Source organism: Oenanthe melanoleuca, chromosome 3 (genome assembly GCF_029582105.1).
Source record: "Oenanthe melanoleuca isolate GR-GAL-2019-014 chromosome 3, OMel1.0, whole genome shotgun sequence".
Lineage (NCBI taxonomy): Eukaryota > Metazoa > Chordata > Aves > Passeriformes > Muscicapidae > Oenanthe > Oenanthe melanoleuca.
This window is the reverse complement of record NC_079336.1, coordinates 105,028,271-105,308,890: the sequence shown is the minus strand read 5'-3', so window position 1 is coordinate 105,308,890 and position 280,620 is coordinate 105,028,271. Positions and strand designations below refer to the sequence as shown.

Genomic DNA, 280,620 nt, shown 5'->3' with positions numbered 1-280,620 from the left:
GAGTCTTATGAAAAGAATGGGGATTTTTCACATCAGCAAGGAACATAGGGTGTAGTGGAGAGGAAATATGCAATTTGCTAGAATCAGCACAGTTACATGCAAAAATTGCTGTGATGCATTCCCAGCCCACATGAGAGGCACTATGGGAATCTGTAGGAATTACCCTCCCCAGGACAGCTGTCCAGGCTGTGGCCTGGCAGCCTCTGGGGCAAAGTGCTGTTGTGGCAGTGACCAGAGGCAAAGGCCAAATTTGATAGACCCTAGGACTATGTATAAGAAGGACTGTTCATCAGAAGAGAGACAGTGGGAAAAGTGGGAAGCAAACCAAAATGGTGATGGAGAAGGGACAATTGAGATAAAACCAATTCTGCTAAAGAAATATTCAATCACTGTGGCTGAATGGTTTCGTGATAAAGCCCCAGGGGGAACAGAGGCAATAGCTAACAAAGTACAAAAGGTATGGATGGCTCCAGAGAATAACAAAATTTCTTTGGAAGGTGTTTAGCTAACAGGAACTTAAATCCCAGTGCAGTCCAGCCTACTAGGTGGATATGCACACTTCACCCAGTATGTTTTCTATATGCACAAAGAGTTCAAGGAGCAGAGTAAGTGTGCTCAGTGGTATCCATCCACTCCACCTGAAATGCAGGTACATTATCTACAGCCTGGAGGTGAAGTGTTAATTAAGGCATTCTTTAGGAAATCCAAATTAGAACCTGTATGGGAAGGTCCATGTACTGTTTTATTGTGTTCTGAGTTTGCTGTTAAAGATTTAGGTAAGGAAAGTTGAATGTGCCATTATCACATCAAACAAGTAGTGATGATCAGCCAGTTGATAAATGCCTGAGAATTCTTCATGATTTTGTGTTGGGAATCACTTAAGTATTTGTGCATGGGAATCTATAAGCTTGGATTCTACCCTGTGGTAATCTTATTAGTTTTAATTCTGTTAAATTTGTTATTTGTAATAATGTTGTAGAAGGACAGTGATTCAAAGGCTCAAAATTGTTTTCTTTTCCCTTTTGCTACATTAGCAAGTGTGCTTAAATAAGAGAAAGGAAGAAGTGTTGAGGAACATACCTGGTGCAGGTAGCTGGGTGTGCAGCTGCAGTGGGAGGCAGGAAATGTCTGGAGGCCTAGGCAAGGGGCTATGAACTGGTGCCACCCCTTTGCCAAACAAAGGGCATGGGGACCTGTCAGGCTGGCTGGCTGGTTCATCCAGACACTCTGTGGAACCCAATAAAACAGGAGAATACCCCAGACCAAATATCCCGTTTACCAAGAGGCACCAAGAGCATGAGAGGAGCACAGCCTGTGAGGGCGCAAAAATCCGGTGGTGCAGTGTGGCTCCTGAATGGTCAGACAGAAAGTTTCCTTAGCCAGCTGTCTGCAAACTAAAAAGAGATTAGACAGATCAGAGAATGAAGCTGTAGATTTGCAGGCAGCAGAGGAAGGATGAACCTGCTCCTCTGAGCATGCTCCAACTAGGGTGAAGAGTTCCTTACAAGAATTAGAAAATGTTACAGAAGGGCTGTAGAGGGATGACTTAAGTGGATAACAGTTGGTGTGATTTGTCATGTTTTTGTCAGACCCAGGAAACCTCTTCTGTGTAATAACAAATAGAATATCTGTTGTGAAATTTTGTCTCAGTCTGATATGACATCAGTGCAGAAAGTGGCAGTTTCCCCACTTATGCTAGTTTTTATTATGAAAGTGTTTGGTTATATGAAGTCTACATGGCAAACCTATCAATACGTGAATTTTCCTAGCAAAATACCTTGTCTTCCAGAATTTGAATCAAATTTCAAAATCTCTCATCAGGAACTTACTGTTACGTTCCTAACCTCTAAATAATTTTTTGACAAGTTTATTTAATACTTGATGATTATTGTGACCGCATCTATAATAAAAATTTTTGAATGGGTAAGGTGAACACTGCATTCTCTGGAACAGAGGTTTAAAATGGTTGATCTCAGGCTGTGGGCCCTTGAAGAACCTGATGTAATAGGTTATAACAAGAACTTTGAGCAACAGATGTTATCCGTTTGCTGTGTGCCTGAGTGCTTTTTTCAGGCTAAAATCCTGTTCTCCAAGGATAAGGACTCAGGGAAAGTCCTGTTGACCACTCTGAAAATTGACTTGGAATGGCCACATTTGATGGAAGATGAGTAACAGGCTCTGTACAAAAGCAGAGAGAAGGGAGAGTATGTGCCCGATGGGACATTTTGCATTACCTGAGGATCTGATCATACTCTGGTCCAGGATCAGGTGATGACAACATTCTCCTGTGTGTCAGGTGTAGGTTGAGTCTGGTATCATAAGTCTCTGTTTAGTTCTTGCTTTTATTCAGATATATTTGTTTTGGCTGCCAGCGGAATACTCAAGCTTTTCAGTAGTGATTTATATTGATTTTGCAGGTACAGATACTTAAGCTGCAGTTAAATGTTCATTGTAAGCAAACCATAATGTTTGCCTGTTAAATTAGTGGAAGTTGAGCTGGTTATGATATCAGAGGGATTTCCTGGAGTTGGATTTAATTTTCTGCTTATTTCAAATTTGAAGCAACCCAGTCAAGGAGATTGGTGAAAGATAATAGACTTTCCTTTCATATTCTCCTGTTCCCCATTGTTTTGCTTGTACTGCTGAGATGTATTTGGGAAGGATTAGCAGCGTAGGCATGCTTATTTGTGCATTCCTAATGATTTGTTGTCATAATTACCTGTACTGATTCTCCTTGCAGATAGGTGGGTTTGGCACAGAAATTACTGGTGTGTCTGACTGCTCTGTAATGTGTGTGAATGCATTCTCTGGCAGTGTGATATTGTTTGTTTGGGGGTTTTGTTTCCTCTAGTCCTGTGCTGTTACTTTCACTGTGCAGGCAGTGATAATTCAGTTGGCTTGCAACTGGGTGGCCATAATAATGCTGTCAAGGTGCATCTGTTATCGTGTTTAATATGTATGTTCTGCTCAGTGCAGTCTTGTGTTAGCGGAGAATCTGGACCTTGGTTGATTGCAGTCTGTCTTGATTGCTGCTTTTTTTGTTTGTTTTTCCCAGTCACTCCTTAATGGTCATAAACCATTCAAAGATGAAAAACAATCCCAGCATCTTGAGCAACCTCACCTTTAGATGTTTTGATTTTTACAGAAGTGAAATGCTGTGAACAGCAAGTCCAGAATTTCTAAGGCTGATGCCATTCCTGGCCTGTGAATATGTCACAGAGGAGGCTTTAGGCTGCAGCTGATAGGAGTTGAGCCTGTTCTCTAAGCCGGGTTTGCTGCAGCAGGGACGGGCAGTGAATGAAGATGTGTCTTCAAGGAATAATTCAGAACCCTATGAGCTCCTGCTGTCAGACCTACCCTAACGGCTTGTTTTTCATTGCTGTTTCAAGTTCAGCAGGGAGTGTGGTGTATTCCAGGGCTGAGGGGTTGTTAGTCCAGTGTGCTGTATATTTTTTAATCAACTTCTTTTCCTGTATTGTCATGCACATTCCTATCCTGATAACAGAATGCTAGTGCATGGTATTAAGTTGTAAGGGTATTTTGTTTGTTTCAATGTGAGTATTTTAATTTTTATGGTTGGTGTTGTGTTTTGGAAGAAGATGATGTTGGAAAAATAGTGAGGGACACTGGGTCCACACAGGTACTGCTGCCATTAACTGAGCCCTCATGCTGCTGAGTAGTGGCACTTGGAAACTTGGCTAGTTTTTGTTTTCTTACTTCTAAGCATTCTCAGTCCTACTTTTTGTGTTCAGTCCTACTTTTTGTGTTCTCGTCTTATTCCTCACCCCATCTGTTTCATTGATATTCATATTGGGAACAGCTAAATTGTGCTTAAATTCTATTTACAACTAGTTTTTGGTTGTTGCTCCCATGCAGGTATCAGACAGGGAGATTGATCTGATTTCTAGAGTGCAGTTTATTGGGCTACTTCTTTTGGTTGTGCATTTATCCAATTTTGTCTCACCCAAAAAAAGCTGTAGTTTACATCAACATTCCATAACATCTCTGAGATCCACTCTTAAGGTGGATCACGCTCCTGAGGTGGTTCATGGTGGGGAATTTGATCAAGTCAAGAGAGTCAAGGGTTACAGCAGTCTAAATTGTTCTAATTTGTAGACTTCCAGAGGTAAGGATGTGTCCTGAAATTAAGTGGGTTATTGCAATTCCTCCACAGTGAGATTAAGATCCTTAGTAAGGTGGTGAGAGACAGAATTCCATAGCTTTGTTCTGGTGTTTAATAACCACCTCATGGCTGATGAGTTTTGATCTTGATGTTTGTGTGAGTGTGGCTGTATTTTCAGCACTCCAACTGTGGTATACTGGGACTGAAGCAAGCCAACAGAGGAAAGATCTCATATATTCTTTAGGAATTCCCATGGAGTGTTCTTGGTATTTACAAGTTTAATTTTAAGAATGTTATGAGGAAATTTTTTTCCAATAAAGCTGTTTAAAATTTTGCTTGCATGAAAGAGAACCTTGTAAGATAGGTGGTTGGGCTGTGTTTATGAGACTTTTTCCATTGATTCTTTGTTTTCTGTTCTCTGACCACCTTGAAGAGCTAAAGAAGACAGATATATTATGTATACATTCCTTCTGCTGAAAGTACCTCACCAAAACACAAGTTGGGCCATACTGAGTCATACCACAAGTCCATCTAGACCACTATCCTGACCTCAGCTGGCCAGGAATGGGTATCTAGGATAGAGAATAAAAGCTGGAAAGGCATAGAAAATGACTCCTCAGACTGATCTTGCCACTTTCTGAGAACTGGTGAACATGGCGGGTTTTTTGCATTTCTTTTATTATAAATGCCAAGACTAAATTTATAAAGCTATAAAGTTTATATATTTGTAAAGTTTATATGGTTGGCTGAAGGATATATCAGTATGGAAGAGCTGATTTCACATTTCTTCCTGCTGAGATGGGCCAAGAGGTGGAATTTGGTCCTACTGTTGTCGCTGTTTATTTCTCAGCTGCTTTCCTTTGTGCTTCACTTGCTGTTTCTAGGAAGGCAGTTTTAGAGTATCTTACGCTTGCTCAACTCCCTTTGCATGACTTCATGCGACAGGAGTACAAGAATTTCTTGACATCCTGTCCATTTCCTACAAAAAAAGACAAACTGAAAGTTCTTGTTTTCACAGTCACTGTACTTTAAATTATATCTTTTTATATTTAGTGGTTGATACATTTTAAAGGTAAGGAGAGTGGTGCAGTGTCTGGGTTTAAGATGCTTGGGTAACATTTAACATGTAGGAATGATGCTCTCTGCTTTGTACTGCAGAGGAGAGGTATTGCCTTACCACTCTCCCACTGACCATCTTGTGCCTCTTCTGTGCTGATGGTTTCTGCACAAAGCTACCTGCATCCCTTCTTTTGCCCCTTGTGATCCTCCTGGGTTTTTAGGTTAATGTGTTATGTCTTGCTATGGATGTAGGTAATGCTTGGCCCATAGGCCTGAGCATGTTTCTGCAGGATTTGTACTACCTCAGGAATAAAGTTCAGATTTGTGCTGCTACTGTGGTCTAAAACATCTTGGAATTTGTTTCAGACTATAATTAAATTGGCATTTGCTTTGGCTGCATTACTCTGGTGATACCAGAGCATATCTGTAAACTTAGTTCTGTAATTCCTTATTGCCAAATAGCTACTGTTCATGGTATTACCCAGAAGGATTTTAATCTGTTTCAAAGCCAGATTCCTTTAAATAACAGACATGATATCTTTGTACACATGTATTAAATTTTTTATAAAGGAAAGTGGAATAGTGCACCAGGGAAAGCAATTGTACCTTGCCTGGCTTTGAGTGCTCATGGACTTTCATGCTAGGTCTCTACTCTAAAATTATTCCTTGGGATTACTTTTTACCAGTCACCAGACTGAAATCTTACTATGCACATGCATTGCTAAAGTGGTGAAGTGGTAAAGTGAAGAGACCTTCAAGAGTAGGGAGGGGATACTTATTTCTGTGTCAATGTTTGTAATGTTAAAAGTTTGGGGTAGTCTATAATTAACTAACTTTTCTTTAAGTACCAGGAGAAAAGCCAGCATTAAGGGAGATTTTTGCAGGGGCTCTCTGTCCTGTGCTTTCTGAGGTGATGTGCAGGGAGATCATGTGCTCAGTGCTCACTGGTAGCTTAGGGATGGCCAGTTCAGGTGTTCTGGTGAGCATAAAGGAACTTGGGAATGACATTCCACTTGCTCATTAGAAGAAGAAGCACACATGTTGTGCTGTCAAACACAGCAGGTACTTTCTCTTACCAGTTTCTTACTTCAGTAAGATGACTGAAAGCACAGCTACCCCATACAGATGCAGGCCTCTTTCAGTGAGAATTTGGAACGTTTTACAGCACCTTTCTTCTGAATCTCTTTAATACTCAGGTGTTTTTTTCTTATTTCTCTTCTATCATTTTGACTGTCCTTTAGCAGATGTTGGATTGAACATTTCTTAGCAGCCCTCTTGCTGAGTTAGTCTGCTGCGCTTTTTTTTCATGTAGTTATTTTATATCTGGAATGAATTATTTTTTGTGAAGATTTTTATAAGATCTCTGAGGTCTTTTGTTCATGTTTTGTTTGATCATCCTTTGTGTTGCTCTTTTGACATACTTCTGTCTGCTGCTTCCTTGTGCACACTACATGCTGGCCACTTCATAGCCTTCCCTCTCAGTCCTTTTATTGCTAGGGAATGAGTTCTTTTCTCTACTTGAGCTCACAATTAACTGGTAACTTTTTTCCATTTTTTGTGGATCTGAAGAAATGTGATGGTTGAATGACCAGCTCCAGTATTTTTTTAAAATTTGGTATTTATGTTGTTAATCTAAGTCTGCAAGCAGACTGCTGCAGTAACATTCATTTTTAGAAAGGAAAATATTCATATTTTGGTAGTGACAACAGAATTGGCAAGATCCATGCTTGGTAAAAGATCCAGCCTACTTCTAAAGCCAGTAAAATATCTGAGCGAAATCTTTTGTTAGGCCTCTTTCATTCATTTTCTTCTAGGAAAGCCGATTTAATGTGTTTCTGAAAGTAATTTTTGCAGAAGATTTATACTAAAAATCCCTTAAAATTAATATCAACATAGGCTATCTGGAGCTTCACATGAAGGCAGGAAAAAGGGGCAAGATGAACACCACAGGGGCAAGTTACCTCTCTGTATTTAATTTGATCATCTTTAGCACTGTGTGTAGGGTATGAGTAGGACTAACCTGTACCTGGCTGAAGTCTTTTCTAACATTCCCCATCTGCTCTGCTTGGCTGTTCATTACAATAATGTGTCTGTAACCCTGGCCCTGTACAGTCCTCCTACCCTATTCAGACTTTTTAGGCTTATTGAATGCAATACTTGGCAAACTTTTCTGATTTGTGTTGGATGTCATCCAATGCAAGCCATAAAAACTGCTGAGGTAGCAGCTGCTCTGCTAAAGCAAGACTTCTTCGCCTTGGAACAATAAGAGCCCTTGCAACATTTTGGATTCTCATTGCATTGTCAAGCCCAAAAACTCTCCTGCATGGTGTAGCTTGGTGATTGTCACCCTTTAGTTTGTGCTGATGATTTGGAGCAGGGTTGCTTCTGTCAGGTTATGTATGGAGTGAGCTCAGGTGTTTGCAGGGTGAGTTTGCCTTCTTTCCTAAGAGGCTGGTTCTGATTTACTCAAAAGCAAGACCTGTGGAAATGCAGCATGTACTTATATGGCGGCCTGTAATAATTTTGTCATTCATTCCCTCTGCCCCTTTTTTTCCCCCAGATAAATGGCTCATTTAAACCGGGGACTACTGATATACTCTCTGGCTGGCAAATGCAGTGCCTAGCAGCAGTCATCAAGGACGAACCAAACATGAGTGGTGGAGGAGAGCAGGTCGACATTCTCCCGACCAACTACGTGGTCAAAGATCGCTGGAAAGTGGTGAGTAGCTCTGGCTTTGATGGCCCAAACAGGCATTCTCCTCCTCCTGCAACCTCCCTGCTTAATCCTCTCCTCTGGCAAGCAACATGGAGTGATAGGGTTTGACATGTTAGCAAGATACTGCAGGAAGAAGGGTTTTAGAGTGGTATTTTCAGGAGGCTAAAACTGCCAAGGATTTTTAGGTAGGATTGAGTTGTTGAAGCAGATTGAGTAATGTTTTAGTAGGAAACTTAGATTTCAAATTACTGTGGCAAAGAATACTACAGACATGACTTTAAATAAATTGCATTATAATAAAATAATGTTTTGTGTTGGAATGCCAGCTAGTTAAAGAGTCAGAAAGTCCATGATTAAACAACTGGTTCAACTTTTATGCAAATTTTTTAGGATACTTAAAATTGTATCATCATATGTTAAGTGTTTTAGTTCTTATCCTTTGTGCAAGCTGGACAGGCTTTGCTTTTAAAATGCTGAAAAAACATTTAAATCTCATGTATGCATGCCATTGTCTCAATTTTTTACTGGGATTACTCTGAATCATTAAACTCCCAGCAGAAACCTCCCTAGTTTGAACTCCAAGTGATTTGCAGTAAGTAGCACTGAGTTGTTCTTTATGCTGACTGGCTGTGGTACAGTGGCCCTGTGAGTTTTGCAGTGGAGTGTGGAGAGCAGAGGAATAAAGAAGCTTGGGACTCTGAATTCACTTCAGTTCCAGGCTGTGGATAGGTTATTTTTCAATAGCCCACTTCAGACAAAATAATATCTTTTCATTAGACCCAGCCTTGTTCTTGTTGCTCCCCATTGCCTGTCTCTCTTCACTTTGTTCCAGCTTTCTCCACAGCCTTTACTTTCTGTCTGGCCTATTGCTAAACACCCTATTTATATTTAAGCAATTCAAATTGTTCTTCATTCTCCAGGCTTCTTGAGAGCAGATGGAGAAGCTCAGTTTTCTCTGTGATTAGACGCCAAAATGGAGACAACCCCTTTGCCCCTCCCAAAGCTTTCTGTCACAGCTGAAGGAAAGCTTTGCTGCTCCTGCAGCTCTGGATTGGAGCATATGTACTTGTTTAGGAGGGATGATCCATGGGCAGGCTAATTGACATACAGGACTTAAAACATGCCCTGTGCTTCCCAGTGTCTCAGAAAGTAGTGGTTGCAGATTTTATCTGTGTCTCCCTGCACAAATGGAAATTTCCCCAGAGCCTGAAATTTGGTCAGAGTGGTGCATGTTCTTTGCCAAGCTGAATTTCAGTGTTCTCCTGATGCCTTTGCTTCAGGTGCATGATTGCTAGTACTCATTCCTCCTTGACAGGAGGGAGAACTCGTTTACATTGAGGGTGGCAGAGGATTGGAACAGGCTGCCCAGTGAGACTGTGGAGTCTTCTTCTCTGGAGACATTCCAAACCCACCTGGATGGATTATTGTGTCGCCAGCTCTAGGTGACCCTGTCATGGCAGAGGGATTGGACTAGGTGATCTCCAGAGGTCTTTTCCAACCCAGACAGTTTTGTGATTCTGGGATTCTCTGTTCTCCTTTACCTTGGCTAATTTTAGCTTATACCATTCCCTGTTAATCAATCTTGGAGTTTCTCCTCCATAGATGGGAGTGCTAAGACTTCTGTAAATGATGAAAGTATTTTTGTAACAAAGTCTAAACAAAGTAACTTAATTCTTGGCAACAGCAGAACTCTTACAAGCATCAAAAACTCCAAATAAAGTCTAAATTGTGTTCAGTGATGCTCACAGGGAACATTTCAAGCCAATTATAAAGCTGGTAGAGGCACTAAATGTGGGATTCAATGCTTCATCGTTGCATGAATCAGTGACTGGGGCCCACTAGAATCTCTACCCACTAACTCTTAGAGAAGATAGAAATGTGCAGCTGTATTGTCAACAACAACTACCTCTAATTAGAGGAATAACTTTTTATGTTTTAAAATGTCTCACAGTAGTCTTAAATACTGCAGTGAGATCATTGCCCCACTTGAAATCTCTGGGAAATGACATGACTTGCTAAAGGCTGTAAATAGCAATAAGAAATCTTTTTTCTCAGTTCTGAGTAGAGCTGGGAATTTGACCAGCTAACTTGTACATTGTGAACCTTCATTGAACAGTCACTCCCCCCGCCCCAAAAAATAGTATGTGCAGACCCTTTCCTTTTAGGCAGGTCTTCTGTGCCTTCCCCTTGCTTTAAGCTGGTGTGGGACCAGTCAGTACCACGAGCTGTGGACGGCTTGGAGTAATCTGGAAAAACTATGAAAATACTTCTGGTGGCCCAAGGAAATGGACAGTGTAGGATCAAATGACCAAGCAAAAAGGGACTGTGCTTTAGAGTGAGCATAAAGCTGTAATATCAGGAGTAGCATTTTTTCCTTTTGTCACAAATCTTTCTGAATCTAACCCAGAATGTGCCAGCTATATGGTCCAGTCTTGGCTGTGGGTGATGGATCCTGCTCAAGCAGGTGTGTGGCATATTTATGTGATGCTGAGGTGCAACTGCCAGAAAGTCTTTTGTGTAATTTGTCCTCCCAGTGTCTCTGGCTGGGCATCTGCTTGAACCTTGTAGCTCTTAAAGCTGGCATACTTCCATTATTGAGCCCATTTCTAATTTTAGATTGGTGTAATGTATTCCTTGAGTTCCTTTCCTCCTTTTTGCTGACTGACAAAGCTTTGACAAATGAAGATGCTAGTTCTCTGCAGTTAGCCTGTTGATAGTTCATTTTTCTGTCACTCGAAGTCAGTGACAGAAAAAGAAAGTTTGGCTGTCTGACAGCAGTAATATTTTTGTTCTTATTTATGAAAAAAGACATGGACAGGGTGTGCTTATGGTTTTTATCAAAATTTGTAGATTTAGAAGTATTTTTTTTTTTTAGTTTTCTTTTCTTGCAGATATTTTTGATGATTTGACTAGATGAAATTTAGACAGTACTGGAACCACATGACTTTTGCTGAGTCCCCAGAGGGTCTTGATCCACGTGTGCTCTGAATGATGTGAACAGTTTTGTTCAGGGGAGGCAACAAAGTCAAACATAACTTGTACTTGCTTTGAACTAGGTATGGATGTTAAAGCTGAATTTTGATATATCTCTTTATTTCATGCAAATGCTTTTTACTGAGGATTCACAACTGATACTTATTAGCAAGACAGAGTTAGCATCTCCTGCACTGAGCGTTGAACACAAGTGATGACTCGTGTGCATGTGTATGTTCTCTTGCTAGGTGCAATCCATGTTTTGTTTTGTTTCAGGTTTCTGAGCTTCTTGATCTGAAGCTCTCCTGCTTATTTTGGAAACCTTGCTGGAAACCTCACAAAACTTTCATGAATTCTTTACCTAGTCTTGTTTAGAAAGGCCATTTATGATTCCAAGAGGGAACCGGGACAATGAAGGTTCTTTGTCAGACTTGGGGCCTGTTTTTGGTCTCTCTCTGAATTGCTTTAAGTGGGCTGTGACAGGTCTTCAGATGATTTAGAATGTGGCTGGCTGAGTTCTTGATTGGCTTCTCAGTTCATGCTTGTTTTACATGAGATCATTTCCCTTTCCTCTTCAGCAAGTGGAGTGAACTGTGGAGAGTTTGATGAACAGAGGTCAACTCTTCCTCAGCTAAGTCAGGTGAGGCCTACTGGCCATTTCAGGATTGAGTAACCCATTGAGTTGGGCGGCAGGAGTGGCAGACTTGGCTATCCAAGTGCTCCTGGAAGATAGCCACAGTGGTCACTGTTTGACCTTGTCAAATCTTTGAAGCTTGTGGATGACAGCCTTGACCCTGGCTGAGTTCACTAAAGGTTGCTGGCTTTTCATTTGGTCCTTTGCGCTGGATTTAGAGCGCACATTCCTTTGCATTGCCACAATCCTGACACCAAACCATTCCTTCCTTGGTCCTGGAATGTTATCCTGGGAAGGTCTAGTCATTATATAATATCCTTGGAAGGCAGACTGTTTAGAGTGGTGTTGTATATGCTTCTGGAATAAAAGATTAAATTTGTATTCAAGCCTATTTTTGGCTGGGGTTGTTTGTTGCCTTGGTTTTTTGAACTGTGTCTGAAAGTACTGATTTTTGCTTAGTGAGAAGGCTGTGTGTTGCTGATGTTGTTTTGGGTGTTTTTTTAGTAGGCTTTGGAAGATTGTGCTACAAGAGTCTTTTTCAGGATAAATCAAAAATATTTCAGAATATTTAAAGGAGACTTCAAAGGAAGCCGTCTGTGTCCTGTGTAACTCCTGATTGTCTGTGTCCAAGTCCAAATACCTACCTGTTTGATCAGATGAGCTATTCACTTGATTCCACAGCCTGGAATAGACACCTGGACACCCAGCTCACACAGGGGCTCATGCAATTAAGAGGAATGAATCCTGCTGGTGTTGACAGCCTGTATCCCAGTCATGACAGTAAGTGGGCTGTAGAAGGTAGGAAACGGACAAGAAGAGAATATCCTCAAGGCAGTGAGGCTTCACATGGGCTGATGATGACCCATGAATTCCACTTAGGTGATGCTTCATTCTCTTCCTTGACTTTGTGTTTGCAGTTTCATTACTGGTTTGGGGTTTTTTGAGTGGTATGTGCCCATCTCTCCTTTGTATCCAAGAGAAGGCTGTCCCGAGTTCACCTTAGAAAGTAAACTCCCATGAACCACCCAGACAATGAGGCAATGGATGTGTTATAAGTCCCTGACCTCAGCCAAGATCTTGACTTACAACAACTTGCTCTGGAACAAAGCAAAGGAAGTGCTGCTGATGGTTTCTGGATGTTTGAAAAAAATCAAGAATATGGCAGTGCTAGTGGTGATGTCGAATAGATGGTACCATCTGGTGTGCTGGGAAAAGCATGCCAGAGAATAATTTCCATTAAGAGTGTGAGCAAGGATGCAAAGAAGCAAAGGCAGCTTTGACAGCCTTCCATTGTTGGATTGTGTGTATAAAATTAGTTTTCTGATTCAGTAGAAGCTTTGATCTTGATCTCCTGTGCTCTCCCATTTGTTTCTCCGTAGATCTTTACGTGCCCTCCAGTTTGGCTGTTTTGCCAGGTGGGCAGACTCAGTATTGTACTTTTTTTCCTGAACTTGCTTCTCTGATGTATACATTCCTTCTAGGTAGCAGTCCTAGACTGTCCTTAGTTTTTCCAGATTCTTGATCATTCTTTTATTCCTAAAATGAACAACTCCTAATTCAGTGAGAGCTTCTGGAGTGAGGAGTTCAATACTGTGCATCATATGTGAGTGCACCTTCTTCCAGATCCTATCCTAGTCACATCACTGTATTGTCATACCTCTGCATTTTCACAACTGGTGTTGGACCATGAAAGCTGTTCCTGTTAGGGCCAATGAATGGAAAAGGATCATTATGTGTGTCTGTGCTGGCTCAGCAATATTTCTACCCAGATCCATTTCTTGAATTAATCTACACATTTGGGTGAGACATTTGGTTAGCCTGTATTTTTTTTTCTCAATCCCAGCTATGCTGTATTGTATTTTTCACTGTTAAATTTTGCTTGCTATCTTACCCATTTTCTGCCTGAGGGTTTTTCAATCTTCCTCAAAGTCTCTCCAGATCCCAGTTTACCTCTTTGCCTTCTGTAGCTTTTAGTATCCCTTTCCCTTTCTTATTAATATATCAGACCACAGAAGATCTCATGTACTGAATCCTGAGATATTTGCTGACATGTTGTTGCTATGTTGAATGTAGCACTGTTTTGAAAGATTTCTAATAGCCAGCTCACTTAGTGTGAATTTCCAAGTGGGAGTAGGGCTGCACTGAATTTATGAATAATCTGTGGTGAACTAGTTATTGGCTATTTACTGTGTGAATATGCCCATTTAGTCCCGTGGAAGGTCATGAGGAAAAATAACAAGAAGTTGCTCTGGATAGCAACTTTCAAAGGGTTATCAAGTAATAGCTTCGGAGAAAAGGCTGCCTGTCAAGCTCTTAGTATGGAAAACACTTCCTTCTTCATGTAGAACTGTTTTTCTTGACCTGGGAGCCAGAAAAGCAAATTATTTAGGTCACCTTTGGGAGGAAAAAAAGCCCTCCCTTGGTAGGTATGGCACTTTGTTCAACAAACTGGACAGATGCACAGGACAGGCCTTTGGTGGTACAGAAGACACTAAAATATCATCTAAACCTCATTAAACATTGTGTAAGATCCATGTTTGACTGTCTGACTGAAACTTCTTTTCCTCTCTGAGTGTTACTGCTGCTGTTGGAAAGAAGTGGCACTCAGGACTTCCAGAGCAGTTGTTAATAGAGGAAACAAAAAATGCTGAAGGCAAGGGCTGCAGCTTGGTTCAATGAATAAGTGCTAAGCAGATCAAGGGAGCCCTGATCTGCTGTAAACCTGAATTTCCTCCTGGGCAGCACAGTAGGTTTTAAATATATCTAAGAGAAAACAATACAAAATTATTTTCCCGGCATAGACATTGACTCTTGCAACACATGAGGAGTCTGTATTATACATGGTTATATGTAACTCTATGCACATATGCTTTCAAGTCTCAGCAGAAGGAGGATCAAGAAATCACCTTCCAGGAAAAGCAGAGGATCCTGACTTGCTCTCTGAATATCTGACTTACTCTAGAGCAAGCAGACAGTCTATCTCTAGAAGGTAAATACCAATTATCTGAAACTTAGACATCTGTAGCTTTGAGTTTATGTCAGCTGAAGTCGTGGATTCCCATTGTGAAACAGTCTTTTTTTTTGCTTAGAGACATAAAAAACACAATTTGGTTGGGTTTCAAACTAAAGAGAAAAAGAGACTGAGAAAGAATGGCTTGTGCACAACTGTTTTGAGGTAATGCTGTTGGCAGTTCTTTGAAATGTGACTTGGAAGTAACTTCACTACCAGAGCAGGTAAAATATCTTGTAAAAGATTCCAGTGGACGTTTTGTTCTGTTTTTTAAATCCTTTGAATGAGATGTAAACTTCATTTAACTTATTTCTTGAAAGATTAGTTCCATCTACCATGATCTGGATAGTGGTTCTGCTATCTCCTTCCAGAGTCTCTCCTTTAATTTTGACAAGAACATCATGGAAGCAATAGGCATTATCATTTGCTTTTTAAAGTAACACCTGTCATTGCTTGCTAGCCTTGTTCTTGGTTGTTAGAGCAAAGAATTTATACATTGCACAGTCAAGTGGGTAGCTGGACTTCGGCCAAGTTGTGCAGTGAAGGGATTCAGGCACATCACAGATGGGGAGCTGAGCTTGTTCTCCCTACGCAGTCGAGGAGATAGCTTTGTGAGAGCCAGCTTGATGTTCCCTCTTGTGTGGATTGTACCAAACCTCTTTCTACTTTTCCAGCTGAAGAAGATTGGTGGAGGTGGCTTTGGGGAGATCTATGAGGCAATGGATTTGCTGACCCGTGAGAATGTGGCCTTGAAGGTGGAATCAGCTCAGCAGCCCAAGCAAGTTCTCAAGATGGAAGTGGCTGTTCTGAAAAAGCTGCAAGGTAAGGCAGAAATCCCTTTGGATGTGCTACAAGTCACTGTGCATGTTAAACTTAGAATCCAGAGCTGCAAATTGTTTTTATAGTTTTTTCTTCAGCTTCCATGTGATGTCTTCCAACTTAATGTGATGTCACATTAAGTCATCCAGCTCAGAAAGTTGTTACATTATGCAACCCCAGTGAGATCCAACAGGGACTATTTTGTCTACTAGGATATAAGGAAAATGATCAGACTTAGGCTGAACTTTTGGTCCACTGGTCTGTGCAATCTAGTCATACTGATTAGAAAATAAGGAATAGAGAAAGCAGTGTCTGACAGAGAAATGAGGTTGCCTCCCAGAGGACCTGGAGCACTGAAGCATGGCAGTCTCCAAGTAAAATGGTTGACTAGTAGAGGAGTGCAAAAAGTGGACAACAGGAAGCATAGGGAAACTGACTATTAGCTAATTTTTAATGTATCTCACTGTCCTGGAGGCAAAGCATGAAGGGATGTGCCTATTCTTAATGAGAGTGCAAGGGAGCTGTTCCTGGCTGAAGGAGGGGGGCTTCTACTAAAAAGATTGTTATGGAGGGATGTAAACAAGGAATTTCCAATCTGCCTTTGAGGAACTGAGAAATGCTGTTAGCTGAAGGGCATTGTGCATAGATTTTCCTTTTAAGGCAAAGCCAGCTATTGCCAGGTACAGTTTATATGTTATAGTATAATATACATTTGAAGGGATGTTTCTTTCTGTAGGATTCCCACTTGGGCTGAGGAAACACCTGCTGAAGCAGTGAGTAGGATCCTTATCACCAGGGCTCATGCATCAGGGATTATGTTGTGACCCTATGAGTCTATCCCTTTGTCTTTGTACAAAATCTCCAGAGAGATGATTGAATTTGAGTGTGAGAATGTTGCAGGCCTTGTGAAATGACTTACTCAATATTCATGACAGATTGCCTCTAGGTAAAAGCCAGTGAATTTTTTTTGAAGGTCAAATAATTTTCCACATTTCAGCTCTCCCAAGAGGAGGACTGATAAGGCCTCTTTTGAATACTCTGGATTGTAAAAGATGCAGCTGAGCTGTGAAAAGAAAAAAATCAGCCCAGGTCATTATAAGGATTCTTGTTGATCTGTGAAAGACCTGGATACACAATCTCCCAAGGAACAGCAGAGCGGGTGTCTGAGGTCTGAACACACTGCAGTGAGAATGTTTTTAAGATTTTTTTGTTTGTTTGTTTAGTTGGTTGGTTGTACACTTGAAACTGCTCTAAATTGAATGAGGGTATGACTGTGCAGAATGATGGATTTTTGAGAGTGTTAAATGGGTGCTGCATCCAGAGCAGGGAATTCTTGAAGAGCATGACCTGAAATCACTAAACCAGGACTAGCATCAGTACAACTTGTTCACTAATACTTGTGTTTATTTCTGGACAATTGTTGAGAGTACCAAATGCTTGAAAAAACACCCACATTTATGTACAGGATGATGCTGGTAACTGGGGAGAGGAAATGTGGTATATGGAATTGGAAAAACCCCTTGGCCAAGCCATTAGTAAATATTCAGGAAGGGGACAGAAAAGACAGAAGAAGCAGAATTGGCTGTGCATCCTGCATGTATGAATGACAAACTACTTCACCCATGTTTTTACAAATCAAGCTGTTCTGTGAGGAATTTAGCTTTTTTTGGTTGAAGGTTAGTCCCCAAATGCTTTACTGAAATAAATGGTAAAGTTAAAATAAGAAATTGGGTTGAGAGCATGGGGAATCACGTATTGTAAATGTTTTCCTGTGTGTGTTGCAAAGAGGTAAGAAACATTTCAGAAAGGGAGGTGCTGCCTTTTTCCAACAGTTGGTGAGTGGAGTAAGTTTTTGGTATTACCATAGGTGATACAGTCAGTTCATGGATTTCCAGATGAAAAGCAAGGGAACGATGTTGCCTAAAATTCCTGTGTACTTTTCTGGTAGAATTGAAAATTGCAGTCCTTCTTAAATAGTGCAGCTTTATTGTTTTCTATTTAATTGTCACACCAACCTTAAAGGACTAATTAATGAGCTGCTGCTCTTTCCAGAGCTTGTGATCAGAGTCTTACAAGCATGACAGTCATGCTTATAACAGTCATGCTTACAGGCATGTTAGAGCTTGGCAGAGGTTGGGACAGAGAAGGTTGCCATTGGCCCATTCTGCAGACCTGGTTTGGATACAGTCTGACCTTTGAGTGCAGTAGCTCCTGCTTGGTGTGGACTGCAGGCTGTTGCCTACAGTTAGGTTTTCTGGGACAGTTTGTGGAATAGCCACACAGGGAACACAGCTGCAAGTAGGTCCCTCCCAATGTGCTTCCTGCACTAGCATTCCACACAGAACAGCTGGGGAACCAACTAGGTAATGATCCTTCTAGAGAGTCTCTGTACCTTCTAATAAACACCTTGTGTAGTTTTCTGCTGTAAGGATGGTCATGTGCTGGAACAGATTACCCAGAGAAATGGTTGGAGATGCTGAAAACCCAGGTGGATGTGACCATGGACAACTTGCTCTAGCTGTCTCTGCTTGTACAGGAACGTGGACTGGATGATCTCAAGAGGTCTCTTCCAACACAAATGGTTCTGACTGAGATACTTCAGCTTGGCTGTGTGACATCACTGCCACATCAGTATCTCTCACCTGCTCTGTCATTTTTTTCTGCTCATATTTGATTTGAATCTCTAGATGTATAGTGTCTTTTTTGCATTTGTTTAGATATTAATATCCTGTATCAAGGACAGGTGTCTGCTGATAAAGGCAAAAGTTTTTCTTTGAAACAGAGACTCTCCACGTATTATAATTGTTTGAATCAAGAATTCTGAGGCAGAGATAAGGCGGTAGGAATAACAGCTCTTTTACTAATATATCTAACCGTACAAGCAGAAACAACAGCAGTTGTTAAAATTACCAACAAAACAGAACAGATAACTCGGTTCCAGTCCTTTCTTTAGCTGTGGCCACACTCTCTGCACTCGGTCCTGGTGCTGCAGATGGAACAAAGCCCAACAGCTGCGGAGAAGCGGGTGGAAGGGGGCAGCAGCAGCCACGCCGGTCTCGGGTGGGAGCGGGCTGGAGCGGGCAGCTCCTCGCTCACCGTTTGGGTTCTGGTGGTCAGCTGTGTCCACAGAGGTAGGAGGCTGTAGCAGGGGAGATGAAGGGCAGGTCATCGCAGACCATCTGGCTCTCCTGCGTTCGGCCGCGTAGCTGGAGACGGGGGGTCCCTCCACTTGGCTCGGCTCGCCGGAAACACGAGTAGCCCCTCTGGAAGCCCACTCCCACCTACTCCTTTTATCTAGAGTCGTCAAAGATCCTGGGTGTAACCTGGCAAGCTTCGTTAGCATGATAATGGGAAAAATTCTTTAAATTGACACAGTAATAGAAAAACACTCAACCCCCAACAATTAATATGTTTCCAAAAGGAAAATGCTTTCTAACTTGCATCATTACTTGCAGGAATCATAAATCATCTTCTGACCAAACTTCCAAATCTCTTAATTTTCTTGGGTCTGTAAAGCACCAGCAATGGTGCCCTTTTGAAACACAATTGAGAAGTCAGCTTATGGAGTTTCTTGCTCCTGCTGGTGATGAGCTGATGGCTCTCAGTTGTCCTGTTGTTGCACCTTTACCCAAGAAGTTTTTAGCAACAGTTTTTAGAAGGTTTTTTTTGTGTGTCTTTTTCTTGCCTTCCATAGACTTTATTAGTAAAAATTAAAACCTTCTGGTCCCACAAAGTTGCTGTAGAATATTTCCTTGTTCAGGCTGGACTTGCAGGGCTCAGGACTTTCTGTCTGGTGCTTCTCTATCAGGCCAATTCTAATCGGAGCACCACAAGATAGCTTTGTATTTAATCCTTGTGAAGCACTGGTTGCCTTACACTGTCTTGTTGCTCCTAAAGAAGCTACTAGAGAATTACACTACTAGGATGGAAAATCTTAGCAATAACAAATTCAGAAACTGTTTCGGGGATAGTTTAGGCTCAACTGCACAGTGAACGTGTGCATGAATACAGGTTCTCTCTCAGAAAACTATTTTTGTGCCAAGCCCTCATTTTATTACCTTAATCACTAACGTAAAACTATCTTTAAGTGAGATTTGTGCATGATTGTACCATTTGCGCACAATTTTAACGTATTGGGATTTTCTACTTTGCAGTCAAGCATTTTGAAACCGAGCCTAAGCTGCACTGATGGAACACTTCCTGCAGATTGTCTCCAGCAGAGGATGTTGCTGGTTTAGTTGTAACTGCCAGTGTTTTGCTGTGTAGACAAGCCTTTGGATCACATACATTAAAAAGTAAATGGAAATAAGATCTGTATGGCTAAGTGAATAAGTAACTTGCATATCCAGGGAGCAAGAAAGGCTTTGGCTGGGTGTTCTGTGTTTCAGCCTCTTAACCAATGTCTCCATTAGTGAGCAGTGCAGTACCTGCAGATCAATGGGTTCATGCCTATACATCTGCAGCAGACATGGCTTGGGGTTTTTACACTATAAACTTCATGGATTTGGAGGATTTTGCTTTGGGTTAGTTCTAATCTGCCATCCTGTCTGAGGGTGCATTTGTTGGTTTGACTCTCATTTAGGATTTGGGGTCTACTTGGTGTGCTCCTGAAATAGAACTTCAAGGTCTGTTTGCTCAGAGAAAACCTTATGTGACCCAAAGCCACTCTGGGAACACTGACACGTGGTAGTGATGATTTAAGGCAGTATAGGGGCTTTCTTTAAAACCTCACTGCTTTTATAAACCAGGATTCTGAGGCTCCTGTTTTTTTGAATCATCAGGAGAAAAAATGTGATGGTTTCCTGTAATTGAACATATGGAAGGGAGAGTACTATCGCATCTGGATAAGCAGATGTTTTTCCATCTCTTCAGTGTTTTTCTAACTCTTTGAAGTACAAATGGACAGCAACCTGCCTAATTTCTCTGTGATTATTTCCCCTGATGCTGGATTTGCTGTGGAACAATATTCAGGTGGCAAAGGAGCCTCAGTACTACCCGGATTCTGTTTCCTATTTGTGAGATCTTTGAGGTTAATCAAAATGCCACATCTCTGTGAGAAGAGCTCTGGCATAGTTCTTGAGGCGCTTGGCTTGGGCTGTCTATGTCAGTCTGCCTGATTAAATCCAGTGGGTTTCTGCAGAGAGAGGTGTGGAAAGTGTCTTAGGCGCCAAACCAGGAATTGTGTTCCCTCTAGATACTCAGCTGAGGCTCAGAAGCAGATGCTTTGAATTCAAAAGTATTCTCCCTGTCCTTACCCACTTCTTGATAGGTGTCTCTAGGAGCAACCTGGGGACCTGTGAGACCAGAGGACTGCACAAGGACCACTCACAAAGAGTGCACTTTGTATGCCTGCTGGTCCTTATGGTCTCTAAATATGGATGTGGCCATAACATTCAATCTCCTATGCCGAGATTCTGTTTGGAGCAGCCTAGCAGATTGTAATTTAAAATGGCCACATTATTCGGTGCTGAGCACTGTTTTCTGTTCATTTGCAGTGGCAGTGTTGCCCTGGTGTGAGGCTACAAAGCCCTAAGTATTTGCTTTTGATCTCACTTGGCTGCCAGATACTGCTAAGCTCTCTTCAGTGTGTTATTTTCTTTGTAAATGCCTTCTTTTTAGTGTAACCAGTTTCATTGTTCAGGACTGATTAATATTATTCTGCAGTGCAGAGATCTTATGCATATTGAGTAGTTGTGCAAGATGCAGCTTGGTCACAGGCAGTGTAGTTTTTGAGTACTTGATTTTGTTACAGCAGATAGTAAAGCAAGTCTGTACTGCTTGTTCCCTCTTCATTGCCAAGGGTTGGACAGATAAGAGCTTCCCAGCAAGATAATGGAAGAAAAGGAACCTTGCTTTTCTTACTCACCAGTCCTAGGAGTTTTTGTTCTTATTGCATGTGTGAGGTTTTTTTGTGTTAAAGTGGTGCCTTAACTTTCTGTGATTCAGTTTCTGTTACTTTTGTAGACATAGTTTATGTGTTTCTACAATATTTTGCTAGATGGATGTAAGCAAGCTATCTGCAAAGGCTAGAAAGCAGAAAAAATTGCCCTTGTCAGGCTTTTAGGCCATCACAGGGTGGCAGATTGACAGACTTGCTGTAACCTGAGCCTCTCTACCCAGTACTGCATTTTTCCATGTAGAAGTGTTTGGTACATTTGATATGATTTCTGTGCTAACTATGGTGCCATTAGGTGGGTGAAGGTCTGAAAAAGGACTTAAACCATACTTTCTGGAGATTGTTTTGAATTTCTGCTCCAGCAGTATTGTGCCTTGACCTGTGTGGGATCTGTTATCAGTAGTTAGTTTTGGGAAACAACTAGAGGAAATCAAGCTGTGCAAGGTCAGGCAGTTTTACCTTTATCTGTTTGATTGGGGGACAATGACCAGCCTTTTGGGGTTTGTGTCCATTAGTTCATTGATTTATTACAGAAGCACTAGCAAGCTTAACCCGGTTGGTTATATCCTAGCTGATAACTGTAGAGTAATGTAGTTATTTAAGCCTTATTCTAGCACAGAATTTTTCTCCTTTCATGTTCAAAACCCCTTTGCCCAGCTGAGTTGACAAGTCCCTGAGGTCAGCTGGCTTGTCTGGCCAGAGATGAAACTTGGTAACTGCAGAGGAAAGAAGTTTATGTGAGCCAGCTCTGCCAAGCTAAAGGCAGGATTTCCAAGTAAAGTTAGAAAATGATGAAAATAACTCTCATTTCATTTCCTAATCCTGATGAATCCTCCATTTCTTTACCGTATTTATATAAAAGTGAATTCAGTATCCCCAGAATACAAAAGCTGTGATAAGCTGATAAACCTGACGGGCAAATAAAGAAGAGGATAGCTATAAAATGCACATTATAATGTAGAGCATTGAGGAACACCTGCAGCTTTCCAAATACCAGTAAGAGCAATTGTACAGCTACATGCCCATAGCTGTGCATATCATAGAGACCCCAGCAGTGCTGGGTGCTCAAGCAAGTTATGTTATGCTTAGTGACCTAAGCACTTGGGCTTTTCCCAGCATGTGACACAGATCCAGAAGGAAATTTAGGCTCTCAGGAAAGACCTCTGAAGGTCTCTAATACAACCTCGTGCTCCAAGCAGAGAAGAAATAAATCTGGTTGCTCTGGGCTTTTATCAATGAAGTTTTGAATAACTTCCAGAGAGAGACGAACCTCTCTGGGCCCCTGTTCTAGGGTTCCACCATCCTTATGGAGGAATAAAGAAATCACACCTAATAGGAACTTCCCATGTTGCAGCTCCTGCCCAGTGCCTCTCTGTGTGCCTCTGTCATGGATTAACCCTGGCTGGACCACACAGCTGCTCACTCAGCACCCCTGCCGCCATGGGATAGGGAGCAGTGGAAAAATACAAAACCTGCAGGCTGAGACAAGAGCAGTTTATTAATTGAAATAAGAACAATAACAGTAGTAATGAAAAGGGAGATAAGAAAATGAAAGGGGGGAATAAAACCCAAGAACTACAAGTGAGGCACTATGCTCTGAGCGATGCCCAGCACATTCCCAAGTAGCGGTCTGTGGCTCCTGGTGGCTCCCCAGTTTTTATACCAGGCATGACATTCCACGGTAAGCAGTATCCCTTTGGCCCATTCAGGTCAGCTATTCCAGCTGTGCTCCTGCAAGGCCCCAAAAACCTCTCTCAATGAAGCTTTTAAGAGGGCTTATGGTTGTTCATACACTCTTGATTTAGACACACAAGGATAAATACTGACAAGATCTTCTCAAGAGGTCAAACCAACAAAACAGACTTTACTGGCAGCTTTGTAAAATCAGAGAACTTTGACAAATTGTTAGAAGCAGCGTTCAATCAATGCAAAACACTTCTCAAGACATTGATTTAGCCCACTCAACTTCACAAACTCTAAGCCTGTTTGGTTTTAAGTTACTCAAAAAGAGGGAATTAGAAGGAGAAGGGCAGGAACGATACAGAAAAAGACACAGTTACCAACTCCTGGGCTCCAACAATGTTCAGCTAATAGGAACTCCAAGAGGAGGTAGGGTCAAGATGTGCTCACCATGTATTTGTCCTTAAATACCCCTTGCCCTTCCCCCAGTTGGGACTTCTGATCATTTGGCCACTCAGAAGTTAGATTAAGGGCTCCAGGGATGGGATGTGGGGCATTTTCTCCAGTGTGACAATGGGCAGCTCTGCCAGACTGGGACACTGGCTATAGGGGTGCACTGCCTGCCTTTGCCCCACACACATGCACCCCAAAATGTCTTGAGACATCAACATTTCCAGTCACTCACAGCTCCCTTCTGGCTCCTTGTGCAGCTCCTCACTGACAGAGCAGGAGAACACTGGAAAGGCCTTGACTTAGAGTGGGGACTACTAAGCAACAGCCTAAACATTCATGTGTTATCAACACTGTTCTCATCCTAAATACAATACACAGCACTGTGAGAGCTACTAGGAGTAAAATGAACTCCAGCCCAGCTGAAACCAGGACAAGCTCTGAGGAAAGTCAGGCTCCATCTTCTTGGCACTCTTGTGTTAGGTGGCTCAGACCAGCAGATAGTTTCCCTTCTATTGCCTTCCTAAAGGCTGAACAAATCCAGTTCTCTGGCACTTTTTGTTAATGTTACATTTTCCTTTCCTTGCCACCATTCTGGTGGGCACTGCTGAAGTCCTGATGTTGTATCAGTGTTGGTCTTGTGCAGGAGAAAATGCAAGAATTGGTAAGGTGGCAGTAAGAAGAGTAACAATTGCTGTGAGATTGATGATAATTCGTGCAGCAGAAGTTACTTCAGTGTTTTGGGTGAACTAATAGGAATGAGGCAGCTATTCTATGGAGATGAATCACAGAATTTTAGCATAAAATTAAAATATTAAATTTTTTAACTTCTTTGTGGAGAAGAGTGGTTACTGGTTTTCTGGTGAAAACACAGGAAATATGGAGTCTATTACAAAAGAAACTTCAAGTTGCAACAGTAATGTCACATTTTCTTCTTAGTATTTATTTGATTTGTTTCATTGCTGCATTGAAAATACATTAGGGATATTTAAGAACTTAAATGAGTAGAAGATTGGAATGAATGTTGGTGTCCATCAGTTTGAAATTGATCCATGTGAAAAAACAGACTCAAAAAAGGATCATAATTTAGGTTATTTTAGGGGCTGTGTAATGAAAGCTTTTCATGTAATGAACGTTTTAAAGTATTCAAATGGGGACTTTAATCATATCTCTACAAGGAGATTAATATCTCTCCAAGGGTTGAAGGAGTTCTTATACATGAGAACATAATTATTGACTGTAATTTTAAAGTTTCTTCAGAATAAGGACAGTGAAGACCATTTCAGTGACTGAAATATTTCTTACCCCATATTATATGGGACATTATTAGATTCATTGTAGTTAAAAGACTGCAGTAAAAAGAATATTTTTCTATGGCTGAAATTAAAATTTTGCCTTAACTAAATGCCTATGAACAAAATAAAACACTCTGAAACTTTTCTCAGGTCAGTGATTAGGAACATCCAGGCTGATGTATTCCTCCAATATTAGTTAATTAACTGGCCAAAACTCTTTATAATCTCTTGCCCTGTTCTTTGCTTTGTTTTAGTAACAAACAGATGCAGATACAGAGCATATTTTCTATGGTATAACTTATGACCCTCTGGGATACCTGGGCAACTCTTGAGCAGAGCAATCTAGCAAAGGAGCAAGTGTCATCTGGCAGTTAGTGCAGTAAAACAGTTGTGAGGCTTCCCATACCAAATATACCTTGGAAAAAGAACCATTTCCCCCTCCTCTTTCTTTTGTGGGTTAAAATGTGCTTTGGTGCTCCCTGCTTTGCCCCATGCTTGAGGAGGGCATGTATGAGACGAGAGGGCTATTTCCTGTTGCCTTAAAGGAAAGTTCATGATGAAATGACAGTTTCATCATACTGTCTGCACAGAAGGTTATTAACATGATTGTTCGTGTGTGCATCATAATTTTGATCAGCCTCAGGACTGAACTGCAGGAATCCCAGAGTCACACCTGACTATCAGCCTCCATCTGCTACTTCAGCATGGCATGAACTGTTCCAATAGAGCAAACACTTGTAATCTGATGCCTCCTTTAGATGAGTGAATCTAAATGAGTGAAGTCTCCAGGACCCGTAGGGTTTGATGCTGCAGGCATTTATCCCACCTGTATGGCTGGCTGGCTGGCTGTACATGCACCACTTCTAAACGTGGCCTGCCTTTTCTACACTCTGTTATATTCTTTTTGTTTTGTGCAGAAATGGGCACAGTTTTCCCTCACCTTTCTTCTATTTTCCTGGTGTTGCTTGTGTTGCAAAATAGTGCATGGCAGAGCTGTTCCAGGGAAAGCAAAAATTCCTAAACCCAACAGGTCAGGTTCGAGCCCATTTTAGGCTAGAAAGGAAGACTCAGTATAAAATCATGTCAGTCTGGGGATGCAGGTCATCAACAACTGTCAGTCCATTCATCATTTTCAAAAATTATAGTAAGCAGAAACATGCAAACAAGCATGCTAAACATGTTTGCTAAACAAGCAAACAGTTCTCAAAAGTAACAAAAACTAAAATGCTTTTTCTTTCTGTAAAGGATTGTGATCCAGAACACAATAGTGTTATGGAGAAAACTGATTTTTAAAAAAATTTTGAAATACACTCAAAATCAGAAGAGGCAGTAAGAATTAGACAAGGATGTGTCTTAAATCATATCATTGGACATTACCCCTCCCATTTCACTGAAATTAATGATTTAGGTGGGCAGGTTCTCCCTGTCAGAGGAGATGCTCTTGTCTGTGGTTTTGCAGCTGCAAAAAGCACATGGTGTCTGTGCTTTGCAATTATTTAAAACAATAAAAGCAAGTTTAAAAAATGAGTAATTTACCCTTTTTGCCACACAATAGCTCATATTGTCACTAGAAACAGTCACTGTATTTTGGCTTTTGCCTCAATATCTATGCCCTGATGCTCTGAAAGGTGAACAAAGCAAAGTGGGTCTCACATTGTGTCTGTGCAAGTCTGTGAATCACGGCTGGGATGAGTGTGAGCTTGCTTCTGTCCATCCTCTCTGTGACCTGTGTGGGTGCCCAGTTTGCTGAAGCACAGGAGTGTCATGAGAACCTAAAAACCAGAAGTGATTATTTCTGAGGTTATCCAGGTGTGTTGACTTTGTAGCACAGCCCTGGCTCTGAGCGTCTCTTCACATTGACAGGCAGCACAGCCATCCCTACCGGGGCACACAGCAGGGATATGGGTGGGACAGCTGAGGCTTCCTGGTCATTCCTTCTTGGTAATATCCACACCAGGACATATTCTATATCCACACAATATGTCAAAGGTTTTTTGCAGAAGAACAAAAACCTGTCAAAATCAACACTGAATTTGCAATGAGCTTGTCAACGGCAGAAAACCAGTGGCACCCAGTATCCAGGGGGCCTGGTATGTGAGAAACAGGATCAAGGAAGAACGTGTGCCCGTTGGGAGCAAGATCAAGTGACATGGGAAAAATGCAGAGCTGCTGCTTGCCACTGTAGGGAGAAAATTCATGCAGCCAAAGTTCTGCTGGAGTCGAAGCTGGCCAAAATTGTGGAGGATAATGAAAAAGGTTTTTTTTCAAATATCTTGATGGCACTAGGCAGTGTAAAAATAACATCAGCCCATTACAGGATGGGGATGGTCACCTCACAGAGACAGGGACAAGGCAGAGGTGTTTAATGCATTCTTTGTCTTTAACATGGCTGATGGACTAAGGGGGTCTCCGTGCCCTGAGCTTGGAGGATCTTGACTGTGAGAATGATCAGCTCCCAGCTGACCCTGAAATTGTGCAATCTGCTGTTCCAGCTGGATCCATACAAATCTATGGGGCCTAATGGGATTCATCCAGGAATCCTCAAAGAGCTAGCTGATGTCATTGCAAAACCTCTCTCAATGGTCTTGGGAATCCAGAGAGGTCCTAGATGATTGGAAGCTGGTGAACATTGTCTTGATTTTCAAGAAGGAAAAGAAGGACCCCAGAAACTACAGGCCTGTCAGTCTCATTTCAGTGCCTGGAACAGCTGAACAGCTGAGGCAACCCTGGATATACAGACTGGGGAATGAGAGGCTGGAGAGCAGTGCCATGGAAAGGGACCTAGGGATCCTGATCAGTGGCAAGTTCAACATGAGTCAACAGTGCTGGCAGCCAGGAGGGCCACCCGTGCCCTGGGGGGCATCAGGCACAGCACTGCCAGCAGGGCAAGGGAGGGACTGTCCTGCTCTGCTCTGCACTGGGCAGAGCCCAGCCTCACCTAGAGTGCTGGGGCAGTTTTGGGCACTGTAATATAAAAGCAGTTAGGGAGTGTCCAAAGGAAGGCAATGAGGATGGTGAAGAGTCTGGAAGGGAAGCCATGTGAGGAGTGTCTGAGGTCATTTGGTCTGTCCGTCCTGGAGGAGACTGAGGGGAGACCTCACTGCAGTTGCAACTTCTGTGAGGGACAGCAGAGGGGCAGGCACTGATCTCTTCTTTCTGGTGACCAGTGACAGGACCTGAGGGAATGGCCTGGAGCTACGTCACAGGAGATTTCAATTGGAGATTAGGAAAAGGTTTTTCACCCAGAGACTGGCTGGGTGCTGGAACAGGCTCCCCAGGGAAGTGGTCACAACACCAAGCCGGACAGAGTCCAAGAAGCATTTGGACAATGCTCTCAGGCACATGGTGTGAGTATTGAGGATGGTCCTGTGCAGGGCCAGGAGTTGTATTCAGTGATACTTGTGGGTCCTTTCCAATGTTCCAGAAGATTCTGTGATACACTAAAGAGAATACTTTCCTAGTCTCTGAATATCTTTTCCTGAAATATGATGGTTGTTACATTCCTTGATGGTTTCAACATGGTCTTGCACATTGAGTCTTGAAACTGGATAATGTTACATAACCTTCTTGTTCATCTAACCAGATATAGGTGGATACTAGGACTGGTGGTTTGTTTGTTTGTTTGTTTGTTTGTTTGTTTGTTTGTTTGTTTGAAACCTGTTCTTCCAAAGGTATTAAGGAGCAGTCAGGGTCTCTATTCCTCCAGTTCCAGTTGCCAGCAGTTCTGTTACCTCTGTGTGGTAGGAGAGAGAGTATGGTTGTTCTGGTGTGGGATGCTGCTGGGCCCTAAAGGGCCGGCTCTTGATGCTCTTACTGAGGGTCCTGGGATGAAGCTCCGTATTTCACAGCTGTGTCCACTGCTCTGGTCAAAGCTCTGGTTCTCCAGTGAGAAAGCTGCTCCTTTGTCTCCTGCTGCCCTCCACATCCCTATTCTGTCATATCTTGCTGTCCCCAGCAGTTTCTGATGCCCCAGGCCTGTGGTACACACAGTGGCAGCAGTAGCATGGCCCTGAGGGTGTTACAGGCAGTGCATTTACTCATTATTACTCTACATGTTCATGTTCTTCCCTTTTTTTCTTTAAAACTAGGAATTATCAAAAAAATAAGCTTTGGTTTAAAAACTAATTCAAATCACCATTGCTCTAGTGCTACCAAGAAACATAGGGCAAAGTTATGCAGTGATTCTCATGCCTTTCCCTGCTTAGAAACCCTACCAGGAACCAAGAATTCACCATGGTGGTGTGCATCAACATTTACTTTATTTTCAGCAGTCTGCTTTTAGGGGAATTCAAGCCCTATCCTTCCCATTCCAAGAATCCAGACAGTAAACCATCACAAATCCATTACAGGTCAAGGTCTGAAACCAAAGCCTCCACTCCCGCCCAAGGAGCAGCTGAGTATTGTGGGGTGGCTGAGTTAGTTTGATTTTGCCTGAATAGGTGTAGTTTGTACTAACATCATGGCAGAACTTGACACTGAATGGCTCCAGTTTTTTTCCTTCTGTTGTTATGAAATTCCTTTAATGTTTCAATGGAGTATTTCCATAAATATCTTTCTTTTCCAGGTGTCTATGACTATAAAAATCAGGATTTGATCATGTAGAGGTAGCATTAGATTAGCTGTTTCAGGGTAAGCAGCACTAGTAGGTAAGTGTGGTGGTGGTGTGTACAAGTTAGCTTGTACTGAGTAAAGTTGGTGCAATGAGCTGACCTCAGTTTGTTATGCAAAACTCCTTACCTGATACCACTTTATGGGTTTCTGAATCAGAAACCATTTCTCTAAACATCATGATCACAGGGTTGTTATCTTGTGTTCTATTCTGTTCATTTCTGTTTCTTTTCAGGGAAGGATCATGTTTGCAGATTTATTGGCTGTGGAAGAAATGAAAAGTTTAATTATGTGGTCATGCAGCTTCAGGTGAGTTCTGTTCTTCACCTCTCCTGTCTTTCCAATAGAGATGGCATCACTTGGAAGGATTTACACTGAGAGAATAAGACCAAACGCTGGTGTAAAGACTTGGTTGTACACAGAGACAGGGTGGAATGGAAGACAGTGAGAAGGGCTGGTGTTGCTCTGATATCCCTTGGGATGGCTCCAGCTGTCAGTATGTGCTAAAATATTTCATAGCTCTGCTTTTCTCTTTAAGATGGCTTTCTGTCAATTTTCTGTGGAAAGCACTCGATTCAGAATGCTCACAGGAGCAACCCACAGCATTGTGCAGCAGTGGCAGCTCTTTGAAATACCTCCTGCTGAGCTGTGATGCAGCATTCAAAATGTATCTTGTATCAGAGCTCTGAGTGAGAGCAGTGGTGTTACAGCAGCAGCAGTTTCTCTGTGAAAGGCCATAATCTCTGGCTCCCCTGTGTCTCCCAAGCTCAGCAGTAGCTCACCTTCTGCTGTGGAAGTGTTTTACTCTGACTGAACACTGCTGATATCAAGTCAGTAAGGGCAAATACTTGGTAGCTACCACATGGTGACTGCACTGCTAGACAGTAGGTGAAGTAAAACAGGTACCAGAAGATCTCAGTACTTCTTTAAAATAAACTTCTAATTCTTTTGTATTTCTGCTTGGCATGACATTTGTATAAACCCAGTAAACTCCTGGTGCTTGGGTCTGCCTTTTATGTGCTGTTGGCATCACGGCTGCTGTTGTGGATAGATAAAATCCTTTAAACAACCCTGGCTACTGCTGTTGCTGCAGTGTGAGTATGAATATGGTTCATGAAAGGTCAAGCTGGAGCTCATGGAAGAACAAGGCTTCTGCCCTCCCAATCCTGATAAAAGGGACTTTATCTTGGAAATAAATTTCTCTGCATGGATTCTCTTACTTTCTAGTTTGTTCTTGACTATGTAACTGAACTCATAGAATAGGCAGAGCTCAAAATAATTTAATTGTTTGCAGCTGAAGACGTTGATACATAAGGCATTAGCAGGTTCTGCACCATTATTCTTCAGGTTAAAATTCTCCTTTGACCTCAAAACCTGCTGAGACATGGTTTATCATGTGTCCCTCTGACTGTTGTGTACTGCCGTTCTCCCTTTCTCTTCAGTCACCAGAACTGAGACTTTCAAGCTTTGCAGCTCATTGCATCTGCACTGTTCCATAATCTGCCTGATGGTGTTTATTTGGAAAATAATGCTCATTTTGTGTCTTTTCCTGGTAGCAGTAGCAGCTGGGGAAACTTATAGCACATTTCAGTGTGCAGCCCTGAAAAAATTGAGCCTTGCTTTCCATTTACCATTGGATAAAAGAGCTGGTGTTCAAGGAACAGCTTTACAGTGGAAAGCAAGATCTACTATCAATTCAGTAACTTGGATGTTTCATAACAGCAATGACAAAACTATGCTGCCTCTAGTAAAGTGTTGGAAATTCAAGAACATAAGCACTAGAGGGGTGGTTTAGTTTGATTTTGTTCATGTTAAGGAGCAAACCTGGGTGGACTGCTGTGGCATGGCTGTATCAAGTGTGATTCTTCAAGGGTCCAGAGCCTGAAGTGAAACATGGCTCAAAACAATTTGAGAGACTTGTCATATGCTGCATGAGCCAGCTGGCACCTTTAAGCCTGTAAATAACTTGAGAACTGGAAATGAGTGGATAAAGAGATGGCATTTGGAGAGCAATCTCTGTTGTCTCCTCAACTGTTTGGAATCTTTAATATATTTGCTGTTGGGCGTTTGGCTCGAATTCATGTGGATTTGTGTTATAAGCATGTATTCTATAGCTAGATGTCTTCTATGTATGTCTTTACAGAAGCAGAATAAGAGATTCTAAAGTATAGTAATAAACAGCACGTCCCTATAGCTTTCATTCTTTGCGAATGTTCTCTGAAACAGCAGGTTCTTATTCCTAATGTTTCTAATGAGTTGGTAAATGCATTAGTTCTGTGGGTTAGAGCAGCACTCTGCCATGGAATACATTCACTTTAGTAGCTTCTCTTTACAAGCTAAAGAGATATAGACAAAACTGAGACAACAGGCATCAAAGAAAACTAGGATTTTTCTTGCATTTACTCTGTCATTTTTTTCCCTTTTTCTTTCCTAAATTGTCATTACTTTCATGCATAGCTGGTAGCCCTTTTGTTTTTCCTCAGAAAATTAATTAACTGGAGGTAAATCAGCAATTTGTTTTGATAAATATTAAGTCAATGGGGAAATCCTCCTCTCCTGATTTTGGGTATGAGTCTCTTGATAGACAACTTTCCCCATTGTGATCTTGCCACAACAATGCTGGCTTGAGCTTGAACCAGACAATGTGTGCTAGGAAGTTTCTGAGGAAACTGCAGCATCATGACCTCCTTGTCTAATTTGTACTGCCTTAATGTTTAGATGGCTCAGAGAACAGGCAGAGGTTGTTCTTGAATCAGCTTCTATATGGTCTGGGTTTAACAATAAGGAGATACTGGTCTCTACAGTCTGAGGGCAGTGCTAAATGCATAAATTTGTGCCTAATGCACAAATAGTGACCAGCTGACTTCCCAAGATAACAATCTGGTTATCAGCAAGTGCATCACTTAAAAACCAAAATGAAAAGATCTGGAAGATCTTACACAAGAAATAAAGCACATATGAGCTGGGCTTCTCTCTGAGTAGCATGTCTGCTTTTTTGAGGTTGCATATTAGAACTCACAGCTGTGAAAGGCCCTGCTTTCCTGTGATGGTTTAAGTGGTCTGTTGACTGTTTCAGGGCCGAAATCTTGCGGATCTCAGAAGGAGTCAGCCTCGAGGGACTTTCACCCTGAGCACAACGCTGCGATTGGGCAAACAGATTCTGGAATCAATAGAAGCCATTCACTCTGTGGGATTCCTGCATCGTGACATCAAGCCTGTACGTTGGTTTGGAAATTTTTCTTTTGGTTTTATGTCTGTCTGTTCTGCTTGAGTGAATAAAGACAGTCTGAGTGCAGGCAGGTCTCAGCAGATACATTTAGGCTTCCTTGCACACTCCCAATGTCTGACATGTTGGCTATTTTCTATAGGTACAGAATAATAATATAGTATTGTCCTTCCTTTAAGTGCATAGCAAACCAGCTTTTATTGGCAGAGGCTGCTCCGTGGTGGTTTGGTAGCTGTCAGTCATACTTTCACCAGTCAAGATCCCATGGTGAAGCAGTCTAGTTCTAGTTCTGAATGGTCCTTTGGAGTCCAGCCAATTATCACTGTAAAAGTTGTTCAGAAAGGGAGTCTTGTTCTGTGACGCATCACTTGAATAAATGTCAATTCATGTAGTTGACTTAGGTAAAAGATGCTCCTAATCCTGTATGAGTGATTGCCAAAAGAGTTGGAGCACAGTTTCCAGTGTCAGAAACTGTCACATTGTTGGTCATCTGCATAGGCAAAGCACATTAATTCCAAATCTTTGCTTGTTTTTTTTTTACAATTTTCTTCACAATTACAATTTTAGAAGCCAGTCTTCTTCCTACAGTTCTTCACTTCTTGACCTGAAAACTTGTTACTATGCCATACCTGAGACCAACTTCCTTCTAGCAAATTCATTTGCTCCTTTCAGAATCAGCTGCTTTTGGCTGACCATATTCAGCTTAAAACCAGTCACTGACACGATTGGCTACAAATCCTTTAGCAGCCACCCATTATGGCAAAGGATAGAACTTTTAAGACTAAGGTTAAAAAAAGGAGCTGTTCCATTGGCTGGTTACTGGTTTATTTACTAAGAACCAAGCCTGGTGGTTTCTATGTGCCCGAGTGTTTAGATAGATCTAAGCAATGCAATGCAGTAAATGGAGGTTTGGAAATTAGGGCAGAATAATTTATGCTAGCAGCTGAGCCATGAACAGAAGTCTATTATGCAAGTCATGGAGTTCTCACTGCAGAACTAGTGATGTTAAATGTAGCTGTTTCTCAGAGCAGCAGAAATTTAATGAAGCTAATGTGAATTTTAGCAATACTGAGGCTCCACAGTCTCTTATCTGCAAAGTGAACTTCTTACCAAGGCAGTGGTTCTCTAATCATGATGCTTAAGGTACATCTTAAAATTAATCTCTTTGACTTCTTTCCACCAGAGGCATGTGGAGCTACATGATGAAATTTTGCTAACAAATGGCCACTCTTATCCAAGCAGCTGGCATCAATTTGATCTTTTGCTTTCCTTCTTTGTCCAGTCCAACTTTGCCATGGGCCGCTTGCCTTCAACGTACAGGAAGTGCTACATGTTAGACTTTGGTCTGGCCCGTCAGTACACCAACACTACTGGGGAAGTCCGACCAGTAAGTACAGGTGTTTTTCCATTTCTGCAACTGATTAGGAATGGAAAGTTTTGTGGTTCTGTTTGTTGTGTTGTTGTTGTCCATGATCATTGTATTGGACTGCATTTTCTGCAAGGTGAGAAGCAGCAAGTGACTTCAGCTGACTTGGGGATCTAAGAAGGGATGATAGATTTTGTCATAAAAGATGTGTGGCTTTTTTTTTTTTTCTTCTTCTTTTATTTCCTTTAGGATAATCATGTTTTCCAGAGGCTTGCAATACTTACTGTGTGCAATGTGCACTAACAAAGAGGGTGAGCCCAGTGCTGGCCATGTAACTTCTGTAGCCCCAGGGAACTGGTCTGTTCTGTGGTCTGGGGAAACAGATTGGTGTATTCTTAAAGGTTTTTATGAAAAAGTGTGCTAGAAGCTAGAGACTGACGTGATCCCTAAGGCTGAGCTCACTGTGAGCTGCAGCCTGTAATGCTGTTCTCGCCTTTCTTGGCTTTGGTTTTATGTCTACTGCCTCTATCCAGACTTCCTAGCAGGGATATTTCAGTGTGCCTGCCTGGGGGGGAGGTAAGGACAAGGAGCATGGTTTGTGCCATTCAATATGGGTTTTATCTTCAGTTGTTTTACCAGCACGGTGTTATCTGAGGTCACTCATAAGGATGTGTAAAGCTTCAAATATTCTAGGATCTGGCAGAGAATTCCTGGGTTTATTTCAGAGCACAGTGCAAGCAGAGACCGCTTATACAATATCTCTGTTTATCATTCTGGACTTGCAGCTTTGGATCTGCACACCTTTTCCACCTGCACAATAATTGTTGTTCTGGAAAATGTTGATAATGTGCTAGCTAAATACAGATACTGTGTAGTGCAGGGTATAGTTTGGGAGTGGGAAGAAAGCAAAGGCCAGTGAGCAGATTTTGTGTCTTTAGTAGACAAATATAGCTGGGAATTTTTTTTTTTTTTTTATTTTTTTTCTTCTTTCATAAGTCTTTTCAGTTTTCTTTTTCCCTGTAGTTGGGAGCAGCTCCAAAGGTTGGCCTGCGTCTTATTGTTAGAAAGACGCACATTACCTACTACTGGACTTCCTCGTCAATGCTTTTTAGTTTGGGAATAGCCCTTCTCCATCATGCCCTTTACCAAATACAGCCCCACTCCTTTTCTCATTCTGCAATCAGAATTCAAGTCCATTACAGATTGAAGCTGGCATTTGATTTTCTGCAAATTTATTCATTTCTTAATGAAGTAATTATTTATGTCTGTATTTAAAGTCCCATTATTCTTTCTTTACAATTAAAGAAATTAATTTTTCCAAATGTCTCTTCTTTAGAATACACTATTTTGTTCCTTTCTCACCATAATTTAAAATTATTTCGCTTTGAGTTTGCTCCCAGGCCCTGTTTTTAGAAACAGCTCTACATCCAGCCTTTTCCAGGGAAAAGATTCTTCAGCTGTGTCTTGCAAGCTGTGTCCTGGTGAGGTTGGTGTGGGTGAGGGGGGCTTTGTCAGACTGCAGGTCTCTGAAAAGGCTTGTCTTCATTCTGGTCAGTCTGGTGGTTCATTGCTTGCTTGCCACAGATGGGTCTCAAAAAAGGATGAATGACATATGATCTTTTCCTAAAAAGATACATGCCATCCCCTGAGGGGTGGGAGTGTGCTTTTCTGAAAGTGGTGAAAATCTCCATTCGTTTTGGATATAAGAGGATTACACAGGGTAAAGTCTCATGTATTTAATGTACCTATTCTCCCACACCACACTTCAAGAGATCAGGCTTTTTAACAGAAATTATACAGCAAAAAAACACATAAATAGTCACTGGGCTATTTGGTCCTTTTGTGTCCCTGTTGCCTGATATCACTGAGTCCCACTTACCAGACGAAGGCATTTGTCTGGAGGAGCACAGTGTGATTGCTGCCCAAGTAATGCGCTGAGAATTAAGAAGGAGATGGAGGTGAAGGGTGTTATGAAGGCAAGAAACACGAGACATTGTGCAGTGGTTTTCTGTTTGGGGTTTTTAATAAAAACTTTATCACTTGTTTAAATGAAGAGATTATTTCAAGCCAATAAGGTAAATTATTTTTACTTCATTCTCCTTCCATTCATTTATTCATGAAAAATACATTTTTCAGATTTGTAATATAATCATCCTGAGCCTAGTATTTCTGTGGTTTGGTTCTGAAGTACAATACACAAGATAAGTGAGGGAAGAGGCTCACTCTCTTTTTTTGGAAGCATGTCTGGATTTTCTTTCAGTCATATTCAGTTTTTAACGGAAGTTTTCTGCTCACATAGGTTCTCTGCAGTTTTCTACCATTTCAGAAGCATTGTCGTACTTCATGAATAATTTCATAGAAGTACCAGCTATTTTCATATCCTCTGAAATTCAGAGCCACAATTTTATTTATCATCTTTTCAGAAAAACTCTGAATGACTTTCTAATAATATGGATAATGAGCCAGGTCTTTAGGATTCTGTGGATTTGTTTAGTTTGGTTTTTTTTAAAAAAAAAAAAAAAAAAAAAACCTCTTGCCTCTTACTGTCTAGAGATTGATTAAAACTTTGAAGCGGAGTCATTTCTACTCTGCATAATCTTCATTAGGCATTATTTTTCGCCATCCTCAGCTCTTACCACTCTGGCTTCCCAGGCCTTCTTTCAAGGGCTATCCCAGCAGCTTTTACATGGGGAGCTGTTACTCTTCTGAGCCTCTGATGAGTGTTATGGATTTGATTTCTGTCTCTACAGAGGATGGCTACTTGACAGTTGAGCTTGATAGCTCAGCATTTGTAAGGTTATGGCCTACTTGGTGTAACTAAATCCAGATCTATTTTGAATCTGGATTTATCCTGAAAACAAAACTGATCTCCCTTATGTGGGATGCTAATATCAGCACAAATGCTAGTCCTTGGAGAAAAGCTATTGTGGCACAGATTTGTTTTCATAGGAATGGTGTCATGCCTCTACTACTTGCCCATTGCCACATTGCCCAGTCTGCTGGGCAGCAGTCTGTAGGAACTTAGATTGCTCAATAAAGACAGAAAACAGTTGGGACCAGAAGGTGTGTAAGGAAGCATCAGCAACCTTTCTTCCTTCTGCTGGCAATCAGGCAAGCTCAGCTGTTGTCAACAGTATCATTGTTTGATATTTCTTTGTGGGTTGTAGAAGTCCGGCTTTGATAGTTACTACTTTGGACAGGCAGATGTGCATTGGTCATGTAGCCATGTGGTGTCAGTGGTGTGCTGGGAGCTGCTTAGGGCTTGGCCGAAGGCTCTTACTTTGGGTACGGACAGCATTTCTGGCATTTGGATCACAGTCAACATCCTGGCTAGCAAAGGAGACTGGCTATTATGAAAAAGCAGGAGAGACTGCTAGCGGACAAAAAATAATTAATATTTTCAGTATGTTTTGTTTTCAAACACTTGCACGGACAAGCTCCTGAACAAGGAACAGCCTCGCAACTTGCCAGAACTGCTAGAGATGCTGATTTCTTACTGCTCCTCCTTGCCTCTTGAAGCTGCACTCCATCCTGTTTGCAAGGTGGCAAATTCTGGTTAAGATCTGTCATCTGTCTTCAGCAAAGTATGTTTGACCTGAAATTTTTCGTTTCTCAAGGGTGTACTGTCAGTGATAAATCCACAAAGTATTCCTGGTTCATTAAGCTTAGTAATGTCTTTTGGTGCTCAAGACTTAAATTTTCTGAGGAAAGACAGTGGAAAAATTACTTAATCACAGTAAACAGGGCCTTCTTCAGGGTTCTGAGTCTCCCAGCATCTCTTTGCTGGGGAATATATCTCAATGTTGTGCACAGCTATAAAGCTTAAATGAGAGAGATTTCAATATGCCTTCTCCCCTTCTGCCTGTGGCTTAAATACATGGTGTTTGTGGCAATCTGCTGTCAAGTGAGAATGCAGGAACTCCTGTAGGAGAGAAAGCTTTTGAACTTGAGACTTCCAAACTTTGGGTGAGTGATCTAATGCTGGAGAGAAGAATCACACACAGATTCACAGAATGGGTAAATTTGGAAGAGACCAGTTTGGGATGTCTGATCCAGCCTTCCTACTCAAATATGGTCATTCCAGAGTATGTGGCACAGGATTGCATCCGGATGGTTCTTGACTATCCCCAGCGAGGGAGATTCCACAACTTCTCTGGATAAACTGTCCCAGTGCTCAGGCACCGCACAGGGGAAAAGTTCTTCCTCATGTTCAGGTGGAATATCCTGAGCTTCGGTTCCTGCCCGTGTCCTGTTGTGCCATTGCCCAGCGCAGCCGAGCAGAGCCTGGTCCTTGCTCTGACCCCTCCCTGCAGACCCTGACAGACATTGATGAGGTTCCCTCTCAGTGTCTCTTCTCCAGGATGAGCAGGCCCAGCTCCCTTAGCCTCTCCTCAGAACTGAGGTGCTCCAGTCCATTCATCATCTTTGTCACCCTCTGCTGGAACCACTCCAGGAGCTCCTTGTCTCTCTTGTCCTGAGGATCCCTGAACTGGATGCAGCACTTCAGACTGGACTCACCAGGGCTGAGCAGAGGGGCAGGATCACCTCCCTGACCTGCTGGCAGTACTCTTCTTAATGCATCCCAGGATACCACTAGCCTTCTTGGCTACAAGGGCACTTCTGGTTCATGGACAGCTTGTTGTCCACCAGGTTCCCCAGGAAACTGTGTTTCTCTTCAGTGTTGTTCTTCCCTTATGACTGCAAATCTCCATTTCTTGTTTTTCTGGTTCTGCTCAATGCCCACAAGAAAACTCTTGGATTGCTTCACCCTGCCATGTTGTCTCTCTAATATGTAAATGCTGGACCAGTAGGAGTAATCCAAGCCCCATGTGAGTACCAGGGTTTGCAATTGCAAGATTTCCTCCAGTTTCTTAAAGAAGGTTTCATCTGTTTTTAATTCTTGATCAGACAGTCAGTAGCTGGTGTTTACAACTAATTATTCTGCCTGTACTGATCACTTACCCATCAATAGTGACTGTCTCATCCCCTGCTCCCAGGAAAGCTTCATACATTCAAACTGTTCCTATGAAAATGCACCTCCTTGCTTTCCCAGTCCTTTTTCCCATTCATTGCAGCACTCAAGCCATGCAAGCAGTCCCACCAAGTCTCTGTAATCCCAGAGAGGTCATAGATTTGCAATGGCACACAGAGCACTAACTGCTCCTGATTGTTACACTCGTGTAGGAGGTTTTGGACAGGCACTCGAGGTGGGCCTTCTGTTGTGCTGCTTCTCCAAGAGAGACCTGGAAGCTTCTATCATCCTCTCCTGGGGCACCTCCTCACAGTCTCTGTTCTTCCATTTATCTTCAGGATACCACAATCCTGTCCTGCTGTATCTGCTTTAAATCCTCGTCACCATCATTAGTAAGATGAGATGCAAAGTCTTTGCAAAGCTGCTCTTGCCACTGTGTCCAACAGGTCCCTTCTTCCACCAACAGTTCTTTTTCCTCAAAGAGAGACCTGTGGTCACAGAAGCCAAAGCCCTGTCTTTGACAGCTTGGTGTTGACTTGCACAATGCATCTGCTGCTGCCAAGGCTTCTTCCTGGCAGGATTTAGGAGAGCAGCCAGACCTCTATGCCTAGAGGTCTGTAGTCACTCTTAGAATATTCAAGGTCACTGCTTGAAAACCAGGTGCTTTTGGTGTTCCCATGAACTTGAGCTGCAATTGTTCATAGTCAGATGGCCACACAAACTTGGCAATCCATCTTTATTATCCCATATCAGGCTTCCCAACAAGCCACAAAGCTCTTGAGACATTGAGTTAGGTCAGTAGATAGGGATGTTTATTTCCTGCAGAAGGGAATCTTCAGTGACCATCGCTAAACTTTGCTTCCCTGTATGGACATTTGATTCAGGTTCAAGCAGCTCCCCTGGCAAGGTTTTGTTCCTCCTCACCAGTGTCCAAGATACTTAATGGATATTCTGCACCTGCAGATCTGTAGGAGCCTCCCTTCTACTGCCAGCTTTCCCTTCTCTTGGGAATATCCATCTGTTACTCCTTTGAGCATTACCGCTAGCTGTCCCTTTTTCCTTGCATTGCAGGGCTCTTGATTTTCCCTTCCAGAGGCTCTGTGAAGATTCTGCTGATCTTGTTCACATGGGGAACCAGGCCTTGTGGCCCATCACCACCATTACTGCAGGTCCAGTGGGGCCCACACTGTCCTGAGCAAAGTTCCTGGGCTCCCTCACACCCTTGCTTTGTTGAGTGCTGTCACAGCTGCTACAGCTCTGTTAGTTATTGGTTTACTGTGCTGCTTATAAATGCCATAAAGACAGAGGGAAAATTAAATTAATATTTTCACTCTTTTCATGCCAAGGTTTTTGTTAAACATTAAGAATAAGCCTCGCAGTTAAACTTTGATATAAAGGAAGTCATGTTCTGAATTTGGCTGGTTTCAAAACTTCTTGTTTATTGCCTCTTTAAAGCACAATTATAGTTGACACCACTCAAATGAGAGAAGAACATATTTTGCAGTGCAATTTCTTGTAGTGTGGACCTTTTGAGTGGCTGATGTTTTTGAAAACTCAGCTGTACTGTATGGACTAGCTTGCTCTTGTCTATATGCACAAATGCTGCAGAGAAAACTGTTGGTGATGTGCTACTTTCCCTTAGAAAAGCTATGTAGGCTTTTCCTAATTAGAAAGGTAGCTATCCCATCTAGTTACACTTCTGCTGATTTTGTTCTTTGGAGTGTGTCAAATTTTCATTCTGGTCTGTGAGGCCTGAACCAACATTATACCTTTTAAAAATTAGTATTGCATATGCCAGATGAAACAGAATGTATCTGCCCAGTTCCCTGTGACCTACCTGTAGGATATCCAGAAACATCTCCTTTAGGACTGTAGACAGGTTACCTGAGATGAATAAAGCCAGTAGTGTAATTCTTATGGTCCATATGAAATAGGATGATGAAAATGACACCACCTTTTTAGTGCCTTTTTGCAAATCTAGGTAAGGTAACAGATGATGATATATAAGATACCCCCATCCAGTTTTAAAGAATCTGTTGCAGATCTAAGCAGTGTTCAGAGAACAGTAATGACAAACTTGTGTGAAGAGGGATTGAAAAGATTGTGATTATAACATGTACAAGAAGATGAAGGAAAGGAATTTTATTCAAATCTGTAAAATACCAGTTAGTAAGTGCTTGTAGGGGATACTCTTCTGAGAAGCAAGTCCAGTTTTTTTTTCATTATTTTCTCCAGTTCCCTTATTCATTCCCACCCAAAAATCCATTTTGTGAAGAATCCCAAGACCTTTCATAACAAATTTGTTATTACAGGATGCAGTGATCTTTTTTAGGGATTTAGCTGTTATTTCCCCTGGATGCACCCTTCTGCTGTGGTTTAGATAGAGACACGAGCAGCTTTATTCACCATGACATCCTGGCTGTACAACCCACCTTTGCCATGCAACAATATCAATAGTCAGTGTTAAGACAAGAGACCTAAGCAACTGGGGAATGAACTGAGAATTTTTTGGTTTTTAAAAATATGTAGAATTCTCTTCTTTACAATGTTCACAAGTCAAATTTTTCATCTTGCATTAATTTTTATAGCAGGAAGCTGGACTGGCACAATCTGTTTAATATGGAGGTCTAAGGCTGAGAAGAAGATGTGAACTTGAAGGGGGAAATGAACATAAACACTGTTAGACAGATGATGAACAACATATTCTTATGTAATGGAGGTGTTCTGAGTCATGAAGGTCTTCTGTGCTAATGTAGGTCAGGTTTTGGACAAGAACTCCTTGATCATTGCTTGGCTCTGCCTGTTCTGTCACATGCAGTACAGAAAGCATTGTGCCTTTCCTCTGTCTGTGGTACCCTGACTTCAGAAACATATTCCCTGTGGCCCAGTTATTAATTGAAAGTGTTCAAGGGTTTAGAAGCTTAATCTCAATTATTTATATGAAAATAGAGGCTATGTTTTTCCTGATGCCTCTCTCCCATTGCAGGATATGACAGTACACTGTTCTGCTCAGCAAGCATTTTATTTTAGCTTAGTCAGCTGCAGCCCATTGATTAGATCTCGATCTCCTTGTGGCTCAGACTGCACTGCAGTAGTTTGCAGTGCCTTGCTGGAGAGACTCCACATGCACAAGGGCATCTCTGGGAGTCAGTGGGTACAGGGATGATGGTGTAGGCAGGATAGTGCATAGCCTGTGCAGAAGAGCATGAGAAAGGCTGAAGAAATGTGTCAGCTAATTGATAGAAAGGTATTTATTTTCCAAATGTCTGTGTGTAGTGATAAAAATAAACTTCGCTGCAGTGAGCAGGGTATTAGAAGAGGAGATGATGGCATGTTTTTCTACTAAGTAGTTTTCCCCCACTGGAAAATGAGCTATAAAATAGCACAGGGATGGGAACAGCTTCATCCTAATACCCCAGATATTCAGACATAGAAGCCCAGTTGCTTTATACTTGCTTTGTACTTGAAATACATTTAGTAGTATTATGTAAGGAATGAACACTTTGGAGTAGAATAAGAGATTTGTGGAACTGTATTACAATATTAGCTTGCGAGGGAATATAATTTTTGTCTCAAACTTTGTATTGTAAAGAGGTAATCACAGGAAAGGCTGAAAATACAGCATAGTCACATTTGTTCAGATATGAGGAAGAAGAAAAAGAATGGACCTAGGTCTTAAAAACATTGCACATTTAATATATAGAGATGCAATTTCACTAGGAATGGGTTAGTTATAAAACAAATCGTTGCAAAAATTACATTAAGGTTCTCATTGTTGCTTTCATTGCTGGGGTTGCAAATTTGGACTTAAGGGAGATTATGTTCTGCTTTAAAATGTCACAGTTACAGAAATCCAATGCTGTTGAAATTAAATGTATGGAAAGCAGACTAGGTGATAGACTTGAAACTCTCCTATCAAGCAGGGAATCTGGTATCTTGTTACATGTGGTTGTTTCTGTCTTTCTCACCGTAAAGCCCAGGGTCAGCAAGGGTGACCTCAGATTATCTGCATCAGGTTGTTGTTGATTTTATTTTATGCAGCAGCTGCTAAAGGGGTGAGGGAAAAGGAAGGACAACTCAGGCTCAAATTTTATATATAACTGTAGGGGACTGAGATCCCATTTTCCATCTCTAAGTGCTTTTACTACCAAGCTGCAGGGAGGTATACATTACATCTGAATGTGTCATTCCTTCTGGTTGATGCTATTCCACTTGAAGCTCTGATTATTCTTCCCATTTGAAAACAGAGAGAGGAATATAAAACTCTTATTGTGGCCGGTGATGAGGGAACAGAGGCTTTGCTCCCTAGGCAAGAGAATGTTGGATTGCAGGTCAGATCTCCCCTCAGTCAGGTAAGTGCATTTGCTGCCAGGCCATACACTTCCTCCTTCTTGGTAATTATTATTAATTTATTCCGTGCAAAAGGTATCCTTTCCAACCTGTATGTTCTTAAAATTGCGTCTTAAAGCACCCTGTGGCTTAGGGATGAGAGTGTACTCTGGAAGGAGGGAGGTGTGGTTTTCATGTCTGTTCAGGGGATGGGGAGTTTGAACTTCAGTGTGCTGCACTGCAGTGATTGCCACAACTTCCTTTTGTCTTCTTCCTTCTGATAGAAAAGAATTATCATCTCCATCTGGTTCTGGTTCTGGAAAGCATTTTGAGGTCTAAATCCCAAAGGAGATGTGACTCCAAAACATTTCCATTTCAGTAGTTCCCTTGGTCTGTTTCAGCAAATGAAAAACTTATCTTTCTTACTTAGTACTCTCTTCTTTTTTTGGGGATATCCTGTGCTGCTTGTTGCTTTATGGGACCTTGCATGTAAGAAACAAGTGCAGCTCTGAGGCCAAAGCTCTCTTGTTAAAAATCGTGGTAACTGAATAATAGGATTACAACTGAAATAAGCTTTTGACTAAAATAAAATACTCATTCTTCATTTTTGCTGTGAGAAAGACCTTCTTATCTTCAGCACAAGTTCAGGTGCAGGAATCATATGATGTGTGCTATTTAGAATGACAAAGTATCTTGGTCTTTAGTAATGTTAAATTCATTGGAAATTTTGAACTCTCCTAAAGTAAAGTAGCAATGATGGTATTTTAACTCAACTGCTTTGTTATGATTTGGAAAGAAGAGAAGCAAACTTAAATAGCTTTCTCAAAACTAAATTTTATGCAAAATTTATGGAATTCTTAGAATTTGCACATTTTTAGGGAAGGGAAATAGCGAGACTCGAATAAGAAACACTATTGTGTGGATTGCTTTTGATTACTTGATTTCTATTGGAATAAGTGTCTCTCAGTCAAGGTCTTTCCTCAGGTCACTGAATTGAGTTTTAAGGTTATATAATATATTATAATATTAATTCTTGCCTCTGATGAGGATGTCCCTCAGATTTCTCTACTGTACCATTTACAGATACAAAGACTGCTCATGTGACCTAAAAACAGCACTGAGTTTCATCCTGCTCTCTCCCAAACCACCATTCTGAATCCCCCCCATGGACAGTGGAGCACGGCAGCAGTAACCAGGGAACAGGAACATGCCTGAAGTGGGCAGCTGTGAAACCTGTAAAGTTGACAAGCCACTGTTTGTATGGAGATTGGTTGTGAGAAAAGCAAGGTAGTGGTTGCAGAAAAAAACCAAATATCTTGAGTGAGAACCCGTAACAATCCAAATAGGAAAGGGGACATTCCTGTTGATTTTTAGAAATTTATGTGCTAATGTTAGAACTTGCTCTGGATGAAAAGGGCAAGAGATGAGGGAGCAAATCCCCTTGTGGGCTATTAGATCAGTTTGGTTAGGGGAGGAAGGGAGATGTATACATCAGATAATTGTAGGAAGGAAAAATCACAGTAGAAGTGTACAAGTGACGTGTGGTAAGGCTGTCTGCATGGCTGCTCTCAACTTTGTTTTTCCAGTTATTAGGAGTGATATGCAGGCAGGGGAAGGTTCTCTGTAGAAGATCCTCTTTCACCACTTACAGAGTACTCACAAATCACAGGCTCACACAAGGCTTTGTGATTTTCTAAATGAAATTCAGCACAGGATGGGCCAATGGCCCTGGGAAGGGTGATGGGAGATGGCAACAACTAAACAAGACACAGGTTTCTGTTGGGATACAATATTGAATGTGTTTTAATTAATTTCTGTCTAATTTTTTTCTCATTTTGTTGGGTTTTTTTTATCATGTTTTTCTTTGGGTTTCTCTCTGTTTTACAGTTCTTTTGGGCTCTTCTTTTGAGGCTGTGTTTGATGCGTTGGCTTCCCATCCGCTGCTCGTAACCATCTCTGCTATGAGTTGTGAGTGAGCCATCACCATGCTTCTGGGTTTTCATTTTGGTTTGTGCTTTTGTTATATATGGAAGTCCAAATTACACCTGTTTTTCTTTTTTTCCTCATGATCTATTTATTTTTCAGCAGGATTGTGGCAGCTACCTAAATGTGATGCAAAGGCTTAGAACACTTGGGATTCTGCCTGAGGGGCTGGCAGATATTTGGGTGTTGCCAGCTGAGTTTGTCAATTCTGTGGTTTCAGAGGCAAGGGGAGGGGAGTTTCCTCACCTTACTTTTCTGTCTCCAGCTTCCTCTATTCATTTCTGACTCCTCATGGGCATAAAATATGATGCAGTCATTAATGATTCTACAAAATGCTACTGTTTAAATTAAAAAGTTGAAATGCGCGTAAGAGGTGTGGATTTTGTCCTCACTAGAAGAGCTAGAGAGGCATATCCCTACATCTCCCTCATAAGCCTGTCTGAAGAACCAGAAGGTTCCTAGAAGTCACAGGGATACTTCCTTTTTGTTCACTTAAAGCTTTCTTTCACTTTTGCTTCTTACCACAACCTTTCCAACAAGTCATTTCTATCCAAGATATATCTTCAAATGCTTTCCGTGATCTGTGGCATTTCCTCTCCCATTACCACCTTCTCTTCAAACTGTGCTAACTTTTTTTTTTTTGCATGTTACTACTGAAAGTCGTTTTCCTCATTCCAGGAGAAATAGGTTAATATCCTAGATGATATTAGGATATTAGGCCTGCCAGAGGCAAAGGTGGTGCATCTCATGAGGTGTCTGCACAGGCTTCCAGATACCTGTGTAGGAACCAATGGTCATGGTCATGAGAATACCACAGTCACAAGAAACAGCAGGAGGAAAGTACTGGCATCCAAATGCAAGTTTTTAGGAAAGCAGCTGGAAACTGGGACATTCAAAATATCCAGTTTCCTTTTGCCAGTGAGACAAAAGGAATCATATTAATCTCTGAATGAACATGGTGTGAGGAGCAGTGGTTCACATTAATAAGGAAATATGAGCACTCCTTAAATAAATGGGGAATGTGTAGGAAAGACAGACTTCATGGGAATCATGAGAGAGACACTGTTGGCACTTGAAATGATCCTGAGTGTTTGACCTGGAGAATTATGGGTGTATAAGAGAACAGTTTGGAAAATGCATCCAATTCATACAGGATTTTGTTACCTAATTCTGTCTCTGTGAAGTAGTCTACATTGCTAATGCAGTGAAAGGAACACAGAGTATAGGTTTTGGTCTGTGGTAGTGATCTAACACATTCTCCCAAGTTGAAACTCATTTTAAACCAAGCTTCTAACACAGTACAGCACTGTGTAGTAAAGTACTTCAGCTTTGTAGTAGACACAAATCAGTGAAAAAAGAGGTTCACTTCATAACTTTTTTTTTTATAGTAATACTGATCTGTAAAAACAAAATCAGCTGTGTTTTAAAATTGTATTTCAATTTGTTAGCTTAATATATATTCCTAGTTTTGGGGACTCAAATCAGTTGGATTATGTATAGCTCCATAGTCTGAAGCTCCTAACTGTTGCAATTTCAATTCTGTGTCAACTGTGAATTGGTGTGGACAACAAGGATGCTTTATCCAGGCTCTTTTCCACTACTGCCCAGTGCAGTGATGTGTTGAAGTTTATTAAGTGGAAGAATGAAGTGTGTAAAGAAATCACCTGGGAAACTAATGTTTATGAATTCAGAAGAAAAGTCAGTAATATTTGTGTATGCAGCATGTGCTACAACAAGTGCTCAAGGAGGAGCCATTTGTTTGGATGGAAAACAAGATGTCTCCACAGCCTGGGAAATACTTGATTGCAGTGACCAATTCCTTGTGACTGGCTGGGCAGGCAAATACAGTTAAAAGAGGTACAACCTTTATGAGCAGAAGACACTGTTACACTGTTAGCATCTGCCTGTTTTGTTCAAAGGACGCTAAAGGTCCTGTGAAAGCAATTGCAAAGTCTTGCTCAGTTGCAGTAGTCTCCCTTCCGTAAGGTCCCACGTGAGACAGGAGTGGAGGGAAAACCCTCTGGCTTCAGGTGTGGGACTGCTCAGGAGCAGCCGGTCATGTTGGCTGATGCATGGCTAAAGGCTGCTCCAAAAGCTGGGCTTTACTTTGCTTCTGAGAGAGAAGAGGTTTGCAACCAATGCTTGCAAACTGTTTGGCATTGGTTTCAGAACAGATCTAATTAAAAACTGCACAGATAGCCTGTCTGCCAGAAATAGTAAGTATTGATCTAAAACAATTTTTAGAGACATACTGAAGCCAGCACACGTGGTACTTGGTTCAGTACTTGCATGAACTGCAAAAATTGAATAATTTTTTTTCTGAAAACATTACAGGTTACATGTTAGAATTGTTCACAATACACCCTTATGACTCATGAAAAATATCTAAACACATTATCTTCTATTCATAATGGGAAAGAGGAATTTCTTCTTTCTTTTGAATGTGTAGAGCAAATTTATGGTGATGGCTATATTCCAGTGGCCAGTATTCTGCTTTTCAGGAACTCACATGAGTGAATTCTATGGAATTCTGACAAATATTTCGCAGTCATTTGTCAGTGGGAATCCTGAATAGTTCTGAATAGTAGGAATCTTGCATAGTTCTGAGAGCAATGAGGTACATGATCACAAATATAGTATCTCTACTATTACCTGCTGCTAAATAAGTATCTTATAGCTCAAGCTGGTGTACTGCAGGATTAAATGCTGGATTAAGTGCATGGGATATGCTTATGGATTTTCTTTGGGGAGTATTTGATTAGCATAAAAGAATTGTAAGATAGACTTGCAGCTTTTTTGTTTTGCTCAGAGTAATTATAACTTAAGACCTGCATTGTACACCATACAGATGTGGATACGTTACATGATGTTAGTGAACTTGTTAAAAAAACATTTGAAATTCAATTCTTTCTGAGAATATAAAAATTTAGAGCAACTTCTCTGTACCCAAAAGGAAGCAACTGAATTGTATATTTAAATATGCATATTTAATATATGCAATATTAAATTAAATATATATGCAATATTAAATTAAGTATATATGCAATATTAAATTAAATATATGCATATTTAAAGTGACAGAAGGGTGCCCTAGAATAAAAGTATAGAGTTTTAGGCTTAGTTCTGAAAGGACAGTTGCAGCTGAAAGAACAAAGCTGAGTCCGCTAATCTCTGTGGGACAAGTTACTCAATTAACTTGTTATTAATATGCTTGATTTTCTGCTGGAGTAGGATCTTCATTTTTAATATGTTTAGTTCTTTGCCCAAACTTAGCCTTATGATGGAAGAGTTCTGGTCCTGAACCTGGTTTACCACAGAATTTTGAAAGCACTGCTGTTAAGTCTTGTTAACTCTAGTGCTTCTAGTTCAACTAAGAGAATTTGATGGATGTCATTATTTAAATGCAAGTTTTTTCAGAATGATATCTGCATTAAGTGAACTCACATGGTCTAATATTCTTGTGGAGGCAGCAGCAGAAAGAGTTGGAACACTTGCTCAGCCTGCAAAGCAGAGAAAGCCTTGAGATGGGACAAATAATTCACAGGAGGACTGCCTTTCCACACCTACTACATGAAAAAGAAGAATGAAAAAGACATGAAAAAGGCAATCAGGGAAAGAGAAAATAAAGATAGGATATACTGGAAAGAATCTGGAAAAAAGCAAGAACTCTAAAAGTCGGAAGTTCACAATTTGTTGAAGTCTTACAGAAGATGCTGACCAGCAGTGTCAGCAAACATTTGTGATCATCTGTCAGAGTAGGTGATCCCCATTTCCATCCTGACCAGGCCACCTTCAGGCTTTGCTTAGCTCATGTTCCTCATGACTCAGTTTTGTGCTTCTTTACTAGCTTTTCCCTTGACCTGGAGTTCAAAAAGGAAAATCTGATCCTCATAATGTTCTTATCTCTATGCCTGGACTATTACTGTTCTAACACAGCCCTGTAACCACCTTGCCTTCTCTGTAGAGTGAGCTTTCCTAGAAATGCAGAATCAGAGAACACTCTCTGTGTAGTTGTAGAGCACAAGAAGGCAGAAAGAGCCTTGTACTCCTTTGGAGCATACAAAATAGCAGTTTAGACAAGAAGTTCTCAGGAGCTGGCTGCACAGGGGATTCAGTCATCTGCTCTGTTTCTGAGATATTTCTCCTGTCTCCCTCCAGCCTCGTAACGTTGCGGGTTTCCGAGGGACTGTTCGCTATGCCTCTGTGAATGCACACAAAAACAGGGTGAGTATTTTGGAAATATAAGGAGTTACTAGGAAGATAATTTCCCTCTCAGAAACCTGTTTGTGGGAGCAAAGGAGCAAGAGGTGTGAATTCTGGTTTGTTATCTACAGAAGTTAGTATATCAGAAGATTTCCATTAGGTAGTTAAGGCTGTTGACTGTAAAATCAAAATTATGCTTCAGTTATTGGGTCCTCTCTAGTTGGCAGACTTTAAAATTGTAATTATTGCATTGCCAGAGATTTTTTAAGGGCAAAAGTAAACCATACTGAAGGGGAAATCTAGTTAAGTGCCAGGCTGCTTGCTGCTAGTTTCTAGCAGAACTTGGCCAGGAATTACCAAGTGCCAGGTCCCCAAATCCATTCTTCATCTGTAATTTTTAATATTAACATCGTGCCATAAGGAGAAGAGCCACCTGGTGAAAGCTAGGGGTTTTTTCCTGAAAAGAACCATAATTTGCAAAGTGTCTTGCCTGTTTCATTATAAATGCTTCTAGAAGGCTGATCTAACATTCTTCTCAAAACACTCCTCTCACCTATTTCAGTAGTGTTCCTTTTCAAACAGTAAACAGTAAGTTTGGACAATACTCTCAGGTACAGGATGTGACTCTTGGGGTGTCCTGCTCAGGGCAAGGAGTTGGACTCTGTCATCCTGATGGGTCACTTCCAACTCAGCATCTTCTCTGTTCTGCATTTTTGCAGCTAAGTGCCTTCTAGATGGAAACTATCGGCCCTCCTGCATTATCTCCAGGTTTCTGGCCTTAGAATGAGACTGTAGGATTACCTGTGACATATGAATAAATGTCAGGTTTTGTAGGGAAGGAGGAACTTACTTTCTACAAAAAGTGGAAAGTGTGATGTGGGGAGGGCAGCCGAATGCCATCATTAATTCTTTCTGTTTCTTAAGAGACACAGAGAGACATGAGGTATAATTTTTGCAAGAGGTGAGTAGGCCCAGCTGTAGCTGGCATCAGCTGGATGTATATTTAGATACAAAAATTGCTCTATAATGCAGGCTATTTTGAGAAATCATATCCTAGACACTGGAAGTTGAGCACCAAAAATGAATCCATGTGCTTTGACAATTTCAGCCTTTATCTCCATCTTTCCATTTCCCATTCACTAATGCAAGAAGAGAGTTGTATGTGGAAATGTTATAAATCTGTATAATTTTTGTGGTATAGGATGGTGAGTCTTTTGCAAACACCCTTGAGCAAATTTGAATGATATTTAGAATTAAAAATAATAATACAAAATGTGTTCTATACACAGCTTGGGGTTTTCTTAATCTCGGTTTTTCCATGTCCCATTAGTAAATACATATCTGTAGCCTGTAATTTGGCTTTAATCAGTGACTGACTGGGTAGCATGGCTTCTCTTCCTGCCCTTTAAAATGAGGTAGCTCATCTGGAGAGTGCGCCTGGACCCTTCAGCAGTGTGGAACTTTGCTCCTCAGTCTTGATCTCTCTTTTCTCCAGGAGATGGGTAGACACGATGATCTGTGGTCCCTCTTTTACATGTTGGTGGAGTTTGCTGTTGGTCAGCTTCCATGGAGAAAGATCAAAGATAAGGTAGGAAGACTGGTGTCTGTTCTTAAGAGAGGGTGCTACATTTTAATTATTATCACTCTTTATTATTCCTCCTGCAGTTCAGTGCAGCTTTTTTTCTGGAGTCAAGCTAGAATCTCCTTTTCATCAGATCTTGCTCCAGGATGCTAACCTGCTTTTGTGTGTTCTGATACACAGGGTGGGCTTCTCTTATTTGGAGTAATTAGACCTTTTTTTATGCACATTGTTAGTCATATTTGATCAAGTTGTTCTTACTATTTTCCTTGCAAAGTAAACAGTACAAGTGGAAAGACTGAGCTGTCCTTTTGACAAATAAAAAGAGCCTTTAGACAGGGTAACACCTTGCTGTGCCAAACAAGCCAAATGGGATTTTAAATTAGAAAGTTAAACAGAATAAAGCTAAGTGTTCATGTCTTGGAAATACTTTGTGCTAAAGAAAAAAATCCCTGGAAAGAAGTAGGTCACCTGTGCAGCAAGCTTCTGACTCAAGATTCCCCTCTGACCTCTGCCTGCAGTGCTCAACCTTCTTGTGCCTTGGACAGCAAACAGAAGTGTGTAGACACTGTACTGGGTCTAGGAAGAGTCTGTGTTCCAGGAATGATAAGTCTTTGCAAATGTGAAGCAATGGAAGTGATTCTTGGCTCTGAAATTTTTTTTGTTGTTGTGGTTTTTTCCCAGGAGCAGGTTGGCATGATAAAAGAAAAGTATGAACACCGAATGCTGCTAAAACACATGCCTTCAGAGTTCCACCTTTTCCTGGATCACATTGCAAGCCTAGACTACTTCACCAAGCCAGACTATCAGGTGGGAGCCTATCTTTGTTACCAGTGTGATGCATGGCACTCTAGATTGGTATTCAGATTTTTTAACATTTCCATGATTGTGTTTATATCCGGCTGAGGAATACCTTTCCTAGAACTGGGAGAAAGAGGCTGTACAATTGTTCAAAACCTCAAAAGTTTCTTCATCTCCTTCCATCACCCTGTCCAAAATAATCCTGGACTCCACACCAGATAGTTCCTCCCAAACAACACAGTGCTTTTGGCTTTCATTAAAACACGAAAATTTTGAGCTACTCCAAATGTGACAGAATTTTGACACAGCATGGCAAGGTCTAAGAGCCTATACTGATTGATTTCCCCCCTTTGATACCCCCTTGATTTCTTGCAGACTCATGGCCTTGGCCATTATTATCTCTTTCTTTAATATTCATCTAACATAGGGTTTTTCCTCCCATTCAGTGTTTGCTGTCAGCCTATATGTGAGTAACTCAGACTAACACAGCAGAACTGAAGTAACTTGATTCTGTGTTGCTTTTTTTTTTATCACAGTGGTTTTCCCTGTGCATTAGAGTGATGGAAACATTTTATAAGCATATCTGTGCAGTCTTATCTGAGTGCCTGGTCCCGTTGATAGTGCATCAAATGAGTGGGAAAGTGGTAGAAGGCTGTTCCAACAAACTCTTCCCAACAGTGCCTTTGTGGTTTAGCCATGTACATGTTGTAACATAGCAACCACAATTTTTATAAAAATTAAAAGGAAAATAAAAGGCAAATACTTTCTGGATAGTGCAGTGGAAAAATAATATTTGCCACTAAGAGGGAGACCTACAGAGGGATTTATGTCGACTGATGAGATGCAGAGGGAGCTGGATTTGTTTGTCCTGGAGTAGAGAAGTCAAAGTTGGATCTTACTGCTGTCTTTCACTGCCTCAAGGGCTGTTGTGGGGAGAAGAGAGGCAGCAAGGGAAATTGTGACTAAATCTAGGGGTGGTGGAAAATTCAGAGTGTGGGTTCTTATATATGAAACAGGTACTTAGAAAAGCTGTGGAATTTCCATCCTTGGGGATTTCCAAAGATTAACTGGATGACAAATATGATCTGCCTTTTAATTAGCTCTGCTTTGAGCAGATGGTTGGATTAGTGACTTCCGAAGCTGCTTTTGAACCTACATGCTCCTATATTCTATTCCAGTTTAAAATTGTGTCCTAATGGTACTGAAAAGCCATCCTTGAAACTGAAATGGAAGGATATGTTTCCAGATAGAATTCAGGCAGTACGTATCACAAACAGCTCTTTCACTATAGGGCATTTGACTGATGCTGTAAATTGCCTTTTTGCCTTCAGTTTCTTGAAGGTGCAGCTTGGGTAAGAAGCCTCCAAAAGGGAACTCCCCACTTAAGTCTGGTATCTGCAGCATGCCACCTAACACTGACTCTTCTAGCTTGACTTGGAGACTTACTCCAGACAACAAATTCTTCAAGCATCTCAGCTTGGGAGAATGTCTTTATGTTGATTTATCTGGATGTATTACTCTGAAATATTAAAAACTATACCAGAGTCCATTTGAATTTGTCACCAGTATCAGAACCACACAGAAATAAAGGAAATTGGGAACGTGCGTTTACTAATATATGAAGTCATGGTTTATTTAAAAATCTGAATTGATTTTGAAGTTTTAGATTCTCTTAAGCACATGTCATGTTGAGTGGCAATTTTATCACAGTTCTGGGCCCCTGAAATGACGTCTCCAAGAGAGACATAGCAGACTGTAACTAGAGACTCAGGGTGACCAGAGATCTCTGTTCTCTGATGGATATCAAGTTTGCCTAAGCAGAGGAGAGGAAAATGATGGTAGAATAAAACAGACTTGAGCTGTCAGGTGATGGATCTTACACTCTGTGTTTTTGGGCTCGTGGCCTCAGATGTCAGGTCTGTTCCTTTAATGCATCATTATCAGTGTTGGTTCATGGTTTGGATCAAACTTTCAGCACTTTCACAGCAGGAGGATCTGGGCACTAGAGCAGCATTTTGGGGTTTTCTGACTCATTTGACAGCAAGAGGCATGCTTCTTCCCTGGAAAAGTGCAGATAGGATGCAGATAGCTAGAAAATATTTTGTACTACACTTGCATACAGTTCAGCTGGTAGAGGAGTAGTTTCAGGTATGGTTGGGGAGGTGGCTGGCTTCTCTCCCCAAAGACCTTTTTGCAATGAGTATCAAAAAAGTAATAGTGACATTTGCTCCTGGAAGATTGTAGAAATTTAAGTGCCTTTGCCTGGGAATCCATCCTATACCCTCAGTTAGGACATCCCATGTGTGGGAAGGTAAGTTTCCTCTATGGACATCTTCCTTTAGATTCACTTAGTACCAGATTTTGTCAGAGCAATTGGGAAAGACTGCCTGTGAATAACCAGTGCTGGTTTGAGTTCTCTCATGCTGACCAAATGTGGTGGTTTAGCTCCAGTTGGCAGCTGTTTACCAGGCAGCTGCTCAGTCACTGTACCCCCTGCACAGTGGGATGGGGAGCAGAATCAGAAAAAAAAAAAAATCATAATTAAGGAAAAAAAAATACAAAAATCCAAGAAAAGCAAGTAATGCAAAATGCATTTGCCTATGCCCAGCCAGTCCATAAGCAGCAATTGGACCCTTCCACCTAATTTTGCCAGTTTATGTACTAGGCATGACACTCTGTGGTATGGAATATCCCTTTGACCAGTTTGGGTCAGCTGTCCCACCTGTGCTCCCTCTCAGTTTCTGGTGCAGCTCCCCACTAGCAGAGCATGGGACACTGAAAAGTCCTTGCATGAGGGTAGACACAACTGAGCAACAACAGAACATCAGCATATTATCAACACTGTTCTCATCCTAAATGCAAAATACAGCACTGCACCAGCTATGCTGGGAATAAAATGAGCTCTATCCAGGCTGAAAACAGGACAGCAAGTTGCTAAATAACTTCCATCATAGTCCTACTGTTTTCCCCGTAGAAATTCTTGTAGAACTTCCAAATACAGATCAGGAGCATTCCCTTATCAAAAGGGGACCCCTGCCACTGAAGAGGTGGGCCTGATTTTTGTTCTTAGATACTGTGTTGTAGGTGACAGTGCAGGTTAGAAACTTGAGCAAGAGCAATTTTCTGTGCCCAAGGTTTCTGCTGAAAGAGTCCATCTTCCTAGATAAGCCCCAAAGAATTCAAGGCTTGTGCGCCATAACCATTTTGGCACCCGTGATATGTAATATTTCAGGATTTATTGTGATTTCTTTCCTGAGCCTTGGCCAGGAGAAGGCATTTGACAAGATGCATCATGACAATTTAGTGGGTAATTTGTGCCCCGTTGGCTGCTTCTCTCTCGTTCTCTGGACCATCAGCCCAAAATTTGGCATGCTGCTACATAACATGCAATTAAGCTTTATGTCCTTATGGAAGTAACATCTTTAATAGAGAAACATACTGGACCTCTTCTTTATCCCACTAGTGGTTTTGATACTCAAGAGTTGTAATTGCACATTGTCTTGCCCAGCAGCAGGAAACTCAACATGGAAGGCTTGCAGTGACTGTGGAAACTCTTCTGATTTTTTATATTCTGTCTGCAGGCAGAGGATCCCTAGACAGGATCCAGTAACTTACTGCATGGCTTTCCAGGAGCAGTGGTTGTTACTGGGACTGTTCTGTGCAGCTTCTCTCCTTGTAAAGCTCTGACCTTTCATCAGAAGTATAAAAGTTTCAGAGAAAACTGAGAAGACTCAGTAAGTCCCTTAAATAATTTGAGAATAATGGCAGGTGAGGACACTAGTATCCTTGAGCCATGTACTGTACTCCTGACAGGGAGTACAGTAAAGGGCTGTAAAATCCCTAATGGCCTAAAAAGGCAAGTGCAAGATTTACAGAATAAGTTATAGCAGAAAGTAACAAAAGTTGTTTCAACTGAGTGGGTCCTTGAAGGAATGCTAAGAATAAGGCAGCTGAACATCTAATTTTATTGCGTTGTTTCTTACTTCAGACTGCTTCAGTGTTAAAGGAATGGAAGGTGGCAGAAGCAGTACCAATTTTTAAATAGCTTCAGAAGATACCACTCCCTGATACTGATATGTCCATCACAAAGAATCAAAAGCTATGATAAGACTGGGATTAGTGGACAGATGGGTGAGGATGATCTAAAGAACAGAAGCTAGCAAGGCTTTTATAAGGGCATCTGTCTAGAAATGTGTAGAGTTCTTGCAAGGTGTCTTTGAGTTTGTGAGGATATTAATTTCTAAAAAATACTTGATAGTAATCATTTCTGAAACAGCAGTCAGAAAACAAATACAATCCTAAGAATTTCCTGTGCCTTGGTCTGACTGACAGCCAGCTCTGGAAATTAATCAAATGTAGCGTTACCACAGGAGTGTGCACCTATTCTAGGGTTCTGGGTCACAAAAAGGAGGAAAAAGATGGCTCATCTGAAAGCTGCAAATAGACATTTTACTGCAGTTTGGTGGAAGGTAGTAGGAAATGGCAGGCTTTCCTGTCCTGATCATGCTGATAAACAGAACTGGAATATAATTGCAAATACGATGTTTGCTCTTGCTAAATTTTATTCATGACTTAGTGTTGATTCATACCAAAAGCCAATGTATTTGCCATCACATTGTCTCTCCCTATAGAGGAGAACTGACAGGCTGAATCCTTTCAGTTCTGCATTATTTAGCTAAATAATTTTATTAAAAGTATAGGACCTCACACCTCTGTTGGCCTACAGCATCCAGTTTCCTTTTGACAGCAGAACATCAGATTTCTCTGCTAATGCATTGGTACGTGGAGAACTATTGACAGTAGTTTCCTTCTCTCCTAGAGGATAACAGTTCTTAGAAAAGCAGCAAGCATAAAGCACATCAGCATGAGCATTTGTACCTGCCATCTTGTAGAGAAAATTGTATCATCGTTTTTAGAGTTTTATTTTTTTAGGCAGCCAAGTGTGTCAGGCCACATTGTGTACATTAAGCACAACTTAGGGCTCCTGAATAAGCCATATTGTAGCCAGGCACTGCAATGAGTCTGCAGCTTAGGACTGCCTTTTCCTGTTCTGTTTATGTCTTCTGGCAGCCCTTGAACTCTGCATATCAAATGTACTGTTCTACATAATGTACTGTCCAGTCTCGAGAGAAGTGAATTGAAGTTATGGAATTAGAGTTGGAGTAACAAGATAACTAAGGTTTCATTGAATCAGTGTCAAAATGTTGGATGCATTTCTTTTGTAGGTTTGAAGGAATATCACTTATGAAGCCAAAATCAACCTGAGAAACAACTGTTGCAATTTTATAAGTTTTGCTTTCATTTCTTTCATAGGCAAACTGGAGATTATAAAATGCACTTGGTCCTCATACACATACTTCAGATTTTTGCTGAGAGCCACTCTCACCTACTTACCAGAAATTGTTCTTGTAACTCTATTCCAGCTAATCATGTCAGTTTTTGAGAACAGCATGAAAGAAAGGGGCATCACTGAAAATGAAGCCTTTGACTGGGAGAAGGCTGGTACAGATATCTTGTTGTCCACTAGCACCTCAACTCCACCACAGCAGAACACCAGGCAAACAGCAGCCATGTTTGGGTGAGTGTTGTAGTTGTACCAGTCAGACAAGCTCAGTTCTTTTTTTTTTTTTTTGAGATTTCAAGACCATTATGATTCTGGGAAGTTGGAGCAGCATGGCAGGCACCATTAGATCTGACTTTCTTAATATTAATTTATGTCTGTGGTGGTGGATAGTAAGCTGGGTACAGCTGAGTGCATGCACTGCTCACACCTCCAGCACAGCTCCTCAGCCTGTTTACAGTGTGTTTCATGTGCTGCTGCAAAGGTACGCAGAGACTGATGCTCAGAGGTACAGATGAGTCCAAATAGAAAAGGCTTGATATGACCTGGTTCACTGGTCTGTCTTGGTGCTTTTGGGAGGCTGACATTAAGGGATAACAGTAATCCCTAGGAATGTTATGGAAGACAAAAACTGTAAGGCCTAGTAGGCCTCATTTGGTCATGCAAATGGAGAGGTTTTCTTCACAGCTCAATATGGTATGATGGGCACTTGTGAAGAAGTTTTCAGCCTGTGTATCAAGGGTTCCAAGATGCTTTCACTGATCCATCCCACTGTCTTTGTAACTTTCATTACATGGAATCCTCTTGTTCTGATTTAGAATGTCATACCTGGGACTACCTGTTTTCCAACTTAGTAATACCCTAAAATCTGCTAAGGAATTCCTGTGGGTCAGTGTGATAGGCTTCCTTCCTTATATACTGGTAGTTTTACCTTTCTTCTTGTCTGTTTTATAGGGTGGTTAATGTCACTCCGGTACCCGGGGACCTGCTCCGTGAGAACACTGAGGATGTCCTACAGGGTGAACATTTGAGTGATCAAGAGAATGCTCCTCCCATCCTGTCAGGTCGGCCAGTGGAAGGTCTTGTTCAGGCTCCAAATGCAGCTTTCAATGAGGGTGAAGTTTGGGAAGAGACAGATGTGAATCGCAACAAACTCAGGATCAGCATCAGCAAAGTAAAGAACATTTCCTTGTCTGTTGTGATTGTTGGATGAAGGGCAATGGTTTCATAAACTGCTAGAAGCCACTCAGATCCACTGATGTAGCATCCTATGTAGTAAGCCCAAAAGGCATTGAGGAATTTTCCTGTGGCAAGAGGAAATTACAAACAAATTTTTTTCACAGAGTAAAAGCCATTGGGGTTAATTTAGATCTTTATGCAAGTGACATTTTGGGGGCCAGTAAAGCTAAAGTGGATCTTTCTTACCATCATATCATTATCCAGGACTTTGATACTCCAAGCAAGGAAATTCTAGTCCTTGCATGTCTGATACAATCTCAGAAATGTCCAAGACTTGGAAGTTATAAACCAAAATTTTGTGTCCCAACCTCTTGGGTAAATAAATGTAATCAGAGATGTCTCCATAAGCTGTATTTTTCTTGAATCATTACTCATTTTTCTCTTCCTTTTTTTAACTTTCCTTTTTAAGGGTAGTAAAATCTATAAGGAGCATCTAACAATGGTTTCACCTCTGAGAAGAGTGAGAGACTTCACTTAATATTCTCATATTTCTGCATTTCAAGATCATATTAAGCTTTTTTAGCGTACATAAAATGTATACTTCAGTTGATTTTCCTCATAATCTTGAAGGTGTTTCTTAGTCCTTTCTTGTAAAGGTTATCTAGTTTCTTGGAGGCATCCCCAGTGAAGGTTGATTCCATGATAAATGTCAAGTATAAGAATCTGTCAGTTAGTTTATTAATCAGGTTAATTCACATATTGCAAATAAATTAGTATTAGTGGCAGGTCATCAGATACATACAGAATCTGTTAGCAGAGAAATGTTCTTCAGACTTAAAATGTTGCCAGGGTATATCAGATTCACATCACAAACCTGTCTTTAATGGACATTTGTAGACTGGCCTGTTAAGTCTGTTAGTCTTCTGGGCCTGACCAGAATTCACTTCAGTCTCTATTGGTACAAAGTTAGTCCTTACTTCAACAATATAGGTATGTCCACTATCCTTAGTCTTATTAGAAAACATTGTGCATGGACAAGAAGTAATCTAATCTAATTTACTTAAAATTCTCCAATGCAAATAATTCAGATCAATGTGTTATCTCTATAGAACATCAGCAGGGACATGCCCCAACACAGAGAAATTAGGAACCAAGTTCAAATTACTTCTTTATCACTCACTGGTAACTCTGCATTCCCAGTTTTCATTTGAAGATATATGGAATAAGAAAAGCCTGATAGAGAGAGACAGTTCTATTCATACAACATATATTAAAAAAAAACACCAGAGTATTACAGAAAAATCCTAGCAACTTCTGTGTGTTCTTCTTTGCATTTCTACCAGCAGGTGCCTTAATGCTCTTCAGTCAGACTTTGCACAGGGGAGTCCTTTCTGTGTGCTAGTTGTGTGTCATGTCTTAAGTACCTCATTCACAAGTCGTGTCATAAAAGCAGCTAAAGGCAGGAGAGGCTTCTAGAAGCTCCACAGCACAGCTGGGTGACTCTCATGCCAGGCACTGTGCTATTTGCTGTCAAGTTCCTGCCAAAGGAGCTTAGGGAGTTACTCAGCATGGCAGTGAGCACTTCAGCTCTGACAGGTTCTGTAGCTACACAGGAGTCTGTACAGCAAAGCCCAGGACAGCAAGCTCTCCAAAGCTGAAGTCCTTTCTCTCTGTGAGGGTTGTTATCTTTAGTTTGACTCTTGCTTTGCCAGACTTACTATCTTTAGTCTGACTGTTCTCTGAGAGAGGATCAGTTTTTATTTAACAGTCACCATGTGGAGAAAAGGATACTTCTGATTTGATACCTAAGGGCACAGTTTTACCTCTGCTTGTAATCTGAGACTTCAGAACCACAAGGGCACTGGTGTGTTTAAACACCCTTCTGCTATTGACAGCATCACATCCTTCCAGTCTTGTAGCACTAGAATTAACTGGCTCTCCCTGTCTTGCTCTTTATATTTAGGGGATGAGTGGAGCTTGCCATGTTTTTTCTCCCTAATAACTGTCTAAGATGATCCTTACTTCTCTATGTAGACAATTCAGATCTCCTTCTGTCCCACTTCTCCCATTTCCCCTGTTAAGCACAGGGCTTACTGTCAGTGTTCTCCCACACCATCCCCCAGTTCTCTGCTCTTGAATCTTGCCAAGTTGATGCTACCCAGCACTTATATCAGCACTTTGCTCCCTTCACAAATACATTTGACCTTACTTGTTGCTAACGTCCTGGCCATGACTGGATTACAGATTAAATCATTATAATTTATTCTTCTTTTCTTCTAATGCTTGAAGGTTCTCCTCTACTCTCCCTAGCTGCAAAGGCTCTTTAGTTATGCATTCCAACTTCAGCTTGGGTGGTTTAGGTCTGCTAATTTATGGGCACTGACTGGCTTGCCACGTACACATTGTCTGCACAGGGGCAACCGTTTGGATCAGCAGCATTTTACTGAGATGCTGCTTGTGTTCAGACCCTCTGGCATTAATAGAGAACAAGGGACTGTAGGGAAGGGTAAGCATTCTCCATACAGATCCCCACACAGAGGCAGTGTGTAGCAGCTGATACTGCATGGCTGACAACACAGCTGTGTTGAATGCAAATTCCTGTGCTGCTGCTGTGGCCCTTGGACCATTCTGCCCCTGTGCTTTTGCCCCTCTCTTCCAAGGAAAATCAGCACTGTGGAAGGCAGAGGGCCGCTATATTGGTCACCTACTTTTGCTTCTTTGCCTGCTGCTAAATTTAAAAACAAATCAAATTTAATAAGGCAAAATGAAAAAGGAAATATGGAATGATAGAGTGTCTATGGGCATGCTTAGCTCCCTGCATGACCTTAGCTCTTGTGGAAAGCTCTTACAGATGTTGTGGTTGAGTGGATGTTGTGGGAGACTTTGTTATAAGGACCGAGATTGAAACAAACAAGCAAAAACACAAACAAAAAATCCAAACCACCCTGGTAATTAGGAGATGCCTTTGTCAGACCAGATGTAAAAGTTTGCACAGTGCAATGTAATGCATGGCCCCTGCTTAATTGAATTTTGACAAACAAGGCTCTTAGACATCTTGGATAAACAGTTAGGGTTTGTGTATGCAGTAGGTCAACCAATGAGAACTCCTTTGCATCGTCACTCAGGGTAATTGAAATGTATAGGCCATCTTGTAAAGATGTTTAAATATTTGAATTGATTTAAAATCCATATCTTATTTTAATACCAGCTGATTTCCAGGGCAGAGGGACCCTGCATCCCTTCAGACATTGCTTGAGTGATCGTGAAAATACAGCTGAAAGTGTATCAGGGAAAAAATCCAGAGCAACAGTGAAGGATGGAAATCAGTTTCTCTGGCCAGACCTTGAATTTCTTTGTGTTTACCCCCTCCAGACTCAGTGCATGGTGGAAGAGGAGCAGAGAAACGGGGTGTGCCCCAGTTCCCCTGTCCGAGTGCCTCCGGAGTCCCCGACCACACAAGTACGCTCCCTCCGCTACCGCCGCGTCAACAGCCCCGAGTCAGAGCGGCTCTCCACGGCTGATGGAAAAGCAGATCCACATGAAAGAAGGTTTGTTCACCCTCTATAGCCTTCTGCTGCTTTTAGCAGAGTCTTGAGACTGTTGGCTGTTAAGACCAACCTAATCACTAGATCGGCAGTCAATGCTCACAGCTTTATCTACACTGACTTTTGGCTCACCTCCTTCTCTCCTTCCCCTTTCTTTGTCAAAAATTTTGATGTCTCACACATGGAAGGCTTTCCTCAGAAGAGCCTGCAAGGCTTTTGGATGATCCTTGTTGAAAACACACTGGAGTTGTCCTAAAGTCTGGGCAGCAGATGCTCTGCCTTTGTGCAGCAAGCTGCTGGCCCCTGAGATAGGCAGAGAAGCAAAACAAGCAACAGATACAAGCCAAGTGAGAAACATTGATCAGAACATGGTTTGAGGAGTTTTTTTTTTCACAAGCCAGCAGAACTTAACAAAGGGTAAAGGTGGTGTTGGTGGGAAAATGGTTATCATCCTGCCTATAGAGAAAAAGAGATGCTGAATTGGCTGTCATACTTAAGCACTTCTTTATGCCTTGTAGGTTCTAAAGAAATATTTTTGTTAAAGCCTGTCATTCTGAAGTGTACCAAGAAATGAGTAAGAAGGCCTATACAGGCTTTTTCCTGTAATCCCTGTTGTTAACCACAAACCTGGTATGTTAAGGAGCTTCTTGTTGCGTCTCTAGGTCTCGAATGGATATCCCTGGCTCTCCATCCCGGCTCGTGTGCTCCTCACAGCCAGCTCAGATGCTGTCCATTGATACGGGCCAGGCAGACCGGCAGGCGAGTGGCAGGATGGACGTGTCTGCCTCCGTGGAGCACGAGGCCCTCAGCAACGCCTTCCGCTCCGTGCCGCTTGCAGAGGAGGAGGACTTTGACAGCAAGGAGTGGGTTATCATTGATAAGGAGACAGAGCTGAAGGACTTTCACCCTGGTGCTGAGCCAAGCACCTCTGGAACCACGGATGAGGAGCCTGAGGAGCTAAGGCCTATTGAAGATGGAGAAGAGAGAAGGCGCCTGGGGGCAGATGCTGCAGTGAGGCCGAAGACTCACGATGGGCGAAGCCGGGGTATGCTGCCTGTGACTGAGGAGGACAGTTCCCATAGACATGAAGGACCTTCTCAAACAGTGTCTGACAGTAGACATGAACAGCAGACAGGAAGTCCAGCCCACTCCCCCTTACATTCAGCACCAGCTCTCCGACAAAGGAGACGAGAATCTGAGCCTACTGGTCCTCAGAGACAGGTAAGGTCCCTGGGTCTGTACCTTGTTGCCTAGCATAGCATCATCTTAGGAAACCTCAACTGTGCTGGAGAAGTCTTGATTCTAGACATGGATGCTCTTGTAAAAGTCTTCTGACAGTGCTGGCAAATGTTGTGAACAGCTTAGGAGTGCTCCCAAAAGCCAGTGATGTCCTTCTAAAGACACAGCGTTATGAAGATCTTTCAGCCATTTTGGTTCAGGGATAAGAGGAGAGCACAGTTGTGATTCTGGGTATCTCTAGTCACTCCTTTTATGCTCTCCCACAGAGTTTTGTTAGTAACTTAGTTGTATGAAGGTTATTAGCAAATCTTCTTCACATAGTCTCTCAGCAGCAACAGGAGTGTATGGCAAGAGAATGCCCTCTAATCTAATCACACAGCAGTTCTGCACAGGCCCACAGCAATGCAAATCATAAAATAACTCCCTGAAACTAATCTTTCTTCTAAATACCTAATAAAAAGCTCAGAGTAGCCAGCACATACATCTCATCAACCTTACTTCAGTGAGAGGCATTGCTGTTACCATGTACTTGCTCACAGAAATATTCTTTACCTATTGTGTTTTTTCCATATAGTTGTAGAGGGTATTTTTTCTTTCAGTTTTGTTTTTTTCCTGTGGTCCTCTGATGCTATAAAGCAGTTCAGTTTTTAGTGGGAGGTGATTTATTAGATTAGCTGGAAAAATATGATACACTAGGCACAGAGCTCCTGTCATATCTAATCTTCATTTCTAAAAAGAAGGCTGACCCAGAGTGTTCAGTACAAGAGACAATCAAATTGTTCCCCTAAGAGCTTTTTGTATTTATATGTTGATGAAGATCTGTCATGCACATGGGATCCATAAGCCCAGCAAAGGGCAGGCAAGTTTTGGATCATGTACACAGTGATACCCTCCTATGACAGACATTTGTGCAGTCTGCTTGTTCCTGTCTGGAAGATGGTAATTTCATTTCTTCTTCTCTCTTGAGCTTATTCTCCAATGAAGTGTTCACTGGACTGGAGCACATTAAAAAAACATCCTTCTGTTCAGGTCTTGCCCAGATTCTTCTCCTCTGGATCCTTGATAGGTACAAGACAAAAACCATGAATGAGACAAGAATCTAAGTAAAAGGAATCAAAGCAAATCTTTTCAGATCACCGGGCAAGGTGTTCCTTGCTGAGGTGTATGAGGCTGCAGCATTACAGGAGGGATAGAAACGCTGACAGCAGGTACAAGTGGGGCTGACCTGCTCAGCATGGAGCAGAAGCAGCACATGCTTCTCATAGGGACTACATTCCAATTGCAAGGTTCCTAGGTAGAGGTGTTTGCTGTATAAAGCCAAAATGTTGAATGCCCCAGCTATCTCAAAATTGTGTAAGGCAAGATTGGCAGAGTTGGAAGGGTCTGTGTCTGAATTTGCTATGGGCTGTGCAATTTGGGAGTTGGTCAGTGCAAGATCTGCAAGATGGTAACATGGTACCATCATGGTAAGAGCCAGCCGAAAAGAACCAGCTGTAACCAACTGGGACACTTCAGGGACACTTCACTGACATACTAGTGTAACTAAAGGAGGCTGGAGGGGCCTTCTTGGCCAGAGCACATACACCTCTATGTGAAATGACGGGGAGCTAGATATGGTGCTGCACAAAGACTTTGTATCACTGCACAATGATATTTAAAAAGCAGGCAAAAAAAGGTAAATTAATGGGATTGGGGTGATTACTGCTAATATATTAGGCAGCCTTTGTTCTCCAACAAACTGCATTTTTTTTTTTTTTTGTTCCTGTGTTCTGAAATACCCTCTATTAACTCTGCGGCCTAGCTTTGTACACACAGACCAGCACTGGACTTCTTTGGCTGATTGGGATTTAGTTGTTCCTCCTTTGATGTCTGAATCCTTCAGTTACCACTGCAGCTCTGCAGTGATACTCATATTTTTCCACTTGCTGTCACAAAAACAGCTATTAACTCTCAAAGGGACTTGGTGCCTAAAGGAAAGTAGAAACCTCTTTTCCTTAGATATAGCAAACATGGAGGGACAGATGGCTGGGACACTAATAAGATGCTGACCAAGGACTTAACTAGTGAAAATACTGAAGGCTTCATTAGCAATGGCAGATGTTTCCTGTAGCTTATGCTTGTGCTTCTCTGGGTTTGATTAAAACTGTGATTAAGTTGTGTGTGTGTGTGTGTGTAGGTGAGTAAATCTTCCTTATCTTTAAATATGAACTGACCCTGTAAGATAGGTTAAAATTTCATTAAATGCTGAATTACTATGACTGAATTGTAGGCTTTATTATACCCACTTGTGACCTCATTCTTGTGTCCCAAAAACTGGTGATCATCCCTTGGTGTCAGTAGCATACTCACTCAAAGGAAATGAGGAATCCCTACTCTAATGCTTCGTTCTGTTTCTCCATTCTCTGGCTCCAGTCTATGGGCCTTCACTTGTAACTGGCAGAAAGACAGTGACTTGTGGATTGTCATAGAATCACAGCATGCCTAAGGTTGAAAGGGACCTCTAGAGATCATCTAGTTCTACCCTCTGCTCCAAGATGGATCACCTAGAGCAGGTTGCTCAGGACAGTATCCAATCAAAACGTCTCTGAGGATGGCGACTCCACAACCTCTCTGGGCAACCTGTTCCAGTGTTCAATCAAAAAAAAATTAAAAACTTTTTAAAATGTTTAAATGGAATTTCCTGCATTTCAATTTCTGTTCCTTTCTTCTTTTACTTTCACTGGACATCACTAAGAAGTGTCTGGATCCATCTTCCCATCACGTATTTATAAATGTTGTTAAGAATCCCCCTGACCCTTCTCCAGTCTAAACAGTCCTAGCTCTCTCAACCTCTCCTCAAGTGAAAGGTCTTCCAGTCCCTTCATCATTTTTGTGACCTTTCTCTGGACTATGTCCAGCGTGTCCATGTGTCTCTTGTACTGGGCAGCTCAGAACTGGAACACAGCACTCCAGGTATGACTCATCAGTGCTGAGCAGAGGGGAAGAACCGTCTCCCTCAGCCTGCTGGCTGCACTCCTCATGCATCCTGAGGGGCTGTTGGCCCTTTTTGCCACAAAGGCACCTTACTTGCTTGTGTTCAGCTTAGAGTCCACCAGGACCTCCAGGTACTTTTCTGTCAAACTGCTTCCAAAACACGTGGCCTGCAGTGTGTTCTGTTCCTCCCCACTTCCCTTTGTTGAACTTAGTGACATTCCTTTTTCCCATTTCATCAGCCTATCTAGGCACCTCTGAATGTGAGCACAACCTTCTGGTGTGTCAGCCACTCCTCCCAGTATTGTGACATTTCTGAATCTGCAGAAGGTACACTCTGTCCCATCATCCAGGTCACTGATTAAGTTGTTAAATAGTAGTGGCTGCATTATCAGCCCGTGGCTACACCATTAATGACTAGATATTTTTTCTCCGAACACAATATTTTATGGCCAGGAGGCCATCCAGTTTTCAGTCTAATTCACTATCTGCTTATCTAGCCCATATTTCATTGTTTTGTCTATGAAGATTTTATGGGAGACAGTGTCCTTACTAAACCTTACTAAAGTCAAGACCTTACTAAAGTCAAGATCAACAACCTCCCACCCAGTCCTCTCAGCGGAGAAAGCTCTCGGGTTCATCAGACATGATTTCCCCTTCATATATCCATGTTGACTGCACCTTCTTCTTCATATGTTTGGAAATACCTTCTTCCAGGAGGATTTGCTTCATGTCCTTTTCAGGCTGACCAGCCTTTAGTTCCCTGAGTTATCCTCATTTAGAACTCAGATGTTTTTTCGAATATGTCAGTCTTCTGGAAGATAGATACTGTAGTTCATATGTGAGAGATGGTGCTGTCCTTGTTAAAACTCTGTGAGTTAAGAGGGAGCAGAGAATGATCAGATATTACTGTGAGGAAAGTCAAGTAAAGAGGAGGCTCTGAATAGCCTGGGGGAGTTTCTGACCCAAATATTCTCACATATTAGGTATCTCCCAATAGTGGAGCATAGATCTCATGGGAAGACCTGGTATGAAGGGAGAACAGACACTATGTCCTGTTCAAGCCTTTCTCTCTGTGTGCCACTCAGTACATCTATTTAACAGAGCTCTAAGGCTTTATTTTAAAGTATGCATTTCAGGGATGTCCTAATAAGACTCAGGGTTTTGTTTTGATTTTTGTTTATGAACTGGTGTGTAGATAAGGCTATAGAAATAGATAAAGAATTGAAGAAAATATTCAACCTGCACTTCTGTTTATCTGTTAATCCTGATATAGGGTTGCTGTTACTGTTGGAAATAATTTAAATCCATACCTCACAATATAATTTAAAAATCTGTCAAATTCTTAAGTGTGCTGAATAAATTCACTGATACTTGACAGGGATGGCTGCCTTCTGCAGTGAAAAGACTTACAAGTGTTCATACATGTATGAGTTTGAGAATTTTTTTCTGACTATGCTCAGGTCAGTGCTCATAGGTATTTGTTAACTCTCAGTCTCCCCTGCTGCTAGTGCAGTTGTCATTGTACAAAATGTTTGGGGATTCACCTGTGTAAAACATACCTGTTCAAATGATGTCTCATCTAAAAAACTACAAGAGAAGTGAAAAAAATAAAGTGGGGGAGGATATTTACTCTGCTTTACCTATCCTTGAATATATTCTGCAGGTTTCAGAGAGCATTTTGCTTAGGCTGATTCTTATAGATTCTTATAGAGTTCATCTGTTAGAAAAGGTCCCAGTGTGAAGAGGCACTAGTATATTTTTCCTCACCAGATCAGCCGTGTAGTTAAAATCACTCTTTAAAATCATCTTGATGCTATCTTTGGCCTCTTTTCTCACACAGCCAGGTGCGCCACAAGTGGACCTGCTTAAAATTGTCTGTGTCTCAAGCCTGAGAGGGCAGCAGGGGAAAAGATGCCATGTTTCTTGGTTTCCTCTCCCTTCTACAGCATCTTCTATGGGCTGCTCTGAGGGGACCTGAGGGACCATATCTCATTGGTGAGAAATGGGCGTTGGCAGAGGGGAGGACTCATTGCTCTTCACTCAGTGTAATTCCCATTGATCTGCATTTGATGCCTGTAGATGATGTGATTCTTTAACAGTCAGCTCCTCTGTCTTCCCTCCACACGAAAAGAGAAGCTTGTCAGCTGATGGAGAAGGATGAATGTAGAGCTGGCCTTTTACACTCTTTAGATTCAGGGTCCCTGTCCATCCATGTGTTAGGGATAAAGGATCAGCAGAATGGTGGTAGTAGAAGCAATATTCACATATATTCTTTATATATATATATATATATATATATATATATGTGTGTGTGTGTGTGTGTGTATATATATATGTATATATCTTTATATATATATATGTATGTATCAGGTAATAGCAATCAAAACTTAAATTCAGTAGATATTCCTAATTGCATTTTATATCTGTAAAATATATTGAGTTTTATCAGCATCATGTTCTCCTTGGATTTCACATACAAGGTGTCCTACTCATCTGTCCAAACAGAGCAGAATAGACCTGATGGAAGGTGGTCCAGCCTGATTGCTGCCAAGGGATAAAGGAGGCCATCATTGATTAAGTAATTTAAACATTAGAGCACCAGTAAAAAAAGGTGGCATGTTTGTAAGCTCGGCTTCGTCCTGGAGGCAGCAATATTAAGTGCACTTACTGATGGGGTGCTGTAATTTCTTCTTCATGGCCTGGGCAAGTTCCTTGGTCCTGTGCTGTAGAGGAGGTCTCTCTGCATAGCCGGAGTTATCCTTTGAGATCTGAGAAGTCTTTACCTTATTGGGATGATATATACCTTGGAAATTGTACAATATGCTGAATCCAAACATGGAACAAAAATTAGGAATAAAAATTCCAGTAACACTTAGTTATGTAGCTTACAAATAGCACACCCAGGGCTGAACTTCTACACCATCTATGCAAAGAAGAGATGGTTGTATTTATGAGAAATTAGAGCTGCTGTCTAGATTTTATTTGTCTCTCTCAAGTACTCTGTATGACAGCATTACATTATTATTATCTGAGACTCTGATCTATGCTGTGACATGTAGTACTTTTAGGACTGAATAATTGCTTTTCACATTTAATGCCAACCACAAACTGAGTGGCTCTCAGGCGCTTCTGAAGATAAGATCTCTGCCTCAAAGAACTGCAAAGATATTGAAGGTGACAGGAAAGAGATGACACTGGATGACATTCAGCTCTTTTTCTAGTGCAAGGGCAACATCTCCAGTAAGGTAAGGGGAGCAGTTTTGGCTTAAAGAAAAGCCGGTATCGTCTTTTCACATTTCACCTGCAGAGACTTCCTGAAAAGATATTCAGCACAAGGAAGGGAATGCATTTCCCATTTTCCCTTCTTTCTCTTGAAAGGAAAAAAGCAATTCCAGGAAAAAAAATTCTGGTTTTGAAGACTGAGACTGCTGACCCTTGTGAAAGTGCTAGTTTCATAAAAGAAGTAGAAAGGGAAGGAAGAGCTTAGCACTTTCAGGGTGAAGGATGTGAAGTCATTCCCCTAATACCACTCTCTTCCATTCAGAGCATAAAGGGAACGTAGGGACTGCAATCTCATCCTAACACAAACTGTCCTTAGTGGGTGTATTTCCTCCCTCTCCTGGCTATCCCAGGATCACAAAAGCAGAAAAGGAATCTAAGAGTGCATCTTCTCCTCATGTCCTCCTATGGTTCTGTGTTTTGAATTTCTCACTGAAAGGAGAATTATACTCTGCCTGCCTATCCAGCTGCTGTCTCTCCACTGCTTACCCAAACTGGAAGCATTAACACTCCCCCTGCAGGTACTCAATATAAAAATGTATCAGGAGGCCAGCAGTGTCAGTGTGAGAAAAGTCTACTAACAGTCCCTAAATTTGCTTTTTCAAATCCCTGGAGTGAGTTCTAATAAGAGTAATTGAAAGAGCCCCTGAGAATCCCGCACTTTCAAATACACATAATCATTTTTGCTCTGTTTCACCTTTTATCATTCATGTGGTTTCCAGATATGTTCAGAGTTTGACTCTTACCTATGTGCAAGATTTATGAATAGCCTAGTGGCATGCCAAGATGAGCACTGCCAGTGGAACAGAGAGGTGAGGCATGTGAAGAGTCAGATCAGGGGAGAGAGTAGCAGAGCCTGGCACTGCTGGTGTCACTCTGGTACACCTGTGGCTGGGGAGAGCACAGCAGACTTCCACGGTGCCCATAGCATCCCTGGGAACTGATAGTCATAGAGAGCAGTAAGGCCCTGTGTAGAGCAAAAGCATTTTTCATCCGCCGGCGAAGATGTCCGCAGCATGCACATCACAAACCAGGGGCGAGTCAAGTCTTTGCCTTACACCTTTTCCTCCACTCTTCTTGGTCTTTTTCAGTTGGAGGAGGACAGGCCTTCTCAGCACTCCCTCCCGAGGTACAGCCCCCTGAGAAGACTGGCGTCCTCCGTTTTCTCCTCCTCAACCCTGGAGACAGAACACTACCCTCACGTTGGTGGCACTTTCATACAGCGCAGCCGTTCAGCGGAGAGCAGCCCTGTGCGCATGCCCCACCGCAGGCACATGCCCCTCACAGCAGGAAACCACAGACTCATGCCTTCCGTCCTCCGCATTTCCAGGTCCCAGCTCCAGCAGGTGTGGGCCCGCTTCACACACAAAACATAGCCTGTTCAGGGAAGCAGCAGCCTCCATAATGCAATAATAGATTCCACCCGCCCACAATGTGTCACCACTTAATGCAATATTGAATCCCAGACAACACTGGCCTAAGGTACTGTAACTTCCAAAGCCCCTGCAAGCAGAGCCTACAGAGACTGAAAACATCTGCCTTTCTAAACCTCCCAGCAGCCTGAGTGAGGGGCGGCAGCAAGGCCGAAGATGAGAACCCAGATGGTGAACGTGTGGTGTGAGAAAGAGGTGGAAGCCAGGGCTCGTCTGAAAAACCTGGATGAGGTTTTCCTGCACATCCTGCAGCCTCGGCGTAGGAAGTGCAGGGCTGCCTCACTGAACACGTGCAATCAAGCAAAAAATGTTGTCGAGTTATGACTGGAATGGAGAGACTGGAGGTATCAGCAAGTGTTACCTTCCTCAGCAAATCGGTTCAAGCATCTTTGTTGGTGTCTTACACTGGGCTGAATCTGCAGGCAGTTTTTGTCCATCTAGATATAGGCAGACTCCCACTCAAAGCTCACCTGAGGCAGGACCTCAGGTTTGTCCCTCTTGTGGAGTTAGAATCATGTATCTCTTTGTTGCTTTGGCTTTGGAAATCCCCTTGCTTTTGTTGCAGTTTGGTTTCCATACAGTAACCACACATTTCTGTATCTCTGGCTGTGCTTCTGTTACATGACAGTGGGACTATTTGTCTGCTCTCCACTCCTAAGCTGCTCCAAATTTTCCTACCTGCCCCCAGAGGCACTGACTGTCGAGTTGGGTAGCAAAGATTTTCTTACTGATCCAGCTGTATATTACGCTGTTTTTAAATTCCAGAAATTTTAGGCAATTGCAGCTTTTCAATGGCAGAGCAGTCCTGCTTCTTGGCCTTGCTTGGAAATGCCTGTGATAACAAATCTCATTTGAGAAATAAAGTGGCCTCAGCTCCTGGTTTACAGAGCCCATGAAGCCGTTTGCTAAAACTGTGAATCTCAAGAGAAAAGGGAGATTAAAATTAATTTAAATTGTCATAAGTATCCTTATTTTCTGCATTTGCAGAAATATATTGCCCTTCTCAGTGGAGTTGCAGTGTAAAACACCAGACTATATGAAAACTTTCTGTAGTTAACTGAATGTAGTAACTGCCTTCTATTGCCATGAGCCTTTGGTCTCATCTTCTGGGAGAACAAGCAGTATGGATGTTAAGGTGGAGGAAGAAAAGGCCATTCCTAGTCTCAGGGCTCTAGGGAAGTGCAAGGCCAAAGTAAAGTACTGTGCAGAAAATATACAAGCATAGGATACGGGCAAGAAAACATGCAGAAAGCTCAGACAGATGGGAAAATGGTTTGGAGTAAGTGTGGGTGTTGGAAGGAAGCTGTGCAATGGAGGTATCACTGCATAGGTAGGGAGTTTTCAGTGGGCTAACAAGGAACAATTCCTCCCAAGCAGTGCTTTCTGTAGGTACATCTGCCCTGCCTGAGGCTCCCTTAATATTACCTTCACCCTCCCATAAGCAAGACCAGGTAGTGCAGCCTCAGACAAGGGTGGGTGTTGTTTTCTGAAGTTCCTAGGACCTGGCCCAGTGTGTCTGCATGCTGAAGGACATGGTCTGACGTGCTGACAGAACATCCTGGGGGTGCAGGGATGGAGATGGAGGCAGGGAGCAACACACCCTCCTTGAGAAGATTGAGCGCAGGTATGACCAGCCTCTTCCCGCAGTCATTCTTGAATCAGTGACATCAATTTCTTTTGATTTGCCCCAAGATCATGTGTGAACAGGACAGTTTACTGTTCAGACAAAATTTTTATATGCAATTTTCTTCATGAACTTTATTTTTTAAAAAGGTACTGGGTGTTGCCAAAAATACTTGGATTGAATTAACCACTAGCCTAATCCTATTTGGCAGTTCCCTTGTCAGGCACAGATACCAGAAAGAGCAAGGTTTTACTCTTCTCTAAGTGATATGAGAAGGGATGATTTCCTTAAGTAGATTCTACTTTGATGTTATTTTTTCCCCATCCTCAATAGAGACTTGTGAAAGCACTACACTTAAATCAGTAACTCATAATAATTTTTGTTCATAGTGTTCAAAACACTGATGTTTGCTTCTCAAGGTAAATTTTAGGAATTAAAATTACTCTTGTTCTATTTTTAAAGAAAAATCAAGCGATTTTTAGTTTTGCCTATCACAAAAGGGAACAAAATGGGTATTTATAAACTCTAAGCCTTTTGTTTAGACAAAAACAATGACTAGCCAATAAGTAACTCCATATATAAATTTCAAAGGTCAGTAATCTATCTAATGCTCCTCATCATAATGCTACTTGATACTGCTCTTCTAAGTTCAAAAATCTGATTTATAGAGATGGTTGATTTATATAGACTTCAGTAAGAGTTTCTTCCAGTTAAAATTATTAATTAATTGAAAGCCAGCTAGACAAACAAAGCATGTTTATATGTTGCTATCTCTTACAAGAGGGGCTGTTTCTCATTAGGACTCTTGACCTCCTGCCCTTAACTCAGCACTCTTCCATGCCTTTAGTGGCTGTCAAGAAGAGCAAAGAGATCAGTGAGGAGAAGGTTTGCAGTGACAGAAGGTGGGTGGTTTGATGAAACACTACTGACAGAGCAGCTCTGCAGAAGGATCTGAATTGCTTCATAAATTTCTTGTGTTCAAAGTAATGATTGCATCCACACAGGAACAAGGTCATGTTTGGGGTATGAAAGATGTAAGTCACATGTACAGAATAAGAGAAACTGTGCCCTGAGAGGTGCTGTCTCCCAAAATGAGGTGGTAGTTAGGTGAACTAATTAGCTGCATCTAAGTTCTCACTATGCTGCTGGAGAAAAAAAAAAGAGTAAATATATTCTTCTGTGGTGTATCAGCAGGAAAATGGAAGGTATGAGCAAAGGGAGATCTTTTGTGGTGGTGAGATCACTACCAGACATATCTAAGTCTTATATGGAAATTTTTGTCAAAGATTTTCAGAACCTAAAAGAGAAAAAGTGATACAAGAATGCTTCTGTAAAATCTGCCTTGTAGAATAAGCTAAAAGAAATGCAGTCTGTCATCAAAAACAAAACTAAGAAGTGACATGATTGCTGTTAGGTGTCTCTGCCTGAATAGAGCAAGAGGGGTTTTAACTTGCCAGGCAAAGATACAAGTCTAAGTGCTGGAAGATAAAATAGCAAAGGTAAACCTAGAAGCAAGATGCTCATATTAAAGGCATAGGTGTTTGCTAAAACACTGAAATACATTATTAAAAGACTCTGAATTCTTTGCTGTTCAGTCTCTGTAAGGCGTGGTATTGGTTTCTAAACCAATCCTGTTAAACCATCAAATTTGGGCTCTGTACCAGAATAACTGGACATGTTGCTGTCGCCTGGGTTTTATGGGAAGTCTTATTTCATTATCAATATATCTTTTACAATTTAATTCTGAACAGATTAATTGGTGCTAATGTCTGGAATCCTGATGTTAAAGTATTATGCAAAAAGTATTTAAAATAGTCAATTTAAAGGGTTTTTTTAACATCTTCATCTAATGCTGTATTAATTACTATGGAATATGCATATTGTTAAGGAACAGTTGGCAAATTAATGAAATGTGAAAAGAGATCTTTTTATATATATGGAAATGTAATAAATTAATATTGAAACTAGTTGCAGTGCAATTCTAAAAAAAAAAAGTTTATGTAGATTACATTTATATTGCATTTATTTGTTGTGCTTTATTTTATAATGACTGCAATTATAAATGTAAATATGTCCAAAATCAGTTGACAAAAAACCCAACTGATAGAAGGCTATTGACATGAAAATTAATGGTGGGGCTGTGGGCTGAGAAGTTAGTTGCCCTAGTTATTTGTCCTTTTATGTTTGGAGGGATTTTTTAGTTCTTCAGATGGAATAAGCCAGTGGGAATCAACACTAGTGAAATAAAATTCCCTTTCAGCATCAGACTCTTCGGCAAACTGTATTCATGAGAAAGGTCCAAGAACGGGATTTGCACACTGAGGGAGATACTCTTATTTCCTATTATACATAGCACTTGTTCTCCTCAGAATCCAAATTGGAAGTGAGCATTTGCCATTCCCTCACAGAGATCATTGGCATCAGGATAGGAAGCTGTTGCTGGGATCTCATGATCTACTTCAGTGAGCAAATATTCATCACTTGTATATACATATAAAAGCCATCTTTTTATATCTTGTCCTCTTGGCTCCTTTCACTTTCTTTCTATGCAGAACAGGAGATGTTTCCAATTTATTGCTCTCTCCTCAGCCTCCTTCCCTCAGGAAGGAGCTAATGAGATATGATTTCTGTGAAAATGTTACTGTAAATGCTTGGGTTAAGCTAGCTCTGGGTAAATGTTGTTATGCCAGCATGCATTCACTTTCAGGGGAGACAGTTCTGGTGAGAGGGAGTTGACTGAAAATAAGTTGCACTGACACAGGTGCAGTTCTGCAGATGCCAGTTTTCATTAGGAGTATCCCCAAAAAAAGTCCCTGGTGTGAGCCTGACCTTGTCTACCATTCCCATTCTTTTTTACTACTGTTGGGGGGCAGGCATGTGGAAGAGTTACGGTGCATCACTTCTTTCACTATAAGTCTCTTTTGTTGCAGTGATGACAGAAAGTAAGATAGAAATGCCCTGTAAAACAGCCATATGGGTGATATATCCCCATCCTTATGCTACCTCTTCATGATGAAGTCTCTCCTGTCCTACCACTCCTTCTCTTTGTAATGTGTCTGAACGTGGGCATTGTGGTGGTCAAGGCTGCTGCAGGACTGTTGTTCTGAAAGGGACAAGCTTGTTCAGAAGTTGCATTTGTTGGGCTGAATGGCAGCTGACACCCCCCTGCCGAGGATGGAAAAGCTGTACTTGGACAGTGGCCTACAGGCTGGATTGAGATAAGGCAGCTGATGTTCTCTCTGTGATCTCATCACTGCTCTCTAAGCAGAGACATTGCTCAGCAGCTGCCACCCAGCTTCTGTTCAAATCTGAACCTGGGTGCAAGAGCAGCAGCAGTTTGCTATAGCCCCAAGCTGCTTGCAGACTTCACATGCAGAAGCCCCTTCAACTCACTGAGAAGTTCTCTTAGATCTGGTTTCCTCTTTGCTCCAATTTGCCTCTCCCATCTCTTCCCCGTATGACAAAGTCTTTTTATTCTACCTTGGTTGCCTGTGTGTGTCCTACTTCACAAGTTGGTAAACCAAGTGGTTTACCTCCATGGTTATTCATGGAACCTCATCCCCTGCATCCTTATTGCCACCCTGGATACCTGCACTACCTTCTGCCTTTGCTGTTCCCAAGAATCTGCAGAGCATGTCTCCTGCATTTCTTATGCATTGAGTAGCTCATGGTGCCCCATACAATCCATATAGCACTTTGAGCAGCCAAGGGCCTTCCTTCCCTCTGACTTTCCTGGAGGAAATTGGAAAAAAAATGGCACTTTTTGGCAACTGGAGCAGTCTCAGTTCTACATGGAATCTGTTTGAGCATCACACTGTTTTTAAAGGCAGCTTGATTTCAAAAATGAGAATGGAAGATGCCTTCCATTTTCAGGGCAGTTGCACAGGTTTCAAGTCCTGGAATCCTTAGGACTTAGCAAGCTCCCCCCAGTTATTATCTGCCTCAGCAGCTAAATTTAGACAGCTGTCAACACTCTTTCCCTTTAGACACAGATACCATCTGCATTTGAAAACCATGTAAATAGCTAGCTGAACATGTTGTTGTGAGCATGTCTCTTAAGTTCTGTTTAAATCAGTGCCTGGTGTCTATGAGTGAGAAAATGTCACAACTCCAGTTGCAAACTCTTCTAGTTCTTCCAAATAGATGTTTTCTGGGCTGACAAATTGACTGTCCCCATTCTGCAACCTAGGAGCTGGGAGAGTGGGGAGGTTTCGAATCAAATAGGCAATTTCAAGCAGCCAGGACAGGGCAATTATAAGTGCAACAGAGTTGACACTCTTCATTAACTGCAAACTTTAACACCCTAGTGTTTCCTCCAGTTGCCTGTCTTAAACCACAGCCTGGTGGACTCCTTCCTGGGGATTTGTGTTCTTTATTTTGCCTCATGTAATGACTGTTCTTCCCTTATCAAGCCTGTGCCACTGCCATTAGGCCACCAAAGTATCTTCTTGTTTTAAACAAGCTCTTAGTTTCTCCTGTGATTCCATTTAACACCCAGCTCTCCCCATCTGCTTCTGTAGCAGACCCAGGTGTTACACAAGAAGGCAGCATGCCTTTGAGAACCAGTCAGCAATCTTTTTTCCTTTTTGCTATATTTTTCAGATACAGGACCTCTGGAAAGAAGCCCATTGCTCAAACTGATCAGCCATAATAAACAAAGGTGTTTTCAGCACCTTCCCCAGCCCATTCATGGGCACAGAGTTGAGTGGCTCTTCAGTAGCTGGGCTGTTTCTTTTCCAAAAGTGGCTCTAAAGCCAGTGAACACACACCTCTTCTAACTCACCTAGGCTGAAAGAACTTGAGATGAGAAACCAAACAAGTGTCATCTGGGACACTTCTCTGCTCTGTGCTTCAAACATTACTTCCAAAGATTTCACTTTGGAGTGGTTATCTACCTCATTTGTCTTTTGTTTCAGTAGCATTGCCAGGCTTTGGTTTCGTCTTTGCCACTACTTTGTGTAGCCTTTTTGAGAGTCTCAGTGATTCGTTTTGTAGTAGAAGCCTTCTGGAGTCAGAAAGACCCTTCTGCAGTCTGGGAAACCAGAGCAAACACCTCAGTTTAGTCTTTCCAGAGTTTTTTCAGAAACAGTACTTGTGGTATTCATACCTTCCTATGGGCTCTTAAACTCTAAAGATCTCCAAGTGCTTTATTTTTCCCATGAGTCACTTCCCTGCTGTTTGACACTGGGGAGTCAGCAGCAAAAAAAGCCTTTTCAGAACATGTCAGGATGAAGCCAGATGTTTGGTTGCACAGAGGGAATTTCAGGATGCTGAATATTTTTCATAATCTGTAAATTGTCAGGACACTGGGTGGGACCTATATACCAAATACAACAAATATCACTGAGGCATTTCTTCAACTGCAAATCACCAGGAACTTCCCTTGCTCTCTCGTGGAAAAATACACTGTTTGAATCTGGTGCTGTGCTCCTTTGTAAATAAATTAAGGCAAGAAAATTAAACCATTTCTAGTTCATTCCTCTCTTGTAAAATAGCTCAACAATAGGATGGACTGTAAGACTGAAGGTCAGAAAGCATGGAAAGATGTGTTCAGTCCTTTTCCTGTTTTCTAGCCTCTTTCACACTACCATCAATCTTCTGTGATATGTATATGTGGAACTTTTAAGAGCTTGACAGCAGCACAAGATTATTCTTGAAAATGGAAGATTTTCTACTGCTTATTTGAGGGGATTGGTGTCAGTTACCAACCATGTTGGTCCAGTGGGTCTGGCATCTCTTTCTTAGGCTACGTGGAGTCTCGGTGGTATCCAGTTACATTTGTATTACAGCCACAGAGTAAATGATGCAGTTCTGTGTTGATGGCTGAATTTATTTGTGTTGTCAACTGCTGGGTTGTATGAATGACACATTTTATTAACAGTTGTCATTAGCAATTTATTCATGACACTCTCAGAACTTTATCTGAAGCTGAGACCATTTTGCTATTTTCACATTGAACAAGAAAGGGCTCTTTTATCCCAATCTATTCAAAAGAGAAGCTTTAATTTTATTTTTTTTTGCTTTTCTTGTTTCCCTTTGGTAAAAATGGGAAGGAACAATTTGGAGATAGCTATCAAATATCTGTCTAGCTCTGCTTGGCAGTAACAGATGGGCTGCAAGAGGCTAGCTGAAAATACAAGATTGCATTTCCTAGAAGACCAGGTCTGAAGCCTTTAAAATCGTGGATAATTTGCAAACTCCTAAAATCCTGTTAGTGTTTATGGTGGAAAAATTGCCTCAGTTATTTCTCAGCTGGAGAACATGGGGTAGCTTTTTCTTGACCTGCTTCCCTGTAGTTGCCAGCTTTCCCCAGAGTAACTGGAAGAGGAAATAATTTCTGGAGAGGCTGACCAAAATAAGCCAGACGTGCTTCCTGATGTCACTGTTGTCCCCAGGATGGTGTTGGGATGCTTTATGCTAGAGCTTCCATTTCTGATTGTCTGTGTGTTTGTGGTCCTGCCTTACAGAACAGTTTCTGTGCCAGTAGTGCACTTTGCACATCCCCAAATGCTGAAAAGACTTTTGCAAAGAACAAATAGCCACTTAGAGAAAGTATCTTTATGGCATCTGGTTCAGGTGGTACACCCAGCCTCCTCTGCCTGCTTTAGGTCTGATTTCAGCAACCTGGCCCAGCCCAGGTCTGTTCATTCAGTGTGTTGTGACATAAATGTGTATCTCTCCTTTTCCTGTCAGCTGGTGACAGAGTATTCTAATGATGAGAACAGTGCTGGCACTCGAGACATAATTTATAGTATGCAAGCACCTATTTTGGGTAATACTAAAACATGAAATAAAACACATAAAGGCTAATCATTGTGGCACTACATTGCTTTTCATTGTGTTTTTACGCCATGTCTTTTGTGTGTGGGTCACTGTAACACAAACTTGCATTGGCAGTTTCAGGGGACAGTGCAAAGATCTGTTTCTGGGAAATGTTTCTAAGTGTTATTTGCTGTATTGCAACTTCTTTATATCACACCTGCCATTGAAAAAATGATGTTATGATGAATGTACATTTTAAACAAGCTGCTAACCATGTAACCTGGGGATTGGAAGTAATCCCCATTTTTCATTTACTTGCATGTCTTCTAGTGTTCAAAAAGAAAATTGTTTTATGTTTAGAGGTTTTATTTTTTTCATATGCAAAGTGGTTCAATGAGTTACCTCATCTAGTGCACTTGCCTCATAAAAATACCTAGGGTTTCCTCCAACAACTCCAAGTTTCTCAGTGTAATTATGAGTGCAATTACTTATCTGACAACATGAAACACAGTAATGGCAAATTTCCTCTGAACAAGTCATATAAGGAGGATTTCCGTGAGACTTTTGCCACTTCAGCTTGGCCCTTCCTAGAAAACCCCTACCGGACCAGATTCTTATTCAGTACTGCTGACTTCAGATTATTTTTATGACTTAGGAAGATGTTTAGCTTTTAGAATATTATTCTTCTTTTTTCTTGCTGCTATTAAGTTGCCTTTACAGTTAGGGACTAGAGGGATTTTTGGATTATCATTTCCTTCCACTTCGCTCACTACTTCCCAAGTCTCCAATGAGTGATAAAAATTAATTGATCCCCATGTCTGCTCAGAGCTTAGAGTGGAAGCTCTGCATTGGCTCTTACTGAAGACACTGGTGGGTCAAGAGTTGGGAAGCTGAGTGGCAGGCATCCCACCTTTACAGAGCTTTTGCTTCCATCCAAGACGCTAGGAAAACTGACACAAACCTAACACATGAAAGCACAAACAGGGAGGAGCAGAGCACTTATCCAGCACAGGACTGGATTGTCCTGTTTACCTTGATAGAAAGAATAAAGAAAAAGGCTGTGGAGCATTGATAGTAAGATGCAGGATAGAAGAACATCTCTAACACTTATGGTGCTGATTCTTGGAACACGAAGACCCTGCATGTAAGCATGGCAGCTCTAAGACCCCTGCTACTTTTACCTCATTGGATGCTGGTTTGTAGAAAGAGTGACTTCAGAAACTCAGATTCTAGGCTTTTTCCACACACGGTTGTCAATCCTGCCAGATCTCCCATCAAGCTTAGTCTATGTTGGCAGAGAATAATGTCACTTCCAGGATATGCTAAGGTCCTGATTGTATCCAAATAAAAGCTGTTACAGGGAAGACTGGACTACAGCTCTTGCTGTCTGTGTGCCATCTGCGTCTCTCAGGACTAAGGCCTCTTCCCATTCCCAGTGGAACAATTAACATCATGTTGAGAACTTGATTTCTGCTTCTCAGACTTTTCAGCTTCCGCAAAGAATCTCAGGGACCAGCATATCCTTCCTTTGCATTACCTTGTGTCACCTGTTAGACTCTGTTGCTGCTAGGCAGGAGAGTCCAGACCATATTTAACCAGCTGCTACTTGAGTAGGAGGTCAGTGTGGGTTTCTGTGGTCATTGCTGCTGAGAGGAAACAAAAGCTGTGGGAACCTATTGTGCTTGCTGGTTTGCTTGAGGAACTCCAACTGCTGGGACTTGTTTGCTTGAAGCAGTGGATATCAGTGTAGTCCCCTTCAAGCAGGTCTCCAGTATTAAGAGGTTCAGCAGAAGGGATTCCTCAAGCTGCCAGGAGTCCTCATGGATTGCTAGGGACAGAAGATTTGCAGAACCTGTGGAAGTTCGTCTCAGGGGAAAGGCAGCAGGGAGATGGAGGGGACGCAGCCTGCTGTAGCTTTAAAGGCAGTACTGTGTAGGGATCCATTTGGAAGGATGTAGTTGACTAAAGGGATCCAAAGCTTGTTTTCCTCGAGTCTTTTTATTCTTCCTTATTTAATCCCTTTAGAGCATAAGGTCAAGCCCTTTTTGTACTGCAATAACACTGTAATATATGCTTGCACTAATTCTTCTGGTATACCAAGCATGCAAGACCAATTTAAAGCTTTTTTTTCAGAAGAAAAAGACTGTATTATTGTGTATATAGAAATACTGAGAGAGAATTGGAATTCTGTCTCCTGTATAAAAGCATGCATTGATTACCTGTATGTAGATCATGCTGTAAATGCTGCAGAGTACTGTAAAATCCTACACTTGAAACCACAATGAACAGGCAATGTCATAAAAAACAAATGAAACAGAAGCTGTGCAATGGATTTTGTGCCTTTTTTAAATCCATGTATGTTAATCCAGACAATCGGGAAAAAAAAAAAAAAGAAAAAACAAACAAAAAAAAAGGTTGTATACTACCAAAACCTTATTAAAGAATCAAAGGCAGCATCTTGTTGATGGCTGGGCTTTTTATTTGCTTGCTTTCTTTGTTTCTCTACTTCCTTTGCTCTGGGAAGGTGTCCCCTGCTCATCCTTGGGTATGTGGGAACACTGCACAGGGAGTTGTGTGGTAGAACAGTGGGAGTTCCATTAGTGCTTATGGATGTGATCACTAAAAACTTGCAGTTAAGACACATCTGGGAATAGAAACAAAGTTATGTTAGAGATGTGTTTTATGTACTTTGGGAAGGTCATAGTGTGATTTCAGTTCAAGGCATGTGAAGGCTCTGGTACCTGTGGAAAGGGTGGTGGAAACTTCCCTCATGCAGAAGAATCACAAGACTCCAGTTCCTCAAAGGCAGAGAGCAGTTTGTGCAGGCAGGTGATGGTCTAGGAGGAAGAGCCTGGATAAGGCTGTGGTCTGAGACACAGAGGGTTGTGCAGTGTGTGAGTCCCCTTTTCTCCTGTGATTTCTGTGTAGGGTCAGGAAGGATTCTTCTGAGTCTGCCTTTAGCAAGGTCCAAACCTTATCTTCTCCATGCTTGAAGTGTGTTTTAGTTTGCCTCTGAGAGGCTGCCAGCGTGTTGCAGATTTGTATGTGTGTCAGGCTCTGCAGAAGGATCCAGTGATGCCATGGTTTAGAGCATGGTCAGAAACAGAAGAGTGGATAGAAGAAGTGCAACATTTCCTGAATTTATGTGAGATAAATGTTGTGAAGGTTTTTTTTCCTGTACCTGGCTGAGTTTTGCTTACAAGAGATGGGAGAGAAAAAAATCTCAAATTCTAAAGTAAAAGGGAAAATTTATTAGGCTTATACAGGTAACAGTTCTCTTTTCCCTTTTCCCCATATCAGTGCAGAGCTGCTTAGGAGAGCAGGCTTTTCTGGAGGACACTAAGCCCACTCTGTACCATGGGTTGCATTAAGGGTATGGAAATTTTGACAGAAAATAAACCCGCATGTCCTCAGGTCCAGCAGGTCCTCAGAGATCAGGGAGCTGGATGTGGCTGGTTTAATTGCTAATTGCTAATTATTCCCAGTTCAGCACTGTGAGTCTAGCTGAGTTCAAGAAGAACTTTCACAGGCACAGATTCACAGAGAGTGTGGTCTTGACACTGGGTCTGATTGCATTCAATAAGAACTCGATCACAAATTCACAGATCACAAATTCACAAATAATGCAATTTATCAATACTATAGATCTGGCCAAGTTAAGTAAGAACTTCCACAATTCAGATTAATGGATGGTGCTTTTTCTTTGCCCCAGTGCCCCCCTTCTTTTATACAATAATTTTTGGTGCTTTCCAAAGGGATGGAACAATCACATGTTGTAGCTGAGATTTTGGTGACTGTCATCATATATGTTGCATTAGTCAATGCTTTGATTTGTCCGGTGAGGTTATATAATGTCATTTTATCTTGGAATGCTGTCAGCTGGGGTGTGGAAATAGATTGAAGAGCCCACCCCAGTGCAGGTCCATTAGTCACAAATATCTTGTTAGTAAAGACAAGCTGGTGGAGCTGACCACATGGCCAAGAGAGGGAACAAAGAAAAGAAAAAGCATGACACGGCAACTGAGCCTTCGCAATTACAGATCTCCCTCTTTCTCTAAAAAGAGACCAACGAGGAACAGGGACAAAACCAAAAATCATGAAAGTACCATTTCTTATTGTCCAAAACCAAAAGTCAATGCTGCCAGGATGCTTGCTCTACACCCAACAGGGGCTCTCCTGGCAGTGGCAGTTCCATCAGCAGTGGTGGCTGGAGCTGGGGCAGCAGCAGGAACTTGTGGAGAGAGAGAGGGGTGTCTGACTTTCTGGGATATCCTGGGCAGCAGCAGTGAAAATGTCCAAGGAAAATGTCCTCCCCAGCTCCAGAAACAGGGATTTCTTCCAGCAAGAGTAGCCAAAATTATGTTAGGAAATTCTCTAAAGCCCAGAAAGAAAACAAAAGAGGGCTTCTGCCTTGTGCAGGCTCTGAGAACCTGCCCCAGGCAACTCTCTTGGCAGCCCGGGGAGAAACAAGAAAGAGAGCACAGTGTGCCTGTCCCTGTCTTTTAAAGCAGTTATAAACTTGGGAAGGTTGGCATAGGAAAGATGGAATACAAGACAAAATTTTTTGGATTACCCAGGACACACGTATTGTCACTGGTCTTGTGACTCCCTTTTGATTTGTCCACACACACCACTGTTGTAAGAGGCTGCTTCCTCCAAAGATGGCAAAGTGTCAATAAACCCAGTGTGTGTTGGCATCACTGTCCCTCAGCAGACCATGCTCCATCACTGCTGAGCCACTTGGTGTGCCCCAGAAAGGTATGCCTAGCTCTGAACAAATCATTTCAGGCCTGGTGTCATTGTTAGTCAAAAAAGAACAGACACCACATTGTGGCACTCTCCAAACCCTTGGAATATGCATTCCTCATGGTATATTAGTACCCCTGTCCTGAGGATGATGATAAATCATATCAATCATTTCCCTATTAGTCTTAAATATTAATAGTGGGTCAGGGTTGTTGCAGTTCCATGTGGCTGTGCCACTTCAAAATCTATTTTCCTTAGTTCCCCAAGTCAGATTTGTGTGGGTTTTTTCACATGATCTCCCAAGTTTTGGTCAAATCCATAGTTAATATTTCCCAAGAACCGGTGAGCTGGGAGACTGAGGGAGATGAACATGCAGTGCTTTAAGTAAAAAAAAAAAGCTTGGATTAACTGCAGCATGAGATTTGAAGTGAGACCTGAACTTCCATCTTGTAATGCAACCCCTTGAAGCATTTGACAGGACCATTAGCTTGGAGATATTATGGCATGTGAAATATCCATCAGATTTCTTCCTCTTTGGATCAGTCTTGAACCATCATGGCTATGAAACCTGAGCCATTCCCACTCTGAATTTCCCAGGAGGGGGAGTGTGCTGAACCATTCTTTCATAATTCCACTGATACCTCTCAGATAGACAAACAGCTATAGGTTCCTGAGCAGTGCCTGCAGGTGACACCGAACCCTTATGAACATCTGGGAGGTGGGAAGGTCCCCTCATGATCACACGCTATCCTCTCTTCTTGTGTTCTGCCTGTTTCACAGGGAGACCAACTCTTTTCAAGATCAGAGCACCTCATTTTGGTATTAGTGAAAGAGTGGGAGCTAAACTCCCGTGGTGTCTCCACCCATTCTGGCCCCTTTGGCATAGATTACAATGAGACCTGTGCCAAATGAATCCTCGTTCTATGTGAACAAGGTCAGTTGGGTGTATGGGACACGGTTGTAGGAACAATCTCAGTTCACTTACTAACAATTCTAATACATTCATGTGCAGTTACATCATTCCCACGATTTTCCTTTCCTCAGTAGTCCATAAAGAGGTCAAGCAATAATGAAAACAAGGTCAAGGAGGGGAATTATGAAAAGTATGTCCTTCACATCTAGGGTAGCCACCCAAATATGAGCAGCCCCTGTGGCAGTGTCTCCATCTTGGACAATGTTTGGAACTGCAGCAGTTGAAGTTGCAGTATTAGCAAAAAACTGTTGACAATCCATGATGAAATACCACTATTGGCTTGTTTACTGGCCACACTGGTGAATTATAAAGCAAGTGATGCCTCTTTTTTCCAAATCTGTCATCACCCAGTTCTCATGAGTGCTACTCTTGGTAGGGGGCACTCCTTTACATTCATGAACTTGGAAGAGGGCAGTGGTATTGATGTTTCTAATAGCTTGGTAAGTTTTGCAGACCCTGAATTGTCCCACATTCTTTCAGATTTTACTGTCTCTGGCAACCCAGTTCCCTTCTGTTGTGAAACTCCACAGAGTTCCATCTGGGAGTTTCTAGGTTTGCCCTTAAAGTAGGTAAAGTCCTAAAATATTTGTTTGGGCAGCACTCACAAGCACTTCAACCTTAGTTAATAATCTAAGACAAGTTTTATTACGGGACAGAGTATTAAAAGGGTGAAATGTACAGACTTGGTGAGGAGCACTTGCTCAGACACATGTAATGCCATAGGCATTCCTGGACAAGTGACCAACAAGTCAAGAGAGAGTCAGGAATGGAGATCTGAGGCCAAACAGGAAAATGTAGCTGCCTTAGCTCATGGCAGAGTTCCTGCTCACAGGAGAGCGAACCTGACAGAGGGCTGCCAAGATCTGACATGAGGAGAGGCTGAGAAATCTGGGTTTGTTCTGCCTTAAAAAGAGGACTGGTGTGGCATCTTATTTCCTTGAGCTGCCTGATGGAGGAAGATGCCATACTCTTCTCAGAGATGCACAAGGAAAGGATGAGATGTTATGGACAAAAGTTGCATGAAAGGGAAGTTAGATATAGGAATTAGGTAATAAACCCCCCACCTTTTCTACCATGAAGAGCCTCAAACTCTAGGAGAGGGTCCCAAAGAGGTTGTGGGGTTTCCATCCTTGGAGGTACTTAAAACTCAGCTGGAGACGGCCCAGCACAGCCAGCTCTAAGTTGGTCCTGCATGAGGGGTGGTTGGAGCAGAGATCTTCAGAGGCTCCTTATATCTTTTTATTCTACAGTTTTAAGATACAGGCTAAGCCTCTCCACTTCTGATGTTCTGACATCTTTCCTCAGTTCCTCCCCATTAGTACAACAAAGCAGAAAATTTCTTCTCTGGCCTTTGGGGAATAATCCTAGAGCAGCAGAGTGTCATGAAGTACGGAAGACACATAATGGCTGTCAAGACAGAATCCAAGTTTCTCTAGGGAGGGGTTCAAACTGGGAACACCTTGTTCAGCAGAATTTCTTGTAGTGGATATTTGTTCTTTGAACTTTCTCTGTGGTGAATTTACAAGTGGCAAAGCAGTGCATGTCTCGGACTGTTTTAAGGAATGTGTTCTGGCAGTTTTGGGGTACTGCATGCAGCAGGTTAAGCAGTCCAAGTCTCCCAAAGGTTGAAGCAAAGCAGTCACTGTTGTGCTTGAGGTGCAGTGTCAGTACAGGGAAGTAGAAAATACATGGAGAAATTGAAATGACAGACAGAAAGGTAGTTCATTTACCAAATACTGCAAGAAATTTGTAGAAATAGAAGTACATGGAATTTAGAAAGTATCTACAGCATGAGTCAATGGTAGCAAAGGGGCACTACAGAACAAGAAATAAAGAAATAGAGCTACTATTTTTCTTACAGCAACACCTTGCTGTCCAGCTCCATGTCATACATTATTGCTTAGAGCAACCTCATCTCAGAAAAACTTCCAATGTCTTACAAGGGAAAAGCTATTGAGGAAAGAGGATTTGCTGGAGACAGGGCTGCTGGTGGGGCAAACTGCAGGGCAAAGAAACCATATCTCTGGCCTACATAGGATGTGCTCTGCAGTGTTGGATTCAGCTCACCTTGACCACAGAGCAGAAGAGATGACGCAAGCCAAGGGCTGGGAAGAGATTTGAAGGTCTCCACAGGTGCATATTTCACTCTGCAAAGAAAAACAGAAGTTTTTCCATCTGCATCATTAAACATGGCATCTAGAAAATAGTGTGAGGTAGAGCAGCAGAGAAACTGTTGTTGGGGTTGTGGAGCTCTTTCCAGTGGGAGGCTCAGCACAAGGCAAGATGTTGGTCAGGTCCCATTCGCACTGGGGAAGTCCATGTTTGTTTAGGATTCCAGGAGTAGCACAGTGGATGTATTTCTTGGGAAAAACAAACCCAGCCAACATGCATCATCCAATCCTAGGCTGTTGAATGAACCAATTTCCAAGAAATGCCTGAAGGAAGAAGCCACATGGGTAATTTCCTTTGCAAAGGGTGGTTACCAATCCAAGTTCCACATCTGCCATCCTGATACAAAAGGTAGAGTGGGTCAGTGAAAGCCCAAACCAGGCTAATACAGGGCCATCTTCAGGGCCAGGCTCCAGCTTTAAGAGAAAGAAAGAGGAGCAGCGTCGGATTCCAGAGGTATTGCCAAAACCAGTCTGCGTTTTAAATTATAAGATATAAAAAGAACTATTAACTGGGTAACAACTTACCACCATGCAGAACAGCTTGATGCTGCCCACCAACCTATTTGAAATGTCTCTGTTGTACAGAAGCATAAAAACAGTGCATTTTCCAGGCTCAGCACATGCAGATTTCCAGCACAATTTTTAATTGTGCCATTGGACTGAAAAGCTACTGAGGGCTTTTTCTCCCCAGTAGAGACAAAAAGATCCATTCCCAGGGGCAGGTAAATGTGATAGCTGTTAGCAGCTCTGGAGCTCACATGGTTAAGTGGGTGCATGTTTAGTTGTGTAGCCTAAATATCCTCTGGCACTGTCAAATGCTGCTGGAAAATGCAGATGTTTGGAGCCCTATGTTCATGATTAGGACTTTTCAAGGGTAACATTATTGACCAGTTGATTTTATGGAGAAGTTACAGTTTGCAAGCCCTAACAGAAGTGTGCTGTAAATTATTTGGTTTTAAATCCATTCTGCAGAGTGGTGCTGATGTGATTTTCATTTGCAACTGATTGTTAATTAGGCCATGCTTGACAGGCATTTCCTATTTATTTTGACCTTGTTTGGTCAAGTGTGTGCATGTGTGTGTGAGCTACTGTTTTTCTGTAGGATCATTTGCAATCATTTCAAAGCCTGCTACTGCCACAGGCTGCTGCTGGAGAAACAGTGCCCCCACCTCCTGCCTGTCTGCCCTTCACTTCTCCTGGTTGGACACCCCAGGGTCTGATAATGACACTTTATGTGCCAGCTTTCATGACTTGCTGACGATTTTAGTGGAAGCAGAAGCCTGCTTCCAGAGACAGAATGAGGAGTTGCTACAGGGATGTGGGAGCAGAAGGAGGGATGGATGGTGCACCAGGAGAACACAGTAGCACTACAAGTGTTACTGCCACGGGGACAATGGTGGATGGTAATGGAAAGTGATCGGGAAACTTTTCTAGCCCAAAGGTGCCCCTTGAGTTCACTGTGGCCTGGGAATAAAAGGAAGTTGCTAAGTGGTTCCAGTAAGGAAGGAGTGATTATGCAAATATATAAATTCTGAAATAAATATGTAAATGCTGAAGAAGATTGAGAAATTTGAAAACAATTCTGAGGAATTGCTTGAAAATGGTTCTGTTAGGTCCAGGTTAAAGACTGCTATGCTGGTTTTACATGGCCTTAACTAAGACAACTGCTAACAGGAACTTCTTTGGCACATTCTTTTTTTCCTTCATTGATAATTATCTGTGAATCTCTCTAAAGTTTGTATGAATCAATGATGGAGTGATGACTGCTCAGGCATGTATTTTGGAAGTGTGATGGATTAGATGCTTTCCATGGATTTTTCCTGCTGCTGTTCATCCTAATGTCTTTCCTGTTCATCCTAATGTCTTCTCTGTCAATGCTGTGTCTGAATACTAACCCTCTTCTTTTGTCACATTTGTCTTCCTGCAGGCATACATGCTGAAGTCATTTGAAATGAACGGCCTTCCCAAGGCAGTCCCTTTAAGTTTGCCTTACCAAGACTTCAGAAAAGATATGTGCAATTACTGGGAAAAGCCTAAGTTATCCCAGCGGAAAAAGAAAGTTGATTTCTCAAATATTGTCTTGACTGCTCCTTGCAAACCTCTGGAACATTATCTGGAAATGAATGGAAAAGAGGAGCAGGAGAAGGAGGAAGAAGAGGAGGAAGACTACGAGGAGGAGGAAGATGAGCAGGATGAGAGGGAGGAGGAAGAGGAGGGCAATGAGATTGACATGCACAGTGATTCCAGCAGTGACTTGAGTCAGAAAAGCACGGAGCGCAGCCAGGAGTGCGCACCGTCCACACTCCTGGCTGATGACCAGAAGGGGTCCAAGGGTCGAGCATCCACTGCTGATGGGGACCTGGAGCTGGAGGAAGGCTCAAAAACGTTAGTGCTGTTTTCACCAGGTGATCTGAAAAAGTCTCCAGTGGCTGCAGATTTACCTCCAGAAGTTGATCTGGGCACTCTTGCTGCACTGACACCCCAGAGCGAGCGGCCGCAGCCCATGGGGAGCCAGCTGGATGTGTCTGAGCCAGGGACCCTGTCCTCAGTCCTTAAGTCTGAACCAAAGCCTCCCGTGGCAGTGGCTACAGCTTCTTCCCCATTCACCAAAGTGGAGCGCACCTTTGTTCACATCGCCGAGAAGACCCACCTGAATGTGATGTCTTCCAGTGGGCAGCTGATGCGGCATGAGGAGTGCTGCCCCCTGGGACAGCTCGAGGAGGTCATAGTCAAGAAGGAGCTGGAGCACCACGACCTGGTGCTGCTGGAGAACGGAAGCATTCACTCCGGGCTGGAAGAGGCAGACATGGAGAGCTGCGCACTGTCAGCCAACCCTGTCAAGACCACCTCGGAGACCGTGGGGGAGCAGCCAGCCCTTTCCAATGGCATGCCAAAGCTTCCTGAGGATGAGCTCTCCGGCAAAGCGCTGCTCTCTCTGAATTTGGAAGAGCCTGCCAAGGTGGCTACCAGGGAGCCTGGCCTCGAGAAGGCAGCATCAGCAACAGAACACCTGAAGCGAGCAGAGACCCTCCTCGAGACGCCACAGCAGGGCCCCAGGAGGCCGCTGGACTCCAGGTACAGAAGCCGGATACCCATTTTGTTCTCTGAGGAGGACACTGGCTCAGACCTTTCAAATTCACTCTCAGCCAAAGAAAGGCTTTATAAGAGGGCAAAGCAGCCTGACCTGGCTCGCCTGGTGATGGAGAAGAGACAGAGCCGCCTCCTCTGGTTGGCCTCAGGCGCCTCCTCCTCGGCCTCGTCCAGTGACGAGCAGCGGCGAGCCTCCGAAACCCTGTCAGCCACCGGTTCTGAGGAGGACACCCATGACTCCGATGACTCCATCCCACGGAAGGGAGAGAAGAAGGCTGCACTGCTGGGGAAAGAAGAGAGAGCCGTAAGCACAAGGAGCAGAATTCCTCGTCCCATCGTGCCAGTGAAAACACTGCTGGAGGTGGCAAGGTCGGAGAGCTCTGTGGCTGCTGCAGTGGCAGGGCTGGGCAGCTCCCCACAGGATGCAGATGCTGCCTGCAGGTAAGACCAAAATGGTGAGAAATGCAAAGAGCTGGGCTTGTTGAGGAGACACAGACAGGGCTTTGCTTGCCTCCTTTACTCAGCTTGAATGCATACTCCATCTTTGTTTCTTACAGTCATTTCAGCCTGCAGGTGTGTGAAATACTCACCTCTCTCCCTTCTTCTTTTAAAGACTCTCTTTGCTTGCCCCGTCTTTGAGAGGTTTCCTCTTACAAGCCCTTTCACTTGATCTGATAATAGCAGATGCTCCCAGAGCTGAGCTGGGGTTTTGCAGCACAGCCATGACGGCAGGGAGACCTGGCCTCCTGCCCTGGCTGTTGAGATTAGAGCTGCAAGGGCAGCAAGGCTGCCAGCTAGGATTGCCTCAGTTGGTTTATCTTTCATCACAGTTACTGTCAGAGGCCAACTGGTGCAATCCAACTCATGCCCACATTCCCAAATTTTATCTCCTGCCTTGGAAGAGGTTGCTGCATCCATTCTGCATATTAAGGAGAGTCCCAGATACCATGCCTGCATGTTGACTCAGAGAGTGATGGAGGATTAAGGCAAACACTTAGCAGCTAACTGCATTGAGTTACAGGGTGAGGTTCAGCTGGGGCCCCATCTGGTTCAAAGCATAGGGTCTGCCATCCTGGTGCTGGAGATTCCTTGTAATTGCCTGGCAACGTTCATGCCAATCCTGCCAGGAGCCCAAGAGTCCCGTGCAAAATTCCCCTTCATTCTCCCTGTTTTCTTCCTCTGCAGGCTTCAGACACAGAGCCCAGCTGGAAGCATCCCATACGAGGGCCAAACAACACAGGTACAAAGTCGGCTTCCTTCGTCACCAAGTTCCACTTATCTTCCTCCACGGAGCAGCTCGCAGAGGTCCGGTGGTGCATCCCCTCGGAGCCCTGTCATTCTTTCCAGGAACCCCAGTACTTCCCCCAGAAGCCAGCTGCTGACTCGGAGGGAAAGTCCTTCTCCCTGCCGGCAGCATAAACCAGGGACTGCTCCTCAGCGAGTTCCTCCTTCCCCCCGACCTCAGCCCTCAGCTCAGGCCCCAGGGCCTACAGGAGATTCCCTGCCATCTCCCTGCGTGGCCAAAAAACGACAAAGAGGAAAAACCCAGACTCAAAGTCCAGCTACCAAAGGAAAGCAGGTGTCCCCGGAAAGTAAGGCAGCTGCCAGATAATGACCTTCTCCTGCGAGCCCAGCAGACTGGGTAACTTCACGTATAGTACACAATTGAGCTGCTGCAGCACAGCCTTCCATGCTGGACCCACGAGTGTATAGCAGTAGCTGTACTTGAATGCTTCACTCACTCTCACCCCACACCGCAATCAGCTGCCACAGGCCTGGCAGCCTCCGAGCCACGGAGCCTTTCCAAGGGAGACACCCAGCCCACAGATCACGCTTGCTAATGCACAGCACCCAACTGTGACCCAGGCAGCCTGCCCAGAGCCTGACCTGCCTCCCTCCCCAGGGATTCCCCTCTCTCCTAGCAATACCAGTCCACAACATTGGCTCCAGCTGTGGAAAGAGGAGCAGAGGTGACAAGAGCAAGGCCTGCTAAAGAGGGAGGATCTGTCCTGCAGGCAGCTCCTTCCTTTCTCCTTGCTGGGAAAACACCAGCCTTGGTCGCCCATCACCATCTCCTTGAGTGTTGGCTCACCTCCCACCACCTGTTAGCAAGGGATTGCCACTATCTTATTCAAGAGGGATGGATGTATCCTTGTGTGCTGAGATAAGAGAAGGGGTAAGGAGGAGAGGGCTCTTCTGTCCTTTCCAGAGATGCCTCGACAGGTAGGAATTAGGAGACAGGCAGACCTTGCTGGATGCTCCTACCTGCTCCGGTATGTCCCACAGAGGAGGCTGTCTAGCATTGCTCCTCAGACACTGCTGCTGTTTGAGTGTTGTGAGTGCTTAGGTGGAAGTAGGGATGTGTTGGCAGCTTGCTGGGAAATCAAGAGCTCTTGCTAATTAATGTAGAAGGGAGCACACTGCAGCCACTTCTGTCACAAATACCTAACTGTGATCTGTGGACATCATATCCCCCAGCAAGGGTGGTTCCTGTCAGCCTGAGCATGGTTGGTGCCACAGACTTGTAGTCCACCAAACACAGCTCCATCATGAAGATGTGAATAGTCACTGGATGCCTTTAGCCTGAGTGCCCCTTGCACCTGAATTCCTTGTGTTTTATTGTCACGCTCTTGGTGTTTGTGAATTTTGGTACTGTGGTTGAAAGTTCTTCTACAGGTCAGGGTGGGAAATTATTACCCTGTAGTATACCCCAAAACCTGCTGCTTTGCAATGAGAGGTTTGCTGCCATGCCATGGCCACATGCATTTCTATCTGAGGGGACAGTGGGTTGAGTGGCAGAGGTGGGGTTTATGCCTTTTCCTTAGTGCTCACCTCTGCCACACGTTGAGGATGAACAATGTGAACATAAAAGCAAGGGCTGTGCTCTTCAAGTAATATTATCTGAGCACAAGCTTGACACTCAGCTAGAGCTAAATCAACCGTTTAACCCCCAGACTAATTAGGAAGGCTTGAAAGTAAAAGCAAGGAGGACTGATACTTGTCTGATCTTGATGAGATCTTGAAGTGGACAAAATTTCCCCCACGCCTCACAGGAGAAAACACTGCAGACCCAAATACTTTGTGCTTCACACCATTATCATGCCTAAAAGAGGCTTTGCATAAGGCAGAACAAAAATACAGCTGCTCTGTACACCCATTCTTGTAGTTGCAACTACCTGCAAATATTTACCATTTACAGACAACAAAGCTTGACAGAGGAATCTGAACAGTAGTAATAAGCTTGATTCATTTGAACATGAATGCAGACAGTCACACTGGTGGCCATCAAGTTCAAGGAATCCTGAAGCTGCTCATATCTACAGGAGTCCTGGAAAGGAGTATGAGGGCTGTGACAGGGTGGCTGGGAGAAAAGGGTACTCCTTGCACACCTGAATAGGGAAATGCGTAGAAACAGGAGACAGGAATTATCTCTTCATATGGCAGTCTCAGTGTTGCTAACACTAAGAATTTATTTCACCTAACTCAAAGTGTTTTCCATTGATGTGGTTCACCCTGGTCGAGTAAGCAGCACAGCTTAGTTGGAAAACATACCCTCATCTTTGCAGAGCAGCACTGGGAACTCAGAGTGAGCTCAGTCTGTGGTCTGATGGACTGAGCTGATGTTCTAATCAAAAGCAGCATCCCTCCAAGTTCCACCTGCTTTGTTGCACAGTTCCACCACATTTACACTGCAGCAGCTGTTTGATAAAGTGGCTGGAAATGCTGATCCAGCACAACACAAACTGCTGATTTGCCAATTTGGTTTTCATCTGGTTCATTTCATCACTCTGGTTCACCATTTGGTCACACAACAAAGAAGGACACACAGAGACTGTGACCACTTCTTCTGGTGGCATTATAACTTTCTCTGAGTTTGAAGTGTGGGTCAGACTAGAACCTAAGTACATGCTGCAGGTTTAGAAACCAGAAAACAGAATAAACTCAAAGACACATCCTTTGCAGAAGTATAAATCATAATGGACTCCTATTAATTTATTGGAGGTCTATTAATTTTAGAGTGCTCAGGTGGTAAGACTTGGTTGTGAAGCCTTTACCAGATGGTCCATCCAGGTCTTAATTAACATGCCGAAATGATATTGAATGAGCTTTGAAAGAGGACTACAGGACTATTAACAGGATTAGCAAACCTGCCTCATCATGGAAAACCAATAAAGCATAATCAGTGTATTTGTTCAGGAAAAAGTTTAAAGGACAGTTTTCTATGGCCCTATGCCAGGAAGGAAGCTCCAGGGCAGAGACAAGGCTGGGTTGGACAGAGCATCCTGCCTGATCTAGTGGCAGGTGTCCCTGCCCATGGCAGGGGGGGCTGAAACTGGATTATCTTTAAGGTCTCTTCCAACTCAAACCATTCTATGATTCTGTGATCTTCCTCTGGCACATGAAAGCAGAGAAGTCAGAGCAGCCAAGAACAGCAGATGAAGAAATCAGGCAGGCTTTTAATTGTGAAGCAACCATCCAGTGAAGTATTTCACAGGATTATGAGGACTTTTTCTTATTAAAAGGTTTCTGTGAAACTGAGCTGTCTTCTAAGAGGTCTGTCTACCATGACCCAACCACAAGAAGCAGGTGGGATTCTGGTGACACCAAGGTATCAATCTCTCTCTCTGGTGCAGTGGATTCCTGGTCCCACCAGGATACATGCCAAACTAGTATATACTGGAGAGCTGATTGACAGGTCCCAAAGGTTTCAGAAAGCAAGGGAAAGATGGCCAGCACAGAAAATAACACAGTTCACAGTGTTGTTTGACAGGGCTAGGCTGAGGATGCAGCTGAGTCTGTAGAGATCTGAGACCAGCATGAGTTGCTGGTCTCCTCACAGTTGTGCTACCAGACTCCCTGCACAACCCTGCTTCCCAGCTTTCCCTGGCATGGAGGGCAGCAGGAGAGTGCATCAGCAGTGTGGTGTGCCCCAGGTCCTATTCTCCTGGATGGCGGTGCTCCCATCCAGGGCAGCAGCACACACAGTTTCCTCTGGATCCTCTCTTCTTCTGCTGCCCTGCAGGAAAGTTGAAAGGGCACCTGCCACAGCTGGAGCAAACGTGTGAGGACAAGAGGGGATGAGACCTGTAATGTTAAGGGAGAAGTTGGGTGGTTGAGGAATGCCAGAGGATCTGGTCTGGCAGCACAGGGCATGGTGGCTGTTACATCCCAGAAAGATGGGAGAGGCAAGACCTTGTTGTTGTCTGCTGTGAGTCTTGTGCAAGCTCTGTCAAGCCTTGAGGATACATAGGGCTGCTCAAGCACTGCTGGGGGTGCGGCCATGTCCTTGCAGGTGATTGTGTGTTTTGAGGGAACTCCTGGGACAGGCCAGCACTGTTCCTTCATCTGTGCATTCATCTGCATGGGTAGGGAGAGACAGGTCTTGTTCATGTGCGTTGGGACTACAAGAATCTTTGGGACTGCCTGGTGTCGTGCTGAGTGCTGAGATGGCCCCAGATGGCAGGTGAGAAGGAGCCTATGGCTGGCCAGGAGCTGCCTGCAAAGAAACATGGATACAGGATGGATGTGCCAAGTGGGGAATCTGAAAGGCAGTTCTCAGCACTAAGCCAGTGTGGCAATGGGTTATATGAGCAGAGGGAGAAAAAGGACAGATGGCACCAGTCAGATTGATACTGTGGAGAGGCTCACACACACGGATGGATGGAGCTGCTTAAGTGATTTGTCTGGCTGGCAGCACAGGCACTTCTGCTTGCCTTGGTGCAAAAGCTGTTTTGGTAGCAAATATCTCCGGGTTAGTTGTGCTAAGTTGTGAGAGGCAGGAGACTTTGTCTGCCTTTTTTTAAGTAAAGAATATTATAATATATACATTATTATAATAATATAAGTAGCGACCATTATATATAGAGACTAAAAGGATCCTGCCACCTTCAGAGAAGCCTCATCTGTGACTTCAGATGTGTGCAGGCTGACTGTGACTGACTGATGTGTGCAGTGAATGTGGATGGGGGAACAGGGTACCACTCTACCAAAGTGTAGAGTGTGTCAGCTGTGAGGCTCCACCTACCTGAGCATGAACCAAGGCCAAAACATGCCAGCCTGGGTGGGTGACAGCTGTCAGCTGTCCTGTTTGCCAGCAGACCTGCAGCAGCTGCTGGAACGACACACAGCTCTGTGGGGCATGGATCAGGATCTGGAGCGTCGCTGTTCACGTGGCTGCCGCTGGCTAACACAAGCACTGCGAGTTTGGTGGTGAAACATTTGGATCCAAAGCAGGTTGTGTTGGGGAAAGGAAATCTTTCACATTTCTCCTTTACAACAAAGAGGTGTTTCTCACTGTAGATCCTGTGTAAGAAGACGATCACTGACAGCCTGGGCAGCTCCTGTAGCAGCTTAGTGGTCCCTCAGCACACTTCTTTCTTCTCAGTTCATTGACCCACAGCATGATCCCAGTATTCCACATGCACAGACACCAATGCCCACCTAAGGCCTTGCCCCACACATCAGTCACCTGCAGTTAAATTAATCCTGTGAACACAGTAAGTCCCATTGCGGACATAATGAGTTTGGTATCAAATGAGTTTCTTCTGGCTGGACTGAAACATGCCCATGCTCCAGCAGTGCTAGGCTGGTTTGACAAAGCCCACAGGGACCACCTGAGAGTTTGCAAACACTTTTTTGGTTCCATCTGTTTCCCAGCTACTCCTGCACCTCCACATGAGGAAGAGAGCTTGGGCTGCTGTTCAGGCCCTTTCCTGGTGTGGCATGTGCCTGTAACTGGGCTGCTGGGTGGGAGCCTGTGGGCTCACTGTGTGCTGGCTCCTGAGGTCCTCTGCAGAACCCCCAGGGGCTCTGCTCTTCAGCAGCAGCAGCAGGTGCTGCATTCCAAGGGACTGGGACTGGGACTGGGACTGGGACTGGGACTGGGACTGGGACTGGGACTGGGACTGGGACTGGGACTGGGACTGTGCTAGCAGGGGCAGCAGAGCCAGCTGATGTTAAGACCTCCATGAGCATTGGGGTTGGTAGCTTTGTGAGGGAATAGCTCTGCCTGCAGGCTGAGGTGAGCTGTGATCCCAAGTACAGCCAGAATCCCATGAAATGACAGTGATTTATACACTATCACTCTCCTGTCGCTTCATTCCTAAGGTAGCTCCTCCAGCAAATCTCGTGTTCAAAGTCACTGTATGTTCCCTCCAAGTCAGTCCCCTTCTGCCTGGGGGGTTGAAGCCCTCCTGAATTCTGCAGAGCCTGAGGCAGACTTGGCCATCAACCTATGCAACAGGTCATGCCCCATGCAGGCCAGTGTGCTGGGTCATAAGGAGGAACATTATCCCTTTTATTTCTGGAGCTGCAAATGGCTGGAATGCAGGTTTAAAGTAAACTGATGCCCTCTGTGCTGAAAGGACGAAGCTACTAAAGAAAATCCAGAGCTGGGTTCCTGGTAGGGACCAAGATAATTCCACCTGCTCTTAGCTCCTGTACCAGAGGGGGCTCAGAGGCGAGAGCTCTGCTTTGGGGAAGATACTGCAGAACTGGTACTCCTCAGCAGCTGCTCTGGCTTGGCCCATATTGTCCCACCTGGAGTGCCGGGAGCTCTGGCACAGGTTCCCTGGAGAAGGCTAGGGCTGATGTTTCCTTGGGAATGCACAGCACAGGCTGGGGACCATCCCTGCCTGTGGGATGGGATGAGCTCTGCAGGACATGGGGGTACCCCTGCGTGTGAAACCTGTGTCAGCAGGACTGCTGTGCTATGGGATCTGCTGCTTCTTCTCCAGACAGGAATTGGAGCTGGAAACACAAGATAATTTTATATATCTCCCTTTAAGACAATAGCATTTGACTGTACACTCAGACGTTGTTCCTGGCACATCGATGTTTTCCTTCGCCTCTGGCACACCCTGGAGACAGGACTTCTGCTCCATGGTACTGCCTGCCTGGAAATGTGACTGAATCCCAAGGCTAAATCTCTCTACATATCTTCTTTGCATTCTTTAGGAAAGCAGCTGAAGAATGTTTACACACTGCAAACAGAATGTAGGACACCGACTGAGGAACCACAATCTGGTTCAACTGCATGGCAAATTTCTTGGCCATAAAATCTGGCATGCATCACAGAAGCCCTATGTACAGACCCACCTGGCATTTGTCTTAATTTCAGATCACAACTTTAAAAATAATAAACTATTATGCCATTTCTTGTTCATATCAGACACAGTTGGCATTAGATTTGTTATTAAAAGGGGATTCTGGATCATGTCATTAAAAGCCTGTCTACCTTTTCATTGGTGTCTTCTCCCATTTATTCGTGTTGCAAGACATGTTCCTTTACCATGAACCTTGTTTACAGCCTGCAGGCAGCAGGCTCAGCCATCCACTCCCAAAACAGCAGTTGTCAGAGAGAAAAGCCTACTTTTTTAACAACAACAACAAAAAAAAAAAAAAAAGAAAAAAGAAAAAAAAGAAAATATGCTTTTGCAAAGTCTAGATGCCACAGTTAAGATGCCACATTTGTAGACATATTGGACTTGCACATTAATATGTGGGAAGTGGAGCAAAAGCAAACAAGTAACTTGGCATGGTTTGACTTTTAATAATCTCTGACCATCTGATGTTTAAGCTGAGGGCAATTTTTATAACATTACTTTTACCATGCTCAAGTGACCTCATGCCTATGGTGTGCAGACCACATGCAGAGGTGTATAGTAACAGTTTAGTACCCAGCTTTAGGAAGGAGTGGTGGAAGAGGGAGCAGGGAAGAATAAAAAAACCTGCGCCCCTGGAAAGATATTCCTGGGATCACAGATTTTATTCTTTCCCCTGTAGCCAAAAGAAAACACATTTGACTCCGCTGTAGAACCCAAAATCATAAAAATAAACACTGGGACATAAAAGTTCCTAAAAGTCAATGTCAGAAAGAGGCAGATGAAAATTAAAGCTGAGCACCATAAACTGGAAAATTGAGAATTATTTCAGAACTGCATGAATCAGCTGCCAGCAGGGGGTTTGCCAGAGGGGCTTCATCATCACCCCTGGATGGAAAATGAGAGTTTCTCTGGAACTCTGAGTATTCTCAGGAAGAATGTTCTGGATTCAGCCTCTGCCTTTGTCAAGTGAGGGGGTGAGTAGAGGAAGAAACTAAACCAGGCTGCTCATGTTGGAATAGCCTCACAAAACAGGAAAAGACAGGTTTGCAGGAGGAGGCAGAATCTTTACTCAAAGCAGCTTTTGTTATATCTGGAAAAGCCAAAGAGACTGTTAGGTTCAGAGATCTTCCTTCTGCAATCATCTTGAGGTTTTTCAAGACAAGAAAAGCCCCAGTGCAGACAAGGCAAGTCACAGGAGTGCCTTAGCACTGCAGTGGAATCCTGCACTGCAAGGGAACACTTGTTACTCCCAGCCTTGTGTTCATCTTCTCTCTAATGTCAGAGGGAGGGTGCCATGGACTCTAACCATGGGACTCTAGAGTCAGCTGGAGCCAAGAACCCTTTCTCATGCCAGTGAAAAAAACTCCTTCAAGCCTGTAGCTTCAAGGAAGCTGCCAAAATGTGTCACATTACAGAGAGGACCTAGAGATCACAAGAAGCTTACAGCATCCATACAGGTTTCATCGTGTACAATAAACGTCAAAAGAAAATGTAATTGAGTCTAGCTGTTTAAATTCACTCCATTTCATGTTTGAAACAGTGAGGTAAAGCCTCAGATTTAAAATAAGAGGCTAAACAAGCCCAAAACCTTGTGGTATAATGTCCATAAGCTCATAGGATAATTCAGACTGGAAGAGACCTCTAATATTGCATTGGAATTTTAACCCCAAAGCATAAATGTACATTGAAAGCTGCCAATAAGCAACCAGTTTGGGACAGTGCATCTCATAGGGGTAGTCACAAAAACTGTATCCTCAGACTAGGAATAGATTGGATGCAACAGGACCATCTGGAAAGTAATACCATGTCCTGGGGTGACGTCGCAGTGCTCTGTATCCCCAAATCGTGTGTTGCTCATGCCTGGAGAGTTTGTTTTGTCTAGCCAGGCGGCACCACCCCAGCCCCCCTGGCCATGAGCTGCCGCCGGCCGGCCGGCAAACCTTGCTCCTTGGCTTGCTGCTGCTGCCGCTGCCGCTTGCACCGCCCCCCGCTTCTGCGCTTTTTTTTTCCTGCCACTTTTGCTTTACTTTTCCTTCCTTTATTAGCTAGGAATACCTGATCCTGGGTAGCCTGAACATCAAGGAACCCCTGACGCTGCGCCTTCGTGACAAGAAATACGCGTTTCCTGCCCTTCCCAGCACCGGCTGCATCCACTCGGATGGGTGAAGTTTTTCTGCATCACCGTGGCAGTTCTTTTTCTCGTGTTGGGGAGTGGTTTTTTCTGTGTGTTTTGCTAAATAAACAAGTTTTTTCCACTTTACCTCTGAGGAAATTCTTCCTGAACCCGTAGGTGGGAGAGGAGGAGTTTTTGGGGGTTTGTTTTTTGGGAGCTCCTTTGGAGATTTTCCCCTAATTTTTCCTAAACCGGGACTTAACAGATGCCCTATTCTCTTTGCCTTTTGTCTTGTTAATGTTGGAGATGGAGTATTGAGTGAGTTTCTTATTGATTCAGGGGAAGCCTCAGTCAGTTCCTGTATTGCTGAAATCCAAATTTGCAAAATGCCAAGGACCCCCATTCAAACACAGGGCAGAAAAGTCAAAACTGAAGCCTTGGCCACCCAAGGTAGGAGCTAGGACATTCTTAGATTAAATGAGAAAGATGGTGCAACAAGATAGAGTGTCCTAGTTTGAAAGACAGGTGTTTGCTAAGAAAGGCAGGAGCCTCTCTTTGAAATGGAGAATGTAAACCCCATTCCTCCAAATCAATATAATTTTGAAATTAAGGGGCTCTCAGACAAAGATATGGGAATAGGAATAGCAGTACTTTACTAGGAAAATTAAAATAGAAATGCAGTATTACAAAGAACAAACTCAAAACACTGACAGAGTCAGAATACAATCTGACATCCCATCAGTCGGGATGTTGGTAGCAGTCACATTAAATGGTGGCTGTGATGATGTGGAAAGGTCCGGTTTTCCACTGGAATCCAGTGGAAAAAAAGGCTGCTTTGGTGTTCAAATTCTCAGTTTTTATCTAGGTAGGAAAGGCTTGGCTCCTCCCCATGGCTGGAGCATCTCCCAGAGGGATGATGTAATTTTATGTCATGCAGTGGGACTCAATGGCCCATTAGCAGCTGATATCTTCCTGGAGGAAGGATGGGTTGTGGAAAAGATAAAGATGACTGCCCCAACTGGTTTTAACAGATGGCCCATTAGCAGATAATATCTCCCATGGAGATAAGGATCACTCCCCCATTTAGTTTCAACAGATGGTGATTGATAGAATACATACTTTGGTCACATCCTGTATTGCAACCTAAGACAGAGGAAGGTGATCAGTGAAGGAAGATGGAGAAGTTCAAACACTGAAGGTGTGGTGCTGTGTGGGGAAAGCAGCTTCCCTGGACACTCCACAGCCTTTCTTTACTCCTGAGAAGGAACCCATTGGGAAGGGGAGGAAATGCAGGGACCTGACAAGCACATGGCCACACTGTCAGAGAAACTGTCAAGGTTAACATTGAACCTTGCTACACCCACTCAGTAACTCCCTACAAATCACTCTCACCATCTCCCTGTCTGTACTTTCAGTGCGAGTAAATGACTGTGTGTATTTTCACTCCCACTCCTTTACTGGCTGCTCAGGCTTTCCAAAAAAACACTGTTCCAGCCAGTGCTAAAGCCTGGTCTAAGCTCTCCATGCAGCATTCCCTGAGTTTTTGATGTAAAGCCCCGGCCCTACAGGGAATCAGGGCTCCAAGGGCACTAATGGCTGTTACTCCCCTGCACCTGCCACCGAGCACCTTCTGCTTATGGCACAGGACTTCATTTCTGCTCAGGACTGTGTCTCCCATCCATCTGAGCTGTGTTAGACATGTTCCTGCCTCCTGCTCAAATCCATGGATTTGGATGCTTTTGTCTTCAGCCCCTCTTCTGCTCCATTCCAGGCTCTCTGGAAGGACTCTGGTGCTGGTTATCCTATCACTGTGTCTGGGGCTGTTGGTCAGCTCTGTCCCATCCTTGGCTCTGCCAGCCATGCTCTGCCAGCTCTGCCCAGCTGAAGAGGACATGTCCTAGATTCTTCCCAGCTCCTGGGTCTTCATTCCCTGCTCATGTTGCTCCCTGAAACAGTGGATTTGTTTTGAGTTTCCTGGCAATGTTTTATTTCATGCTGAATTACCCTGTCTAAGTGAGAGTGATTTAACCAGATGGAATCTCACCCCTGAAAACATTTGATCCCGTCTGGACTTCCTATTCTTGCTGTGTCATTCTTTCCCTGGCTGAAGGAAAAGTTTGGATTTGCCCTTTCCTGTGTAAAATGCAGCCAAATAATTTGGGCTGAGCCTCTGCCCCACTACAGTTTCCCAACAGCACCCGTTAGAGGAAAATGACATTAAATTAGTTCCATCAGATAGGGAAAGGGGTAAGAAGGGGCATGAGACAGGTCTGGGGGATCTGCCTGGGAAGCAGGGAGCATACAAGTGCTGGCTGTGGATCCGTGATCACACACAATAAAAGACATGGAAGTGGCTCATGTCCTTTCACACTAAGGCAGAATCAATGTTGTATTTTTGAAAGGTAAGAAAAGAAGCTTTAGCCAGAACCAGTCTATTTACAAAACAGCTGTTATTTATACAGTCGAGTAAAATAGCTGCACACAAGACAGCTGCAAGCAATGGAAAGCAGAGTCATGTTAACATGACACCAAGTCAGAATGGCATAAACTCCCTTTCTTCTGTGACCAAACAAAGAACTTCAGGAGCCCCAGGACCCCTTTGTTAGCTGCACCTTCTCTTTCTCCAACTGAGCTACAAAATCTGGTGTGCACACATTCTGCCAAGAGCATTTGGACACGCTGCTGCAGCACAGTGCACCTTAAACTGACACTGCAGGAATCTTTGCTGACACTGCCAGCTCTGTGGGATCTCCCTGTCTAAACTGCCTTTACAAACTAGAGAAAAAGTGGAGCCTCCCATCTCCCTCCTGCAGGCATCAGAGCCTGCACTGATCTGCAGTGAGAAGGGGACTCTTGTGCCCTCTAACAGCAGGTCCAGCTCAGTGGCTCTGATGGACACAGATATTCATGGCACTTAGATATAACTTGGAGACAATGGAGGAAGTTATAAATTTAAGTACCAGCCTGCAAGCACTGATCTCAGCACTGATCTCATCTCCAGCTACTCTGCAGCAGTTGAGACGCCTGTGGGGTGGCTCCAATTGCTAAAAAAGCAAATCACCTCCTTTGCTCCTTCCACCATCTGGGCTATTACAGCTCCCTAGAAGGTGTTAGGAAATTGCTGGTGGAAACCGAAAAACTAACACCGTAGTGACCATGAAATTTAATAGTCCAACCCTCTCAACAAGTAGTTGGCATCCTGAAAAGGAGCAGGAAGAAAGATTGCAAAATAAAGTGTTACATGTGTGAAGTAAAAAGTCAACTCTTCCTTTCAGCATTATGTGCTCTACAGCAGTAGAGAAGTCTGTTCTCACTAGGTATGTTCAAGCAGTTTGAGTCAGGTCTAATTAACCATGTTGTTAATTCAGTCAAGTCAGTCACAGACCTTGCACATGTGTTGGTCATTAACTAAAGCTGGTGACTGGTTAAAGGAGCACATTTGGCTTAAAGAAATAAAGCAATGTGCATTTTAAGCAATGCAGTATGAGCAGCAGAGTCCTGGGAGTTGCAGAACAGTGATCTGTAATTTCATTTCTGATGGGGAGGCTGGATCTGTTTGCAGTTTAAATATTCAGCACCACATCAATTAGAGTTTCTCTCCCTTGCTCTTAGAAGACTGGTAATGAAAAAAAGTAATTTGTCCTTTAGTTCAACTTCAGCTTAAACTGTAACTCTGGAGGCAAAGCATTGTCAGGTGTCCCTGCTTCACTCCTGCATGCTTCCTTTGAGCCTGTCCCGAGATGAGCACTGAAATGGCTCATACCAAGCACTGGGGCAGCACATTAGTGAAACATGGGTGGGCAGGTATGCTGCTGGAAAGGGAAAAGGTCTCTTAAGGTCATAGGTCATGGAGTTATTCTGCTCTGTGCCCTCGCAGCACTTAAAGTCTGAGTGATACCCAGTCTGGGCCAACAGCCGCAGCAGGAGCCCTGTGAAAAGCTTTTTTGGATTTCCTCATCCCTACCGGCTGCTCTACAGCCCCTTGTCACCAGCCCTTGGCTGCAGGGCAAGGCAATGCAGACAGGCAGCTCCCAGGAGCACCTGGCCGCCGGCACCATTTCCAACATTCCCTGAGCCCAGACTCTTGCTGTGCCTGCATCCCAACACCTAAGCACCCTGTTTTCATGATGAATGAAACTGGAGCTGCTTTAAAGCAGAGCATGTGCCGAGGCAACAGCTTGGAGAAAGGTTGGAGATTACACATCAGCACCTACCAACACTCAGGAGTGCAGGGCTGGTGGAGGAGGGAGGGCACAGATGGCGAGGAGAGAGGTGGAAATGCAGTGGGAGATAACTTAGAGCAAGCCCTCAGCAGCTCCACTGCTCTACTTTTTCAGTCGTAGCTTTGCTTGCTGTGTGCCGCTCTGCCCCTTGAATTACGACACAACCTTCTGGGATGGGTTATCCCCATGAGCCCAGTCTGCCCAGAGCAGGCTTGCTGCAAGGGGAGCAGACTCATGTCTTGTCACCCACCTTTTCTCCCCAAAGGGCACACCTCCCTGCTTGTATCCATCCTGAGACACCCTTCCAGGCAGCCTCTCAGCCTCTCTGCACTCCCTGCTCCAAGGGCTTGACATAAACCACACCAAAACACTCTTAGCTGGTGCTCAGAAGTCAGGTTTGGTGTCCTTGGATGCCCTGACACAGTGGGACACCATCGCTCTTCCAGAGGCATCTGTCATGGTCCAGTGGGTCTGGCTGGTGACCAGCTCACACCAGGCAGAGTTTGCTGCAGGAGCTTCCCACAGGAAATAAGAGTGCTCTCACAGTGCTCTCCCCACAGCCTGGTGTCCCTCTCCAAAACCACAGCAGGAGGAAAGGACTCCAAAAAGAGCAGATGCCCTGTGCTGGGCCTGTTTGAAAAGGATGTGTTGTGGGCACACGGGATAATTTCTTTGGCTATACCCTAAGTGGAGAGTTCCACTGTGACTTTTGACACGTTTCAGCAAGGTCTCAAAGTCCAAAGAAATGGCTGTATGAAAAGCCATGGGAAGTTGAGCTCCAAGATCAGAGGCTGCTTTTCAAGCTCATGCTGCTGCTCCTTGGTACATAGCTGCTCTGAATGAGCAAACTCCACAGGAAAGATGAAATTTGAGGATCTCTTGCTGGAAATTGGAGGCTTTGGAAGATTCCAGATTTTGATCCTGGCTATGCTCTGCCTCCCAAGAATCAACCTTCCTATGCATTTCCTGCTGCACAATTTTCTTGCTGCTACCCCCTCTCATCACTGTGCAATTCCACACCAAGAGGCATTTGTGAATCTCACCACGGAGGAAGTTCTGCTCATCAGCATCCCTCGGAAGCCTGACGGCACTTTCAGCTCCTGTGAGATGTTCTCACAGCCTCAGTTTCACCTGCTGCTCAATTCCTCTCTGCCACCAGAAAACAAATCCATCATCCAGCACTGCCAGCATGGATGGGTCTATGACCACTCGCAGTTCACCTCCACCATCTCCACCCAGGTAATTCCTGGCCTATGATACAGCCAAAACTGAAATTAGCTCTGTGCGTTGTGGAGAAGATGGAGAGGTGTTTGCAGAGTGCACGGAATGAGAGGAGAATCTGTGCATTGTAACCAGTGGACATGACCTGTTCAGAGAAGATGTCCTGGGAGGGGGAAGCTCTCTGAAGCTCAGTATTAGGAGCTAACATTTATTAATATTATTTTTGTGAGCATCTCATCTTGCTTAGATTGGTGACAACATTTCTCATTATAATCATCTTAATTTCTCCAGATGATTGAGAGATTCAGGAGGGAGTGATATGGCAGGGGAAAGACACAGATACAGGATTTTCTCTGTGTGGGCCACATGGCATTTGCACAGGTTTGTATCCTGTCAGGGTTTCATATGAGCTCTTGATTTCCTTTCTTGGTTTTCCACTTTATAACTTCTATTCCCTTGGCCATCCCTCCTCACTGATCTCCACCTTCCTCCTCTTCTCCCTAGGGTTGTGCTGCCTCTCTTCTCTTACCACCAATATCTCTTGATGCCAAATCAAATATTCTCTCTCAGGGTCTTCTACTGAGATGGAGCTCATAACCAGCCATAACCTTGAGCCTGCAAAAGGTCCCTGCCCATCAAATATTAACCACCTGCCTTCTGAAACACTTTTCCAGGGCTAGCAGTGATACCTCTGGGTGTTAATGCTTTACTTTCCTTGGAAAACAGTCCAAATCACACAAGGTCTCAGGGAAGGGAAAGTTTGGTCAGGCAAAAGGGGCACAGTTGAATTAGAAGGATAGTGCTGATTGTCTCAGAGGGAGCAGGGACAAGTCTTACACTAGAGCTGGTGGTTCCTCCCCACCATCCAACCACTCCTGCTTTCATGGGGCTCAGAGATGAGGGTCACGTGTGCATAGGGTCTGCACCTCATTTCTCCTGTTGTTCAGGGAAAAAGGTGTGAAGCAGTCCTTAGGGAAAGGGTAGAAGGAGGGTACCCTGCAGCATGGAGCCTTGTGATGCTGCTCCCATGGGCCAGCGGCCTCAGGACCTGTTCAAGGAACCGTGGCTTTCTCTGGAATTCTGCTTCTGTAGCAGGAAAGGTTGCTTAAGGTCTGGCTGGTCTTGTCAGAGAGGCTGCAGTCTGGGTTGATGATTAAATTTTGTCCCATTTGCACACAGAGAAAATTAACTTCGCAGCTTCACCACAGCATTCTGTAGAGATTGGTAATATTTGCACTTCCAAGAAAATAAAATATGTTCATTAGCTTAATTAGGATGAATGCTCAGACCAACTCCTCAGTAAGAAATCAATAGGTTAGTATTAAAAGCAAGTATTTGACCTTTCCTTCCCCTCTGCCCTCCTTCTTCCCTGCACAGACAACTTCCAAGGAAACTGATCAGGGTAAGGGAAACCAGTTATCAACACAACATTCCCCAGTGCTGGCTGAGGGGTGTAACAGCTCACTGCAGTGGGGCACCTTGCCAATGCCCGGCTCACCAGGGGAACCTCGGGGGCACAACAGAGGGAGCTGGGGGAGACTGGCACCTGGGCAGGTCTTGCAGAGGTCAGGAGAAGAAAATGGGGAACTCTCCATGTGTAGTACCCAGGAAAGTTTTCTGATGCCCAACCATGTCCTAAGGTGCATCAAGCACAGCATCACCAACCAGTCAAAGGAAGGGATTGTCCCATCTGCTCTGCTCTGCACTGCACTGGGGCAGCCTCACCTCGAGTCCTGGGAACAAGTTTGGGCACCACAATAGAGAACAGACATTCAGCTATTGGAGAGCATTCAAAGGAGAGCCACGAGGATGGTGAAGGGTCTGGAGGAGAAGCCATGTGAGGAGTGACTGAAGGCACTTGGTCTGTTCATCCTGGAGGAGACTGAGGGGAGACCTCATTGGGGTCTTCAACATCCCCACAAGGGGAAGAGGAGGGGCAGACACTGATCTTTTCTCTGTGGTGACCAGTGACAGGATCCATGGGAATGGCCTGAAGCTGGGTCAGGTGAGGTTTAGGTTGGGTATCAGAGAAAAGTTTTTCACCCAGAGGGTGGATGGGCATTGGAACAGGCTCCCCAGGGAAATGGTCACAGCACCAAACCTGACAGAGCTCCAGAAGCATTTGGACAACTATCTCAGGCACATGGGGGGACTTTTGGAGTGTCCTGTGCAGGACCAGGAGTGGGACTCGATGACCCTGATGGGTACCTTCCAACTCAGCATCTTCTGCAATTGTCATTCTATGAAGTGCTCACAGAGAAGCTGTCACAGTGGGGGATGGATAACTGGGACTTTTGTAAGATGCAGCTTTCCATTTTCCAGGCCTCTGGCACTGTCTGATGTGCAGTTTAGTGCAGGATTCCACCCCTCCATCAGACAGCAGACACAAACTTCAAGACACAATGGTCTTACCACCAGAGTGAAGGAGTGTGAGAAGGCAGCAGAGGCTGAGCTGGGCACTGAGTATCATTTTGGTCTTGTGTTTCAGTGGGATCTCGTGTGTGAGCAGCGTGGGCTGAACCAGGCAACAGCAACCTTCTTCTTCATCGGCGTCACGATGGGGGCCATGATGTTCGGGTACCTCTCCGACAGGTCTGACCCCTCCCAGCCTGTTCTTCCGGGGCTGCACGGACAGAATTCCACAAAGGGGACCACAAACAGGCAATCAGAGAGGCGGGGAAGGGAGAAAATTGCAAAGGGAGAATCCAGCCTCTCACTCAGAAATCGTATTCAAGCCCTACTGGGAAGCAGTGCAGGGAGTAAGTGCTTCCCGCATCAATGAGCCGGTAATTGCTTCCCGGATCAGAGAAGCAGTCTGGCCTTGGTTAGGAGGCAGATGCACTGCTGACTGTGGTCAGAATTGCTGCAGGAGCAATAATAAACAAACGAAAAAAAAAATCCAGTCTGCAAGACCTGTTCCAGAAAAAAAAAAAAAACTGTCTAAAAACAGAGAAAGCTGATTCATACAAAGCTGAACAAAAAGGATGAAAGTGTTAACTCCTTGCAAATTATACACAAATTGACTAATGACACCCAAGTGAGGGGCTCAGAGCAAATGCTTACCATAGCTCAAAAAAGTCTCCAGCAAACAAAATCTGACTATGTCGTTCCTAGAGAATCAGGGTAAAGGAGATTCTTTGCAAGCAGGGAGGAACTTATTCCTCAAGGAAGAGCTGAAGCAATGAAGAAAACAGGAAAAAATTTGCCATCTCTGGTTAAATGTTGGGATGTGACAATATAAACCTGAAAAAAAAAAAAAAAAAGAAATCCAAGTAATAACCTAGAAAGGGCATAAGTTAAGAAACTAAATATTTTTGCAAACAGCAAAACAGGAAACCCCATCAGAGGACAGAGAGTCCAGTTGGGATGTGCTATTCCCTGTACCCTATTCATTATTGGGAAACTGCTTCCTGATTTCCTTCCTCTGGGAGGAATTAGAGTACAGCAAGTCCTAGATAACAGAGTACTGCAAAATCATTACAGGGGGGGACCTGAAGTGTGAAGGATCCAGAGACTTCAGTGCTGCAGATGGGAATTTTTACATCCCTATCTTTACCCATGGCTATATGAGTATACTTTTACAAGGACCCAAGACACTTGGCTGATTTTCAAACTGTGTGCCTTGGCTTTGCATCTACAATAGTTTTATAGCACAGCTGGAGGGAGAGAAGTTCAGAATCAAGCAAAGGAGCAAGACAAAATATGGCAGAAAATAGAGTCTCACAAGGTAGTAGAAAATGAAAAGTAATTTGTTTCACAAACTGATTGTGATGGGGAAGAGCCATCAGAGGATCAAGGCATAAAAGGAGCACCTGGAAATAAAAAGACTGTAGTGTGAGACATAAATTAATTTGCAGAGGCAGGTGTTGGAGCTGGAGCTTTGAACAAGCTGACAGAAAGAAGGCAGAGAGAAATATACCAGAGGAATGCCAGCTAAATGCCAGGAGGAGGGAGACGTCCTGGAGCCCTACAGCATCTTGGGGATAGAACAGCTTTAAACTGGTCTCCAAATAAGGTCTCAGGAGTGCCAGGCAGCCTGACCTCTGTCTGCACCAGGCAAATTGGCAGAAGCTTCTCTGAAAGGTGGAGCCAGACCCCCGGGGGGGTGGGACACACCAGTGAAGGATCAGACAGGTTCTTCTAAGAGATCCAAGCTGTACAAATGTACAGAATTTCTTTGTGTCAATCAACAGGCATGGCAGCAGAGGAGACACCATCTTAGTCTCCTTACCAAAAACTCCTTCACAGAATCACAGAACTCCAAAGAGAATAACAGAATTCTTAAGAAACTAAGCTGCCCTAGGGCAAGAAGGAAGGTCTCAGCATGACTAAATAATTTAAAGCCAGGAAGAAGAGAGGAGATGCAAGTGCTCCATTATGACAAGGGAAGGGCCTGTGCTTGGATTTTTGTGCTTTTCAGCACATTTATAAATAATCTGGGAAGGGAGCAAGTGGGGAGGTGATGCTGAGTCTGGCAGAGACGAGGTCTGAGTGTGGAGAATTTGAAGAAGGAGCTAAAGGACTCCTGACTGGATGAGAGAATCATCCAGAAGACAAAATTTCTGGGCAGATTAATTTAAAATAGAGAAACAATTTAAACTTCTCATTTAAAATGGAGGCTCTGAGCTGACCACAGCTGCTCAGTAGGAAGATTTTGGCATTATGAGAGATAAACACAGTTTTGCTCTAGGCAAACATCCACACAGCAATGAGTAGTGGCTAGGGAAGCAAAAGGAAAATTAAGAATCATTTGGTTAAACCTCAAATGTCACCCCCCTACATGTTCCCTATTAAACATGTCCCCTTTAAAGTTGATCTCCCATTAGGAGCCTTCCTTTTCTCTGATAGAGATGAGATCCCACTTCTTTTTGTCAACAGTGAGACAGAGATTTCATCTCTGGTGCCCCAGGAGGAAGATCATCTGGCATTTTGCTACTGTTCAGGTTCAGTTTTTTCCTAAGCCATTACAGATATTTGATTTGAGAACTACTCTACTGAAAAATTTTACCCAGGTAAATCCTCCAAAAACCTTCACTGTGAACAAATGTATGCAAAAATACATAAATATTGTTTCTGTTATTGTCTGCTCTTCTCCAAAGACTCCTTTTGTACCTTGTCCTTGTACTGAATTGGTTCAATGATACTTTGGCAGACTTCCAGATTAGGGTTTTTTTTTTTAAATGAAAATGGCTTTTTTTATTAATTTTCATGCTTGTGCAGTTTGCACCTTTTATTGTATTTTCTAAGATCTTTCAGAGGTTGTGCTTTCCTACCACCCTCTTTGAAGACAATTTTAATGGCATTATTTCTAGCAGCCTCCCTGTACCCTGAAGTTCAACCCTACCAGCTCACTCCTGGTTTTCCTAACAGGTAGTGTGCATTTGCTGAGAGTCTAGTAATGGTTCCTTAATTAGCTGACTTTAGTCCTACAGGGAATAATATGGTTTTATATCCTCCTTACTGTATTTTCAAGGAAAACCTTCATTTTAAAAATGTGTCTTTTTCTTGGGCAGTTGCCCATTGGAAACAGGGTCCAGTTCTGTTGGGTTTCTGGGTGCTTCCTGTTCTCACCCAGGGGCATTATGATGTCTTTTGCAAACTGTCTCAGCTTAAATTTCAAAGCAGATCCTGCAAACTCCCTGTATCAAAGCTAGTAGATTCATTTATCAGCTGCTGAATGAAGTAATTTTTTATTATTTTTGGGAATGTTACTGTGGCATATGTCTTGGAATGCCACTTTTTCCCCTGTAGCAATTGCTCCTGCCACCATCCTAAGGTGGCCACTGGAAGAGCCCTAATGCTGGGATAAGAGCAAGATTTTGGTCCTTGTGGACTGAACATCACCTGTTGGCAGGTTTAATCTACTATTGCAGTTTGAGCCTAAGCTTTCTTACCATGCAGTGCTGATGTTCATCCGGAAACTGACACCTTGTGCTCCATTTTGATTTTTAGATTTTCATAGGTTGTGTAGAAATAGGTGCAGACAGATTTCTCTATCTGTCAGAGAGAGAGAGTGTGTTTATATATGTGCATTGTGTGCATTTGATCTTTTGTATTTCTCCACACTCTCCACACAGGACTCTGGACAATGGGGTAAGGAAACCCCAGGGGAGCAACATCCTGGCAGATTCCTCAGAAATCCCTTAGGATTTCAGGGCTATTTGCATATGTGGGCTGACAACTGTATTCCTTTGTTTTCCTTCCAAAGAGCAGGGTGGAAGTGTCATAGCTCTGTCTTCTCCTTGAGAGTGGTGGCAGTGGCCAGTCCTGAGTAATCCATGGGAGAAGGACACTGACACCGGAGGGAGCAGAATGTGTCAGCAACGGGATTTCAAGCTGGCATCTGCTTTTGGTGGTGGTGTTGGCCAGGAGAGCTGGATTTGTTGTTCTGAGCGGTGCTGCTCTTTCCACTGAAGAGTCTCAATGTTTATGGGGTGGGCTTTGCATGGAATTGCACCACTGTGGCAGCTTGATCCAGAACCATTTCCTCCTCTCCAGGATGCTGCATCCTTTAATTTTTCTCTAAAACCTCTGGTTTGCCCATTTCAAACCCTGCTCCTGTGACAGGTGTAACCCCAGCTGTGCTTGTGGCAGGTTTGGACGGAAGACCATGCTCCAGCTGTCCCTGGTGTGCTCTGTGGTTTTTGGGATGCTGAGCGCCGCCTCCGTATCCTACAGGATGCTGGCCATCACACGGACCCTCACTGGGGTGGCCCTGAGTGGCCTCTCCCTGATTGTCCTGCCTTTGGGTGAGTGTGAGGGGCCTGTGACTGTCAGGGGGGGCTCCTGGGTGGGAAGGGACTTGAATACCAGGCAGGGCAGACTTGGTAGGAACAGGAAACCTGAAATCGCTGCCTGTGCAATTTCCCTCCTGCAAGGATCCCAGAATTACAATTTGCTGTTAATCTAATTAATATTTAACAGTCTTCTCAAAATACAACAACCCCTTGTTAGTACTTCTTTTGCAACAAGCCGACAGAATTCCTGTCAAGTATCATCAGTAGCACAAGCCATATTCCAAATATTCTGCCCCTTTCCTCTGATACAAAGTTCTCACCTTTCTAGCACACACTGTTAGGACAATTCAGCAGCATTGCCTTGTCCTCACCACGAGAGGACGGTGTGGCATTTACAGGGTGTTTCTACTTCCCCAGTTTGCTCACAGTTTTCCTAAGCTGCCAATCTGCATTTTACAATAACAAGAACTACAAAAAAAAAAAAAAATCATACAGAGCTAGGCAAAACTGAAGCTGAAGGATTTAGATAATTCTATAAAAAAACAAGCTCCAAATGTCAGGATATCCAGTAAACCACTGGATGATTTTGTAGGTACAGGTGGGACATACTGGGCAAAAAGCATTGTACCCAAGAACCAATTACAGTTGCAGCATAAGTTTCCAGGATTTTTGCAGATCTAGCCAAAATCAAGCTAAAATGGTTTCACTACTGGAAAAGCCCTCACAAGACCTGACAAATCCCAAGGCCTGCTGTGTTTGTTTGTTGTTATAAAGATTGATTCCTGCAAGTCATAGTAGAGCTGGGAAAGGACATTTCTAATTGTTAGAGGCTGTAGCAAGATGTCCAACCTTCAGAGGAAAACTGGCTTTTAGTTCAGATACACAAATAAGGAGACCCCCTCTGGCTTTACACATGTTCTACTGTCTGCTCTGGGTGCATTCCATGTGAACAAAAATTCTTCTCAATATATTTCTTTAATCTGAAATAATGAGTGGACAGAAAAATGGGAAGCTATGCAGGCAAGATGGTTAGAGGGGAAAAAAATCTGGTTGATGAAGAAGAACAACTGAATGCTCTTGAATGGAATATTAAAAAATCTCCATCACCAAGAGTAATTTTAGCACTGTTTCTTAACACATGTCCAGCATTTCTTTTCTTAAAGTTTTATTTTAGTGGTTTACAGCTTTGCAAGATCTTAAGAACTGTGACTGAACACTTAAATGTTCCAAATATCAGAAATGTTCCCAGTGTCAGAAATGTTCCAAATATTTCCAACAGTGAAACTTTGTGAAGGAGAAGACCAGGCATGTTGCTTTGCTTTGCCGTTGTCAAAAAGCCCTGCAGGCCCTCCCCTCCAGGACAAGTCCCAGCTGAATGCTGCCTCCCTCTTCCAGGGATGGAGTGGGTGGACATCCAGCACCGCACCTTCACTGGGATCCTGAGCAGCATCTTCTGGAGCGTTGGGAATATGCTGCTGGCCCTGGCAGCGTACCTGGTGCGGGAATGGCACTGGCTGCTGGTGGCTGTGACGGGACCTTGCCTCCTGAGCATCCTCTGTGTGTGGTGAGTGCAGCCACCTGAAGGGAAGCACGCTGGGATTTGCCTCCTCCATGCATCCTAGGATTCGTTCGGCAACCTCAGGGCTCATCTGTGTCCTGGACCTGGATTGCCCAAATGTGGCAGCTCTGGAAAAAATAGAGTGGTCTGGGTTTTGTCTCTCCAGCAAGGCCATGAACCAAGGTTATGTCACAGTTTTGGGGACAAGAAGGAGGCAGGATGGGGCTAAGGCATTTGGATGACAAGTGGAAGCAGGATTTGGTGCTGCCAACTCTGTCAGATGTGGCTCAGAGTAAAGAAAAGAGATTCCAGTAAAGAAAGACACAACCAGATCCAGGCTTTAATCCTTAGTTAAAGCCAAAATAATAAAAATCTATCCGTTCTCTGTCCCCACCTCACTGGGAAGAATACTTTTGGCACCAGCTTTTCCATGGAAGCCACTGATACCTTCAGGCTAGGTCAGGTTCATTTATCTCTGCACTTCCCAAGGCTTTTCTCAGGTGTGTAACCATCTTGATGGGCCAAATACTCCTACTTTCTACAGGCAATTTCTCCCCTGTAGCCTTATTTAAGGAATACTTGGCATCTCCTAAGCCTTAAAATGGGAGATGGTTCATTTAATCAACGAAATTTTAATTTTTCCTTTTTTTTTTTCCCCTCCCTATGTAGTAATACAAACTAGAATACAAAGTTGATTCACTGACAGTGTAAAGAGTAACTTCTGGTATTTCACTGATCAAGTCCAACACAACTAAAATATGTGTTCTGCTGACTTTTTAAAAGTTGTTTTGCTCTCTTTCTGGGACAACCAGCCATAAAAAACTGAGTCCTTGGAAGTGCTGAAAGTCACAGATGCATTTGGACTCACTCTTTTCATCATAACTGTTTGATTTTTCTTCTTAGTTTACCATCTTTTATGGAGATTAGTTCTCCAACAAATTAGACTCTAGTCTTCAAGCACCCATAAGGTCGGTGATTGCAGAAAATCTAAAGTCTCTGAAGTATGGAATTAAAATCTAGTTTAGCACCCTGTGGATATTATTTACACAACATCAGAACTCAGTGGAGACATTAGACAACCAAAAGGCATCATATTACTCTCATGAGTAAAAAAGTTTGCAATGAGTGCAAAATGACATCTTTCCTTATTTATGTTTCCCAAGATTGAAAGCTTGTGGGTAGGAGATGGAAACTTTCCTTTCAACAAGACCAATTCTCCAAATATTTTTGATGTACACATAATTTTCAGTTCATGCTTAAATAGTGACACCAGTTGTTCATTAGTTTTACTGTCATCTGATTTAGGGCACATGAATCACAAACATTGGATTGTAGGGATCTGGTCTCAGACCGTTCCAGTGGGAAACTTCAGTGTGATTATTGTGAAAAACAAATGATTTTAGCAACTAACAAATTATGGATCTCACTGGATCCTTTCTACATTATGGTTTTAATATCTGACCATTTCAAAGTTTAAAGAGTCCCAGAATGCACAAATGTATAAATAAAAACTCCCTGGAGCCAGTTTTAATTGATAAGAGTTTGCAACTTCAACCTGCTCAGCCTTTAGGGGTAAAAGAGTATGTACATGTCAAAAGGGTGCCCCACTAATTTTCCCATGGAGCACAGTTGTTATTTTTAGCTGAGGTGGAACTCTCAAGAAGAAGATGCCATGTAGATGGGGTGGAAAACAGGCAGCTCCAACATGAAGAGTCTCCTCTCCTTGCACCTGCAGGTGGGTCCCAGAGTCTGCCCGGTGGCTCATAGCCAAGGGCAAAGTGAAGCAAGCCCACAGGCACCTGCTCAGATGTGCAAGAATGAATGGAAGGAAAGACTTTGCTGTCTCACCAGAGGTAAGAAACTGGAGATCCATACACGTTTTTCTTTTCCCACTTTGTCTCTCTCTATTTTATCTCTGTTTGATACCTGAAGCAATGCTTAGCCTGCAGTGTGGTCTGTAGGGCACTGTGGTCATTTTGCTCTAGAAAGCAGAAATTCACTCCTAAAGATAAAGTACCAGCTCAGCTCCCATAAGGCCAGAAATTCCATCCATTAGGTGGAGTGTCTTTCCACTCATTTTTGCCATGGCAAGAGGCCTCATGAACTGGATACTGGAGTAAATACACAGTGAGTAGAAGTTATTAACTCTGCTGGTACTTACCCCTCAATAAATTGCCAAAAGGCTTTGTGCACAAACTCAAGTACATGGATAAATAATTACTTTATTTAATAAATCATTCTTTAAATGAATGCACTTCTAAGAACAAAGCATAAAGCTCTCTATTAGCTCTTCATACAAGAGTAAGCAGCCACATGAGGAGGGGGGGTGAAACTGGCCAACACTGACTTTTCCATCTGCCATTTATCTACAGACCTCTCTGCAACACGGGGCATGGAGGTGAGAGGGAAGAAAGACCCATGAGAAGAAAAAGAGGTCTAAATCTAAATCAGGCAATCTGTAAAGTTGCAGGAGAACATGCCTCTGACAATATATGCTCAGAGAGTGGCTCTGCAAACGGAATGTATGGAAAATCCAAGGCGGATCTGAAGCTTGAAGGGCAAAGCCCCCAGTCTGTCTAGGGTTTCATGTCTGTATCTTAAAGTACAGCAGCTGAGCGATTTCTTTCTTCTCTGTCAGGCCCTCACAAGGATGGCAACAGACAAAAACATGAGAGGGAGTTACTCCTACATCAGTTTGTTCAGGACCCCAGTCCTGAGGAAGATCTCTCTGTGTTCTGGCGTAGTGTGGTAAGCGGGGGAGGGGGGTGGGAGGAAAATTCACAGAACATAAAATTCCCAGAGGAATTTCCCTCAGTCCCATCTCCATCCACTCCTTGCAGGTTTGGTGTTGCCTTCTCTTATTACGGCATGAGCCTGAACCTGACCGGCTTTGGGCTCAGCATCTACCTCTCCCAGTTTGTCTTTGGCATCATTGAGATTCCAGCCAAGATGGTCATGTACATGCTGGTGAACCGAGTTGGCCGGCGGCTGAGCCAGGCGTGGACTCTCATCCTGACCGGAGTCTGCATTGGAGCCAATATTGTCATCCCCAAGCGTGAGATGCTCTTCTGCTCTACACAGAACCTGCTAAAGGGGGAGGGAATCCATTCTGTGCAATGCTGGAGGACAGCCAATGATTTGTCCACAGGCAATTCTGTGTAGAGAAGTCCCCCACCTGAAGGGTGTCTGTGAGACAGGGTCACTAATCTGGGCCAACCCCAATATCTGGTTTCCAGTCGCTGTCAAGTGACTACTAAGGGGTCCAGCAATGGCAAGGCACAGTGCTTATCCTAATTGTAGACTTTGTCCCATGGGAACTGTCAGTCAGTTCAGCTATTCTGCCATCAGTTCAGCTCCCAGATGGGCTAATACTAAACCCACAGATCCAACCCTTGGAGACTGCAGCTCCAGGACTATGAAGCCCCCTGCTTTGCTTGTGGGAGCACTGAACCTTCTCCCTTCTTAAACATGGAAGTTTCTTCCTAGAGGCAGCTCATTGTCATAAATGCCTTTTCTTTCCCTCAGCCTTCACCTCCCTGCGTTCGGTAGTAGCCATTATGGGCAAGGGTTTCTCTGAAGCTGCCTTCACCACTGTGTTTCTGTACACTTCAGAGCTCTATCCCACCATTGTGAGGTAAGAGATGCCACTCACCTGAGCACATCCCTAGGACCTGGCTGCCCTCAGGCCGTGGCCATCAGCACAGCCGCATGTGCTGGTGACTACCCTGCAGCACTGGCCCCTTGTCTCTGGAACCAGCAGGTCCTAGGGATTTCATATACTCAACAGAGAGAAGCAGAAAGCCACCTCTTTTTTTTTACCTGGGTTGTGGGTGGTTGGGTTGTGCTGACAGGAAGATGAATGGGAAGGCGAGGAGTATTCTGTGTGGGAAAATCTTTACACTCCATAAAGCACCTGTGCTCAGTAAAATCTTCGTTCCCTGTGATAATGTCGGGAACTGTTAAAAGAACCTGAAAATAATAACTTGAAATATTTGAGAGTTTTTTGGACATCGGATGATATTAAAGCAAGGATTAACTGGCCTTTCAGGAGGAAAGGCTTATTTGGCATACCTGAGTAATGGTAACATAGCACCAGATTTGGCTTTTGCAAAGGTTGGGATATAGCTAAGTCTGGTGGAGGGAATCACCTCACTGATTTCTTTGTGCAAGTCTGAAAAAACCCTCATGAATCACAGCAGGCCTTGTGGCTTCACTTCTGTTCCTTCCTGCCCAGAGTACCCTCCTCTGCCATTTAGTCCTTTAGCTTTCAAAAGTCTGTTGCTTGCAGAAAGGATTCACATTTAAACCAAAGCGGTCACAGTGATCTGCTACTTTTCATCCCAGATCAGTTTGTATGTTTCATGCTCAAAGACATTGACAAAGACAAAATTGTTGGTTCCTTCTGCAGTGCTTGTTCTGTATATGCACAAGCAGGTGCTGGGATACTTGTCATCAGTGTGAAATGTCACCCATCCCCCCAAAATTAGGTCTTATTCTTGGTCTCCTCTCAAAGGTCTCCATCCTTGAACCAAAAATGCTCACAGGTATCTCTAGTCTATGCCACCTGCCTAGAGGTACCTGGGAGAAGAAGGAACTTGGATTTGCTCTAAGCAGATTGGAAGACTCACTAATCTTACTATGAGAAAACACTCCCAGGGTTTTAGACATTTAAAATGGAAACAGCTTTAGAGCAGATATTCTTAGTGTGAAACTGCAGCTTATTTCTCATAATAGATGTAAATCTATTTCTCTCAGCAGCTACAGTTGATCTCTGGGAAATATGATTATTTTAGGAAGATATGAAGAAAGAAAAGGAAAAAAAATGTCAGAGGAAAAAAACGGGGATAAAAAGCCTCAGCACTTAGAGAAAATTGAGGGGGAAAGGGCAGAGGTCTGACATGATACAAGTAGCCCTCTCTTTCCTGTGGCGGTCTCCACCTTTCCAGGCAGAATGGGATGGGGTACACCTCATTCCTGGCACGCCTGGGAGGGGCCCTGGCCCCACTGGTGTTCCTGCTGGATGAGGTGTGGCGGTCCCTGCCCGAGGTGACCTACTGCGGGGTCGCGGTGTGCAGCGGCGCCGTGGCCTTCCTGCTGCCGGAGACGCTCAACGCGCGCCTTCCCGAAGGCATCGAGGACATCGAGAAGCCACAGTGAGTCACCCCCGTGTCACCTCCGTCGTGCCCTGCGTGAGGATTCTGACCAGAACAGGGGACATCTCTTTCTGCTGCCTGAAATTCCCCATCTGGGGGTGGCAGGGGAAGAAGGAACAACCCAATGAGGGTGTTGGCCTTCCCTCTTTCCTGTCCATCAGCCCAAGCGTGACTTTTCTTCTTCCAGTGTGGGAGAAACAGGACTTCTGGATAGCAAATTAATATGATTATATAGAAGCTGATTTATTGTTTACATTTCAGCTTAAATTATACAGTCTAAAACTACTGTCTACACGATCACGCATTTTGTAATTGGTGATTTTAGAGTGTTTACCTATCTTGCAAAAGCCCCCCCAAAGTCGATGATTGGTGGTTTTTCATAGTCTTGTCACCCCCCGTTATTTTGAATCTTTTCATTTTGGTATTTTGTGCTTTTAGCTCTTCTGATTTAGTATAGTTTATATTTTAGTGGTCTTGAGGGGTCTTAATAAGTTGTTGAAAAACACTTAAAATTGAGTCATGCCATGCACTTGTTATAAACACTGGTTTAAACTAAGAAATATACAGAAAACAGTTAAGTGTGTGAAAGAACAGTGAAATATGCAGAAAAATAACTAGGCAGCAAAACACAGAGAAAAGCAACTAAATATAGTTTTTGGCTGGTGCACAACACAGAACAAGACCTGGATTTGTTCAGACGTGTTTACTGTGGCCTAAACTTGTCTAATATTACCACATTCCAGAGTAAAAGTGCCACCAGAAATCAGCGCTCCCGAGGGTGTGCCACTGCAGGCTCTCCTGAAGTGAGGGACCCCGTGGGACAGCCACCGTGTAGGACTGCACAACCTACATGTCCTGATCTGCCAGTGAAAGAGCCTTTAGCGCCCACGGATCTTGCTCCCAAGGGAAGCAGAACTGAGGATGCTGGAGGAAGGACGCAGATCAGGACACATGCTGGCAGGAGCCAACCCACCCTGTAGTGTGGCCAGCAGCAAGGATGCAGAGGTCTAACATGCTGTGGAAATAAAGGCACCTTGTGCTAAGCTCTTCCAGTCTTTGGTCTTGTTGGACTTTGACCATCAGATCCATGCACAGCCTTCCAGAAACTACTGGTTCATACACCGTGCAGCAAGAAAAATAGTGTGAATCATGCAAACCCAAATAAGCTCTAATAAATCCAGCTGGGTGGTAATTTATGGTTTATTTTAAACCATAAACTGTAGCTACAAATATTTCTTATATTTAGAAAAGGTCTAGACGGTTTTCACACTGAGGTTCAAAGCCAGAAAAAAACACACGCAGGAGTCCCACTGAGAATGGGTTACTGCAAGAATTTTTCCTACATACATGAAGAAGAAAAAAGCTTTTGCTTTTAAATCTGGTGTGTATTCAAAAATTATACTTTAAGATATGAGGAGGGGGGTTGGGGGAAAAGCCAACACCAAACCAAATCCACATCCCAAAAACAAAATCCACCTTGCTACAGGAAACTTTGCATGGAATATTGAGTAGTTCATTATTGGACTTCATTCTGCTTATTGGTCAAACACATTGATCTTAACTTTATGGAATATATTTGCCTCTTGCACTTAATTATGAAAACAACAGAGATGAGCCACCAAATCATATATCAGTTGGAATTACCTATAAATTTGGAATCCTGATAAACAGCATGTACACAAACTGGGAAGAGGGAATGGCACAGATTCGCCTGAGTGCTCTGTGATTCCCTAGGCTGTGAGGTGTTTCAAGCTAAACCATGCACAACACTGTGAAGAGAACACACACTAAGGATGTATCTGAAAACAAATGCAGAGGCACATCCAATCCCAGGTCCAAGAGCACCTCATAGTAGAAATAAGCTGCCTGGAGAATTTTTTTAGCTGCTATAAGACACCAGTTATTTTTTAAACTAAACTTTTCTATCCATGAATCACTTAACACCTTAACCTTGTGCTGTCAAAAAAAAAGGAAAGGTTATGTGCAGGTCTTGACCAAGATGTGTTTCCTTCAGCAAAATGTTCTTTATTTCTTGGGAGTATATCGTAATTTATAGCAACCAGCTAGAGTATGCAATGCTGATGTCATTACTCATACAGTGTCTGTAGGAAAAACAGGACATTAACCAACGCAAAACCTCAGAATTTTCATTATTGATAGGTTAGTTAAGATTATTGATAGGTTGTGTGGTGGGGAGGAAATCTGACTTTCAGGTTTTGGATTTCTGAGTTATCTTTGGTCTGCTGCAGGTTTGTTTGTGAGGAAGACAGAAGCAATGATTACAAACAAGAAGACCTTTCCATAACCAGAAAGACCAAATTAGGTAGTAATGTAGGAGAACATAAGTGATTTGGACCCACAGGGACGAAGGGTGAGCATCCCCCAGGACCTTAGCACCAGAGGGGAGCGGGGCTTTCAGGCACCAAGCTGGGTGACAGGGGACATTCCGCCCGTAGGGATACCGGGGAGCAGTGGGGCCGGTGTCAGATCCCGGCCTGTCACAGATCCTGGCTGGTGACAGATCCCAGGCGGTGACAGATCCCGGCTGGTGACAGATCCCGGCCTGTCACAGATCCCGGCTGGTGACAGAACCCGTCCGCCGTCACACGCGGGAGCGGCTGGCCCGGCCCCCAGCGAGCTCATGGCCCCGCCCCGGCGACTGCACGGCGTAACGGGGCGGGGAGGAGCCGGAGCAGGAATCGGATCGGGATCAGGATCAGGAGGGTGGTTCTGGTTCCGGGTCAGTCCCCGCCTGGGCGGGCTCTCGGACTGTGGGCGGGGGCGGCGACCCCGGCCATGCGGAGCCGGGCCGGGCGGCGGCGGCTGCGCAGGGCCCTGCCTGGGCAGCGGCGGGGCCCCATGAGCCGCCGGGGGTAGGGCGGGGAGCCCCTTCCCCCGCTCCGCCGCCATGTACACCTTCGTGGTGCGGGACGAGGGCAGTAGCGTGTACACCGAGGTGAGCCGGCTGCTGCTGGCCAGCGGGCAGTGGCGGCGCCTCCGCAGGGACAACCCCCGCTTCAACCTGATGCTGGGCGAGAGGAACCGGCTCCCCTTCGGCAGGCTGGGTAAGGGTCCTACCCGCCCCCGCCGGCAGCAGGGCCCGGCCGCTCCCTGGTCCCCTCCCCTCCCCGGTGTCCCGTGTCCCCCGCCTCAGGGCAGCGTCGCCGCGGGTTGCCGCAGCTACCGGCCCCGCTGCGGACACGGGCGGGGCCCCGGCAGAGCCCCCGCGGTTCTTGAAGCGGTGCCCGCCGGCCCCGCTTCCCTCCCTGTCCCCACGGCTCCCTGTCCCCGCTCCCCTCCCTGTCCCCGCGGCTCGGCGGCCGCCCCGGCCTCCGCCGCCCGAACAAAGCTCGGGCTCCGCGGAGGGTCCGTGCAGTCGCCTCCCGACCCCCGTTAGGGCTCTCTGCGGCCCCCGCTGATACCAGCCAGGGCTCGCAGGATCCCCTTCCGAAGCTCCCGGAGAGTGATTCCACCGCTGCCCGCGCCAGAACACCCGCTGTGTTGTGTCGAGTCCTATGCTGTGGTGAAGCAGTGGGAGAGGCGGGGAGACACGACACAAGGAGACCCCCGTGTGACATGTGGCAGACCTCAGGGTCCCGGCCCCCCTCTGGTGTAGGCCCTGCTCCCCCTTGCCTTCCTTGGCTTGCAGCAGTGCCCCGGGGCTGTCTACACCGCTGCAGAGTCGCGGTGCTGCCGGTGGCATCCCCTGGTGCCGGGCAGGGACACTGCGGTGCTGCGCTCACGCCTTAGGGGGGTGTTTCTGCTGTTTGACACGGGAGGCAGAACAGGTGTAAGCCAGGCACGTTCAAACCTTCACTCCGGGGCTGAGGCTGGTGGGAATGTGCCTCTGCAGGGCTGGGTGACGGCACTAGTCCCTGCCTGGAGCAGAGTGTGGGTAATTCCAGAGGCCCTGAGTGTGTAGGGCTCCCTACACCTCCTGTCCCACTGCTGCCTGACCCCCTCTGTCACCCTGCCAACAGGCAGGGCTCTGGGAGCTGCCCTGTGCAGGCTTGTCCCTGCCTGCCATGCATGGTACTGTCCCATGGCACAGCCACCTTGGCCCTCTGCCCTGCTGGATGGTGCAGAGCCCAGCAGCAGGGAGGGCGAGTGCCCACAAGCAGGGAGAGCCAAGCCAGGCATTGGCAGTGTTGCAGGGTGTGGCAGGGAGAAGAGATGCACTGTCATTCTTGGCCTTGGTTTCTTTCTTTCTTGGGGTGATTTTGCAGCCCTGCTTCTGACTGCAGAAACATCACAACAGGCAGAGCCCACTCACTCTAGCAACTCTGGTGCAGGGTGTCTTTGCAGCCTCTTTCTTGCAGCAGAGACCCATGCCTGACTGCTCTTTCAAATTTGCAAGTCACCAGCTCCAGCACCTCTCCCTTGTCTCTTCCACATTTGTGAGTGAAAAGTCTCTGTGACGTGGCAATATCATCTGGTCACCTCCTGGTGTCATGGTGTCTGCAGCAGGCAGGGAATCACCAGGAGAGGCTCAGGCAGTGAGGATGTGAGGATGCACACATGCTGGCAGCAGGCAGACCTGTGCTTTAACTTGTTCAGCATGGAGGATCTGTGAGCATCAGGCCTCACTGAAGAATGAGTGCAGCTCTTTGATGAGAGTGGGCATGCACAGCACATCCAGCTATGCTGGGCTTGTGGCCATCTTTAACTAACTCATTCCATCCTCCAAAAGTGTCCTGGGGTGATGGAAGGGCTTCCCTGAGCCTGTCAGCATGTGTTGCCATGGGATGCCCAAAAACTCAAACAATTTCTCACAGCCAAGACATGTCTATAACACGTGGAGAGGGGCCATGCTTTGGCACTGCCTTTTTTAAACCATCCTTCTATAGCAGGAAATGGTTGCGTGAAATCAGTAGAGTCACACCAAAAATAACATGGTTATTTTGGTGCATTTTTCCAGAAAGCTCTATCTTCTCTGGTTCCTCTTCCTGAGCAACTGTTGCATCAAAGCTGGCTTGGTTTTCCTAAGGGCTCTACTCAGTAGAAGCAGGCATTAATTTGGGAAGCTATAGGGATTTGTACTACTCAGGGCCTAAGCTGGATCATGGAGAGAAGTGGGGACTCTCAGCATGCACCACTGCTTCTGCCCAGCTGCAGGGACCTCTGTAGCTCTCACTGATAATCTAATTCCTGGGGGATTATGCCCTTAAACTGTGTCTGCATCTAGCAGAAAAGCATTTTATGCTGAGGGGATGGAAAGGAGGAAGACACTGCCGCATGTGGCAAGGGATACTGGGCTCTATGCCCTGCTCACCAGGAGAGGATTGCCACTTTGGTCAGTGCCTTGGCAGCTCTTTAATCCCGCTAAATGCATGCAACAGACTTCACAACGTGCCCCAGAAGTTTCCCTTCCTGCCCTGTGATCCCTCTTTGCTGACCACCCAGCTCTACGTTGCAACCCACTGTTCCATGGCAATGCTCAGGAGCCCAGTGAGGATGTGTCTCCCCAGGATAAACTTGAAACAGAAGAAAATCTGAGGGGTTTTGTTATTTTCTTTTCAGTAAAAAAACCTGGCTGCACATTGAAGTGCTTGAAGTTACAGATCTTTTCTGCAGGATGGTTTTCAGTGGTCTTGTGTTTAAAGATTTGTGAATAAAAGTGACCCAGGAAGGAAAATTACTTAGGCTGAAAATAGATACTCACTCTGTGAATTTTACAGCTGCCTGGTGTTTAAGGTAATATTTGCTCCAGGCCTTTTTCCCAAGCAAACACCAAGGAGCATAAGTAAAACTCTGAATCCTTTTTCAGGCTTATAGTCCCTCCCAGAGAGCTTCCAGCTGAGCACAAGTGTTTCTGTAGTGTGAAAAGGTGAAGGCAAGCAGGCTGTGAGTCCAGGTTGGTAAGGAGGGGTACCCATCTGTTTAGCATTCTCTTTGTCACTGCTGAGGCCACAGCTGGATACTGGGGCCAGTTTGGGTCTTTCCAGTGCGAAAAAGGCTTAAACATCCTGGAGTTATTGTAGGAGGGGCCACCAGTATAGTTGAGGGGACACAGGTTGGCTGCCAAGCACTGGAACAAGGACTTAGAGAAGTCAGTATCTATCTTTAGAGATACTCAGACTTTGAACAAGAGGTTGGAGCAGAGGCTCCCGGAGGTTCCTTCTCACTCCAGATATCCAAAGGGTCTTGTTGCAAACTGCTAGAAAGAAGCAAGGCTCCAAATCTTTCAAATGTTTCCCAGTGATTTGTGGTATCAGGCCCAAGAGGGAATCCCACTGTATGTGACAAAGAAAAAGGGCCCTTTGCTAAGCTGTGATCTTTGTGTCATGATGTGTTTTCCTGCATCTTCCACCTGTATTTAAAACTAACTGAAATCTTGATTCTTAAAAGCTTACACCAGCAGATGGAGAACACTTTTGAGTAGTGCTGCCAGCTCCCAGTGTGAATTAGGAAAAAATTATTTTCCTTTGCAAAATGGATGTGTCAGATTAAAAACAAGTGGGTAACTGCATTGATTTTTTTGGTAACTAAATGAAAGAAACCACAGGAACCTGTTTACAACCTGTTTCTGCAACACAGGGCAAGGAAATAGCCTCCTTTTTTTCCCCTCTACTGCACAGGTCCTTTACACCAAGCAGCTCTTTTACCTTTATTCATTGAGGGGTTTATCTGACTTCTGTTTCCCCTTCTTAGGCCATGAACCTGGACTTGTGCAGCTGGTGAATTACTACAGGGGAGCAGACAAGCTGTGCCGCAAAGCATCTCTGGTGAAGTAAGAAATTCACTGAAATGTTAGATGGGCTTGGCAGAAGCTTCTCTTCTAATCCTTGTTGAGTGTTGAACCTATTTGGAGGGTATTTCACAGAACAGCTGCCCTGGGAGAGTCCTGGCATCTGCTGTCTTCAGACTCAAGCTGGTCTCTAGACCTGTTTGTGTGCACAAAGGCTTCTCTGTAACTTCAGGGGAAATGCTGTTTCCAGTGAGCTGTATCTACTTGAAAGCATAGAGTGTATTGAATCAGATTAGAGCCAAATCAAAAGGACAAAGAAACTTGAACATATCTGCTCTTTTTCCTTGTAGACATTTAATTAAAAACTTCTCCTTTTATTCTCTGTTTCAGAAAAGACACTAATGGGCCTTTAGCTAATCAGATTTGTTGGTCAAGCTAATGCTTGGAGACATCTCCAGGAAGAGCTCTGGGAGTTATTTCTGCATGACCTGCCATGCCAGGGTCTCCTGGGGAAATGTAGATGAACTTTCCTTGTAGATAACCCTCTGTGCAATCTCTGCTCCCACTAGAGTATCTTTATGTCAGAGCTCTTGGTCTCCTTCAGCAGTTTGACTGCCCATTACAGTCTGTGCTGCCTCTCACTGATGCAGTTCTGCAGACAGTGTGTGCTGATCTAAGGCCTCTCCTTTCCTCTGCAAAGAGCCTCTTCCAAATTAATTTTCTGGCAGTGGTGATGGTGTTTGTCAGAAAGTGGCAGAGTGTCTTTAAAGTATCTTTAAACAAGTATTTACAGCACTCCTCAGATGGATTTCTATTTAGCCTATTGCCTAGACTGCTAAAAGCACTTGCACACCTGCTTTTATATCCTGCAGCTTGACTGACCTTTTTAACTGTAGGATCAACCATGCATCAAGCTACTTAGGAACCCACATGACAACAAATGACACTCCTCAGGGCTCCCAAAGTGCCACTGACTCACTGCCATCTCCAGAGAGGCACAAATGCACAGAGAGTCAGCACCTCACGAACTCTACTTTTGGCCTTAGGCAAAGCACAGGCATTTGGAGAGGCAGGCAGCTCCCTTGACTTTGAAAGAAAACAGGCCTGAGCTCTGCTAACAGGAATTTGCTGCTGTCTCCAGACATTACTGGTAGGAGAGATGTGCCAGAGAGATGCCGGACACCTTGGGATGTGAAACATGTATGTGTGCCCTTGCTTTCTGTGGACTCCCAGTGGTCTTCATACACAGCTGGGACACCTGGTCTGATCTCAGTGGGAATGGGATCAAGGGCTAAGCACTGAGTGCATTACTGCTCTGGCTTCCCTTTTTCCAATTGTGATCACAGCATCTTTCCTGCCCTGAGACGTGTCAGCAAAAATACCTCCCCAACTCCCTTGTGCAGAGGTGACGCAGGGAATGCACTACAAGCTATAATTACATGGGAACTTCTCAGCTGTTAATTTCATGATATCCATGCTGTCAATAAAATTAATGAAAGCATGCAGGTTCTGGTTCAAAGAATAGTGCTTTGCTCTGGACTGGGGTTGCTATGGTGTCTTTAGGAAAACCCTAATTTCAAGGGTCTAAGGAAAATAGGATAATTTAGCACAGACTATCAGTAAGCTGCCATTCATCATCAAGCAAAAGAGCCCAGTTATTGATGATTCTTCCTTATTAAGTGATTCCCATGCAGGTGGGGACACTCCAAAGATTAACAGCCTGTCTCTCTTCACCCAGGCTAATCAAGACAAGCCCTGAGCTAGCGGAGTCCTGCACATGGTTCCCTGAGTCCTATGTGATTTACCCAACAAACCTGAAGACCCCTGTGGCTCCAGCACAGAATGGACTCCAGCATCTCATAAACAACTCGAGGATGGATGAGCGGGAAGTGTTTCTGGCAGCTTACAACAGGCGGCGGGAGGGCAAAGAAGGCAACGTATGGATCGCCAAGTCCTCAGCTGGTGCCAAAGGTTCATTCTCCAGCATCAGGAGCTATTTTTCATTATTCCTCACTTTTTGTGTGATCTGTGGAGTCACTGGGTTTGGCTGAGCCAAGCTCTATATGTGCTCTGTCTATGAAGGGCTACACTCACCATGCCAGTCAAGCAATGTGGTGTGCACGTGGTACCAAGGACATGCACAGCAGTGAAAGGGCCTCTACACATGCTCCTCAAAATGTGGGAAAGTGCTGCAGAGGGTAGGCAGCCGAGACCAGCACTTGAGAGGAATGTGGAGAGCGGGTTAGAGGGAGCAGAACAGGATACAGGGAGGCAGTCAGCAGGCAGAGTAGCAACCTTCCAAGTTGGGCAAGGAGCCAAACTCCTCATACTGCAGCTTAACTTACCTTACCTTTTTCTAGGTGGAAATCCTGCTTGTCTTTCAACCAAACTCAGATGCCTGGTGCCATTGGCCTACTCATGGTCACACTGAGAGGCTGGCTGAGCAGCCACGAGCTCAGTACATCAGAATTGCACCCAAGCCTCAGGGAAAGGTACCGGAGCAAAGACAAGCAATATGGTGTCTGTCTATCCATTTAATCTGAATAAGACAATAGATACCCAAGTGATAATGTGTCCTTCCTTGTTCCAGGGTCCTTCTATCAGTTGCTGTACGGAAATGGGGAGCTATGAGATAGCTGGACACAGCTGTAAATGCACTGCTTTGACAACTGTGTGCTCTATGTGAGTTATGGTGTTACCATGGGCACAGTATTAAAATGGCTGCATTTAAAAACTTACCTTGCCATGTGTGCAGCAGAGCCCAGCCTGAAGAAGGACCTGGTCTTTTCAGAGAGAACAAGCCCACATGTATTACTCATATTTACAGAGTCAATTTGGATGCAGCCTTACAAAAAGATAATGTGAAAGCCAGAGCTGGCTGCAAGGAGGCTGCATGATAAAACTGTCCCTTACACTGGTTTCCCTCTCTGTTCTGCTCTCTTGGCTGTGTTACCAAGAAGCATTGGAAGACTACCCTTATTTTCATCAGGAATGAAGGGGAGATGAGTCCTTTTTTTTATGCCACTGCAAGAAAGTGTTTCTGTGTGGTAAGCTGACAAAAAAATCCATCTGGGCATTTGAAAATGCAGTTGCTGGGGTCTGCTGCAGGCTGAGCAGATTCAGACTCTTCAGATATTTCATGCAAGTGTGGTCCCATCTTTTCTGCACTGAAGCAGAGTAGCCTTTTGTATTCATCACTGTGCTGCTGCAAATTAAAGTGGAAAGAAGAGTCCCATAGTAATCTTCTAGAGGGAAGTTTTATAGGTCTGGGGATTACTTCTGATGAAGAAGAAAACTTAGTCATGCTAATTACCAAGAAAGATACAGCTCAGGCACAGCCCCTGTCTTGGGACAGGTCTAACAAAAGCTTGGTCATCCATCAGTAATAGGAAGATTCAAGGTTTAGGATCCCTTGATTCAAACATTTTAAGTGTTTTTGACTGTGGATGGAGGTTTTCGTGTTTTCTTTGAGGGCAGGAATAGCTGCCCCACCTAATCTACTTTGCCGTCTTACTTGGTTGCTGCCTGGATGCCTGTTAAACTGACCCTCCCCTTGGTTTGCCATCTGCCGAGGGTGGAACAGGTGCCTGCTGATCTCCCCACTGCAGCAGCTTTGCTGGTTTACGTATGTTCTTTCTTTCCTTCCCCCAGTGCACAGCCTGAAGCTGTGCCAGTGCACGGCTCTGCCTTGCTCTGCTGTGATCAGGAGACTAAAAAATCTTGCCCACTGCATAAAGCATGAGTGAGAAAGATACTTTGAGAGACTTCCTTTCAGTGGCAGGTGCTAGGATGAATGGGAGGTAAGTAGGGCTGCAAAGCTGAACAGAGGGTAGAGCAGTGGGAGTACTTGCAGAAATCACAGCTAGGACCATTTTTCATTGCATGGTCCTGTCAAACCCTGCCTGTGCTCCAGATCTCTATTACCTCTTTGATGCCCACTTGAAGAGTGGGGTCTTTTGCACAGTATTTCCTCAAAAACACTCAGCACAAAATTAAGACTAAGTCATCAGGTTTAGTCTAGAAAGTTAACTAATGCCTCAAGAACAGGCATAGTGCCAGAGGAGTGTTTGATAACTTTACCTGAGCTGGCTTATCCCTCATGGCACCATGCCACTCCTTTATGAAATCCCAGAAGGAAAATGGTATCCAGTGCTCTGCAACAGAAGATTCCTATTTGGACTCTTGCAAGAAATGAACAGTGACAGCTTCAGCCAAAATGTGGGAGTGTTTAAACAGCAGTTTTCATTTTTTTAATGAAGGGCTTCCACAGCAGGAACACTGAGTGCGTGGATGAACAATTTAAAATAGTACTTTTCCTTATTTGGCAATTATATTAATAATAATCTAAGTGAACTAAGTGAGCAGGGCAACACTGCATAAGTGTGCATGTGTGACTGCCTCTGGCAGCCAGAGAAGCCAGACAGGGAAAGAAAGTCTTGAGTCTGGAATAAAAAAAGCCACAAACCTCCCTCCCCAAATAAAAAAGAAAGGTAAAAAATCCTTACAGAAAATGTGCCAAACCCCCTGTTCTCTATAAACTGCTGAAAACCAAAACCAAATTTGTCAAGTGCCAAATATAAGCACCACCACATCCTCCTACCACTGCCAAGCCTAGATAGGAAGCAAAAAAAGCCGTAAAAGAAAACAAAATGCCCTCAGGCCAAGCAGCTACCTCCCTGCTTGCCCAGGTCCCTGTCTGCTGTGCATCTCCTCACACCTCAACAGCCACCACCCTACAGATGTGCCCTGGGGAGGCCATGTGGTATGAGATGCCCTTAATTACCATTTGCATTAGCCCAGGTTTTTGGGAAGCCAGGGGCCCATGGCAAGAAAGATCCTTCCATAGGTTCATTCCCATGGAGTGACTGTGACATTGCTGGGCACTGGCCAACCCTGGGCCCACAGGTTCTTGCATGTCACTTTTTGGGCTAATGAGCCACAGTCCATTTGGAGCCTGAAAAAGCTCCAACAAAGGTAGAAGGATCCTCTAAATAATTTGGTCTTCAACTTTTTGTGCCAGGGGAAGGGATCCTGATTTCTTCAGAGGCTGCAGAGCTCCTGGACTTCATCGATGAGCAGGGACAAGTGCATGTGATTCAGAAATACCTGGAGAATCCTCTACTTTTAGAGCCAGGGCATCGCAAGTTTGACATCAGGTAACTTTTTCTGCCTTTGTAATACCAGTTTTCTTTTTCATACTGTTTCTTTCTGAGCCACTGAGACTAGAGCTTGTTCTCCTGTCCCCCAGGAGCTGGGTTCTCGTGGATCATCAATATAATATCTACCTCTACAGAGAGGGTGTCCTGCGGACCTCTTCCGAACCATATAACAGTGCTAATTTCCAGGACAAAACCTGCCACTTGACCAATCACTGCATTCAGAAGGAATATTCCAAAAACTACGGGCGATATGAGGAAGGGAATGAAATGTTCTTCGAGGAGTTCAACCAGTATCTGATGGATGCCCTGAACACAACGCTTGAGAATAGCATCTTACTGCAAATCAAACACATAATAAGGTAGCCAGCTGCCTGCTGCTTCAGGGACAAGGAGTGTGTATGGACACAGCTGGGGAAGCAGACAGAGCAAGAAGGGAAGGGTTTCAATTGCATAAATTTAAGATAAGGCCATAAATACTCCTATGTCACTACTCAATGAAAAGGCACCTCCATGGGTGCTGTTGACTCGATGGTAAGTGTCCATGTCTCTGTGTTTTGCCAGCTGTGGCTGGAGAAGGATAGACTGAAAAGGGAAGAGAGCAGGTCAAAAGACAGGGCTGGGAGAGGCTGAGAATAAAAAAGGCATAAAGGTGATAGATTGGAAGTGTAGCTGAACTCAAGTGTGCAAACTCTGGATGCTTCCCCCACCAGCAGCCAGCAGCAGCACATATAGGCTTTTACCTGGATCATCTTAGTCCACGAGAGCCAGTTTCTTCCTGGACATAGAAAGTGCCTGGAGAGAGATCTCTGTGCTGCAGAAAATCCAGGTCTTGACAAAGCAGTCCTTCATGAAGGAATTTGCTTTGCCAGTACCCCATTACTGCTAATTGCACTAGAACGACATGGCATAATCTTTGAAGGACTTGAAGGCAAATGAACATCCAGTGGCACTTTCCTGGGGACCTGCAGCAGCCCTGTGTGGCATTGCATGTCATGTTTTCAGCTTGCTTGACCCAGTGGTGAGGGAGGATGGTGCTCTCCAGTTCTTTGTGAGCTAACTCAGGGGTGTCCCCACATGGATTTTCATGGTCGCAGGTTCTCACTTGCAGGGACCTGGTTACCATGGCATGTATTGAACATAACTTGTAAATTGGGGCAGTTCCAGGGCAATCCCTCTCATTTAACTATGCAAAGCATGTGTCCACAGCAGTCTTAACCCTGAGTTTCTGGTTTTCCCTTCACAGAAGCTGCCTTATGTGTATAGAGCCTGCAATCAGCACAAAACATCTTCACTACCAGAGCTTCCAGCTCTTTGGCTTTGACTTCATGGTGGATGAGGAGCTGAAGGTCTGGCTGATAGAAGTCAATGGGGCCCCAGCATGTGCCCAGTGAGTAAATCAGTTTCTATAATACCCTTGTGATGCCACCATTCACATGCCTCACCCAAAACATGGCTTATATTCCAGCTCCGAGTGAAAAAGGTGAAAGAATGTGAATGGCAAGGGAGTTTTTCAGGCTAATACTGGTCACTGCTCTAAGTGCCAGTCAGTTTGGGTTCATTACTCTTGTCTCTGTGATTCTGTCCCCCAGCTTCTTTCCCACATGAGATGGGGCACTAACTTGGGTTTTTGAATATAACTTGGGTCATTTTTATTACTCTTGGGTCAAAGTCATGTTTGCAGATTTAACATTTGGGAGTCACATTGTTTCTCAGTCTCTCTTGTGGAGCCACTGGTGGCTGCTCTTTATATGAGTACATGTTAAAGCAGTAGCATTAAGGGCAGCAATTGGAAGCGAGTGACTAAATTTGTAGGCAGCAGGACCCCAGAGCACACTATGGATACTGCAGATGTTACCAAATCTTTGAAAACCAGAATAAAGACTTCTTAACAATTCAGTGTTAAGAAGGGCATCATTTATTCAGGTCACACGGGGCATAACTCCTGACTTTATGTGTCCGTGTGATTTTACAAATGTCTTGCTTATATACAGTCACTACATGCATGTACAATTTGCCTATTACTAAAAACCCTCCTCAGGTTCCCAGATTAAGTCCTTGTTTTGGCTGCGCGTGCATTCCTGAGCCTGATGTTTTCTTACCTTCCAGCCATCCTTGCTGAGAAAGCAAATTTTGCATGCCTTGTTTCTCTGCTAAGAGTTCACAGGTGCAGTGAAAATTGAATTAACCCTTTTGGTATCACAGAGATTGGATTATGGCTTCTTCCGGCAGCCCCAGGGAGGCTGGAACTGCCAAACAGCCCTGGCCATGAACTTCTCTGTGTAGGCACAGCAGGAGGTGGCGTATTACGTGACTGAGATAGCTGCAAGAGACCAGAAATTTTTGCTAAGTGAGCATCTGTATCATATTAAAAAAAAAAAAAAAAAGCAGCAAAACAGAACAGGCTGTACATCACTGCATTAGAATTTGATCAGATTAGATGTTGATTAAATTAGGTTAGATCATCACTAACAGTGGACAAAAAAATGCAGGTCAAACCTACCAGACAGCCTGTTCAGCATCTTTTCCAGGGCTAGAGCTCAGGGAGCTCTCTGTGTCCAGGATGCCCTGTTCACAATGTGCATCATGGTGCAGTTACTGCCTTGCACCTCCTTGTCTTGTTGTATGGGTAAAATTTGGCTATTGCTGGGTGGATATGGATTGCAGCAGTGCCCTGTTTGTTTGCTCTTGGAAGAGCAAGGGCTTTGTTGGGCACTTGGACGATTGAAAGCAGCTGAGGAGGGTTTTGGCTATTTGTGATTTCTCCTGCTCAGGGTTATTTGTATTTATAGCACTCGTATCACGCAGCTCCCATTTAAAGAGGAAAAAAATTTGGCTGGTGTAAGCAATAACATTCCCAGGAGCTGAAAAAACATCTTACTGTCACATAGCCCCAGTGGCATGGAGTAAAAGACATTGTTAATCCTGGGAAAAACAGCTTTGGTATTAAATATACCCCAGATGCCAGCACATCCAGGGACGTTACATATACAGAAAATGAAGCTGTTGTTAACCCCTCCCAAACACCTTGTCTCTCTTCTCCCTAATCTGCTGTGCATGAGCTGTACCATGGTGAACCACATCCCACACATCTGAGGTCCTGTGAAGCCCCTGTGCCTGGTCACAAGCTGATGTGTACAGCTGCACCCCAGCACAGCTTTTCTTCAAACCCGGAATGCATTAGAGCAGCCCCTCTGGGCCACATTCCTGTGTGAACAGGGTCTGGTGCAGTAAATCCCAACTCCCTGAGTTGAAAGGCTGGTTCAGGGAGCCCTGAGATGTTTTCTGCCCCTTTGCATCTTGTGGAGACTCAAGACTCAAGGGACCGAAGGTCCAGCCTCTGCTCAGAAGCCTGACCTGACTGTAAACATACATAATGGGTTTTGTGTTCCTTTGTGAAAGCGAGCAATATTGGGAATTACCACCATGGAAGAAGACACTTGATGTAAACAGGGAGGAGCTGGAAGAGATACTGCTCTCTTCCTGTTTGCCACCCTGAAGCTCCTTGTAATAGGAATAGAATCTTGCAGATCTTGCTGGGAAGACATGTTTCTACATAAAAATTGGCCAGAGGTCTGCTGCTTTGTCCTGTCTGGGTATCTGATTCTCTCTCTCTCTCATCTCTTAGGAAGCTGTATGCAGAGCTCTGCCAAGGAATTGTGGATGTAGCCATCTCCAGCGTTTTCCCCCTCAATGACACTGGGCAGAAGATGAACCAGTCATCATCGATCTTCATCAAGCTGTGATGACAACACAACTGCCACTGCTGTGAACAGGGAGAGACTGCACCCCTCGGGGTCAGCACAGTTCGGTGGCTTATCTCAGTAACATGCCAAAAAGTCATAGAGACAGGCTTCATATTTTCTGGGAGACCACAGGGAAGCAACAAAACAGGCATCCTCACAGAGCTGTGATGAGCCAGAGCTGCTCAGATAACTCTGCCTGCATTCACCAAAATCCACTTTAGAAACAGCTCCTGTGACTCTGATACCTGAAACAAATCTCTCTGGGAGTACAGCAAAGCAACCTTAAAATGAAACCCCAGCAGGGATACTGTAATGCTGTATTAGCTCCTCCTTTTCTATAGAGATAATACTGGGTTTTTCTAAGGGAATTGAGTGAAGAGAATGATGGAGTTGTCCTCCTCCCGCTGTGTTTATTCTTTCCTTAACTACTACATCATTAGTGCCTTAGCTCGGCTCCAAATAGGTGACTCCTTTCCTTTGTTCCTACTCTGTTACATGGAAAGGAGCAAGCTCTCCTGGTGCCTAAAACCAGGAAGTCAGTTTTCTTAGGTCATTTTCCAAGCTGGTTGGCTGAACACCCAGGCTACAGCTGGCAAAAGGATGCTGAACTGCAGGCGGTGAATTAACCCAAGCAAGGAAGGCGATTTTCCTTATTTATAGCTATCCCTTTTCCTATTGAGATTTGAATCAGTGTCTCTCCCAGTCTGAGGCAGTTGGATTCTGCTTAAAAGAGGTAGAGCAACTCCCTCAGAGCTCACTGGCAGGCTGTAGGATTTCTAGCATCACTTCTGTGCTGCGTGTTTCAAGTAGCAGAAACCTGATCCCAGTTTCTTCTGAGGCACTGCAGTGAATTTAGGCTCTTCTCTCATATTTCACCTTCATGATTTACTTGAGGCTTGAACCTGAAATCTTTCTACCCAAATCCATTTGATCCAGCCAGTTTTATTCTCCTGGAATCTTCTGCCCTGAAAACAGTCCACAGCTTGATCTTAGCTAGGGGTAAAACAGGTGAGGTTTTCTAGACCAGGAGAGAGATTCGGTTTGCCACACATCTGGGAAATCAGGTGCTTTGCGGGGAAGGAGAGGTTAAATTCCTTGGGGTCTCAAAATTTCAGAGCTAACATCTGCTTCAAGTATAACCTAAATCCTTGTCATGTTTCCCACCTTGTGAAGGGTATCTGTGAGCCCAGCACATCCCTCTGGCAAGGGAGAGATGGTCATGGAAAGAAACTGGTTCCTGTTCCCCATACATTGTGGAGATTACAGCTGCCTATGTGAAATGGGAAGTGAACCAAGCAATGGAATTTCTACCTTCCTCAGAAGAGCCTAGCATTTTGGTGTGCTCATCTCTGCTTGTGATGGAGATTGCAGAGTTCTTCATGCAGCAGACAATCCTGATGGGAAGGGGCTGGTGATAAGCAGGGAGAAGGGTGTGGGGGAAGGATTGGTTGGGTTTTCTAAACTTAGGGTAGCACAGAGGCGTCAGAATTTCATTGCAGTCCAGGTGAATTGTGGTGGTAACTCACCAAGGAAAAACATAGGCTGTTAGGGGTTGTTACTCATTTTGTTCAACACATCTCCATTGACATTTTCATGTTAGCTCAGCTGAGCTTAAGAACGAATTTTTTTTGCCTAGCAGTGGGAAGACCTCGCAGCAATTCCTCTCATCCAGCATGTGCCTGAGGTGACAGCTGAGCTCTCATAAACTCTAGGGTAGACGAGAACAGAAAATTTTCCCCATTCACAATGAACCAAGCTCATTTTCTAGGGTGCTAGACCCATCCTTCACCTCAGAAGGGAAATTTAGATAATGCTTGGTGGTAGAGCCACAACTACAGACGATGCAGCTATTCATACCCTGCCTTTCCAGCTGGGCTTAGGGGAGGTAGTGTTTCAGGGACACTTGAATACTCTGCTAAATTTTTCAGGAATAAGCAACATCCTCTAGAGGAAAACGTGTATTTTTCCACCTTCTCTCAAAGTGCCCCCTGATGTAAAGCACAGAAGGTAAATGCTAAAGGACAGAGAGCACAGTGTCTAAGGTTTCGCCCACAATATTAGCTATGAGGTGGAGTAGAGAATGTGTATGGCTGAGGCCTGGCATTGCAGCCATGGGTGCACCTGGCAAGTGATGCTCACAAGCCCCTGTGAGACTTTTGTTTGTTTCTTTTTTTAGGAGTATACAACAATAAATGTTTTCTAGTTTATTTCTGCTAAAAGGTCAATAGAAAAGGTCTTACTCTCTTTCCTGAGCTTTCACCCAGGATACTGCTGGGTTTCCAGAAGACACCTACCATATTGCAGAATGTCTCTAGTCTTAGTTGTATCCCTTCATGTCATCCATGAAGAATTTCTGGCCCAGGTGTTCTGGCTGCGTTGTCCAGCAGGATCTGGTCCCACTGGAATCTGGGTTTCAGGTAACTCCCATGTGGCTTGTTCCATATGAGTTATCACATTGTGCTTCTGCTGAAGTCTGGTGGCTGCCCACAGTCTGTGGAGAACGCCAGAGAAAGGCTCAAACTGATTTAATCCGGGTGACTGTGGTCAGTGCCCCTCAGGACTGCTTGCATGTCCCTGCTCCCAGCATTTCTTTATCTCCACACGCAGCTCTCTCCCGGGAGAGCAGCGCTGTGCCGTTCATAATCATGCTCCGTGACAGTGTCTGCTGTGGCAGTCCTTGGGAAACCCTGGTGCTGGGAGGATGTGGGGTACACAGCAGGCTCGGGATCGTGTGCCCAGCTGCTCTCCTGCCAGCATGTGCATGTGGGGCTGATGAATGCCTGAGCTCCCGGCTCCCCGATGAGCTCACATTTATCCACATCTCTCCTAACCTATCATTAAAACATGCAAACCCCAGAGCCTGTGATGTTTCCTTGGGCCAGCGGCTCCCTGGGCTGTCAAGTCCCCAGGACCCCGGGAATTGGCGTCACCCCCTCTGCTGTCCCGGCAGCGGTGGGAGCTGGGGAATACCGGGGTTCTTCGGGATTCCGGGCTTGCGGAAGGGGCAGAGAGTGATGGGGATGCGTGGATGTCCAGGCTCCAGTTCCTGCGGCGCACGTGGCTGGACGGGGGGAGGGACACGGGTGACGCGGTTGCACGGGGCCAGCGGGAGGTGGGAGTGCGTGTCGGGAGGAGCGCAGCTCTGCGTGGACGGAGCTGCAGGGCGGGGTTTGGGGACAGGAGCGGCCGCAGGGATCCAGGACGTGGCCCGGGAGGCGGCGTGCGCGCGCGGGGCAGGGTGGGAGGTGGTGCGCGCGCGGGGTGGGCGGTGCTGGGGCGCGGCGCGCGTGCGCGGGGAGGGGCGGGAGGCGGTGCGAGCCGTGCACGAGGCGGTCTCTCTGCTCACGCGCCGCTTGCCGTGAGGAGGAGCGCGGAGCATGGCGGGCACCGGCGCGGAGCCGCGCCAGGATCCGCACCGCCTGCGGCCGCCGCGGCGCGGCACGACCCAGCGCGACCTCACCAGCGCCCACATCGAGTCCTTCAACTACGCCGTCAGCGAGGGCGTCTATCGCGCCGTGCAGGTGTGCGGGGCGAGGGGCGCGGGGCCAGGCCCTCCCCCGCTCCCTCCGCGCTGACCCGGTGCCGTTGCAGGATGTGCCCCCGGTGGAGTTCGCGCTGAAGGACGCGCGGCTGGCGCTGACGCTGGTCGGGGTGTCCATCGCCCCTCCCGCCGTGCCGGCCGGGACGGTGTGCCAGGAGAGGAGGGTGTTCCCGGCTGAGTGCCGGGGGCTGCGCAGCACCTATCGCGGCAGGATCACTGTGAGTGCCCGCGCCCGCCCCGCTCACGCGTGTCCCTGTCCCGGCCGAGCTCTCCACACACGTGTCCGTGTCCCGGCCGAGCTCTCCACACGCGTGTCCCTGTCCTGGCCGAGCTCTCCACACACGTGTCCCTGTCCCGGCCGAGTTCTCCACACGCGTGTCCCTGTCCCGGCCGAGTTCTCCACACGCGTGTCCCTGTCCCGGCCGAGTTCTCCACACGCGTGTCCCTGTCCCGGCCGAGCTCTCTACACGCGTGTCCCTGTCCCGGCCGAGTTCTCCACACGCGTGTCCCTGTCCCGGCCGAGTTCTCCACACGCGTGTCCCTGTCCCGGCCGAGCTCTCCACACGCGTGTCCCTGTCCCGGCCGAGTTCTCCACACGCGTGTCCCTGTCCCGGCCGAGTTCTCCACACGCGTGTCCCTGTCCCGGCCGAGCTCTCCACACGCGTGTCCCTGTCCCGGCCGAGTTCTCCACACGCGTGTCCCTGTCCCGGCCGAGCTCTCTACACGCGTGTCCCTGTCGCGGCCGAACTCTCCACTTGCGTGTCCTGCCCCCGCTCACGCGTGTCACTGTCCTGGCCGAGCTCTCCACACGCTTGTCCGTCTCACTGCTCACGTGTGTCCCTGTCCCCGCTCACGCGTGTTCCTGTCCCGGCCGAGCCCTGTGCTGTGGTCCCTTCCCGTCTCACCGGTGTCACGGAGCACTGCCCAGCAGCTCTGCGGTATTGATAATGTGTGCCCTCGCTGTTTTTTCCCGCTTGTCGTGATCCCGGCCCCGCTGCCCTTCTCTCCCGTGTCACGTTTCTCCCTGTAAGCAGCCAGCCAGGTCTTGGAAGACCTTGGATGGAGACCTGTGTCGTCCCAGAGAGCCGCATCATCCAAACCTTGTTTCTGCAGGAATCCAGGTTTCAAATCAGTATTGCTCCCGTACAGAAGTCCAGAGCTGTAAATCTCTCCTGTTTTCCTGAAGTTCTTTGAAATTTGCCTAGAGTTGAAGCATCCCCAGCAAATATTTTCTTTTGCAGTGTGAAAGGATTGCACATTGCTGTTTTCTATTAAAATGGTGTAGTTGTGTCTGAGCTGATTGCTTATGTGAGGCACCTGGTGCAAGGGAATCCTTGCTTGGAATTTCAGATTTTTGCTTGTTTTCTTGTTTGTGGTTGTTTTTTAAAGTTTTTTTAAAGCTGCACACCTTACTGTGATAAAAGCTACTCTTAAGTGCACTCTAAGTTTCTTACCTGAAAGTGAAAGTAGGAGAGTGCAGACTGTTTACAGCTGTATTGTTGGTGGATCTTAAGATTTTCCTGAGCTGGAGCCGATTTTATTTTTCTTACCTAATTTATTTCCCATCTCTTTTTTTTCCCCCTCCCATTGTCTGCTGTTTAATTATTTTTTTACTGTTTGGAGCAGTTAGAACAGTTTGCTGTGTCTTGTGTGAGAAGGCCGTGCCTTGTGCTGGGACAGTCTAACCTCTCCCATTCCCTGACCATGCACAGCAGAAAACAGTCAGTAATCATTCCATTTCCACCGTGCTGCTTTAGAACCATATCCCTCCCTCAGTTCCCACTGCCCCATGGTAAGATGTGAGCCCCAGTCTGCTGAGCAGCTCCAGACTGCAGCAGTCCCTGTGTACGGCTGCCCTGCGGGTTTGAAGGGGCACAGTAGTATTTCCCTTCACTTTTCCAGTAATTTCTGAGACTCAGTTTACTCATTTTAGCTGCTGCCAGGTGTTGAACCCATGTTCTTGTATTGTAGTGCAAATGTCTCTTTCCTGCAGGACAGACACTCTTTCAAAGCCCATCGTTCTGCATGTAAAGTTGGGATTCTTTGCTCCCACGGTCTTCCTGCAGACCCACTGGCTGAACTTGTTAATAAATTTTCTTTCCTGCATGCTTTTCTTTCTTGCTTTTCAGATCACTCATGAGCTTGCTAAGTGAAGAAAGGACAGATTTCATCAGGCCTGCAGTGTGGCTGTCTTTTCAGTGGACGCTTGTTCTCTGCTTCTACTCCAAACTGTTACCTTCTGAGGTTTCGTTTCATGTGGATGCCTTTTCTTATTTAGGCTGCTTTGTTGAAGGGTGAAAAGCAAAGGAGTCCAGACCAACCTTGTTCACTCACCCAGCAGCTTCTTTATCTAACTCTAGATTTGTATGATTTCTTCTGTAAGCCTATGTTGACTGTTCCCCAAAGTGTAAATCTTTATGTATGTATCTACTTGCTCTTTTTTATTATTATTACTACCATTTTACAGTGATACGAGCCTGTTCAACTGCTTGTGGTTAATATAGCAGTAAATGCTAAAAGGGCACAACTTAACTTGCTTACTGTTGGTTTTGTATCATTTTAGGCTGACATCAGCTGGTCAGTGAATGACATGCCACAAGGAACTATCAAACAGCCCTTAGGGTACATTCCAATCATGGTGAAGTCCAAACTGTGCAACCTCTGCGGTTTTTCTCCACAAGACCTTCTGCAGCACCATGAGGAGGAAGAGGTAAGGCAATTTTGAGGGTCAGGAAAGTCTGTGTTTTACCTGAGCAGTCTGTCAGATCAGCTTCTCTTTGCAGACCTTGAACCTTTGTTTCAAGTTTGACTTCCCATTTTCTCTTGAAAACAGGTTTATGTTTATGGGGGCTTGGTGAAGCAGCTTGAGAAGTTTGTAGCCATGGCTGTTCTTCAAAAGAGGCATCTGTTTGTTGTCAGTACCTACAGTTTTGGTATAGAACTGCTCAGCTGCTACACAGCAACTGAGAGTGCTGTGAAGGGGCCTCTGCAGAGAGGAAGATTTGGAGAACAGGCATGGAAAGAGACATTTCTGTTCCCATTTGTCTTCTGCAGCTTCTTCCCTGTCTCCCCAGTAGTGTGTTAGCTGTCCATAATTGAATACAGAGTTACTTAGCACTGCATTTTGAACTCACAAAAAAGGAGAGAGCAAACTATGAAAGAAAATCAGAAAAGTAAGCTGATATGTGACCAGACAGATCTTTTGCTCTGAAAATCCCTCTGGTTTATAAACTCAAAATGAGAACTTCAGGGCACTTATCTTGAAAAGTTAATGTCAGCTCTTTAGAGATGTTCCATTGATCACAAAAGTTTTTTTCCTCTAAATTGTGGAACAGGCATCCTTTTGCTTGCACTCTGCTATATTTAGACTTCATAAATCCCTGCTAAGGAGTGCAGCCTTTCCAAAAGCAGTGCTGAATCATGTCTTGTTATTTCCCATTAAATGTTTGGTTTTCGTGTATAATACAGGCATTTTTTCTTTTACTCACAATGCCAGTTCTGAGTTTCTAAGTATATTAAAATTATTTTTCTTCTCCTGCCAGGAAATGGGAGGCTACTTTATAATCAATGGTTTAGAAAAAGTAATCAGGATGTTGATTATGCCTAGGCGAAACTTCCCTCTTGCAATGACAAGACAAAAGTGGAAAAACAGAGGCCCTGGTTTCACAGAGTATGGTAAGCTCAGCAGCTTCCTGTAGCATCCTAGTAGCAACTGCTTGAGGACAAACAGGAATGACCATCTGTCACCACCAGTGACCAGCTGAATTTTGGTAGTTTGTTTTGTTACAGTTCTTGTGTAACGTTAATATTTTTTGCTACACATAAGAATGAAGGGTAAATACATGACCTTGAATGGTACAAGCAAGAAGCAGGGACTTACCTTGTGGGAGCTGTCTGAGCTACCCATGGGAAGTGAGGAGATTTTATTGCAGGCATTGCAGTACTTACCACAATTTGTTCTGTGGAAGGTGTAACTAAAACCCTGCCTTCAGTGTAATCCACTGAACTAATTTCACTGATTTTTGTCCATACTTCATGGTGGCAGATTTAATGTCCGTGAAGCAGAGCAAACTCTAAAGGTTGATGGCTGCACCTTCCCTTTGTCATGTGTACTCAGCAAAACCGGTGTAAAATTGAATAAAGCCAGAAAAAATGTTAAATTGCATTTTAAACTCAGGTGTTGCCAGTTGCTGATTTGACTGGACTGTGGTGCACACGCTGTAGTTCCACACTAGTTTATTTCAGTGCCAGATTACATGGTCCTTTTTTTGTTTTATTTAATTTCGTCCAGCAGTGGATAGTGTGGGGCAGGACCAGGAAACACTGTGGCAGCACTGCCACCCAAACACAGAGATAAGAGTGCAGTTAGCAACAGTACTTGGGTGTTACTCTGTCCTACAGCCAGAGGTTACAAACAAGATAGTTGAGGCCTGTGTCTTTCTTTGAAAACTTTCTGCATCTTCCAAGCCTCTCAGCAAATGTGCTGGCTGTCACAGCCTTTTTAGCTAAGAGCTGAGTTGAGCTGGTGTGTTTATTTGAAGTGGCACAGTGACACTGAAGTGATAATCTGCCTCATGTTCTCGGCCATCAAGTACCAAAGTTTATCTCATGGATTGTCTCACATCTCCTCGGACATGGCACAGCGATGCAGCCACTTGGTTTTGTGCAGCTCATGCTGATGTTGTGATTTTTGCAGGGGTTGTGATGCACTGTGTCAAGGATGAGCATACTGCAATAAACATGAACCTTCACTACTTAGAAAATGGCTGTGTCATGGTGAATTTCATTTTTCACAAAGAGTTGTTCTTCCTCCCCTTGGGATTTGCTCTGAAGGTAAGCAATGAATGCTTATGCTTTCTGTATTGAGGAAATACAAAAGTTTTGCAAAAGATTTTTATTTTAAGTAATAAGAAGCTAATTACACCTGGATTATTTTTAGTTAGCCTTTTATTCTGATTGGAGAAAGGTCACCCAAACTGTAACACTGTAATCAGACACTCAGTCTGCAGCAGAGGAAGTGTCTGCAGGGACAAGAGATGTGGGGAGAGTCACCCTCTCATGGTTTTCTAGGGTTTTTCTAATGAATGGTCTGGGTGGAGATCATTATCTCTGTATGAAAATACCCTGCATTACTCTCTTAGCATCTTTTTGCGGTTTTCATTGTGGAAGGGCGTTTCATGGGGTGCCTTAGTTCTTTAGCTGTATTTTGTAGACAGACATTGTTATGTCCTTATTTTTCTGATCTGATAAACTTCTGTCTCTCAGGCATTAGTTAATTTCCCAGACTACCAGGTTTTTGAAGAGCTGGTGAAAGGAAGGGAAGATGACACCTTTTTTGGGAACTGTGTTACTGAGATGCTGAGAGCAGTGGTGGATGCTGGCTGTTTGACACAGCAAAACGTCCTGGATTACCTGGGAAAGAGCTTCAGAGTGAAACTCAACCTGCCTGAGTGGTACAGCAATGAACAGGCTGCAGATTTCATTCTGAGGTCTGTATCAGGGTGTGATCCAGTGTCACTGTGTTGAATTTATAGGCATACGTGAGGGTATTATGATGATATGCATTTTAATGGATAGACACAAGTATTCCCTAAACAGTTTCACAAGAGGGTGACAGTTTTTATTTATATGGGATTTTTGTGATGTCATTGATGAAAAACACAAAGGCTGGAAGGTTAAAGCTAGCTCTGTGAACTGCTTGAGGATCCATTTGTTGAACAGAAATACTGCAGTATATTCTCAGTTTCGCGCAATCTCTGTCAACTCTGAATAATTTTCATCTTTTAAAATGGCAGAAAAGAGATGCTTTAAAATCATCTCCTTTCATGAAGTGAGTTAGAAATCAGTGAAATAATTGGCTTTGAGACTGTCAGTGTGGCAGGCATTCAACTAAAAAAACCATTTTTGTAGTAAAGTAGATGTTTGCTCTTCTTCCAGCTTTAGGAATTAGGTTTTGCTGGTTTGGTTTTTTGGGGTTTTTTTATTTTTTTGTGCTAGACTGTTGCTCACCCCACAGTTTTCTATACATGACTTGATAACAGTAGATATTTAGAGTTTCTGTGGCACGACACTGACAGTGCCAAGAGAAATATTTTTTAGTTTACTTCTACTTGCATTGTTAGGCATTTTAATTAAAAAAAAAAAAAAAAAAAAAAAGGTTTTCAGTTATTTAGGAGAAACACGAAGCTAGCATGAAGAGATCATAGTGGTTGCCCTTCCTCTTTTTCTTCCTTCAGCAATTGTATCTGCATTCACCTGACCAATAGAACTGAAAAGTTCTACCTGCTCTGTATGATGACCCAGAAGCTCTATGCTTTTGCTAAAGGGGAGTGCATGGAGGATAATCCAGACAGTCTCATGAATCATGAAGTGCTTACCCCAGGACAGCTTTTCCTTATGTTCTTAAAGGTAAGGTCATGGCTCCCACATCTTCAAACTTCTTTATGGGTCAGAAAGTTGGTAACATTCTTCTAACTTAAACAGGTAACTTACTATTAATCTATTTCAATTCAGTTTATAGGGATAACTCATTTTAGGATGCTGGGAGGAGAGTAGTCATGTTCAACAGCTTGACTGTCCTGTAGAATTCACTGTGGAATAGTAGTTCTCATCCCTAAATAAAATAATTCCCTGAGCTATTACATAATTATTTTATCTTTCTTTTCCCCTTTAGCCAGAATTTTCTGTAGAATTTTATAATGGAAAAACTGTAAAAAATTCTGTACTACTGGTTTGGTTTGAAAATGAACTTGGGGAAGCATTTTAGTGCTGTATAAAGGAGCTACCAGGAACCAGAAAAGGTTGCTTTCCTGCCTAGCCCTTGCTGTCAGATCAGCATGGGTGTGAGTTATCAGCCTCTTTTTTTGAATCCTAAAATCCTAAATAGTCTAAAGCATATAGTAGACACAGTGTACACTGTATGCAGAGTTATCCTTGTTAGATTATAGGTGCAGTTTCTGCTTTGGGTTTTGTCTGTGCTTTATGAAATTCTGTTATTGTACTTCATTTGCCAGACTCATCACCATTCTGGGTGGAGGTGATTGCCAAGCTGTTGGATGGGTGTTCTCCTTTTAGTTCTGTGTTGGCATATACCACCAGCATCTTGATAGAATGTAGTCAGTGTTGGAAATAAGTATGGAAAACTGACATTTTCCAAAGTTGTCCATCTTGCTAGTTTCAGAGGAGTTCTGTAGCATGTGCAGCCAATGTGCTAGATTAGAGCTAATGTTCTAATTTGAGCCTTTCCTGTCCTGTTTTAGTTTTACATCTCTCGCTTTTAAACCGTAGGAGAGGCTTGAAACCTGGCTGCAATCTGTTAGGTTTGTTCTGGAGAAAAGAGCAGAAAAGGCAGATATCAGCCTGAATACAGACAGCCTGGTGAAGGCATTCAGCCTGGCACCAGACTTTACCAAGCCATTTGAGTATCTGCTTGCAACTGGTAATCTGCGGTCTAAAACAGGTAAATCTAAAGCCTTAAGATGCCTTTTTTTTTTTCCTGTAAAACAGAAGGAAGAACAACATAAAATTAAGCTCTTAACTGAAAGCTCGTAGGCAGACATCATACACTGTAACTGAATTGCTAAAAGGATTTTGAAGAAAGGAATAGCTGAGGAAAAAGGCAAGATTTATGCCCAAACATAGACATTGTGCATGGTATAGAGCAAGTTAGTTATGAAAGCAGAGCCTCTACCCAAGTGAATAATTGAAATTAGATTTACCATTGTCCAAAACAGTGACCATAATTTGATTTGCTTTCCCAAAGATTATTTCTTCTTAGAAGGTGCAGTGTAAGTCAGGGAAGGGACATTTTTTATCAGAACTGCCCCATTCGTCATGTGAGCTTAAATGGAGAGAAGCTGGTTTGCTGATGTATATTCAGATTTATCTGATGCTTCTCTGAAGTATCAGTATGACAGTATCAGTGTTGTAGTGGAGTGGCCACTAGAAAATGAAATCAGATTAAAAACTTAAAAGTCACTTCACTTGTAATTACTTCCAGATGTTTGCGAAAGAAACTAGATTTTAAGGAATAGCTTGAAATTTAAAGTCTCTAGGTCTCTTACAGGTCACTGAGTTGCCTGTGCACAGGCACCTCCCTTATTGGGATCCAGTGTGAACATCTTTAGGGGTTGTCAGTTAAAAACAAGAAACTGTCTTGTACCATCATCCTGTGTTTGTTAAAGCTGGATGAGGCCCTGACACAAATGTCACTTTTTTCCCCTAGGGCTGGGCATGTTGCAGGCCAGTGGTCTCTGTGTGGTGGGGGACAAGCTGAATTTCATCCGCTACCTGTCCCACTTCCGCTGCATACACAGAGGGGCGGCATTTTCCCAGATGAGAACCACGACTGTCCGCAAACTGCTGCCTGAATCCTGGGGCTTCCTGTGCCCTGTGGACACCCCAGATGGAGAGCCCTGTGGGCTGATGAACCACATGACAGCTCTATGTGAAATCGTCACTGAGATGGTGCCTGTGATGGACATTCCACCTTTGTTATGTTCCCTGGGTATGTTTCACTGATGGTTTAGTGAGGTGTTCTCCTTTTTTACCTCCCTGCCCTGCAGCCCTGTGCCTGGGAAAGGCTCTCCCCACAGCATTGCAGCACACTGCTCAGCTGAGAAGGTGAAATCAAGATTGACCTGTACTTACTGGGCTGCTTCTTAGTGGGAAATAATACATTGCTTGTACAGGCACATTAGCCTGTAAAATTCAATGTCAGTGTCTCTCAGTTGTGTGCTGTAGCGTGAGGATGTTCACTGAAGCACAAGGAATTTCTCACAGCTCTGAGAAACTGGACTAAGCAATAACTTTGTAACTACTTGAATTGAACTGCAGTTCACTTGTGATTACTACAATAATGAGAATCCTGTTTTCAGTCAGAAAAATGGGGATGGGAATGACATTCTAAGTTGTAAATTTTTTTTTTATTATTTTCCACTGAAATTGTCTATGGCTTTGCCAAGAATTTTTTGATGCCTCAGAAAGTTTCTTGGTGTGAACTGAAAAGTGCAGAAATAACTTCTGTTATTTTGTTTGCTTTTTTTGTGCCATTCCTTCCATCAACCCCCTCTTCCCACAGGTGTCACCCCCATTGATGCAGCTCCAAGTCAGCCTTACTCAGAGTGCTACAGAGTTGTGCTGGATGGCTCCATGGTGGGCTGGGTAGAGCGGGAGTTGGCTTCCGAGATTGCACAAACCCTCCGCCGTTTCAAGGTTTGTTGTCTTGTTTGAAATGTTTCTTAGCTAAACACCCTCAACTTGCAGTAGTCAAAAATAGGAATGTTTGGAACTTCTTAGGCTTCCAATTTTTTGTTGTTGTTTTTTTTTTTTTTTTTTTTTTTTGTAAAATCTGGCCCAAAAAGTTATCTTTGGCTGTATGTTAGTATTGGAGTGTGCTTTTGTGTTACCTTTTTTTTTTATCCATATGTTTCACTTGTTGGTTTATGAAGTTACAGTTTTTGAAATAACATTTTCTTGAAAAAGGTAGGATAACACATATTCTGTTTCTTTTTTTTTTGGTGGAAGTTTTTCTAAAAGTACTTCTGATAACTCTTCTCTGTAGCTTTTTATTAATAGCTACACCTGTGGTTAACATTTTCATTATGTGACCAGGTTGGATGCAGTTTAGTTAAACTTGGTTTGTGTTTCTATGTGGGAGCCCAGGGTATACCCCTGGCCTCCTTGGGGGTCTCAAAACCCCCCTGGCAAGGGTCTCAAAGACCCCTGAGTGAGACCCTGGTGTCTCAGGCGCTGAATTCAAACCCCCCTGGGGGAATTTACCAACACAGAGGGAATGGAAACAAGCCAGAAGAATTAGTAAAGTGTAAATTAGGTTGTTAGAACGTAGATAAATAGACTTTTGGGAATGTTTGTGATAAGGGACACGTGGCAAAGATGGAGACTTTGCCAATGTGGATACCTCTTCGTCCTTCTTCTCCGTCTCATCCATGCTGGGTGACATGCTGGCACTTTTAGATTGGATGGGGTCAGAGCTGGACCATTTAACAAGACTGTATTGTATTGGAAAATTGTCATAAACATATAGCACGTAATTTAGACTATATAAGATAAGCCCTGCCTTCACCAGGCAGGTTCCATCCTGGATGCCTGGCAGAGAAAACCGCTGTTAGCCGAGCAAAGAGTTCCTGAGACAAGAAACGATAAACAATTCGTGAAGCCTTTGAAAACCATCTCCTGCAATCTCTCATCAGCAGCTTTGGGAAAAACCAGGATTTAAACCACTGCATGTCCTCCTGAGGTGATCTCGGGTCTAAGGAGAAACCTCAGGCAGTGATATTTCTAGATTGTTATTTCTTTGCACCAACAGATAACACAAGAGAAGAGATTTCCTGCACGGGCAGAAGTGGTCCTTATCCCAATGACAGGAAAACCCAGCCTGTATCCTGGGCTGTTTATTTTCACTAGCCCTTGCCGGATGGTGCGGCCTGTCAGGAACCTGTCCTGTGGAAGGAATGAATGGATTGGGACTCTGGAACAGGTGGGGTTTTCATCTTCCCTTGTTACAGAGGTGCCTGGCATTAAAAATAAGTTTGGAAAATATGAAAGGAGCTAAGGATGAGGCTTATGTTGAAGAGCTAGAATAGGTGACGAGGATTTTTCACTCCTGGAAATTGATTTCTGGTAAATGTTGTAGCTGGACTGCAGAGACCTTTTTGAGATCTTCAAGTCTGCTCTCTTTGTAAGGATTTGAGTTGAAGGATTGCTGTGCTGAGTGTTCCATGTCATCTTGTATTACATCATGTTCGCCAAATGCTCCTGGGCAGCCAAGCAGTGGATTGCTGGGGAGCTCATCCACTTGGGAGCTCAGAAGAGACAGAAAGGAGGACATGTTATTGCAGTTCTGTATTTCAGGTTTTCTTCCCTTGCAGCTAATCTGTGATAGGTGGTTTACCAGCTGTCTGATTTGTCTTGCTAGCACACTGCAGTGCAGACAACAACCACAGCTAAAACTGAAATAAATAGAAAGCCATCAGAGACATCTTTGTTTTGTTTCCTTCCCTTTAAAATAAGGAAGTGAACAAGCACTATCCAATTTGATGTTTGCAGATCTTCATGAATGTGGCCACAATGGAGTCAGAGGTGGTGCCTGGAGTGACCACTCACCAGGAACTCTTCCCTCACAGCATTTTGAGCGTGGTGGCCAATCTCATTCCCTTCTCTGACCACAATCAAAGTCCACGGAACATGTACCAGTGCCAGATGGGTAAGTGCTGTAGTGCCCAACACTTCAAGACCCTGGGCAAGGGGATTAACCCCTCATTAACACCTCTAGTATATTGAATTTCTGACAGTATTGTCAGAAAGGTGTCCCTAAAACAGTACCTCTTTCTCATACTTTCCTGCAAGTGGCAATATGACTGTTCAGAACTTGATTCCCTTGCCAGGATATTGATGCTGCAGAAGCAAATGCTTTTTGGCCTGGAAGTGTGTAACATGAGCCTCACTCTGGGAAACACTGGGGAGAATACACATGTACATCCTCTCCAAAAACCACAAAACAAAACAACATACCAAAAAAATCTCCCAAGTAAGCAAAACCAGAAACACCACACCAACCTCAGTGGGGATTTTTAAATTGCAGAAAATAAAACAAATCTGCAGAAAATAAAACAAAATTAGATGTAGTTCTTATGAAATGCTGTGAAAGTAATTGAGTATTGTGGTTCATAGAAAAATTATAGCTGGGTTTTGGGCAATTAATAACTTCCAAGGGGTTTAAGATTGATAATCCCTCGAAATTTGTAAGTATTTCCAGCTTTTTTTCTTAACAAGATAGACGGAGAAATAATCCAAGCTTCCTTCCTTCCCTCCAGGAAAGCAGACCATGGGGTTTCCTGTTTACAACTACAGGGATCGCTCAGATAACAAGCTGTACCACCTGCACACCCCCCAGAGCCCTCTGGTGAGGCCCAGCATGTATGATTATTACGGGATGGACAGCTATCCTGTTGGCACCAACTCCATTGTGGCTGTCATCTCCTACAGTGGCTATGACATGGAAGATGCAATGGTAAGCCACCATAAGGAAAAAATCCTGCTGTCCCGTGAAGGAATTTGATGTGGGGCACTGGGAGCAGGGGTGATACTCAGTTGACAAGGTGCTGCTTTCTGTCTCTGCTGGTCCTCACACTTTTTGGGCAGATTCAGCAGCGTGGTGGTTGTGTTGTTACAGCAGGCAGTGCTGGAAGGTGTTGGGAATAGAGCAGAGCTTCGTTTATCTGAGGCAGTGGCCTTCCAGCTTTGAAAAATACTGGGGTTATGTGAGGCTTGAACTTTTTGGAATAGTAATCTGGAAGGCTTTAAAAAGAAAATTCCCATTTTGATTTGATGCTTACCTTTGTAAATGTTTTCTTTTTCAGAGTTATCAGCAAGTCTTTAACAGGCTTTTGTTTCTCCTTTTCAGATCGTAAATAAATCTTCCTGGCAGAGAGGATTTGCTTATGGAAGTGTTATCAAGGTGGAAAGCATTGACCTTTCCCTTAAAGCCAGCAGGGCAGGCGATAATTTAGTATTTGGCATCAAGCCCAGTGATCCCAACGTTGGGGAGAAGCTGGATGCTGATGGACTGCCTTTTGTTGGGTCTATCCTGCAACCTGGGGACCCCTTCTACAGCTTCATGAACCTCAACACAGGGGAGACCTTCACTGTGTACTATCCGTAAGTACAGCTTGTCACCTGTGGGGAGAGCAGTTGGCCCTTTCCATGCAAGTGTTCCCTTTTCTCCTCACATGGCAGTGTCCATGGTGTGACAGAGAGCATGAAGTTCATGCTGTAGGTGACTCCTCGGCATGTATCACATCTTTCCTCTAAGCCAGTGTGTGCTGCAGCGCTGGCTTATCCCAGGGGGATATTTTTTTGGTGATTTGCCTATGCTGGTTGTATGTGGACATGATAACAGTTAAGCCTGCAGCAGACCCTTGGCACATGGAATATCATGCTGAGGGCTTATTTGGAGAAGGAGCACACGCCTGAGCAAGACACTTGTCAAAGCTCACACTTTGCCTTCCCTTTCTGCTCTGAACTTCCCTCTCTACTGAAGAGCTGAATCAGGTTTTGTTTTGGGATCCCATCATTCACACCCATAGGGTGTGAATTTATTGGTGATAGGGGGAGGGCCTGCTGCCTTAACACAATGGGAATGGCATTGGGATGCAGTTTATCAGATACAAAGTGTGATACAGATGAACCAGGTTGAAATGACCCTTATTTTAGATCATGGGTGGCACATTACCTGATCACCTGAAAATGGTACCTGAGGGGCACTTGCAAAATGCCTTTGTATAGCTTCCTTGCCCTAATCTTTACATAGTCTGAGTTCCCTCACTACCAAGTAGTAGCTTGAAGAATGGTGGTGTTTCTCAGCCATCCCAAGGCATTTTATAAGTGGTTTACATTTTTTGCTTCATTTTCCTTTTGAAACTGAAAATTATTAGCAAACCTGACACCTTTGCTGTAATTGTTTCTCTACCTACACAGGAGTAAGGAAGTGGGCATTGTGGACAACGTTAGGTTGTGCAGCAACGACCGTGGCACTGGGAAGTTCAAGAAGGCTTGCATCACTGTGAGGGTTCCCCGAAATCCCACTATTGGAGACAAATTTGCCAGCCGTCATGGACAGAAAGGTATCCTGAGCCAGCTCTGGCCCATCGAGGACATGCCATTCACGGAGAACGGGATGGTTCCAGACATCCTCTTCAACCCTCATGGCTTTCCCTCCCGCATGACCATTGGGATGTTGATTGAGAGCATGGCAGGGAAGTCAGCAGCCCTGCATGGGGTCTCCTATGATGCCACTCCCTTCACCTTCACCGAGAAGAAGTCTGCTCTGAAATACTTTGGTGAGACTTTAGCGAGCGCGGGTTACAACTTCTTTGGGACAGAGAAGATGTACAGTGGCATCAGTGGGGTGGAGCTGGAGGCAGAGATCTTCGTGGGGGTGGTATACTACCAGCGCCTGCGCCACATGGTCTCCGACAAGTTCCAGGTGAGGACCACGGGACCCCGAGACGCTGTCACCAACCAGCCTGTCAAGGGGAGGAATGTGGAAGGCGGGATCCGCTTCGGCGAGATGGAGCGGGACGCTCTGCTGGCCCATGGCACGTCCTTCCTGCTGCAGGACCGCCTGTTCAACTGCTCTGATGGCTCCATGGCCTATGTGTGCATGAGCTGCGGCAGCATGACCTCCCCTGTGCTGGAAAAACTGTCCCGCTCCTCTGTCACCAGCAGCAGGAGGTATTCCTGCTCCGTCTGCAGCAAGGTGGATGCCATCGAGGTTGTCCCTGTGCCCCATGTCTTCCACTATTTTGTAGCTGAGCTGGCAGCCATGAACATAAAAACAAAGCTCAATGTGGAGTAGCTTGGTCCTTGGCACAGTGATAGAGGGAGGAAGGAACGTATCAAGTCTTGTCCTTGTCGCGGAGTTTCAGGTATTAAGTCAGTTCTCAGGTTCTTCAAAAGAATTCAGGATTAATGTGATGTTTTGTATTGCGACAGGGTGGTTGCCAAGGTGTAGGGCAAGGAAAGATGGCTCTGTTGGTTTGTTTGAACTTACTAAAGAATCACCAGCTATTGAGATGTGTATAAAAATCAGGCAATACTGATGCTCCGCTAGAGCTCCTGGGTTGAGAGTGACGGGGTTCTTTGAGTGTGGGCTGAAACCGCAGGTATGAAGAGGTCATAAAACAGTATGAAATGAATCCTGGAAATTGCTAAAATTTTTTTTTTTTTCAAGAGAAATCTTTGAAAAATGTATGCCTTAATGATGCGTTTGTGTTGAAGTTATCATACATGTTTTGTTTTTCTGTATTTCAATACATGTGTCTTGGGTCATAAAGAGTCACAAAGTTCTGCTCTGTGAAGCCACAGCCTTGACTACAAGTAATCAAAATTCCCCTGCCAGGTGTGTCTTGGAAGCATTCAGTGTCACCAAGCCGAGCAGTGTTGGGATTTGGGGTTTGGTTTTTTTTGGTGTGTTTGGCTGAAGAAGAATAAAGCAGAGGCATTTCCAGCCTGGCTCCTGCACGTGCAGCATGGATATTGCAGGACTGGGGTGGGGTTTGCTTCCCCTAAGTGCACAGCAGCTGCCACCCCGCCCTGTCCTAAGTGTCCTCTGTTCCCCTCTGCCCGCCCCGGGACTGCAGCTGCACCCTGCGGGCCCACAGTTCTTCTGTAAGTTTCTTGCGTAGTTTCTTCTTCACCTGCCCGGCAGCGCGGTGCTGGGGCAGGGGCGCTCCCGGGGCTTGGCGGGCGGGGGGTGCTGGGAGTGTTCCCGGGGGTGAGGCGCAGAGGTGCCGCACACCCGGCAGCACCCCCAGGGCCAGGACTCGCTCAGTGCAGCGACCGGGAAGGCGTAAAAGGGCCGTACCACCGGTGGGGGAGCTCTGCGCCAGCCTCGTAGCCCCGGTGGTGGGCGGCGCAGCTGGAGGTGCGGGTGGGGGCTGAGCCTTTGGCACCCCATGCGCTGCAGCTGCCATGGAGCCGCTCCGGGTGCTGCTGGCTGCTGCTCTGCTCCCGCTCCTGCCCCGTGAGTACCCCCAGGACAGACCCAAGAGGCTGCCATCCAGCCTGGATGCGAAGACAGAGCTCTGCCGATTTGGCAGCCGTGCTGGGTGGGATAGTGAGGGAAACAGTGCCCTTAAACCTTGTCTCTCTCAGCTGACAGGGCAGCTGTGCCACTGCCTACGCTGACCCGGCCACTGAGCATGGTGCTGGCTGGGCAGCGCCGGCAGCTGGTGGTGTGTGTGGTGAGCGACCTGGCTCCCAGCTCTGGCCATGCTGTCTGGATCTCCGGTGGGAATGGTAGCATCCTGCAGTCCTTTGCCTATGGGGCCTCCCAGGAGGATGGTGGCACCATCTGCTCCGTCTCCCTCCTTTCCAGTGATCCCCCACGCGAGAGGGAACTTGCCTGCCATGTGGGGGCCAACAGGACCTCCCCGTCCCACAGCTCCAGCCCCATCCGCATCACTGGTATGACCCTGCTGCCGTGCCACCCCCTCTGCCTGCCTTAGCTACTGCTGCCCAACCTAGTGGGTGCACTGGTGGCCCCTGAGGAGGAAGGTTGGCAGTGCCTCTGGGGCCAGCAGGGAGCAGGTGTGAGGTCCTAGGGCAAACGTTGCTGTCCCTGATCACAGGAAGGGGTTTGTGGCCAGCCCTGCCATGCACCTGGTGCTGGGCTGCCAGCACCTCCCCAGCTGCTCTTTCATCCCACAGGCAACGAGGAGGTGGCAGAGCTGTGTAGCACAGCTGGTGAGTCTTTGGCCCCTGCCTGGTGGGAATGTCAGCTGCTGGGGAGAAAGTCCTGGCAGTAGCTTGACTGGGGCTAGGTGGTGATTGGGATGGGTTTTCCCACAGTGTTGTGGGACTGGGGAAGAGGGAGGGAAGCTTCACCTTGGTGGGAAGAATAGGGAAACTGGGTCAGAGCCAGCCTACCCTCAGGGACAGTGTGAGGGTGACAAGAGGTGTCTCTGGGATCCCAAGTCTGCCCAAGCATCGCCCCATGGCAGGCCTGGGGAGGACAATGGGGGCAGTGGGGTGTCTATGGAAGGCATCACCTCACCCTTCCATTGCAGTGTCACCAGCCCCTGCCTTGGCAGCCCTTCTTGCGGCTGTCCGTGTGGTGTTGCTGAAGGTCTTGCTCTCTGATGCTGTCCTCACGTCCATCCTCCTCGCCCAGAGCTGAGCTATGGGCAACTGCCCATGCCGAAGGGTAAGTCCCCCTGGTTTGGTGTAGGGGTGTGAAAGGCACTGGAAATATTCTGGAGACTGAAGAGAGGACCCCCAAATGGAGGAAGGAGGAGACCCTGTTGTTTGGGGAAGGTACAGGATGGGAATCTTTGGGTGGACAAGGAAGAGGGGCTAACAGGTCTCTGTGGGTGGCCAGGCCCCACATCCCTCCAGGAATTACCTGGAGGATGGGAAGGGACCCCAAATTATGCAGAGGTAGGGAAAAAGCCCCAAGGTACCTCGGGGGGTAAACTCCAGAATTCCAGAGGCAGGAAGGGACTCCGGCGGGTTGTGTGGGCACCCCAGGGGCGGCCGCGGCCACGTGCGCGCCCTTCCCACGTGGGCGCTCGGCGGGACCGCCCGGGGGCAGAGCCACGGGGGCCGCGCGCCGCTGCGATTGGCTGGCGGCGGCCGGCGGGGATTGGTCACGCGGGTCACGCGCGCCTCCGCTATTTGGCCGGCGCTGAGGGGTCGCCATGGTAACCGGGCGTGGCGGGGCGGGAGCGCGCCCCGGAAACGGAGTCATGGCGGCGGCTGCGGGGGCAGCGTTGCTGATGCTGCTGATGGCGGCGGCGCTGGCGCGGGGCGACGACTCGGACTGGGTGCGACTGCCCAGCAAGTGCGAGGGTAAGTGGGGCCTCGGGGACCGGGGCGATCGGCCTCCGCCCGCTGTCTGCTCGGGCCGCGGGTTGCTGGTGCGGGACTGCGCCCCCACGGGCTGCCCCTCTGCACGCCTTCTGCAAGGGGTTGCCGCTGTTCCTGGCAGTCACTTGATCGCCTGCCGGTTCGTAGCTGGGACTGGCCGCGTGTGCTGCTTACAGTTCGGTCTCTGTGATGCTTCCTATCTGAGTACCCTTTTGGTTCACAGGCAGTCCAGGGTAGATCATGACGGACATTTGATGCTTGGTGCAGTTTCCTCTGTCTTTGCTGTGCAGGCGTATGTGGAGCTGGACAGCAAAGAGAAAATAAAAAAAATAGGGAGTTCTTTACAAAGCTTTCCCTGCCGGGAAAGCAGCTCTGGAGATGCTGATGTTCGAGTTCTGCTGTGGCAGCAGCGTAACCTCAGAGAAGCATCAGAGCAAGCACTGACCACACTCTGCTCCTCTTCCTGCCCAGGCTTGGAACCTGTATCAGTGCACAGCAAAAGCTGCAGGAAACATCTGGATAACTGGACTCAGCAGTGAGCACTCCGGGCATGTGTGGGGACACTGCAGCAGGTGTGGTGTGGTGTGGAGTGGGACATCCTTGAGGCCAAGGGTCTGCAGGAAGGAACAATCGTCCCACCTGAGGAATGGTCACAGTCATTTCCAGCCCCTGGTGCCAGCAGAGAAAGGATTGTGCAGGAGGTGGGCAGAGGGCTTCTCACCATGTGCGTGGGAGCTCTGGAGAATCTACCTTGCTCTCTTCCTGCCTGGGGCATCTCTCAACTCACATAATTGCCTGGGAGAAGACAGTGGTTCATTGCTGACAGACCATTCCTGCTGGAGCCTGGCACTGCTTCTGAAGTGGAGCTCAAAGAAGAGGTGGCTCCTGACAAGCAGGACCCCACAGCACTGGACAAAGCTTTCTTCAGCTTCCTGAGACCCTATTTTTGGGGGAGGAATGGCCACACCACACCTGGCTTCCATCCACTTGTAAACCCCTGAGATACTTCTCCTGCTGTCTCTTTCTATAGCTCTGTTGGGCTCTTTTTACAGAAGAAATAAAGTTTTTGGGTTTTTGGGTTTTTTTTGTTTTTTTGTTTTTTTGGTTTTTTTTTTTTTTTAGTTTTATAAGAACAATCATGTGCTGTGTTCTAAATCTGTTGATGATATGGTCTCTGCTGCAGGCAGAGCCCCAGGTTCTGTTGCTGGAGCTCGTGGCCAGCACCTTGTCAGGTCACCCAGCCCTGCCAGCTGCTCAGTCCCCAGCACAGCCCCAGAGTCCCCAGAGCACTGAGAGCACAAAACAAGTACCAGGTGGGACTTGCCGTCATCACAAGGAGAAGCTCTGAGCCACACTGGGATTTCCACTGTGAAAAGATCCTGTGTTCTTCCGAAAGGAAGAGAGCAGCTTGTGGCAGGGAGATAGAGTTTTTTTTGGGGGGAAAGCTGCAGGCATAACTAAGCCTGTGTGACTTCCCACCTGTGCCACAGCAGCTGGTTTACACCAAAGCATTGGTTTGGGTGCTCCTGCTTCAAGTGTTCTCCAGTGGAAGCAGCTGAACTATTCCTGGTTATTTCTTTAGATGGCCAAGATGTGTTTTGTGCTCAGAGCAGCTTTTGTGTGCCCCCAGTTCCTGGGGCTGGTTCTTGCTGCTGTCCCAGGTGCTCTGTAATGCTGCCTGTCAGAACAGTGACACCCCCTAAACTGCTTGTGCTCTCTCCTTCCCACAGTGTGCAAGTACGTAGCCGTGGAGCTGAAATCCGCCTTCGAGGAGACTGGCAAGACCAAGGAAGTGATCGACACCAAGTACGGCTTCCTGGATGGGAGGGGCTCTGCTGTCAAGTACACACAGTCGTAAGTGGGAGTGGGATGGGAGTCTCCTGCTGCTGTCACTGCCTCCAGAGCCGGAGGCTTTGGGAAGATCACCCTGTGCCCTGGCTAGTGCTGAGAGCCCATGCCAAGCCTGAGCCCTTCCTCCTCTCCATGCAGGGACATCCGGTTAATTGAGGTTACAGAGAACATCTGCAAGCGGCTGCTGGATTACAACCTGCACAAGGAGAGGAGCGGCAGTAACAGATTCGCAAAGGTGAGAACCGTTCCTCCGGTTCCTGCTCCCAAATGTGCCTCACCCATCCCTTCACTGAGTGATGAACCAAGTTCATTCTTCCCGTCCTCTGGATCTCCTGCTAGTGCCTGGTATGCGAGGTCATGCTGTCCCCAAAGTCAGATGTGGAGTGCAGGGGCTGTCTTCCTCTTGGGTTTGGGACCAGTTTGGTTTGCAGAGGGGGACTCACTGCCATTTGAACTCCCCCCGGTAACGCTGAGGCCCCAGGTATCTGTCTTACTGTGTTCCTGCAAAGCTGGGCAGAGTTGTGTGGCTGACACTGGGAGGAGAGGGTGGGAGTTCTCCAGGAGGAGCATGGCCTCACCCAGCAGTGCTGCTCCGTCCCTCACAGGGCATGTCAGAGACGTTCGAGACCCTGCACAATCTGGTGCACAAGGGTGTCAAGGTGGTGATGGACATCCCCTACGAGCTGTGGAATGAGACCTCCGCCGAGGTGGCTGACCTCAAAAAGCAGGTACCCTGCCCCGTGGGATTGGTCCTCAGTGGCTGTGCTGGCCTTGCAGGCTGGAGTGGAGGGCGGGAGAGAATCCAAAGGTGCGCTGCTGGCAGCAGGATGTTGGCAGGACTTGTGGCAGAAGTCTGGCCCTGGTCCTTCCACACCAGCACGTCTGGAGCTGGGCTCTCCTCTCTGCCCTAGTGCGATGTGCTGGTAGAGGAGTATGAAGATGTCATCGAAGATTGGTACAGGCACCATCAGACGGAGGATCTCTCCCAGTTTCTCTGTGCTAACCACGTGCTAAAAGGAAAGGACACAAGTAAGTCCTGGCTGCTGCCAGGGGCTGAAATAATCATGGAATGCTCAGGAGGGCCGGGGAGCTTTGCTAAAGCATGGGGAGCCCTGCTTCTCCATCAGAGCGCCCTCTGCCCCTCTCCTCTTTTCCCTAGGCTGCCTGGCAGAGAAGTGGACTGGCAAGAAGGGTGATTTGGCAAGCGTTGGGGAGAAGCAGAACAAAAAAAAGAGTGGGAAGAAGAAGAAAATGGGCCATAAAGTTGAGCGCGAGGGAGCTGCCAGCCTTCCGGACACAGGGGAGGCCCTGGAGGGGGTCCAGGAGCAGGCTCCGCTCACCCACAGCCCAGCTGATGAGCTGTAGGCACGCAGCCCCTGCCCCCGGGGCCTTCTGCTCCGGGGTTTCGCCCCGCCGTGCCTAGGGCTACCAAAGGAAAAGGGACTTGTGAGCCGGGGGAGACCGGAGCTCCTGGCCCCGCCTTGCCAGCCTGGGTGCCACGCCGTGATTAGGTGTCACAGAGCCGATGACCCAGCCCTGCCGCATCCCTGCCGGGGGCTCCAGCTCCGGGAGGCCGCGTGTGTTGCCCCGCCGCCGGCTCCTCGCACGCCGCCGGGACTGTAAATAAAGACGTTTTCCCCAGAGTCGCCGCCGCCACTGCCGGCCCTGCTTCTGCTGCTGCCGGGGGCGGGATCAGCGCCGCTGCTGCGCCTGCGGCCCGTAAGGCCGGCGAGGGGCGGGCGAGTCCCGCGGGCCGGGCTGGGCCTTCACCCCGCCGAGGCAAAGGTCGGGGAGCGGCGCGAGCGCTGCCGGGCGGCGCTGATGGGCGGGGCCGCGGTCAGGGGGCGTGGCCTGGGCGGGAGGGGCGAGAGGCGATTGGCGGGGCCGCGGAGGCGGACTCGGCGGGGATTGGCTGGGGCGCGTGGGCGGGGCGGGGGCGCGGCGCAGCGAGGCTGAGGGGCCGCGGCGGTGCCGGGGTGCGGGTCCCGGTCGGCGGCGGCGGCATGGTGGACAGCGTGTACCGGACGCGGTCGCTGGGAGTCGCGGCGGAGGGGCTGCCAGACCAGTACGCGGACGGGCGGGCGGCCCGCGTGTGGCAGCTGTACATCGGGGACACCCGTGGCCGCACGGACGAGTACCGCAGCTGGCTCCTGGCGCTGCTCCGCCAGCACCGCTGCCGCTCCGTCCTCGACGTGGCCTGTGGCACCGGGTGAGGCCCCGCTCCCTTCCCCTGCCCGGGGCTACCCGGGGCCTCGCTGCCCCCGGCCCCTCTGACAGCCATGTCTCCAGGGTGGACTCCATCATGCTACTCGAGGAGGGATTCCAGGTGACCAGCGTCGATGCCAGCGACAAGATGCTCAAGTACGCGCTGAAGGAGCGCTGGGAGCGGCGCAAGGAGGAGCCCTTCGACCGATGGGGTGCGAGGGCTGTGGGGCCTGCAGACACTGACGCTCCTCCCCAGCGCACTGCCCATGGCCCCTCGCAGTGCTCAGGCCACTCCTCCGGCCGGGTGGCCTTGCTGCGGGGACCTGCCAGGGGCCAGCTGCTCGGCAAAGACAAGCCATAGTCCTTGCCTGTCTGGCTGCTGGTCAGAGGCCAGAGCCAGCACCCATAAGGGCCTGGGAAGAGCTGGGTGATGCTGGGATGTATCTGGTAGGCAGGGGAGGCTAATGGGTGTCCCTGTCCTCATCCTTTTCCATGTGCTGCAGTCATCGAGGAGGCCAACTGGCTCACACTGGAGAAGGACCTGGAGAAGCCAGGGGATGGGTTTGATGCAGTCATCTGCCTCGGGAACTCCTTTGCGCATCTGCCTGACTTCAAAGGTGAGTTGGGGCAGGGAAGAGGAGGGGGAGCACCTATGCATGTGTGCATAGTGTCTTCCAGCAAGCTGAGAACGTGTCCAAACTCATGGCATTAGTGGGATGGGATTACACACAGTGCAGCTGCTGTTTCATGGTGCTGCTCCAGGGAGGAGAGCTGAGGCCCCATTGCTTCAGTCTGTGACATGAGTGCACCCACTGGGTTCCATGGTCATGGTGGTTTGTGCATCAATGTCACAGCTCTGACGAGGCTGGAGGCACACCCAGACTTGTGCCACAAAGTCAAGTGGTAGGTTTCCTATATGGCGTGCTCTGCTCCAGTGAGGCTGAGAACGTGCCTGAGCTCATGCCATGGGTGGGGCAGTGGGTTCTCCAAGCTGAGATCTGGGGGTAGGTGATAGGGGCAGGTATCTGTGCGTGTATGGGTAAGATGAGGGCATATAGGCTGTGCCAGTGCTTGGGGATGCCATAGTTTCCTCTCCAGGGGACCAGAGTGACCACAAGCTGGCCCTGAGGAACATTGCCAGCATGGTGCGGCCCGGGGGTGTCCTGGTCATTGACCACCGCAACTATGATCACATCCTGGCCACGGGCTGCGCGCCAGCCGGCAAGAACATCTACTACCAGGTCGGTGGCTAGCAGGCCCTGCCCCATCCCAGACCCCTTTACCCCAGCCCCATGGCCCCAAGGGGGTCAGGCAGCAGGGCTGTGCCCAGGCTGGGGGCCACTGAGTCTCCATAAGACACAGATGTCCTCCTGTGATCTCCCAGAGTGACTTGACCAAGGACATCACCACCTCAGTGCTCCTGGTAAACAACAAGGCACACATGGTGACCCTGGACTACACTGTGCAGGTGCCCCCCACTGAGGCAGGTGCAGACCCGGAGCTGAGGTGAGAAGAGCTGCAGAGGTGGCTTCTGGTATGGGAGGATGGCTGGCACTGTGCCCCACTATGCCCCTGCCTCACCAGCACTGCCTCCTTGCAGCAAGTTTCGGCTCTCCTACTACCCGCACCGACTGGAGGCCTTCACAGCTCTGCTGAAAGGTGCATTCCAGGGAAAGTGCCAGCACACTGTCCTGGGTGACTTCCAGCCCTACACACCAGGGCAGGCCCATGTGCCCTGCTACTTCATCCACGTCGTGAAGAAGACAGGCTGAGGGGCCTACAGCGATGGGACTGTGGTGGCTGAGAGCTCCAAGCAGCTGTGGGTCCAAGCAAGGGGTGGGGACATGGCTGAGAGCCACCTGGGAGACCCCTCCCCTTAATTAAGAACACTTATAAGAGCTACCTGTGATAATGCTCCGTGTCTTCCTGTATGGGCAGGGTACAGGGCAAGGGGGATGGCCACAGCCTCCTCAGGACTCTGTGGAAGGAGGTGCTCAGCCTGGGGGTGGTACAGGATGGGTGCAGGCACAGCTTCCCCGCCCAGTGCCCAGCTGCAGGTGCCAGCATGCCAGCAGTGTGGGGCCCCCTTGAAGCAGAAGGAGTCGTGAGATGGCTCCCAGGTGGTTGCACATCCTAGCCGAGTCCCTGCAGCACTGCTCACAGGAGCGTGCTGGAACCTGTTTTTTCATGTGCACCTCCCAGACAGGTGCTGACTCTTTTTCTTGACACTCCCCAGCCCCATATAGGGGTACCCACGCCCCCCACTGGAGCTCCCAGAGTGAGAGTTGTCTCTCAATGCTTCCTCTCCCTCCCTTCCACCCTGGGGAAGATGTGGTGCCTAGATCCAGCAGCACGCAGTAGTGCGGTCAGGGATAGCCCTGCCTGAACACGCTCAGGCACCAGAGCCACAGGGCTCCAGGCACACACCAGCTGGGGACTCACACATGGAACGCCAGAAGCTGCTGTAGAACCAGCCCCTAGCAGAGGAGCTCCAGGGGGAGCGGGCCCTCACAGCCACGCTTGGCCCAGGGATCCAGCTGTCAGCAGGCTTAGTGCCTATGGCAGGTGGAGCAAAACCTGGCACCAGCAACACCTTGGGCTGCACAAAGGCTGAGGGCAGCTGCAGGCACCTGGCCACAGCAGCTGCCAAACAGAGCTCGCGTGCCATTTGTTCGGCACCCTTGGAAAAGGCTGGGAAGCAGGGGATATGCAATTCAGCAACTGCTGTGACGCTGCAGAGGGAGGTGAGACAGGACCTCAGGGGATCTGAGCCAAATGGTGCTCAGCACAAATTAGTGCAGACCAGGCAGCTCCAGGCTGCTCCAGACAAGGTTTGAGTATTTCCAAGGCTGAAGCTCCCCATCTCCCCATGATAAGTTTTTCCTCTTACCAATGGGAATATCTTTGCTGCCACTCACTCCCATTGCCTCATGTCCCATCACCCAGTGCCTCCAGCAAGGACTGGGCTCCTTCTGCAGAGGGAGCTGAGATCAACGCCAAGCAAACACCTACCCCCTCAGGCTTTCCTCATTCACCACGGGCTTCAGCCATTCTGGCAGGATGAGAGTGGCCTCAGTCTAGTCCACAGGTGTGTTCCCACCTCTACCTGCAGCACAATGATTTTTCTGCACCACCCAGCCCACCCAAGAATTTGCAGAGATCTTCTTGAGCCTACAGCCACCATCAGAAGCAACAACTTGAGATCAGGCAGTGAACACCTAGTGCTAAAAAAACTGTATTTATTCAGAGACTGTGTCAAGTCCAGGCCAGCTGGAGCAGCAGTGCCCTATGCCCTCTGGCCAGCACCTCTCACTGGGGGCTGACAGCCCAACAAGCAGCTGCCTCCAGCCCTGCACTTGCTGCCAAACCAGGTGCAGTTTGAGCTTTGCTCCCCCATCAGTGAATGGCCTGGCACCCATGGAGACAGTGCTACACTCCTCAGGGCTTTGTGCCCCACGAGAAAGTAACCCTGCTGTGTTCCGGCATCCACAACCCACCACTAATATGTGAGGGACCCTTACAGAACCCTCCTGGGTGAGCAGAGTAGCACTTCCACCACCACTTGCCTTGGGAAACTGCACTGATACTATTTCCACCCAAGCTCAAAAGAAGAGGGCCCAGGAGGCAACAGAGAAGAGCAGGCAGGTGCCTGTTTGTGTCTGTTCTCCAGCCCCAGCTCTGCTGAGCTGAGCATTAGGAAGCCGCAAACTTCTGCTGGATGAGTCTGTACCTGAGCAGCTCCTGCTCAGAGACGGATGGCTGCAACCTGGCAGCAGCCTGCAGAAAGTCTTCCATGGTCAGGATCAGAGCAGACTTCTCAGTATCCAACCCTGCATGAGAGAAACAGCATGAAAGGGCTGAGAACAGGAGCAGCTGGCAATATCCAAAAGCCCACTCTCCAGCCGTCAAAGACTGAAAGGAAAAGCTGTGTCTCTGTCCTTCCTCCCGGGGACAAGCACTGGAGATGGAGATGACCATATCTGCAGAAACTGCCTGGCTGGCAATAGCCCAGAGCCCAGCACTGTGGTCCCAAATCTGCTGAGGATTTTCTCACACAGCCCAGCTACCAGCACTGCTAACTCTCCTCTCTGTCCCTGTGCTGGGCTGCTCCAACAACTGGGACAGGTAAGGGCAGGGCTCCTACCTTCCTCAATCCACTCCACCTTGCGTTTGACAGCACACATCATGGCATCTGAACACAGGGCATAGACATCTGCTCCTGTCAGCTGAGCTGGGCATTTTTCTAGGATGGTGGTGAGATTCACAGAAGGATCCAGTTTAAACCTGCCAAGAGAGCAAAACACAGGAGTAAAAGCCAAGAAAAAAAACAGACCAGGAGAGCTGTGGTAGCCAGTGTGACTGGAAAGGAACAAGCAGAGTACCCATGTTTTAGCCACTTCCAGAATGTGCTCTGCATTTTCAAAAAAAAAGAAAAAAAAAAAAAAAAAAGAAAAAGAAAAAAAAAGGAAAAAGAAAAAAAAAGAAAAAAGTAATGAGTTTGCTTTACTGTTTTTTTCAAACAGTCACCTCTTTGAAACATCCCTGCAGCAAGGTTCTTTCTCCTGCTAAGCAGGATCAAAGGAAACTTTGAATCACAGCACCACAGCACAGCATGGCCTGGATTGGAAGGGATCTTAAAGATCATGCAGTTCCAACTCCCCTGCCATAGGCAGGGACACCTTCCAGTAGACAGGGATCCAAGCCCCATCCAGCCTGGCCTTGAACACTTCCAGGGATGGGGCATCCACAACTTCTCTGAGCTTCTCCAGTTGCAGGCTAAGAAGTAGAAAGGATGCAGTCTTGGAACCATGGTGCTGGATGAACTCTCTAGAACACAATCTGTTTATGCCATTGGTGTTTGACTTATCACCTAGATAATTTAAGTACTCCACATGCCTGGGAACAACTTACAGCCAGGGCTGGATGAGAACATGTTTAATGACAGAGTACAAAACCACTGTAACACCAAACCATCCCATCAGAGCCATGCTGCAGACAGTGAGCCTCCTTCAGCATGACGAGCAGCTGCTGGAGGGCATGGTGGCCAAGACATAGGGTGTGACAAGCTGTCTGCAGCCACCCCATGCTCACCTCTCCTACTAACATATGCAGTGGTGATCACAGCTATCCGAGACAGCTATTCAGAGTCCCTGCAGAGGCAGTCACAGCAACTCATCCAGCTGTGGTGGGTGGTAGCTCTGCACCTGAATTTCAGGGCTTGCTTTTTTCCCTTCAGAGATGCTCTCAGGAGCTCAGAGCAGCTGGAAAAAGAGCCAAACCCTGCTGCTCAGTGATCCCACACAACCAGTGATTGGGAAGAACACACAGATCACAGCCTGAACACCCCTGAGCACCACAAGAGGAGTGGCAATGAGCTGAACAGAGCTGCCTTCACACTTGGACTGGCAAATGGCAGGGGAACTCTTGCAGGAATCAAATGGGAACTTCCTGTCCTGCAGCTGCACTGCAGTCTCATTACACCATTAGGATCTGGCTGAGCAGCTTAAGAGCACAGTGGCACAGTGGCTGGAAAACTCTACCAACCCCTCCACTTGAACAGGCAGGCTGAGCTTCACCCACCTTGTAGAAAAACCAGTCCCAGCTCAGCTTCTGGAAATTGCTCTGCCCTCCTGCTCTACCTACTGGCTGTGACTCAGTGACCTCAGCTGCTCCCCAGGGCTCAGACATGAAGCCAAGATGGAGTGTGCTAAGCATTAGCCCCAGGAGGGCTGTGACCTCCTGAGAGGTGGTGGGAGGGTGCTGCAAGAGCACAGTGTCACTCACTTCCTGGTGACGGCACTCAGCACCTGCAGCTGCGACTCCCGGTCCTCACTGATGCCCACGTAGACCAGCTTGTCAAACCTGTCAGCAGACAGAAAGGAACGGGCTGGGAACAGGCCACAGCAAACCTGCCACAAGTGCACCAGGAGCTGAAGAGTGGCCCTAGGACAGCTCCTTTTGCTGTCCAGTTTGCAGGTGATACAACAGCAGATACAAAGTGCTGCCCCAGGACAAACTTAAGGAGTCAGGCTTGAGGACTGGCTGGAGGACAGCTGTGCAGAAAAGGGCCCTGGGGCACCAATTCCTGCCATTGTTTGGTGCAACAGCAGGTCCATCGTTGCCCTACTGTGCTTACTGGGCAGTAACCAAAGTGGTGGGGGCAACAGTTGTGGTGTCTTATGCTGCTGCTACAGCCATAGACACCAGCCCTGTCCTGGCTTCCTGTGAGCCAGGGCCAGGACCCTTCAAGAACAATCTCTGTAGAGGAAACATGGTGGGGACACATTACTGTTCACCAGGGCCTGAGGAGGTCTGGGGAACCCCCTAGAGTGAGGCAGGGTAGAATGTGACATACCTGCCTGGCCGTAGCAGAGCTGGGTCCAAGAGGTCAGGCCTGTTTGTGGCTCCAATGACAAACACCTCTCTGCTGGAATGAAGGCCATCAAGCTCTGAAAGGAGCTGTGAGACAACTCTGCAGGGAGCAAGACAGGTACTCTGAACTAGGCCTTGGCAAGTCACCCAGTGTCTCCCTCAGCCACCAATGGAAAAAAGAACAAGTGAGGCCAGTGGCAGGTCCATTTCTCGGACTTCAGCTCCTATTTCTCTTCCCTGAAGAGCCCTTACACAGCCATCCAGACTTCTCCATTAGCACAGCCAGCGCTCAATGCACAGTAATCCAAACCCCAGTCAGTCCTGCAGAACAGGAAGACTGGATGGGGACTGCCAGCTTAGCCAGAAACAGGGTTATTTTACCTAGGCCTCCTCTACTCTTCTGCTATCTCTAAACTGCACATACTTTGCTTCTACCAGAAGCAGCTGAAAGGTTTCTCACCACAGGGAAACAGCAGCTAATAGGAGGACAGCACAGCAGGGGTGTGAAGGATGACCTTGGAGAGGCCAAAGGGAGCACTTGGCAGCCACAGAAGCAGATGGAGGAGACTGTCTTAACCAAATGTTTGCACAACTAGCTTGGGCAATCGGGAACCTGAGGCAATGCAAACAGCAGTAGTAATGCTCAGAGAGAAGAGACAGGCTATGCTGAGAGCTTAAGGGAGCAGAGAGGGGATAAAACAGAGAAAGAGGGGTGGAATGGATTCTGCCTTTCAGGGCAATCTCATGCACTGCCTGCAGCTGAGGCAGGAATCCTGCTCTCCCAAGGACACCTGATACTCACTCACCTGTCCATGACACCCCCTGAATCTCCACTTCGCCCACGACTGGGGGCCAGGGAATCTAGTTCATCAAAGAAGATAATGCAGGGAGCAGCTGCCCTGGCTCTGGCAAACACTGTGAGGAGACAGCACAAAAAGTGACAAAGGAGAAGCAGTCAACAGCAACAGGACCTGCTACTTTCCCGGCAGGGAAGAGCTGTGGATGGAAACCAGATGCCCACTGTACAACCACCACAAACTGCTCCTTCCTGAGTAGCTCAATAGACTGGGGACAGGCAGCACCTAGCACGATGGGCCCGAGGCTCTCAGCTGTGTCTCTGAGGGGCTGCTATCCCATCAGGAACACCAGGGACAGGAGCAGAAAGACTGGGAGGAGGAAGCTGCAGGGAGCAGGGAACAGACTGTAGGAGACAGTAGGGGTCAAGCCCATGATGAGAGCTGTGGGTGGGAGTTGGGAAGGGGGGGTTTAAGCACTACCTCCTTCCCTGCAGCACTCCAGAAAAGCCCCATCTCCCCATGTGCAGAAGCAGGATGCACATCCTCACCATTGCGCACGTTCTCCTCGCTTTGCCCAACGTACATGTTGATGAGCTCCGGCCCTTTCACGCTGTGGGGCAGGGAGAAGAGGAAGTCAATTAGAGGACACCCATCTCCTGCCAGAAGGAAGTCAGTCCCATTGAACACACACACTTTCCCCCCCACCACCTCCATTTCTTACCTAAGGAATGTCATGGTGCACGTTGTTGCCACAGCTTTTGCCAGCAAGGTCTTCCCTGTCCCTGGAGGCCCATACAGCAGCAGACCAGAGCGGCACAGACCCAGTGACAGCAGCTCTGGGTACTCCAGGGGCAGCTGGATAGTGTCCAGGATCTCCTTCTTCACCTCCTGTAGCCCACCAATATCCTGCCAGGACACTGAAGGGATCTGCCAGGAGAGGGAGAATCCTTGTCAGCACTTATTCCTCAACCCCGAGTGTGCCTGGGCAGCTCCAGTATCAACATTTCCCCTCCTCTGAGCTTTTCAATGGAGAAAACAAACTACAAACATGTCCCCAAGCATGCTGCACTCGCAGACTCACTTCTCCAATACTCCACTGCCCCTCGTATCATCTGTCAGCAAAAATACCCCAGGGAAAGTTGCCTGCAGCTTTGAGGGGAGAGAGTCTTGCTGCAGACAGCCTTTGGGATGCAAGAGAGAGGGAAAGCAAAAATAAGAACAAAATAAAATTTAAAAAAAAAAAAAAATCTGGATCTTGCAACTATGAGTGACTTGTGTGCACGGCACCTTGTTCCCCAAAGGGGTGAGACTGTACAAGGGCTTCACACCTTGCCAAGGGACAGAACCTGGGCTGTCAGGACCTCTGTGACAGCAAGGAGGATGTGAGGACAGCCATCCTGCAGGACAGTGTATGGAACATTCACTGCTCTTGGAAGGGGAGATGCAAGAAGAAAGTCCATGTATATTTATAAGAAATAGATAGGTATGGAGCCAGCTGCAGACATGTGATGGGTCACAGAGAACAGAGAGAAGACACCAAACCAGAGCTGGGTGAGCCAATGCCTCTTGGGTTATTTTGTGCTGAGCAGAACTATCCCAGAGCACACTGCTGCTCTGGTCACAGCTTTAGGAATAGCTGGAATGCCACAGCCTGCATGACATCCTCCTGTGAGTTAGAGCAGATCTCCTGGGAGCTGCAGAGAAAGCAAAGCCCCACACTTGCCCCCCACCTGATGAATGTTTGTGCCAGCACAAGTGGGGAGTTTAAAAATAGCTTAGGGCAAAATTCTTTCCCCCTCAGCCAATTTGCATCTCCTTCCTTCACTACTGGAGATGATATTATCTTATTTTATTTCTCTAGCTGTCCACCAGGAAAATTAGGTCAAACAAAATAAGGATTTTCAGAAAAAAAACCAAAAAACCAACAACAACTTTTAAAGCATAAGGTCACAGGCCCCTCTGCAGTGACAATAAATGGAAGAGCTGCCCTCTCCTCTGCACTTTTACTCATCCTGCCTTGCTAGAACGAGCTCTAGAGACATGAGCACAGGAGCTGGAAAACTGCAGCAAGGTTGTTTTCAGGGGAGCACATTTTAAGTCTAAGACATGGTGCAGACACTGTTAACAAGTGGAGGTTTGGAATCAGATCTCTCCAGAAGGCTCAGGCTATAAGTGCAGACAAATGTGTGACTAACCAGAAAGTGCAAGCAGGGAACTTGAAAGCCATGTATATTGAAAGTACCCACGTCTGCTAATGGACTTCCTGACCACAACCAATTACTAAGAAATCAATGAAGGAATGTAAAATACAAACAAAATTAACTCCCATTCACACAGGTCACTGCTGAATATGCTCCGTGGTTATTTGTCTTCCAGCAAACTCAGTGAACACCATAAAACAGAGCTCACTTCATTTATTACGTGGGCAGCTGGGGAAGGTGCCAGAAAACAGCTCCAAGGCCAAGGCTTCCTGTCCTGCGCTGAATGGAGTTGTTTGCACTCACGGGCATGGAAAAGAGGTTCTGATCACTTTGCTTGGTCCTAACACCACATTACCCAGCCAAACCAGTCCCCCCAAATGCTGCTTCTGAGCTGCCAGAGGCAGACCACACCCATTCTGAGAAGCTGACTGCTGGTTTTCTCAGACTGTGTCACTTTCCTTGAAGAAACCCTAAGTTCTTCAAACTGCCTGTCTATCAGAAAAATCCATGCCAGCTCAAGCAGTATCCAAGGCTGGGGATCAAGGCTAAGATGTACCACACGTGTGGAGAAACTCCCTCACCAGCCTGTGCCACAGCCTCTCTGTTCCCCCAGGCCAGGTGGCTGGGGAGATCTCAGTGAGGCAGGGCAGCCTTTGCCCCGCAGGAGGCTGAGCTGCACAGCTGGCACCCCCCAACACCAGCCAATTAACTGGTCAACAATTATCACTCCAAGAGCTTCCCTAACAAATTCCAAGTGGGTGAAAACTGATGGGGGAAAGTCCAGAGGACTGTTTCCCACTGAAAGCTGAGACAACAAATGGAAAGACAGAGCAGGAAGCAATGTGTCAGAGCACAGCCCTGAAAGATCTGCAATGGGCATCTTGAGCCAAGAGCTCTGCAAAGTCCACCTCCTCCTTGTGCTCCAGCATCCCACCTTTGGGGCTCCTACTGCCTGTGAATGGGAATCATGCAGCTGGTCCAGTGCAGCACTAAAATCCTCCTCGAGCACCGGGAACCCAGCAGTGCAAAAATCCCTCTCCACTTCCTCGCTCAGTCCGCCTGGAAAACTGGTGAGGAAAGAAAGGGAAAGGAGTCAGGCTCTGCCCCACTGCTGGCTGCAGCCCCTGCCCTCCCCACCCCCTGCCTTGTCTGTGCTACCTCAATGCCTGGATACGGGTGCAAGCAGCCCGGCTGCTGTGGGACAACAAGGCACAGAAATCTCCCAGCACAAATCCCTGTGAATGTGGAAACAACAGGCATCAGTTCAGTCCCTCACCACAGCTACACCTAGGCCATAAAAAGTATGGGGAAAAATTCCTTGCAGAGCTGTTCCTTGAGCCTCTGGTTAAAGGCTCTAGCTCCACTTTTTTTATTATCATCAGCCAATACCTCTGCAAAAGGTGTGGAGTCCGTAGGCACTAGAAATCTAAAAGCTATTTAAAAATACTTAAAATCTGATGTCTGAGCACTAGGATTAACCACTGAAGAAGTTCTTTGAGCTGTGGGAATTATCCCCTTTCTGCAAAGCCAGCTAGGGGAGACTGGCGCAGCACTCCTATGGGCACTGCCCATCTCCACACGCTGCTGTGGTTTTTACTCACAGCAGTCCTGCGGGCCAGCTTGGACAAGCTCACTTCTTTGCCCAGAGGCAGGCTGGCAGTCAGCATGCTCAACATCAATCTCCTCTGCTCCTCTGAAGGGGCTTTGATCTTCACCTCATGAAGGAAAGCAGTCTGCACATCTGTGGGAACATTCTGGGGCTTGCAGGTTGTGCCAATCACTAGAACAGGGTGGCTGTGGAGGGAACGGGACAGTGCATGGTCTCAGCTCTGTGGAAGTACACTCTTACATTGCCATGATATATGCCAACTCACTCTCCCATGGCTAGGCCATTGGCAGAAGCAAACAATTACCTTGGATGCTCACAGCAACGTGCAGGGTCCATACCTCAGTGCTGGGTCGCTGTCCAGGAGCAGCTGCCTCAGAGTAGCAATGACCCTGGCATCCTCCCCGAGCCCGTCTCTATCTCTGCCAAGCACCTCGATGTCTTTCAGCAGGAGTACACAGGGCTGGTACTGCTGGGCCTGGCTGAAGGCCACCTGCACTTTCTCCTCTGTGGCTGCACTGGTGTCACTGCACAAACTGACGCAATCGACCTGCCAGACACACCACACAACACAGTTGCAACATAGACAGCTGGGGGGGGCTAGGACAACATTCCACAAAGCTTTCCACAGGCAATTCACGGCTCAGAGGAGATCAAGGTCAGTACTTCCCAGAAACAGTCCCATTCAGGATGCCTTGGCATGGATAAATGGCTGTTTCTTGCTTCTCTGCAAGAGGTGAGGTAGGCAGGAAGGTTTTATCTGAATAAGGTGTGGCAAAGGGACCAGAGAAATCCATACAGTGGACATTACACCTAAGCAGCCTAAGCTGGAAGGGAGATGAGAGCTGAGGAAGACAGGGAAAACAAAGTACCTTGCAGAACAGTGCCGTAAGTAGAGGAGGCGGCCCAGGAAACTGTTCAACCAGTGCCAGACAAGCTCAAAGTGCAGGACGAAGGTAAAGGTGACATGTGTTTAGGGGGAAGCTATAGGTGACAGAGGCCCAGACACTGTTTACAAAGCAAACACTTGATGAAGTCATGCAAGGGGAGAGGTGACTGGTGAGCCTTGAACAGCCGCCTGGGAACAGGTAGTGCTGCCTCCTGGTGCTGCAAGGCTGCCCAGGGAGACCTAAACCACCTCTGGGATTCCTTGAGTTTAATCCTCAGAAAAGGCAGCTTGAAGCAGGGAGAACAGCTTCCTAAAGGGTAGGGACAGAGACACAGAGGAGAGGAACTCCTGTGCTCCATGTACTACAGAAAAAAACAAGGAGTTAGGATTGTGGCAGGCCTAATGCCAGCACTATCTGTATTCAAGTACTGAAAGGCAGAGAGAAAGGACAAAAAATTGTTTATCATCAAGTAGTGGAGATTAGAGTGGGGAAGAATCACTGTGTCCTGCTGGGATGGCAGAAACAACAGTCAGAAAAAGGGAAGAGCAGGTGGAATGGCAGTGTAAGCACTGCAGTCAGTGAGAAAGGGAGGAGAGAGTAAAAGCTGGGGTAGAAGAATAAGACGGACAGAAAGTATCTCTGTCTCCAATTGTAAGTGTGTTAGTCTTTAAAAGCAACACGCAAGGCTGAAACCAGAGCTGTAGCTTGCACACACACCCCACTAGAACCTGAGGGCACCTGACAGGCCACAACAGTGACAGAGTGCTCCCAAGCACATCCTAAACATGGATTTGAAGGTCCTGTGAAATTCCTGAAACTTGCATTGGATCCCAAGAGCTGTGGCATATCTGCAGAAAAGTCACAGCTCAGTGCTACAAATTATCATGTCCAGATGAGCTGCACAGCAGCAGGCCAAGGCATTATCTACCTGCTCCACTGACCCCACGTTACAGCTTTACTTGGAGAGAAGAGAACAGGAAAAAGTTTACTCTAAAAATATCCACCAAAAAAAGGAGCAAATCCACTATTTCCTTCCACAAAAAGAAGAATTTTCCAGCCCTGTTCTTTCCATTTATCTTCCTCTTCCATGTCCTTTCAGAATTTCAGAAAGTCTCCTAGAAAAGTCACCACATGACTTCCTCTCGCTTTTGCAAACGTATCTCTAGAGATTCAAGGAAATGAAAGCATTTGTGGGATAATCCAGGACCATCAGAGTTAATAAAAGAGGTATGCTGGGGTAAAAGAGCAATTTTAACAAGTCAGTGAAGATTGTGTTGGTTCCCAGAGTCTTTTTGGGTTCTAGACCTCATTTTGGCCATCCAGACAGCTACCATTCCCATCAAAAGGGCTTTTCCCAGTCAGATGTGGTTTTGTAACAGTAGATTTCTCATCCAAAAATTCTCACCTACACAGAGAAACATCTCCTTTAGCTTGCCTGCTCCCACTAGCTTCACCTGACAGCCACAGGCTTCATGCTGGCTCAGAGAAAAGTAAACACCTTCCATGCTCTGCTAACCACTCAAGCTCTTGTGAAAAATCTCCTTCAAAAAGATCTTGTAAAAACTTGTATCAAACTCTTCCTAAATTCTTTATTTTTCAAGAACGTATTCAGCTTTTCCCCACACAGAAACTGGTCTAGACCCCTGATCTTATGAGTGTCCTTCTCTGAATTTTTCCTGCTCAGGGTTACGCTTTTCTGATGGGGAGACCATGATATTCAATCTGTGTCAAGACACGGATTTTGCACAGCAACAATACCCACTCTCATGTTTGTTTCATAGAATATGATCTGATTTTTTACATATATAGAGAGCAGAGCACAAGTTTTCATGGAGCCATTGACATAAAACCAAATTCTTAATAAAGACAGCTTGAACTATATCATATTCCACATAAAACAAGCTCCAGTGAATTTCACCTGCCACTTCACTGCTCTTGGCAGGGGGGTGGTGGTGAATGTGAACACAGTTACAGAGCAGCTGTACATGCCAAGAGATTTTGAGCCAGGTCTGGTACACGTGCTAGCATGAAACGAAGGGCTGATCTTCTTTTCCCACTCAGCTAAAGAAGATCTCAGCATCATTTGTGAATCACTTGTCTGCATGTACACATGGAAGCAGCTCCTGGATGGGCTCACATCATGGCTACAGCAATGCTGTTGGCAGGGATGACTTTAAAAACTATGTCCATAATTCTCTGTCTGTTGTAAATCCACCAATCCACTAGCCAGAGGAGGAACTACCTTGAAGAGGTGGAGGTTGAGACAGCTGCACACAGCTCTGACAGCCACCAGCTTCCCGCTGCCACTCGGCCCCGAGAGGAGAACGCTGCCCACGCCGCTCAGCGCGTTGGCCCTGCAACAGACAGGGAGGTTCCCCTGTACCCACAGCCCCACCTCTTCCAGGACTCACTCCAAGGAATTCCAACTCACTGGCGGTTGAGGTGAGGCCGAAGAGCATTGCAGAGCTGCTTCACGACATCGAAAAGTCCTGCGGGAGACAAACTGCTCCAGAACTCCTTGCTGTTATAGGCTGGGGCAGATGGGACAGTGCTGTTTGTGGAACCCACCTGTGAGAAAAGAAAAACACCACTCAAGTAAAGAAAGGTGCCAGCTGACAAAATCCACCCTGAAATGTCATTTTCCGTTTTCCAATGGCAGGAAGCACAAGCCTCCACAGGTACATTTGTCACCCACGGTGCAAGCGCAGCCTCAGATCTCCTCTCTCTGCTCTCCACTGACATCTCACCAGATAGAGAGACGTGTTCTGGGTGTCCACCAGGTAACCCTCGGACTGCTCGCCTTCCACCATGCCCACAATCTTCTTCACCTTGAAATATAGCTCTGGCCACCTAAGAGAAAAAATAAACAAGCACTCTAAACTGCTGAGTCAAGATCTTGAAGGAAGGAGCAATATAAATGTCAACAAGAAGACAGCTGAAAAGCACAGCTAAGCAAAGCTACTCTTGTCCTATTGTGCAGTATGCACAAGGATCACCAATGTGAATGTTGAGAATGCCACTGGGAGCACCCTTATCCTGATATGAAGGCGACCTCCCATCTCCCATTTAGCACAACTCTTCCAAAGCCACATGAGCAAAACCAAGAAAGGCAGAATTGGTGGCCACAGAAAGTTTTTCTAACTTGAACTCCTAGGACTTATATTCATTCACATTTTGTTGTTTGTCACAAGCTGAGAAGTCCAGCTCCCACTTTGCTTTTTTTATGTGGCTCTGACTGCCACCCCTCCCTCTTCACTCTTTATCCCCATCAGTTGGTCTACCTCTTTTTTTCCTTTCTTTCCTTCCTGACTATTTGAATGAACTAATGGAGGCCTCCCTCTTAGCTGCAATAAAAACATTTCCCTCTTCCAAGTATATTAAGAGACAGATAAAACACTAAAATCCAGGGATCAGAATGGATTAACTGTCTGATTTCAAGAAAGTCAATCATAGAAAAGTATCTTTGCTCTTCTGGTACAAAGTAATAGACCCACAACTTGTTTGCACCTACCTTAGGAACTTGTCTGCATTTAGTTCTATAAATTCAGCATTTCCAAATGTTGGAACACACAGGATGTCTCCCTCCTGGACCAGTCTACAAAAAAACGCAGAGAGTTTCACCAGTCAAAGAGTAAATCCTTCTGGTGGTGTGTCCTCCCTGACCTGCATCACAAGTGTTTTTACAGAAAAGAATGTACCTATTCATACTGACTCAGTCCTTGCCTGTAAATAAAACTATCAACAGCCACTGAAAGATTTAGCACACACTGGATGGAACCAGATGTATCCAGACTACTAATGGGAGCCTTTTGGGAATGGTACAGAAGATGAACATCATTAGAGTGTCTCATTCAGACAAAAACACCACCTTATCCACGGAATAGCTGGGAATAATCCCAACAGATAGCCTTGGAAGCTTTATGAAAAATGCTCGGGCACAGGCGTCAAAGGAGAAGATGACAACACATCCAGTTTCCAGGCTTGACTTAGCTGAAAACTGGGATTACACATATGGAGATTCACAGAGATTTACAAAACTGGGGTTCCACAACAGAGGTTAGTGGGCAGCATTCGTGAGCCCTCAGCACTGGGTGGTGGATCATGAGGCAGGAGACCTGAGGATAATTTCTGAAGGGCAGGACAAGAAGTGCTCTGTCCAAGCAGAGCACACTCGTAACAGGACACTGCAAGGGGATATTCTAAAACCACACAGCACCTGTACTGGGGGTGTGGTGTCATTGCGCACATCCTAGTGTGTGGCACATACACTGAGTGTATCTCACGGCCCCTGCACTGGGGTGTCACATCCCCAGTGTGTACCACAAAAACTCGGCGCATCTCCCGAGCCCACCCGCACAGCTCACCGCGGTGTTTCGAAGTGCCTGTACAGCACGCTGTCGTAGCTTCCCCGTGTGCTGTAGGCCGGCGAGCAGACGATCTCCAGGTGCAGCTCCCTGGCGAATGGGGGCACCGACAGCACGGACCGGCTGCCCTTCCCATCCGCGGAGTCGGTCCTTTCGTACCTCTGCGGAGCGGACGGGGCGCACCGTGAGCCGCGGCTGCCGCCAGCCCGCTTCCCGGCGTGCCCGGACCCGGCTCACCTGCAGGCGGAGCTGCGCGGCGCCGGCGGGGTCGCAGCCCAGGTTGAAGGCCAGCGCCGGGGCCAGCAATGCTGTGCCGTCGGCCAGGCCGCGCCGGGCGGCCCGCGGGTACTCCCAGGGCGGCGGCCGCGCCAGCAGCGCCGCTAGATGCTCTCGGGCCGCCCCCTCGGCGCCCACCAGCACCCACTCGCCCTGGAACAGCCCCAGCGCTAGCAGCCCGCGCCGGCTCACCCACACCTCCGCCCCGCCGCCGCCCGCCCCACCGCGCACCGCCCGCAGCCTCGGGCCGGCGGCGGCGGCGGCGAAGCAGGAGACGAGGGGCGGCGTGGCGGCGGAGGGGGGGCGGCCGCGGGCGGTGCCCGGCGGGGCGGGCAGCGGGGGCGCCAGGGCGGTGCGCGTCCCGCTGCCCAGCAACCCCTGGAGCGCCGGGCGCGCCTCCAGCACCAGCGGGCCCGGCCCAGGGCCCGGCCCCGGCAGGGCCTCGCCCCGCCGCGCCAGCACCGCGCCGCCCACCAGCCTCCCCGCCCGCCCCGCCGCCCCCAGCAGCACCCAGGCGAGCGCCGGCGGGCGCCGCACGGGCCACACGGCCACCTTGCGGCCGGCCGCCAGCCCCAGCCGCCGCAGCAGCGCCCCGCGCAGCCACAGCTCCGCGCCGCGCCGCCCGCCCGCCTCCAGCGCCACGGCGCTCAGCAGCACCGGCTGCGCCCCGCCGCACCCCGCCGGCCGCACCGCCAGCACCAGCGCTCCGCCCCGCCCGCGCAGCGCCGCGCACAGCCCCGCCGGCGCCAGCAGCAGCGCCGTGGCCGGAGACAACTCGGCCGGCGCCGCGTCCAGTGGCCGCAGCACGGCCACCGCCATATCGCTCCGGCGGCTCTGCGAGAGGGGCGGGCTGGGGCGGAGCGCGGTGCGCGCCCCGCCCGCCGAGGCCCAGAGCGGCGGCGCAGAACGGCCTCGGAGCGGGTTGGGGAGGGAAGGGAACGCAAGCCGCTGCTCTGGCGGCTTTTTCGAACCGTGCCGGCCGCAGCGACACTCGGTGAGGCCGGCCCCGTCGTCGCCAGGCTCCAGCGGTGTGCAGCCGGAGCCTGCGGAGCTGGGACGGAGGGGAATGTCCCAAAAAAGTGGCGGGGCTTTCTCTGTTCCGCTTGCCCCAGGGCAGCACAATGTGCAGGGAAAGGGCTCTCAGAGCAGGACCGGTGCCCTCGCCAATGGCAGCCTGAGGAGATTTTGCGGGCTGAACACGTGCACTTGGTTGAAAAAAGGACTTGTGTTGGTGTTAGTGCTGAACTAACCTAGGAAATCATAGAACAACCTGAGTTGGAAGGAACACATAGGATAATCAAAGCCCAACATCTGTCCCTGCACAAGCAACTCCAGTAATTACAAAGAATGCCTGAGAATATTGTCCAAACACCCGTTGAACTCTGTCGGGCTTGATGCTATGACTGCTTCCTTGGGGGCCCTGTTCCAATGCCCAACCACCCTCTGACAGAAGAAACTTTTCCTAATATCCAGCCTAAAGCTTCCCAATTCAGCTTTAAAGCCTTTCTCTTGAGTCCTGTCACTGGTCACTGCGGACAAAAGATCATGTCTGCCCCTCTGCTTCAGTCATGAGGAAGCTGCAGACTGCGATGGGGTCTCTCCTCAGTCTCCTCCAAGCTGAACAGACTGAGCAACCCCAGCTGCTCCTCACAAGGCTTCCCCTTGACCCTTCACCATTTTCATTAGCCCTCCTTTGGAAGCTCTCTAACAATTTTACTGTCTTACATTGCAGTGCCAAAAACTGCCCCCAGCACTTGGGGTGAAGCTTCCCCAGTGCAGAGAAGGCGATGCTGGGCCCGATGCACCCCAGGACAGGGCCGGCCCTGAAGCAGTCTGGAGAAAGTCAGAGGCTCTGATCAGCGCCAGGGACCGCTCGTTGTACCAAGTGCCTACGGAGGATGCAAGACGGGAGTAATGAAACACAAACCCTTCAGGATTCTTGAATTCCATCCTCAGCAGATGTTCAGACACGGCCCCTCGGGGATCTGTGGGAATAAGGGGAAGGAATGAGGCTTCCAGTTGCCTCTAGGGCTCTAGCCAGCCTCCTCCTTTCCTGGGTTGCTCGCCGTGTCCCATCGCCCCGCTCCACACGAGGGAGCGCTTACAAAGCGTTCGGACTCGCTCCCAGTCTGAAAACCCAGCCTGTGGCTGGAGAGGATTGGCCAAAACAAAGTAACACAGTTAGATATTAATATTGCTAAAGCGGTACGAGAATGGCACCATGAAGATGCTTCTGCAGATGCAGCTCTGCAGCCTTCTCTGCGCTGGGAGCATCACTTGGACACCCCCACTGCTCCCTTGCACCCCCAGGGTGCCTGACAGTTGGCTTGTAGTCTGTGAAGAGATCTGCATGTGTGAACACTGGCTTTGAATTTACTGACTTCTCTGCCTAGGCCACATGGAAGGGACCTTCCGCTTGAGCAAGCCCAGCACTTGAGGCTGAGGGACCCCTAGGGCTCCTTCCAAAGGGAAGCTCATAGCACCTGGCCCTGCTGTGGTCACCAGAATGGCTGTGGGGTCTCACATGGGCAGCACTGGAGATGTGTGCAAGTGGCAGCCAGTGCCTTACATCAGGGTTTTCTTGTCACGCTCGTGTCACTCGCCCAGGCCTGGACTAGCACTGGCAGGAGCCAGGGCTGGGTCTGGCTGTCACTGATCTCAGGATGGATCAAACCTGAGGCAACAACAAGAACATGCTGCCCTGCTCCTACTGCTGATGTTGGAGGACAATGGACACTTCCTTGCCAGGGTTAGCACAGGCAGCTAAGAGCCAAGTCACTCCTACTCCAAGGAGGGCACCAGACCCTGTCACCAGGAGCTGAGCCTGGCCAGTCACTGCCATCCACCTGCACCTGTACCCCACAGACACTTCTCAGCACATGAAAAATGCCTCGGGCCAGTAGCCCTCCTCTTGGCTCCTCCTCCCCAGCATGTGGTGAGAGCTGGGAGCCCACTCGGCACTACCAGGAGCGAGAGTGGTCTTCACCCTGTGCATGCTGGAGCTACAGAGTCTCCCCTTGTAGCACCCGTGATGGTGACGTGCTTGCTGTCACAGCGCTGCATCCAGCACAAGGCAGAGAGCCAGGCCATCTGCACGCAGGCAGACCAAAGAAGAAAAAAATAAAAGGATTGCAAGCATCCAGTGCCAGCGTGGCACAGCCCAAATAAAAGGTTTGCAGATGCTGCTCAGGCAGGATTAGGCCTCCAATGTGCTAAGTCTCGGCTTCCAGTGAGCCTAATTGCTGCTGCAATAAGCCGTGGCTGGTCCTTTCCTGAACTATGCTCCCCAGCAAACTTTTTTTTTTTTCTTTTTTTTTTTTTTTTTTCTTTTTTTTTTTTTTTTTTTGTGCAAAGCTTTTATTTGCCATTTGCATGGTACCCCTCCCCCTGGTTGCCTGGTGGGGTCTGGTTGAGCAAAGGAGGGGAAAGGCAGGAAATCTGCACATGTCACTTAATGCTCTGCTCTTCCCAGGAGCTGTTCTCCCACTGTCCCCCTGTCCAACACAGCCTGTGACAGCAGCCAGGCCCAGCAGCAGAGGCACGACCAGGTGATAGCGTCAGTACCTGGCCACCCAGCCCCTGAGCTGTATTAAGACACTTTCCAAATTGGAATTACTCAGATTTTAATGAAACCTTTTGATAATTTTCCATTATGTTTTGGCTGGTAGATGAAACTGGAGGTGTTCCAGGAGAGTTGTCAAGGTATGTGCATGGGCCAGTTCAGCAACTGCCATGAGATGTGTCAAAGGAAGGTATAAATTGCAATACAGAGCATGAAAACCAAAGATACACCACAACTTTATTTATGGATGTGTAATAAATAAATGGTGGACAATACAGGAAGAGCCACATTCAAAAATCCAGATTACTAAAGTGCTTTTAGACATAAATATAGGGCAACCAAGAAACAGCTCTGACATTAACACATTTTACAGACAATTACAAAATATCTTCTTATGTCAATTCACAAAATTGTTTAATTGCTCCAGGGTACTATGGCTTGCTTTTCAAAAAGGTCTGTTTTATCATGCATAGTGTGGCAAGTGACATTCAAGAGTATACAAAATCATTGCATAAACAAAAATGTCCTTACCCCCTTCTCCCAAATATGAGTTAAGGAAGATGCACAGTGTAAATCCAGTGATAAGGCTGCATTGGCAGGCTAGATCCTCAGGGAGCATAAACCTGCCTGTCAGGTTACACCAGCTGGAGGATGAACCCTAGCATGTTCAAAAACCTAGCTGTTCCTCGAGGTGAAGAACTGTGTGCTCAGCATGGAAGGACACAGGTGCTGTGCCAGGGTGGAAGTGGTTGGAGGTGTCTGTAAACTCCTGCACCATCCTTGCACCTGTGTTTTGGAGGAGGGAGCAACTCCCAGTGTGTTGCTCCTCTCTGTGCTTCTGGCTAGCTGGGGAAGTGGTCCCAGCATGGAGGGGAAGGGGGCTCCTCCCCAGCAGCAATCGATGCAGATCACAATGTGCTCCCATACTCTCACTGCTCTTGGCCCCGCTGGGACCCCTCTGCCACCCTCCACCCTGGCTCTGCTGAGAAGTGAACGGCTTGACAAGGGGATGTGTGTGCCCAGTTTTAAAATGCCCTGAATTCAGATAAAAATTCCATTATTTAAGAAAAGAAATATATATATCAATAAATCAATAAATATTATGGTCTGGCCAGGACACTGCGAGGTCTGGCCTTCTCCGGGGCAGCCCAAGCTCAGTGGTCCCTGTCGCTCTGCTCTGTGGGGGGGTCCCCGTTGATATACTGCCTCAGCACACCCCTCTTCTCGTGCTTGGCTGTCCTGGAGAGGTCAATGGCTGTGTCCTCCGAGTCTTCTGCAGGCCCAAGCTTGTCGGAGCCCCTCTGGGAACTGGCCTGCATCCCTTTGAGTTCCTCCTCCTCCTGCTCCATTCGCCAGCCATCTGCCAGCTTCTCTTGGCTCTCTGCCTTCCTGCTTACCTCCATGGACTTTTTGTGCATACCTTGCAGAAGGGAGAGAGCAAAGCCAAGGGCACTGGTTGCTTATTTCTGCCTGGGACTGCTCAGAATTACTTCCTGCATTACTACTGCTTCCCTTTCCCAACCCAGAGCCCTGCCACCTGCTTTCTGCAGCCCGAGGGGATGGCTTGTGGCAAAATCAGTCTGTACCGCTCCTGTAGCGGGGAAGGCTTACAGGGAGACATGTGCTGTAATGAGCCATTCCAAACTGGATTTTGTGTACGAGCAGAGGGTAGCTCTGAGGTATCTGCAGTTTAGGGGTGGGTGATAGTGACTTCTTTGATGCCTTGCAACTCCTATGCTGCCTGCTAGTAGTGCAGAGTGATACCCACCCACATGCAGGCACCTGTCTGACACAGCAGTGAAAGGTTTTCCTTTTCCTAACTGTTCTTTGCAAGGAGGAAGTGGAAAACCCAGGGCTGGGGAGGCCCCATTCCTTTCTGTAAAAAGGCAAGGGCAGCCATATGAAAGAGGAAGCTGAGCCCTGAACCCCCCAGCAGCACCCCAAGTTCCCACTCACCCAGCAGCCACGGGGCGCAGGATCCCACCAGCCCACTCTTGGCAGAGTTGATGATGGATTCGGGCAGAGGGATGGAATGCCTCACCATGGCCCCATAGAGGCCATACTCAGCCATCACGCTGCTCCGGCCCCAGCACTTCTCCCTTTTCCGCCACTTGGCTCTTCGGTTCTGAAACCAAACCTTCAGGGGTAACAGCCAGGAGAGCACAGAGAGGGGTGGGGTTGGGGAGGAGACAGCCCCCGTGGTGGCCGGGTGTCCATGGCCCATCGAGAACAGGGGAATGTCCATCCAGGGACAAAGGTGAGCCATAGGGTGTGTGGAGGGGTGGGGTGTGCAGACACGGGTGTGGACACGCACGTGGCACCGGGGGGCAGCATGTGGGGAGGGGTGTGAGAGAGGACACACACGTGGGTGTCAGAGAGGGGAGGAAAGGGGAAAGAGGGAGCACATGTTAACATGAGACTGATCGTGACACAGGAAGGTGATCCAGCCAAAGTCACCCTACGCTGGTTCGCCTGGCCCCGCGGGGCCTCCTTGCCTGATCCACAAAGAACCAACCTCTCCAGAAAAAGAGCTCCCTAATGCAGTGACCAATGATGACAGGAGGTGCTCAGGTCCCTATTCCCACCCCACTCCTGTATTTGAAGGTTTGAGGGGTGTAAATATAACCAGGCTGCTTCCCAGACCACCACCTCATTCTTAAGCCACCCTGCTTCACAGGGGAGCATGATCAGGACCTAAAATGCCATGTGTCCTCAAAAGCGCAAGCCAGTGAGCAAGCTCCTGTGTCACAGCTTGGCCCAGCAGCTCCAAATTGCTCCCAGCTCCTGCCTGAGTGTGAGGAAAGAGCCAAGTTGCCAGCAATGAGCAACTGCTGGGGCCAGCTCAGTCCCCTGGCTCTGCATGTCCGTTTGGAGGCTCTTTGATGCCAGCAGGCAGAAGCTGAGCCTCCCCCCAGGCTCCCTGCAGCGTTTCAGTGCCACCACGTTCCCACCACCTGCATTCACTGCCACAGAGCAGAGGAGAGGGCCGGATGCTGGCAGCCCGCAGACTCTGCAGAAGAGAGAGGACCGCTGCAGCCACCTACCTGTATCCTGTCCTCCGGCAGCTCCGTTTTCACAGCCAGCATCTCCCGGGCATAGACGTCGGGGTAGTGCGCTTCGTTGAAAGCCTTCTCCAGCTCCTCCAGCTGGTGAGCTGTGAATACAGTCCTGCCGAGAGAAGAGAGCGTTCTGTCACACCGTCCGGACCCTTAGGCAAGCAGCGAGGCTGGCAGCCCCTCAAGGCTGAGGTTTTCTTCCGGAAAATCCTCCCCTCACCCCAAATGCAGCCCTCCTCTTTCCTTCTTTTCCTCCCTTTATTCCCAAGCTGGGGATCAGCGGAACAGCGGGAGGATGGTGGCAGCAGCGAGGAGGTGAGAAAGGGGACAGCCTGGCTCCCGGGCGCTACCTGTGCCGGCGTTTCTTCCTCTTGATCTGGGAGCTGGACATTTTCAAGTCGCTGGCGTCCCCAGACAGGCTGTCCTCATCTGGCAGCAGCATGCGGGAGGGGAAGAGTCACGTTCCCGTCGAGAGCAGGACAACCGAACCCAGCTCCCCAAACATGGTTCCAGCCGCCCGCGGGGAGCGGGCCTGGGGCAGGAAGGGGTCCCCTCCCACGGCTGAGCCCGAGGCGTCGCACCGGTGATGCCATCCCGGGGCAGGGGGCGGGAGCCCGCACTCGCCGGAGGGTCGAAGGCTCGGCATCCCGGCGGGACGGGCAGCACGGGAGCCGACCGCGCACCGGCGGGAGGATGCTGGCCGCGGCCGCAGGTGCGAGGCAGCCCCGGCAGCGGCTCCGGACGGGGATCCCCGTGCGCGCCTGAGAGGCCACCCCCGACCCCGACCCCGCTCACCGGAGATGTTCTCCTTGTGGCGGCGGGCGGCGGGAGGCGGCCCGGGAGGCGGGCGGGGGCCGCGGGCGGGCAGAAGCGGCAGCGGGGCGGGTAGCAGGCACGGAGCGCCCGGCCCCCCCAGGCTGCAGAGCAGCCCCAGCCCCAGCCCCAGCGCCCCGCCGCCTTCGTAGCCACCGGCGGTGGCGGCCGGGGGGGGCCCGGGGGGCGGCTGCAGCTCGGCTTCCAGTCCCAGCAGGTCGGTGATGGCGAAGCCCTTCGCCCGCAGCCCCGCGCCTCCCGGCCGCGCCGCCGCCCCGGGTGTCACCGGGACGGGCACCGCCACCGGCCCCGCCGCCGCGCGTCCCCCCGACGGCTCCGTCCGGCCCGGCATCGCCGCCGCCGCCGCCGCCGCCGCCTGGCCCGGCCACCACCGCCCGCCGCCCTTTTTATCGTCCCGCCGCCGGTGCCGGCTCCAATCACACTCCAGACCGGCGGGGGGGCGCTCCCAATCCCCGGATTAGCGGTCCCTGTCCCCCCTCCCGCCCGCTGCACCGGCCCTGCGCCCCTCCTCCGGCCCTCCCAGGTCACCGCCCGCCCCATCGCCCCATCCCGCCGTCCCTCCCTCCCTCCGTTCCCCTCGGCTACTGCCCCTCGGTCCTCACTACCCCCTGCCGCGGTTTCGCTCAGATCCTCTCCGGGACCCCCTCTCAGTGCCTGTCCCGCCCCGGCCCGGTCGCCCTGTTCCCCCCATCCCCCGTACACCCTCCTCGCATACCCTTGGGTTCCCTCTCCGGGTTTCCTCCCAGGAACCCCCTGCTATGTCCCTATGTCCCTATATCCCGTCTTCCGGTGCCCGGCAGGGCACTCCCCAGTACGCCCACTCCAGCCCAAGACCCTTCAGCCCCACATCCTAGGTGGGACATCCCACTGGGCTCAGCACCCCAGAGACAGGCATGGGAACAGGCAGAGGCTTTGGGCAGCACCTTCCCTCAACCCAGGTGTCTTATCACCGGGGCCAGGGCCACGTCGAGGTGCCTGGCCTCTGTGCTCCCTTTTGCTCCCAGATTCTTGCACCTGGGCTGCAATTTTTTTCCCCCTTCATCTGTTGATGGAAATGATTTACAACCGGCTTACACGGGCTGCCTGATCCAGGCCTTCATTGGACGGTCAGATTAACGGAGGGTCCTTCTGATAAAGATAATTACAAGGGGACTCCGCATTAACTTTGCATTATTAAAGAAAGACCCAAATCTCCCATCGCAAGCTGTTCCCGGGATTAGCAGAACAATAACTTTCATTTAGGATAATTGCCGTGGCTGGCGCTGGGGGCTGGCGGGGGGACCCTCTGGACCATCGTGCTTCTCACCAAGAAAGGCAATTGTGTGTGAGGGGAATGTGGGGTGTGGGAGTGTGGTCACACTTCCCAAACCACCAATTCAGGATACTCAGGATCTGCTCAGGATGAGGGGATCCTTGGAGCATCCCCACCCAGGGGTGCCCCCTGCCCAGGCACAGAGCACCCCAGGATCCCCTTGGGCATCTTCCCTTCTCCAGAGTGGTTTTGCAGCAGTTTTGCTGGAATAGGAGACTTTCACTGCTAGGCAGGGAGGATCTGCTACAGTAATTAGAAGTCATAATCCGGCCACCACCCACAACAAATTTCCTGTTCAAGCAGATATTAGTGGTTAAAACCCTAATTTTTGATGTTGTCCCAGAATCAGCATGATTTCAGCAGTTTACATTGAGGCTGAGCTGTTGGGAGAGATGATGAAGCCTTAAATATGCATATGGCCTAGGCATTCGGAAAGTTTGGGGATAAAGCATGTATAATTGCTCCTAATCAGTTTATGAAACATAAAAGCTCAAACCCAAGAGAAAGCCGATAGATGCAGAAATGGAAATAGCGATTAAATCTCCCCATGCTGGCAAGGTGGCCTGGATGGCGCTACTGCCCAGGGCGAGGGTGACCAAGGCTGTGCCCTGGGGCATGGGGACACACCCACTCCTGGGACAGGACAGTGGGATGGGGTGTGGGGACAGTCCTGCTGCCATCCCCAGCTCCCCCAGCCATGGTGAAGATGGGCATCTCCACCGGTCCTTTGGACAATAAATCAGTTAAAGGATATCTTGATATATGCTCATCAGATAGGATTAGCTGGGATTAGACTAATCAGTAAATGTTTCTCTGCTCATTATTTTCTAAGGAAGATTTTCAGCTGATTCTCCGACGCCGAAAGATTATTAATCGCTTAAAGAGCAGAACATCAAACATCGCCCCTTGCTCTAATTTCTCTGGGGTTTGCCCCCCCTCTCCATGGACAGGATGTGCCAGCCAGCCCAGCAGCCTCAAGGTACCCCAGCAGCCAGAATCTCCATGGGGCTGTACTAGAGCAGCCCGTGGCCACAGGACCCTGGCCTTGGTGCAGTCTCATGTCCCAGGGGGTGAGCGCTGCCTGCAGCTGCTGCTGGAGCACTCCCATCCCTGGTGCACTTTGCAAGGCAAGGGACACAGCAAGGTGGGACAGTCCCTAAGCTGTCCCCTCCTCCCCATGGCTGCTCCACCACAGTGTCAGACACCTGCCATGACCTATAGGATGGAGGACACCTATGATGGGATGGATGCCTGGAGCTCAGACCCCAGAAACAAGCCTTACAAGTCCTTAGGGGATTACAGGTACGTGCAACATTTTGGCAGACCCCCCCTCAGCTGATGATAACTCCAGAGCCAGCATTTGGTGGGTTTTTGGAGTCCCTGTCTTCACCATGGGACTCAGGGAAAGCCCCAGAAGGATGTGCACTCACCCTGCAACCACCGCCTGTAACAATGAGGAGGGGCCAGCAAGGAGAAGGTATTGCAGGGCCTGGTTTAGGGGATTAGTAATGGGATAAGACAGCTTTCACCTCCCTGGTTTAGATATGAATCAGGTCAATAATAAAGGACCATCTGACAGTTTCAGGCAGCTCCGGATGGAAGAGGCTCCTGTGCCCCAGGCCCCATCTCCAAAAGCCCAGTTCTTACTGCACACCCATCCATTGTACCTGCACCAGCAGTCACAGCCCAGTATTCCTCCCCAGCTCCACACCCCACACCCCCATCAGTTCCTGGCACAGCAGCACAGGAGCAGGTTGGAGCCTCCTCCCAGGGAAGATGCTGGTACCACAGCCCTTGGGCTGCTGCTGTGTAGGGCAAGTTCAGACAGCCTGTTAGTAGCCATAGTGGGCCTTGCACAGGTGCAGGATGACCCAGAAGCGGAGTGCAGCAGGGTGAGCAGCCAGCTGATGGCAACACAGGCAATTTGGCAAGGGTGGGAACCTCAATAAGTGTGGACAGAAGAAAAAGGGCTTTTCTTCTGCCTCCTCCACATCCTGCTAGGAACATGGAGAAGTGCTGGCTGTTGCAAAAGTGTTGCCTCTGACACATGGGTTCAAAGGAGCTGAGAAATAGGCCATAGCTAGGGGAGAAAGCAGCAAAGACAGGGGTGTTGCAGGCAGTCACACCTGTGTTTTGCAAGGCTAAATCCCCTCTAAACTCTAAGTTACAGATGAGCCTCTTCCTTGAAATGCAGGCAATGAGACTTTCCTCAGACTGCAGCAGCACTCAGTGGTGGATTGTGTGTGCCCTCCTGCCCAGTTAGGAATAGGTAAATGTAGTGGTCAAGTACTGTCCATTTTGGGGTGATGGGTTTGCAGAGGCAGGCAGCATGAACAGGTTAAATGAATCAGGGAGCCTGTGCTCTCTACGCTGTCAGGCTGTGGGAAGTGTTTCCTTTGCAGCTCTGGATGTGGGTGAAGGTTTGCAGAGGGTTTGCAGAGTGAGCACAACCACAGCTGGCCACGCACCACCTGCTCAACGCTGTAGCACTACCAGCCCAGCTTACTGCAAGTGTTGTCAGCCCTAATTTGGCACAGGGGTCCCTTTCCATGTCTCACTCCACACGCCCCAGAGACATCCCTACTAATTCCTCTGCACAGATTTCTGTCTTAAGGTATTTGCCTTTGATTAAAACCAGAAGAGCAGTCACGGTTTAAGTGGAGTTTAAGAGCAAACCATGTGCCACTGCACAGGGCACTCACATCTGGAGTGTCACAGATTTAATCAAACTGCTGGGAAGTGCCGCACGCAGACAGCTGTCACAGCAGCCTGGAGCCCATCTCCTAATTAATTCCTAGCCAAGACAGGGCAAACAAATGGCCATCAAGGTGCTACACCTACAACATCAACTGCAGGCATGGCTGGCAGTCGGTGAGCAAGCAGGGCTCACCCTGTTTATCTCCAAGGAGCTGTAGGTGATGTAGCCCATGGAAAGTGCTGTTCCTGCTCCTAGGGAGGAGTCTGGGGCTTGTTCCAGAGGTGCATGTATGGGAATAGGAGGGACAGAGTGTTCAGGAAGAAACCCAGATGGAGTAGGCACAACAGTGGTAGCTCCAATTTCTGGTTGCTCCTTCAGCTGCTGCTTTTTGCTTCCCCTCCTTCTTGCTTCTGCCAAACTTGTTGCTTTCTAGTCCCATTTATCTGCCAATCCCACATCCCCATGGACAGCCCCCTCTGGTCCTATAGAGGATGTGTGAGCTGGGACACAACTCTCCCTGGAGATGCTCTGCCTGGTGCTACCTCGGGCCTGGCACCTGACAAATGTTCTGGGCGAACTCTGCTGCCACAGTGTCAAGCAAAATCTGGGCAATCACAAAACAGGTCAGGCCCAGACTCGGCTCTCCTTGGTGCTCATTCACAGCTCATTAAAGTTAATTGAAATGACTACCAAAGCTGGGTCTATGTGGGTGTTTGGAAGCTCTGGGCACAAGGCACAACTAGGCTGGGAATATCCAACTGTGAGGAGCCCCAAACTAGCCGATGGACTGTCCATACCAATTAGCCCTACAAAGGAGCTATTATTCCTTTACACTATGCTTGTCTGATTACCTTATCTTATTATTTTTTGATCATTCCTCCAAAATGTGCTAATTAAACAGAAATCATCAAGTCAATTAGAGAAACACTCATTAAAGCTGAAAAGAAAAGAAAGTATCGGCAAAAGAAAAATGGCTATGAGGGTCCCAAACACACACAATAGCTGCCACAATCATTACATCAGCAACTCCCAAAAGAGGGGTAGACATTGTCCCACTCTGGTCTGCACCCTGGAAATGAAACATCCCTAGCAATAAGTAAGATTTCCTTTCATTTCCCTTTCCCTTTCCCTTTCCCTTTCCCTTTCCCTTTCCCTTTCCCTTTCCCTTTCCCTTTCCCTTTCCCTTTCCCTTTCCCTTTCCCTGCTCCTCCTCCTCCTCCTCCTCCTCCTCCTCCTCCTCCTCCTCCTCCTCCCGAAAATTCAGAAAAACATGTTCACCAGTGATTTCAGTGAGTAAAGAATGGAATATCACAGATTGTTCTGGCCCCAGAGTGGCAGAGGGTCCAGTTCAGCTCTGGTGCTGCCCAGCCTTTGCATTTCCAAACCAGTTCAGCCATGCCTAATCACAGGCGCTGTGCTCTGAGACCTAACAGAAGCACTTCTCATTTAATTAATCTCCAAGTTTACTATCTGAGTGCTCTGCCATATGGTATTGATTTTTCAGCTTGGTATGACAGCACTTGCCATGAAAGAAACTAACCTAATTAAAGCAGGGGACACCAGCACACAGGCAACTACTCTCACTCTTCCCCACAATACGGCTTCCTAGATCTCCTGAGTCTTCCTGATCTCCTGAATGCTAACAGCTGCTGAAATGGGGCACCTCTATTTGCAAGAGAATTCAGAATGTTTGGCTGTGCAAAGAGGTCCAGATCCCTTTCTCAGCACTGGCCTGGGCTCACTGTGACAAATAGCACCTGGGCTTTCCCAGCTACCTCCACTCTGCAGCTGAGCAGGGAGGTTTTGAAGCATGGCTCCCCAACACATACCATTTCTTTTCAGACAGATCAGATAAGTCATTAATGAGTTTCACAGTGTCCTCCCTCTCCCCCATTAAGAACTGGACTTCTAAGAGACCTAAACTGGGGTTTTTTAGCTGAAGACTGATGTGGCAGTCTTACAAATCCCATCAGACATTACATAAGTGAATTACCCTTTACCCAAGCTACTTTGTTCCAAAGAGACCATTTAAAGGACCTATAGAAATAAGAGAAAAATAACATAAATATATTCATATGCATGGATTCTCCTTCTTAGAAGAGTGAAACCACAGGTGCTTGCCTGTCTCATATTTGTAGGCAACCACATTATTCAGTGTGAGAAATACAGACAGCATTCCTGTAGCTCACTTCACCCACTTTACTTGACCCTGCAGGAAAGCTGTTCCTGCCCAGCTTTCTTCCACACACACAGGGATGTGTTTTCTGTGCTCTGACACTGCATTCTGCAATTTTCTTTCTTGATGCAGAAAGGGCATCTTTCAACATGGGGACTTTCCCTCTTTGGTTGTCCTCTTATAGCTCAGCCTTGCTCTCACCAATGTCACTCCTACACCAGCTTCTTCTCTATTCTCTTACACTGGCAGCACTGAGTTGTAAAACTTATAAAATTTTCTTGTGGGACTAATTTTTTTCTACAATAAAGGCCAGATTTTAGCACAGAGGACTTTCCAGCTTTTCTGCCAGCTCCTGGGTCTTGCTTTCACAGGATTCCTCTAAAATAGTCAAGGTGGGCCTTGATGCCAAAAGGGAACATACTGTATAAAAAGAACAGATTGAATGTTGGTGACAATGAATAATTATTTAATCATCTCAAACAGGACTTACTGGTATTGTCACACTCTGGGAAAAGGAGGAGGAAGGAAAGTAATAAGAGGGAGAAATAAATGTCTCCTTTGTGGGATTATTTTCTGCAGTCTTCCCTTTTGACTTGAAGTTATGATGGATTTTGAAGGTAGAACAAATGTATTTTCTTCCTGTTTGGAAATTTCAGTGAAGGCTCTTATTTCCTGTTGTTTGATACCTAGAAAGTTTCCAGTTTCTACAGGGAAAAGATGCCTGGTCACCATTTTCCTTCCACATCCCCCAGCTCAGCCTCCTTTGGAGCTTCTGCAGAGCTTTTCCAGCCAAAGCACTCCCCAGACTCCTGAGAGGTGAACACACAGCAGTGACAGCAGAAACCCTTGGCAATGCCCTTCCCTCTGCTCTTGTCTGCTCAGGGCCATTGTGGACCCATTTGTGCCCATCTGTGCCGTTTTGGACCCATTTTAGGGGCCATCCTGTGCAGGATGCACAGACAAGCAGGTTAGCTGCATCTCCCCTTCTGGCTGGGAGCCCATGATCCATCCTTCCCTCTCTTTTTAAGTGACCCCTCCTTTGTTTCTTTAGCTCACAGGAGGAGATGTAACAAAGAGCCCCATGCTCCTGCACATGGCCTGAGTGTTCATTTGTTTGGCAAAGCAGCCGCTCTGGCTGGGGTAAGCCCTGGGAGTGCAGCTGAGCTGTGTAGCAGGCTGTGGGGCAGCCATCCCCAGGGCAACCTGAGAAAAGAGGCAATTAGCCAGCCCCTCACCAGCACAGCAGGGGCGGTTCAAGGGGAAAGAAAAGCCGAGCTATGGTGGTAATGACATTTTTCCACATGGGTAAATGCATTGATCTGTGACAAACAATACCAGGCTGTGCCTCTGGCTGTGGTGCAGAGGAGGAAAGGATGGGAGAGCTTCCCCATGCCAGATGTTCAAGACAGAAGTTTCCAAGATTCACTGCATGAAACTGAACATCTGTGGAAAATGAGTACCTGAGGAGTACCTGCTAAAACCTCAGCAGCCCAGATCTTGCCCAGGGCCACACTTCTCAGCTGGTGCCAGCAGCTCCTCCTTAAAGGCAAGTGTGATGCCTTAAAGGCAAGGTAAGCCTCATCCACAGTCCTATCCCACCTCCTCAGAAAGACCTGCAGAGTAGACAGTGTATAGATCACGCAGGTAAAGCTTTATAACAGAGCTACCCTGGGTAAATTACCAATTAAAAATTATTCATGGAAGCTAAAACAGTGACAAATCTGCTCCTGTCCATGACACCCTAACTCACCACACTAGTTTCCTTTCACCCACTCCCTGCAGGGCAGTGACAGCAGGCTGATTCCATGCTTGTAGAGCACCTGAGGTGACACAGCATCGCTGCCAGGGCAATTCCTCTAGGAAAAGCCCAATCCATAAAGGATGAACCTGGGCAGATGTGGACCTCGACTTTTCTTGGAGCAGTTTCTTCTATTTCCCTGCTTTTAAAATAGCCAGGTGACCACATGTAAACAGGTGGGATGTCCCAGGCACAACATACACCTTCTGGACTGGGCATCATAACTGTCTGAGAATAAACATATAGGAGTGTGTTATTAGGGTCTTGTCATGGAATGGACAAAGTGGTTTAGGAGAGCACAGGGCAAGGCACACATCCTGTCCAAAGAGCTTAACTTCTAAGCTTTAGTCAGAAGAATTAGGGCTTTACTTTGGCTTGAATTTAATCAGAATGAATAGCAGAGATGGTCATGCCATTTCATAGGCAGGGTGCTATCTGCTCAGGACATTCCCTCCTGCCTCACATCAGCCAGGTTGCATCCCTGGTTGATCAGGGTCTGGCTCTGGTAACAGACACTGTCCCAAAGGCCACAGCTAATCCTGGAATGCCTCAGGAAAGCCCTGTTGACTCTGGGGGTGCTTCCAGGCTGGCTTTGCCCTCCTGTTGGAGGTTTAATGCTAGCTGTCCGGGGCTGTCCGAGGAGTCAGCCACCTGTATACACCTGCACACATCCGATGGCAGCTCCAGTGATTCTCCTACATCTCTGCTCACTCAGCACTCTCCTTTGGGCCAGAGCCATGAGGAAACAGCCCTGGATGGTGGCTGTATTGCCAGCTGGACTGGAGCCTGGGACCTGCTTTAGCCCAGCTTCCATTGCGCATGCAGTCGCACAGCCGGGTCGTGGGTGGAGCGGGACTGAATCAGATTTCCCAGCAGCAAGAACGAGCATAAACGAAGGAGATTTGTTCTGTTCCTGGCAGGCCTCTCCACTCATCACACAGAGCTTGCAGATGCAGGGCAGGATGTGTGCACAGGGGGCTAAATGCAGGGTGGGTATTGCTCTTTCCCCCAGCTCAGCACCTGCCTCACCCACCACATCACCATGGGATCACTCCTCCATTTTTAGTTGCAAAATTGCACTTTTGATCAGCATTTCACCTGGCTCAAAGGCTCAAAATCAAAGCAAAGAGCACCAAACTGCAGCTAGTTAAAGCAAACCACACCATCCCCTGCTGAGAGCTGCCACGGTCAGAAGATTTTTGTTGCTTAGCTTTTTCCACCCTGCTTTTTTTGACACTCTCTTCTGTTCTCTTTTGCAGGCACATCCCTCATTGCAAAGCCAAACCGCAGCTGCCCTGGGCACCGTGCCACCCTGCCACTTTCTTCCCTGCTGAAGCAAATTCCTGACCGTGGCAGCAGGCAAATATCAGGCACACATACTGGATGCAACCCTCATCCTAGCTCCTCTCACTCCTTTCTGCATTTTCAGCTCACAGAAGTGCTTGGATCTTCCTGAGCAAAATCTAATCAGGTCTGTGTAAAAACAAAACAGAGTGGGAAAGAAAAGCCCTGACCATATTTTTAAATAATACCAAAAAGCTGTAAGTATGTGGTCAGCCTGTTTGTTCTTACTGCATGGGATCAGCCTGATTATTCAGGGATTCATTTTTATTTCTGAGTTTTATTTTTTTCTCATTCAACAGCTGCACATTAATAAAAACTCCATTTATTGGAGGATTTGGCTGGGATTGCTATAATAAAATAGAAGGATTTGTGCTGGGCACTAAAAGAACTCTGCAAAAAAAGTAGTGTTTTTCCTGTGATTAGGAGCACCAGAACATATTGTTTTGCTGTGTAGCACCATCACTGCCAAGGGTGGTGACAGATGTCTTGTGTTAATGTTGAATGATTAAATGCCATTTCTGAAGCCACTCCCTATCTATGTAGCACGGTGCTACTTCACCCACACAATCTGCCTTTAATCTGTTCCCTTTGCTGAGAGCATCCCGCCCTGCTGACTGCCATGAAACCCCCATCACCACCCCACTGCACACTGTGCCCCAGAGCCAGCTGTGTCCAGCCAGTGTCAGGACATCAGACTTCCCATCACCCTGTCAGGGCAGCTCAGAAAGGAAGGATGCAGCCAGTGGAAACAGAGAGACAAGTACAGCTCTTGGGCTTCTCGTCCTGCCATGGTGTTCCTCACGCACATCAAAAGTGAAGGCAAGTTTGGTGGGAAACGTGAGGCCAGCCCAAGAGGTCACTATTTCCAGCTCTAACTCTGCTAAAAGAGGTGATATATTCCTGCACACTTGCCATTTGTGACCAGTGCCTTTGAGCAAGATAGGAGAGCATCCCACCTGTGAGTAACTACAGAGCCACGTCCAGTTGCCCTAGAGCTTCCACAAGCCCTCTAGCACTGGCTTTTTTTGTTTTCCACTGTCCTCAATCCATCTCTTTTACTCTCTTACTCTCATAAACCACTACAGCCCATGGACTGCATCCCACTCTGCCCAAAACCAGGCAGGTAACTCAGCTCTGAGAAGAAAGAGCCTCTGCCCAGAAGAAGATAGGCAGACTAGCAGCTGTGTAGCGATGTTGGTTCAGTGCTGTCCACATTAAATTTTGTGATGTACTTCTTCTAAAAGCCTGTTCTGGCCTCAGCAAAAACACATAGAGACACTCTGAGAGAATCACACACACGTGCACACACATAGATGCTTGCTTGATCAGGACACCTGTATCCTCTGGAAGAATGTTGTCTTCACAAAACCATCACCTGTTTGGAATCTCAGACACAAGTAAGGTTGTTTCCCCAAACAGGGCTGAAGAGGTGAGGGGAAGGAAGGAGCTGGTTGAGGAAAATCTGGCTGCTCACATGCATTCCCACATATTGCTACATGTCCTGTGAGTCAAGGAAGGAAGCATGGTAGGGGGCACTTTGGCAATCTGGGAGCTGCATGAAGATGTTAAACGGGGGATGCCCCTGTAGGAAGGTGATTCTGCTGCACCTGCTCACACCACCTACAAACTGCACCTTCTCTCCTCCTCTGCTCACCTCTCTCCATGCATCCCATGGATTTGGGGGTGATGTCCTTCTGCTTTGTCCCAGGACCAAGTGGCACTGAAGATGTCATCCCCCAGCTGCAGTGACCTGGCTGTGCAAGGCAGATCTTCTGCCAAGCTTGAGAAGGGGGGAGGGCAAGGTGGTACCAAACAGCAAAAGGCCCAAATTGACTTATTTCTACCACCTCTCCTCTAAAAAAATATGAAGCCCTGCTGTCACTTGTTAATTCATCAGCCTGACAGGTCAAGTAAAAGCAGGTTGCCCACTTGCTTTCACTTATCCCCCAACTTAATCTCTGTGCTAAATTACAAGTTTATAATGGGTTACCATTAATTATTGATTTTCCAGATAATACTTGTTAAAGTAGAATTAACGCTATTGTTTCTGAACAAATACTGCCCAAATACTGTGTTTAGTGGGCTTGTAATCAGCTTTACCCACTTCTCCTCTAATCTGATTGAAACAGATTTCCTCCCAAATCTTTTTTATCATTTCGTTGATATTAAAAGGTCACATATTTATGCCTGCCCAAAAGTTTAATTTAAGTTACTGCAATTGATTATTACGACATATTCATGCTCAAACAGCAGAGTGCTGATGGAGGTGCTTTAATTTAGAATGGGAATGAAGAAGCAGAGAAAAACTGCGAGAAGGAACACTTTCTGTGGCATTCAGTGAGTGATGTTAGGCATTGTGCATTTTAGCTTATTTTCCCAAGTCCTATATTATCATTCTGTTCATCATAATGCCTTTTGACCTGCTGCATTTACTCCATCATAATTATCCTTTAATACTCTTATAAATGAACTTTTAGCTTATCTTCTGTTAATTCTCAGAACAAGCAAAGCACACACGTAACAAACAAAGCCATCTAAATAAAGTGTTTAACCCTTGTGATGGCTTTCCCTGATTATTCAAAAGTGGGCAGTGTGTTTAAGAGGTAGGTGGCTTAATTACACTTTCTCTCATAAGGTACAGAATGTGCAATGGCATTTCAACCCCTCTTCAAGCCAAGCCCCAATGAACAAGTCTCTGAGAAGAAAAAGTAATTAATTTAAAGCAAAATGACAGTAGCTGGCAGGAGTAACATAGCTCAGTCTGGGATTTCTCCAGTGTTTGGGCAGCCCCCTAAGCTGAAAGGGACAAAGGACCTGAGATGAACTAGGAAAAGGAGGTGGAGGTGACTTGTCTCTGGCATGTGGGAGGCTTCAGTTTGATTTCCAGCTTAGCCATGATCTCTCAGTGATCTCTTGGACAACCAGCTCTCTAGGACATGGAGGACAAGGAGACTCCTGCCAGGCCTATCCTGTGTTCCTGGACATTGGAGCAGAGAGGTTTTATTCACAATACAGCCACAGTACTAAACACTATAACAACTCCCACCTTGCTTCTCCTCCATGCTCAAGCCATGGTGGGAAGTAGGAATGCACCAGCTTGTTCCATATCTGTGGTGCAGAGTTAGGCACATGATCACATCTCAGCAATGGTCTCCACAAAGGTTTCCACACACACACACATTTCAGGAGTACAAAATGTGGGCAGCACAGGACCAACACTGGTTTGCAGCTGTAGCCAGGTTAGGCAAGACCTGACTGGAGACATCATCTGCCAGCAAAGTTCTCCTTGCCTTTCATAACCCACTAGAGACAAGGCTCTCCAATATTCTCACTTGTCCAATATTCCCAGGTGTCCAATACTGGACACCTGCCACTGACCCAGCATGTCAAACTCCCACAAACTCTTCTGCAGATGGCAAAACTGTAACTCCTCTCTGCCATGACCTGATTTCCCTGCTTCACCTTGCAAAGGGGGTGCGAGCTGGCAGCGGTCAGTGCCTGCCTCCCAAGGCAGAGGGAAGGTGCCTGGACACTCACCCCTGGTACAGCCCAGCCCTGCTGCCCCTGCATTTCTGCCCCAGATGAGGACAAGATCAGTAAAGCCTGTGTGTCACAGGGAGTGGATGCCATCACAGCTCCTCTTGCTGCAGTCACTCCAGTCTCCATGCCATGGTTGTTTATTTTTAGTATGACAAGCAAAGCAAGAGAAGGTCCCTTTCTTGGAGTGTTCTGGACATACAAGGGCAGAGAAATGAAGCATTATTTTCCCCACAGGAGCTGAGATCCAGTATAGGCTGTGGCTGCCTGGGGCTCAGACTTTAGGTGTCTACATGCAACCCTGGAAACCTTAAACACCTTTTAAGCAGCTGGTCAGTGGTAAGCCCAAGCAGCTGCACACTTTCCCAGGACACATGGCAATGAGGTCCTGCAGGCAGAAGAAGGAACAGAAATGGATGGATACTTCAACCACCAGGCTGTTGTCCTGAAATGACTCCACATACAGCAGGGATTCATCTGCTTGCAGCATTTCCTTCCACATGCACATCCTGTATCTGCCTGTTCTGAAGACAAACTCCTTTCACTTTCTAGCAGTCCATCAGAGAGTATCTCACCTGACTAATTCAGAGGTAGGTAGAGGACAGATCAGTAGAAAATTCTGAAGATCCTTTTTTATAGACTAGGTAAACTGCAACCGGCCAGAGAAACTCAGATTTTCATGGAAACTGAGTGATAATCAGTGAAAAGCTACTGGCATGCATAATGAGAAAATACCTAATTCTCCCAAAGAAGGTTTTATGCCCATAAGTGCATCAACAATAACCTGGAAGGGTTAGATTACAGCTAGTAATGTCACGCAGACCTCTAGAGGAGATTAACTCAGGAGTTTTGTTATTAAATGTGTACCATTCATGAGCCTAACTCCTCTACAGTGGTAGACACTAAACACTAATAAAAAAGGTTAACAGCCATTAGCTGCTCAATGAGACAACTTGGTGCATATTCCAATTAACAAAAAAAAAAAAAAAAAAAAAAGAGAGAAAGAGAGAGAGAAATGACAAATGAAACCTCCATCCTATTTGGTCCCCAGCCCATCTTATTTGCTCTGTAATATTATCTGTCCTCACAAAATCCTGTTAGAGTATTTTCCCTTGTTTTACCAGGAAGATGAGGATTCTTTCAGTCATGGGGCTGGATCCTGAGCTGCTGTGAACTGACCCAGCTTTCTCAGCAAACGGGACTATGTTGACTTACACAAGCTGGGAATCTGCTCTTCTGCTTCACATGAAATGGACTTACAAAGATTATCAGTTAGCTTTAAGACTATCATGTTTTTATTGTAAAGAAATCACTCTAAAAGCATTTTTCTCTATCCAGTTTTTAAGAATCCAATCCTCTGCCATAGCTTAAGGACAAACAATTTCATGATTACCACCAGTAGAGCCAAGGCCAACTTGAGAAAATTTTATTTATTTCCTGACAACATAATCCATATCCCACTGAATTGCCATGTGAAATATACTCCTGTGTAATACCAAAGTGTTAATGGCACAGAGAAAAACCACAAGCTGGTTTGAAATGCAGAGATTTTGGAGGAAAAGATATGAAATCACATAATGCAGCTCCATAATCGTTTGACAATAAATGATCCTTTTATCCGATTATTATTTCAGTTGCATGTCTTTAATAAAATGCAGCATTCACCCATTCCCCAAAGCATTTGGACCACAGATATGATCGAAGAGCAGTGGCCTGTAGCAGGAAAGCTGCATCCTGGTCCTTTTTTATCCCATGCACAGCTCGAGCTCCTCAAATCTCAGGACCATCAGTGGGGTGAGACTTAGGATCACAGTCACAGTTGCTTTATACTGCAGCAGCTCCAGGGAAATCATCACAGCAATGGTTACCACCTAGAAAGCAGAAATTGGCAAGGACAGACACAGAAATAAAAAGGCAGCACTGAAATAGACCGTGACTAATAGAATCAAAGAAATAAGAAGGAAGTTCCTGCTTTTACCGAGAGCAAACGTATCTCCTGTTTGTTAGCTGGCCTTCCTATGAGATGCTGATTGTTGTGCTGCCATTCACAGTTCAAGACAATTTTCTTTAAGCCAATAAACTTCTGCAGTTTCAAACAAGGAAAGAAGCAGTGGTCACATCCTTTGGAGAAAGCTGCAGGTAACCACCTGCTCCTTACCTTTACAAGGAGGAAAAGTAGGTAACTCAACATGCAAAGAGTTTGGGAGAGCTAACACAGCATCAGGACATCCTGCTTTTTATGGTTTCAGAACAGATAAATGTCCCTTTTTCACAAGATTATAAATTGGCTCAAAGATTGCAAACATGCTGATAAAATACTACTGCAGCTTCTCAAAGGAATTTTATTTCATTCTGGTTTAAATAGAAATGAGTGCAGTACAAAATTGGCTGTGCACATATTGGCAAGTTTTCAGTCTATTTGACTGCTAAATCCTCAAATCAACATCAGCCTTTTCTCAGCCCAGCAGAGTGTTTCCATCACATTTGCAAAGGTGATAACTCAACACTAAATAGCACAGAGTCTAGTCAGATGTGCAAGCAAATAGCGCCACTTGTAGAAATAGGTTTTTGCTTTCAAAAACACATCTACCTCTCCATGGAAAAGATGCTGACTGGAGACAGTCTTTTGGGATGGTACCTAAAATAACTAAGAAAATGTTGAATAAAATGCCTTGATTGGAAAACATTCTCTCTGAGAAGCAAGATGAATTTGGGTAAAAAAAGAAGGGGCATATTTTTCACCTAATGTTTCCCTAATGTTATTTACAGCAGTCAAAAGAAATGTGCTGTTCTTAACTGTGCCAACTATGAACCTGGCTGCTCAAACATGGTGTCATGTGCACATGGGGTAGAGTGACACTATTCACCCTCAGAAAAGACGTTATCAGAAACTACAGCATAAAGAGGTGAAGCAGAGATGGATTTTCTTTTATTTGTTGGTTTGGCGGGGGGGGAGGGGGGTGGTGCAACTATTATGTGGCCTCTGGTGACTTGAAGTTAAAAACAAATGCCACAGACCATCTACCACATCAGCTTCAGAGATTTCCCAGAAGAAAAGCAGATGTCCTTTCTGGACATTCACGTCACCTGGCCACAGCTCACTTTTCTATAACTTTTGTCAGCCTTGGCAGTAGCTACTGGACTATCAAGGCTCTGGATATCTGGCAGGAATGCAGTGGCCCAAAAGGTGATCATATAGCAGCACCTGAATACTTGTATTAAGGTCTGCAAGGTGAGCAGCTGAGCTAAAACGCAGCTCAGGACAGTGAGAGGATGGTGGAGAAACATCAGCATGTTCAAAGGTGAGCAGCAGAACACTTAGACACCTGCACAAATGAACAAAGCTGGTGAGAGCACAACCTCTTCAGCAGGAACAGATTAATTGGAGTGCCTGACCAAAATGCCCAGGTAGGACAGATACAGTCACACCTCACCTATACTGTCCTTCTGCTCATTAGGTTGCAGTGATGTGCAGTTTGAGTTTTTGAATTGGAGAACTAAATGCGGTGTGAAGGCTGAGAAGGACTGTCCATTCAGTTAGATTCCCTGCCTTCCAATGTCTCTCTCCACCAGCTCCAGCAAATTCAGACCAGAATAAATACAGTGCTGCTAAATCAGCCAGAATAGATTGGTAGCTCTGGTGTTTCTTTGGCTGCTAAAATCCCAACGTGGGATTTCTCCAGAAATGAAGTTCAGTTACAGTTCAGAAAAGCAGTTCAGTTACAGGACTGGGGCCACATCTCCAAGCACAGAGCATGTGCATCAGGAATGGCAGTACAAGCTGACAGCTGTCATTTGTTTTCTTCCAAAAAAAAAAAAAAAAAAAAAAGAAATTAGCAAACCGCTTTGCACAACTCGTGCCACCATTACACTAGCATCAACCTAGAGAATTAGAAGCACGAAGAGGCAACATTCTGCAGAATGATTCTTTCCCTGCTTAGGGACTCCACCCTCTGCCTGTCCTCGCTGAGGAAGAGGCTCCAACTTCGCTCTAGAGCAGAGAAAGGCGTTCATCCAAATCACCTTTTTTTAATTCATAGGCCTTCCTTAACAGCGACGATAAGAATAACAAATCCTGTGGGAGCAATGTAACTAATTCATTCGCGGATGTGCAAATGGGCAATTTGCAAACTAATTGCTGCTGCACAATGCGCTGTGCAGACAGGTTGTCCAAACACTGGCTCTGCGCACTATTTGTAGCCGCGGCTGCCTGGTAAGAGGCGGTTGAAATATTTTCTGGGAGGACAATGGGCTTGCTCAAGTGTGCAACTATTTCGGAGGGAAGCTATCCCGCCCACCCTGGGTGGCGAAGGTTTGTTCTGCCTTCGTCCAGCTGCCGTGTTGCGCCAGGAAAATACAGGGGCCATGTGCGGGACAAAACAGTTTCTTGCCTTATTGCCTCTGCCAGCTTGAGAGGACGCAGGGAGTATCAGCAGCATATGGGCCCCGGGGGATTTCAGCCATTTAACAAACATTATATGCCCCATAACAAAACAACAATATTTTGGTACTCAGATCAACCAAATAACTAAATTAGATTCCCTAGACGGCGAGGACTGGTATGCTAATTGGCTTGCCTTTTGGATTTTCTATGTGGCTCCCCAAGAAACAGATTGGCCCATTTTTCAGGCAGCTGACTGTTAATTGGAGTAATGAATAGCAGGTTGGAGGGTCTGATCACTTCACTTGGTAAATTCCACCCCCTGTTATTCATGGGGGTAAGCAGAGAGGTTTTCATGGGTGCTGGGCAAACGGCTGGCCCCAGGTCAACTCCAATGTGTTTTTCTTTCTCTTTACTCCAGGAATACCAGGGGAAATCTAGGATGCTGTGATCTTCAAGCAGTTGAATTGTCCCCAAGAAGGGCTTGCCCTTCTGACTGCAGAAGGCCAGCCAGTACATTTACTGAGCAGATTCCTGCTGATCTCCTCCTCTGGCACTGGTCCCTAACACAAGCAATCTCTGCAGCTCCTGGGAAAGTCCTCGGTTTTGCTGTGCTCTGCTTCCCTGGTAGCTCTGATGTGACCCAGCCCTCTGGCAGGGATGAAGACCTTGTTTCCCACCCCACTCTCTCTAGTGCCTGGCTTTGATTACAAACAAAGTGTGGAAACAATGAACTCTCTCTGTTCTCACAAACTGTGATTATATACTCTACCAAAAAGCAGATTGTTTCAGTTATTAATTTTCAAAAAAATGCACAGTTTCTGCTTCATGTTGAGCATGAAGGTGGCTCAAACCAGCACCACAGGTGGCTAACATCAAAGCTTTTTCCTTCTGGAAATAAACGGAAACCTCACAGCGTCATTTTTCCGCAAAATAACTGAGCTCATCAGAGAGATTAAGATACCATTTTGCAAGAAGAGACTTATTTTGATAAGTCATGTTAGAAGACAGGTGACCCTATTTACTGAGAAAACAAACGTAGCACAATAGACCATACTTTATATTCAAATGCAATTATTGGATTTTGTTGTCTGCATTTCTGTGTGCACAGGGTGGGTGCTCGTAAAGGTGCAGTTCTTAAAGAGCAGAGAGATTGGTGTTGGAAAAAAGTCTTAAAACTCCTCAAGTTGAAGGTTAGACGTTTCCAATGTTTACTTCTCTGAGCTGATCATAAGTATTCATCCATCATTTGTGCATTCACTCTGGCATGCGAGTGCTTTATAAAGCAACAGTAAATTTATCACTGGAGCACTAGAAAATACATTCACTTATAGGAACTGAACTACTGAAAATTACTTTGCTTCTTCAAAGAAGCTGAGAAATATTGGAGAACGGTCCTGCAGTTCCTGAAGAATAAATGACTGAAGGTTAACAAGAAGCTTCCACAAATATTTATTTGTCAGTAGCTGGTGCAAGACATGGAAAAACTAACGGAGAATATTTCTTTTCTCTCCAATGATTATTTCATACACAAAACTTTAGACACTTCCTAACAAATGAGAGGTACATATCTTTCCAGAGCAAAAAGTAACTTTTAGGATTGTCCCTTATGAGACTCTAAGCATGCATTGTTAATATACAGTGCAATTCCACATGGAGGAACGAGACCAGTGAGCTCATCCTCAAGGGGCAGTGGGACAGCAGAGCACCTCCAAGGATGGCTCTCAAGGCAGGAGACTCACCTTCAAAATGGTCTCTCAGGATACAAGAAGCAGCATTCAACAAAGTAGAAAATGGGTTATGTACATAGGGAAGAATTGGCAGCCAGTTGTATTTCCCTATTTCCATTTCTACACGCATCAAGCAAAATAATATTATGACACTTTCACCTTTCTGTTTTTCATAATAACTTTAAATTGCTTCTGGCATGCTTTACATAATAGTAATTGAAAATATCACATGACTCACACAGAAAATCCATCATGAAACTAAATAGTGTAAAAAAAAGTAATCATCTAAGAAGCAAATAATTTCCAAAATCCCAGAACTACTGTCTGTAGTCATAATCTAACTGGCAGCTGAATACTAAGGGAGGCTTTTCTCAGAGATATTCAGTGATAACACAAGAAATGAAGGACACAGACTGGGACATAGCAAGTTCCTGTTAGGTATCAGGATGTATTTCATCTTATGGGTGGTTTAGTCCTAAGATAGGGCCCCAAGAGTTTCCATCCTTGGAGATACTAAACACTCAGCTGGGCAAGGCTCTGAGCAATCCAATCAAACTTCAAATTTGACCCTGTTTGGGGCATGGGAACCTCAAGAGGTCAATTCAAAGCCAAATTATTCTGGGTTTCAAATATCATGTTCAAATTATTTTTTAATCAGAGCATTTTACCAAAAGCTGAACCTTAACATCATACATAAGCCAGTAACAGCTTTTAAAAGCACTATAGAAGAGGTTAGGCTCAATCTTCTGCAAAGGAAGCAGAATAATAAGGCAAGAAATTACTTCCTTCTCCCTCAGAATATTCACAATTGACTCCAAGATTATGACAACCTCATAAAAATCTTTCTTAACAAAAGCTTGTTAAAGGCATGGGCTGTCTATTCCAACAGACAAACCTGTGCCACTTGGCCAGCCTACCAAATAAAATGTATGTTTGAATAAACACTTTGCCCACCAACCCACTGGTAAAATGCATATTTTTGACTGCCTGGAAATTCATCCCTAACATGAAACACAAGGGACAATATCTGAAATTGCAAACAGTTAAAAATGGCAGAAATTTGTTTTCATTTTTTTCATCCTCCCCACCCATTTCTTCTCCTAAAACCAGCTACTCGGAGTCAGTGCTATGTGACAGCCCACATATATAATGAATTTGGAGAAGTTAAAAACAGATAGCAGACACAAAACAAAAATCTGGGGAATTCTCCTTAATTAGATTACACTCAACACACACTGTCTATCTGAATGAGGACACAGAAGGAAACCGCCTGATGGCGTCACTAATACAACTGAGGGGGTCTGTGGCAGCAGACATCTGTTTTAAAGCCCTGATCCAAATCTGCCCCTAGAGGCAAATCAGCCAGGCTTTGGATGTCGGTCTGAAACGTTAAAAGCAAAATTCATACTTGCTGGGAGTAGGTGCAGTTCCACTCAGCTCACCACATCTCAATGGCACCCTGGATTTCAAACAGCTCCAGCAGTCTGCAAGTGCAGCACAAGGGGAAATAGACCCATTCATTGTAAAACACTCAGCTATCAGCAAGGTGTAGGAATGCTGTTTCCCAGCCTAGAAAGGTCTCAAAAAAGTGACCAAAGTGCAAAGTACACTCAGCTGCCCTACAAATCAAGGCCTTGAAAATTGTGTTGTGTTTTCTCTTTCAAGCTTAATTTTCTTACATACAGACCTGCCAGATGATCTTGCATATATCCCTTTGCCTAGAAATGCAATAAAAACAATTTTCCTTTATTTTTCCTCTCTGAAAACAGAATCTATTCATGTTTTATTACAACAGTCCATGGTACATGTCAAATATGGAGGGGCCAAGGAGGAAAATCTGGCAATGATCCTCCTGTACATCATTTCAGACAGCAGCCACACACCTCAGAATAAATAAATAACTGCTAAGCTACACCCATTCATGTTTATAATTAGTGCAATCTATTTAACAAACAGACATATAATATAGGTCAATTATATAGGTCATGATAAATTTATGAAGAACTTCAGCCTGTAGGGCACCGAAAAGACCACACTGAGGCAGCATTTCCAAAGTTACAGTTCATTTCTGCATATGGTTTGTGAGCAGCAGTGAGGAACAGCAGAGACCTCCTCAGTTTTTCTAGTTTCTGGTACTATAGCCACAACCATCAAGGAAAACATCAGCAGCATCTCCTGGGAGATACCCACTATGACACAAGAACAGAACTGCCCCTCCAAAATATTGGACCAGTTACTACTTTCAGCCAAAATTGCCAGAAGCATAAATGTCTCAAAGGTGTTTAATTTCTATGACTTTGTCAAAAACTGATGGGTATCCAGGGGGGAGGTGGAGAAATGTATTATTTTTGCTTCCTCCATAGGAAAGGAAATAGTAATTAAGCATTTGTCTGGTGTGTTTGATCATGGCCCTCTTGACCAGGGACTGATGCAGCTGCAGAGAAGTTGCAGTACATGCCAAGTCCTGCCTTCCTAGGAATTTTGGGAAGGAATTATGAAAAATGGTGGTGCAGTGCATTAGAGAGCAGCAGGTGCCATGTGGTGTTTCAGGTAAGTGACAGGACCTCAGAATCTATCTGCTCAGAGATATGGGGAGGATGCAGTGATAGACTGCCACAGTAAAAGCTATGAATAGTTTGCAGCAAGGACACAAATTTAACGCTCAGGGTTCAATGAACATCACACTTTTCTGACACAGGTCAGCACAAGTATAATTTTTTATTTCAGATGAAGGGAGAAAATGGAACCTGGATGGAAATTTTGAGCTATAGGTTTAGTTGCTGTTCCTTTTCTTTAGCATTTCCAAGTACGGCAGCAGACCAACTCTCTTGCTGGGTACACGTCAGGTGGTTGAACATCCATGGGTCTTCCTGAGGATGTAGGGATATGGATCATTCAGTGGGATTGGGCACATGTTGCTACCTGCCTTGCACAACATGCCAATCACATGGGCACACTGATTTTTTACTTACAGTATAACATAATCTTATTACTGTTCATAGGAGTTGTGACCAAACTGGTGAAATAACCTTTTAATTATACAGATTCTCCTATCTGTACAATTTGTCTTTGATCTCTGCTTATTAATTCTCATGCAGACATCCAAAACAATTATTCTTATAACATGGGACTGACAAAGATAATTTCCCAAATGGTTCCCAAACTGGTTCCAAATAATCTGCACTCTACCTCAGGTTTGATATATAAATAACACACCAAGCTATGAGACTAAATGTACAAGTATAAGTAATATGTACAATATGTAAATATCATACTTAAAAATTTGTTACAAATCTCAGACTGTGTGGCTTAATTCTAAGAATGACCAAAGTACTGCCTCTGACACAGTTTCAGGAATGGATCCAAAACTCCTTAAACCACCTACACTCCATCCCAGGTCCACAGCTGAGGGAAGGGGGTTTCCACAAACAGTCTGAGAATTGTTCCCATGCACATAAGTAATGCTTTTCACAGAAGAGAGAGAGAGAAAAAAAAAACCCTCAGTATTACATTCCCATTTCTTTGGAATCTCTAGTCCTAACTGCAACACTCTTTATGAACATATATGCAAGATATTTCAATTTCAACTAAGAGAAATAAATACTGTACTATTTTGCCCTGTCCCTGGGGAAATGATGTTCCCAACAAAATACTGCTCTCTGCTGGCCTTGACCTGCTTTTCCTCAAGGGCCTCGCCTCTTGAGATCTGACTTCCCTTGTGAAAAGGGGAAAAAAAAAAATCTTGTTTTGCTGACTTAGCAATCAGTGACAGGACTATTTCTTTATTTAGGATTGGAAAAAAAAATTTTTTTGATAAGGAAAACCATACTGATATCACCGAAACCTTCTGCCTTGAAGAAAAAATGCAAGTAGTCCTTCACCCTAAGTAACCCTCCAGAAATATTCCTGTTTTCTTGCAACCTGGAAGAAGAAATAGGCTATTGATGTAGCAGGCTCTCTGTTGTAATGAGTTCAGATGACTGCGTGTTTCTAAATATAAGGGACTCAAGTCCTGTTCCAGGTTTCAGGAAACTTGCTCCTAGGTGGGAATTTTCACAGCAGCTCAAAATCCCAGTGACAACCACAGAATTTGAGATGGGGTTCCCTAGTCTTTTACTTTGAAGGACAACTCCAGACCTGAGAAGTCCCTAGCCCAAAACTTGTAGTATTTTTACTTTCTATCCCCATGTTTTTGCTGTTTTACCCAAATGGGATCACTCAGAACAAACCTAAATGAAAACCAGCTTATTTGCATTGAATTTACCTTTACACTGCCACCAGATATCGCTGAGCTACACCTGGCACAGCAAGAACCATAAAAAAAAAACCAAAACAAACACTTTTATTCAGTCAACATCTCATATTTTGGGGCAGAATAAGGTGATGTGGTGCTGCAGACTCACCAAGACCAGTGACCATGCCCAGCTATGGCCATGACCACCATCTCCTCAGTCCTGGAGATAAAGGCAGATAAAAGCAGTCAGGCTGCAATCATTCCTGAGGTTCTCCTGTCTGTCTTCACCCTGATGGGTTTGCAGCTCCTGAGATGCCATGACTGACAGGAATGCCACAGCAGCAATTTTGGGATTAACACCTACAAGAATTAGCAAAGCATTCTCAGATGTCTTTTTTGTTTTGTTTTGTTTTTTTCCTCCAGCTGCTGGCAGACTCAGATTTCTGCTGAGAAACCACACCAGTAGCCATTATCCCTGGAGGATATCCCATGGGACCTCTCCCACCACCTGCTCTCCCCTCACCTTGAGAACTACTCCTGTTATTGTCCACAAAAATCAGATTCATTACCCAGCCAACAATTACACACTCAAGAGAAACAGTTGATTATTTGTTTCAGAGCTGCACAAGCCCGGATGATTTGTGGTATTCTACAAATCAAGATGCCTCTCAGGACTTTCCAGGACATTAATTACACACAGATATTTAGTACTAATAATCTCCCAAGTGCATCTCGAGGGCAACCCAAAATGTTACTGTATTCCATATCTATCCCTGTCCCAAATTGTTATTATCTCTAAGACCCTGCAATCACAAAAGAGAACGGGTGAGGGAGGCGTCACAGGCCCTTTTAAAGTCTTTATTCATGAGGGTTAGTGATATTTAGCAATTCTGTTTCCAGTAGTTATTTACTGTTATAATTTTTGCCTGTTGCTGTTTCACTTGCTGGTAAATTTATTTTTTTTCACTTACATCTATTCATATTCATTCCTTATTGGCAGAAGGGGACTGGTTAAAACTAAAGGGAGATAACTCATTTAGAGCATCCACCTCTTAAATTGTTTTAAACCAAGACAGTACAGCCTCCCTATTGGAACTGCAATTATTAACACAAACAGTGTGACCCACCTGATTTCCGTCCATGTTCAGGGTCTTCAACTGGCCAGAACCTTTTTGACCTACAGGCATGATTTTTTAGCGTTGTAATGAACATACCTTCAGCTACAGGATGCACGGGCCTTGAGTGTTTCGCCAAGTTGGCAATGGATACACCAACATCCCGATGTACCTCATCCGCAGAGCTTGTTAGCTCCACGCTGTCCTTGACTAAGAGATGTCAACAACCACCTGATTCGAGATAGTTTCTCCACACCTTTCCGATTTTGCGGCGTTTCGCCTTGTATATATAATTTTTTTTTTTTTTTTAAGGTTATTTTCCCGGAGCTCCCGCCCGAAGAGGCTCGGCCGCGGCTCCGCCCCTCTCCCCTCGCAGAGCCGAGCGGGTGCCTCGCGCCTGCGCCGTGGGGGCGGGGCCGCCTGCGAGCCGGGTGGCGGCGGCGCCATGGCGGGGTCGGCGGGGGTGGCGTGAGTTTGGGAGGGAGAGAAGAGGGAGAAGGGAGGAAAAAGGCAGTGTGGGCGGCGGGATACTGGTCAGTGCGTGAGCCAGGGGCACCCCGCGGATCCCGCTCGGGCTCTGCCGGGCTCCCGGCTGCGGGGAGCCAGCGCGAAGCAAATCTTGGCGTCCCCTGACAAAGGCGGGGAAAGGACAGTCGCGATTCTCTCCCGGCCGTAGGGACTTAGCGCTTCCAGGCTGCTGTGCCTCCTCGTTTTCCCAGCCTCCGCTTTCCTGCGGTGGAGCTCGTGTCTCCTGGAGGGATCAGCCGGTTCCTGCGGCTTTCCTGCCTCCTGTGACATTTAGCTCGGGTGTAGATGCAGCCGAGGCCTTCCCGGCAGAGGCAGGATCGGAGCGGTCACCCCCCGCAGATCTGCAGCGACTGCCACCTGCGTGTCTCTGCCTGCTGATGGAAGCCAGGAAGATTTTTCATTTATTTGCAATGCCATCTTCCTGATTTCTGTGTCATGACAATCTTTCCCTCGAGCTGATCCATTTTTTATGTGTGTGTGTGCGCCTGTGATTTTGTTTTCCCACATTTTTATGAAATGTTGCCTTTACCCTGTTTTTGGAAATACTCTGTAATCACCTTGATTCTAAATTCCTCCCCTTCACACCTTCTGTATGCTTACTGAATTCACATCAAAAGATTGCATATGTGTCAAAAAACCTTATTTAACTCAACTTCATCAATTGGTTTCCTTTCTCTTCATTACTCTATCAAAAAAAGGAAAAATTGTATGTAATTTTTCTCCCCATGAATTACCACTGACTGCTTTTTAGTCATCTGAATGATGATATGTGAGGCTTGTAGATTTTGTGGCTTGTGCTTTGCTGTGGTTTTTTTCCTGGTATGGGAGGTGAGGGAGGAGGGCACTCAGTTCCCTGGATCTCACATCTTGCCTTTCAAACGTTAATTTTAAATAGTCCTTGTCCAGTCTTTTGGGACCTCCCTTACCATCCAGGAACTAGCAATGATAACTGCCCAGAGAAGCTGTAGGATCTTCATCCTCGGAGTTTTTCAAAATGCTCTGGATATAGCCTTTGGCCACATGGAGGGTCCCAACAGCTGCCCCTGCTGTGATTAGGATGTTGGTCCCTTCCCTTAGTCACTGTACATAGCTTCTCTGGGCACTCCTTATTTTCTGCCTTCTTAGGCCAATGTAGCAATGGGAGAAAAGAAGATTTGTGCTGCTCCATGCCTGCTTAAAGTGAGCTGTGGGACTGAAAAAGGTGCTAAAGGAGATTGCTTTCCTTCTCTTCATCGGGAAATGAATAGTATCGTGGGCATCATACTTTTAGATCCTTCTATCAGGCTGGGAAAATAAAATATCTTTTCTATTGGATGTAGGAATGATGTCGGAGCCACCTGTTCTGTGTGAAGGACAAGGAATAGACCACTTGATGAAGGGAAGAAACAAAACATCCCATTAAATGGAAGCCATGAAGATATCAAAGCGATTCTTTGCCTTTGGGATTTTGACGTGCATAGCTGTTTATGTTGCATACATAAAATGGCACCTGGGCTCCAGACCATTTGTGGGAGCTACAGAAGGAGTTGCTGAAAGCAGGGGAGATAAACTGACCCATCAGGCAGTGACAACAGCTCTCTCTGTCTTTTATGGAATTATGTTTGATGCAGGAAGCACGGGAACTCGCATCCACATATTTAAATTTGCACAGCAGCCAAGAGGTATGTCCTGCTCATTGAATGACAGAGTTAGCCCTCCATAAATTGTGGAGGAGGTTATCAATAAACTTTTTTCTAGGGTTTACTTGAGCATACATGCTTCAGGTATTTCCAGAGAGCCATCAGGAGGTATGCTATGGTTCAGGCATGTGTACTTGGATGAAATTATGAAAATGTTCAACAAGGAGAAAAACGCTCTAATGTCAGAATATGAAGTATTATGTACTATGTACTGTTAGAATATATGTATTATGTATATGTACTATTAGAGTAGTGTCTTGAAGAAAGACAGTTTTTCATCACACTGGTGGAAGAGACAATTACAAATTCAAACTGCCTTATTTCCCCAAGTTGTTTAGGTTGTTTGGTGTTTCCAGTTCCTGGCGGTGAGCTGCTTCTCTCCACAGTGTCTGGTTTAGTGCATACTTAGCTTCAGTGTTGGGTTTAAACTGCAAAACAAAACAAAAATTGCAAATAGTTTGATTAAAATTGCTGTGTATTGTATCTGGACAGAAACTACTTCTGAGAATTGAGACAAAGTGTACAAAAAAAAGCTCCAGCTTTCCTCTGGAGTAGTTTGTTTATATGTTGCCAGCTCCCATTTGTGAAACTCTTAAAGATGGAAGAACCTGGGTGGGTGCTGTTAGTAGGTGATGTAAAGGCTCTGTTGTGGATTAACAGTGTGGTGTATGATGTGATTGGCCTCTGGGGAGCACCTTAGGTTTGCATAATGGGTTGGTGTACGGCTCAGCCACCAAAGGTGTTAATCAACAGTGCTTGTATTTCCTTCTTTCCTGTACCTCCAAGTTTTTGCTTCTTCCTCGCTTGCTTCATTTGAAACACAATTTCAGAATGTATCACAGCAAACTTTCTGGAGAGTAGTGTTGCCTGGACTGCAGGTTTATGCAAGATACTGCAGCTTTCCAAAATACTGGAGTCTGCATCCCTCTGCTGCCATTGAAAATAGTGGAAAAGCTACCATTAGGTTTTGCTGGGATCAAGTTTAGCCAGAACAGGGTAGGCTGAAACATGAGGTCTTTTTTGCAGTTGCAGTTTGAAAACTGCAACTGCAGTTTGCACATGGCAGGTGTAAGGCCTCAAAGAGAGCTTGCACCCATCTGGTGACAGATGTGCACAGTGGACAGCAGCACCCGACAATCAGTCATGGCTTTAAAAATGGTTCTCTCATGTTCTAATGCCACAGCCAGGGCTGTATTTAGAGGTCAGGTGGCTGATAATAGTTCATTAGACAGAGGCTTCAGTTGACTTCTATTTGCACATAATAATGGAATTTTAAAAATTATTTTCTATTTGTGTATGCAAAGTTATTTGTACCATTACTTATTCTGGAATGCTGCTTTTGAACAGAGACTCCCAGATTAACCCATGAGACGTTTAAAGCACTGAAACCAGGTCTGTCAGCATATGCTGATGATGTCGAAAAGGTAATTTAAGTTCCTTCTTTCCTGTCTCCCTTACTTCCTGATTTGCAAGGATTTAGGGACTCGTAAGAGACAGACCCAGCTTATAGTGTTTCACAAAAGCCTTTGCTTTCCAAGATTTTGTCATACTGCCTTTTGAGCCTTTTGTAGCCAAAAAATTTGGTGGCCAAAGGTTCTGTTTCACTATTTGAAAAAGTGACTCTTTCTGTTTTGGACCTGTTGCTCGATAATTCCCATTATACGGTCTAGGCCTTATGCTGTAGTGAGATAGTGCACTTCTCTTGATGCCTTTTGATACTAATTTGTCTCTGTTTCACATTCACAGTGAGTCATAGCTCTGATCACCCTTTTGGTCTTTCAAGAGTTTTTAAGATGCCTTTTATTGTTCTTTCTCTGGTCACAGAGTGGCCAGGGAATAAAAGAGCTCCTGGAGGTGGCAAAGAAGGAAGTTCCTATGGAGCTGTGGAAGTTTACTCCTCTGGTCCTGAAAGCCACAGCTGGCCTACGGTTGCTGCCAGGAGAGAAAGCTCAGAAGTTGCTGGAAAAGGTATTATTTCTTGTCTTTCTATTTGCTTTCCAGAAAACGTACTCCTGTTAAAAATGCAGCACCCTGGGGCATTCCTACAAGCCAGGGTGTCCATCTCCTGCCTTTCCCATGTATGTATAATACCTTGAGGGTCACCAATTCCAACAAAGCAAATGAAATTCCTTTCCCTATCCATGTCCATCCCTTGTTAATGGCATTTCTGATCAGTCTTCACGCTTGAAAACCCATCACATCCATACCTGTTTCTGCACCCAACTGCGAGGCCAGCACATAAAAGCTGCTGCTTGTTGGACTCTTGAACTCCAAACAAAGTGGTGAGCAGCAGTCAGGATCTGGCCCAAGAAGAGGAGTAGTAATGTTAAACTGAAGTTTTAAAAAGCTTGTTTTTTCAGCTAAAAAAAGTGTTTCTCTGAATGTAGCTTTTATTCGAACTACAGGTGAAGGAGATTTTTCAGGCCTCCCCTTTCTTTGTGAGGGACAATTGTGTGTCGATAATGAATGGAACTGATGAAGGTAAGCAACTTTATGAAATCTCTTTCTGCAGTCCTGGAAATTCCTGCTGCACTGTGACAAGTCCCTAGCTGCTGTAGTGGGAACCCATAAGCAGCAGGTTTGACAGAAGCAGAGTTTTTATGCAGCCACGGGGAGTGCCTACCAAAGAAATCTTATGCTGTGTTTTCCAGTTTGAAGCTCTGTCATGATCTTGAAAGCCCTGAGTGTTGAGCAGTTCCTGTAGGATCACCTGAAAGCCCCTGTGCAGTCAGCACTTCTGGAAAAGTTTCTGAGTATCTGTTTGTTGAGATGGTCTTCAACAATTGGGTTTGCCCACTCAGCTCTTGACAAGCTTGTCAGAGCTCTCTGGAAATATTTGATCATAATGTTAATCTAATGAGTGGGAATGCGAGTTCAATCTGAAAAAAAAGGTTATACAGGGAAGAAAATACATGCTGAAGTAAGTTCATGTTCATCTAAAAATGTTGAGGATAGAATGTCAAAATTCCAAGAAACTGAGTGTTGAAATGTGTTTTAAATCTGCTCAGAAACCAGGCTTTAAAATAGCTGAAGCTGTGTATGAGTTTCTCGTCTTGGTACTTAATGGAGAAAAGACATTCTTTTTCTTTTGTTTTTAAATCAGTAATAGCAGTGATAGCTTAGGTTCAGCCGAGGATTGAAATGGGTCATGCTCTCTGGCATGCCTTGAGTTTTAATCACATTAATAAATATTTGAATTTGTTAACATAAGGCCACTGATTCGCCTAATTTATGGGGAACAGTTTATAAAACAAGAAGAGGACAAAAACAGCATAGCTCACAAAATTGCTTAGAGGAAAACAGGCAAAATTAGAACACTGAAAGGTGAAAATTCTTAGTATTCATAAAGAAAAGTGGAGTGCCTGACATCAAACAAAAGCCAATAGTGGATGTTTTCCTAGAAAATGAACAGTGTGAGTTTCAGACATCTTTGTCTTTTAGCTAAGGACTGAAGCCATTGTGACTTCCTGCCTAAGTTTTTGACCTGTGAAATACAGAGCTCTCCAGGCATTTCATACATGGGGCTTGTCTCCCAAATATCACATAAGCTCTGATAGAGAAGGTCATTCTCTTTGTTCACATAGTCTAATCTTGGGTTTATAAGCCATTGACAGTTCTGGAAACCTTGTAATATGGCTTGACCTACTTGTTGCTGCTGTTAGATAAAATTAAATGTTATGATCTAAACATGTGTCTTCTGAACTTTTTTCCTTATTAGGTATTTCAGCCTGGATCACAATAAATTTTTTAACAGGTATGTGTACATGAGCATGTGTATAAAGATATGACCAATGCTGTGAAATTCCTGCTCTTTTCTGCCCCTGTGTGAAATTTCCTCATTCATTGGGGTGGAATGGGAGAAAGAAGATGCTGAGAATTAAGTCAGCAGTTTGTTTTTGGCCTGGCCTATTTAAGTCTTTAGGATTTTGTCGATTTACTTGATGGAGTGAGAATTTTAATTTCTCCTAGATGTTTAATGTAGCTTTTCTTTCAGTTCCCTCTAGGGTAACAGAACATTTTATTCCTTTTTAGAGCCTGCTGTGACTGGGTAAATTTTTTGTGTGAATATTCTAGATGTGCTTGGCAGCTGCAGAGAGTAAAAGAAAGTGCTGTGCTACTTCCTTACAGATTTATAACACAGAAATGCCATGGGTGTTTACACTGCTGAGTGAGAAAAGGGTAGCTGAAGAGTAGAGAGAAAACTAAGCTAAAGACCTTTCTGACAGTACATAAAGCACTCTGCCATCCAAGTGCTCTGTTCAGCACACAGTGTGTGGGACAGTGTGCTCTGGAGGTTTTTATGCTCCCAGGAAATATCAGAAAGGTCAGTGATCTTCAGACATCAGCAATCATGAGGTATACTGGGGTACTTGGCACAAACTGTCCTTGTCAGGAAGCTGCATTTGAAGGATCTAACTGAGAAGAACTAGATCTAAATGAGAGCAGAGGTCTTTTCAGTCTGTCATCCCTTTGGCCATAGGAATCTGCAAAATATTGTTAAGGTTACAGGGAAAGGTGGCCAAGAAAACCACATTCCTCTGTGTTACAAAGTGGTTACCAGAGCAGAGTTTGCAAAGAGTTTGCATCCAAAATGTTTAGGAATGCAATAACCAAGGCTGCTGTGACTGGGACAGGAACAGCCATTGAAGAAATAAGAGACTCTTGTCACTTTAAGATTTTCAGGTCTGATAAGGTCAAAATCAGTGCACAGTAGATAACAGTGTAATTTAGTGCTGTGCAGAAGCTGAGAGTGCAGTTAGATTGTTCTCTTTCCTTACCACTGTACCTCTGGTTTTTTTCCTAGCCAGTTTTTCACAGTGCCCACCATGGCTTTCTCTGTTCTGTCCCACATTTCAGGCAGGCTTGATGACCCACAGAAGAGAAGTGTAGGGATGCTGGATTTGGGTGGTGGATCAACACAGATCACCTTCCTTCCGCGCTCCAAGGTAACGTAAGCATGCACAATGTTGGGAAATGCTGCTGCAGAAATCTGTAACTGCTCAGATTTCTTTCCCTTGGAAACAGAGCAAGAGTTTTGTCAGCATGACATGAAGCCACACTTGTGACATGGTCATATGTGCCATTTTATAGTCAGTCCCAGAGGCATTCACAGCTCTTTGTCCATTCTCTTCATCCAGTTCCGTGGGTCAGTGGTGCTTGTGATGAGTCTGCCAGGGCTGCTTTATCTTGTGGAGGATACCATGTTCACCTGAATGTCTTAATCCTTGACTTTCAGTTTGGACAGTTTATAACAAAGAACAGAAAAAAGCAAGGCTATTAATGAATTCAAATCCAGCATTTGGTCTGGACCACTGGGGCTTAAGAACACAGGTGCCTTCTCAGTCCTTGTTTCTAATTGTCCTGAGTTCAATCAGTTGCAAATGAATGCCATTTTAGCTTCTTGGTGTGGCATTTTTACAGGTGTTATGTGAAGCCCAGAGGTTCTGGTATTGTAAGGCTCTGGCCTGAGCAGAGATAATGCTCATGGTAAAGCTGCACAAAAGCAGAGGGATAGGATCCAGTGTCCCAGCCTGGGATAATCAAGACATTGCACTGTTTCAACAGAATGGCAAAGCATGTGAAGGGTCCGGGATGTGGAAATGCTGGACATAGAGAAGGAGTTAAGATATGAGCAGCATGAGTGGCACTGTGGCCTGAGCTTTGCTCCCCACAAACACTCTAGCTGTGCTGATGCACTTGGGGAACAAGCTACCCTTTCATTCCTTCAGTCCACAGGCTGATCCTCGCTCTGTTCTTTGGCAAGCACCAGGATGTGCTTTTCCTCTGGCTGGTGCAAATTCACAGATGAATTCACTCGAGTAGGAAGATAATGCGTGCCTGGCCTTCCTATTAGTTTGCACACAGTTCCTGTAGTAGGGATCATGTGAAGAGGCAGTTGCTGTAGCCTCTGGACAAACGCAGCAAGAGCTGGAGTAAGGATTCCTTTTAATTGAAAATAATTATTTTATACAGCATATTGATGTGGACACAAATATAACCAGTTTAAAATTTAAAGTCATGTGAAGACACTCAGGTTCAGGGTTTGTGGTTGTCTTGTGTGTATCAGCAGTCAAATTTAAATCCTTGCAAATTCATCATTTCTCTCTGAATCATGCTAGGATTGTTTCATGTTTTTCTTAACGTGTTGGAAGATTACCTTGTTGATGTTTGCTGCTGGCTGGCAGAAACATGCCAGTGATATCTTTTTCTCTCTCCAGGCAACTCTCCAGACATCACCATCTGGCCACACAACTTCGTTTCAGATGTTTAACCACACCTACAAGCTGTATTCATACAGGTTAGTTGTGGAAAAGAGAGCACAGTGCTCAGATGGAAGCTTTCTGTGAAATCTGGGAGACTGAGGTGTTTTTCTGGAGTGGGGTCCTTGCAAATGAGTACCATGAAGAAGCAGGGAAATTTGAGCCACGTGATTTTGGTGGATGAATCTTGGCTGCCCACCAAGTCACTCAATCACTCCCATTCCATTAAAGGACAGGGGGAAGAAAATATGACAGAAGGGTCATGGGTCAAGATAAGGACTGGGAGGTCACCAGTTATTGTCATGGCAAAACAGACTTTAATTTAATTTACTTAATATTTAATTTATTGCCAATTAAACAGTAAGATAAAGAGAAATAAGAACAAAATCAAAAATGCTTTTCCCTCCACCTCTTCCTCCTTCACAGGCTCAGCTTCACTTCCAACTCTTATATCTTCTCACCACTGAGCAGCACAGGAAGATGGAGAATGGGAGTTACAGTCAGTTCATAATGCTTTGTCTCTGTTATTTCTTCTTTCTCACTGTCTTCTCTGCTCCCAGTGTTTTGGGCAGAGGCCAGCAGCTTCTTCTCACTCATGTTTGCTGTGGGGTGTGTTTGGGTTCAGAAAGTCAGTTCGTATGCAAGTGTCTGGGCTGCCTTTGAGGAGAGTAGGAGTACCCAGTGAGGTACTAGAAGTAGAGTTAGGGAAATGCCATTGCCAGTTCTCCAAAGGCCAAATTACAGCTGACAGCCATTGCCTAAGCTTTTTCAAAGAGAAATTACCCTTCTGGATAAGGTAATATGAGAGTGGTTGTCACACTGTTCACCTCATGTGCATGAGCTGCTGACTTGAGCCACTTTGCCATGGCTGTGTAGAGGAGACTGGCATGTCTCAGCCAGGTTGTCAGTGGAGTATCAGAGGAAGGATATCTTGCTCACAGAGGCTTTTCTCCTTTTGCAGTTACCTGGGACTTGGGCTGATGTCAGCAAGGCTTGCCATTTTGGGAGGAGTTGAGGGAAAACCCTGTAAGTTATGGGCGGTCCTCAGATGCTGGTTCTGAGCTCAGGGTGTGTAGTCCTGTGGTGGGGGGAGGAGCTGTGTGTCCCCTTCCCATGGGCTCAAGGTTTCTGAGTGGCATGTGGGCTCCTGTCACCATGGCTGGGTGCATTTGAGATGAATACAGGAGGTGACACTGACAGATCCCAGGAGACCTGGATTCTTGCCAGCCTCAGGCTGGGGTCAGGCATGGGACATCCAAACCATGACTGGGCTGTGGAGAGGCCTTGCTGATGCTGCAGGACAGAAGGGAGCAGGACTGGGGGTGAAGGATCTGAATTTACAACTTACGTTTTTTCCTAATCTGGCTTTGTTTTACTTCTGCAGTAGGAGAAGGGGAGGAATTGATCAGCCCCTGTTTACCATCTGGCTTCAAATCCGAATGGCAACACGCTGAGATAGTGTACAAAATTAAAGGACAGAAGGCAGGTATAGTGATTTATCACTCTTGCTATCTAGGTTAGCTGCTATTAGCACAGTTAAATGATACACTCTCATCCTCTTTCAAAGACACCAGACTGCTTACTGTTCTGTCTGGCTCCTCTTGTGCTGTCAAAGAGATCCCGCAGTTCCTTTGTCTTGTGCCACAATGTGTCTGTCCAGTCAGTAAAGCTGCTAGACATGATGCAGATGGAGTTGAGCAGTCCTTGAACAGGTCTTTCAAAATCCTTCTACCTCAGATGATATCGTCTGTCTCTGATCTATCACATAGTCCCAACCTGAGGACGGTAGGTGTCTGCTTCTAGAAGAAGATGCAGATTTCCGTTCTCTGTGAAGAGTTTTGCTATTCTGGGGAAAGCAGCCTGTTTCCTGGCAGATCCTAAATAAATTCTATATCTATTTAACTCTTAGTAATATGATGGGGGGTTTTTTGTCTTCTTTTAGGTGAGCCTCTGTATGAGTCTTGTTCTAATAAAGTGGCAAAGATGCTCTACAAAAAAGTGCATAGAGCTAGTGAAGTGAAGAACCTGGACTTTTACATTTTCTCCTACTACTATGACTGTGCAGCAGAGGCTGGTCTCATAGGTATGTCTGCTCCTGAGCTGGTTTCATTTTAAATGGCAAATTACTGAAGCAGTGGGAACGCTTGCACACATCATGACGCTTTGCTAAGCTGTCATGGAAATTAATCTGTTGTTACACTGCTCTGCAGCATTGATCTTGACTTGATATTAATTTCTATAGAGAAGATAATGGGACTGTGAAATAGGACCTACAGCCTTTGATAGTAGTTTTTAAACAAACTGCATTTGAGAAATGGTTGTTGCCTAATTATCTCTACAATCTGAAATAGAAAAAAAACTTAATAATGATAAACTAATTTCTTGGGCAATAAAGCAGTAAAAATTATTTGGGCTGAGTGTTTGCTTCACTGACCTTTTTAGATGGAATGAAGATTTTCAGATATTTCCACGTGCATTCAGAATTCATCACATCTCTTTTCTAGTGGTGTGCTTTCGTACAAAAGGCTGTCATATTCAGTAGTTAAAGGCAGATAATGAGATCTCAAGTTAGTTTGGACAAACATACCCCTCTCCTCAGCTGCTCTCTTTTCACACATAATTTCAAATTTAATGTGTTGCGGAGCACTACTGCCCTGTCAGATCTGGTCACAGGTGTTCACTGTCCATGCACCACTGGACAGGGCAGTGCAGAAATGGGGGTCAGGTAAGATGGTCTGTAAGCTCTGTTTCTGTAGGAAACAAGGCTAAAGGTTCTTCATAAAACAAGGTTTTTGAACCTATGCTGAGAATTTTTGAAGGTTCTTTTAAAACCAGTCTGAATTTTGATATTGATTTCAGTGGCTCAAGACTTAATTTCCAAACAACTTTTATGACTTCAGTCTAAAATTGCCTTTATACAGACCATAAAAAACTGTGGGTTTTTTATTTTAGATAAAGAAAAAGGAGGAAGCTTAACTGTCAGTGACTTTGAAATTGCAGCTAAATATGGTGAGTAAAATACAAACACACACTAGCAATTGTGTGTAAATTCATTCCAGGTGGCAAATGTGGGAAACATTAAGAAGCCTGATGCTTTTAAGTAAAAAACTGAGTACTGAGTCCCTCTAAATAACATCTAACCAACATTTCTGCTTATTTCTGAAAATCTCACCTAGTTTTATAATAACTTTTGCTTTTACAGTGGGCTTTATTTTGAGTTTGTATTTTTTTTTTTTATTTGATTTTGGCAACATTTCTTGAGTGCTGGTGCTCAACAATGATAACACACCTGAGGTTGCTCAGATACTTGAAGACTTGAAGTACATAAAAGAAAGGTTCTTTTCCTGGAGTGATACAAGAAACTGCTGTCTTAGGGGAGAGACAGAATGTCTTGATCTTCCCTACAAAGCTTATGTGCTTATCCTAATGTCTGTATGATATTTCAGTCCCAGTGTAACAGGTTCCATCACTGCATAGTTCAACTGACAAGAGCCCTTTTGTGGATTCATTTGAGATTTTTCACAGCAGGGCTGTTGCTAGACTTGAGCCCACAGTGTGCATTCAGACACTGTTTTCTTTTTTCTCAGTTTGTAAGACCATGGAAATCAGCCCTGGAAACAGCCCTTTTCTCTGCATGGACCTCACATACATCACCTTCCTGCTGCAGGAACTGGGATTCCCAAAGAGCCAAGGCTTTAAGGTGAAGCTCCAAGTGGGTTTCTAGGGAGAGTGGGCTGGAGGGTGCCAAGGCAGGAGTCATCCTGCTTAGGAGCTTGGTTCTTGATTTACCTTCTTGCTACAAAACATGGTCTGCAATCATGGGTGCAGCAACACTCTCCCCACAGTGGTGGTAACTGTTTGTCATAATCTTCAGCACTGTATTCACCTTGCATGCTTCAGATTCGCCCAAAGAATGGTGTTTTAACTTTTCTGCTTGTTTTTTTTTTTTTTTTTTTTTTCCCTAGCTTGCCCGGAAAATTGACAATGTTGAAACAAGCTGGGCATTGGGAGCCACTTTCCATTACATCGACTCACTCAATAGACTGCAGTACTAATGCTCCTAGAAGGTGACTTTTTGGAATTTCCATTTCTTGGAAGCACAGCATGAGAGACCCTATTGAAGGGTGTGCTTTTGGCTTCCAGAGTCCTTGGGAAGATCACCATCAACTACACTCCTTTCACCCCCTGCCAAGTCCCTACCATCACTAGCTCTTTTTTACAGTGCAGAGTGTAAAGGAAGCGCCTTGATTTGGCAGCATGTGCCATCAGCTTAATGTAAAACTTGATAATTTTGGAAGGAAAACTAGGACTCTGCAGGACATCTATGATCTCTATGAGAAAAACACACCTTTTTTGGAATATGCCCGTATTATGTGCTTGCATTGTGCTGAAGTTGCTGAACGGTCGCTCCAGAAGGAACTCTTTACTGTTCTGATTTCAGGGTGTTTTTTTTTCTGTTTGTCAGCAGTTTTCAGTTTTGATTTTACTACTCCTGTGTTCAAAAGTAAACGTGTGTGTGCAAAAATGGTGCATTTACACATTATGCTGCTGATAGGCAGCAGCTTTGAAATGTAGCATGGAAGTCACAGCTCTGTGTTCTGGTTGCTGAAGGAGAAAAGCTCGGGAAGACTCCAGAAGTGGATATAGGATTGGAGGCATGAGTTGGAGCCTGTGTGCCCTTTAGGGTTGAAGCCTGATGTTGATTCCCTGGCTGTTGGAAGACATCATCAGATTTGCTGGATGAGCAAGGCCTGGGAGCTGGGTACAAGGATAACGATGAATTTGACAGTTCTAGAGCTGATCAGATAAACGAACAAGATGCAGCCAAAAAAATAAACCCCAAGCATGGCTCGCTGGAAGTTGCAGACTTTTGTGCCCTGGCAAGGTTGATGCAGGCCTGGGGATGAATACATTTGCATTGTATTTTGGGTGTCTCTTCCTGCAGACACATCTGTGCTAAAGGAATGTATTGTGGTTGCAATTAACCAGGGCAGGGTAGCTGAGGTGTTCCACTCCAACAGTGCCTAGTATGCGGGTGGGGAGTGATCACAGGGGCTGGACGGGATGATGCTGTGCTATTGGTAATCTGTGGATTTGTGATGTATTTGATGAATGTATAGAGAAGACCCAAGTGGTCTTTTGGGGGTGCAGAAAAGCTCAGCTTCTCCGAGAGCCCTGACTCATGAGCTTAGGGCAGCAGTACACAACACGGCAGCCTGCTATTCGGCGTACCAGAGACACTTGAACCTCGCTATGCCGACAATAAACCCTCATTTTAAAATCAGAACGTGGTGGTGGGGTGGCTTTTAGCGCCAGAGCCCGCACGGGGGGTGGGTTGAGAAATCACTGTCGTGACGCCATCCCTGACCTCTCAGCCAAGTCCTCCGGTGCCATCCCAACCCCTACACCATCGCAGTCCCCAGTCGCCCTCCCGGTCCCCTTCGGCCCACCCCGGCAGCGGCGCCGGTCCCGCCTCGTCGCGGGCGGAGGAGGCGCAGGCGCGGTGGCCCCGGCCCTGCCCCGGCCCTACAGCGGCAGCAGCAGAGCCGGCGGGGCGGCCGCAGCGGCGGGATGGCGGCGCCGCTGAGCGACGGGGAGCGTCGGAAGCAGATCAGCGTGCGGGGCATTGCGGAGCTGGGGGACGTGGCCGAGGTGCGCAAGAGCTTCAATCGCCACCTCCACTTCACCCTCGTCAAGGACCGCAATGTCGCCACCCCCCGCGATTACTACTTCGCGCTGGCCCACACGGTGCGCGACCACCTGGTGGGCCGCTGGATCCGCACCCAGCAGCACTACTACGAGCGGGACCCCAAGGTGAGCCCCGGCGGGACGAGGGGCTGGAGCTGGGCGGCTGGGCAGCCTTCGCCAAGGGTGTCACCCGGCAGGTGTCACTGTGCGTGTCCCTTGCATGCACCTGGCTGTGGGACCCCTCCTGCATTCCACCATAATTTCTTCCTTGCGAGCATCACGATGCCTGTGTCCCTCACGCGAACCCTGCTGTTGCTGTGTCCCCAGGGGCATTAGCATGGCCGTGTCCCTTGTACACAGTTCAGCGTGACTGTGTTCCTATAAGCCTTGCCTCAGCTGTGTCCCTCACACACATCTTGCCATGCCTGTGTCGCCATGGACATCGTCACATCCATATGCCGTGACTGTGTCCCCACAAAGTCTTTTGCAGTGCTGTTCCACTGAACCTTGGCTGCAGCATTATCATCCCTCAGACACCACCGTAACTGTGTCCCCTGCACCTTGTCACAGCTTTGTCCCCTGTGATCCTGCTCTGAGCAGGTCCTTGCATGTGCCTTGCTGCTGCCAGCAGTTCTGCATGCTCCAGCACAGTCACATCCTGCATTCACACTGCTGCCGTGGTGTCCTTTGTGGGCATCATCACCTCCATGGCTCAGCACAGCTGTGTCCTGACACACTCCTGCAGAACATGCAGGCAGCTCAGCTTTGAGGCTGGAGAGGAGTTTCTTGCCTTGTGAAAACCAGACAAGCTCTCACAGGTCACCAAACCCCAGGCTTCCTCCTGCTTGCCAAGTCAGGACAGTGATGCTGGAGGTGTTGGGGGCTGCAAGACTGTAATTCAGACTTAATAGTTTTGAATACAGACCAAATCCAGTGCTTGGTCGGAGAGCCACAGAGAGCAGGTGTGTACTGAGAAAGGCACTTACCTCCCTAGGGTGCAGGCAGCCACCTCCCTGAGTCAGCTCTTCTCCCAAGATTATGAATATTGCCTTGACACAAGAAACAAAGTGCTTTCACGGCAGAGTGGCTGCATGTGCACTGGGAGTTACACTGGTGCACAGAACTCTCCCTCTTGTCCTAACTCAGACAAATCTGTGGTGTGATCTATATTGCAGCACCAACAGAAGGGACTGCACAGATCCCATAAAGGTTCAGAGGAGCCTGAAGTGAGTTTGTTTACTGTCCTCTACACTTAGATTTTCACTAGGAATGTGCCCCTGCAGGAGACTGAAAGGAGCAGAGCATTTGTGGTCAATGATTTCCATCTGATAAGCCCCAGGGAACAGACTGACCCTTTCAGACTCCAGCAGAAGTGGCAGAGTGGGTAATCCTGCTGCTTAGTGGGAAAAGATCCACACTGCAGTGGAAAGAGGTTCAAAGGAAAGCACAATATGAAGTCAGGTTATTGTTCTGTTAAGAATTCCAGTTCATTTACAAAAATATCCATAGTGATGAATCTTGAGTGAGGGTAAAAGTTTGCACAGCCTGTTTCTTGTCCCACAAACAGGATTTTCTTAGCCTTTGGAGCACAGACACGGCTCCTTTCAAACTTGGGAGGTCACTGCACACTTGTGCCAGGAACCCTGCCGCCTATGGGACAATTTACTTGTGCAGCAGGGTGAAACAGGAATAAAACTTAGTCTGGGTTGAGCAGGAGGATCCATGAGATGGGAGTGCTGGAAAATTACTCGCAGGAAGGTGCTGGCCCTCAGCCCAGCTGGCCTGCATGGGGCAGGGGGTTTGCTCTGGCTTTTGGGAGACTGGATCAGCTTCAGCTAAGGAAAACTTTAAAAGCCCAGCGTAAACATCACCTCAGATGAGCCTAACAGTGTATAAATATATCATTCAGCATCCTAGATAATACTTGCCCTGAGTTAATTAGGGAAACACTTAACAGGGAGCGAGATTTTTCTATAGAAGGCTGTTGGCAGGGAGATGCGTGGTGAAGGCTTGGCCGGCGTCCCGCATGAAATTCTTCTGACAAACAGCTCTGGTGCGTGGTGTTCAGAAGCAGGCGCCAAAAGCCAGTCTGGGAAGATATCCCTACTCTGGAAAATGCTTGGGTCTGCTCTTGATTTTAAGCAGCTTTGGTGAAAGCAAAGTGCTGTGCTGTGTGTAAGCATCTCACTTTGCCTCCCCAGCGCATTTACTACCTGTCCTTGGAGTTCTACATGGGTCGCACTCTGCAGAACACTATGGTGAACCTGGGCCTGCAGAATGCTTGTGATGAAGCCATCTACCAGGTAAAGTCCTGGGGGTACCAGGGTCTCCCTGAGGCTAAATTTTTCCACACAGATGACTGAGTATCTTTGTTTCTCAGGGCTTCACCTGAGAAGGTTGTGTTATTTGGACTATACAAAATGAAGCTTGGCTCTTTCTTAGTGTTTTTCATTCCCTAGAGAAGACAATGGGTGGGCCTTGGGATTCCTTGGAGCTGGAGTACTTTTTTGCCAAACCACCGTTTCCCTGTAGTGAACGGGAGAACCCAGAAGTGTACACTGAAAACAACACCCAGTATTCTAAATGACATGAGTCACAGGCTGCAAAAAGCTTTCCATTAGTAGGAGAGATGATGGTTTGTCATGGGAGATATAGTATAATGGGAGAGACTGGGACTAGAGCAGCAGAACACCAAATTACAGTTCATGCATTGAGGTACACAAGGCACATCAGCTGCCAGGTAGAAGTTGATTGGTGGGAAGGGAAAAAGGAGGGAAATAATTTGCTTGAAGTAAAATGTCCTCAGGTGATTTCCATCTGGAAAAAAATACAGGCAATCACTAACCTGAGGCCATTGTTATTTACTTACATGGTTATTTGCAGATACCTCTGCAACAGCACAGTGACCATTTTTGACAGAATGTGAGGTTTTTGGCTTTCTTACCCAAACCTTTTATTTTCCCTGGCTTCTCCTCTCCCCTCCCTTTGCCCCACCAGATTAATCCATGTTTCTAGCAGAAGTTGGGCACTTCACTGTCTCTCTGAATGAGATACTACATTTGCTGCTGAAACATCTTGGCACTTTCCCTGCCAAGAGATTGGAAAGGGATTTCCAGGGAGGCACCTGTTTTCTCTCTGAAGTATTATTCCTCAGAGGGCAGGCTGGTTTTTTTTCAGGGAGCATCCTCCAAGTGCAAGACACTTTCTAAGTGCAGATTTGGCCCGACATGCGAAGGCTTCCCTTGCTGTAGCCTCCAGCATGTGGAGCTCATCATGGCCAGGTTGCTTTTGGGGATCTTGTATCCAGCATGGCTCTGTCACTGAGAGAATTTGTCTCAGTTTTTGTGTCCCCATCACGCTGTGCATGCGGCTTTCCCATCTTGGGACTGCAGACCACTGAAGTACTGGGAAAACAGTGGTATTGGCTTCACACCCTGTTGTGCCCCCTGGCACCAGGATGAGCTAGAGCTGTCCCCTGAGAATCTGCATCCCTGGAGAGAGTCCTTGCTGCTGGCAGCCTTAGCCTTCATCTGGCAGGGGCCCCCAGGCCATAGAACAAGCGGTTCAAGAGATGCAGGCAACCACTTCCAGCCACGGACTGCAGCCAAGAAGCTCTGTGGCAGGCTGGTAGGATGTGGGAAGCACAGAGAGTGATGGTAAATGCTGCAGTCACTGCTGCCAGCCTAGCCATGACCTTCCTCAAGGACCCAATGGGCATGGGCAGAGGGATGACTTCCCCTGCCCAGGCAGGATTCAGGTGTCCTTTGCACACTGGTTTGACCGTTCTCCCCAAACTGTCTCCACTGTCAAGTTTGGTCAAAGGGCATCCTGACCTAAGGGGCTGCCAGGGCATGAGTGTTTTGTCTGAAGTCTCTGAGGAAACCTTCATGGGAAAGTGACATCTGGTGACGGGCTGAATTGTTTTCTAATCAATTGGGCTGCTCAAGGACTAGGGGCTGGTGAGATGCTTCATGGGGAGGGATGCAGAGACCTTATGGGGTTTCATTTCCCTCAGTCTGTATGGTTTTGGGATGTGTTTGTCCTCCTGTGGAGAGCAGCTCAGGACATGGGGTTTTATTGGTGACATGTTCTGCTGTGGTTCTTCCCCAATAGCTAGGTTTGGACTTGGAAGAGCTGGAAGAAATTGAAGAAGACGCTGGATTGGGAAATGGAGGCCTGGGCCGCCTGGCAGGTAATACAGGGTGAAGGGAGTTCCCACCTCGTGCAGAGTGCATGGAGACCAAAGGTGGTGTGGCTGTCACAACCTCACCACTGGCATCTACCCCAAAGGCCTTCAGCAGTGTGGAACCCTCCTGCCTGCTCCTGGCTGGCCAGAAACATCTCCTCCCTAGTGAGAGCACCCTGGAGCTGTAGGTGTGTGTTCCGCAGTGCAGCAGGGCTGTGGCTGGAAGAGGCTGTCTGGAGCCTTTCTCCTCACCTCCCTGTGAAATCTCTCACTTCTCAGAGGCACTCAACAGCTCTCACACAGGCAGATTGTTGCTGCTATTTTAGTCTGCCTGTCCCATGGGACAGCTTGAGATGAGAGCTCCCCAGCACGAAGTAAATGCTAGGGCTGATCTTTACCAGAGCTACCTGGATTGAGGGCTGAAAGGGTTTCCTTTGGAAGCAATAGTAGTTAAGTACCTGGTAGTGCAGCAGGTTGGGGTCAGAAGCTCTGCTTTACTGGGCAGACAGGCTTAGAGCAAGGCAAGTTTACAAGAGCTCTCACTGCATCAAAGCTGGATTTGGGGTTTTGGTGACCTGTCCTTGTCACCAACAATTCTGGGAGTTTGTGGTCGCTCAGCAGGATGTGCATAGAGTCCTGCTGCAGACTGTCTTTTTGTCTCCCTTCTGCACATGGGTTTTCTCTGAGTAATAAACATTTCCAGCAGCACTGATGTGGCAGCTCCTCATCTCCATGCACAGCACACTGTAGCACATGCAGCAAGCGAGGAGTGAGGTTCCTTGAAGAGTGCCCATGCCCTGCTCCTACGGCCTGTTCCTTTGACCCTTACAGCCTATTTCCTGGAACCTTCAGCCTGTTTCTTTGACCCTTACAGCCTGTTTCCTGGATCCTTCAGCCTGTTCCTTTGACTCTTACAGCCTGTTTCCTGGACTCCATGGCCACACTGGGGCTGGCAGCGTATGGTTACGGCATCCGCTACGAGTTTGGGATCTTCAACCAGAGGATTGTCGATGGCTGGCAGGTACTTGGCAAACTCACATCCCTCTTTCTCCCTCTCTTTGATGCTGCTGACAAGGCCTGAATGTAAAAGGCACTGCAGTGCCTTGAGCTGCTGCTAAACTGGGCATTTGTGTCCATCACTGGGCAAGATGATGTGGGAGTTGAGCCACAGGGTATGGCTGAGATCAGGGATCTGCCTGCCTGGATCTCCACAATGCAGCTGCAATAATCCCAGAGTCCCATCCAACCTGGCAGTGAGTCAGCAAAGCAGTCAGACTAAGGATGAAGATGTGCCTAAATATCTCAAGAAGGTGTCTGGCAGAGGATGTGTTTGGTCAGATGGAGCATAGGCAAGTGCCTGGGGTGATTGCTGCTCCTGTGGGCTCCCCAGTCAGTGGCAGACAGGGCCTAAACAGAGATTTTTCCCGTAGCATTAGTGATCATACAATTTTTCAGTGAAAATAGGCTAAAAAACTGCCCCAGCTGGCAGTTTTCCTTAGTCTGTGTCTGGAAATGGTTTTCATTAGGAGACTCACCTTGCTTTGGTGTATAAAGTGTCTTTTTCCCCTAAAAATACCACTCCATAAGTCAGGGACCATGAGAGGTTTGAAGGTTGTTGTTTCCTGCTTCTCCACAAAGAAGCTGCAGTGCTGCAATGCTAGGCCCCATAAATGGTGAAAACAGGGAGGGGAAAGCTTCCCGTGTATTTGACTTCATGTTTCTTAAAAAAGAACAGGGATGGTGGCATGCAGGGCTGTGGCCCTCCCCCTTGCCTTGCCCCTCCTCGTCCCACTATCTCCCCCTTCCTTTAAGTCCCTCCCCCCACAGCAGAGAAATTTGTGGAGGCACAAAGCATCTCTGGATAACACCAGCCTAGGTGGCTGTGATGGATTCACTTCCCCATTGCTACAGTTGTGAGCTGAGAAGAGAAACCCTCTCTTGGCAGAGGGCAGAACAGCTAACAAGGCCTGGCTTACAGGATGTGGCTTGTGCCAGGAGCAGCGCTACTGGGTGCCACATCCAACATATTCCACGATATTCACAGTCAAACTGGCTGTAAAGGCCTGGAGTTCTGTGGTCTCTGCAGTTTGGATGGCTTAATCCTCAACAAAGCTCCATAGAGGCTATTTTATTTATACCAGCTGGGATGCACTCATCCAAGTTTTGGAAAGCCCAGCTATCCTCTAGAGGCCTCTGCATATACATTTTTAAATGGATTTTAGCAAAGCTTGCTGAAGCTTTGCTTTTAAGCAGGTCTCCCTTTGAGGAGCTGTGTTCAGCCTTCAGTGGAGCCACGAGCCACTCCTGAAGCCCCTCCTGAGCCCAGCTTGCCTCTTGCAGGTGGAGGAGGCAGACGACTGGCTGCGCTATGGCAACCCGTGGGAGAAGGCTCGCCCCGAGTACATGCTCCCCGTGCACTTCTATGGCCGTGTGGAACACACTCCCGAGGGGGTGAAGTGGATCGACACCCAGGTACCACCATCTGTCTCCATGCTGGGCTGGGGAAAGCCAGGCAGGGTAACCTGGGCTCCCCGAGGGCTTCAGGCTTTGCTTCTTTCCCAAACTCTCTCTGCTACCCTTGCAGTTACAAAGGTGACTTTGAAGCCTGTAGGGTTTGAGGAAATAAAAGCTTTTGTTGAATTGTTGCAGCGGGATTTGAGAAAAAGGAGGGATCTATTAATCTCCAGGGCAAAGCCCCACAGTCTTGCATGGATTTATGTTAGAGGAGAATTTTAGGCTCCTTGCATGCTTCTTCTGGCCATTGCTCACTCACACCCTATTGATTTTCAGGTGGTTCTGATGCTGCTGCTGTGCAGGGGCATGGAGCAATCCCCTGGGTGTTCAATTCTTATTGTGAGAGCAAGTTCCTCTTTCCCAGAGCAGCCCAATGGGCACAATGCTGTCAGGGAAGGCTAGAGGTGTGAATTCCAGTCTCCAGTTTGCCTGGAAGGTTTTGTTTTGTGGCATCATGGAGCACAGACACTCCTCCAGCCTCTCCCACAGTTAAGGAGATAATGCTGTACTTCAGGAGCTAGTGCTTGTTCAGGTTACTGCATCATAGGTGCATTTCCATCTCGCTGCTAATGAAGGCATGGGTTTATTAAAAGGATTGGAGATGCTTCAACCTCTCCTCTGTAAACACTGCTCAGGGTGGAGGAAGGAAGGACAACCAATTTCTCTTGATTGGAGATGACCTAGCTTTGTTCCCATAATGTTCAGTGGTCTTTCAGCCTGATGAACCAGCTCAGTTAATCTAAGGAACTCACAGTCATGGAGCTCAGCCATTTTCTTCAGCACCAAGAGCTGAAGCTCAGTTAGAGAGTCACCTGGGCCTGCTCAGAGGAGAAACAAACCATTTTATTTCTGGTTGTAAGAGGTTGTGCAATGACCTAGGCCATTGCCAGGGTAATAGTGCAGGGGTTCAACACCACAGCCCCAGCACAGTGAACATTTTGGAGGTGCTGCGCCAGAGCTCTCTGGTCCCCAAGTGCAGCAGGCATCCATCTGGGGACCAAGTGCCACTGCATTTCAGCATGCCTTTCTTCTGATCCTGCTGGTAGTCTGGGGTTTCTGGAATCCCAAACACTGCTTCCTACAAGGAGGTGAATTTTCAGTTAGTGCTGCTAAGGGAACAAGTTGGAAAGGTTCAAAAAAGCCAAAGATTCAGTCTCCAAATATAGCATGGCTGAGTTCACGTGATGTGTGCCCCAGTCCCTGGGCAGGCTTCCTGCCTGCTTCCATGTTCGGAGCTGGTAACAGCAGGCTTGGAGAGCCTGAGCTCTTGCTTATTCTCCCCAGAAGGGAGGTGTTGCTTATGCCAGCATAAAGAGGCTGTTCAGGACCAACATGCTGATCTTCCCAGGTTTTCCCTGCTGTGTGAACTGGGTTACTCCCTGTAGCCACGTGCACAGCCTCCTAAGGCTTAAGCATCATCTGCAAACTGCACAAAGAGTTTCACACTCACGTTCAGTTCAGGTGCTAGAGATCTCAGTGGAGTTATCCAGGCAGATTCAACAAACCTTGAATATTGGGTGGATGGCTCTGGAAATGGTGCAGCAGTTGTACGGTTTGGTTCTGGCAGGTTGCAGAAGGTTGATGGGCAAGATTCAGGCGGTGGCATTAATCCTAGATGGAAACACAAAAGTCCAGGCTTGCCTTGGCTCTCCTCCAGCACAGACAGAATCACAGTGGGCAGCTGAGAGTGCTTTCAGTGCTCTGAGTGCTTCCCAGTTGCTGCAGGAAGGTCAGCAGGTTTCTTGCAACTCTCTCTTGCATTTCATTGATGATGTTGAAAGTCAAGCTGGTCAGTAAAGCTCCAGACATCTCTGGTTCCCCAATGAATCAATGAATGCTTTCTCAGTAGCTGGTGGAAGTGCCCATGACAGCAGGGAAGTCTGTGAAGCTCAGCAAGTGCATTTTAGTGAGGTGAGATTCCTTCCACAGCCAGGACTTGTCTTTGTCCTCCGGATTCTTCCTGCAGTGGTTTCAGCCACTGTCCCACATTCTCTGAGGCCACTGTGTTGTAACCAGAGGGGAATACTATCCTTTTCAGGTTGTCCTTGCCATGCCTTATGACACCCCAGTGCCTGGATACAAGAACAACACAGTGAACACCATGAGACTCTGGTCTGCCAAGGCACCAAATGACTTCAACCTCCAGGAGTGTAAGTGCTGTCCCTCTACTTCCTCTCCTCTGGCCAGGCTGGGACACAGTTGTCCCTTTGTGCATGGCACCTGGCACAGCACTTCACTTCTGGTCTGTTTTGTGTTTATCTCCAAAACACAGCACTGTGTGCACATCCATGTATCACACTACTCCTCAACTGCTTCCAGAGGCCTCATGCACCAGGACACCCACCTATCTTCTCCTGTCACTCTAGTGCCTTTCACACATGTACATTCCCATCCTGTTCCATTAATACCAGCCTGAATATTCCTGTTAAAAAACCTCTCTACAAGAGAAGAGGGAAAAGTGTGGTTGTCAGGGACCTGCCTGAATCTCTACAGCTGCCTCAGTGCTGTGTGTATTTCTCTCCCTGCAGTCAATATGGGTGACTACATTGAGGCAGTGTTGGACAGAAACCTGGCAGAAAACATATCCAGAGTCCTGTACCCAAATGATAATGTGAGTGACTTGGTTGCTTCTCTTCCCTCGGAATCATCCTTCCTGCAGTTGTATCTCCTTGTTTGCAAGCACTGGAAGGTCATGGCCATGTGATGCTTGTTGCTCTGCATTCATACAATAGGTTGTCCTAGGGAACAGGTATGGCTCTGCTGGCTCCAGAGGGTCTTTGCTGTCTGATTGGCAGCTAAGATTGTGGCCCATATGATGTAGCTGCTCTGTTCTGTGCTGCAGGGAGGGGAAGACATTACTCCTTTGACTTCAAGGCAGTTGCCAGTTTACACAGTGAGGACTCATTTCCATCCCCAGTTCAAGGGATTTCTCACTGCAAGGGCTGCCCCAGGCCAAACACTCACTGGGCTCTGGGTCCAAAAGGGAAGAGCCCTCATATCTAATAATGGATTGGCATCTGTGCTGGAAAAGCAAATCCCCTGCACTTTACCCCACGCGCTATCAAACCTGCTGGTGTTTTAAAATAAACCAGCACAAAGCACAGTGTGTGTGAGGCAGCTGGTATGTCCAGAGACACTCCTGGCTATTGCAGAAAGCTCAAAATCCTTGTCCAAAAACCCTGCAAAGGATTTTGCCGTTAAGGGAGGGAGTTGTGCTGGCTCTATAGGGGTAGTGTGGATGGGGCAGACTCTGTTGCTCTCTCTCAAAGCAGCTGTTTGGGATGCCAAGCCCCTTATGAGTCCCTACAGCTGCTGTCCACAACAGAGACATATGAGAAACAACCACATTTGCCCTGATGAGGAGCCAAATGTGGGAAGCCTGTTGGGAAGCCCCTCCGGGTGGAGAGGAGCATCTCCAGAGCTGTGGCTGCCAGGTGGGGATGGCAGCTGCAGCTCTGATGAGCGTGGTGCCCCTACTTGCAGTTCTTTGAAGGCAAGGAGTTGAGGCTGAAGCAGGAATACTTCGTGGTGGCTGCCACCCTCCAGGACATCATCCGCCGCTTCAAGTCCTCCAAATTCGGCTGCCGAGACCCTGTGAGAACGTGCTTTGAAACCTTCCCAGACAAGGTAAATCTGTGGGCAGAGGCACTGGGGGTATTTCAGCCAGACCTACCTCTGCCTGAGGGAGAGCAGGATGCTCAGGACTAAATGGGGGCATTTATATAAACATCCTGGCAACTTCAGTTGTAAAACTGATGCTCTCCAGGCCTATTTTCCCAGGGAAAAAATTTGCTATTTGGAGCAAAAATTGAAAATCTTTAATAGCTGAGAGATGTCTGTTTCTGAGAGATGTCCATTACTGAGAGATGTCTGTTTGTGAGTTGTGAGAAGAGGCTTGGAGCTGACCCTTAGCCGAGTCTCATGTGTACAGGGCACTGTCACTGCCAGAACTGAGACCAGCAAGTCTGTGTTGCAGGTTGCTATTCAGCTGAATGACACCCACCCTGCCCTGTCCATACCAGAGCTCATGCGGATCCTGGTTGATGTGGAGAAAGTAGACTGGGACAAGGTGAGCAGAGCTGGGAGGACCATGCTGAACCTTGCAGGGGAAGGACCTGTGGGGTTTCCTTTTCGCTCCTGCCTGGGTGCACGTGCATTAACATGTTGTCTGTAATGCAGGCCTGGGAGATCACAAAGAGGACCTGTGCCTACACCAACCACACTGTGCTGCCTGAAGCCCTGGAGCGCTGGCCGGTCTCCATGTTTGAGAAGCTGCTGCCACGGCACCTGGAGATCATTTATGCCCTCAACCAAATGCATCTCGATGTAAGGGGCTGGTCCCAGGGTGTGGGAACTCTGGGGGTCTTGGTGTGACCAGCTTCAGGATGGGAGTGCTCCTAGGTGCTGTGGCTCTGTCACTCATGCCCCTGTCCCCGCCTGCAGCATGTGGCAGCTCTGTACCCGGGGGACATCGACCGTCTGCGGAGGATGTCGGTGATCGAGGAGGGCGACTGCAAGCGGATCAACATGGCTCATCTCTGCGTCATTGGCTCCCATGCCGTCAACGGCGTGGCCCGCATCCACTCTGACATCGTGAGGAACTCGGTGTGAGTTGGGACACACCCAGGCCTGCACCCTCTGCCATCACTGGGCTTTGCCTGCCAGCTGGGAAGGGTTAGCTGGGGCAGCTGATCTGCTTGGGTTGCATTGCTGGGGAGACTCTCTTTGGAGCTAGCGAAACTCTTGGCAGTCCAGCTGAGAAAAGGGGTGAGAGGCAGCAAAGAGTTCACAGCTGTTACAGGGAGATTGACAGAGCCTGCCCTGAGGAGTGCCCACTGGGGGGGCCCAGCTGTAGCTGTGGGTGGTGGTGGGTGGCTCAGAGCTCTCTGGTGTTCTAGGTTCAAGGATTTCTATGAGCTGGAGCCAGAAAAGTTTCAGAACAAGACCAATGGGATCACGCCGAGGCGCTGGCTCCTGCTGTGCAACCCAGGACTGGCTGACATTATTGCTGAGGTGAGTGGTGAGCATGTGAAGTGAGGGGCTGAGCATGATCCCTTTGGTTGCCTTGTGTGGTCTGGCCCTGAGGGTCACATCTGGCAGCTCTGTGGAGACAGCCTGGGAGGACCATGCTGTGGTACGTGTAGGTGTGAGATTGGCTGGACTCTAAAGTTGATGGTAAAGAGTTGGCCAGAAAAAAGCTGCAAAAACCTGAATATGATCCCTGCCGTGGTGGAGACTGCACACAGGCACAACCACAGCATGTCTGGACAAGTGTTCAGCTTCACAGGCACAAAGGAGTTTGTCCCATGGAGGCCCAGCCCCAGTTCAGTCCCTTGTATTTCCCAGGGCCTTTAGAACAAGTTTTTACATCACACTGCAACATGCCATGGCTGTATATCATCCTGCAATTAAATGTATCTTCATGTCCTTGCCGTTGGTTTCTCCAGGTGCCAGGAGGCCATGGCACATGTGCACACATCCTCCCTCTTCCTGCTCAAACTCTTTGAGAGAGGGGGACTCGTCCAAATTTTTGCAAGTGTCCTGTTTCCACTGGGCTTCTTTAAGATGCAGAGAAGTAATCTCATGATAAGAAACCATGCCCCTTTTCCTGGCCCCACTCCCTGTTCCAGTTCCCAGTGGGACTGTGGCACCTCTGCTGGGGAAGGGCAGTTGTGGACTGGGTGAAGTGTCTCTTGACATTCCTGGTTTATTTTAGAAAATTGGGGAAGGCTTTATCACAGATCTGAGCCAGCTGAAGAAGCTACTGGAGTTCATTGATAATGAGACCTTCATCAGGGATGTGGCAAAAGTCAAGCAGGTAACGTGCAGTGGAGGTGGCCTGGGGGAAGAAGGCTAAAAGCATCATGCTGCCAGGAACATCCCAGCAGCAAATGCTCACTTCTGATGCAAGCCCTGGGAACTCATGATTATTCCTTGTATTTTTCTGCCAGGAGAACAAGCTGAAGTTTGCAACCTACTTGGAGGAGCAGTACAAGGTGAAGATCAACCCTATGTCCATGTTTGATGTCCAGGTGAAGCGAATCCATGAGTACAAGCGGCAGCTGCTGAACTGCCTGCACGCCATCACCCTCTACAACCGTAAGTCACCCAGCCTCTCACTGCTAGGGTTTCTCTCCAGGAGGGACACTCTCCAGAGTGTCTGAAGGGTCATACAGAGCACTGGGGAAAAGCTCACAGCCCAAATCTCCAGCCCAGGTAACCTCCACACCTGTTCTGCAGGTGTCAAGACTGACCTGGTGCAAGTTAAGACCCCATTTGCCATTGTATACTTGGGACCCCTGCCCATTCCCAAAGGGAGGCAAGTCATTTCAGCTTTGTATTGTTCTGGCTTGAGTAGTTCTCCAAGGATCTGAATCCCCAAGGATTCTGTGGCCATTTTTTGTCCACCACATCTCCAGCAGATGTCTGGTTGGGCTTCAGGGTCCTGCAAGGTTGATGGGTCCTTGTGAAGTGGGCTGAGATCCCAGCCCGCCTCTGATCCAGGCAATAAACACAGCCCAGTTTTATCTTCAGTTCTGAAGACTTTCAATTTTATTTTTTAAGATCAAATTTGAGCTTTCAAATTTGGAAAAGTTTTGAAGGAAGATCCCTTCTCTTTCAGGCATCAGATGTAATCCATCCAAATCCTTTGTGCCCAGGACCATTATGATCGGAGGAAAGGTAACCTGCATTCCAAACTTGGTGCATTCATGGCTCTGGGGCGGGTGGGGAAGGTCCTGTCCCCTTTCTGTGGCTTTGCTGGACTTGCTTTAGATTAGCTAGCAGCAGGGAACACCTCCATGGACTAACTGGACTGAGCAAGGTTCCATCATTATTACCCCATGGCTCAGGACTTCTCCTCCCAATAAGATGTTTTCCTAATTCACAGCTGGGAGAATTAGGATTGTTCAGGCTTTGTGGGGACTTCATTCTAGTCTTTCAGTACTTCTTTTAAGAAAGATGGGGACAAATGTTTTAGTAGGACGTTTGTGATAGGACAAGGGATAGTGGTTTTAAATTGAACAAGAGTTAATTTAGATTAGATCTAAGGTGGAAAATTTTTCAGTCAGTGTGGTGACCCACTGGAACAGGTTGCCCTGAGGTGCTACATGCTCCATCTCTGGAAACATTCAAGATAGGTTGGATGGGGCTCTCAGCAACCTGGTCTAGTTCATGTCCTTACTTATTGCAGGGGGGTTGGACTAGATGTCTTTTAAAGATCCTTTCCAACCCAAACCATGCTGTGATTCCATGTGAACAGCAGAAGTGAAGCTCAGACTCACTGCAGTGAGGACCCCACACTGGAATCTCTCATGTTCTCCCTTCCTTAAAAGCCTTCCCCATTTCTGGGCTGCTCTTCTTCAGGCAGCCCCTGGCTACCATATGGCCAAGATGATCATCAAACTCATCACATCCATTGGTGAGGTCATCAACAACGACCCCTATGTGGGGGACAAGCTCAAGGTCATCTTCCTGGAGAACTACCGGGTATCCTTGGCTGAGAAGGGTATGTCTGGTCTTCTGTAAGCACGTGGCAGAAGTTGGGCATGTCCCAGCTGAGCCCAGGAAGGGGCTGGCCTGAGAGGCAGTTGTGGCAGGACACCTGGCTGTCCCCTAGGAAAAGCCTGAAAGCTCCACACAGGGCAGGAAGCCAGCTTCGTGCAGGAGTCGTAGCAGCAGCATGGGGTCATGGTAAAGCTGAGCCTGGCCCCAGAGTTGTGCTATTTGGGCTGAGGGCGAGGTCAGAAGGGCCACTGGCAAATGTTTGGGGGGAGCTGCACTGTGCCGAGGATTAACTCCTACCTGTCTTGCACCTGGCAGTGATCCCAGCAGCAGATCTGTCCCAGCAGATCTCCACAGCTGGCACGGAGGCCTCAGGTACTGGCAACATGAAGTTCATGGTGAACGGGGCCCTCACCATTGGTACCATGGACGGGGCCAACGTGGAGATGGCTGAGGAGGCAGGCGAAGAAAATCTCTTCATATTTGGCATGCGGGTGGAGGATGTGGAGGCCCTGGATCGGAAAGGGTTGGTGCACACCAGGGCTTGTCAGATGGGGATGCAGGGCTTAGCTCTGGGAGGGAAGGCCATGTTCTCTGGGAGGGACACCTTCCTCTCTGAGCAGCTCTGGAGCAGGAATAAGCAAGGGGCTAGAGGCAGGCTTTGCCTTAGGCTTCAAGGATTCAGCTTGGCCAGAGCACAGTGGCTGAGTGGGACGTGGCACAAAATGTATCAGACACCACTGCTGTTCTGAGCCACGAGCAGGGTGCTCTGATGGGCACAGCTCTGGGAGCAAGGCCTCTCACTCAGGAGCTGCCCCATACCCTTGCCTGCCCTCCCTGCCCCAGACACGAGGGCCCAGGGAAGAGAAGCAGTGCCTAGAGCCTGTCTGTGCTGGGCACAGGTACAATGCCTGGGAGTACTACGAGAGCCTGCCTGAGCTGCGCCAGGCCATTGACCAGATCAGCAGTGGCTTCTTTTCCCCTCGAGACCCCGGCTGCTTCAAGGATGTTGTGAACATGCTCATGCATCACGACAGGTGAGTCCTGGAAAGCATCCCCGCGCAGCGGGGAGCCCTGCCTGCATATGGGAAGATGTCTGTCCTGCCTGGAAGGCAAACCCCAGCCAGACTCTGCTTTGGGTTTCAGGTTCAAGGTGTTTGCAGACTATGAGGCCTACATTAAGTGCCAAGGGCAAGTGGACCAGTTGTTCATGGTAAGACATGCCCACTGCTGAATGGGAAGGCTGGGTTCTTTGGTAGTAGGAGGACTGGGGGTAACTGGGATGAGTGTGCTCCAGTGGAGCCTTTCTTAAGGTCACTGCAGTATGTGGGGACCCTGGGGCAGGGTGAGGCAGGTTTGGCTGCTTCAGCAGCCCCACACTGGTGTTTTAAACCAGCCAGTGCTCTGCAAGGCTGCAAGCCAGGATGGAACTGGGTGAGCAGCTGAGACATTGCCTCTCTTCTTGCCAGGATCCCCGTGAATGGACGAGGAAAGTCATCAGGAACATTGCGTGTTCGGGCAAGTTCTCCAGTGACAGAACCATCACGGAGTATGCCCGTGAGATCTGGGGGGTGGAGCCTTCTGCCACAGCAATCCCCCCACCCAACCTGCCCCGAAACTGATGCAAGCACCAAGGGAAGGAAGGAGGGATGCACTCCCATCGCAGGAGGCCTCACCTGCATTTCACCACCAGTCAGATGGGTTCAGCTCTGCAGAACCAAGGCTTTTCCCTCAGAGGGGTAGAAGGATGCTCTAAGGAGAAGCCTTGACTGAGGAACAAGAGCTGGGGGGCAGGAGAAAGGACCTTGTGTTTGCACCTACCTAGCCTGCATGTGCTGCATAATGCTTTTAGTGAGATGGCCATGGATGTCTTCCACAGCTGTACTGCATGCTTAACAAGGGCTTTCCGAGTAAACCCTCCCCCCTGCTGTGTGCAAGGGCCTGGCCTCCTTGACCCTGCCCCACAAGTAGGATTAGCCAACACAGAGCTTGTCTTTCTCCTGGGGTCTGCCAGGCCCAAAGCTGGGGGAGGGAGAGGCCAATCCCTGCCTATCGCCTTTTCCAGTATCACCTAAAGAAGGGGGGGCTGGCTGTGAAAGCAGCTGGCCCCAGGGCAGGCACCAATGTCAAACACTGTACCACAAGCAGGAGAGCCTGGGATCAGCCACTTCCTTGCCACAGAGCTTACTGTAGCCTCCTATCACACTTCTTTCCTAACTAAAGGCCCAGTAACCAAGCTACTCCAGGGATTTTTAGCCTCCATGTCTGCATAGGGAGGGCTGTACCTGCCACTGCCAGCTGGGTGACTGAGCCTGCTGGCTCTTGGCTTTGCAGGTAGAGCTGGGTGCTCCCCAGGGGTGAACGTGGATCACATCCCTGGCACTCCGCCGTAGCAGGATCATGCTGCTCCACCTGTCCCTCCCAGTGCTGGGGTCACAGTTTAACACCCATAGTGCTGTGTAGTGCACCAGTACTACCCTGTTTGACACCAACTCATTAAAACAACCTGAACACCTGCTGGTTTGACTTTGGACTGAATTGTGACTACCCCATGCCTCTGGGTTCAGGTTGCAACAAGTTCAGGCCACAATGCCTGAATCACTGCTGTCCTTCCCCAGCTGTGGCTTCATGGTTTGTAGTCCCCTGCTGCTGCCAGAGTGTTAGCTCCAGCATGGAGGGGCAATATGCTCTTGATAGGCTGACTCTAGACTCTGGGGTGGGGGTTAGTCTTGGGCTTGCCCTACAAATGGCACACAGGGCTCCTGAACTAGAAATCATACAGGCAATTCCCATATCCCCCATTCCCAGGGGACAAGAAGAGTCTTAGGTGCAGCCAAACTACAGGCACAGACCCTCTGGGCTGCAGGAAAGTCACTCCCCTAGAGCTGGCAGCAACCACAAAGATTTGCCCCAGTCCCAGCTGCAAGCTCATCTCCCACACACAACCCTACTGCAGCCCTACCCCACACCCAGCTGACTTGCTCAATGTAGGCAAAATGTCCCAAAAACTGCTAGGTAAGACTGGTTAGGCTAAAGTGATCAGCAGTCATGCCTTTATTAAAACTACACCACTTTTAGAGAAACAGTTCAGTTCAAATTTCCAAATATATCACCGGCCTGCTAACAGGAATGGTGGTGGTGGGACCACCAACAGCAGCAATTCTTGTGAGCTCAATCCCACCTCTGTCCTACCAGGAGGAAGGAAGGCAGCCAGGCCCCAGCTCAGGCTGCAGTTTGCCACAAGCCAGCCGCCAGCAGTAGCATTAACTGGAATGTGTGTTACTCTCCAGAGCCAGGTAAGTATTTCTCATCTGTCAGTGCGATAAATTATGGTTGACGCACTGGCACTGAAGTGGCACAGCTACTTTATGAGTATCAGGGGTCAGAAACCTCAGGAACAACCGCACTAATGGCAGAATCTTGGTACTAGAACAAGCTACTGTCTCTTTTGTAACTAGTATGAGCCTGCAGATATAACTCTGACGTATGCTGAGCAGTTTATTACTATGCTATACACCCCTGACCAGACCCTTGGGGCAGCACAATTCCCTTTGAGCATTAGTGACTAAACCTACAGCACCTGGTACTGTCTGTATGGACTGACAAAGGGCAGGACCCCAGCGAGGCAGTGTTCAGAGGCACTCCTCTTTCAGTGCAGAGCTCTTCACTGGCAGAAACCAGCCCCCCCCTTCTAGCCCCAAGCAGGGCAAGGACATCCCCAGAACCTCTCCTTGTGGGAAAGGCTGATTTCTACTTCTGCCTCCTGGAAAACAGCTGTCAGAGACTAAGATGTGCTACTGGAAGTGCACAGAAGGCCGCAGGGGGAGAGATAGGGAGTGGCACCCCAGACTCATTTTTGTATCAGACTTATTTTGCATCACTGCCTGCTTTTAACTACAGTGTAACAGCATTGCCACCAGGACAGAAAAACCTGACCCAAGGAGTTAAAAAGTACTTGAGCAAAAAAAACCACCCTTGCCCTTCTCACCAAAAAGCAGCACATGGCTGTCTGGATGTGTACAGGGGTAATGGAAGACATTCACTCCAGCAGCCTGGGCACACACTGTTCATGGAAGAGGAGATCAAGCGAAAAAGCAACCTCACACTTTCTGGCTTAAACACCTAAGTCTCCAGTTTATATACATGTGTCATTCCAATCCTATCAGGAAGTACTTGTGAAGAAGGGGAGGAGGTCCACAGAGGATAGCAGGAATGGGAGCAAAAAATGATGTTGAGAAGGAAAAAGATACAGGAAAGATAAAAAGGCACTAGCCTTTCCCATTAAATAGATGTTTCAGAAGGAAGAACAAAAAAAACCCCTTTCATTTTATTTCCAAATGTGTGCAATTACCCCAACACTTGCAGCACATTGTGACTGAAGAGCTAAATAAAAATACCTCTCACTACCTGGATCCTCCATGTATTTGTAATTACAGCCACTGATCAAAAAGGAAAGGCAAAACATATTTTCTAGAAAGAGAACACCTCAAACTCAAGCAAGACAACTGCAGTAAGAAGACATGGCAAAAGCCATTTGCCTACAAACATATCTCTACATGATCCAAAAACAGCAGCAGTGTTTAAAAGTGAAAGAAACAACCTTGGTCATGACACAGTGTCCTAGGAACATCTGTCCTCAGCAGTACCACGAGGGATGGGCAAGGCTTTGCTGCACCTACATTTTTCATGGTGTGGTACTGGCTCCTGGGCTACTACCACCCCTCTATCCAAGTCCAAAAAAGAAGCAAACAACTTCTTCCTTCTGCCGTCAGAGATGCTGATGCCAGAAGCTGGAGTTGCCAAGGATACACATCAGGACTGGAATGGGAATCCCTGACCTCCTCTAGTGCCAGGGATGCAAGAATGGCAGACTGACCCACAGGGAGTGGGGAGGAAAAGGAGAGAGAGGAAGGAAACTAAAATCTCTGTGCTGACAAGCAGACAGTCTTCAGTGATGATGCTCATGTTCAGATTTTCCCAGAAATTCCCTAGAAAAGGAAATGACAGTGACACTTGGCTCTTCTATACTCTGGTGCACGCTACAGCCTACAGGTCTTCCCATTCCCCTGGCTAAATCTTATGGCTCACACATCTGCAGTTACAGGGAACAGCACCGAGCTTTGCTCTCACTCCCATCAGAGGCTCCCACTGACAGATGCTCCTCCAGAGCATCCAGCTCACAGCAGAGATGAGCCAGAAAGTGGTCCCAGATTTCTGTGGCTCCCCTTCCCAAAACCTGCTTTGGAAGGAGGTGGAGAGCTCTGGCTCCTGTGCCCCGGTATCTCCCCAGCTGTGAGAGCAAGCGGTGCTGAGGTGCACAGCCCAGCCCTGTCCCATTACCGCAGTATCCGAGGTAGCTCTGGACTCCTGTAGATGTACTTGTGCCGGTAGCCGAGGTCTGTGTGGAAGGGCACAAACTGCACCTTGTAGTCCCGGAAACTCCGCGATGTGGCTGCGATGTTGTAAAGCTGAACCCAAAGGGAGGCAGGTGAGGGACTCATGTCGCTGCAACCCAGCTCCCCCTGCCAAACCCACAGCCCCCCTGAGGCCTGGATGAGACTTGAGCAGCTTTGGTAGCTCCAGCCTCATTTCACTTCTGATTTGCTACCTCCAACACTACAGAATCTGCAGTCCCTCTGGGCTGTGTGTTTTACACCTTTCCATTACTGACATGTTGTTCTATCCACACCCATTCCTCCCACCAGATCAGTTTGCAGAGCCACGTGTGTACCTTTTTTCCCAGATGAAATGGTACCACTGGATCATCCTCAGCATGAAGGATGAGTAGGGAGCAGGAAATGTATTTCACACTGTAAAACAGACAATGTCACAAAGGCTCATAGCAATCCCATCGTTCTCTGACACCAACACATAGACATTTTTAAGAAAACTGTAATGATAAACATGTCCTGTGGGTTATTAACTACAATTTAAAACCTTATCTGGGCACCATTCATTTGATCAATAGAAAATTTACCAGTGAAAGACATGCTCATAAATTTTTTTTGCTGCTTAGACCAGAGAAAAGTAGCTTACTCCACTGTAAATCACCCCACCCCCCAGGTCTGGTTTGGTTTCAAGACTGCAAACTTAGGATGCTCAGGCTCTTCAATTCAAGACTCAGTGAAAGGAAACAATGTGATTACAGGCAAGGTAGCTTAGGCAAATACACAGCAAAGAAATCTTCCCAAACCTTCCTTCCATGTTCCAATGCTACTTTTTAACGTGTAAGGTACACTTGAAAAGCATAAATGGCATGAACCAAATCAGCATATCCCTGAGTAATCTCTGTTCTCTCTGTTGCATCTGTCCTTACTATGAACAACTGAAAAAGACAGAGCTCCGCTGTGCTGCTCCTAGGGCTGTGAGAGTAAATGAAATCACTCCAGTAAGAGCAACGCAGCAACAAAAAAAAGTCACAGAGTGCAGTCTCATGTCTATTCATTGATAAATTGTCTATCCATCTGTCATTAATGCCTGCCATGGCTTACTGCAGCCACAGCTGGAACCCCAGCAAAGAGGGAACTCACTTCTCATCGTTTGCAAATTTAATTCCACTTGTCGTAATGGGGTCAAGGAAGAACCAGTCAAACCCAGGGAAGTATCTGTATATCTGAGAGGAAAAATGTGCATTAGTGGCAGGCACCAGCAGGCCAGTGATACAAACAGCACTAACATGGCAGGCCACTGCCATCCCATAACATCCCTTGCTCTTTGCAGTAACACTGCCCCTGTTTCCACCAGCACTGTTCTTCCTCCCCTGTTTCAGGCCTACCTTACCAGCCTGCCCTGTGGGTGCTTGCATGGTCAAACCTCCAGGTATTGTGCAGGACTGGACTGGGTGTCTGCTCAGTTCAGAGTCAGTTCATTCCCATGCTGGACACATGGCACTACTTATTGTGTGTTCCAAGCAGCTGCCTCAAGTGTAGTGCTTGACCCCTGGTGTTTACAGATATCAGCACTGCCCCACAATTCGTGCAGTTAGCTCAGCACTTTTGAAGGTTCATTTCTATGTACACAACTCCATGCCACTAGTGTGAGTGCCACTGTGTACTTGCCACAGAAAAGGGGTGACTTCGTGCCTCCTCCCGTATGTTGGTGAATGGAGATTCCAGGATCAGGGCATCCGGGGGTGTTTCTGAAAAGCCAAAAGCAATGTGCTGAAATGCAGGGATGCAGCCAGCCAGCAAGGTCAGGGTCTGCCTCGTGAGAACAGCTGCCACCACAGTGTGCCAATGACAACTCTGTCACTGCCCCAAACACCTGCAGGAATCTGGGACAGCTGGGAAGCACATCCACGGATCACACTTACCTCTCTCGCAGAGGCGCCGCACCAGATTTGTTGCAACCCTGGAAAGAAGAAAGAGCATTGAATTGGCACGGGTCCTCTGCAGAGCAGCAGCTCCAGAGATGGCACAGGTACAACTCAACAGCCACGAGGTCGATCCCTCACACTGCCTGAGGTCCAGCTTCACGTACTAGACTGCCTCAAGTGACACAGTGTTTAAGTGAACAAGTCCAAGGAAGAAACACACCAGGGATGTGTGGACGGAGTCCTTTCAGGTGGCTCTCAGGCTCCCAGCACATCTACAGCAGTGTGACACAGCCTCCTATCTCTAGAACACAAGGGCTGAGCAAGCAAGAGGGGATTGCAGGGGTATAGGCAGAGGGGTGCTTTGTTCCAGGCAGCCGGAATGCAGCATCCCAGGACTACACTGCAAGGAACTCCCCTAACTGGGACAGAAAGCAGCAAGGTCTTCCCTATGCATCACACTAATGGGACAGGGATACTTGCAAAGTTGCCAAGTGCTCCAAGCACAGCATCACACAAACCTTGAACTCCAGACTGGCTGTGGTCACTAGAGAACTCAGCTGGGGACCAGTCTCAGGACACTCTGACTGCAGTGTTGGGAAACAGCACAAGCATGCTCTGACCAAGAAAGGGATTCTGAACAGGGCAAAAAATATAGAGGACAAGACAAAGAAAAAAATCTTTGTCTTGCCTCAAAGAAAGCAGGGTGTTTAGTACCATAGCAATGAAGAGCCACTTCCCTGAAATACCTCTCTGTCCCAGCATGTGTTTCACAGCCTTTGTGTCTTACAATTTATCTGTACACAGCTCAACTCAAAAGTAACTCTTGTATTTGCCCTCTGCTCCTCCACCAATCACAAGGGTAGGAGCTTATGGTGCTGAACATGACTTGCCTCCAGACAGCCATGGAAAGGGAGGAAGCAGGATATAAAAGTTAAAAACCTGAAGGCAAAGGCACTTGACACTTTGAACTTCCCTGTTCCAGGCATGACCATGCAGAAGTGGCCAGCAGGCATCTGCACAAGCACTGATTACACACAACATGCTCATCAGGACCAGGAGGAAAACCTTTTGTAAGGAAAAGGCACAAACAAGCGTGGCTGGTCTGAGACACTCCAAATACCAGAGAAATCTGTTGTTCTGCTCTGAAAGACAATCTGCAATCTATTCTTCTAAGTGTCTTTCTACTGTGAACCCTCTGGACAATCAATGAAGGTTCAAGATCCATTGCTGCAGCCCTTCTCACTCTGTACACTGCAAAGGGGGAATCCACCCTCCAGAAATTATTCCACAGATGCCAAGCCAAGCCAGCCCAAGGATTATAGCAAAACAGCACCTTCATCCAAGGTCAGTGCTTAATGTTCTTTAGAAGCTGCTCCCTTAGAAGTGCCACTAAGATTAAATGCTTACCCTGTGCCCAGGGAGTGTCCCCATATATAGACAGGGTTGTCTCCACTCCGTGCTTTTATCCAGTCAAACACATGAAGGGCGTCGTAGGTCATTCCCCTCTCTGACGGGCTGCCTACTGAGTCACCCCAGCCTGGAACACAAAGAGTCCTGCTGAGAATCGCTCAAACTGCTCAGCAGAGCCAGCCAGCTCCTCCCATGCAGCCCCTCTGACACTCCAAAGGGACCTGGGTACTTTCTGTTCACTGTGCACCTCTATGACTTGGGGCTGAAAGCCCTGACTGACTCACAGTCATTTAATCCAGCTGACTGCTGTCTGCCAAGGAGTTTTTGTGGATTTAGTCAACAACAAAATCAAGGACTGGATCTCAAAGACTGCTACAACAGCATTCTTGCACGTACCCACCTGCAAAAGCCCAGCTCCCAAACCTTCCCTGCTTTTGCATGCATGGAACCAATCTATAAGTGGAATCTCTGACAGCACAGGATTGGATGCTTAGGGCCAAAACCCAACCATGTCTCACAGAGCTGTTGCAACATCAGTTTGTCTGTGCTGTTTGATCAGTGCCCTCCAGCAATTTTCCACCCTCCTGACTGTTTTGGCTCCATCACCATTGCAGTACATCTATACAATGTATGCTCTTAGCAGCCAGCACCCCACATCCCTTCTGATATCTAATAAACAGCCACAGAAGCAGCTGCCAGCAGGACTGAAAAACAGGGCAAGCTCCTACAAATAAACCTTTCCCAGGTGTCTTCCTGATAAAAATGCAACAGATTAATTTCTTTCCTGTATCTGCAGAGGCATTACACTGCAGCCATGGCTTAAATACGAAGAAGGTAAAAAAACAGCAGCAGATGCCTGACTGCTGGTGCAGAGGTGCAAAACAGTCATGGGCTTCTGCCAAGTATTGTTAGCAAATCATTTACTCTGTCTTATCTCACCTATGAGCTTTTAGAAGGAAGTAAGTGCAAGTTCAGTTCCCTATGTGACCTTAGGAAAGTCAACAAGATATTATCCAAAAGGACTACACCTAGGCAAGCCCATCAGCTTCCATATGTGCACCTGGGGGGTGCCTTAAGTGGATGCTGTGACAGCCTGTGTGCCTGGGGCTCACTCTCTGCTCCTTAGCTCCCAAATCAACAAGCCCAGTGTATGAGGACAGACAGGAGCCAGAGCCCACCCAGCTGGACATCAGGAAGCAGTGCTACACAGGAAGGCATTGGAAAGAAATTTCTGGACATTTTTTGGATACCCATGAGGGGAAAAAAGAGAAGTAATAACCACACCTAATTAGCTGGTAGCAAGTATTTGTAAAAGAAGCCCACATACCTCGATAGTCAAATGTCACCACGTGGTACCCGAGGGAGCTGAGAACCTGGAAGGCAAAGAAACACTCAGAAACCCATTAGAGTCTTGCATACCAGCCATGCTCTTGCATCAGGCCAAAGTGCAGGGATTCATTTTATAAAATTACTGACATGTTAAATGGCCAATTTACAACTTTTCAGTGTAGCAGGTATAGAGCTTTTCAAACACTCATCTCAGCCCACTGGTTTTATTCCATTTGTTTCCTGGAACTCATATCAGGCTACCTAAGATGTTGATTATCCCTTTAACAGCTTTGACCTTAAGATCTGCAAATATCCTAGTGTTTCCCCTACAAAGACTTTCATGTTTTCCCGTGAAAGAGTACAAATGCTTCAATTTTATTACTCAAATTAGCATAAATGTAAGCATAACATAAAGAAGCCCATTTCAGAAGGCTTAAATATATAGATCAAAAATGAGCAGTTGCTCTATTATGAATATTTATGTTATAACCAATGGTAATCCTAACAAAATCTGTTAAAAGCAAGTGAAACCACTCAATGTTAGACCAAATTGCTTGGAAAAAGTGCATTGGTAAAACTAATACAAGCATTCCAAGCTACCATTGCTTCATAGGAACCTAACAGCTCTGTGGTAGACAAAAATCAACAAAAAGTTAAAAAAGGTTTAAAATCTTGCTCTTGTGGTCTATATATGATACATGATTTTTTTAAAAAAAGCAGTATTAGTATTATGCTATACTCTCAAGAGGAAATATAAAACCAACATCATTTCTAGTGGTACTGGGACTATTATAGTCTACAAATGAAATTACATTTGTCAGCCAAGTATTACTTGCAGCACAATTTTTAAGAGATTACATATATTGGGTAGATTTTATAAACAATTAAACATTTCACAACCACTTTGGGGCACATGATGTCAAGTGGAACTCAACACAGACAACTGGCACCTGCCTGGAGAGAGCACTTCCACTGTCCCACTAGAAAAATTAGGTGCTGTAGGACAGCTGCTTCCATTAGAATCACTATATGATATTTTTACATGTTCACTTACACAATGGATTGCCTGACTGGACATGCAGAAGATTAAGTTGCTTCCTGAAAAGTTTGGTATTTAGCTTTACATTGTGATTTTAGTCTAAGATATCATATACAATCTTGCCTTTTCCAGGCCACTAAAAATAATTTAATCTGTTGAGAGCTCACCTATCTTCCATACAAGTTTGCCATGTGTTGGCTGCATTGAAGGCCTATTAAAAGCACCAGCAAAAAGGACAGCATCCCAAACTGGTTTATTCTGGAATAAGCACAAACCTGGAGTTTCTAGAGTGGTTTTGCTAAGCTCATATGTGTGTTCACACCGGTTGAAAAAGGCAAACTAAGCAGCCTGCCTGCATGTTCTCAGAAGCAAAGAATACCAGACCCAGAAAGAGAAACCTTGGGTTTTGGTAAACTGTGTTCTCTGTATATGTACACACAGAAACACACCAAGTCTGTATATTCTGAAGCACTGCTACTCCTGTCCATCAAAATCAAAACCAACTCCTCTGCCAGCACAAAATGAATCACAGGCACAGGCTGGTTCCAAGAAAAATTATAAAATAGATCACCATACATGACAGTCTCCTCAACCAATTTTCTGCATCTTAGCTCGTCTTTTTTTTCCTTAAAGGAAATGAAGTATCACCTTGGGGTTAATGAAGCCTCCTTGGGGTTGCTAAACACTATTTTCTAAGCAATCTGAGTTTAAAAGATTTTGCAGCAGGGGATCTTACATTGAATTGCAATAAAGCTTTATGAGTGCCAACACTAACACAAAGAGAAGAACAGACTCAGACCTCTCTGAAATGAACCAGCAAAAATAATTATGGCTCTTTCAGAAACATGTGATATGAGATCAAGAACTTGTGTGCAGGAATTTCAGCCAAAAGAGTTTAATAAAATAAATTACCCCAAAAATCATTAGACAAAACACTCAAAGCAACTGTGTTCTCACATAACTCACACCATAGTGTTACACCTGGGAAATTAATTGGGTTTTCTACAAAACCTTCTGCACGTTCGAGATGGCACCACTCATACAAATGCACTGCGCCATGAGACAAGAGGAAATCCAGGCTGAATACTCTTAAATGATACCTTAAACTAGTACACTAAGCTAATCAATCTAATTTGGGCTGAAATTAAGTCAAACTTTTAATTTTTCCCAGAATCTGTGTTGGTTAGCTCAGTTGGAGCTGGCAGTTAACAACAGCACATAAAAGACCTTTCAAACATTTTGAAGATGGGACAATTGTGCTCACAGCTTACAGATCCCTTTTCTGTGGGAAAAGGGAGCCTTCCTATTTAAAGGGCACTGAGAGCCTCAAGGGCTGTGCCTGTTGACAGCGGGTGGTTTGAGTAGTCCTCTCAACTCTTTGCACACCTGATGTGCTAATGCAGCTCTTTGGACAACACAGGCAGCCACTTACCTTGTAAAGCTCCACCCGGTGATCCCCTCCTCTGCCAAGAGCCATTGATGAAGAGAAAAGGAGAGGAAAAAATAAGAAAAAACATAAAACAACCAAACAAAAAGAAACAAACACAAAAAAACCCAAACCAACCACATTTGAGCACTTAAGTTCCCAGACACTATTTCCCAATTGCCTCAGGCAATCTAACAAAAACATATCAAACACAAGAAACTCCATAACTGCTTTGTCACAGGCTTCAAGGAGACAGCCAGGCTTTGCTGAGCTATGCGGGACATAATTTTGAAGTCAACTTCTCCATGTAAATCTTGCCTCACAGCAGGTAAAAATGAACTTTTCAACCCACCCTGCTATTTGCCGTTTTTCAAAGCCTGTAATACATCCAGAACAGCCTGTTCCTTTTGGCTCTGCCTACTCTGAGCTCTTGCCACAAGTGCTGTCCCAGCCAGCAGCCCTGACTCTCAAAAGTTTGATGCTCCCAGTAGAAATCATGACATTAAGCCAAACAGGTGTCTCTTAGATTTTCTCACCTGGCTCCAAGCATAGGGAAAGAAAGGACATGTGCAAAAAAAGTGAGCAGAGAAAAGCAGAGCTGAGCACTGTAAGTAAGTTCAGGGGAAGAACCTGATTTTATTTATAAATATAAACTGAAACCTAGACAATGGAAAGGAATGTGAATGTGCCATTACATACCTTAAAATATATGCACAACATGACATGGCTAATCCATACTCAAATCCATACTTTAGTCTAGTATTGGTATTATAGTAAATGTGCTCTTGCACTCATGAAAACTCTAAAACTTTCATCCTATGACTGGCTTGGTCAGTGCAGCCTCTAAACCAAAATGCCAAATCTCCCTCTAAGGACACATCCAGTTGGCAGTCAAAAGTTGTCAGCTCCAACCATGCTACAAAATACCTAATGCAGTCAAAAACACTCAGGGCAAAATCCAAGAGGTTGCTTGTAGGTAATTTTGAATCATATAAACCTGAACATGATGATCCTCTTGTTTGAAAAGTCACCTTTCACATGCTCACATTTGTGCTTTTTCATGCTTTCCTTGAAGTGTAACAGAGGTATTTTTTCTAAGGGAATCAAGTACATAAAACAGTTTTTGCCTCAGCCCCAGATCACTCAAGCCAAACCAGGAAGCCAAGGCAGTGCCTTTTACTCATGCATAATTCAGCCCTTGGACAAGAGACTGAATGTGCAGCACAGAAACAAACACACAGCAACACACATTAAATCTAAAATGGCAAAACCAAGACACCTCCAGCTCCTCCAGTGCACAAAGTGAAATGTGAAAAATGTAACTGATCCCTAGTTCAGCCCTTTATCTCAGCATTTGGGGGAGTTGAGAAGGAGATCTAATCAATACACACACAGCAGAGATACTGGCCCCAAATGGCCACCATTAAGCTGCAGAGTATAATATCTCTTAGTATATTTTACTACACCAAATAAAGGCTAAAAAGAACATAGTGAAGAAGTATTTGAAAAACAATGCCACAATTTGATTAAGCCTTGCAATGCCACAAGAAGGCAAGGGCAATTTGCAAAAAAACAATCCCTTCATACATTTCCTGGGTTGCAGCACACATCTCCCACATTGTGCCCTTGTACCAAGAAAAGCACACTGCTGAGACAAGAATTTGTGTGAAAAATGCTCTTGTTATGTAGAGCCTAGCAAACCTTCACTACCAGCACAGCTAGAACACTTCCTTTACATCATAGAACTTGTTTTCCTGCAACGTTGCTGCTCTTGCAGAGTGTCTATGGGCAGGCATCAGCTTCAAAAGAAAGCGCAATCAAGAAAAAACATGCCAATGACTGGCACTCAAAATTCAGCAGGGGGTTGATACTCTTTCGTAAAATGCATGTTTTTAAGAGAAAAGACTGTGTTCTAATGAATGAACAAAAGCACTGTAACGTGTGGAGAGGTGGCAGAAAGAACACGATACTGAGAAATATCTTCACATTAATGGTTTTTACCATCCAACAACAAAGTACAGAGAACTAGCCTACCACTTTAGCCAATAAACAGTCAACTATAAAAAATACAAATTTTAGAAGTGCTCCTGGTCCAGACAAATGTCCTGGACAGATGCAATAATGAAACAAGATGAGCACATGACCTTCCTCTTTCCTTCTGATTTTCCTTCCTCAGAATGTGTTAATTAATCCAAAATAAACTCACAAAAGGAACTGGAAGGTTTATTTAACGCCTGTGAGTCACATCTACAGAAGCACTAATACCATCCCATGTCTCCATTCAGAGACTACCATACTGAAAAGAACTACTTCTCATCACCTGATTTAGGAAGGGTCACAGGCTTCTGGCATCTAGCAGGGGATACATGGTAAACTATAATATCAGATATCTCTGATAACTGCAATAAATCTCTTCCCACATTCAATAAATGGAGAGGGATCACTCCATAAAACATATGTGCTTTCTTTTAAAAGGAGAAACACCAAACTAATTTCAGACTTCATTTTGGTTTTAATCATAGAATAGTTTAGGTTGCAAGTGGCCATCAAAGGCCATTTTGTCCAAATCCCCGATAACGAGCAGGAACATCTTCAACTAGATCAAGTTTGCTGAGACCCCAATCCAGCCTGACCTTGAATGTTTCCAGGGATGGGGCATCTGCTACCTCTCTGGGCAATCTGTTCCACTGTTTGACCACCACCCTCACTGTAAACAATTTCTTCCCTGTATCTGATCTAAATCAACCCTCTAAAACGAAAATCCCTTGCCGTTTAACTACAGCCCCTAAGGAGTTTTTCTCAGTCTTTCTAAATGTGCTGAAGCTGTGACAAGCCAGGAAAACACATCCTGAAACAAAGCCATCAGCGCTTTGTGCCTCACCTTGTTCCTGCATTGCCGTGCAGGTAAAGGATTACAGGGTGGCTGGAGCCCAAGGCCTCTTCGAACCACAGCTGGTCCTTCCCTCGGGCATTCTTCCACAAGGCTGCAGGGACCGTGTGCCTGTGTACACAAGGAAAATTTACACTGTCCTGCTGCTACTCAAGTGTCTGCCACTTGAATTCTGAGATTTTCTGTTCAGCTCCTTCACTTGGGATTACACACCTCTCACACACTTTTCACAAATCTGTCCTGATTAGCTGACAAATGGTCAATTTGAAAAGGCAGTGGCTACACTTATTTCTACATTTTCACCTCCCATCACCATTGCCTTCAAAACTTAGGGCTGTTTGTGCAAGCTATCACACTTCAAAGGCACAATTATTGAACTTCCTGCTTTTCTGGCAAAAGTATCACAGCACCTCAGCTTATATGGAATTTAATTACTTCAATTAACATACTTTTATACCATAAACAAGATTCACTGCTAGGTGAGCAGATGTTCAAAAGAATCAAAGGCAGTTTGGCTTGGAAAGTATGTTCAGTGATTAAGAGGCAAATCTGACTCTATAGCCAGTCTGAGGAAAAGGAGGAACCCAGGCTCTGAGGAGAAAATCATGTGTTTTGTTTTCAGGCACGAGGTTCTTGAAGGTCTAACATTTGAGCTGAAAAAGTTACAATCTGCAGGAGATGGGAATTTTTAACTCACAACAATTCTTCTGTAGATAATGTACCTAGGTGGCCTGGCAAGAAATAACTCAACACTGGTGGAACAGAAAGAAGAATGACAGACTGAACAGAAGGTAGGCAATTAAACCAGACAATTAGAATACAAACACAAAGTACATGCCCATAACCACCTCAGTTGTTGAGAAGGGGGCTGGCTCACAGCCATCAGAAGTAATTTAAGTACTTAGATGCCTTTTTACCTGAAAGGCAAACAAGCTTGCACCTACCACACTGATCCTTCCCAGATGTAAAGCTCAGAGGACAAACTAAAAGGGGGAAAACAATGTAAAAAGTCTACTTTTTACATGCATGCAGCCATCAGAAACCAAGGTCTTGAAGAGGTAAAAAGCCTCAGTAACATTGAGACTCAAAAATTTTTCAACTGTTCTGCCCCAAGACTTTAGCAACTTCCAAACAAAGCAGGCTGAGGAGTTTGTTTAAACAAATACACCAAACACAGAACCTTGCACTGGCTTTTAAAAGCAAGGTTCCAAACTTTTGCGAAAATTTTCCATAAATATCAAGACAAATGACCGCCTCTGAATTGCCACCACAGGTTCTGTTTTAGCGAAGATGCACAGTACACTTGCAAGAGAAACAAAATACAAATCTCAAGATTGTAATAAAAACTTATTTAACAGCTTAACAGGTAGAATTCTAATTGTCCAAGTGAAGAATCAAACCACTATTTATCAGCATATCCTGGAAAGACTGAAGTTTTCAAGTTTCTAAACATACCTTTCACTGAAATTTACTTAAAGGAAAAAAATTGTCCTAGTGATAATTACAAGAATATCTCTATGCATTTAAAGGTTATGTACCCTATGAAGAGAAAATCTCAACTGCATTAAAGGACACATGTAAGTTACTCGCACAATGGAAAACTCCAAATCCTGCACTTCACAGATGTAACATCACTGTCTGTATTAAGGGAACACCTCCTTCCCTGCATACCTGACACAATCCAGGGTAACAAGGAGCTAAAATGAATTTTACCTACCCAGGACCAGAAAATCATCTCTGTGAGAAAGAAATGACAAATGAGCTCTGACACTGTCACCTGTTTTGTAAAGAGAGTAAACTGTGTGTTCTGTTTTCACCCACTCTCCAAATCTTGCATATGTTTTATGAACTGAATATTCTTCCTCCTACTCTGAACACTTTGATCTGTTTTCCAATTTTCCCCGACACATATTTTGCAAAACAAAATATGAATCAGAGTTGAATGACAAAACATCTAACTCCATGGGTCGGGTCTGGTCTGATCTGGAGGCAGGATCTTTGTAGTGATGCAACCTTTACAATTCCGAATTTTCATGTTTCTCTGAATGCACAGATTGTCTGACTACGTTTTGTGCATTACTGATCCAGGCTCAGATGAGTCCCAGAGATTTGCATACTTTTCAACATGAGCTCGATCACTTGGCAGGGGAAAATACTAAAATCCACAAATGAGAACATGCACAGCAACAAGACTGAATAGGCAACACCAAGAACAAAAAGAAGGATAAAGATGCATGGCACATACTGCACAGAACTGGATTCCTTACCAGACTCCAATGGTTACATCCTCCTCTGGCTGCAAGTAATAATTACAGGTGTGGTTTAAACCTTGATCCTGTGGCCTTTTCAAGTCGATGAAATACGGGACTCTCACTGAAATGAAAAAAAAAAAAAGAAAAAAATTAATTTTTACCATTATTTTCTTACAAACCTGCTTAACCAAGGCACTGGAGAGTTGTACAAACTGCTCCACTGTTCTGGGAAGACCTTTTTGTGTAGAAGGATGAATTTGGTGCAGCTGTGATTTAAAACGTGAACAGCAAAGAGAGCAAGACAAGAAGACATAGGCAGCCACCAAAAAAAACAGGGAACAGACAACAACTTTCCTTTGACAAACATTTAACCACCTCTGCCCAGTCTGCTTTATAAATTGATGCTGCATCAGTAGCGTGGGTTAGCTGATTTGGATTCAATCTTTTCCCATAAAAGGAGCTCCATTACAGCAGAACCAGGAAGTCTGTCCCCTTGAGATTTAGTGGTACAGCAATTAACACACCAAAGCTTTTGTGCTATTGACACAAAAAGAAATACTGACAATGGCGACAGTTAAATCTTACTTCACTTACCCTCTAAAAAAAATTAAACTTTACACAAACATAAAACCCAATGCAGATGACAGCCAATGTTAACTAGACAAATGTGGACCCTTAGACTACAAATCTTTACCTGTGCAATTATCTGCTCTTATGCAAAAGCATATGGGAGAGTCTCAGACAAGCCATGCAGGACACTAGGGACCTGCTGGGTCCCATGAGGGCTGTGGATTATTCAAGAGGATGGCAGGTTCTGCAGGCAGGGTCTGGACAGGCACACAAGTCACTTCTACCAGTGCTCTGGGAACACCATGCAACCTCTCTGTGCCTTTGTGGTGGTTTAACATCAGCCTGAAATTCAGGCCTTGGACCCTTAGTGTCCCCAACTCCAGAACACCAGGTGTTGCCCCCCGAGGCTCTTTTTTGCCAGAGATTTCAGGAAGGACCATGCTTCTCAGCAGCAGAGCACAGTTTTTACATTCTGTCCTGTCTTGCCTGGGCCAAGAGCTGCTGCATGGGCAGACTCCTGTTTCATTTGTTCAAAGGCTTGCTGCTGTTCAGGGCCCCACTTGGAATCAATCTTCTTCCATGTCACAAGATAGAGATGGCTTAGAGTCTGGCTGTGCTCTAGGATACACATCCTCCAAAAACCCACAGCTCCTAGGAGAGCTGTGTTTCCTTCTTGCTGGTCAGTGGGGATACGGCTGCCATTCTGTTGACCATGTCTATTGGAATCTGATGACATCCATCTTGCCATTTTACTCCTAAAAACAGAATTTCCTGGGCAGGTCCTCTGACCTTACTTTGTTTTGTGGCAAAGTCGGCCTTCAGGAGGATCTGGATTATTTTCGCAAAAACTTCCTCTACTGTATTGTCCCAAATGATGATGTCATCAATGTACTGTAGATGTTCTGGAGCTTCACCCTTTTCCAGTGCAGCCTGGATCAGTCCATGGCAGATGGTGGGGTTGTGTTTCCAGCCCTGGGGCAGCCAGTTCCAGATGTACACTTCTTCAGGTAAAGACAAACTGCAGCCTGCACTCTGCTACTGAAGGAATGAAGAAAATTGCATTATGGAGGCACCACTGACATTTTACCACCATGCAAGTCAAACCACAGGGTACCTCATGGTGTGAACCCCCTCTCTCTCAAGCAGGGAAGTGCCTGCTCCCAATAGCAGACTCTGGTCTGTATTGGCAGGACATGAGACATTCCCTCTTTGAATTGCCAGTGGTCTTCTTTAATTTGGTCCTCTTGAATTTTTTCTTTAATTTACATTTTTTAATTCCTTAGACAGTCTTTCCACAGATGAGACACAGGCCCATACCAGGGAGGAGATGGTTTCTTCATCGGGCTGGAGTTTGGGAACCAAATTGTCTACTTTTTGGTCTCCTTTTTTCCAAGATACCAATACTAATGAGCTGACACACGACACCAGCATGCTCAACAGGAACTTCCAACACATGATTTGTGCACACTGGATACCATCTGGGTTTACAGGGGATTGCTCCTTCTTTGAATCCATACAGATCACCTCCACCACAGCTGATTCTCTCAGGTACTGGATACCTTGCTCCATGGTGTTCCACTTGTCTCTGTGCACTAAAAGGTCATTCTTGCAAAGGTATATTTTCCTCATGCTTAACAGGAGCCACTTCCAGAGAGTTTCCAGTCTTTTCCCAATCCCTAGCTGATGCCTGCATCCTGGGAAGCCAGGAAGCCAGGCAACCAGAGATTCACCCACAGCTCAGCTGAGGGTAGGGATCAGGTGATTATCTCTGGCTCTGCCTCTTCCTCTGGTTGTGAAGGTCCTGCTTCCTCTTCATCTCTCACTACACAAACTGATCTGGTCATGGATTTCTCATTCTGTATAGAGCTGACTGCTCCTGGCACAGGTTCAGCTCTGGTTCAGCTGAACTTTGAGTGGCCACACTGCCCTGCTGCTCTGCTTTCCTTCCCCTCCTCCTGAGGGTGCTGTCCAGTAACAAGCAGTGCCCAATAATTAGCACTGCAGCAACTTCCCCCTTCTGGATCTGCCATGGTTGATTTTCTTCCAAATATTCTGCCACTTTATCAAGGTCTTGTATTTGTTTCCAAAACCACTGGAGAAGAATGCTCCTTCAAAAGCTGGCTCATTTTCTCCCACTCTCCATGATACTCATGACTATCCCACCTCCAGGGTAGGTTTCTGGACAATTTCCCTACAAATCTCTGTCCTAAACATGTTGTAGACCTTGCTGAGGAAACCTGGCAAACATAGCAACAAGAACATGCTACAGGACAATCATTTTGGTGACTTGTGAATGAGCAGAGGCAGGAACTTTAAAAACAAAGCTCTGCAAAAGCAAAATCACTGAAACCTGCACATGTGCACACTTCACAGCAACCATGATCCAAGGTGTGAGAACACACAAAGTATGCAATCAAAATTAGACAAGTTATATAAAAAACAATGTATCCATAGCTGCTCCTTCCAGCTTCTAAAGTCAGAGAAGATATCTTTTAAAAATCCATTACAAAATACAAGTGATGGTTAAATGCAAATTTAGACTGCAGAATTTAATTTAACTTGCTTGCTGCCTATTCATGCAACTGTGTGGAACCCTTCAGAAAAAAAAAAAAAACAAACAAAAAAAACCCACCTATCTGACATATTGCACAGTTTTCCTGAAGGAAAACTCTTTTGGCTGAAAATTGGCTTCAGTTTGGTCACTCTATTTATGTAAAGACATGCTACAGCAACCGCCAGGGCCACAGAGGATGCTTTCCAAACCACAGTCTGGGGGAGTTTACAACCTGTGAAAGTTCACATGCAGGGTGAAAGCAAAGGCAAGCAAACCAAAGATGAAGTCACCTCTCCCCTTGTCCCCTCACCCACCCAAGTCACTTACCAAAGTTTAGGAAGACCAGCTTTGCCTGAATAGCAGGGCAAAGTTTTACTAGAAATGGGATGGCTATGTACACTCCCAGCAGCCAGAGTATTAACTTCCTCAATCGGAACCATAATCCGTATCGCCTGTATAAAAGAAAAAAAAAAAGGAAAGACAGAGCTGAATACAGCAGAATTTTTATGGAGAAGTTTTCACAAGGATCTGCAAGCTTGGTGTTTTCGAAAATCTAATCATTTACACCTCAAACAAAACTGAATTTCAAACCGTTTGGCTAGCTACAGTTGTTTGAGAGAAGCAGAAGTAACCAAAATACCAGCTGATGACAGTTTAGAAAAAGAGAATAGAAACTCCTGACTGATTACATCTTAAAAGACTCTGTAACAAGAGATTTTTTTTCCTGATAACTTAACAGATTTCAGAATCTCCAGAATGCATATCACATGTCTATCTCCAAAAAGTAGCCTGACCATACTTCCCATTTAGATCACTATCAGATTTTGTTCAGTTAGATTTTCACATATTTTGAGGAACCATGTGTAATGAGACTGATAAAGTTACACATAATCTCATGTACAGACTGGAGCAGACATACTTGCTTGTCCAGTTAAAAGGGTCCATACCTCTCAACACCCTGGAAAGCAAGCCTAAGTTATAAAACATAATAAATTTCATAATCTGCAGAATTATTCTCTAAGAATGGTCCCAACACTGTATCTCAATTTTCTCTTAGGCATTCTGATTAGGAATAATAAGCTAAAAAAAAAAAAAATCCTAACCAACAACAACGAAAAAAAAAAAAAAAAAAAAAAGAAAAAAAAACCCCAAAAAACAAACAAACAAAAAAACTAAAAAAATAATCAAGTAGCACACAGCAGCTAGTTAAGCGATGTATCTCAAAATTCCCTTTATTGTATCACAACAACTACCACATACTCATATGTATGTCTGTATGTGTATATATGTTTACATAAAGGTATACTTGTAATGATTTAGTTGACCAACATCTCATGTGCACTGAGGTTTCTCAACCAGCCCTGCAATCAAGAACTAAATTCCATGGGAAGCCTTCAGGCAACACAATTTCTGTTCCTTTTCAGCAGACAGTCTTGAGCAAGAATCATGTTCCATGCCAGTGAGCAAACAGTTCTCAGTATTGGGAATTGCAGGCAGCTGAAATCAGAGAACAATTCTTCCAAAAGGCATAAAATTATTAATCTCTCATTTGGCAATTCTTGGAGCTGAGACACTAAACTTGCTCTAGACTAGTGCTAAGAGGGTTTAGCCACTGACAGCTAATTGAAATTCCCAAATAGAGAGCCTAAAGACGTGGTTTTTTACACATTTGTACAAGAAAAATGAGTGTACACACAGAACTGGGATGGAAATAGTTAAATCAAGCACCAAAATTTTCAAAATCTCAATAGCTTTTGTGATCCAAAAGCCAACACTCTCAGGAACAGTTTTCCAGCACAGCAGAAAAAAAGGAGACATTCTAATCTCCACTGCTCACCCAAGTTTTTGGCAGGACTGCTAAGGTGCTCAGAGAGAAGAGCCTATCCTCTTATTCATCCAAAACCTGCCTACAAGTGCCTGTCTGCCTCCTCTCACCCTGGAACCACATTCTGGATTTCAGAAATATGTACTACCAAAATTAAACCCCTTTTCTTCACAAGCTAAAGCAACTGTCATATTCCAAGAGGGGGGAAAAAAATTGTCACCCAGCTGTGGCTGCAACAAGACCACATTGAAAGTTTTAACAGATTTTTATACTTCCCTGTATACTTTTATACTTTGCTGTATACATTTTATACAGTAAATTTGACAGTGAAGAAGTAAAGAACTCCATCAAGGCTGCCAGTGACATTTCCACACCTCAAGCTCAGTTTCCTAAAGTAAGAAGAGCAGAAACAGCAAAGGACTAGTAGAGGAAATTACAGCAAACAGGGGCTTTAACATTAGTGAGTACCAAAGCCTCACACTGACCCAATTATGCCCACAACTTTGTGGAAAAAAAACCCCACACAATATTTTTTTTGGGCTAATCACTGAGTTGATCATTGCTCTCTACTCTCAGATTAATCCCAGCTTTTCACAGCCACCCCTACATCAGCACCTACCACCCATTTTCATAGCTGGAATGGATTTGTGGAAGACAAAGGGAGATCACTAAAGGATAGCTGACATTTGACTGCTGAGCAATTGAAATATAACTTAGCTCTCTGCAATGAGAAAAGTGTGTGGTTTTGTTAAAACATTTGTCAAGTTATCTTCTCACTTAGACCTACTCCCATTCATCTCTCCTCACAGGTGAAAAGAGGGTGGTTAAAGCTAGAAGGGGAGGTAACTCATTTTGGACTATCCAAACCAAGACACTCTGTCCTTACCATCTTCCCAGTAAGAACCAGAGTACAGGTGAGCAACCAGGCAGGATGGGCATTCCAGCAAGATTTCCTGCCTGGGGCTTAGATCCTGCTGCAGCCAAAAAGAGCTCTCCCAGAGGAATTTTGCATATGTCAGGATTTCAGTCCTACAGAATGAAAACCCCACTGGCTTAGGAAAACAGAACCAGGTTTTAACTCCTCCAGGCACAACCAGAGCACATCAAAACAGGGGCTCTTCAGAGACCTGGGTAGCAAAGCGCTTCTCATGGCCCAGCCACCAGCTGGAAGCAGGAACAGAAAGCACTGAGGAGGGCATTGTCAAATAATGCTGTCAGAGCTCAGGAATGATTCCAGTTTCTCCTTTCTGGAGACTGAACTAAGGCATCCCTTTCTTTGCTCCCATGCCCCATGTCAGATGCTAATCAGCAACATGACATTTACACCTCATCTCCAGGGAGATGTCTACTTAAAATGCAACTGGAGCAAAGCTTCTATCCACCAGACAGCTTTTCTCCTGATAAATCCAAAAATATATGCCAAAGCACAGGCATTATGAAAATATCAGGTAAATCTTCAGTACGCAGTTTAGCTAAATTAAACTCTTCTTGCTCGGTAGAAAAGCTATTTCAAGAAATATATGCCCTGCAAAAGGAAATTTTGGTGTGTTCAGGCAAAAGCAACATAATTGTCGCCACCTTTTCACCAGAAAACTCAGCAGGTCTTAGCTGGAAAATACAAGTGATGTAGAAAATGAGCAGCTGCAAATTGAATACATTTAAGAATACCAGAAATTGATTTCCTGAAACAAAAAAAAAACAATGTCTAAAAAACCCCAAAAGAACAAAACATCTCACACAGCACAGAACACCCAACCCCAAGTCAGCCCAAAATAAAACAAGATCCCAAACATCACATTTCCCCCGCTGTATTTACCAAAGACTTTTGCCCAATATCTGGGTTCTGTACAAACACAGGCAAAACACGAAGCAGTTTTTGCTTCCTGCACTTTCCTGAGGTGAACATGGAAAAGTACATTCCCTCTCCAGACACACTTAAGTCTGACAGAAGGAAGTCTTTCCTGGAAGTGTGACACCAGAAACAGAAGGTTTTCCTGATAACTTACACCTGGATGAAGGTCCCACATGGACCCAGAACAAGAACATTTTGCATTTGGGCATGGTGTGAGTACCTGGCTGGCCAGGAGAAGCTGGTGATCCTCTCATGACAGCTTCTCCTGAGTGCTGCCCCCTCCTCTCCAGTGCAAGGTACCTCCTGATCACCAGGTGACAAAAGTGACTTTATGGGTGATAGAGAGAAAAAAAAATATGGTGTAACAAGAACACATCCTCTCACTTTCCTAAGAGAAAACATATTTTAAAAAAACAATCAATAAGTTTATTGCCTCAGACAGGGATCAAGAGCATAAAATCAGGAGGCAGATAAAGACATGAGCAAAATATTCAAAAAATGAGGGCCAAAGGAAACTTAAAAGACTGGGATGATTCTTTTCAGGTAAACATCGCTGTACCCAAAATAACCTATTCTACAACTTGGAAACTGCAGCAGAGTCCTAGGGCATAAAGGGGCCCAAAGAAACAATTCAGTAGCCATGCAAAAGGCAGGACAGCCTACACATCAGCTTTCCTTGCTTGCCTTGCTTTGAACAAGAGATGGTTTCCAGCCCAGGTAGGATCATTAAGAACATTCATCTTTCTTTTCTGCAGAAAGCCTGGACAGTGGTGTTGCACACGGCTTCTCCTTGCAGGTTCTGAAGGATAATTTAATCTTTTTTTCCTTCACCACCTGAGCCACCCAATCCAATTAAGCTTTCATTTTATTTCACTTGTTCCTTGTCAAAAAGTTAAAAAAGGAAAAGAAACCTGCCAGCCTTTCAGCTGTATGAACACAGAGACAGTCTCTCAGCTCCTGAATTTGAGTTCACAGACAGTGTCTCCTCTCTCCAGCTGGACTCGGTACCAGCAGCTTTTGGTCAGCTTGTGCAGCAACACTCAACAATGCAATTTTCCACTGCAAGATTAATATGAGTTCTTTATGGGTTTGCTGCAAAACCTGCTTCATGTGCAGTTCAGTGCAAACTGAAAAGATGCTCGTGTCCAGGGGTTTACCCTGCCCTGGTTTCTGTGCACAGTGAACAAACTTGCAAGGGCAAACAGGCAATCACATGACTCATTTTGGGCTATTTTAGGCACTGCTAAATAGAATTCTCAATTAAATCCACAGCCAATTCTTACTTCTGCTTCACTGTAGGCACTGTATAGAGAAAAGGGAGGTTGAATTATAGGAAATTCATCCAATCCTGGAAATGGCTCTTCCCCTAATCCATGAAAGCCAGCAGTATTTGCCAGAACTCTTAGCATCTAAGTGACTGATCCCTCCCTTCAGCACTGTGATCCCTTTAACAGGATGAGTTCACTGCAAAACAACACAAAGAGAAAAATCAAATCCTCCAAACACATCTTCCTGTTCTAGAGATTAAGCAAACATCTTTAAAAAAAGTCAAACCCCAATCCTGGAAACAAGACACAGCTGTATAGGCATTTCTCTTCCCTCCCACCCCCATCCCCAACTTTTTTCATAAAACAACTAAAAATATCATATCCAAAAACTGCATGATAAACTGCATTCTCAGAGAATTTTAGTTTCAACCAGTTCCTGAAAACTTTTGCTCTTGGAAAAATTTGGAAAATAAAAAGAAAATTAGCTCTACTAGACTCCTATACCATCTCTTACAAAAAGTTCCTTAAAACCTTGATCCTTTGCTCCTTCTGAAGAAATATTCTAGTCTCGCTTTCAAAAACTAAACTGCATTATAGCACTATCCCACCAGAAAGGAGGCTGGGGGTCCACAAGAAGATGGGAAGGGACACAGCTGGAACAGCTGGCCCAAACCGACCAAAGGGATATTCCACACCATATGGCATCATGGATCAGCATACATTAGCTGAGGAAAGAAGTAGGAAAGGAGGGATATTCAAAGTGATGGTGCTTGTTTTCCTAAATAATCACTGGATTACTTAGGAAGACAACTATTAGTCTTAAAATGTTATTATTCCAAGCAGCTGCATGGTGCTGAGTTGACAGCTGGGGCTAAAACACAAGTATCACTTATTCAAAGTAATGAAGGTACTCTATCGCACAGAACCATGCAGAACATATTTTTATAAGGATAAAGGACTCAGCGATTTTTCAGGCATCCAGCGGTGGAATAAATTGTTACTGACACATGCCATGTCCATGAAAGACACTATTTGCTTTTTGATGTTTCAAAAGACAATCTGATCTCCCAGCTATTGGGATGAGGTAGGAAAGTCTGGGTACCTTATCTGTTCTTTGACAGCTTCTATAATTCAAGTACAAATCCATCTGCATGTAAACCCAAGCATTAACACTAAGAGTTGCTGGATCTGTTGTCTGGAAGTATCAGTCAATTAATACAAGGTACACTACTGGCCTATGCCATCAAAGATGCCACAGGCAAATTTATACCTGATCCTACCACTTTCATCACTGGAGCATCCAAAATGTTCATCACTTGACTTAAAAGCATTTGAAATCAGGGACTGCTTTTAGTCATGTCACAGACACATGAACAGCAAAGAGGCTACAGAAAATCCCAAGAAGTCACCCAGCCCCTTCTCCTCATTCTAGAAGAGACACACTACCTTACACAGCTGTTGCTTAATTCCTCCCACAAAGACTTGGCAAACTGTGACAGCCTACACTTCCCAAACTCCCTCTGGTGACCCAGAGCTGAGCTGAATGGGATAAAGTTTGCCAGGTTCATGCAAAAAAACCAGGCTAGCTGCATTCTCACTGAACAGTGATTTTTCACAGGGAAAAAAAAAAAAAAAAAAAAAAAAAAAAAAAAAAAAAAAAAAGGGCTACCAGAAATACACAGAAAGCTGAATAATCTGCCCACTACAGAGACAGAAGAAGATACACAAATCTCAAAATCTGGCTAAAGCTATTTAATGTTCCTATTGGCATCAATGGAAAAGTGGGGGAGAGAGGTAAATAAACCACTAAGCAAACCTTCTTAAATATTTGCCTTAAAAAACTGGGATGAAGCAAAGTAGTCAAGCCTCCATCAGCAGAGATCCAGCCCAGGAAAAGCTACAGCACTCCATAGTCTGACTGTACCCAGAAGCAAAGATTTGGGATGTTTTGCTATTTCTCTTTAAATTAAAAGACAAATTAACAGGAATAATGGGTTTAATAAGGTGGGGGAAAGGCAACAAATTTTAAGCCTATGGGTTTTCATTTTAAAAAACCAAAAAGACAAAAGAAAAACAAGCTGAGCTTTTTGATAATATTTTCAAACATGCAAGTTCTACCTTCAGGTTTCTCAGAATATTGTGATAGTTTATTTTTTAAACAGACACACCATCATCAGTGACAGAAAGTGAAGGTGGCCCAATTGAGGAAAAATGGCAAACCGCAGAAATTACATGTCAGTACACCCATAAACTTTGAATTTCCTACCAAATGCTAACAAACAATTCTAACAATTAAAAAAAAAATTGCTGGCTACTGAAATTTATTCTTTTTTGCTACTATTATAGAAAAAAATTATTCTTTTTTGCTGATTAGAATGCTGCATGTCTAAAGCACAGCAGAAAGTTATCATAAGCACTGATTTATTTCTCTGTTTATAGCAGTATCACAAACAGACCACGAAAGCTTCATGCACAGATCCAGAGAAGTGCTGCATGTCAGCAAACACAACTACAATACTTGGTATGCTAACCAGCACTTTTAGCACCTCACCCCTTATTTTCCATTAAAAATGCCCCCTCTAACATCAATCAAATTACTACTGATGCTGCTTTCAGTTAGGCCCTCTGGACTTCTATCCTCTTTAAAAATCCTCCCAACACCACTTGCAGTCAGAATTTACCTCGGTTCATTTGACAAGCTCTCCAGAAGTAAACTATGGAGTTTATCCCACCTTCCATTCACTTCCACACTTATGCAGCCTAAAGCTGGCATTGGTTAGTGGGGCCATAAAAAGAAGTTTATAGTAGAAAAGACCCAACCCTGTATCTGCATTGTAACAGATATATGCAAATACACATAAAACCAGCTTTTCAAATAGGTAAGTTTGTGGAGATGGTTTAGTAGTTGTGGTAGAAACATGTAGGAAGGTTCCAAAGAAGGAGCCTCCAGGACCTTTTCTTCTAGCCATGGCATCAGCTCACAGATTGTACAACCACCACCCTAGACACATTCTTTCCCTCCTTTTATTGCAAACTATCTATGCCCACAAAGCCGGCAAAGCATCCCCTTTTGGCTGCAGTGAGAGCTTCAGAGTTATTCCAATTGCCTGAATGCAGGTGAGATTTGAAACTTAAAGCTCCCAAATTCCCCCACTTCACTGCCTTGTTCCCCTCTTACAGCCCAGACTCTCACAGACTGCTTCAGTGCCTCCTTCTGATTAATACCAAGTGATTAAGAAGTAACTTAAAACAGTAAGCAGCAAGCAGGAAGCCATCTAGCCAGTCAAGAATTTAGCTGTCTCCCTCCAAGAGGTATAACTGCAAAGTAAAGGAGAGCATCTCAATTAATCAGGATTTTCAGGAGGGGCCATCAAGCTCCAGCTATTGAGACCCTCAAAACCACATTTCAGCTTGGAGAAGAAGGAAAGATCACGGGTAGGACCTGAAAGAACCAAGATCCTGATGCATCAAGTGGGGGAAACGTGGCATCAGTATTCAGTGTAAGAGGGAAGCGCTGCTGATAGCACTGAAATACCAGCAAATGTTATGCCAGGACTCAGAGCACTGCAGGAAAAAACAAAAACAAGCCCATGAAGAGAGAGAAAGGCAAGTCAGTGTACAGCATTAATGAGCAGAAATAATAGAGCAGCTTGCAGGTAATGTATGGATCTTTGTCCATCGAACACACTTGCAAAAGGCAGAACAAAAGAAGCAAGGGAGGGAAAGGCTCTCACAAGCATTTAACAGGACAGCCACGTGGAACATTTCACTTTTCCCTCATCAGCACCCCATCCCTTCCCAATGCCCTGGCTTGGGCTCTCCACAACCACTATCTAAGCTGACTACCCCAAATGCAGTAATAACACAGCTTGTCTGATTAAATCACTGTGCATTGGCACATCCTTTGAAGGACACAAGCTTGGAACATCAGTCTTGATAACATTCTAATTGCATTAAATGTACGTGTTTCACAGACCAGGAGACAAGAATGGACTGAACATTTGGCAATACAGCACCAATTTATTTAAAATATATGCTGACAGCATGGCCTAAGCAGCAACGATGTTACATCTCAATGCCTGGGTACACTGGTATTAGCATTAGTGTGAACTGTGTGTGACAAGATTAACCTGAAAGCTACATTTTAGAAAGGAAGAGGCTGATGCTACTGTCATTTTAAGTATGTAGCAAACAACAAATGCTTAAACCCTCAGCAACTGAACAACTGACTTTTGCAACAGAAGAGCAGGCTTGGGGATTATGGTTTTAAGGTTGCTGACTTTTCCTGAATACATCTTCTGCAACACCCTCTTAGTTTCTGCCAATACCTTTCCAGTACGAACCTTGTTTAAATTCTAAGAACACACTTTCTTCAGAGCTCCCCAGCAATGCTGCTGACACTAACCAAATCTGAAGTCACCCACATTAGATTTTAGTCGAGCTTGGCATTGAGATACTCCAATGGCAAGCACAGTGTTTACCGAATCCTTAAGTTCTCTACTCATTTCACAGCTGACAGCTGGTTTATATTAAAGGCACAGGCCTCTCACTACTCCATGAGCTGGGGAACACACTAGCTGTCTTCTAAAGAAAGAGGAAAAAAACAACATAAACATCAAAAGACTGAAACAGCATTGGAAGTGCAAACAGAAGCTTGAGACCAGCTGAGTCTGGATTTTATAGGAGCAGGAAAGCTCATTTCTCCCAACCACACTCACCTTCAGGGGAGGAGTACAAGGTGCACAAGCAAAAGTTCAGGAGCAGAGCTAGTTGAGACACACAATGCTATATCACAGCTCCTAACCTGCTGAACGCATACCATAATTGAGGCAGCACACAGTACAGCCAAGCCAATTCCCCCACTACCAATTACCACCTGTTAATGTGCTGTAAACCCAACAGACCTGCATGTGTGTGTTAACCTTGAAGCAAGAACAAAAACACAGATTCACTCTTTGTTCCTGTGGATACATGTGAGTGAATAGATCTGTATTTCCAAGCAGAACAACTTTGTAAGCATGAAATTGTATTTTCACATAGCAGTTCTTGTGACGCAGCCACACAGTCTGAGAATTACAACTAGTAGCAGGCTCTTGGCTCTGGCTTTCACCTAAACCACCTGAGCAAAAGATTCACTTGTGCATTGTAGACATTTTTCCTTTCAAATACACCAAAATGGTCATCTTATACTTTCCAGCTGGAAAAGCTCTACTTTTGCTGGCAGGGATCAGAAGCCATTCCTTCTCAGAAGCCTGAAGAAAAAGAATGTTTTTGTGTTAGCAGTGATACTGCCACCTTTTAGATTCAGAACACATCATTAGCAATACATTTTGATTACAATAGACCAACTGTTCCCGTTGGAAGCATACAAGCAAACAAGAACATTAAACAATGCCAAAACATTACATATGCTGACTGTCAACCCGGCACAGTTACATTCAGCTAGCAGTCCCTGTGTCCTCTGAAATTGTGACCCGTTTAAAAAGAGAGGCTTAACAAACACTGCATGACCATAGAACAAGAGCCATAGTTAAAGAACAGATGTATGAGCAGATACAGAACTGCTGCTGGCCCTGACACAATTTTAGCACGGGGTCATTTTGCATATAGCCAGGCAGATTAATCTCTTTCTGTGTTCATCTGTCCTTTATTTGGGGATTCCAGCTCTAGCTATCCTCTTGTGGAGGAAAGAACTCCAAAATTACAAAGGCTTAAAAAAATTAAGGACAACTAAACCGAAGATACTGCTAACACTAGAAAACCTTCAAGAGCCAATCCAGAAAACACAAACTCCAAGGTGAAAAGCAGGAGTTTTTACTTAAACTGCAGGGAAATGAAACAGATCCATGGAATATTCTGAGCTGGAAGGGACCCACAAGGATCACGGAGTCAGACTCTTGAGCAAATGGCCCATACAGGGATTGATCCCACAACCTTAGTATCATCAGCACCAGGCTCTGGCCAACTGCACTAACATCAGCCTACCAAAGTTTAAAATGAGACGTGGTCCCTACTCCGGCAGTCAAAAGGGGAAAATAATGCTTTATAAGAGACGGCACAAGGCTATCAGAAACTGAAAGCAAAGGTCAGACACCACATTTCTGCTGCATTTGCAAGAATAAAAGAATGGGATATTTCCAATGACTATGTGCAATCCACAGTTTTCACATCCAGCAGTATAAAGCCAGTATTGTCAGCTTAATTCCTGCTTCCTAAACCTGCTCTGAAACTAATCAAAACTTCAGAAAATGTGAGATAGGACTGCTTTAAGGGAGAAAACAGTGCCAGGCTTCCCTTCCTGAGGATGCCAAGAAGTCTTAAAATCTATTCAGTTCTTAAATACCTTGAACACACTTTGCTCCATAAGCAAGGATGCTGCAACCTGGAAGCTCTGACTCCAAGTTTCCAGTTTACATCATCCTCATTTGTGTAGGCTCCTCTGTCTCAAGAATAGTCACCCCAGGGGAAGCTTTACTGCCAGGGGAAGGGAAACAAAGCTCTGGATAGGGTAAATGCATTTTCTGTTCTCTGCTCTGAGCTTGCACAGTGCCACTGAAGAGTACCCTTCCAAAAGGGTATTTCTTAGTTATGCCACGTGAAATCGTTTATTCTGCACACCTTTAATAAAAAGGGAGATGAGGCTTCACATAACCTTATGGCCCTTATTATTCAACACTAAACTCTTTTGCAAGAGGAATTAACAACCATTTTAAGTGGGTACAAGTTGGACAGACAGTTTTGAACAAGAGCAGCTGTGAGACTTATCTCGAATGTTTTCAAGTGTTTGTGTTTTAGAAGTTAATCTTCTCATCTAACAATCTTTTCTATTGCTCTATTTCTCAGCAAGAGTTACAATCTTGAAATAAATCTGGGTTAAATAAACACTTAGATTTGGAAAGTAAATAGTCATGGTTCCTGTTAGCTCAGTGAATAATTAAGTCTAAAATTAGGAAATTATGCTTGGAAGTTTGAATTGCCTTCAATAAGAAAGAGGACTATTTCTGAAGCCAAGAATGGCACTAGTTTCACCAACTGCTTAGAGAGAGAGAAGGAAGGAGATGCGTGCCAGCAAGGCAAAAGCCCACAGCCTGATGGCAGCCTCACTGTCTGGACGAGGGATATTCTGGGACGCAGGACAGCTTACAGAGGTGACTTACCTAGAACAGCTTCACACTGTCACCTATCCCACAGTTACAACTCCTACCCTCTCTCCCCACCATCCTGCCAGCTACACTAGTGTCCCATTGATCTTTTCACTATTTGACCATCTGCTCTGAACTGCTGACTTACCCATCAACCCTTATCAACCTCTCCTCCTCCCATTTTTATCAATAGTAACTGATAACTAACTCATCCTTGGGATAGTTGATATGCAAAATTACACACCCTTGAACCCAAGAATCAATCCCACTATAATTCCCCAGCTGTTTCTCTCTCCATTGAGCCTATTTTCAATACAGATAATATGCTTTCCATCAGCAGTACAAGCAACGTCAATAAAATAAACTACATTTCCAAGTCAAGTGCTTTGGAGAAACAATTTTATTATTGATACTTTGATCGACCAGGCTGTAATCTTGACAAACTTGTCACATTTTATACTGTCCTTCTACAGGAAAAATCTACTTTCATTAAAATATATATTTAGCTGTTAAAACTTCTTCCACTGAATTTCAAATTAACTCGTGCAATTTAAATTGCACAGACTCCTCAGGCTAATGGCTTTAAAGTCTCCTAGGTCTCCTGTTACCCTTTTAATACAGCTGAAGCACTTTCTTTTAATCTTCTTGTGGTACTGATTCAGTCACGGCTACATTAACATAGTGCTTTCACATTACACCCTTAGTAAACCTCCCTTGCTTGCACTCACTCACTCTCCATGCCAGAAACCAGCCACTGCTGTAGCACCAACAAGAGGACACAGTACAGCTACCCACTGAGTTTACTAAACCCCAGCTTTTATAGTGGAATTGCTGCAGAAGCCTATTCACTAATTTCACATCCTGACATGATTACCAAAATAATCTGACCTGCCCTTCAGGCCTTTAGGAGGATAAAGTAACTTGGCTGCAGTCTTCTAAGCAGGCAACACTGCTCCTTTCAAAGAAGCCCAGACTCAGCAGGCAGCGCTCTCCAAATACAGCACAAGTCCTGCTGGGACCTCTTGAACATACAGCAGAAAGGGCACTCAGGAGAGGAAATTATGTCACCACCATTAGTTTTAATTAGTTTTTTTTTGTTTTCACCAAAAGAAACACATCTACATTGCATCCTTGAGGAAAACTACAGATTCACTGCAGTGACTGTGACTGAGAATTTGATTTCTGGCTCAGCAGCCACATGCCAGAAAGGACGGGGAAGAATGTGACAATGCTGAGAAGACCCTGGTCTCCCACAGGCAACTTCACACCAGAGAAGTGAAGGAAACCCTGCTGGTCTCAGGAGTAACCAAACTCTAAGGAAGCTCAGGAGTACTCAAACAATCAGAGACAATTTATACAGCTCCCAAGTAGAAAGTATTGTAAAGTAGCAGCAATTAGCAATACCGTAGTAATTATTAATTCAGACATAAGCCATGAAAACAGAACAACTGAACCCAGGGGCAAGTGTGATGTCAGGAATATGGAACTGCAAGGAAATCAGGAGTTCAAGGAGACCAACACAAAACCAGAGAGCAAATTCTCTTCAGCCTGAGCAGACGTCTCCATGAGAAATACAAGGACTTGAGGAAATTGCTCAGAGATTAAAAGACGCAGCACAGCAGATGCAGGAGAAAAAATGCTGTGCTGTACTACAGAAAATCCTGAGAGGCTCATGGGTACACTGGATCCAAGAAAAGAAATTTTAGATCATACAGAGAGACCTGCAGGAGGATGCTATGAGTCTCAAGGGATAACAGAGTAAACCACACCTATTTAACACCAAAAAAAATCAAATTCAGTGATGAAAACTTGGAAAAAAAGATAGGCCCTAACAGTAACACAGCGAAGCACAGAACTGCTATATGTCAACACAACGGCTTCACAAATGTTTAAATCCTTAAAAAAAAAAAAAAAAACAAAAAAAAACAAAACTGAAATTAAAACAACCCACAATAATAAAACCAATAATTCCCCACATTGAAGAGATTACTGCTATTTTTGCTGAATTACTAATGTGTCTTTGAGAAAGAGTGGGGAGAAGATGAGAGAATTATAATGGCTGGAACAGATGAACAAACTGGGAAGATGCTGCAAAGAACAAATACCTAATTCTCCACATTGGTAATCTGGGAGCAATTCAGAGGCGTTCCCCAGCCATAAGTCTGCAATATGGATGACAACATACAGGACAAACCAGAAAGCAGAGCTACTGTGATATCATTCAAATAAATAACTTTAAAAAAAAAAAATTAAAAGGCAGACCTAAATGTGGGAAAAGTTACACAAGCCCACTTTTGACATATGTGAGCAAAATATTACTATGCATGCTCTTCAAAAAAAGTGCAAAAAAAAAACCCCAACACAACCAATAACAAAAAAAGAAAAAAGAGCCCCCCACACTAAAAAAAGTCCTCACACAAAGGAAATTGCTTTTCATATTTTGCCCATTGGAGGGACTATGATTCAGCCTGTATTTACTATGAAAGAAAGCAACTGGAAACCATTTCACAGCTCCTTTGTGAGCTCTGCTCAAGAACAACTGAAATAGAAGCAGTTACCCAGTAGGAAGGTGGAACTGGTGAAAAAGCTGCATGATTGATGAAATATCTCTATGCAGGTAGTCTCTTTCCTCTTTTGAAAGCCCTGACAAGTAATTAGTTTAACCTGAAGACAGCAATTAAGAGAAACAATAGCATAAAACTCACTTGAGGAAAAAAAAAAAAACCTAAATATATTGATGAAAACTTGCAGGAGAACAATTCAAGTATTTGTCATCTGCTACAATGGAACAGACTGGAATAATCATAAAAGACTTTGCAAATACTTCCAAAAAAGTAATATAGGAGAAAGGAGGCTAGGTCTGGAGATATAAGGATAGGGCACTGAGAGGACATAGGGGCAGGTAATAGATATGGCCAAGTTTTCTGTCAGGGGGAAGATACTGGTGAAATCCAAAGAGACATGGGAAACAGTGAAGCACTTCAGATGCTGGGGCAGGATGGCACCAAAGGTCACCACACACCACATCCGACATGCCTGAGCATACTCACTGTTCCAGGAAAATCCTGGAATCCTGCATCAGAGGGGAAGACTCCAGCAGCCTCTTCCCTTCAACACTTCCCTGCATTTTCATAAAACACCCAGAAAATGCTGTAAAAGCCACATTTACAGCATTTTTGCCTCCCACGAGAAAGCACTGAGAAAGCTGCACCACAACAAACAAGAATAAGGCTGACTACAGTGGAACTGAAAACTACATCAAATTGTAGTGTCAGTGCAAAAATATCCAGCTTGTGGGATGCATAGGCTGGAGAGCCAGGGGGAGGGTCCCCAAAACCTGCAGGGATTTGTGCCAGCAGCCAGAGGTCTCCAGGAATAAAGGTACCAGGGACAGAAGCTTCTCCAGCAAGGCAGAGCACAGAATTATCCAGGAACACAGCTCAGACACATGGGATTTGATGTGTTTCAGTGCTCCACAGTATGGAGGGAGACATTAACAAGTTTTTTTACCATTTGTAGTAAATAAGTGTTTGTAGGAGAATCAGAGAATGGCAAAATTCACACTTCATGTCTATAGTCTGGCTATTGATTGGGATTAAAAGAGGATCAGATAACAATGAGGTCACAAAAGTGGAAGGTAACATGCGTGTGACCTTTTATCACCAGGATCAGGGTTCAGCAGAAATGAGATAGGAGAATTTGCTCTGGTATCTAATGCCAGTATTAAGCTCATTTGATTTTCTCTACTCCCTGTACTCCCACATTAAGGTTTTCCAGATCTATGGCTGCTCAAACACATTTCCTCAGAACATCACAGCCACCGACGACAAAAAATGAGTCACAGCAAGTATCCAAAACACAATGGGTAATATCCATTTACCACTTCCAACACTATCACCTGGAAAAGGCCGCACAACAGAAATATTAGAGGAATGGCCATCCACACAAAACACACATACCAAAAGCAAACACTGCTTATTACTTCTTTATTTATTGCATTTTAATGATTTAAGGCGAAACAGCTCCTTTAAGAAAAAAAAAAAAAATCACTCACACACTTTTAAAGGAGCAACTTGTAAAGTGCTTAGGTAATATTAGATTTTACAGCTATCTATGGAAGAAAATGGAAATACCTATATTTGCTCATTTTTGGTTGTAAACCATTTAAGAAAAGCCACACTGACTGCACTATGCATTAGCCAAAGCCGCATAAATCTTATTTATCAGATATACATCTCCATTACACTTTGAAATAAATACACACACTTTTTGTAACAGAGTAGCTGCCAGTCAAAATGCACAGCCACCTCTTCAGAACGAGTTTCAGCTCCTGGATGAATGAGCACATTGTGATGGTATGACTGAACAAAAACTGAGGGCCAAACGCAGTGCTGGTAAAATTCAAAAATCCTGCTGCAAGAACAAACTACTGCCAGTAGTAAATTCCATAAACATCAGCTAGATGCTGTTTAGCCTTTGCTGAGGAGCTGGGTGTGAGCAGGAAAAGCTGGTGCTGGAGAAGGGCACACAACAGCCCTGCTGCTGCTCCACTGCTGCAGTTGCAGACACAGCTGCCTCTGCATACTCCCCAGCCCTGCTCCTGACCCATGGAATATGCCACATGATCAGCCCTTGGCTGCAGAAATACTCAGCCACTCCATGCTGCTGGGTATTGGTTTGCCTTTCTAACTAGTGGCTTGTATTGTTTACAAATAAGAGATGGAAACCCACATGATGAAGACAAACCTACGTTCTGCTTCTGCAAGCCTGCAGAGGCTGAAGAACAGCAACATGAAATGCAGACAGCACAACTTCCCCTTTCACACAGCATTCTGGTGGTGATTTTAACTATTTGATCAAAGAACAAGCTAAGAATAGGCTGCTGTGGTACAAATCTCCAATTTCAGCTTTTATGCAACCTCCACCATCCCAGGAACCTTGCAGCTGAATTTTCACCTTACAGCTTCAGCAAGCTGGGGAGTAAAACTGGTGCAAACCATTGAAAACAACAATCAAACACTACTTTTATTTCCAGTGGTATAAGGAATGCTGCAATAATAGCATGACCTTGTACATTAAAATATGAGGAGCTAGATGGTCCATGAGCAACTTGTTGGCCACATAAGTGACCACAGACAGGGTAAAATCCAAGGGAGGTCACTGCATAGGTACCCTCATCTTCCTCCTTAAACATTCCCTGCTGTGCAAAGGTGGAATATGGAGCTAGGAGGCTGGCTGACTCGACTCAGGGTGATTGTTCTGGACATCACACCTTCTTTCTGCCTGGACTTCTCCCTCCTGCATGCTCAGATTCACAGCTCAGCAGTGTGTTTGTTATCCTGTAAAAAACACTGCTAGAAGGTACTGGCAGAGAGAGATACTTTGCCTGCAAACTGCTGTCTGAAGGCTCACAAGATGAGGAAGTCAGAGAAGGTCCACTGAAAGTCAGTAAAAAAGGTAAACAACACAGAACAGCATGAAAGAAAGAAAAATCACAGAAATAGATATTTCAAAATGTGGAAAAGGAAAAACCAGCTTCAAACAAGATTTTCCTACAACGTCACGAGTTTGAGAAACACTGCTGTGTGGAATATAGTATTTGACCCAAAAAGGACAGAGGGAGGTGGGGGAGAGAAAGGTGGGAAGAGCCAGAATCCATGTAGGACTTCAGGAATTTCTTAAATGGGCTTCAAAAGCTGAATATAGAGAAAAACTACGAAAGCTTGACTGCTAAATGTGTAAATGGAGAAAAAAATGCAAGAAATTTTTCTGCAGACAGGATGTGCTTTCCCTATTTTTAGCTTGGTCCTCCCAATACAGCTGTGATGTGTCTGGGATCCACAAAGCACCTGCCTGCCAGACCAAGCCAACAGCCTGCACCCTGGTGCTTTTAGGGCTTGCTCAATGCTCACCACCGACAGAGAATTTCCATTTGAGTAAAAGGTACTTGAGTGCCATTCACAATGCTGAAGAAGCCAGCAAGCCATCATTCGAGTGCCACTGGTCTAGAAAGACGTCCACTTGGACAAAGACAACAGACACACCAAATTTTAAAATGTTATAAAAGCAGAGCACTGTCGCAGTTTGATCCACTGCACAGTCATGGAAACTGAGAGATCAACTCAGCGCCATTTACAATTAGCAAAAGCTTGTCATAACACGTACAGGGCAGTGACAGCCTCCCAAAGGTTTACCTCCAGGGCACAAAATTAAATGGCTATTACCCAATAAAAGAAATCAGATTTTAAAGCCTCTGTCTTTGACCATGACAAGTATCCACAGCTCGTTTCAAATGCTAATTATATCTATGAGAAAAGAAAAAAAAAAATCTCAGAAAATTTAGCAGAGAAACATTCACAATAGCTCATTTACTAGAAATGCACTGATAATCACCTTTTTTTTTCTTTTTTTTAAATCTGGCTGCTGTATTGCTGAAGCACAGCAATTTGGTTTCAGCTACCCAAACTACACAGCTATTTTGATCATCTTCACACTTTCAAAATACAAAGAACACCACCACACTGGTTGAGGTGAAACTAAAATTATGTATCTTGACTCACAGTTGCAGAAGGCCAGGAAGGCAAGTCTTCATAGTGTATTGCATCCCCCCAAAATGTTGCAGGATGAAGGCTCCAGGTGATAAACACCTCCTGTTGTTACAGCCTTCTTAGAAAGGCACACAAAATTTTCCCCATTATAAATATGCACAAAACGTTTGAAACGTTAACACAGCTGGCAACAAAAATCCACGGCTGAACTCCTTCCAACAGAGGCACGCATGTCAGCTTCTCCTACTGATCCCCTAAATGTGATTCCTTTATGAGAAAGAGATCGCTTTGACAGCCACCAGCTTCTTCAAAAAACGCAGACATCCTACCTGCAGGGCCCTGCTGCACCACATACGCTCTCTGATGGGAGGATTCCGTGCTAAGCCATCTTTTTTCGGGAGAACGCCGGCCTGTTCCCGAGGGGGCTGGACGCAGCAGCGCCCAGGTACGAACACCGAACCCATCCTCGGCTGGCCAGGGCTGGGTCTGCCGGTCACGCTCTCTCTCTCACGGACCAGCTCTTAGCACCGAGAACCGAAGGCACGGCGGGGCCGGCACTGCCCTCCTGGCACTCAGGGAAAGCCAGGGAAAGCCAGGGAAGCAGGGCTGAGGCGGGGAACATCCCGGGCCCGCGCACCTGTCCGTCTCGCGCGTTCCTCGGCCGGGGGGCGCCGGCAGCGGCCCTTCTCCTCTGCCCGCAAAGCCCAGCCCCGCTCCCGGTGCCCCCGCCGGCAGCGGGCACACTGTGACAAAACAACGAAGCCCGGCGGAGCGACGGCGGCGCTCACCTGCCCAGCGGTCGCTTCATGCCCTCGGCGGCGGCGGAGGCAGGCAGGCGCAGGCTTCGCCTCAGGGTGCAGCCCTTGTCGAGGGGCCCGGGCACGGCGGCAGCGGCGGCGCGCTCATGCTCCACCGTGATGGACTCGTTGCGTTTCCTCATGCCGTGGCGGGGGCGGGGGGGGCGGGGGCGGCGGCGGCGGCGGCAGCGGAGACGGCGGCAGCGGAGTGGTGCCGCGCTCACTCGCCGCGCGCCCGGCCCGGCACTGGCCGGGCACGCCCCGCGCCCCGCCCCACCGGCCAGCCCTCCAATCCCCGCCTCCAGCCGCGCCCATCGCCCCGCCCCTCCACCGCCCCGGCCAATCCCCGCCTCCGACGCCAGCCCGCCCGCCGGCGCCTCGGAGAGGCCGCGGCGCCATTTCTACTGCGGGCAAGAGCCCGGCCGCCATTTCGCTGTGGGCCGGGGCGGGGCCCCGCCGCACCGGGACACCGGAGCCGCTACGTGCGCGGAGGGGGTGGCGCTGCTGAGGACGGCAGCTCTGTGTGCCCATGAAAGAACCCCACGCCTGGTCTGCAGGGGTTTGGAAGGGCTGCGAGAGCGGGGTGAAGCGGCAGTATGCACCTGGGCATGGATATACGGCACGCCTGGCTCAGGGATGTGGGGAGAGTCAAAGCCAAGCTGGTAATACAATCGGGAGTGGGAACAAGCACGGGGAGGAAGCTCTTGGATGGCACAGAAGGGTTATGATACCACATTGGAAAGTAGGTCCTCGTTTGACTTATGCCTAAAGAGGCTCCACGCAGGCAGGGCAAGGAAGTTACAGAGCTTCCCTGGCTCTGCGTGGGTGTTGCAAAGCATGGAATGTGTAAATTGTTTTTACTAAGAAAGGAAGTTCTTAGATGTTTGATCTTTGTATAGGTTTTAAGCCTAGTCAGCAAGAAAGGCGATTTTCCATGTGTTGGAAAAACAAATTAATTGTGTCGTTAAAGTTGAGGTCTTGAGGTGCTTCAGTGATCTCAGACCTAGGGAAAAGTTAACAAAGATTCGGAAAAAAGATACGCACTGATAGTGGACACAGAATTTATGGGCCACAAAGACACCTGGTAGAACTCCCAAAGGAAGTAAGGAAGCAGCCAGCTTGGCAATTGTCCTGAAATCAGCTGCAGCTGGGTAAAAGGTAATTCCATCAGGGAATCGAATCACATCTGTGGCCACCAACTCAAAGACCACCAGCCCAAGAAAGCCACAGACTCATAAGAAGAGAAAGACTGAGTCTGCAAACTAATTAGCATGAGAAGCATTTCATCTGAATTGTTCCCAAGTGATCCTGTATCTGAGATTCCAGAAAAATACATAATTTAATCAATCCCAGGAGCAAACACAAGGCACTGAACCAAAAAGGAGGAAGCAGTTGTTAGAACACCAGCCTCTACTATCCATCAGTTATGGATAGCTAGCAGAAAGGACTGTGTAATTAGCTGATGTGTGATTTATTTTGTTTCTACAAGCTTCTCCTAACATTTGAGATTTTCAGAAATTTTCTTTGGATCAGATCATAGATGTGAAAATTTTCAGCCAGGCTTTTGGAAAGACTGGTTGTACTTCTGCATGCTTTGAACAGCAAAGGAGTGCGTTCTTGTCCTTTTGATTTAGTTTCATTTTCTATGTCTTTTTGGGAAGATTGATTTTTGCGGGTGAGGATTGTCAGCAGCTTTGTCTGGTGAGAACATCATGAGTGGTGGTTACTCCAAAAGCAGGCTTTGCAAAGGCTGTATGGGGTTGGGAGTGGCAATGTAGTGCTGTGAGGGGGGAATTGTAGGCTTTGAAACGAGGGGAATAGACTCAGCTATATATCCTTACATAGATTCATATATCCTCTGAAATGCCTCAGAGTCAAGTTTACTACTGAAGACAACTAAGGAAAATCACTTGCAAGTCAGTCTTTGTGGGGTGAGTCTTAATACCAGTTGGCTTTGTCTCTGTGCTACAAAGAAGCAAGACCTCCTTCGTGGAGGTCTTAAGTTATTGCCAGCATTTCTAAATGCTTCCCTTCCTTAACTACGTAGGTGTATAAATACGTGCTTGCTTGGTTTCTCCCATGATAGCAGATATTTAAGATTCAGGATCACCACTTTTTTAGTGTAACTTCCTCTGTGCTGCTGGTACATAGAATATTGAGTTGTAGAACCATGCAATGGTTAGGGCTGGAAAAGACTCTCAGTATCATTGAGACCAATGATCAGCACTGCTGTGTTCACCACTAAACCATGTCCCCAAATGCCATGTTTAGACATTCTTTGAACACTTCCAGGATAGTGACTCCACTCGGGGCAACCCGTTCCAAAGCCTGATCCTTTCAGTGATCAGTTTTTCCTACTCTAAACTCTTCTGGGAAAATGGCACTTGTGGATCTTTCTTCTTGTCCTATCGCTTTTGTGTGACCTGGGAGAAGAGGCCAACCCCCACCTCACCACAACCTCCTTTTGGGAAAAAGTAGAAAGCAGCAAGATCTCCCCTGAGCCTCTTTTTCTCCAGGCTGAAGAGCTTATAGGCATCCCTTGCAGCACTCCAGTTGTGTGAGTCATCCCACCAGTATGAAGAGGTTCTTCCATTTGGGATCAGTACTTGCCCTTCTGACCTAGTGAAAGAGAGTAGTGAGCCTTTCTGTGAGTTGTCCTCAGAAATTACCAGACACACACCCCAGAAATCAATGCACAAAATCCATTCTGAATTCCGAGTTAACCTTCATGGTGGAATTCTGGTCGGCTTGAGAGGTCATTGAGGCAATAGTTCACTACAAACCTTACTTCTGCTGCTGTTATAAGCAACCCGGGGTGAAATTCTGCCATCTGTAGTCAACAAATATTGTACCTGAACCATGCAAAACAGCTGAGGGAATGTGCTGACACAGGATTTTTAACCAGCCAGTAACTTCGTGTTACAAAACATATACAAGAAGAACAGGAAAATCGAGTCATAGTAAAGGTTGGGAAAGAATTTGGGATTTCTTAGCTCAAGGCAGTATCAAAGATTACAATAGAGCAATAGTAAAAACTATTGCTATGGGCAAGGACATATTCCAAAGAATTTCTGTATGTGTGGAATGATCCCAAAGAGGTTTGGAGACAGACTGTGGGGTAAGAACACAGTCTGCTGAACCACACTGATGCCTTGTGTTTTAATTGATTTAAATTGATTGCCTTGCTTTAAATGATTCCTCTTCTATGCCTAAAGAACTGTTTGTGATAATCATTTTTCCTTGCATGAAACCCAATTGTACAAGACACTACTACTGTTATTTATTACTGTTCATTATTGTTTATTATTATTGTTAGATACTTTTATATTAATTACTGTTAATTGCTGTTTATATTAATTACTGTTAGATACTTATCTATTATTATTTACAGTTAGATATGTACTGCTATTAGATACTTATTTACTATTAGATATTTATATGTTGTTAGTTACTTCCTATTGTTAGATACTTGTCTGTTATTAAATACCTATTATTAGTAGATATTTAGAATATTGTTAGTAGATATTTAGAATAGAATAGAAACTTGACAAGGTAAAGGACTCCTCTAAAGGGGGGAAATGATGCCTTGGGTTTTAGCTTTTATATTTTTCAGAATCTCTGCTGCTTAGTGTGTAATTCTGAAGCTTCATATTAGGTGCCAGTAAGTTCTCTTCACAGGGTAGTTAGACAAAACGATCCCTTCCCAGCTACAGAATCAAGGACAACTGGTACCCAAAAAGCAAAACAACAGGGAAGGAAAGGGGGCAAGCCAGGGGGCTGAGACTTCATGGCCTGGGACTGGGTTGGACAATTGACCCCAAGATGTAGATGAACCAAAACTTACAAAAGTGTAAAACTCGTGACTGGGATCCATCTTGGATTTGATTTGGGTGTAGCTCCAGCCAGGCTCTTGCACTGTCCCAGGTGTATCCTTTCAATAAATACCTATTTTATTCCTTTTGCTCTGTCTAGTCTCTGTTCCAGGTCAGCCTTTCCAGGC

The 280,620-nt window shown here is 45.8% G+C and overlaps 12 protein-coding genes and 2 long non-coding RNA genes across 23 annotated transcripts in view; 10 read left to right on the top strand and 4 right to left on the bottom strand.

Moving 5' to 3' along the window:
• Nucleotides 1-98,320, top strand: part of TTBK1 (tau tubulin kinase 1) — a 104,318-nt gene extending 5,998 nt beyond the window's left edge. The window contains exons 2-15 of one of the 2 annotated variants that reach the window (XM_056487795.1): nt 7,743-7,901; nt 15,190-15,337; nt 29,499-29,572; nt 32,340-32,480; nt 33,772-33,876; nt 49,298-49,363; nt 50,838-50,930; nt 51,606-51,731; nt 57,146-57,300; nt 58,018-58,237; nt 61,615-61,790; nt 62,450-63,008; nt 88,915-90,518; nt 91,263-98,320. In XM_056487795.1, the coding sequence (XP_056343770.1) occupies nt 7,794-7,901; nt 15,190-15,337; nt 29,499-29,572; nt 32,340-32,480; nt 33,772-33,876; nt 49,298-49,363; nt 50,838-50,930; nt 51,606-51,731; nt 57,146-57,300; nt 58,018-58,237; nt 61,615-61,790; nt 62,450-63,008; nt 88,915-90,518; nt 91,263-91,689 (4,002 nt within the window). In that variant the 5' untranslated portion in view covers nt 7,743-7,793 and the 3' untranslated portion in view covers nt 91,690-98,320. Of the gene's footprint in view, nt 1-7,742; nt 7,902-15,189; nt 15,338-29,498; nt 29,573-32,339; nt 32,481-33,771; nt 33,877-43,814; nt 44,444-45,043; nt 45,125-49,297; nt 49,364-50,837; nt 50,931-51,605; nt 51,732-57,145; nt 57,301-58,017; nt 58,238-61,614; nt 61,791-62,449; nt 63,009-88,914; nt 90,519-91,262 lie in introns of those variants that run through there. The other variant, XM_056487796.1, reaches the window with a different exon arrangement.
• Nucleotides 98,321-105,023: 6,703 nt separating this feature from the next.
• On the top strand, nt 105,024-120,241 carry SLC22A7 (solute carrier family 22 member 7). 2 transcript variants are annotated; one of them, XM_056488406.1, is made up of 10 exons: nt 105,024-105,757; nt 108,228-108,331; nt 112,334-112,488; nt 113,872-114,040; nt 115,770-115,887; nt 116,673-116,782; nt 116,875-117,089; nt 117,560-117,668; nt 118,981-119,187; nt 119,931-120,241. In XM_056488406.1, the coding sequence occupies exons 1-10, from the start codon at nt 105,380-105,382 to the stop codon at nt 119,992-119,994; spliced, it is 1,629 nt and encodes a 542-aa protein (XP_056344381.1). In that variant the 5' UTR covers nt 105,024-105,379; the 3' UTR covers nt 119,995-120,241. The 2 variants fall into 2 exon arrangements, with proteins under 2 accessions (XP_056344381.1, XP_056344379.1); XM_056488404.1 differs by having other exon boundaries at nt 112,307-112,488; nt 119,931-120,238.
• A 1,680-nt stretch (nt 120,242-121,921) lies between these two features.
• Nucleotides 121,922-136,984, top strand: TTL (tubulin tyrosine ligase). Its single transcript, XM_056487643.1, has 7 exons — nt 121,922-122,252; nt 125,839-125,917; nt 127,614-127,846; nt 130,896-131,031; nt 131,124-131,393; nt 132,278-132,421; nt 134,660-136,984. Exons 1-7 carry the CDS (start codon nt 122,096-122,098, stop codon nt 134,775-134,777), a joined length of 1,137 nt encoding a protein of 378 aa, XP_056343618.1. The 5' UTR covers nt 121,922-122,095; the 3' UTR covers nt 134,778-136,984.
• Nucleotides 136,985-138,118: 1,134 nt separating this feature from the next.
• Nucleotides 138,119-153,351, top strand: POLR1B (RNA polymerase I subunit B). Its single transcript, XM_056487642.1, has 15 exons — nt 138,119-138,298; nt 138,369-138,536; nt 140,882-141,028; nt 141,861-141,993; nt 143,015-143,151; nt 143,584-143,807; nt 144,555-144,726; nt 145,606-145,777; nt 146,543-146,824; nt 147,398-147,531; nt 148,646-148,816; nt 149,386-149,542; nt 150,153-150,349; nt 150,743-150,996; nt 151,816-153,351. Exons 1-15 carry the CDS (start codon nt 138,155-138,157, stop codon nt 152,693-152,695), a joined length of 3,372 nt encoding a protein of 1,123 aa, XP_056343617.1. The 5' UTR covers nt 138,119-138,154; the 3' UTR covers nt 152,696-153,351.
• Nucleotides 153,352-153,810: 459 nt separating this feature from the next.
• On the top strand, nt 153,811-155,522 carry PTCRA (pre T cell antigen receptor alpha). The gene is made up of 4 exons (XM_056487641.1): nt 153,811-153,862; nt 153,994-154,305; nt 154,549-154,584; nt 154,908-155,522. The coding sequence occupies exons 1-4, from the start codon at nt 153,811-153,813 to the stop codon at nt 155,015-155,017; spliced, it is 510 nt and encodes a 169-aa protein (XP_056343616.1). The 3' UTR covers nt 155,018-155,522.
• On the top strand, nt 155,514-159,200 carry CNPY3 (canopy FGF signaling regulator 3). The gene is made up of 6 exons (XM_056487640.1): nt 155,514-155,688; nt 157,437-157,560; nt 157,696-157,792; nt 158,163-158,285; nt 158,469-158,586; nt 158,717-159,200. The coding sequence occupies exons 1-6, from the start codon at nt 155,538-155,540 to the stop codon at nt 158,920-158,922; spliced, it is 819 nt and encodes a 272-aa protein (XP_056343615.1). The 5' UTR covers nt 155,514-155,537; the 3' UTR covers nt 158,923-159,200.
• Nucleotides 159,201-159,492: 292 nt separating this feature from the next.
• GNMT (glycine N-methyltransferase) lies at nt 159,493-161,664 on the top strand. Of its 4 annotated transcripts, none has more exons than XM_056487636.1 (6): nt 159,493-159,766; nt 159,847-159,974; nt 160,266-160,379; nt 160,861-161,003; nt 161,147-161,268; nt 161,363-161,664. In XM_056487636.1, the coding sequence occupies exons 1-6, from the start codon at nt 159,561-159,563 to the stop codon at nt 161,532-161,534; spliced, it is 885 nt and encodes a 294-aa protein (XP_056343611.1). In that variant the 5' UTR covers nt 159,493-159,560; the 3' UTR covers nt 161,535-161,664. The 4 variants fall into 4 exon arrangements, with proteins under 4 accessions (XP_056343611.1, XP_056343613.1, XP_056343610.1 ...); XM_056487638.1 differs by having other exon boundaries at nt 159,494-159,766; nt 161,347-161,664; XM_056487635.1 differs by having other exon boundaries at nt 159,496-159,766; nt 160,849-161,003.
• Nucleotides 161,665-162,981: 1,317 nt separating this feature from the next.
• Nucleotides 162,982-177,105, bottom strand: PEX6 (peroxisomal biogenesis factor 6). Of its 2 annotated transcripts, XM_056487632.1 has the most exons (17): nt 176,230-177,105; nt 175,993-176,153; nt 175,140-175,223; nt 174,376-174,478; nt 174,060-174,196; nt 173,871-173,982; nt 171,080-171,288; nt 170,734-170,926; nt 170,291-170,367; nt 170,067-170,199; nt 167,653-167,858; nt 167,480-167,541; nt 166,941-167,049; nt 166,118-166,234; nt 165,547-165,624; nt 163,907-164,046; nt 162,982-163,592 (listed from the first exon to the last, which is right to left on the bottom strand). In XM_056487632.1, the coding sequence occupies exons 1-17, from the start codon at nt 177,085-177,087 to the stop codon at nt 163,456-163,458; spliced, it is 2,916 nt and encodes a 971-aa protein (XP_056343607.1). In that variant the 5' UTR covers nt 177,088-177,105; the 3' UTR covers nt 162,982-163,455. The 2 variants fall into 2 exon arrangements, with proteins under 2 accessions (XP_056343607.1, XP_056343608.1); XM_056487633.1 differs by lacking the exons at nt 162,982-163,592; nt 163,907-164,046; nt 165,547-165,624; nt 166,118-166,234 and adding an exon at nt 166,264-166,455.
• Nucleotides 177,106-180,056: 2,951 nt separating this feature from the next.
• On the bottom strand, nt 180,057-184,051 carry VSX1 (visual system homeobox 1). Its single transcript, XM_056487763.1, has 5 exons — nt 183,682-184,051; nt 183,237-183,315; nt 182,875-182,998; nt 181,787-181,967; nt 180,057-181,250 (listed from the first exon to the last, which is right to left on the bottom strand). The coding sequence occupies exons 1-5, from the start codon at nt 184,049-184,051 to the stop codon at nt 180,985-180,987; spliced, it is 1,020 nt and encodes a 339-aa protein (XP_056343738.1). The 3' UTR covers nt 180,057-180,984.
• A 20,335-nt stretch (nt 184,052-204,386) lies between these two features.
• LOC130251826 (uncharacterized) lies at nt 204,387-208,429 on the bottom strand. Of its 2 annotated transcripts, none has more exons than XR_008840242.1 (3): nt 208,145-208,429; nt 207,100-207,290; nt 204,387-205,566 (listed from the first exon to the last, which is right to left on the bottom strand). It is a non-coding gene; the product is annotated as an uncharacterized LOC130251826 (long non-coding RNA). The 2 variants fall into 2 exon arrangements; XR_008840243.1 differs by lacking the exon at nt 208,145-208,429 and adding an exon at nt 208,054-208,124 and having other exon boundaries at nt 205,005-205,566; nt 207,100-207,193.
• ENTPD6 (ectonucleoside triphosphate diphosphohydrolase 6) lies at nt 208,420-221,367 on the top strand. Of its 3 annotated transcripts, none has more exons than XM_056488771.1 (14): nt 208,420-208,513; nt 209,893-210,234; nt 211,600-211,676; nt 212,077-212,220; nt 212,658-212,733; nt 213,971-214,006; nt 215,110-215,198; nt 216,471-216,550; nt 217,474-217,538; nt 217,897-217,998; nt 218,455-218,595; nt 219,465-219,521; nt 220,100-220,212; nt 220,478-221,367. In XM_056488771.1, the coding sequence occupies exons 2-14, from the start codon at nt 209,976-209,978 to the stop codon at nt 220,565-220,567; spliced, it is 1,329 nt and encodes a 442-aa protein (XP_056344746.1). In that variant the 5' UTR covers nt 208,420-208,513; nt 209,893-209,975; the 3' UTR covers nt 220,568-221,367. The 3 variants fall into 3 exon arrangements, with proteins under 3 accessions (XP_056344746.1, XP_056344744.1, XP_056344745.1); XM_056488769.1 differs by having other exon boundaries at nt 208,452-209,774; XM_056488770.1 differs by having other exon boundaries at nt 208,469-208,498.
• Nucleotides 221,368-222,006: 639 nt separating this feature from the next.
• On the top strand, nt 222,007-238,919 carry LOC130251823 (glycogen phosphorylase, brain form). Its single transcript, XM_056488767.1, has 20 exons — nt 222,007-222,326; nt 224,402-224,503; nt 226,314-226,392; nt 227,304-227,407; nt 228,727-228,858; nt 230,939-231,050; nt 231,429-231,511; nt 232,384-232,527; nt 232,877-232,969; nt 233,080-233,226; nt 233,344-233,507; nt 233,799-233,913; nt 234,617-234,718; nt 234,852-234,999; nt 235,523-235,581; nt 236,266-236,407; nt 236,722-236,929; nt 237,306-237,440; nt 237,550-237,616; nt 237,873-238,919. Exons 1-20 carry the CDS (start codon nt 222,084-222,086, stop codon nt 238,023-238,025), a joined length of 2,532 nt encoding a protein of 843 aa, XP_056344742.1. The 5' UTR covers nt 222,007-222,083; the 3' UTR covers nt 238,026-238,919.
• A 509-nt stretch (nt 238,920-239,428) lies between these two features.
• On the bottom strand, nt 239,429-276,884 carry ABHD12 (abhydrolase domain containing 12, lysophospholipase). The gene is made up of 13 exons (XM_056488772.1): nt 276,612-276,884; nt 257,516-257,640; nt 254,080-254,185; nt 251,804-251,923; nt 248,929-248,959; nt 246,456-246,501; nt 245,126-245,255; nt 243,716-243,753; nt 243,462-243,541; nt 242,934-243,016; nt 242,135-242,213; nt 241,744-241,871; nt 239,429-241,391 (listed from the first exon to the last, which is right to left on the bottom strand). Exons 1-13 carry the CDS (start codon nt 276,761-276,763, stop codon nt 241,352-241,354), a joined length of 1,158 nt encoding a protein of 385 aa, XP_056344747.1. The 5' UTR covers nt 276,764-276,884; the 3' UTR covers nt 239,429-241,351.
• Nucleotides 276,885-277,020: 136 nt separating this feature from the next.
• LOC130251822 (uncharacterized) lies at nt 277,021-280,051 on the top strand. Its single transcript, XR_008840241.1, has 2 exons — nt 277,021-277,258; nt 278,421-280,051. It is a non-coding gene; the product is annotated as an uncharacterized LOC130251822 (long non-coding RNA).
• Nucleotides 280,052-280,620: the final 569 nt, after the last annotated feature.

What these genes read in the sequence shown, in the direction of transcription:
- SLC22A7 (XM_056488404.1), top strand. Translation starts at nt 105,380, where the DNA reads ATGAAATTTGAGGATCTCTTGCTGGAAATTGGAGGCTTTGGAAGATTC. An exon ending in CCTGATTGTCCTGCCTTTGG is followed by an intron (nt 112,489 to 113,871) that starts GTGAGTGTGAGG and finishes TCCCTCTTCCAG; the next exon opens with GGATGGAGTGGGTGGACATC. An exon ending in CAATATTGTCATCCCCAAGC is followed by an intron (nt 117,090 to 117,559) that starts GTGAGATGCTCT and finishes TCTTTCCCTCAG; the next exon opens with CCTTCACCTCCCTGCGTTCG.
- TTL (XM_056487643.1), top strand. Translation starts at nt 122,096, where the DNA reads ATGTACACCTTCGTGGTGCGGGACGAGGGCAGTAGCGTGTACACCGAG. An exon ending in CATCGCAAGTTTGACATCAG is followed by an intron (nt 131,032 to 131,123) that starts GTAACTTTTTCT and finishes CCTGTCCCCCAG; the next exon opens with GAGCTGGGTTCTCGTGGATC. An exon ending in CAAATCAAACACATAATAAG is followed by an intron (nt 131,394 to 132,277) that starts GTAGCCAGCTGC and finishes TTCCCTTCACAG; the next exon opens with AAGCTGCCTTATGTGTATAG.
- POLR1B (XM_056487642.1), top strand. Translation starts at nt 138,155, where the DNA reads ATGGCGGGCACCGGCGCGGAGCCGCGCCAGGATCCGCACCGCCTGCGG. An exon ending in CCCTGGTTTCACAGAGTATG is followed by an intron (nt 141,994 to 143,014) that starts GTAAGCTCAGCA and finishes TGATTTTTGCAG; the next exon opens with GGGTTGTGATGCACTGTGTC. An exon ending in GGATTGGGACTCTGGAACAG is followed by an intron (nt 148,817 to 149,385) that starts GTGGGGTTTTCA and finishes TGATGTTTGCAG; the next exon opens with ATCTTCATGAATGTGGCCAC.
- PTCRA (XM_056487641.1), top strand. Translation starts at nt 153,811, where the DNA reads ATGGAGCCGCTCCGGGTGCTGCTGGCTGCTGCTCTGCTCCCGCTCCTG. An exon ending in TCTGCTCCCGCTCCTGCCCC is followed by an intron (nt 153,863 to 153,993) that starts GTGAGTACCCCC and finishes TGTCTCTCTCAG; the next exon opens with CTGACAGGGCAGCTGTGCCA. An exon ending in AGAGCTGTGTAGCACAGCTG is followed by an intron (nt 154,585 to 154,907) that starts GTGAGTCTTTGG and finishes CTTCCATTGCAG; the next exon opens with TGTCACCAGCCCCTGCCTTG.
- CNPY3 (XM_056487640.1), top strand. Translation starts at nt 155,538, where the DNA reads ATGGTAACCGGGCGTGGCGGGGCGGGAGCGCGCCCCGGAAACGGAGTC. An exon ending in TGGCTGACCTCAAAAAGCAG is followed by an intron (nt 158,286 to 158,468) that starts GTACCCTGCCCC and finishes TCTCTGCCCTAG; the next exon opens with TGCGATGTGCTGGTAGAGGA. An exon ending in GCTAAAAGGAAAGGACACAA is followed by an intron (nt 158,587 to 158,716) that starts GTAAGTCCTGGC and finishes TCTTTTCCCTAG; the next exon opens with GCTGCCTGGCAGAGAAGTGG.
- GNMT (XM_056487635.1), top strand. Translation starts at nt 159,561, where the DNA reads ATGGTGGACAGCGTGTACCGGACGCGGTCGCTGGGAGTCGCGGCGGAG. An exon ending in GGAGCCCTTCGACCGATGGG is followed by an intron (nt 159,975 to 160,265) that starts GTGCGAGGGCTG and finishes CATGTGCTGCAG; the next exon opens with TCATCGAGGAGGCCAACTGG. An exon ending in GCAAGAACATCTACTACCAG is followed by an intron (nt 161,004 to 161,146) that starts GTCGGTGGCTAG and finishes GTGATCTCCCAG; the next exon opens with AGTGACTTGACCAAGGACAT.
- PEX6 (XM_056487632.1), bottom strand. Translation starts at nt 177,087, where the DNA reads ATGGCGGTGGCCGTGCTGCGGCCACTGGACGCGGCGCCGGCCGAGTTG. An exon ending in TCAACCTCCACCTCTTCAAG is followed by an intron (nt 171,289 to 173,870) that starts GTAGTTCCTCCT and finishes TGTGTCTGGCAG; the next exon opens with GTCGATTGCGTCAGTTTGTG. An exon ending in GGTGGAGTGGATTGAGGAAG is followed by an intron (nt 163,593 to 163,906) that starts GTAGGAGCCCTG and finishes TCTCTCATGCAG; the next exon opens with GGTTGGATACTGAGAAGTCT.
- VSX1 (XM_056487763.1), bottom strand. Translation starts at nt 184,051, where the DNA reads ATGCCGGGCCGGACGGAGCCGTCGGGGGGACGCGCGGCGGCGGGGCCG. An exon ending in CCACAAGGAGAACATCTCCG is followed by an intron (nt 183,316 to 183,681) that starts GTGAGCGGGGTC and finishes TGCTGCTGCCAG; the next exon opens with ATGAGGACAGCCTGTCTGGG. An exon ending in TGCCGGAGGACAGGATACAG is followed by an intron (nt 181,968 to 182,874) that starts GTAGGTGGCTGC and finishes TTACCCCTGAAG; the next exon opens with GTTTGGTTTCAGAACCGAAG.
- ENTPD6 (XM_056488771.1), top strand. Translation starts at nt 209,976, where the DNA reads ATGGAAGCCATGAAGATATCAAAGCGATTCTTTGCCTTTGGGATTTTG. An exon ending in AATGAATGGAACTGATGAAG is followed by an intron (nt 212,734 to 213,970) that starts GTAAGCAACTTT and finishes TTTCCTTATTAG; the next exon opens with GTATTTCAGCCTGGATCACA. An exon ending in AGGAGTTGAGGGAAAACCCT is followed by an intron (nt 217,539 to 217,896) that starts GTAAGTTATGGG and finishes TTACTTCTGCAG; the next exon opens with TAGGAGAAGGGGAGGAATTG.
- LOC130251823 (XM_056488767.1), top strand. Translation starts at nt 222,084, where the DNA reads ATGGCGGCGCCGCTGAGCGACGGGGAGCGTCGGAAGCAGATCAGCGTG. An exon ending in CCATTATGATCGGAGGAAAG is followed by an intron (nt 235,582 to 236,265) that starts GTAACCTGCATT and finishes GCTCTTCTTCAG; the next exon opens with GCAGCCCCTGGCTACCATAT. An exon ending in GAGGCCCTGGATCGGAAAGG is followed by an intron (nt 236,930 to 237,305) that starts GTTGGTGCACAC and finishes TGCTGGGCACAG; the next exon opens with GTACAATGCCTGGGAGTACT.
- ABHD12 (XM_056488772.1), bottom strand. Translation starts at nt 276,763, where the DNA reads ATGAGGAAACGCAACGAGTCCATCACGGTGGAGCATGAGCGCGCCGCC. An exon ending in GATGTAACCATTGGAGTCTG is followed by an intron (nt 251,924 to 254,079) that starts GTAAGGAATCCA and finishes TTGTGTACACAG; the next exon opens with GCACACGGTCCCTGCAGCCT. An exon ending in GCGGCGCCTCTGCGAGAGAG is followed by an intron (nt 243,542 to 243,715) that starts GTAAGTGTGATC and finishes TTGGCTTTTCAG; the next exon opens with AAACACCCCCGGATGCCCTG.